The sequence below is a fragment of the Schistocerca nitens genome, chromosome 1 (assembly GCF_023898315.1).
Source record: "Schistocerca nitens isolate TAMUIC-IGC-003100 chromosome 1, iqSchNite1.1, whole genome shotgun sequence".
NCBI classification, from domain to species: domain Eukaryota; kingdom Metazoa; phylum Arthropoda; class Insecta; order Orthoptera; family Acrididae; genus Schistocerca; species Schistocerca nitens.
In genome coordinates, this window is record NC_064614.1 from 1,294,707,419 (window position 1) to 1,294,995,776 (window position 288,358).

The following is a 288,358-nucleotide window of genomic DNA, read 5'->3' on the forward strand; positions in this document are numbered from 1 at the left end:
TTATCGATGAGTTCCTATAATTCCTCATAATTTTCTCAACTTCATCTAATGCTGGCTGGTTGTACGTGTATTAACACCAAATATTTTGAACTACCCTTCAGTCTTATCATAATCAGTCCTCCATCAATGTATTGTATCTTCATTACGCTATTTTTCACCTTTTGTCCTATCAATATTCCTATTCCATTTTCATCAATCTTGATTTCCCCTGAGTAAAAGATCATTCTCTCCCCCATCTCATATCACACAATCCAAGGGCATCTAATCTGTTCCTTTCATCTCCTGATTTGCAATCTCTAGCTTTCCTACTTCTCACATTGGCCACTACCTTTTTTGCCATCATCTGACAAGTGCTTCTCCCCCACTGCTATGTACGTATTGTCCCATGTTTTAGTTGTCTCCCACATCCTGATGGAATTTGAATTTTTTAATGATTTATGTTCCTGTTTGGGTTTGCCATCAAAGTCATTTTAGCAAATGAGGTGCTGGCTATCGACAGAGCTTTACTTTTTATCTGTCAAAGCAATATGGTGAAGGTCCTCCGTTCCTGTATGGTGTCTTCTGTAGCCCTTTCTCCATGCCCATGCTTTTAGCTGTCTTGTTCTATGTCATTTGGGATTGATGTTCAGTAGCTCAACTCCTCTGTTTTTGTGTTTCATAATTTTGACATGGGTGCTTATGACCTTGAGTGTTTAAGCGTCCTAAAACAAAACAAAGCAATCATGTCTGTGGCATTCATTAGTAGGAATTGAATGTTCCACAACTGTTGATTAAAATATGTGTGGAATAGCAATTCTTGTTTTCTGATCACAATCTACAAATTCCAAAAATCAGTCAAGTGTTTGACATTTATCACTCTCCTTACCACAGTAAATGTAATGCAGGGTGAATGTTGTTTTTCAGTGTGATTTGAATCAGCAGTGGCAGTAACAGTAATTGAGAAATATATTTTATTTTCTCTCTGTTCCATTATGGCACCACTGACATGACAACTAGAAATAAGTTCATTGTGAGCATCAGATATCAGATAATGCACATGTAAACACTTTCCATACACTTGTTGGTATCTGGCCTTGCTTATATATTGGATTATTGTAGAAATAAGGGTACTAATATTCACAGGAGATTTTCTTTATTTGTAACTGCAATTTCCTAAGGTGAACCTTTGCATGTTAAGCCTCTTTGACCAAGAAATAATATCGCATCAAGTAACATGAGAGCTCCAATGCAACTTGGCTATTCTACAGATGAACAGAAAGCATTAACTCTCCACTACCAAGCACTCTTTCATGTCATTTCATACCTTCACTTTCATGATTCTTCCATAAAAAATATTTACAAATGCAAGTGTTCCATTAGATGTTTGCTCTTGAATGAAAAATATATTCTATGTACTCGTGTTTCATTCACTGAGGATGATTTGAATTTCAAAACTAAATATTTTTGTACAGCCTATTAGGGTAGAAACTGAAATGAAATATGTGTATGTAGTTTATCAGAAGCTGTAGATGATAAATTCAGCACTACACTATGAAGTATTTGCTACTAAGATTTTCAGAGGCTCCCTTAACCCTTCTGTGAACCTTTGGAGTTAAGGAACCTGCCAGAATGTTTGTTTCAGAGTCCCCACATCTGAAGGAATGTCCAATTTTTGTGTGGTACTGTGATGTGTTGTGGTGTTGAGTTTTAATACTATTCGCCCACAGAGGCTGACAGTTGGTGTTAGAAATGTGTATTTCTGCTTTATTTCTACAGAACTGAGCACAGTATGTTTTGTGGAAGGAGCTTCTAATCTTTCACTTCTTTGTGGGTGGCAAAGTCAGTGAAGATATTAGACTACATTATTTGCTACACTCAGTGTGTTGGATGTATATGTTCACTACCGACTTATTCTGGAAGGGAACTTATGTCTGTGTCTTGTAACTAGACTGTTCAGAAAAATTAACATTCTCACTAAAATTTCTTTACATCCAAAATTGTTTCTACATGTCTTGATAGTTTAATGGAATTGCATCAGTCTTGACAGTCCTTTATGGAGCAGTCTTTTGAATAATGGGTAGAGGGTTATGAAGAATCCAATCAGCAGAAATAAGATATCTATGATCTACCTTATGATACAGGAAACTCCCTTGCACAACCTGTCACCGACACTCATGGTCCTGTGTACCACCAGTTGTGGATGATCCATGCACAAGAAGAGAAATATGCTCAAGTAGCAATGAACATTAGAACTTCATTGTAAAACAGAACGTACATGATAATACTCAGCAAGTGAAACAGCTTCATAATGAAATCAACATATAAATAGTCCCAACAGGCTGTATGGTTGTCACTAATGAGAATCATTCCTGAAGGTGCAAGTTGAGCAATGCAAGGTGCACTGGTGATATCCTAGTGTCAAATGTTGTGTGCTGTACTCAGAGGAAAGGTTGTCACTATAACAGCAGCAAAAACTTTGAAAGCTGTTATCCCATGGAGGAGATGGCAGTGCCATCCAGGCTATGCAGACCTGGAAGAAAAATACAGGGATCAGGCCAGGACATCTTGAAGGAGGGATTATGTGGTGGAATGACACAGGCAGGAAGATAGCAGAATGAAGGGATGAAGTGGCACAAGACAGGCACAAGATAAAACAGGTAAGAATGAGGCAGAGAATCGTAGAACATGAGAGAGCAAAAGTGTATAGTCATCTGCAACAAAAAGGAAACAAAGCAATGTTTTTTAAACTTGGAGCAAAACCATGCAAGCTTGGTGTGGAAGCACGTGAACACAGGTAAGTAGCCTACCTGGTGGAATACAACACACTGGTAATAAATTTTCAGATACAGAAAAGTAAAGAAAAATGCACAAGAAGAGAGATGTTCCTGAGTAGCCGAGAAGAATAGAGCTTCATTGCAACACACATTGTACATGGTAACATGCAGCAAATGAAACAGCTTTCTAGTGAAGGCAAGGTAGACATTGTCCTGATCCACTAAAAGATTGGCACTAATATGAGAACTATTGTTGAAGCTTACATTCCTGCACTCCTAGGAATAGAGTCACGACACTCCAAAGTAGATAATAGATGTCATGTCTGGAACTTAGATTGGGTGGTGCTCCACTGTGCAGTGACCTATAAAGGCCGAGTATTGGAGGAATACTGGAAAGTTGTCCAATGTCACATGGCTCATGGATGGACACTATTCAGTGGCTGTCACAGGCAAGATGATATGCACTGAGTTTGGGTTTCAGGCTCCTTAACATGGCAGCAACAGACAGCCCTCTGTTGTGTGGTATAAGGATGGATTTTAAGGCAGCAGCCAGATGCTACATCACCCACTTGCACCTTAATCCTATAGTGTCTCCTACTCCGTCATGTTGCCATAACCATCAGCTGTTCTTGCTGCCCCACCTCTACAAAGACTCCAGCTGATAAATACCCCACCCATTTGCACACTCATTCTCCTAGCTGCATGTACTAATCTATAATTAAAGAAAGGAGAGTTACATTGTAGGTGTTTGGTGTGGCAGTTTTACTGCATGAACAGCAAAAATGCTGTAAGCGATAAACATGTTTCCTATAACTTTGTCTTGGGTATTCCTGAGAAAAATTCATGATTGTTTGAAATTGTGCATGAAGCTTTTTGCTAGTCATGAAGTTCTCTGTTTGCAAAAGACTGGATTAATATATTGTGAGTATATGTCTGCAGTGAGTGTGGCTGCATATACAGTCTTACTCACAGTTTGTAACTGTAGAACTTGCCACTCTGTAACATAAGGTTGTATGTTTTATTAGGCAGATTACTACAGGATTTCAAATTTTAAAATTTGTTCAGTAATTATTTGTAATGCTGACGGTAAATATTTGTTTGCCCTTGATGGTCTTCAGATAGCCATCCTCCAACTGGAGTAAAGTTCCTGCGTTCTGGAACTTTGTTAGTAATGTTGATTCTTGTGCATAATTGAGTAGATTAGATGCTCATTGTTCACTTATCAGTAGGAATTTGAAAAGTCTTAAATAAATGATTGCGTTCTTTCATTTCATGTTGAAACAATATTATTTTATTTCGTTGTTTTACTTTTGCAGAAGAAATGTTCGTTATATTAACTCAAAATTTCTTTTTCTGTCCATCAGGACCTCGTCAGGAACCAGTTCTGCAAAGAGCAGAAGGGAGAGGAACGTCATCAAGCACCTCTGAAACTGGCAGAGCAAATGTGAGTTTCACCAGTAGCAAGAAAGTTAGATTTTGTAGCATATAATTAACACCACACTCCTTCCTGGCCTCTTTCCAGGGTGCTCACAATTTTCATCAGCCCAGGGGTTTCAGTCACTACAATACTTCCTCATTTTGTGTACTGCCCTGCACACTTCCAACTTACTTAATGAAGTAAACTCCTTTCTACACACCCTATTTACTATGACTTTGGTATCATTATGTCCTGCACTCCAGTTGGTATCCTCACCCAACAACCTTTGCAACTTCTTCTGCACTGGTAACTGAAATGTTACCTCAAGTCTAAATTCTCTGTTGAACCATCAAAAATGTTTAACAAAGAATACAGACTCTTCATTTAGAAGAGAAACTCCCCTTAATAACTAAAGATTGTACATTGTATACAGTATCTGAATGACACTCAACTTCATCTTCATTCTATTGATGTAATGGCAGTTCTCACAGTGCTCACAGATCTAAGGGCACGGCATACCACTGAACCAGAATGAGACAGCATGGAATAAACAACTCAAATCAGCAGGTACAGTGAAGCATGATAAAGCAGCTATTGTTGTCAAACCCTACAGAAATGCAGCTTTCACCTGCACCAGATCTCACGCACAAGAGAGAGAGAAATCCTAAACCATATAAAAGTGTAAATCCTTTATTTGAACTAAAAAGTAACTTCATGGTAGCCACCATCATTCATACATACTATAGACATTGTGAAATACATAACATTACCAAAGTAATAGGTTATATCACAGTTTGTGTTATATACACAGATTAACACCCATGTGTGAACAAAAAAATTTATTAGAAGGAGCTAGGCCACCGCTTAATTTTACAGAAAGATGAACTTTCTTCAAAAACAAAACGCTTTTCTGCTACCAAAATTAATGACAAGCCAAAGAATACGCCACCTTATTGAATCGAAATATTAGCAACTGAACTGAATTTACATTTTTTTGTTGGGGTTTTCTCACAATGTTTCCTGGCAGATGGCGAGGAAGTACAGGGGCGCAGAGTCTGGGGTCAATGGCTGGCATAGTGAAGATGTGGCACCTGGATGTTCCAGCTGCGTTGAAGTATCTTCCAGGCTGCAGTCTGCGGCGGGTCGAAAGACGCCGGTTTCCCTTTCTTTCGGCTATTTAAACCAGCAACTCCAGTCTTCCTCCGCTGATTCCAGAGTGATGAACGGCAGCCGTTGGCGATACCTGACTGGTGGATGGTCATATCATAGTGTGACCATCCGTGCTGGAAAAAGACTCGTGTGCATGCATAGTTGGCGGCTGATTGAATGTTTGGCGGGAGCGTCTCTAGCGCCAGTTGGCGGAAGGTGCCGGTACTAAGTTGCAGCTGCACTTAATTCTGCTGCGGCAGCTGATTGTTGCGTTTTTGTGGCTGTGCGCACCACGACAGTTAGTATTCATTAAAATGCCAATTATCACTTACAGTTTACAAAATTATTTTCATTTATAGCAATTACACATCCAAGTACCTTTCTAAAATGATAGAAGAGCCACGCCTCTTGCTACAATTGTGGACGGACGAACTTCCTAAAATCTTCTTAAAATAACTTCACTGGATTTTAAATCAATATCACACGCACTTCGTAGATAGGTCTTATTGTCTCTAGGTTTCAAGAGTTTCACACACACATTGCTCATTAATTCAATAAAACTGACTTCATGTTTTTAAGCTCATGTATCACAGCTTGTGCAGTGTAATGTAAAAGTAACTTTGTAGCTATGTAATATTCAGATAGGTCTCTGGTACATGAAACAGAATCAAATGATGATTCTTTTGACAATCCACCAATTCTTGTACTGACTTCTTTATGCTGACAGGTGTCCCTCTAGCAATGATTCTATGATCAACACAATTGCCGTCTGTCATACAAATTACACTGTGTAGTGTCTGCCACAAGGAGTGCAACTCTTAAGGTGAGGGCTTGTGCCACTTTAACTCACATTGCCATGGTCATTGAAAAATATCTTGCATGTGGTCACAATGGGCCTAATTAATCCAAATGAATAAAAATTGGATGATGTGACAGACAATACAGTGCATTTTGTGAAGCTGCAGACATCGGGGGCTGGTTTGACACTGTTCACAACGTGCTGGAAGCTAGAGTAAGCCTAGTGTGTTAACATCCTCATTGTTGTCAAGCCGTAGATGTAGTTGTGTTTCTTGCACCACTGAAGGGATATTTTTGAGTAGTTTCACACTGTTGGTGCACAATTTCCGTAGTGAGGATCCACCTTTCATAAATATCCTTGTGAGATCTTGCTGGAGCTTGATTGCTGCCCCTACTGTATCACAACCTAGGATTGTCCACAGAGAAACAACTAATGATTATGTTTGCTGCTTCACTGTGGTCACACTGTTTGTGAACTGGTTGTAACAGACACCATGCTGCAAGAAAGGTTGCACAAGCCGTTTGTCATGTGACTGTCTTCAATTGGTATTCCTGAAGTGTTGCACATATCACTCTTCCATAATATTTGTTGGTAAGCATGATCTTCACCTGCTACCAAAACTTTTCAATATGTCTTCTCTATATCTGGTGTAAAGGCAATGCAGTGCATGCAGAAACATAATGTTATGGATTAGAAAGCCTGTTGAATGATTGGTCCTGTCATTAGCAAACTGTTTAGTTACTAATCCATGTTCAGTATGGCAGAAAAATCAAACACTACTCTCATTCAGTAGTTGAGCTGGCTTCCTCAGAGACAGTACTATGTGCCATGTAACACGAAACTGCATCTGTAATGACTACTGGTTCCTAAGTCTTTGTACCCCCTCATAAACTCTGCATAGATTTCTTTAAACTTTTGTTGTCACACTAGATTCTATTCAGTCTCTGAGAAGCATTTTGCTGCAGTGTAAAAAGAATTGACTACTGACTCATCTCTTTGCAAAACAGAAGACAAACAATGAACCTGCCTGTGGAATACATATTTGTGTGTTTAACAAAGTGTGCTTTTGCATTGCTGCTCTTCTCATCATTACAACATGATCTAATTCTTCTGTCTCCAAGAATCTGTTCAAGGAGGTTTGAGCATCAGTGTAAGATTTTGCAAAACATAATATGACTGAACACATTGATGAAATGTGCTCTAGCATTTATTACTGCCCTAACATTTACTGCAGCACAGGATGATCACTTCCTATGGAGACAATCCTTGCCTTCTAATAGCAACTTAGATTTGTCTCCCATGACCTAGGTGCTTGGCATTGGAGGGAGATGGCTGTTTGTTCCCAGGTGTGCTGTGCCATGGTGGTACTGTAGTCTTGAGATTTGCAATGATTCTCATTTATTTTTGAGAAAATCAGACTCTCTTCAGATGACAGGGAGCTATTGGGACTGAAACTGGCTTCAGATTTTGTTCTTACAGACTGGTCAACTTTTTCTTACAGGGGCTGTAACGTAATCATGTCTTGCAGGGATGCATCTACTTGTAATGCCACCAGTGCATGCACAATTGCTTGGAGCCTTGTTAAGCAGTGAATGAATTTCACTTGCACATGCCCTTGTCATTGATGGGAGTGCTAAGTTTCTTCCCATGTGTTGATGCAAGAAATTGAGTCTTATAGTATCTGTTGCAAACCATATTAAAGGCCACATTAAAATAAGTGCTAGTCCCTAGAAGATGAGCAGTTGCATTGTGAGCTGCACGTTACTTAACTAAGCAAATGATAATACTTAGCAGTGCCCTGTAATTCCTCATTATTTACCACAAGACTCAAAAATGTCATAAAAATGCCATTACTGAATTACATCATCATTAAATGGTGGCAGTTAAGTGATGGGCAACTTGATGGTACTTTTGATATACTCAAGTCAGATCCACCATTTAACGAATCCTTGTCACAGGCATTGGTACAACACCCTACAAGCAGTCTCAGGCAACTGAGACCACTCTCATACCATTATAGCCCACACTGAATTTTCATTGTTTGAATGTAGATCTCTAATAAAACCCCAATGCTTCATTGTAATAAGAAGAATTATGTTTCTTTTACTGAGGATTTCTTCGTATTGTGCTCTGCCATAATTAAACATTGTTATTGACACTAGCTGACACCTGTGAACAGCTCATTAGGAGGTTAATATGGGTAGACCCACAATATAAACCTCGGAACGAGGTCATATCTTTTAGCAGATTGTTTAGTTTCTGCTAAATGAATAATTTTTAAATAACATTCAAAACGATAAATTAACTAGCCTGCAGGACATGTTTGCTAATGTTTCTTTCACTGATATTGCCAAAAAGTTGGCACAAGTTGTGAATTAAATAAAGGATTTCTTGGTAAACACTAAAATATATTTAGTGTGCATAAGGTGGATTGCCACGTGACCCTTTTTCAGAGTCAAAGAGAGTTCAGACTATTGCTGGTGATCATGGGGAGAATGTAACAATAGTCAAATGTTGAGATGCTGTAATTGCAAGCATCCCACCCATAATTCTGTTCAGAGGAAAGCTGTGTAAAGATGAAAAGCATTAAAAGTTCCGTGATGAGAGCTCAATGACAGCCAGTATCCTTGCAAAACCTTCCTCATTCTTGATGGAGCTAACTCACATCTGGATGCTTGGTATTGTTGCTACTGCTTAAGAAAACAAAATATTCTATTGCCTATAAGGGAATTAAATGTGAATGTATGCCAATTGATAAATGTGTTCCCAAAACATCTGAATATTCTGGGATGTTGCTGACCTAATTACTGGACATCTGGAAAAGCTGAGATTTACAGATGTGATATTTGTAAGTGCCTGGCTGAGAGAAATGACACAAATGAGGCTGACTGCTGTTTCAAAGAAACAGGAATCTTTCCTTCCAATCTTTAAGTGATTCGCTAGTCTATATTTACACCTTCAGTTTTTACTGAGTGTCATGTTGAAACAGATTTCAGCCATGAGGCATCAAACTTATCAAGGGATGATTCAGCAATTGACAGTTCTCCCTAAGCTATTGATCAAATGAAGGCGGTACTGAGTAGAATCACGCTTGGAACACTACCAAAGTAGTAGTAGTAGTAGTAGTAGTAGTAGTAGTAGTAGTATTCTGCCTTACGGCAGCTCTTGTCATGGATTAAGCCTCTTCCACTTTTGTCTGTCCATAGCCAGTCTTTTCATTTCTGAATATTTGCCTCCTTTGATATTGTCCAGCACTTGATAACTTCTTTTTCCTCTTCCCCTTGTTCCCTCCACCAATCCGTCTATTCCTTCCTTCAACAAACAGTCCCTCCTCAAACAATGTCCTATCCAGTTCTGTTTTCTCTTTCAGCTGACTTTGAGCATGTTGATTTCTTCTCCAACTCTCCTTAATACTTTTCATTCCTTACTCAGTCTTCCCAGTTCACTTTTTCATTTCTTCTCCATATCCACATGTCTATTGCCTCCAGTCTTCTTTCATCTTCCTTCCTCTATGTCGAGGTCTCTGCACCATATAGTGCAACGCTCCAGATGTGACATTTGGCAAGTCTTTTCCTGAGATCTTTGTTTAGTGGTCCACAAAGCAATTTGTTTCCTCTTGAATCCTTCTTTTGCCATTGCAATTCTTTTCCTAATTTCTGTTGAGCAATACATATAATCCATTATTACAGTTTCCAAGTAATTGAAGTTATTCACTTGCTCTGTTTCCTCTCCCCCTATTTTCGTAAAGCGTTTTGTCCCCTTTTCTCCATTTACCATGCTTCTTGTTTTCTTCTTGTTAATCTTCATATGATATTCCTCTAATTTTGTGTTTATATCATATAACATTTGTTCCATCTCTCTCGCACTCTTTGCGATCACAACCATGTCATCTGCAAATCTTATACACTCCACTCTCTGACCCCTTATATAAACTCCTCCCCTTCCATCAAAACTTTCACTAATAATTTCCTTCAGATATATACTGAACAGTGTTTGTGATAAACAACCGCCTAGTCTTACACCTCTTCCCAGTTGAATTTCTTCATTCATCACACCTCCTACTTTTACTCTTGCTCTCTGGTTCAAATATAGATTTTAATTAGCCATCTATCCACCTAGTCAGCTCCATGTTTCCTTAAGATTTCCATCAGTTTGTCCCATCTGACAGTGTCAAAAGGCTTCTCAAGATCAATGAACACAACATACACCTTCCTTTTCTTCTCCATGTACCTTTCCCCTATCACCCTCAGTAGCCCAATGGAATCGGTAGTCCCCACTCCTCACCTGAAACCAAATTGTTCATCTCCTAGTACACAATTCAGCTGTCCACATAGCCTTGTATTGAGCGTCCTCAGCAAGCCTTCAGCTGCATGTGATATCAGGCACATTGTTCTATGTTTCTCACACTTTTTGCTGTACTTTTTCTTTTCTACAGGTATTAAGATTTCTTTCTGTAAAGTCCATTGGCTATTTTCCTGTTATGAATATTTGATTACACAATTCAATCAACTCCCTTTTCCGCTCTTTCTCCAATTACTCTATAGATTCTTCAATCTTGCTGGTTAGTATTGCATTTCCTTTGCCATCATCTGCAACTTTAGCTTCTTCTTCTATCCCAAGATCTTCACTTGGTCAGCTGTTTACAGCGTATAGCCATTATATATATTCTTCCCATCTTATCATTATTTCTTGGGGTTCACTCACCATTTTACCATCTGCTGCCTCTACTTCCTTTAGTCCATTGTTGTTTCTCTTTTTCCCTGAACGTCACATCCATTGCTTCTTTGTACATGAAATGATATGTTCCTTCTTTCTCTAATATCACTATCTTGTCACACTCTCCTGTCAGCCATTTGTCCCTTGCTTTTTCCGTCCCCCTTCTTAATTTATTATTTAATCTCCTGTAGTTGCACTTCCCTTTTTTCTGTGTTTACGATATTCCATTTCCTGCGATCATTGATCTTGGTTACATAACTGGTGGTACCCATTCTTTCTTTCTTTCTTTCTTTCTTTCTTCTTTATTATTATTTTTCTCTCCTTGACTCACAGCATTTCCTTAGCTGCATTTTTGATTCCATTTTTAAAATGATCCTGCCTTCCTTCTGTGCATTCAGTTTCCTGAACCTACATTATGATTTCACAATATGCATTCTCTAACTTTTCACAATTGCCTTTGTCTTTGTTTGTCAAAGTTAATGTACTCTCTCTTCTGCCCTTCCCAGGTGCTTTTCAATTAAACTAGAACCTCGGCTATAACTAATATATGATCTGAATAAATATCTGCCCCTGGATAGCTTATGACACTCCTTAGGCAATTTGAGTATCTTTGTTGTATCATTATGTAATCAATTTGATATCTTTTGTTGTCATCTTTTGTGGTTACCAAATAGAGTATTTCCAACTACCATAAAATTTTCATTGCAGTATTCCAAAAATCTTTGCCCTCTCTCATTTCTTTCACCCAGTCCAAATTTTCCCAAAGCTTCTTCTTCTGAATAATACAATCAGAAGTCATCACTTTCTAGTTTTCCACAACCACCCCATCTCCCCTCACACATTCAGAGTACATCCAATTTGTTTCTTGTCATTTCGTGTTTGGCGTTTTCTAATTTCCCTTCCTGGAGAAGGGTTAAAACATTCCAACTACAAATCCCAAATAAGTCTTCCTTCTTTTCCTTCCTTCCTTTTTCCATTTGCCCTAATCTCTGGACTCCTTGTTGTATTCGCCTCCTGGAGAAGCACTTGAGGGGGAGCTTTACCTCTGGAATATTGTACAAAGAGGTCCATCCCAAGAATATCTAGGGAAATAATACCGGTAGTGGTTTCCCTTTGCCTCCCACCGTGCTCCACATCTTGTCAGCTTGCTGACCCAGTTCACTGCTGGGGTTTGTACCAAACCTTCCACTGGGTTGCTCAGCTTAACAGGGGTGTAGGTAGGATTGTGGAGAATTGAGATGAGAGAGTCGAAGAGAACTCTCTTGTGGAGATCTTGTATTTGCATCTCACCCCCATCTTTAGCCAGAGTCACAAGGTTGTAGCAGTGATACTCCAAGGCAATCTCCCAGACCTACCAAAGAATGACAGATAAATGTCCACAGTGTCTAGTACACATACTAGAGCATTGCATGGTAATTTATCTACTCCACAACCATAGAAAAAAATGAAAAAGTAAACCACTGCAATGCACGGCTCAAAATAGATGACAAAAGTTATTTTGAAGTCTTTTTTAGTATAAAAAGGAACATCAGCAAACTCATATGGTTTGCAGCAAAATCCAAAATATGTGTCAAGCACAGAAACAAATCACCTAGACTTTGTGAGAGAACGTGCTTGGAAAACCAACCAGGACCTAATGGTACCCAAGTGAGAGGAGTAGGAAATTTAAAGATTCATTGCTTTATGTTCTGAAGATACAGCAACTTCATCTGTCCTGATAATGAGGATGACCTGTAAAATGAAGCTGAACATTGTATTATCAATATGACATGGAACCTTTATTTTTATTGATTTATTTATTTATTTATTTTTTGCTTGCATCATTTTCCTCTGTAAATTCTAACTGAATTTAGTATTCATTAAGTAAGGGCCACATGATGAATAATTCTGTTACTTACACTGGAAAAGTTATGAAGTTCATAAATTCACCTTTTCTGCCCATCAAAGAGAGAGAGAAATTGACTGGCTAGTACCATAGGAGGATTGCTATGAATTTTTAAATTAAAGAGTCAGAATGTACTGGCCTCTAAGTTCTTTACTTTATAATGTCGACAGTTACAGAAGGGATAGATTGCTGCTCATTGCAAATGTGACACATGGCCTACTACAGGAAAGTGGAACACCCTGCACAACATGGAGATACACATAACGTGCCCAATTTCAATGGTTGCTTCACAAACCTGGCAAACTGTGTTGCCCCATACACTAGCAGCTTTTCTGAACTCTGAAGACTGGAGTTATCCTTAAAACACATTCTCTGCTCCTAAAACCATCCCTGCCTCAACCTACAGTAACCTATTGTCCTCCTTCTTCCAAACAGCTCCATCCCACCCTGTCCCCAGTGTCCTATCATCTCCTCCCAAGCCCCATCCCCACTGTGCATGGCTCTCTGCAAGTGAACCAACCAGTCCCTTCCCCTTCTATGTGCTCCTTTCCTTTCTGCTCAGTTTTCTTTCCTTCCCTACCTCCCTCCATCCCTCCCAATTCTACACCAGATTAACTCATCTGCCACATCTAGTCCCTGCACACTCCGCTAAGTTGCACTGTTTCCTCCTCTTCAACCTGTTCTGGGCTGTCACTTTACCTGCTCTGCTCCACTATCGATTGTTAGTTCTGTTTAATATGTTGGTCTGGCCTGAGCAGCCAGAGATATTGCGTGGTGGTGGTGGTGGTGGTGGTGGTGGTGGTGGTGTAGTAGTTGTAGTGGCAACTGCCTGTAACACTAGTTTGTTCTTGTAACATTTGTGTATATGGTCTTGATGTGCTGGTTCCATGAACAGCTGAAATCGTGGGAAAACTACAGCCATTCCTTTTTCTTGTTGCTGTGTTGTTCTACTATGTTGTTCTACTGCACCCATGAGATTCGCACACACATGAGGTGGCCACAGTAAGTGTTTAAACTCAAAAGAGGGTTTCCGAAATCACTTGGCAGCAATTCCGGATGTGTGGAGTGTCGCACTTACCTGCTGGAATCACTGTATGCTGTTGGAATGCACAATGGACATAATTGGATGCAAGTGATCAGCCAGGAGTCTTAAGTACATGCCACCTGTCGATCATATCTAGACATATTAGGGGTGTCCGTCCCTGGTAGCTGAGTGGTCAGTTCAACAGAGTATCATACCTATCGGCCCGGGTTCGATTCCTGGCTGCGTCGAGGATTTTCTCTGCTCAGGGACTGGATGTTGTGTTGTGTTGTCCTTATGTTCATAATTTCGTCCCCATCAAAACACAAGTGCAGATGAATTTACTTTCCATGAATGCATGTTGTGCATCTGGCACATTCATGAATTTCTTGGTATACTCCATTCACACAACTACTATTAATTGGTAGGAACAGGTATTGTTAAAGCTATACAAATTCATCTCAAGGTCCCCTGTGGTTAGAATAGGCCTGCAGTATTCCTGCCTGTAATAAGAGGCAACTAAGAGGAGTCTCAACTGCTTCGGCCTATATGTGATGGTCCCCTCTCGTGTTTGACCTCCATTTTTCCAAAGAGCGAACCAATTGGGGAAGGGCACCTTACATGGTGCATTGTGCCCATTGTGCATAGAGACCTTTGTCCAGCTTTCTCATCGTCGCATTGCCGTTCCGCTAGTTCCCCATCTTTTGGGTGAGGATACATTCCTAGGTGCAATTTCCACCATGCACTGTGCAGGGTTGCTTTTTGTGGAGCTGATGACTATGGACTTCCTTGCACCTAATTCCAGCATAGTAGCCAGTCAACTGTGGTGGAGCTGCCATGTACCCTGTTGGTTGTCGCCTCCTTACAACACAGGGACCACTCTGCTGATGACTGCGCCAACTCGGCATATATGCCAAGGAGTAGAGGCCTATCTCCCTGGGGTATCGGGTCTCCCAGCAATGGCCATCCTGCCAGGTGGCCCTTGCTGCGGCTGAGTGGCGCCCGTGGGGAGGGCCCGTGGTCGGAGTGGGTGGCATAAGGGCAGAAGACCCGCAATGAAGAGTGGTACATCATCTCTTGCTGGTGGCCATCTACCAGCAGTCTCTAAGCATTCTTGGGCACAATTCAATGCTCAGAAATATGATCCCAAATCATTCCCCTCCCTGGTCACACTGTGGGAGGAGTGTCTCAGGATGGCAGTGACACTTATTCACTCCGGTTGCTAGTTTGTATGAGAGCTGAAGGGGAGTCTAAAGTCTAAATTCTTCATAGAGCATTTAGAGGACAAGTTTGGGGAGGTAGAGGGCTTGTCCAAAATGCGCTCTGGGTCAGTATTGATAAAAACGGCATTCTCTACCCAGTCCCAAAGATTACTTACTTGTGACAAGTTGGGGATGTTTCAGTTACCATAACACACCGTAAGAGTTTAAATATGGTCCAGGGTATTATTTTCTGTAGGGACCTACATCCCTCCCCTGATGCAGTGCTTCAAGTGCTGCAAGTTAGGCCATATGTCTTCCTGCTGTACTTTCAGCCTCACATGTCGAGATTACGGACGCCCATCACATCCCAATACTCCATTTGCCCTGCCTCCCATCTGTGTCAACTGCAGAGACCCTCATTCACCTTGCTCGCCAGACTGCAGGATCTTACAGAATATGCAGAAAATCATCGATATAAGACACTGGACTGACTGACTTATACTGAGGCTAAGAGGAAATAAGAACGACTCCATCCTGTTCGAATGACATCCTCATATGCCCCCGCAACATCAACAATGATAGCCCCATCAGCTCAGTGAATTTCAGTCGGCTCACCAAGCCGAACAATTCCAAATACCCCCTTACCCATGGGGGGCACTACCCACCCTGTTATTCCTGCTCCACCTACCTTGGGAGCAATCCTATACCCCCCGCGCCCCGAACCTCCACCCCCCCCCCCCCCCCCACTACTAATTGAAGATGTCTGTCCCTGCTTCTAAGCCAGAGGAATGTCCAACATGTTCAGATGCTCTCTCTTGCAAGGTGTCCCTTGTGGAAACCTGGGAAGGGAGGGACACAAGTGGGAAGGATGACGCCCAGCGATGGCATAAGTGCCCACAAGCAGCTGGTTGTAGGGCTACTTGATCGCCCTCCATCCCGGAGACAGAATTGGTGAAGCCCTCCCAGTTGGTGAAACCCAAGGGACAAACAAAAAGATCCAAAATGAAGACCTCGAAGATGAAGGAACTTGTGGTTGCATCTAGCCCATCGCAACCATCCGCTAAGGACCTAGATCTCGCCTGACGCTGATACAATGGATGTCACTCACACAGGTGCTCAGTCGGTGGCAGCAGCTGACCCAGTGGCGTAATATCCCTCTTCGGTCCCTTCATGCCTTTCTCAGCCAGGGACAATGTCAGCCCCCAGTGGAACTGCAGCAGTTTTTTCCACCATATTGCTGAGCTCAGACAACTTCTCAGCCTTGACCCCTTCCTCTGCATTGCTCATCAGTAATCTTTGTTTCTGGTGATGAGAACCCCTGCCCTCCATAGCTATGTGGTTTATTACAGGAACTGGGCAGCTTATGAGATAGGATACCATTGGCCTCCATACCTGTCCATTGCAGGTCTGGGCCAAGATTAGGTGACTCTATGGCTGTCAGACCCCCGTCAGCGTACCTGCACAATTGCAAACCACTTAGCGGAGCATTTTGCTAAGAGTTCCGCTTCTGTGAATTACCCACTGGCCTTCCACTCCCTGAAGGATTGGTTGGAACGTCCGAGCCTTTCGTTTCACATGCGCCACCCTGAATCGTTCTATGCTCCATTCAGTGAATGGGAATTCCAAAGTGCCTTTGCCACTTGCCCTGATACGGCTCCCGGGCCAAATGGCATCCACTGTCAGATGCTGAAACACCTCTCGGTGGACTGCCAGTGATGCCTCCTAGACCTCTTCAATCATATCTGGGATGAGGGTGAGTTCCTATCACAATGGTGAGAAAGCGTTGTAATCCCTGTGATGAAACCTGGCAAGTACCTATTCAAGGTGGACATCTACCGCCCCATTAACCGTTCCAATGTTGTGTGCAAGTTGCTCGAACCCATGATAAGCCAGAGGTTGAGTTGGCTACTTTAATCTCAGGGCCTTCTGGTTCTGTCTCAGGGTGGGTTCATAAGGGCAGCTCTGCCACCGATAATCTCGTATGCCTGTTGTCTGCCATCCGTATGGCCTTTGCCCATCATCAGCATAGGGTCAACTTCTTTTTTGACATGTGGAAGGCATACGATATGACATGGTAACATCACATCCTCTCTACGCTTCATGGTTACGATTTTTGTTGTCCCCTCCTGATTTTGACACAAAATTTTCTGTCATTTCGTTCCTTCTGTTTGCAAGCTGTGGCCTTCTATAGTTCCTCCTGAGTTCCCGAGTATGGGGTACCACAAGGATCTGTATTAAGAGTCTGCCTCTTTTTGATAGGAGTTAATGGGCTTGCTATGGCAGTGGGAACGCCTGTCTCATTTTCCTTGTATGCTGACGACTTCTGCCTATACTATAGCTCCACTGGCATTGCAGTTGCTGAACAGCAGTTGCAGGGTGCTTTCCAAAATGCAGCAGTCTTGGGCTGTAGTGCATGTCTTCCAGTTTTTGGCTTCCAAGACCTGCGTTAAGCATTTCTGCCAGCGACACACTGTTCAACCTGAGCCATGGCTTTATCTTGATAGCAATCCTCTTGCTGTTGTGGAGACACATCAGTTTCTGGGATAGGTTTTAGATACCTGGTTGACTTGGCTGCCTCATATTTGGCAGCTTAAAGAAATGTGCTGGCGGCATCTTAATGCTCTTCATTGCTTGAGTCACAACAACTGGGGTGCCGATTGGTCTACCCTTCTACGGCTGTACCAAGTGTTAATTCAGTTCTGCCTAGATTATGGAAGACTGTCTTATGGTTCGGTAACCCCTTCCGCATAGCTGTTGTTGGACCCTATCTTTCACAGTGGGAGTTTAATTCATGCAGGGGGATGTTATCGCTTGATCTAAGTGTTTGTCATCTTTTTTGTGTATTCTGGCATTTGGCCTATGATTTTAGACTGGCGTTTTCAGTGGATTTCTTGGTGGTTGGCTTTTCTTTTTATTTTTGTTTCTATGATTGGCCAACCACTGTCACACTCGGTGTGATTCTAATTCCTGTTGTCAGGTCGCTGTCTGTCTCTTTCTTGTCGTGTGTTGTCTGTTGTCATCTCCACTGTTAGTTTTCATTCCTTGTGGTGATTTCAAGTTGATGGAAAAAGGATCCTATGGCCCTAGTAGCCTGGTCCCTTCAATCCCACAAACCAATCAGTAATCTCAAGGATGACAATAGGAATGGAAGTTGCTGGAATGTTGGGGAATGGAAGTTGTTGGAGTATTGGGAACTGTGGATTAATATCACCTTGTGTGATGGATGTATCTTTGGAATGTCAGACTCGTGATCCCAATAAATGGATGGTATTAATGACAAGCCAACAGCAACTAACATACATTACATGTGTATCTGCTGTAGCTGCTTCTGTTCTTCCTTTTGCTTAAGAATTAAACATTGGACACATATGTATTAAATTGTTTCATCCTTGGATCAAATTCAAACTAGCAGCCCCTGTCTTTTCAACTTAGTTCCATCTGCAACAAGTCAACCGGATGAACTTTTTCCCTTTATCTATATATCTTTTGATGCATTCGACTCTGACACATCTGCTATAGTCACTGGCATTCAGAAACTCATCAGTACAGTTATCAAGTAATTGTTCAAGGTAAGATAAGTTTCTTCAGAACTGGTTCATAAATTTTTATTTAGGGACACAAACAGATATGAATTAATGAGCATAAACTCAAGGAAGCATTACCTCTGTCAGAGGTGGGATTCAGACCTACAACCCCTGGAAAGCATCTGTCTTGCCTACACAGCCTCCACAGGCAGGAACCACATGGGTTATGGCCAGACAGTGTTCAGCCTATCACCACAGTCACACCTTTTGATGGCAGCATATTTACTTCTTCCCCAGGCATCAGCATGAAAGTGACAAGAAGAAATAACATTGCGAGCAGTTATTTGCAACGGCTCACTTGTAGCATTAAATTTGAGACAGTTGGCACTCTCGTTCAAGAATACAAATTTTTGGTTTGAGATGCATGTGGGAGATACGGCATGCCGCTGATTCCTGTAAGGATATTGGAAGAATTATGTTTGAAACAGGCACCATCAGCCGAATTCCTTGCTCAAGCAGGAAGAGAGTGCAAAGCAGGGCCGTATGGAGCTTGTGTGTAAGAGCCAACCTCTCATTTCCTAAATATGAAGCAGTTGAAGTGACTGACCAACTATTCAGTTCTAATGACGCAGTTCACTGAAGGCTGAGGAAAGCTGTACTGCTTGCCCTAAGATCAACTGTAAAACAGGAACTCAGTGAGGAAAATGTGATACATTGGCTGGCAGTTGCAGAGCTCTGTCTGAATGCAGCATGGAACAATGTATTTTTCACAGATAAGATATCTCATGATTTTTTTCATGTTCTGCTGCTCAGTTTTCTGTCTGAGAGCCAGTGGAAAATCCCTTGAAGACGGAAAAATATCAAACATGAGATGAGAAAATTTGAGCTAGTTCTAGTTTACTTCATTCTTTTAACTGAAATAAACTACTTCCAGTTAAATGTTTTGAATATTACACTCTCTTTACTTCCTCTGTGCCTACATACCTGAAAAGTAATAAATTGAGACTGCCATTTTATAAAGTTATTTGTTGTTATTTCAAATTCATCTGTCTTCCCCTATATTGCCATCCACTGCAGTTGCACACAATTGATCAAAACATTTCTTCTAACACTCTCACTCTCACACTCTCTCTCTCTCTCTCTCTCTCTCTCTCTCTCTCTCTCTCTCTCTCTCTGTGACACACACAAACACACACACACACACACACACACACACACACACACACACACACGAGATTTCTTTTACAAATTGCAGAGTCCGTGATAGCAGTATCAGGAACCAGGCTATGAGAATGGCTTGTAGTTTCGAAATAGTGTTTAAATATTGAAACTGGTCCGTGTGTTGTAGTAAATTGATGGAGTGTGCTCTTCTTCTTATGGTGGGCATAGGATAGTAAAGAATGACATATTTGTTTGCATTGGACAAATTTTTTTCCATAGGCTGGACTACAGCATTCAAATTCCTCTTCCTGTAATGGAGAAAAAATGAAACTGTGGACACTGCATCATGTAATTTCAATCTTGCTCACTCGATAGCCTGATGAAGCACAGCATTGTTAAGAAGCCATTTAATCTCAACAATTGATTATTATGCCTAGTTAGTGCAACATAGCAATAGCAAGAGCATGTACTAAATTTCCTTACTAAGTGGCAATGTGCCTTACATTTCTGCACCTTTCAATAGGAGCAAAAGATTTGAGGAGAGGGAAGTAACCATAATGCCACTTGTCTCTGACACTTCATATCCTCATTATTGTTAAATTCATTATCATATATGTAAATCTGGTAGGAGGCATAGTATTATCATATCACAGCGCACACATGGAATGATATCAGTGCAGTCACCTCCAGCATCTTCTATGCAGATGACTAGTCTGACAATTCTATATTGCCTTCACAGAGTGAACAAAGTACTTGTTTCTCTTGAGGTAGTGCAGTGGTGTAAGTTAAGCCGCCATCCTATTAGCTATTGACACAAGCTGATAGGACCAAAATCGATATACTTCCCATCCATAGGATTAATTACTTACCACTACTGTAACCCCTCGGCAAACTACGGACATTTGTGGACCTGATTAAGATATGTTGCTTCCATCTATTACTCCACTTTTTGTTCCCATTTTAATTTTTCTTATTTTATTTGTTGTGAATGTCATTGCCCCAGTTGAATTATGCCCCTGCTCATGTCACTACTCCACAAGCTTTTCTTATCTGCCGTTTTGTGTTTATTGAACGTGTTCACATTGGTCACATTGTGCTGCTGCTGTCACATCACCTTCCATCTCTATTAGTCATGATCACAGAGGATACACCAGGCCAAAAAGCAAAGAAGCTTTAAAATTGCCCACATCAACTGCTGTAGCTATCTCCTGATGAAATGCTACAGGGTGACAAAAATGGAGTATGGATGCATTGTCTGTAGCTCTATCGAACTGTGCTCTTAGAGATTATTTTAAAGCCTTCAGTTTTGACACTTTGTTTCCCCTCCAAGTGATGTAAGATCTCCCTTTTGCACATCACAGAATCCAAAATGACATTGCAGTTGGATTTTGTGTAAATGTTTAATTAGCTACTTGTAATAGTTGTAACTACATATGTTGTTGTTGTTGTTGTTGTTGTTGTGGTCTTCAGTCCTGAGACTGGTTTGATTCAGCTCTCCATGCTACTCAATCCTGTGCAAGCTTCTTCATCTCCCAGTGCGTACTGCAACCTACATCCTTCTGAATCTGCTTAGTGTATTCATCTCTTGGTCTCCCCCTACGATTTTTACCCTCCACGCTGCCCTCCAATACTAAATTGGTGATCCCTTTGTGCCTCAAAACATGTCCTACCAACCGATCCCTTCTTCTGGTCAAGTTGTGCCACAAACTCCTCTTCTCCCCAATCCTATTCAGTATCTCCTCATTAGTTATGTGATATACCCATCTAATCTTCAGCATTCTTCTGTAGCACCACATTTCGAAAGCTTCTATTCTCTTCTTGTCCAAACTATTTACCGTCCATGTTTCACTTCCATACATGGCTACACTCCATACAAATACTTTCAGAAATGACTTCCTGACACTTAAACCTATACTCGATGTTAACAAATCTCTCTTCTTCAGAAACGCTTTTCTTGCCATTGCCAGTCTACATTTTAAATCCTCTCTACTTCGACCAACATCAGTTATCTTGCTCCCCAAATAGCAAAACTCCTTTACTACTTTAAGGGTCTCATTTCCTAATCTAATACCCTCAACATCACCTGACTACATATAAGGACTGCCTAATGTTAAGTCATGACTACTGAGTACCACACTTGTTCATGATAATTTGCTGGATAAGCTGTGTATCCACATTGACATGTGGTTCATTTCATTGCACAATATAAAATTTTGGAGATGTTGGAACTCCAATACCGGTATGCTGCTTCCTCACTCCCACTGTTCCTCTCTGCAGTATCAATATGAATACATGTTAAGCTGTCACAGTACTTTTGCATTGTGATGCCTGTATCATTGATCCCACTTTCACATAGTCCACTTCAAGACATGTGCACTATCTTCTTTGTAAATTAGACATACACTCCTGGAAATTGAAATAAGAACACCGTGAATTCATTGTCCCAGGAAGGGGAAACTTTATTGATACATTCCTGGGGTCAGATACATCACATGATCACACTGACAGAACCACAGGCACATAGACACAGGCAACAGAGCATGCACAATGTCGGCACTAGTACAGTGTATATCCACCTTTCGCAGCAATGCAGGCTGCTATTCTCCCATGGAGACGATCGTAGAGATGCTGGATGTAGTCCTGTGGAACGGCTTGCCATGCCATTTCCACCTGGCACCTCAGTTGGACCAGCGTTCGTGCTGGACGTGCAGACTGCGTGAGACGACGCTTCATCCAGTCCCAAACATGCTAAATGAGGGACAGATCCGGAGATCTTGCTGGCCAGGGTAGTTGACTTACACCTTCTAGAGCACGTTGGGTGGCACGGGATACATGCGGACGTGCATTGTCCTGTTGGAACAGCAAGTTCCCTTGCTGGTCTAGGAATGGTAGAACGATGGGTTTGATGACGGTTTGGATGTACCGTGCACTATTCAGTGTCCCCTCGACGATCACCAGTGGTGTACGGCCAGTGTAGGAGATCGCTCCCCACACCATGATGCCGGGTGTTGGCCCTGTGTGCCTCGGTCGTATGCAGTCCTGATTGTGGCGCTCACCTGCACGGCGCCAAACACGCATACAACCATCATTGGCACCAAGGCAGAAGCGACTCTCATCGCTGAAGACGACACGCCTCCATTCGTCCCTCCATTCACGCCTGTCGCGACACCACTGGAGGCGGGCTGCACGATGTTGGGGCGTGAGCGGAAGACGGCCTAACGGTGTGCGGGACCGTAGCCCAGCTTCATGGAGACGGTTGCGAATGGTCCTCGCCGATACCCCAGGAGCAACAGTGTCCCTAATTTGCTGGGAAATGGTGGTGCGGTCCCCTACGGCACTGCGTGGGATCCTACGGTCTTGGCGTGCATCCGTGCGTCGCTGCGGTCCGGTCCCAGGTCGACGGGCACGTGCACCTTCCGCCGACCACTGGTGACAACATCAATGTACTGTGGAGACCTCACGCCCCACGTGTTGAGCAATTCGGCAGTACGTCCACCCGGCCTCCCGCATGGCCACTATACGCCCTCACTCAAAGTCCGTCAACTGCACATACGGTTCACGTCCACGCTGTTGTGGCATGCTACCAGTGTTAAAGACTGCGATGGAGCTCCATATGCCAAGGCAAACTGGCTGACACTGACGGCGGCGGTGCACAAATGCTGCGCAGCTAGCGCCATTCGACGGCCAACACCGCGGTTCCTGGTGTGTCCGCTGTGCCGTGCGTGTCTCGCAGTGTCCAGAGCAAGTATGGTGGGTCTGACACACCGGTGTCAATGTGTTCTTTTTTCCATTTCCAGGAGTGTACATTTCTACATAGCACAGCGCTAGATTTGTCACATTTGCAGTCTGCTACAGCCACTTGGACTGCAGTAGTTCATGACTCTAGTATGGTGGCTAACAGACTGTGTGCTAACAGACACAAAATACATATTTTTACATAGAGGGAAGATAACTTTCTTGATTCGTACCAACACTGTACCTTGAACAGTCTACATGCATCAGTAAGAAGCAACCTAACAGGGTTGCATGGCCCCCTATCTTAAGTATCCGGGAGAACATCTTCAACATGCTCCAGGACAGGTAATAGCATGCTGGAATCAAACATATGGACTCTGATGATGAATTATTGTAAGATGCAATACTCTGGGACAGGTCAGTCCGGCCATAAATAGACAAATCTTACGAAATAATAATGTACTGTTGAGGCCAGTGTCCTCCAGTTGCATAGGTATGCAGTCATTACATTAGTTGCAAACAGTTAACAGTGCTTTCATCAGGATTCACAGTGGCCATGCGACCTTTAGTGCTTCCTCTCAGCATCACACTGCCAATACAAAAGAAAGTGATTCACATATGAATTCAACGTCCTAAGCTACCACAACTACGCTACACTGTGTGGCGTATGACTTGTGATCTCTGCTAATTGGGACTAGAACCACCTAGCCTCAAAAGTTAGGGATCTGCTGGTGATCAGTAACCGGAAATACAGTGGAGACACTGTCAGAATTATATGTGACATATCATCTCCTACCTCCTGACTGACAACCTATAATTTTATAACAGTCTATTACTCCTTTCCCCTTCCATGATCCCTTTGACTATTTCACCAGTTCATAGCTGAGGGGTGTTCATTTCTGCAAACTATACTGTATTTGTCACTGCCAGTATTCTTACACCGTCCGCAGCTCGTGGTCGTGTGGTAGCGTTCTCGCTTCCCACGCCCGGGTTCCCGGGTTCGATTCCCGGCGGGGTCAGGGATTTTCTCTGCCTCGTGATGACTGGGTGTTGTGTGATGTCCTTAGTTTAGTTAGGTTTAAGTAGTTCTAAGTTCTAGGGGACTGATGACCATAGATGTTAAGTCCCATAGTGCTCAGAGCCCGAGTATTCTTACACCAACCTTTAAACATCTGGCAGCTATGATCTGCATTCCCACCCTGCTGACTTGCATTTCCTGGGCACCTTTATCTGCTCTGTGACAATGGCTGTACGTGGCGGCTGGCAGCCCTAGTGAATTCATATTACTGAGCTAAATTAAAAGTCAAATATTTTGTGATTATTCACTTGAATCATTATGCAGTTTCCATAAATGTCACTTCAATAAACTTTCACATATATCGTGACTGGTAGCAGAAGATTTATTTATTTCTAAACAAACCTATTGATGTAAAGTTATCACACTGTTTAATTTTATTTATTTATTTATTTACTCTTTGCAGCTCCCACAAAAGTTGCGCCTTGAAGATCTATTGGCAGGTGAGATTTTCACTTTCTTCAGTAGCTTAATTATACAATTAAAATAGCATGTAAATGTTTTCTTATGTGGTACTTTCTTTTTAGTCTTCTTCTTTGACTTTAATTATTTCGGTGAATCAGTTGTTCAAAATTTTATACTTTAAGTTGACACTGGATGTTAATTGTGTATTGCATAATATTTAGTGTATAATTGGTAGTGTCATCATAACTGCAACAGATTGGTTACAGATGTTGCAGTTGTGTTAAAAATGTATATTGTGGTAGACTGTGAGGGAAATGTGATCAAAGATAAAAGAAGACAAATTTTTAACTACCAAACCGACATTTAAAAATAGCTCTCGATGAAAGTAAGCAATCATTGCCAATAAGCACACCACTATAAGCAGCAATGTTTAGACCCCACACACTTTATTCTGTAGTCATAGCACATATTTAGCTCATCATCTTGAGATAAATATATTTAAGTGTACAACTGTCACTCAACATAGCTGAGATTCTTGAAGACGAAATATCCAATATGATCGGGAACTATAACAAGTCAACCACATTCACAGCCAGTGATTTGAAACCTCATTGTTGTCTTGAAATGAAGAATAGTGTCCCTGTAATCCTTCCCCTCTCCCTCAAACCAGTATTTTTTCCACCTGGCTGACGTATGAAATAGCCTGGTCTATTTGGGTGCCACAATTTTTGGTGGGTGTTATTGTGGACTAGCACATAGTCATCCTGGTTGTTGTTCTTCATTGCATCTGCAGGAGGTCTATTGTTGACAATAAATGTCAGCAGAGCAGATTACACCCCAGCAAAGCAATTTGTAGAGCACCACACGATCTTTGTTCCACCAGATGCATAAGATTATCTTTTGCGGATGCACACACATCTTTGTATGGGGAGTTTCTCCTTTATTCAGACTCTTCTGTAGCATTTGAACTGTGATTTAGTTATTCATTACTTCCTAATATATATACCTCTATATTTCTTAGCACAGTGACTGCTTCAAATGATTCTTCTTTCTAGGACTTAAAATTTGTTTAATTTGTAATTCAACACTAAACATTCACATGGCTTTGCTACTGGGTTGTAGTGCTATATTTTCTCTAGGATGAAGTTCGAGGAGTGTAGAGAGGCTGTCACCTTGCATTACACCTGTTTTTATTTTGAGTGCCTTCAATACTGCACACCAAAACTGTACCCCCCCAGGGGGTCCACAACTCTTTTGTGGACACATGCGTAGCAAGTACAGGACCCCGAGCTGATGTGGCCCTCCTTCCTTTCCGGGCTACATACCTTCCCTTTCTGCATCCTACCCCGTCCCCCATCTTCGCCCCCCCCCCCTCACCTATGTCTCTTTCCTTCCCTTTCTCCCCCTCTGGGAGTATGGTTTGTGCCTACGTCTGGAGACGGACGCTCGAAACTGTTACAAATTCCTTGCTTTCTACACTTGCAAGTCTTCGTCCTTCCTCTGTCCTTCTCTTTTCCTTCCCTCTTCTCTTTGCCCTTTTCTCCGCTGCGGCGTTTGAGACCCCTCTTCTTTCCTTTCCCTTTCTCTTTTTTCCTCCCTGTGCGTGTCTGAAGGCCGACCCACGCACTTCCATGCGTAGCCGGTGACGGGGTAACGCGTAATTCCCCGCCCCGGGTAGACGGGTAGGACACGTACGTACCCCCTGGTAACGGCCAGGCCCAGGGTGGGGTGATTACCCGAGCTGATACTTTCCGAAAGTGCCGATTGGTCCCTCCGTCCGTTTGTCGGGATGTGTGACCTGAGGTGTGAACAATCACCTAAGGCGGGAGTGCCCTCAGTGAGGGCCCCCACAAGGGAGGAGCGCGCCATCGGAGACGCCGGTAATCACGGGGGATTCTTCCGCAATGGTTTCCTCACCTTCCACTATGTCTGCTCACAAACGTAAGTTCACTGAGTCTCAGCCACAGACAGTTCTTCTATCGTTGCCACAGTTCGTTGTTGTTTCTCGGTCTGACGAAGGTTACGACTTCTCCACTGTCAACCCTTTCATTATTCAGAAAGGTGTCGACGCAATTGCAGGTCCTGTAAAGTCTTTTTCCAGATTATGGAATGGCACCCTGTTGTTAGAAACAATCAGTGCCGTCCAGGCACAAAAATCGCTGCGTAATTCTCTGCTCCACACCTTCCCTGTCTGGGTGGAACCGCACTGTACCGTAAATTCCTTGCGTGGAGTCGTTTATACACGCTCCCTCGATGGATTGTCTGACGAAGAAATTCAGCACTACCTGTATGACCAGGGCGTAACGGCTGTTCATAGGGTTCTGAAAAGGGTTGACACGAACATCATTCCAACCCGCACTGTCTTCTTGGCATTTGACAAAGTTCAACTCCCATCGAAAATCAAAGCAGACTATGAGATAATTTCCGTTCGCCCTTACGTCCCAAAACCTACGCATTGCTATCGATGTCAGCGGATCAATCACACCAGCCAGTCGTGTTCCAATCCGGCCAAATGTGATACGTGGGGCAAGGATGCCCATGACGGTGCTTGTCCACCTCCATCCCCTCGCTGCATCAACTGTATGGGTGACCACGCTGCTTCCTCTTGGGATTGCCCCGTTTTTAAGGACAAAAAGCTCATCCAGGAAATTAGAGTGAAGGAAAAGGTGTCGACTTTTGCTGCTCGAAAATTATTCGCGAGTCGACAGTCCACCGTGCCTCAGACAGGAAAATACAGCACTGTCCTTCCTTCTCCTCGGCCAATAAAGGAGGCGGCGACACAGACTTGCGACCTCAACTTTAGTGCCACGGTCGTCAGATCGGCCAGCGCAAAGATCGCCCGTTCAACCTCACCACTTTCGCCTGCCCACTCTATGGCTCACCCTTCGTCGGGTTCTGCTAAATCTCGAGCCCAAAAGTCAGACACCAAGACTTCGAAAAAAGAGCATACTCGTGAAGAGTTTTTACGTACCGCAACTTCCCAACCATCGGTTCCTCCTTCATCTAAACATCATACTTCCAAGAAGGCTACAAAGAAACCCAGTTCCTCTCCTTCTCCGCCAAGGCGTGTCCCATCTACAGCACCACCTGGCGGAAATCACCCTCGGCCGTCTTCTGTGTCGCCGAGGCGCACTGCTGGTGGCCGGTCAACCGGCCGATCGCTGGTGGCAGGAGCTGCTCCTGACCAACCTATGGATCAGGATCTTCTGCCTTCGGCTGAATGCCATTCCATGCTGTCGGTCGCAAGCTCTGAGCAGTCATTGAGTTGACAGCGACCTTGGTCACATTCTTCCATTTTCTGTTCACCATATGTCCATTATCCACTGGAATATCCACGGCATTCGAGCCAATCGGGATGAATTGTCGATCCTCTTGCGATCCTACTCGCCGGTCATCTTCTGTCTTCAGGAAACAAAGCTGCGTCCCCATGACCGCTTTGTTCTCCCTCATTTTCAGTCCGTCCGATATGATCTCCCCTCTGTTGGAGGCACTCCAGCACATTGAGGACTCATGATTCTTCTCCATGAAACTCTCCATTATCTCCCAATCCATTTAAACACTTCCTTCCAAGCTGTCGCCGTCCGTCTTTCCCTTTCTGGATACACGTTCTCTCTTTGTACGGTATACATTCCATCGTCCACACCAATGGCACGAGCTGATCTCCTTCATCTTCTTGGTCAGCTTCCACCCCCCTATTTGCTGGTTGGGGACTTCAATGCCCACCACCCGCTTTGGGGATCTCCACATCCTTGTCCACGTGGCTCACTATTGCTAGACGTCTTCCACCAAGCGGATCTTGTTTGCCTCAACATTGGGGTCCCCACATTTTTGTCTGCCTCCACGACCACTTTATCTCATTTGGACCTTGCGGTCGGTACTGTTCCGCTAGCTCGGCGCTTCGAATGGTTCGCCCTTGACGATACACACTCGAGTGACCACTTTCCATGTGTCCTTAGACTGCAGCCTCAACTGCCATATATGCGTTTGCGACGATGGAAGTTTGCCCAAGCCGATTGGACGCTTTTTTTGTCTCTCGCGACATTTGATGACTGTCGCTTTCCTAGCGTCAACGATGAAGTCACACATATTACCGACGTTATTCTTACGGCTGCGGAACGTTCAATACCACGCACCTCCGAATTGCCCCGGCGCCCCCCAGTTCCTTGGTGGAACGAGGCATACCGTGATGCAATACGTGAGCGGCGACGTGCTCTCCGCATTTTCCGCCACCATCCTACTTTGGCCAACTGTATCCGCTATAAGCAGTTCCATGCGCGATGCCGTCGTGTCATCCACGATAGCAAGAAGGCAAGCTGGAAATTCTTTATTAGCTCGTTTAACACCTTCACTCCCTCCTTGGAAGTTAGGAGTCGGCTTCGACGGTTCTAAGGCGCGCCTAGTTTCTCCCCGGTATCTGGGCTCACTGTCGCGCATGATACATTCGTGGACCCCTTCGCAATTTCTAACTCATTGGGTCAGCACTTTGCTGAGATTTCGAGCTCTTCCAATTACCCGCCAGCGTTTCTCCTGAAGAAACGTGCAGCGGAAGTGCAACCTCTTGCTTTCTCCTCTCAAATTCGCGAAAGCTATAATACTGTTTTCTCCATGCGGGAACTCCAACATGCACTCTCTTCTTCTCGCTCCTCCGCCCCCGGACCGGATGGTATCCACGTCCAAATGTTGCGGCATTTATCAAACCATAGTCTGCGTTACCTCCTTCGCCTTTATAATCGAATTTGGACCGACAGTACTTTTCCCAGACGATGGTGGGAAGCTATCATCGTTCCTGTTCCGAAACCTGGAAAGGACAAACATCTCCTCTCTAGCTATCGCCCCATTTTTCTCACGAGTAGTGTCCGTAAGGTTTTGGAGCATATGGTGAATTACCGTTTAGCGTGGTGGCTGGAATCCCGCAGTCTTTTAACACCTGCCGAATGCGGATTCCGAAAGTATCGTTCTGCAGTTGACCATCTTGTTGCTCTCTCCACTTATATCATGAACAATTTTCTCCGGAAACGCCAAACAGTAACAATATTTTTTGATCTGGAGAGAGCATACGATACCTGTTGGAGGACAGGCATCCTCCGCACACTGTTCTCTTGGGGCTTTCGAGGTCGGCTGCCCCTTTTCCTTCACGAATTTATGGCAGAGCGCACATTTACGGTGCGGGTGAACACTACTCTCTCCCGTACTTTCTCCCAAGAAAACGGGGTACCCCAGGGCTCTGTGCTGAGTGTTGTATATGTTAGCCATTGCCATCAATCCAATTATGGATTGACTCCTTCCTGATGTCTCGATTTTGGACGATTTTGTGATCTTCTACAGCTCTCAACGGACCAGCCTTCTTGAACGACGTCTTCAAGGATGTCTCGATCGCCTCCACTCTTGGAGCATCGAAACCAGCTTCCGTTTTTCTCCCAGTAAGAGCGTTTGTGTTAATTTTGGGCGACGTAAGGAGTTTCTTCCGCCCTCCTTACATCTAGGTCCTGTCAACCTTCCATTTTCGGACGTTGCTAAATTCTTGGGCGTTATGTTAGACAGAAAACTGTGCTGGTCCTCCAACATTTCCTATCTTTCGGCACGCTGTCTGCGATCCCTTAACACCCTCCGGGTCCTGAATGGTACCTCCTGGGGAGCGGACTGAGTGGTCCTTCTCCGCCTCTATCGCACCTTAGTGCGCTCGAAATTGGACTATGGAAGCATAGTCTACTCCTCTGCTCGGCCGTCTATTCTTCGGTGTCTCGACTCTATCCACCACCGTGGATTACGTTCAGTGTCTGGAGCTTTTTACACCAGCCCTGTGGAAAGCCTTTATGCTGAGACTGCTGAACCTCCGCTGTCCGATCGGCGAGCAGTCCTTCTGAGTTGTTATGCTAGCCATCTGCCTTCGATGCCTGCTAATCCAGCCTGTGACCTTTTTTTCGACGTCTCATTTGATGTAGGGTATGCAGGCCGCTCCTCCTTCCTACTACCCCTGGGAGTCCGCTTCCGTCAACTGCTCCATTCTCTTTCCTTCCGCTTTCCTAAGACCTTCTTGACAACTTGGTGTACAGCACTGCCTTGGCTCCATCCCCGGTTCTGCCTGCTCCGTGACCTTTGTCAATTTCCCAAGGATGGTACCCCTACACTTGTTTATCGTCGGACATTTGCTGCTCTATGTGCACAAATGACGGACGCCACATTTATTTACACCGACGGCTCGAAAACATCGTTAGGTGTAGGGAGTGCCTATATTGTTGGCGACACCCCAAATCAATTTTGGCTTCTCGACCAGTGTTCTGTTTATACTGCAGAGATTTACGCTGTTCTCCAGGCTGTCCACTACATCCGTCGCCATCAGCGGATACAGTACGTAATTTGCTCAGATTCTCTCAGCTCTCTCCTCAGTCTCGAAGCTCTTTATCCTGTGCACCGTCTGGTCCACCGGATTCAGGACTGTCTGCGCTTGCTCCACCTGGGGGGCGTCTCGGTGGCGTTCCTCTGGCTCCCGGGACACGTTGGTATCTGTGGAAATGAGGCGGCCGATATTGCAGCCAAAGCTGCAGTCTCTCTTCTTCGGCCAGCTATTCAATCGATTCCTTTCGCCGATCTACAGAGTGTTTTATGTCGTCCTGTTGTTCATTTATGGCACGCGCATTGGTCAACACTTCCCCATAATAAATTGCGGGACGTGAAAGCTCTTCCTTGTGCTTGGACCTCTTCCTCCCGAACGCTTCGTTGGGAGGAGGTAATTTTAACTAGACTCCGGATAGGGCACTGTCTTTTCAGCCATCGACATCTTTTAAGCTGCGATCCTCCCCCACTCTGTCCCCACTGCTCTCAGCTGTGGACGGTAAGACACCTTTTAATTGAGTGCCCCTATTTTAATCCGTTACGCTCCCGTCTACAGCTATCGCCTGATCTATCATCGATTTTAGCAGATGACACGCGCTCAGCCGACTGCGTTCTCCAGTTTATTAGTGCCAGTGTAATGACGTCAGTCATTTGAAGCTTTTTTTGGGGACAACCAACCCCTTTCTGTAGTGGATTTTTAAGCTTTCCTTCTGCTTTTAGTTTCTCCAATTTTATGACTGTTCCCATTGCTGCTGGTTTTCAATTTCAGTTTTTTACTGTTTCGTAAGTCACGGGCTGGGCGCTAATGACCATAGCAGTTTTGCGCCCTAAAACCAAAACAAACAAACAAACCAAAACTGTACTTTTGCTTCATTGTCTGTGAGTGTTGCATGAATAAGGTAGTTTAGCTTTGATGCCAAATTCTTGAGTCACTTTGTCTAGTGTTTCCCTGTCAATCAAATCAATTGCCTTTTTAAAATCTGTAAATGTTAAAACCATGTTTTCAGAGTTTGTAAGGGTGTGGCAGATTATGGACTTGATGTTGAAATTCTGTTCTGAGCAAGATCTGCCCTTCCTAAATCCAATCTGATATTCTCACAAGTAGCTATTAAGTGTTACTGCTACCTGCTCGCTGACAGTAGAGATATATCTCTGCAACTATTGACATCATGCTCATCACAATTTTTGTGCACAGGATGGGTAAGAGTCACTTTCCAGTCTTTTGGCATTTTTCCAGTTTCCCCATATTTATTAATATATGGTCTGAAGTTGTTTGTCATGTTTAGTTGAGACCATTTTTGGTTGGGACATTTTATAAGTTTCTCCACTGGCTTTTTTGTTTGTCACGGTATTTACTAATTTTTCTTTTTTTATTTCCTTAGCTGTGGGTGGTGGATTTGATTCTGTGTTTCCACAAAGATCGGGAAATTCTAGGTAATAGTTCATTTGTCCACAGTTCAAGAGTTGTTGAAAGTACCATACTTTCTTATTAATTTACAGGTCTGGTTATTTGCTTATTTTACCATTTTCATATCTGAAGTACACTACAGGCCATTGAAAATGCTTCATCAAAAATAAATTCAGATGATGAATGGGTATTCATTGAACGAATATATTATATTTAGAACTGACATGTGATAACATTTTCATTCAATTTGGGTGCATAGATCCTTACAAGCAGTACCCAGAACAACCACCACGGGCTGTAAAAATGACCTCAATACGCTTGGGCATTGAGTCAAACAGAGCTTGGATGGCATGTACAGGTACAGCTGCCCATGCAGCTTCAACACGATGCCACAGTTCATCAAGAGTAGTGACTGGTGTATTGTGACGAGCCAGTTGCTCGGCCACTATTGACCAGACATTTACAATTGGTGAGAGATCTGGAGAATGTGCTGGCAAAGGCAGCAGTTGAACATTTCCTGTATCTGGAAAGGTCCATAAAAGACCAGAAACATGTGGTCGTGTATTATCCTGCTGAAATGTAGGGTTTTGCAGGGATCGAATGAAGGGTAGAGCCACGGGTCGTAACACATCTGAAGTGTAACGTCCACTGGTCAAAATGCTGTCAATGCGAATAAGAGGTGATCGACATGTGTAACCAATGGCACCCCATACCATCACGCCAGGTGATAAGCCAGTATGGCGATGACGAATACACGCTTCCAATTTCCACTCACAGTGATGTCACCAAACATGGATGTGACACTCATGATGCTGTAAACAGAACCTGCATTCATCTGAAGAAATGCTGTTTTACCATTCATGCACCCAGGTTCATCATTGAGTACACCATCGCTGGTGCTCTTGTCTGTGATGCAGCGTCAAGGGTAAGTGCAGTCATGGTCTCCAAGCAGTTAGTACATGCTGCTGCAAACATCGTTGAATTGTTCATGCAGATCGTTGTTGTCTTGTGACTCAGGGATTGAGACGTGGCTGCACCATCTGTTACATCCTTGCGGATAAGAAGTCTGTCATCTCGACAGCTAGTGATTCGAGGCGGTTTGGATCCAGCACGGCATTCCGTACTACCCTCCTGAACAAACCGATTCCATATTCTGCTAACAGTCATTGGATCTCGACCAACACAAGCAGCAATGTTGCGATATGGTAAACTGCAATCGTGATAGGCTACAAACCAAACTTTATCAAAGTCAGAAATGTGATGGTATGCATTTCTCCTCCTTACACGAAGCATCGGAACAGCGTTTCACCAGGCAACGCCGGTTGACTGCTGTTTGTGTATGAGAAATCGGTTGTAAACTTTCCTCATGTCAGCATGTTGTAGGTATCACCACTGGTGCCAACCTTGTGTGAATGCTCTGAAAAGCTAATCATTTGCATATCACAGCATCTCCTTCCTGCCAGTTAAATTTCAAGTCCGTAGCATGTCATCTTTGTGGTGTAGCAATTTTAATGGCCAGTAGTGTAAATACTTGAAGCTTGGTAGCCCTTTAGGTGATTGTCAAAAATCCTATGGAAATTCTGCTTGTTTTCTTTAACAAAGCTGTTTCATATGTCAAGAAGTTTACACTTCCCAAAAGACCATTTAGCACCCTTTATTATTCTTTCAGTTTCTTTCCTTCACAGTTCAACTTCATCAAAGTGCTTAGTCTTCCAAGAACATTTCCGTTTTTCCTTTCTACTGTTCTTTCTGCAACAGCTTTTTCACCGGTTTCATTCCACAAGGCTATCTTCATTTTTGAAGTTCTAATACATTCTTCACTGCCCTATTGATTGCTTTGGATAATTCTTCCCATTCTCTTGATTTTTCTATTTAATTTCTTCTTGAAATTGTTGTATTTTCTCTCTTGTGATGTTGAGCCTCTCCCTGTTATATTTTATCAATTTTTGCTGTCTCTTGTGGTTTTTAATAGGGAGAAATTACAGTTTAATTTGTCATGTAATGATCAGAGACAAATTCTCTGTTTCTTGTTACTTTCACATGCGTAATATATTTAGTATTGTTTTGAGAAATAGCCACTTGATCTCATTGCAGTGCCTCTAGTATTATATTTGGAGATATCCACGTTTTTACTTTTCTTAGCAATTTTATGAAAGAAGTTGACATAAACATGAACTGAAATGTTATATGAAGATTAGTAAGTCCTGATCCATTTTTGTTCCATCTTTTATGGGATGGATATTCTCTTAAAATACCCTAGTAGCATCACAAAAGTTGCTTCTGTGGCTTTTGACATTTTGTCTTCCAAATGTTATCAAATGCTGCTACTTCACTTGTATTTTTCTTATCGTCATCATTAATTGGAATGTGGCAATTAAAAGGTATACTGTTTATTTTTGCATTTCACTGTGAGATGTGTGTCTTTCTAAATGACATTGTCACATTATATTCAAACTTTTTATGAATATAGAGGCCAGTATCAAGTATTGGCATACCTTTTATAATTTTTATTGCTGGTTTCTCCTCAAAAAAGTTTGTGGTTTTTTAGATTCTGTATCATTTTTGTTGGAAATTGTTTCTAGTTCTGCTAAAAATTGTATGTCATGCTTGTCTAAGAAAATTTAAAGTTCTTCCTGTATACCAAATTTTAGTAATGAGTTCACATTCAAGGTGCCTGTGACAAATTTCCTTTTGAGCTTGAGTTTGGAAGACTACGATGGATGCTCTGGCTCGTCCTTCCTGCTGTCTTTGTTATTGATGTTGATAATGTTGTTGATGATGATATTGATGATTATAAAGATAAACAGATGAGTTTTATTACTAACTCTTTCATGTACCAAGTGATTGTATCTTTGATTTACACCACAAGGTGCCTCTTTGTAGATATTCAACAAAATATCCCAGATTTCCAACAGTCGCTGTTTTCAAGTAACTAAAAAATTTTAATTTTTAATAGTTCCTTTGGGCTAAATTATTTTGGGAACTTAAGAAAGCCACCACATACAGAAAATTTCAGACTACCAGTTATCAGAATTTTAGAAGGGAGTGTCAGTGTACAGTAATAAGTGGTGTCATGAAACAGTATCTTAGGTAATTAATGGCTTTTGAACTATGTAAATAATGTATAAATAATTACTTATTCAGTGTCAGGAACAACTGGTCTACAAAGCTGACTAGGTTGTTGTTCCTTACAGTTAAATCGTGACACATGTATTTATGCTTATTACTGAATGTACAGTATACTGAAATTGTAACTTACATGAACAAACTAACAAAACTGGGAAACAATGTCACAAAATATTCAGGGTTGAAGAAAGTATAAATAGTGAACCAGAACTCAAAATACACATGACTAGATGTTGTTTAGCATTGCCTAAATATTTTGGTATAAGGGACACACAGTCTACAGCAGCTTGTCACACAGTAACAATGTAATTATAATTGATTTAGTTTGTTACCCATATCACAATTGTTTCCATGAAAAACTTTTAAAAACTGGAAGAGTTTAAATATGCAAACATCAAAAAACAAAATGCAGGTTAATGCCACTGCACATAGCTGAAATTGTGATGTGGTGGCCTTTGCATTGGGAATAGGTCAGCACAGTGTAATCATTCCACTGCATTCAGTGAACCCGTACGAAAGTTGCATATCGGTCAACTCTAAGTGAGCTACATTATCCATGGTTCTGTGGGTCACTGTTCATGTAGAACTAATAGGGGTGGAAGAACAATCCTGAGACAGAACTGGGCAGTACTGAATACAAACTCAAAGATGATGAGTAAGATAGGCATTATGTTGCTATCAGTAACTACTGTAATGGATGGAACAGATTTGTGTCCAAACACAAGACATGGCAGACAACATTGATATTTGTGGTGCTGTACTGATGTATTCAGTACATATGAAGTGCTGAATCTGCACCTAGATCCATTAATCATTGGCCTAGTTCATTGAAACCTTCACCAGAAACCGCATTAGAAGAACTTGTACCTTCAGCGCACATGGCTACACACGTTGTTGTTATACTGTTGTTTAATATGTTCAGTATCAGTGAAATAGCTGTGTCAATGTGGGTTTTCTTACAAATGCATAGCTTTAAATGAGAAGTTCCTACTGGAAACACAATGATGCAAAGCAGTATATGTACATAGTTGACTTGCTGTTTTCATCCACAACCAATCAAAATGTATTCCAAACTTCACTGTTCAGCTCCTCACAATTTAATTCATCAGTGTGTTTGTATTGTACCAGTTTTTTCACAGCATTTTTTTCCCTCATGCTGCAGGATTATTGCGCACAAATGAGAAGATGTGGATGACTGTAGTTAAGCACTGTAGATACATCCAACATGTTTGGAATGAACCTTTATCCATGGCTAATGAAAGAAATTTGACTTTTACTTAAATATGGCATTGCAACAACAGAATAGTGGCAGATGATAATTTCTTCTGTACTGGGATTTGGACATAGATTTTTCACTTTACATTAGTGGTCACCTTAATCACTCTTGCTGTCAGAGTATGTTTCCTGTCTAACCCAAATATCCACATGATGGACACTACAGCATGTTGTACCCCCCTATGTTATTCTTCTTTGCTTGCAGGTGTACTGTATTTCTGTAGAATAGCAGAGAACATAGTGCATCTGGACTGAAAGGCAAATATGCCGTTAGGCACCTGTGTTTATAAAGGTATGGTGTCTGTTGTTATGGAAGTGTGACCAAAAGAACAGGCACTATATCTATAAATTACGTAGGTTTGATACATTTTTGGTGCTTGGCTATGACAAGTGGTGTGGGCAGACTATAAATTTAGCCTGTGGTCACTTAATCTCACATTTTGTGCTTCATTGTTTAGTTGTGCAAGACGTCAACACCTGTCTTACTCCTCTGTCAACCACAGCTTCTGTTTCATGTCTTTTTTCTCCTACCACTACAGCCAGATGTGTTGCAGTGTAGCGATTTAGTCAAATGACAAATTATCTTCTATACCTTACCTTCTATACTTTCCTGAAACTCTTTTATAATTACTTTAAAATTCATAATTAATGTCTTTGCTACATCACATTTTTATAAAAAGACATCCGTCACCACTTACAAAATAGAAATAAATCTAATGACCAATATCTGTACATTTTTGTATGACAAATTGTTTAATATCACTATTTTCATACTGTAATCATAATATTAAAAGTACGGAATGCCGCGCTGGATCCAAACAGCCTCGAATCACTAGCTGTCGAGATGACAGACTTCTTATCCGCAAGGATGTAACAGATGGTGCAGCCACGTCTCAATCCCTGAGTCACAAGACAACAACGATCTGCATGAACAATTCAACGATGTTTGCAGCAGCATGTACTAACTGCTTGGAGACCATGACTGCAGTTACCCTTGACGCTGCATCACAGATAAGAGCACCAGCGATGGTGTACTCAATGATGAACCTGGGTGCACGAATGGTAAAACAGCATTTCTTCAGATGAATGCAGGTTCTGTTTACAGCATCATGAGTGTCACATCCATGTTTGGTGACATCACTGTGAGTGGAAATTGGAAGTGTGTACTCATCATCGCCATACTGGCTTATCACCTAGCGTGATGGTATGGGGTGCCATTGGTTACACATGTCGATCACCTCTTATTCGCATTGACAGCATTTTGACCAGTGGACGTTACACTTCAGATGTGTTACGACCCGTGGCTCTACCCTTCATTCGATCCCTGCAAAACCCTACATTTCAGCAGGATAATACACGACCACATGTTTCTGGTCTTTTATGGACCTTTCCAGATACAGGAAATGTTCAACTGCTGCCTTTGCCAGCACATTCTCCAGATCTCTCACCAATTGTAAATGTCTGGTCAATAGTGGCCGAGCAACTGGCTCGTCACAATACACCAGTCACTACTCTTGATGAACTGTGGCATCGTGTTGAAGCTGCATGGGCAGCTGTACCTGTACATGCCATCCAAGCTCTGTTTGACTCAATGCCCAAGCGTATTGAGGTCATTTTTACAGCCCGAGGTGGTTGTTCTGGGTACTGCTTGTAAGGATCTATGCACCCAAATTGAATGAAAATGTTATCACATGTCAGTTCTAGTATAATATATTAAAAGAAGGTAATTTATTGTTAATAGGGCATAGGTCTGTGCATCACTCTTCTGGAGTGTCATGTATAAGCACAGTTCATAAAATTTCTATCCCTGAGGACAATGCTGATAGCTTTCTTTCCTTCTTTCTTTCATTCTTTCGTGCTTTCTGTTCTACAGACATGCAATGAACATGGGTTTCTGTTTCTTAATAATGGCTGCTGAAATCAGTTGTAGGCTCAGTACAGCTCTGTAAGTTAAAATACCCTTATATGCCAGTCATTGCAGGTATAATAGGAACACATCATTAAAACAGTAGATAAAGATTTTTAAAAGAACTTTTCCTCTCTGTGTATTTACAGCTGGAAGTACTAAGCGCAAGGCCAGTCAGCATGACTGGGAACCAGAGGCCGGCCCCAGTACTAGGTCTCCAAATGCAGCCTCACTAGGTGAGTAACAGTAAGTGCCCACCGTCAGAGGTTGGTGTTCCTACTCTACACACTACGGACTCCAATGCATATTAGTGGACTTTAAGATGGGGTGTGCCCACCCTTCTCATTTTTGATGGCTTGAACTCCTCTGGGGACACTTTCGTCCATCCTTCCTTGATAGTCGATACTGGAGAAGATGGAGATAGTGGACATCGGGTTTGGAGTAAAGCCACCTTTATATCTAATCCTTAAGATAAACCATTGGCTTCAGGCTGGAACATGGGCATACAGGCACACTTCAGGAATGTCACTGTCCATATGTCATTTCCTCACAATTCCACTTCATGACAGCTGGCATTGTTGAACTGATTCAAGCAGTCATTGTCTCTGCAATCATCCTCTGCTGTAGACAGTACAGAGTATTGTCAAATATACGCTTATGCTTCTGCATTTATCATTTTCTAAAGTGCAATATGGAGAGAACTAGCATATTGTATGACATGCCTCCAGTGCATGTCATTGTTGGCACGAAGATAATGGAGGTAAAGCAAACATAGGGTTTTGCAATCTGAATCCAACCATCAGATTGCCATGGAGGAGAGAATAATTTGTCACTTCTCTCCAAAACCCTAGCTTCTAGTTGTCCTCTGTCCAGCAGATATTGTTCATTAAATGAACTTCAGCATTGCTTAATATCAAGAACAGGAATGTGCAGTATTCAGAAGCTGCTCAGCCATTGTAATCAGGGCTGCTGAGAGTGAGGACCGGTCATGGAGTGTGATACTTCGTTGGATTCTAACTAGAAATATAGCAACCCAATTTTATTGAAAATATAACGTACTTGGTCTGGCTCTGGAAGCTTTCATAAAGTAAAAATTGATTTTCATTGTATTGTTATACTAACCCAATTTTATTGTTATTTTAAAGAATGTTTGACATGAAACATGTCAGTCTGAGGAATATTGGAGATAAACAAAATGTGCTCATTGGGATTAAATACAGTGTAAATATAATTTCTTACTGAACACTAACCACATCTCTACAATTGCAATTGGTTTATGCATGACGGTGTGAAGCACCCCTATGTTCGAAAAAGCTGTGTGTAAAAATTCAATTTTTGGGGGTCATGTCTCAGGTTATGTAGATCAATGAACTAATGGTCCTGTGTTTGGATAGACATCACTCTAGTGACATTTTGTATACCTGTAGGAAGAATTGTGGTACTGCAACTATCCTACAGTCCTGGGTAAAATGTAAAAGTTTGCCGGCCGGGTAGGCCGAGCAGTTCTATGCGCTTCAGTCTCAAACCGCGTGACCGCTACGGTCACAGGTTCAAATCCTGCCTCGGGCATGTATGTGTGTGATGTCCTTAGGTTCATTAGGTTTAAGTAGTTTTAAGTTCTAGTGGACTGAAGACCTCAGAAGTTAAGTCCCCTAGTGCCCAGAGCCATTTTTTTTCACTTTCAGTTCGTTTTGATGGAAAATAATGGAAAACTTCACTGTATGTTCTAAAGATGACATTCTCAGGGAACATCAAATCATTTATTTATAACATTACATGTTACTAAAAACCAGAGGTTCCAAGTTGTCATACTTTTGCTGCAAAATATGCATGTAATTACTGGTCTGATGCACACATGTAGTTTTGTCTGATGCCATGGACATGTGGCAAGGGTTCTAGGGCCAATTATAGATTTCTCATGTCACAAAATTATGTTTGTAGTCAGACTTCCTTCACCATGAAGCTTTACGATCACTTGCTCTAAACTATGGACACTTGATACCTATACAGGTATGGCCAAAGTGGTATTGCAGTAACAAAAATTGGGTAACAAGGATCTTAATATATCTGGAAAGAAAATGATAGCAAAAATCTGGTAATACTGGAAAGACTGGAAATTCCGTAAAATATTTCTAGCAGTTTTACTCTTTTATGGTACAAATCACAAGCCAGATATTTTCAGTGAATGGCAATTGATGAGCAAAATATCAGAAAAAGTAAAACAAATGATAAAATGTTTTGTAACAAATGTCCTTCATTTGACTTCTTAGTGTGCTTTCATTTAGCACAATAATGACATTGGGTTGATAGCAATTCTTGTGTGTATGTTGAAATGTTAAAAAATGTCTGTCCTGCTGTACCATGTCATCACTGAAAAAACATATTTCTAGTTCCATAGGCCAGTTCTGGTTTTCAACTGTGCACAATGTGATCCAGATTTCGTATCTTAGACAAGTACTCATATCCTGCAATAAAACTCATCTTTTAAGATGAAAAATATTTTTTCGATAAGTACAGACAGGGTAAAGGTATTTTAACATTTCAACATGATCTTGAGAAAGGCTATGAAGCTGAGATCATGACTGTGTAAAACAAATGAACAATTAACTGTCAAGTGATGGGAATTTCTTTAGAGAAGTGGAAAAAGAGATATTAGTGATCAGTGGGACAGTGGTAGTAAAGCAGGAGGAGAGATAAACGAAGACAGTCAGTGGGAGAAAGAGAGAGAGGAGGCAGTGTAGTCCAAACAAAAGATGTGTGTGGACAATACACAGGCTCTGTTGATGATGGGTGGGTGGAGTCTGGACCCTCTAAGATCAGTGGGCTTGAACACACAGTTGTCAGAGAGCAAATTTTAGACCAAAATTCTACACACCAGTGCTTAAGAGGAAAAATAACTTGGATGCCCCAGAATTTTTGAACTGTTAATGTGTTGTGGAGAGAGTGGGAGTATCAAAGAAAGACAAAAGCAGTGTAAATGAGAGAGGTGACAGAGACAGTGAGAGGGAGATACTGAGTACGAAGGCTTCACTACAGAGAGAGGTCAGGTAAAAATCTATAATATTCTTTGTTAAAATAGTGGAAATATGTTCATAGACAAAAATGTTTGGAGAGGAAGGCAGAATGTAGACTGGGGCCACTAGTTCTCCAGTCTCCTGTCAGTATTTCAAAGAGGAACATATTCATATTTTATTTGCTCCAACAGGAGCATTTTTCTGCTGGTTTATCCTATGGTACTATTTGTTGCATGAGACAGTGCTGGCAAAATTAGAGCAAATTAACAGCTGGTGGTGCAGTAGGTTGATTCAGAGAATGTGGTAGTATACAGACGTGTATCATCAACCCACTATTAACAGTACTGATTTGTGTTGTGTGTTAGGTGCAATGTTATCCTGTATTGCAGAACATGTGAACATTGAAGTTTGTCACCTTCCCATTGAACAGAGGACAGGAATAAAAACATTACTTACCAATAATACAGTTTCTGCTAATGCTGTTTTTCCTGTGCAAAATCCAGTGCTCACCACCCTGATTCTAGATGCTTTTGCTTCAACTGCATTTCGTCCCACAGAAAAAAGGATTACTGATATTTCTCTCTTCCATGATATTTGTTTACTTCATTTCAGGCATTAAAATACAGAACTGTGTTCTTCTATGAAAGTAAGGAAATACAGGATTCCCAATTACAGAACTGACACAGCAAGTTAAATTTGCTGCCTCATAATATTATATTCTTTAAGCAGATTTTCTGAAATCATATTTGTGGTACTCCACACACATTTTCAGTCAGAATTTGAGTACATTGTGCTATCTACAAATTTAAATAACACTTATAAATATATTTGCAATTTTCATTGCATTTAATTATAATAATTTTACTGACAGAAAACTAGCATATCTGTGATGAGCTCTTGCTAAGGTCACACTCTCAATTTCACACTTGATTTGCAGTGAAGTGCTCCAAGCCCTTTCATCACATCCCAGTGTAAGTGTGAGGATTGGTTCTTACAGTGGCAAAACTGCTGTGGAGACACTAATGCATTACATCCCTCCACCGCAGACCATAAATGCACTGTATTACTGCTTGGTCTTGGAGCCAAACCTGCAACTATCTTTGCTAAAGAAGCAGCGACACTTTCTGTACAACCCAGCCATCATTTTGCACAACAATGCACATGCACATAGAGTGCAAGTTGTGGCTGCTCTGTTCAGTCGATGGAACTCGGACGTACTGTACCACCCACCATACACCCCAGTCTCAAGTCCTTGTAACTGTGATTTGATTCTGAAGATGTAGGAACCACTTTGTGGCATTCACTTCAGAGCTGTTACAGAGATTATGCAGGCAGTAGACTGGTGCATTTGCACCATCAACAGAACAGGCTCTGCCAACAGGGTACTATGCCTTCCACATAGCTGGCAACAGGTGCTACATGACGCTGTTGACTACTTGGAAGGTCAGGTGCAAACCCGCAGCTCTTTTGTATCACTTGTAAATAAATAGTTGCCACTATTTAACATTGTGTTGTTAAACAAAATGTTTAATTTCATGACGTTTATCATTTGAGAAAACTAGTAAGAGCTAATATGATATGTCTTGTGTAATCTAGGTCCTGTCAACCTTCCGTTTTCAGACGTCGCTAAATTCTTGGGTCTTATGTTTGACAGAAAACTGTGCTGGTCCTCCCACGTTTCCTATCTTTCGGCTCGCTGTCCGCGATCCCTTAACACCCTCTGTGTCCTGAATGGTACCTCGTGGGGAGCGGACCAAGTGGTCCTTCTCCGCCTCTATCGCGCCGTAGTGCGCTAAAATTTGGATTATGGAAGCATAGTCTACTCCTCTGCTCAGCCGTCTATTCTTCGGCGTCTCGACTCTATCCACCACCGTGGATTACGTTTAGTGTCTGGAGCTTTTTACATTAGCCCTGTGGAAAGCCTTTATGCAGAGACTGCTGAACCTCCGCTGTCCAAGCGGCGAGCAGTCCTTTGTTATGCTAGCCATCTGTCTTCGATGCCTGCTAATCCAGCCCATGACCTTTTTTTCGACGCCTCCTTTGATGTAGGGTATGCAGGCCGCTCCTCCTCCCTACTACCCCTGGGAGTCCGCTTCCATCAACTGCTCCATTCTCTTTCCTTCCGCTTTCCTAAAACCTTCTTGACAACTTGGGGTACAGCACTGCCTTGGCTCCATCCCCGGATCTGCCTGCTCCGTGATCTTTGTCGATTTCCCAAGGATGGTACCCCTACACTTGTTTATCATCGGGCATTTGCTGCTCTATGTGCACAAATGACGGACGCCACATTTATTTACACCGACGGCTCGAAAACATCGTTAGGTGTAGGGAGTGCCTATATTGTTGGCGACACCGCAAATCAATTTTGGCTTCCCGACCAGTGTTCGGTTTATACTGCGGAGCTTTACACTGTTCTCCAGGCTGTCCACTACATCCGTCGCCATCAGCGGATACAGTATGTAATCTGCTCAGATTCTATCAGCTCTCTCCTCAGTCTCGAAGCTCTTTATCCTGTGCACCCTCTGGTCCACCGGATTCAGGACTTTCTGCGCTTGCTCCACCTGGGGGGCATCTCGGTGGCGTTCCTCTGGCTCCCGGGACACGTTGGTATCTGTGGAAATGAGGCGGCCGATATTGCAGCCAAGGCTGCAGTCTCTCTTCTTCGGCCAGCTATTCAATCGATTCCTTTCGCCGATCTACGGAGCATTTTATGTCGTCCTGTTGTTCATTTATGGCACGCGCATTGGTCAACACTTCCCCATAATAAATTGCGGGACGTGAAAGCTCTTCCTTGTGGTTGGACCTCTTCATCCCGAACGCGTCGTCGGGAGGAGGTAATTTTAGCTAGACTCCGGATAGGGCACTGTCTTTTTAGCCATTGACATCTTTTAAGCGGCGATCCTCCCCCACTCTGTACCCACTGCTCTCAGCTGTGGACGGTAAGACACCTTTTAATTGAGTGCCCCTATTTTAATCTGTTACTCTCCCGTCTACAGCTATTGCCTGATCTATTGTAGATTTTAGCAGATGACACGCGCTCAGCCGACCGCGTTCTCAAGTTTATTAGTGCCAGTGAAATGACGTCAGTCATTTGAAACTTTTTTTGGGGACAACCAACCCCTTTCTGTAGTGGATTTTTAAGCCTTCCTTCTGCTTTTAGTTTCTTCAATTTTATGACTTTGTTCCCATTGCTGCTGGTTTTCAATTTCGGTTTTTTACTGCTTCCTAAGTCACGGGCTGGGCGCTAATGACCATAACAGTTGTGCGCCCTAAAAAAAAAAAAGAAAAAAAAAATAGTCGACTTGCTGTTTTCATCCACAACCAATCAAAATATATTCCAAACTTCACTGTTCAGATCCTCACAATTTAATTCATCAGTGTGTATGTATTGTACCAGTCTTCTCACAGCATTTTTTTTTTCTCATGCTGGAGGATTATTTGCGCACAAATGCCCAAATGAGAAGATGGGGATGACTGTAGTTAAGCACTGTAGATACATCCAATATGTTTGGAATGAACCTTTATCCGTGGCTAACGAAAGAAATTTGATTTTTACTTGAATATGTTCCCTATCTAACGTAAATATCCATATGACGGGCACTAGAGCATGTTGTACCCAGTATGTTATTCTTCTTTGCTTGCAGGTGTACTGCATTTCTGTAGAAGAGCAGATAAAATAGCAGATGAACATAGTGCATCTGGACTGAAAGACAAATATGCCATTAGGCACCTGTGTTTATAAAGGTATGGTGTCTGTTGTTATGGAAGTGTGACCAAAAGAACAGGCACTATATCTATAAATTACCTAGGTTCGATACATTTTTGGTGCTTGGCCATGACAAGTGGTGTGGGCAGACTATAAATTAGCCTGTGGTCACTTAATCTCACATTTTGTGCTTGATTGTTTAGTTGTGCATGACTTCAACACCTGTCTTACTCCTCTGTCAACCACAGCTTCTGTTTCATGTCTTTTTTCTCCTACCACTACAGCCAGATGTGTTGCAGTGTAGCGATTTAGTCAAATGACAAATTATCTTCTATACCTTACCTTCTATACTTTCCTGAAACTCTTTTATAATTACTTTAAAATTCATAATTAATGTCTTTGCTACATCACATTTTTATTAAAAGACATGCGTCACCACTTACAAAATAGAAATAAATCTAATGACCAATGTCTGTACATTTATGTATGACAAATTGTTTAATATCACTATTTTCATACTGTAATCATGATATTAAAAGAAAGTAATTTATTGTTAATAGGGCATAGGTCTGTGCATCACTCTTCTGGAGTGTCATGTATAAGCACAGTTCATAAAATTTCTGTCCCTGAGGACAATGCTGAAAGCTTTATTTATTTATTTATTTATTTATTTCTTTTGTGCTTTCTGTTCTACAGACATGCAATGAACATGGGTTTCTGTTTCTTAATAACGGCTGCTGAAATTGGTTGTAGGCTCAGTACAGCTCAGTAAGTTAAAATACTTTTATATGCCAGTCATCGCAGGTATAATAGGAACACATCGTTAAAGCAGTAGATAAAGATTTTTAAAAGAAGTTTTCCTCTCTGTGTATTTATAGCTGGAGGTACTAAGCGCAAGGCCAGTCAGTGTGACCGGGAACCAGAGGCCGGCCCCAGTACTAGGTCTCCAGATGCAGCCTCACTAGGTAAGTGCCCACCGTCAGAGGTTGGTGTTCCTACTCTACACACTACGGACTCCAATGCATAAGGGCACATATTAGTGTACTTTAAGATGGGGTGTGCCCACCCTTCTCATTTTTGATGGCTTGAACTCCTCTGGGGACACTTTCATCCATCCATCCTTGATAGTCGATACTGGAGAAGATGGAGATAGTGGACATCGGGTTTGGAGTGAAGCCACCTTGATATCTCATCCTTAAGATAAACCATTGCCTTCAGGCTGGAACATGGGCATACAGGCACACTTCAGGAATGTCACTGTCCATATATCATTTCCTCACAATTCCACTCCATGACAGCTGGCATTGTTGAACTGACTCACAGTCATTGTCTCTGCAATCATCCTCTGCTGTAGACAGTACAGAGTACTGTCAAATATATGCCTATCCTTCTGCATTTAGCATTTTCTAAAGTGCAATATGGAGAGAACAAGTTAACGAGGAGGACTAGCATATTGTATGGCATGCCTCCTGTGCATGTCATTGTTGGCACGAAGATGATGGCAGGTAAAGCAAGCATAGGGTTTCGCAAATTGAATCCAGCCATCAGATTGCCATGGAGGAGAGAATAATTTGTCACTTCACTCCAAACCCTAGCTTCCAGTTGTCCTCTATCCAGCGGATATTGTTCATTAAATGAACTTCAGCATTGCTTAATATCAGGAACAGGAATCTGCAGTATTCAGAAGCTGCTCAGCCATTGTAATCAGGGCTGCTGAGAGTGAGGACTGGTCATGGAGTGTGATACTTGGCTGGAGTCTAACTAGAAATATAGCAACCCAATTTTATTGAAAATATAACGTACTTGGTCTGGCTCTGGAAGCTTGCATAAGCTATGTTGTGTCTAGACACAAGGGAGGTAGCTGAAAGGGCACGCGTTAACTCACGCCGTCTTGCGTTAAGTCTGAAACAGGATACTTAGTGAATGCTACAAAGAAAAGAACGGAGCTTCTCGTATACTTAACTTTAATTCATTGCGGTACATTTCTCTTGATAATACAAGTGAGACTCTCTCCAGATATGGTTAATGGCGCCTTGCTAGGTCGTAGCCATGGACTTAGCTGAAGGCTATTCTGTCTGTCTCTCGGCAATTGAGAGAAAGGCTTCGTACGTGTAGTCACTAGCAATGTCGTCCGTACAACTGGGGCGAGTGCTAGTACGTCACTCGAGACCTGCCTAGTGGTGGTGATCGGTCTGCGATTCTGACAGTGGCGACATGCGGGTCCGACATGTACTAATGGACCGCGGCTGATTTAAGCTACCACCTATCAAGTGTGGTGTCTGACGGTGACACCACAAGCTAAAAATTGATTTTCATTGTATTGTTATACTAACCCAATTTTATTGTTATTTTAAAGAAGGTTTGACATGAAACATGACAGTCTGAGGGATATTATTGGAGATAAACAAAATGTGCTCATTGGGTTAAAATACAGAGTAAATGTAATGTCTTACTAAACACTAACCACATGTCTACAATGGCAATTGGTTTTTGCATGACGGTGTGAAGCACCCCTATGTTCGAAAAAGCTGTGTGTAAAAATTCAATTTTTGTGGGTCATGTCTCAGGTTACGTTGATCAATGAACTAATGGTCCTGTGTTTTGGATAGACATCACTCCAGTGACATTTTGTATACCTGTAGGAAGAATTGTGGTACTGCAACTATCCTACAGTACTGGGTAAAATGTAAAAGTTTGCCGGCCGGGTAGGCCGAGCAGTTCTATGCGCTTCAGTCTCAAACCGTGTGACCGCTACGGTCACAGGTTCAAATCCTTCTTCGGGCATGTATGTGTGTGATATCCTTAGGTTTGTTAGGTTTAAATAGTTTTAAGTTCTAGTGGACTGACGACCTCAGAAGTTAAGTCCCCGAGTGCCCAGAGCCATTTTTTGTCACTTTCAGTTCATTTTGATGGGAAATAATGGAAAACTTTACTGTATGTTTACAGATGACATTCTCACGCAAATCGAAACATTTATTTATAAAATTACATTTTACTAAAAACCAGTGGTTCCAAGTTGTCATACTTTTGCTGCAAAATATGCATGTAATTACTGGTCTGATGCACAAATGTAGTTTTGTCTGATGCCATGGACATGTGGCAAGGGTTCTAGGGCCAATTATAGATTTCTCATGTCACAAAATTATGTTTGTAGTCAGACTTCCTTCACCATGAAGCTTTACGATCACTTGCTCTAAACTATGGACACTTGATACCTATACAGATATGGCCAAAGTGGTATTGCAGTGACAAAAATTGGGTAACAAGGATCTTAATATATCTGGAAATAAAATGATAGCAAAAATCTGGTAATACTGGAAAGACTGGAAATTCCATAAAATATTTCTAACAGTTTTACTCTTTTATGGTACAAATCACAAGCCAGATATTTTCAATGAATGGCAATTGATGAGCAAAATATCAAAAAAAGTAAAACAAATGATAAAATGTTTTGTAACAAATGTCCTTCATTTGACTTCTTAGTGTGCTTTCATTTAGCACAATAATGACATTGGGTTGATAGCAATTCTTGTGTGTATGTTGAAATGTTAAAAAATGTCTGTCCTGCTGTACCATGTCATCACTGAAAAAACATATTTCTAGTTCCATAGGCCAGTTCTGGTTTTCAACTGTGCACAATGTGAACCAGATTTCGTATCTTAGACAAGTACTCATATCCTGCAATAAAACTCATCTTTTAAGATGAAAAATATTTTTTCGATAAGTACAGATAGGGTAAAGGTATTTTAACATTTCAACATGATCTTGAGAAAGGCCATGAAGGTGAGATCATGACTGTGTAAAACAAACGAACAATTAACAGTCAAGTGATGGGAATTTCTTTAGAGAAGTGGAAAAAGAGATATTAGTGGTCAGTGGGACAGTGGCAGTAAAGGAGGAGGAGAGATAAACGAAGACAGTCAGTGGGAGAAAGAGAGAGAGGAGGCAGTGTAGTCCAAACAAAAGATGTGTGTGGACAACACACAGGCTCTGTGGATGATGGGTGGGTGGAGTCTGGACCTTCTAAGATCAGTGGACTTGAACACACGGTTGTCAGAGAGCAAATTTTAGACCAAAATTCTACACACCAGTGCTTAAGAGGAAAAATAACTTGGATGCCCCAGAATTTTTGAACTGATAATGTGATGTGGAGAGAGTGGGAGTATCAAAGAAAGACAAAAGGAGACAGTGTAATTGAGAGAGGTGACAGAGACAGTGGCAGTGGGATATACTGTAAATCTGTGGGAGAAAATGAGAAAGTGGTAGATAGACAGACACATAGACAGTAACAGTGAGAGGGAGATACTGAGTATGAAGGCTTCACTACAGAGAGAGAACAGGTAAAAATCTAGAATATTCTGTGTTAAAATAGTGGAAATATGTTCATAGACAAAAATGTTTGTAGAGGAAGGCAGAATGTAGACTGAGGCTGCTGGTTCTCCAGTCTCCTGTAAGTATTTCAAAAAGGAACATATTCATATTTTATTTGCTCCAACAGGAGCATTTTTCTGCTGGTTTATCCTATGGTACTATTTGTTGCATGATATAGTGCTGGCAAAATTAGAGCAAATTAACAGGTTGATTCAGAGAACGTAGTAGTATACAGACATGTATCATCAACCCACTATTAACAGTACTGACTTGTGTTGTGTGTTAGGTCCAATGTTATCCTGTATTGCAGAACATGTGAACCTTGAAGTTTGTTGCCTTCCCATTAGACAGAGGACAGGAATATAAACATTACTTACCAATAGTACAGTTTCTGCTAATGCTTTGTTTCCTGTGCAAAATCCAGTGCTCACCACCCTGATTCTAGATGCTTTTGCTTCAACTGCATGTCGTCCCACAGAAAAAAGGATTACTGATATTTCTCTCTTCCATGAAATTTGTTTACTTCATTTCAGGCATTAAAATACAGAACTATGTTCTTCTATGAAAGTAAGGAAATACAGGATTCCCAATTACAGAACTGACACAGCAAGTTAAATTTGCTGCCTCATAATATTATATTCTTTAAGCAGATTTTCTGAAATCATATTTGCGGTACTCCACACACATTTTCAGTCAGAATTTGAGTACATTGTGCTATCTACAAATTTAAATAACACTTATAAATATATTTGCAATTTTCATTGGATTTAATTATGATAATTTTACTGACAGAAAACTAGCATATCTGTGATGAGCTCTTGCTAAGGTCACACTCACAATTTCACACTTGATTTGCAGTGAAGTGCTCCAAGCCCTTTCATCACATCCCAGTGTAAGTGTGAGGATTGGTTCTTACAGTGGCAAAACTGCTGTGGAGACACTAATGCATTACATCCCTCCACCGCAGACCATAAATGCACTGTATTACTGCTCGTTCTTGGAGCCAAACCTGCAACTATCTTTGCTAAAGAAGCAGCGACACTTTCTGTACAACCCAGCCATCATTTTGCACAACAATGCACATGCACATAGAGTGCAAGTTGTGGCTGTTCTGTTCAGTCGATGGAACTCGGACGTACTGTACCATCCACCATACTCCCCAGTCTCAAGTCCTTGTAACTGTGATTTGATTCTGAAGATGAAGGAACCACTTTGTGGCATTCACTTCAGAGCTGTTACAGAGATTACGCAGGCAGTAGACTGGTGCATTTGCACCATCAACAGAACAGGCTCTGCCAACAGGGTACTATGCCTTCCACATAGCTGGCAACAGGTGCTACATGACGCTGTTGACTACTTGGAAGGTCAGGTGCTAACCCGCAGCTCTTTTGTATCACTTGTAAATAAATAGTTGCCACTATTTAACATTGTGTTGTTAAACAAAATGTTTAATTTCATGACCTCCATCATTTGAGAAAACCAGTAAGAGCTATTATGATATGTCTTGTGTAATTTGTTTCTAGAATCAGATTTATTTGGAATGTAGTAAAACAAAAAAGTCTTAAACCATTCATGTAGCAGGAGTTGGAAAGAATAATAATAATAATAATAATAATAATAATAATAATAATAATAATAATAATACACAATCATACACAACAAAATAAATGAAAATACAACAATGGAAGAGTTACAACTACTGGTTTATGTAGGAGCACTCACAACACTAAATATACACACTAGGCAGAGATCAGAACCAACCAACACACAGAAGAAACCCACAAATCCAGCATGGCAACACAGGTTACAGATCAGAATAGAAAAACTGAGAAAAGACATCGGACAGCTAACACAATTTATAAGAAATGAAATATCAGACAAAAAACGAAAAAGGTTAGGTAAAATCTCACAACAAGAAGCAATAGAGCAATTAGATGAAAAGAAGCAGAAATTACAAGCATTGGCCAAACGACTTAGAAGATACAAAAAAAGTGAAAATAGAAGGAAACAAAGCCAAACATTCAACACAAACCAAAAGAAATTTTACCAGACAATAGATAACACACACATTAAAGTAGGCAACCCACCAAACATAACAGACATGGAACACTTCTGGAGCAACATATGGTCAAACCCGGTACAACATAACAGGCATGCACGGTGGATACAAGCAGAAACAGACTCATACAAGATGATACCACAAATGCCTGAAGTGATAATTTTACAACATGAAGTCACCCGAGCAATTAATTCTACGCACAATTGGAAAGCTCCTGGAAATGATAAAGTAGCAAATTTCTGGCTAAAGAAGTTCACCTCAACACATTCACATCTAACTAAATTATTTAACAGTTACATTGCAGACCCATACACATTCCCTGATACACTTACACATGGAATAACCTATCTGAAACCTAAAGATCAAGCAGACACAGCAAACCCAGCTAAATATCGCCCCATAACATGCCTACCAACAATATACAAAATATTAACCTCAGTCATTACACAGAAATTAATGACACATACAACACAGAACAAAATTATAAATGAAGAACAAAAAGGCTGTTGCAAAGGAGCACGAGGATGTAAAGAGCAACTGATAATAGATACAGAGGTGACATATCAAGCTAAAACTAAACAAAGGTCACTACACTACGCATACATTGATTATCAAAAAGCTTTTGATAGTGTACCCCACTCATGGTTACTACAGATACTGGAAATATACAAAGTAGATCCTAAATTGATACAGTTCCTAAACATAGTTATGAAAAACTGGAAAACCACACTTAATATCCAAACAAACTCTAATAATATCACATCACAGCCAATACAGATTAATCGTGGAATATACCAAAAGACTCATTAAGTCCTTTCTGGTTCTCTCTTGCTCTGAACCCACTATCCAACATGCTAAATAATACAAATTATGGATATAATATTACTGGAACATACCCACACAAAATCACACATTTGCTATACATGGATGATCTAAAACTACTGGCAGCAACCAATCAACAACTCAACCAATTACTAAAGATAACAGAAGTATTCAGCAATGATATAAATATGGCTTTTGGAACAGACAAATGTAAGAAAAACAGCATAGTCAAGGGAAAACACACTAAACAAGAAGATTACATATTGAATAACCACAGTGACTCCATTGGAGCAATGGAAAAAACAGATGCCTATAAATATCTAGGATACAGACAAAAAATAGGGATAGATAATACAAATATTAAAGAAGAACTAAAAGAAAAATATAGACAAAGACTAACAAAAATACTGAAAACAGAATTGACAGCAACAAACAAGACAAAAGCTATAAATACTTACGCTATACCAATATTGACCTACTCATTTGGAGTAGTGAAATGGAGTAACACAGACCTAGAAGCACTCAATACACTTACACGATCACAATGCCACAAATATAGAATACATCACATACATTCAGCAACAGAAAGATTCACATTAAGCAGAAAGGAAGGAGGAAGGGGATTCATCGACATAAAAAACCTACATTGTGGACAGGTAGACAATCTAAGAAAGTTCTTTCTAGAACGAGCAGAAACTAGCAAAATACACAAAGCAATCACTCATATAAATACATCGGCTACACCACTGCAATTTCATAACCACTTCTACAACCCTTTAGATCACATAACATCAACAGATACGAAGAAAGTAAATTGGAAAAAGAAAACACTACATGGCAAGCACCCGTATCATCTAACACAACCACACATCGATCAAGACGCATCCAACACATGGCTAAGAAAAGGCAATATATACAGTGAGACAGAAGGATTCATGATTGCAATACAGGATCAAACAATAAATACCAGATATTATAGCAAGCATATTATTAAAGATCCCAATACCACAACAGATAAATGCATACTTTGCAAACAACAAATAGAAACAGTAGATCACATTACAAGTGGATGTACAATACTAGGAAATACAGAATACCCCAGAAGACATGACAATGTAGCAAAAATAATACATCAACAACTTGCCTTACAACATAAACTTATAAAACAACACGTTCCCACATACAAGTATGCACCACAAAATGTACTGGAGAATGATGAATACAAATTATACTGGAACAGAACCATTATAACAGATAAAACAACACCACATAACAAACCTGACATCATACTCACCAATAAAAAGAAGAAATTAACGCAACTAATCGAAATATCCATACCCAATACAACAAATATACAAAAGGAAACCGGAGAAAAAATTGACAAATACATCCAACTGGCTGAGGAAGTCAAGGACATGTGGCATCAGGATAAAGTTGACATTATACCAATTATACTATCAACTACAGGAGTCATACCACACAATATCCACCAGTACATCAATGCAATACAGCTACATCCAAACTTATATATACAATTACAGAAATCCGTAATTATTGATACATGTTCAATTACCCGAAAGTTCCTAAATGCAATATAACATATACCGTACAGTTAAAAGGAAGTGACGCTTGATCAAGGTCCACGTCACTTTCCATTTTTAACCAGACTTAACGTCTGAGAAAGTAAAGAAATAATAATAATAATAATAAATGGGTGTGAAAAGTAGTGTTTCCAGGAAATGTTTCGTCTGAAGTTTTCACTGTCTCAAAATGGGGATCAGGTAAGATTGTCAATAATGACATCAAATATATTGAACTTGAATAAATCAGTTTCTAGTTTCACCAAGAAATAATTTCCTTTCCTTAATGCACACTTAATGTAATTCAGGACTGATAGGAATTGCACTCGCAACAACTTTAGATCAGGGGGAATGGTGCCCATCTTTCCACAAAGATACTGAAATTCACTTAATAAGGTCTGAGTTTGTTACCTCAACATCAATGGTAATGTTTCGAGCTTCTAGTAATTAGCTTCTGCACTCAGTTGACGCTGACAACTTTACCTAAACAGATGGCATGATCTCACATGGAACACCCCATACCACAACATGTTTCAGCTGACAAATTTAACTTACTGAGAGTTTAAACAGCAATGACAAGTGTACCCAAGGGAGCATCAATTGGTATTGCAGTGTCAAACTTAGTATTCCAGTGGGTATCAGATGTGGCATATAGTGTTTCAGAATTCCCTAATATTGTGAACAGCTACTGAACTGGTTTTAAATGTCAAATCTCTCCAAATGAAGTATATGGTAATGGCAACACTCAGCAACATAAGGTTAAGAAAACCACATGGAGAAAATTTCACAAGAGGATTTCACTGAAGAAAATGTCAGAGCAACTTCATACGATCGTCTAATAGTACTTCCCTTACCATAACCATGTCTTCCGCACCAGGGGGCTCGCCACCCTTTGGTGGGTTTGTACTTGACTACCACAGGACCCCAGCCTTAGCAGTGTCTTTTTCCCTTCTGTTCTGCATGTCAATCATCTTGCTGTTCTTTGCACCCTCCCTTGGGAAACATTATTTGGTGTTACTCGGAATATTTCACACTGCATGTCACTGACATGAGAACCATCTCACCACTGTTTTTCATTTCATTTCCCTTTCTTCGTTTCCCTCCTCCTCTCGTTACTCTGCTTTGGCTTTTGAGGTTAATCTTTTTCTTCTTCCTCCTTGTGTGCTCCTGATGGCCATGACATGAATCTGACAAGTAACAGGTGACTGGGTACTGCATAATTCCCAGGTCGACAGGCAGGGTTCGCACATAAACCCTGGTACAGGCCAGACCCAAGGAGGGGTGATTGCCTGAGCTACAACCTTCCCAAATTGCTGATTGGTCCATCTGTAAGGTGTTCGGGAGGTGTGATCTGAGTTGCCACCAATCACCTAAGCCGGGTGTGCTCCCTTGTGAAGGTGGCCCCCAGTTCGAAGGAGCATGCCATTGGAGACGCTAACAGTCATTCAGGATTTTGTCACAATGAGCCAGTCATCTTCACAATCAGTGTATACAAAATCCTAGACAGAATGAGGCTAATGATTCAAAGACCTTTCCAGCTGCACCACGGTACCTAGTGGTCTCACATAGTGAAGATGGTAGATCTGTTCATTATTCACAAGGGTGTTTATGCAGTTGTTGACCCTGTGAATGTTGCTCTCATCTATGGAATGGCACTATGCTTTTAGAGACTAATTCTGATTTTAAGCACAACAATTGGTTCCGCCTCACTTCTCCACATCTATCCTGCTAATGTACAGGCCCATAGAACTCTGAATTATTCCCTTAGTGCTATTTACACTAGGCTGCTCAGTCGTCTGACAGAGGCTGAAATCCAGTCGTACCTCTCTGATCAAGATATCGTAGCTGTAAATCACCCAGCCAAATGTGTAACCTTTGGTAGGGATGTGCACGAGGGCGATTGGCCGCCCCTTCTCCCCACTGTATAAACTGCAATGGTGGCCATGCCACCTCCTTTCTAGATTGTCCCATGTATCTTGATGAGTGGGCTGTCTGGGAGATCCAGGTAAAGGAAAAAGTGTCTTACGCAGTTGCTTACAAGTTCTCTGCTAATCGCAAACTGTGCAGTCTCCCATCTGGCACCTATAGTTTGTTCTTTTTACCCCTCGATCCTTGAAGGACATGTGCATGCGGACATGAGACATTAAATTCAGCTATCAGGTTATGAAATCGCCCTGTTTCAAGGTAGTATCTCCATCCCCTGTCCAGTTGTGCATCAAGCCATCAAGCTCTCACCTTCTACATAACCAGTATTTCATTTTGTATTTCATCCCACTTATACAGACAATCAGTATATTCTTGCCATATGTTCAAAGCCTCCTGTGTTTCTTCTGCTAGAGTGCCATCTGCTCTTTCCATCTTATTCCTCTTTCTCTTATGTTAAAAACCTCTCTCACTAGCCAGTCTATACATCATTTCATACTTCTCTTTCTCCTTTTCTCTATTTTGTTGCATTTCTGTGTCATGCATTTTTCTCTTGCTTCTTCAGTTTCTCTTTTTAATTCATTATTCAGTTTCTTGTACCTACTTCAGTTCCTACATTTTTGCACTTTCTCCGTTCTTCCATCTTTTTCAACATGTCTTCTGTTATCCATTCTTTCCTGCTGATTTGGGATGCTCTAATTCCTATTACTTCTTTGGCAGAGTCCATGAGTCTTTCCCTCATTCTTGTTCATTTGTCATGAACACTTCCATCAACACTACCTCTTTCATATTTTTCCGTCAATCTGTTTTCTAAATCTGATGCCTTTCCTACCTCTTTGAATCTTTCTATGTTCATTTTTCATTTTGCTTTACCTCTCTAGACTTTTATCAACTACACTTTAATTTCTTCCACTACTAGGTTGTGGTCTGAATTTATATCTGCTCCTGGATAAGCTTTGGCATTCTTCAAAATGTTCCTAAACCTTTTTGTGTGAGGATGTAGTCCAACTGATATCTTTCCCTATTCAAATTTCATAGCCATGTGTAACATCTCCTTTTGTGGTGTTCAAATAATGTGTTAGACCACTTATTTCTTATTGCTAATTCAAATTTTCCTACTGTATCTTCGTCTCTTCCTTTACCAACCACCGTTCCAGTCCTCCATTATGATGAAGCAGGCATTGCTATTTTCTTTATCGATGAGTTCTTGTATTTCCTCATAATATTCTTCAACTTCATCTAATGCTGGCTGGTTGTACGTGTATTAACACCAAATCTTTTGAACTACCCTTCAGTCTTATCATCATCAGTCCTCCATCAATGTATTGTATCTTCATTACGCTATTTTTCACCTTTAGTCCTATCAATATTCCTATTCCCTTTTCATCAATCTTGATTTCCCCTGAGTAAAAGATCATTCTCTCCCCCATCTCATATCACACAATCCAAGGGCATTTAATCTCTTCCTTTCATCTCCTGATTTGCAATCTCTAGCTTTCCTACTTCTCACATTGGCCACTGCCTTTTTTGCCATCATCTGACAAGTGCTTCTCCCCCACTGCTATGTACATATTGTCCCATGTTTTAGTTGTCTCCCACATCCTGATGGAATTTGAATTTTTGAATGATTTATGTTCCTGTTTGGGTTTGCCATCAAAGTCATTTTAGCAAATGAGGTGCTGGCTATCGACAGAGCTTTACTTTTTACCCGTCAAAGCAATATGGTGAAGGTCCTCCGTTCCTGTATGGTGTCTTCTGTAGCCCTTTCTCCATGCCCATGCTTTTAGCTGTCTTGTTCTATGTCATTTGGGATTGATGTTCAGTAGCTCAACTCCTCTGTTTTTGTGTTTCATAATTTTGACATGGGTGCTTATGACCTTGAGTGTTTAAGCGTCCTAAAACAAAACAAAACAATCATGTCTGTGGCATTCATTAGTAGGAATTGAATGTTCCACAACTGTTGATTGAAATATGTGTGGAATAGCAATTCTTGTTTTCTGATCACAATCTACAAATTCCAAAAATCAGTCAAGTTTTTGACATTTATCATTCTCCTTACCACAGTAAATGTAATGCAGGGTGAATGTTGTTTTTCAGTGTGATTTGAATCAGCAGTGGCAGTAACAGTAATTGAGAAATATATTTTATTTTCTCTCTGTTCCATTATGGCACCACTGACATGACAACTAGAAATAAGTTCATTGTGAGCATCAGATATCAGATAATGCACATGTAAACACTTTCCATACACTTGTTGGTATCTGGCCTTGCTTATATATTGGATTATTGTAGAAATAAGGGTACTAATATTCACAGGAGATTTTCTTTGTTTGTATCTGCAATTTCCTAAGGTGAACCTTTGCATGTTAAGCCTCTTTGACCAAGAAATAATATCGCATCAAGTAACATGAGAGCTCCAATGCAAGTTGGCTATTCTACAGATGAACAGAAAGCATTAACTCTCCACTACCAAGCACTCTTTCATGTCATTTCATACCTTCACTTTCATGATTCTTCCATAAAAAATATTTACAAATGCAAGTGTTCCATTAGATGTTTGCTCTTGAATGAAAAATATATTCTATGTACTCGTGTTTCATTCACTGAGGATGATTTGAATTTCAAAACTAAATATTTTTGTACAGCCTATTAGGGTAGAAACTGAAATGAAATATGTGAATGTAGTTTATCAGAAGCTGTAGATGATAAATTCAGCACTACACTATGAAGTATTTGCTACTAAGATTTTCAGAGGCTCCCTTAGCCCTTCTGTGAACCTTTGGAGTTAAGGAACCTGCCAGAATGTTTGTTTCAGAGTCCCCACATCTGAAGGAATGTCCAATTTGTGTGTGGTACTGTGATGTGTTGTGGTGTTGAGTTTTAATACTATTCGCCCACAGAGGCTGACAGTTGGTGTTAGAAATGTGTATTTCTGCTTTATTTCTACAGAACTGAGCACAGTATGTTTTGTGGAAGGAGCTTCTAATCTTTCACTTCTTTGTGGGTGGCAATGTCAGTGAAGATATTAGACTACATTATTTGCTACACTCAGTGTGATGGATGTATATGTTCACTACCGACTTATTCTGGAAGGGAACTTATGTCTGTGTCTTGTAACTAGACTGTTCAGAAAAATTAACATTCTCACTAAAATTTCTTTACATCCAAAATTGTTTCTACATGTCTTGATAGTTTAATGGAATTGCATCAGTCTTGACAGTCCTTTATGGAGCAGTCTTTTGAATAATGGGTAGAGGGTTATGAAGAATCCAATCAGCAGAAATAAGATATCTATGATCTACCTTATGATACAGGAAACTCCCTTGCACAACCTGTCACCGACACTCATGGTCCTGTGTACCACCAGTTGTGGATGATCCATGCACAAGAAGAGAAATATGCTCAGGTAGCAATGAACATTAGAACTTCATTGTAACACAGAATGTACATGATAATACTCAGCAAGTGAAACCGCTTCATAATGAAATCAACATATAAATAGTCCCAACAGGCTGTATGGTTGTCACTAATGAGAATCATTCCTGAAGGTGCAAGTTGAGCAATGCATGGTGCACTGGTGATATCCTAGTGTCAAATGTTGTGTGCTGTACACAGAGGAAAGGTTGTCACTATAACAGCAGCAAAAACTTTGAAAGCTGTTATCCCATGGAGGAGATGGCAGTGCCATCCAGGCTATGCAGACCTGGAAGAAAAATACAGGGATCAGGCCAGGACATCTTGAAGGAGGGATTATGTGGTGGAATGACACAGGCAGGAAGATAGCAGAATGAAGGGATGAAGTGGCACAAGACAGGCACAAGATAAAACAGGTAAGAATGAGGCAGAGAATTGTAGAACATGAGAGAGCAAAAGTGTATAGTCATCTGCAACAAAAAGGAAACAAAGCAATGTTTTTTAAACTTGGAGCAAAACCATGCAAGCTTGGTGTGGAAGCACATGAACACAGGTAAGTAGCCTACCTGGTGGAATACAACACACTGGTAATAAATTTTCAGATACAGAAAAGTAAAGAAAAATGCACAAGAAGACAGATGTTCCTGAGTAGCCGAGAAGAATAGAGCTTCATTGCAACACACATTGTACATGGTAACATGCAGTAAATGAAACAGCTTTCTAGTGAAGGCAAGGTAGACATTGTCCTGATCCACTAAAAGATTGGCACTAATATGAAAACTATTGTTGAAGCTTACATTCCTGCACTCCTAGGAATAGAGTCACGACACTCCAAAGTAGATAATAGATGTCATGTCTGGAACTTAGATTGGGTGGTGCTCCACTGTGCAGTGACCTATAAAGGCTGAGTATTGGAGGAATACTGGAAAGTTGTCCAATGTCACATGGCTCATGGATGGACACTATTCAGTGGCTGTCACAGGCAAGATGATATGCACTGAGTTTGAGTTTCAGGCTCCTTAACATGGCAGCAACAGACAGCCCTCTGTTGTGTGGTATAAGGATGGATTTTAAGGCAGCAGCCAGATGCTACATCACCCACTTGCACCTTAATCCTATAGTGTCTCCTACTCCGTCATGTTGCCATAACCATCAGCTGTTCTTGCTGCCCCACCTCTACAAAGACTCCAGCTGATAAATACCCCACCCATTTGCACACTCATTCTCCTAGCTGCATGTACTAATCTATAATTAAAGAAAGGAGAGTTACATTGTAGGTGTTTGGTGTGGCAGTTTTACTGCATGAACAGCAAAAATGCTGTAAGCGATAAACATGTTTCCTATAACTTTGTCTTGGGTATTCCTGAGAAAAAATCATGATTGTTTGAAATTGTGCATGAAGCTTCTTGCTAGTCATGAAGTTCTCTGTTTGCAAAAGACTGGATTAATATATTGTGAGTATATGTCTGCAGTGAGTGTGGCTGCATATACAGTCTTACTCACAGTTTGTAACTGTAGAACTTGCCACTCTGTAACATAAGGTTGTATGTTTTATTAGGCAGATTACTACAGGATTTCAAATTTTAAAATTTGTTCAGTAATTATTTGTAATGCTGACGGTAAATGTTTGTTTGCCCTTGATGGTCTTCAGATAGCCATCCTCCAACTGGAGTAAAGTTCCTGTGTTCTGGAACTTTGTTAGTAATGTTGATTCTTGTGCATAATTGAGTAGATTAGATGCTCATCGTTCACTTATCAGTAGGAATTTGAAAAGTCTTAAATAAATGATTGCGTTCTCTTTCATTTCATGTTGAAACAATATTATTTTATTTCGTTGTTTTACTTTTGCAGAAAAAATGTTCGTTATATTAACTCAAAATTTCTTTTTCTGTCCATCAGGACCTCGTCAGGAACCACTTCCGCAAAGAGCGGAAGGGAGAGGAACGTCATCAAGCACCTCTGAAACTGGCAGAGCAAATGTGAGTTTCACCAGTAGCAAGAAAGTTAGATTTTGTAGCATATAATTAACACCACACTCCTTCCTGGCCTCTTTCCAGGGTGCTCACAATTTTCATCAGCCCAGGGGTTTCAGTCACTACAATACTTCCTCATTTTGTGTACTGCCCTGCACACTTCCAACTTACTTAATGAAGTAAACTCCTTTCTACACACCCTATTTACTATGACTTTGGTATCATTATGTCCTGCACTCCAGTTGGTATCCTCACCCAACAACCTTTGCAACTTCTTCTGCACTGGTAACTGAAATGTTACCTCAAGTCTAAATTCTCTGTTGAACCATCAAAAATGTTTAACAAAGAATACAGACTCTTCATTTAGAAGAGAAACTCCCCTTAATAACTAAAGATTGTACATTGTATACAGTATCTGAATGACACTCAACTTCATCTTCATTCTATTGATGTAATGGCAGTTCTCACAGTGCTCACAGATCTAAGGGCACGGCATACCACTGAACCAGAATGAGACAGCATGGAATAAACAACTCAAATCAGCAGGTACAGTGAAGCATGATAAAGCAGCTATTGTTGTCAAACCCTACAGAAATGCAGCTTTCACCTGCACCAGATCTCACGCACAAGAGAGAGAGAAATCCTAAACCATATAAAAGTGTAAATCCTTTATTTGAACTAAAAAGTAACTTCATGGTAGCCACCATCATTCATACATACTATAGACATTGTGAAATACATAACATTACCAAAGTAATAGGTTATATCACAGTTTGTGTTATATACACAGATTAACACCCATGTGTGAACAAAAAAATTTATTAGAAGGAGCTAGGCCACCGCTTAATTTTACAGAAAGATAAACTTTCTTCAAAAACAAAACGCTTTTCTGCTACCAAAATTAATGACAAGCCAAAGAATACGCCACCTTATTGAATCGAAATATTAGCAACTGAACTGAATTAACATTTTTTTGTTGCGGTTTTCTCACAATGTTTCCTGGCAGATGGCGAGGAAGTACAGGGGCGCAGAGTCTGGTGTCAATGGCTGGCATAGTGAAGATGTGGCACCTGGATGTTCCAGCTGCGTTGAAGTATCTTCCAGGCTGCAGTCTGCGGCGGGTCGAAAGACGCCGGTTTCCCTTTCTTTCGGCTATTTAAACCAGCAACTCCAGTCTACCTCCGCTGATTCCAGAGTGATGAACGGCAGCCGTTGGCGATACCTGACTGGTGGATGGTCATATCATAGTGTGACCATCCGTGCTGGAAAAAGACTCGTGTGCATGCATAGTTGGCGGCTGATTGAATGTTTGGCGGGAGCGTCTCTAGCGCCAGTTGGCGGAAGGTGCCGGTACTAAGTTGCAGCTGCACTTAATTCTGCTGCGGCAGCTGATTGTTGCGTTTTTGTGGCTGTGCGCACCACGACAGTTAGTATTCATTAAAATGCCAATTATCACTTACAGTTTACAAAATTATTTTCATGTATAGCAATTACACATCCAAGTACCTTTCTAAAATGATAGAAGAGCCACGCCTCTTGCTACAATTGTGGCCGGACGAACTTCCTAAAATCTTCGTAAAATAACTTCACTGGATTTTAAATCAATATCACACGCACTTCGTAGATAGGTCTTATTGTCTCTAGGTTTCAAGAGTTTCACACACACATTGCTTAGTAATTCATTAAAACTGACTTCATGTTTTTAAGCTCATGTATCACAGCTTGTGCAGTGTAATGTAAAAGTAACTTTGTAGCTATGTAATATTCAGATAGGTCTCTGGTACATGAAACAGAATCAAATGATGATTCTTTTGACAATCCACCAGTTCTTGTACTGACTTCTTTATGCTGACAGGTGTCCCTCTAGCAATGATTCTATGATCAACACAATTGCCGTCTGTCATACAAATTACACTGTGTAGTGTCTGCCACAAGGAGTGCAACTCTTAAGGTGAGGGCTTGTGCCACTTTAACTCACATTGCCATGGTCATTGCAAAATATCTTGCATGTGGTCACAATGGGCCTAATTAATCCAAATGAATAAAAATTGGATGATGTGACAGACAATACAGTGCATTTTGTGAAGCTGCAGACATCAGGGGCTGGTTTGACACTGTTCACAACGTGCTGGAAGCTAGAGTAAGCCTAGTGTGTTAACATCCTCATTGTTGTCAAGCCGTAGAGGTAGTTGTGTTTCTTGCACCACTGAAGGGATATTTTTGAGTAGTTTCACACTGTTGGTGCACAATTTCCGTAGTGAGGATCCACCTTTCATAAATATCCTTGTGAGATCTTGCTGGAGCTTGATTGCTGCCCCTACTGTATCACAACCTAGGATTGTCCACAGAGAAACAACTAATGATTATGTTTGCTGCTTCACTGTGGTCACACTGTTTGTGAACTGGTTGTAACAGACACCATGCTGCAAGAAAGGTTGCACAAGCCGTTTGTCATGTGACTGTCTTCAATTGGTATTCCTGAAGTGTTGCACATATCACTCTTCCATAATATTTGTTGGTAAGCATGATCTTCACCTGCTACCAAAACTTTTCAATATGTCTTCTCTATATCTGGTGTAAAGGCAATGCAGTGCATGCAGAAACACAATGTTATGGATTAGAAAGCCTGTTGAATGATTGGTCCTGTCATTAGCAAACTGTTTAGTTACTAATCCATGTTCAGTATGGCAGAAAAATCAAACACTACTCTCATTCAGTAGTTGAGCTGGCTTCCTCAGAGACAGTACTATGTGCCATGTAACACGAAACTGCATCTGTAATGGTGGTTAGCACACTGGACTCGCATTCGGGGGGACGACGGTTCAATCCCGTCTCCGGCCATCCTGATTTAGGTTTTCCGTGATTTCCCTAAATCGCTTCAGGCAAATGCCGGGATGGTTCCTTTGAAAGGGCGCGGCCAATTTCCTTCCCCATCCTTCCCTCGCCCGAACTTGCGCTCCGTCTCTAATGTTCTCGTTGTCGACGGGACGTTAAACACTAATCTCCTCCTGCATCTGTAATGACTACTGGTTCCTAAGTCTTTGTACCCCCTCATAAACTCTGCATAGATTTCTTTAAACTTTTGTTGTCACACTAGATTCTATTCAGTCTCTGAGAAGCATTTTGCTGCAGTGTAAAAAGAATTGACTACTGACTCATCTCTTTGCAAAACAGAAGACAAACAATGAACCTGCCTGTGGAATACATATTTGTGTGTTTAACAAAGTGTGCTTTTGCATTGCTGCTCTTCTCATCATTACAACATGATCTAATTCTTCTGTCTCCAAGAATCTGTTCAAGGAGGTTTGAGCATCAGTGTAAGATTTTGCAAAACATAATATGACTGAACACATTGATGAAATGTGCTCTAGCATTTATTACTGCCCTAACATTTACTGCAGCACAGGATGATCACTTCCTATGGAGACAATCCTTGCCTTCTAATAGCAACTTAGATTTGTCTCCCATGACCTAGGTGCTTGGCATTGGAGGGAGATGGCTGTTTGTTCCCAGGTGTGCTGTGCCATGGTGGTACTGTAGTCTTGAGATTTGCAATGATTCTCATTTATTTTTGAGAAAATCACACTCTCTTCAGATGACAGGGAGCTATTGGGACTGAAACTGGCTTCAGATTTTGTTCTTACAGACTGGTCAACTTTTTCTTACAGGGGCTGTAACGTAATCATGTCTTGCAGGGATGCATCTACTTGTAATGCCACCAGTGCATGCACAATTGCTTGGAGCCTTGTTAAGCAGTGAATGAATTTCACTTGCACATGCCCTTGTCATTGATGGGAGTGCTAAGTTTCTTCCCATGTGTTGATGCAAGAAATTGAGTCTTATAGTATCTGTTGCAAACCATATTAAAGGCCACATTAAAATAAGTGCTAGTCCCTAGAAGATGAGCAGTTGCATTGTGAGCTGCACGTTACTTAACTAAGCAAATGATAATACTTAGCAGTGCCCTGTAATTCCTCATTATTTACTACAAGACTCAAAAATGTCATAAAAATGCCATTACTGAATTACATCATCATTAAATGGTGGCAGTTAAGTGATGGGCAACTTGATGGTACTTTTGATATACTCAAGTCAGATCCACCATTTAACGAATCCTTGTCACAGGCATTGGTACAACACCCTCACAGCAGTCTCAGGCAACTGAGACCACTCTCATACCATTATAGCCCACACTGAATTTTCATTGTTTGAATGTAGATCTCTAATAAAACCCCAATGCTTCATTGTAATAAGAAGAATTATGTTTCTTTTACTGAGGATTTCTTCGTATTGTGCTCTGCCATAATTAAACATTGTTATTGACACTAGCTGACACCTGTGAACAGCTCATTAGGAGGTTAATATGGGTAGACCCACAATATAAACCTCGGAACGAGGTCATATCTTTTAGCAGATTGTTTAGCTTCTGCTAAATGAATAATTTTTAAATAACATTCAAAACGATAAATTAACTAGCCTGCAGGACATGTTTGCTAATGTTTCTTTCACTGATATTGCCAAAAAGTTGGCACAAGTTGTGAATTAAATAAAGGATTTCTTGGTAAACACTAAAATATATTTAGTGTGCATAAGGTGGATTGCCACGTGACCCTTTTTCAGAGTCAAAGAGAGTTCAGACTATTGCTGGTGATCATGGGGAGAATGTAACAATAGTCAAATGTTGAGATGCTGTAATTGCAAGCATCCCACCCATAATTCTGTTCAGAGGAAAGCTGTGTAAAGATGAAAAGCATTAAAAGTTCCGTGATGAGAGCTCAATGACAGCCAGTATCCTTGCAAAACCTTCCTCATTCTTGATGGAGCTAACTCACATCTGGATGCTTGGTATTGTTGCTACTGCTTAAGAAAACAAAATATTCTATTGCCTATAAGGGAATTAAATGTGAATGTATGCCAATTGATAAATGTGTTCCCAAAACATCTGAATATTCTGGGATGTTGCTGACCTAATTACTGGACATCTGGAAAAGCTGAGATTTACAGATGTGATATTTGTAAGTGCCTGGCTGAGAGAAATGACACAAATGAGGCTGACTGCTGTTTCAAAGAAACAGGAATCTTTCCTTCCAATCTTTAAGTGATTCGCTAGTCTATATTTGCACCTTCAGTTTTTACTGAGTGTCGTGTTGAAACAGATTTCAGCCATGAGGCATCAAACTTATCAAGGGATGATTCAGCAATTGACAGTTCTCCCTAAGCTATTGATCAAATGAAGGCGGTACTGAGTAGAATCACGCTTGGAACACTACCAAAGTAGTAGTAGTAGTAGTAGTAGTAGTAGTAGTAGTAGTAGTATTCTGCCTTACGGCAGCTCTTGTCATGGATTAAGCCTCTTCCACTTTTGTCTGTCCATAGCCAGTCTTTTCATTTCTGAATATTTGCCTCCTTTGATATTGTCCAGCACTTGATAACTTCTTTTTCCTCTTCCCCTTGTTCCCTCCACCAATCCGTCTATTGCTTCCTTCAACAAACAGTCCCTCCTCAAACAATGTCCTATCCAGTTCCGTTTTCTATTTCAGCTGACTTTGAGCATGTTGATTTCTTCTCCAACTCTCCTTAATACTTCTTCATTCCTTACTCAGTCTTCCCAGTTCACTTTTTCATTTCTTCTCCATATCCACATGTCTATTGCCTCCAGTCTTCTTTCATCTTCCTTCCTCTATGTCGAGGTCTCTGCACCATATAGTGCAACGCTCCAGATGTGACATTTGGCAAGTCTTTTCCTCAGATCTTTGTTTAGTGGTCCACAAAGCAATTTGTTTCCTCTTCAATCCTTCTTTTGCCATTGCAATTCTTTTCCTAATTTCTGTTGAGCAATACATATAATCCATTATTACAGTTTCCAAGTAATTGAAGTTATTCACTTGCTCTGTTTCCTCTCCCCCTATTTTCGTAAAGCGTTTTGTCCCCTTTTCTCCATTTACCATGCTTCTTGTTTTCTTCTTGTTAATCTTCATTTGATATTCCTCTAATTTTGTGTTTATATCATATAACATTTGTTCCATCTCTCTCGCACTCTTTGCGATCACAACCATGTCATCTGCAAATCTTATACACTCCACTCTCTGACCCCTTATATAAACTCCTCCCCTTCCATCAAAACTTTCACTAATAATTTCCTTCAGATATATACTGAACAGTGTTTGTGATAAACAACCACCTAGTCTTACACCTCTTCCCAGTTGAATTTCTTCATTCATCACACCTCCTACTTTTACTCTTGCTCTCTGGTTCAAATATAGATTTTAATTAGCCATCTATCCACCTAGTCAGCTCCATGTTTCCTTAAGATTTCCATCAGTTTGTCCCATCTGACAGTGTCAAAAGGCTTCTCAAGATCAATGAACACAACATACACCTTCCTTTTCTTCTCCATGTACCTTTCCCCTATCACCCTCAGTAGCCCAATGGAATCGGTAGTCCCCACTCCTCACCTGAAACCAAATTGTTCATCTCCTAGTTCACAATTCAGCTGTCCACATAGCCTTGTATTGAGCGTCCTCAGCAAGCCTTCAGCTGCATGTGATATCAGGCACATTGTTCTATGTTTCTCACACTTTTTGCTGTACTTTTTCTTTTCTACAGGTATTAAGATTTCTTTCTGTAAAGTCCATTGGCTATTTTCCTGTTATGAATATTTGATTACACAATTCAATCAACTCCCTTTTCCGCTCTTTCTCCAATTACTCTATAGATTCTTCAATCTTGCTGGTTAGTATTGCATTTCCTTTGCCATCATCTGCAACTTTAGCTTCTTCTTCTATCCCAAGATCTTCACTTGGTCAGCTGTTTACAGCGTATAGCCATTTTATATATTCTTCCCATCTTATCATTATTTCTTGGGGTTCACTCACCATTTTACCATCTGCTGCCTCTACTTCCTTTAGTCCATTGTTGTTTCTCTTTTTCCCTGAACGTCACATCCATTGCTTCTTTGTACATGAAATGATATGTTCCTTCTTTCTCTAATATCACTATCTTGTCACACTCTCCTGTCAGCCATTTGTCCCTTGCTTTTTCCGTCCCCCTTCTTAATTTATTATTTAATCTCCTGTAGTTGCACTTCCCTTTTTTCTGTGTTTACGGTATTCCATTTCCTGCGATCATTGATCTTGGTTACATAACTGGTGGTACCCATTCTTTCTTTCTTTCTTTCTTTCTTCTTTATTATTATTTTTCTCTCCTTGACTCACAGCATTTCCTTAGCTGCATTTTTGATTCCATTTTTAAAATGATCCTGCCTTCCTTCTGTGCATTCAGTTTCCTGAACCTACATTATGATTTCACAATATGCATTCTCTAACTTTTCACAATTGCCTTTGTCTTTGTTTGTCAAAGTTAATGTACTCTCTCTTCTGCCCTTCCCAGGTGCTTTTCAATTAAACTAGAACCTCGGCTATAACTAATATATGATCTGAATAAATATCTGCCCCTGGATAGCTTATGACACTCCTTAGGCAATTTGAGTATCTTTGTTGTATCATTATGTAATCAATTTGATATCTTTTGTTGTCATCTTTTGTGGTTACCAAATAGAGTATTTCCAACTACCATAAAATTTTCATTGCAGTATTCCAAAAATCTTTGCCCTCTCTCATTTCTTTCACCCAGTCCAAATTTTCCCAAAGCTTCTTCTTCTGGTCCTTCACCAACTACCGCATTCCAATCACCCATTTAACAAGATATGCATTTCTTTTCCCTCTCTGCTAAGTTCTCTATCATTTCACAACATTCTTCTACCTCCTCATCTGAATGATTACTTGTTGGCATGTAGACCTAGATGATTACTAAGTCTTTCTTTTTCTCTTTCAGTCTCACCATCAATATTCTTCCACTAACATACTCAACCACGATAACCTTGTCCTCCAGTCCTCCACCTGTCAAAATTTCAACCTCATTCATTTCATTTTTGTCTTCACCTGAATAGTACAATCAGAAGTCATCACTTTCTAGTTTTCCACAACCACCCCATCTCCCCTCACACATTCAGAGTACATCCAATTTGTTTCTTGTCATTTCGTGTTTGGCGTTTTCTAATTTCCCTTCCTGGAGAAGGGTTAAAACATTCCAACTACAAATCCCAAATAAGTCTTCCTTCTTTTCCTTCCTTCCTTTTTCCATTTGCCCTAATCTCTGGACTCCTTGTTGTATTCGCCTCCTGGAGAAGCATTTGAGGGGGAGCTTTACCTCTGGAATATTGTACAAAGAGGTCCATCCCAAGAATATCTAGGGAAATAATACCGGTAGTGGTTTCCCTTTGCCTCCCACCGTGCTCCACATCTTGTCAGCTTGCTGACCCAGTTCACTGCTGGGGTTTGTACCAAACCTTCCACTGGGTTGCTCAGCTTAACAGGACCATGACGTGTAGGTAGGATTGTGGAGAATTGAGATGAGAGAGTCAAAGATAACTCTCTTGTGGAGATCTTGTATTTGCATCTCACCCCCATCTTTAGCCAGAGTCACAAGGTTGTAGCAGTGATACTCCCAGGCAATCTCCCAGACCTACCAAAGAATGACAGATAAATGTCCACAGTGTCTAGTACACATACTAGAGCATTGCATGGTAATTTATCTACTCCACAACCATAGAAAAAAATGAAAAGGTAAACCACTGCAATGCACGGCTCAAAATAGATGACAAAAGTTATTTTGAAGTCTTTTTTAGTATAAAAAGGAACATCAGCAAACTCATATGGTTTGCAGCAAAATCCAAAATATGTGTCAAGCACAGAAACAAATCACCTACACTTTGTGAGAGAACGTGCTTGGAAAACCAACCAGGACCTAATGGTACCCAAGTGAGAGGAGTAGGAAATTTAAAGATTCATTGCTTTATGTTCTGAAGATACAGCAACTTCATCTGTCCTGATAATGAGGATGACCTGTAAAATGAAGCTGAACATTGTATTATCAATATGACATGGAACCTTTATTTTTATTGATTTATTTATTTATCTTTTGCTTGCATCATTTTCCTCTGTAAATTCTAACTGAATTTAGTATTCATTAAGTAAGGGCCACATGATGAATAATTCTGTTACTTACACTGGAAAAGTTATGAAGTTCATAAATTCACCTTTTCTGCCCATCAAAGAGAGAGAGAAATTGACTGGCTAGTACCATAGGAGGATTGCTATGAATTTTTAAATTAAAGAGTCAGAATGTACTGGCCTCTAAGTTCTTTACTTTATAATGTCGACAGTTACAGAAGGGATAGATTGCTGCTCATTGCAAATGTGACACATGGCCTACTACAGGAAAGTGGAATACCCTGCACAACATGGAGATACACATAACGTGCCCAATTTCAATGGTTGCTTCACAAACCTGGCAAACTGTGTTGCCCCATACACTAGCAGCTTTTCTGAACTCTGAAGACTGGAGTTATCCTTAAAACACATTCTCTGCTCCTAAAACCATCCCTGCCTCAACCTACAGTAACCTATTGTCCTCCTTCTTCCAAACAGCTCCATCCCACCCTGTCCCCAGTGTCCTATCATCTCCTCCCAAGCCCCATCCCCACTGTGCATGGCTCTCTGCAAGTGAACCAACCAGTCCCTTCCCCTTCTATGTGCTCCTTTCCTTTCTGCTCAGTTTTCTTTCCTTCCCTACCTCCCTCCATCCCTCCCAATTCTACACCAGATTAACTCATCTGCCACATCTAGTCCCTGCACACTCCGCTAAGTTGCACTGTTTCCTCCTCTTCAACCTGTTCTGGGCTGTCACTTTACCTGCTCTGCTCCACTATCGATTGTTAGTTCTGTTTAATATGTTGGTCTGGCCTGAGCAGCCAGAGATATTGCGTGGTGGTGGTGGTGGTGGTGGTGGTGGTGGTGGTGGTGGTGGTGTAGTAGTTGTAGTGGCAACTGCCTGTAACACTAGTTTGTTCTTGTAACATTTGTGTATATGGTCTTGATGTGCTGGTTCCATGAACAGCTGAAATCGTGGGAAAACTACAGCCATTCCTTTTTCTTGTTGCTGTGTTGTTCTACTATGTTGTTCTACTGCACCCATGAGATTCGCACACACATGAGGTGGCCACAGTAAGTGTTTAAACTCAAAAGAGGGTTTCCGAAATCACTTGGCAGCAATTCCGGATGTGTGGAGTGTCGCACTTACCTGCTGGAATCACTGTATGCTGTTGGAATGCACAATGGACATAATTGGATGCAAGTGATCAGCCAGGAGTCTTAAGTACATGCCACCTGTCGATCATATCTAGACATATTAGGGGTGTCCGTCCCTGGTAGCTGAGTGGTCAGTTCAACAGAGTATCATACCTATCGGCCCGGGTTCGATTCCTGGCTGCGTCGAGGATTTTCTCTGCTCAGGGACTGGATGTTGTGTTGTGTTGTCCTTATGTTCATAATTTCGTCCCCATCAAAACACAAGTGCAGATGAATTTACTTTCCATGAATGCATGTTGTGCATCTGGCACATTCATGAATTTCTTGGTATACTCCATTCACACAACTACTATTAATTGGTAGGAACAGGTATTGTTAAAGCTATACAAATTCATCTCAAGGTCCCCTGTGGTTAGAATAGGCCTGCAGTATTCCTGCCTGTAATAAGAGGCGACTAAGAGGAGTCTCAACTGCTTCGGCCTATATGTGATGGTCCCCTCTCGTGTTTGACCTCCATTTTTCCAAAGAGCGAACCAATTGGGGAAGGGCACCTTACATGGTGCATTGTGCCCATTGTGCATAGAGACCTTTATCCAGCTTTCTCATCGTCGCATTGCCGTTCCGCTAGTTCCCCACCTTTTGGGTGAGGATACATTCCTAGGTGCAATTTCCACCATGCACTGTGCAGGGTTGCTTTTTGTGGAGCTGATGACTATGGACTTCCTTGCACCTAATTCCAGCATAGTAGCCAGTCAACTGTGGTGGAGCTGCCATGTACCCTGTTGGTTGTCGCCTCCTTACAACACAGGGATCACTCTGCTGATGACTGCACCAACTCGGCATATATGCCAAGGAGTAGAGGCCTATCTCCCTGGGGAATCGGGTCTCCCAGCAATGGCCATCCTGCCAGGTGGCCCTTGCTGCGGCTGAGTGGTGCCCGTGGGGAGGGCCCGTGGTCGGAGTGGGTGGCATAAGGGCAGATGACCCGCAATGAAGCGTGGTACATCATCTCTTGCTGGTGGCCATCTACCAGCAGTCTCTAAGCATTCTTGGGCACAATTCAATGCTCAGAAATACGATCCCAAATCATTCCCCTCCCTGGTCACACTGTGGGAGGAGTGTCTCAGGATGGCAGTGACACTTATTCACTCCGGTTGCTAGTTTGTATGAGAGCTGAAGGGGAGTCTAAAGTCTAAATTCTTCATAGAGCATTTAGAGGACAAGTTTGGGGAGGTAGAGGGCTTGTCCAAAATGCGCTCTGGGTCAGTATTGATAAAAACGGCATTCTCTACCCAGTCCCAAAGATTACTTACTTGTGACAAGTTGGGGATGTTTCAGTTACCATAACACACCGTAAGAGTTTAAATATGGTCCAGGGTATTATTTTCTGTAGGGACAAACTTCTCAGTCTGATGACTTGCTGCGCGCCAATTTAAGACGTCAAGGTGTTCATTTCATGTGGCGCATTCATCATGGTTTGAAGGGTAATCAGATTGCTACCGGTGCCTTCATCTTGGCCTTCAAGGGTGATACATTACTGGAGAAGGTCAAGGTGATGGTCTACCACTGAGACATCAAGCCCTACATACCTCCCCTGATGCAGTGCTTCAAGTGCTGCAAGTTAGGCCATATGTCTTCCTGCTGTACTTTCAGCCTCACATGTCGAGATTACGGACGCCCATCACATCCCAATACTCCATTTGCCCTGCCTCCCATCTGTGTCAACTGTAGAGACCCTCATTCACCTTGCTCGCCAGACTGCAGGATCTTACAGAATATGCAGAAAATCATCGATATAAGACACTGGACTGACTGACTTATACTGAGGCTAAGAGGAAATAAGAACGACTCCATCCTGTTTGAATGACATCCTCATATGCCCCCGCAACATCAACAATGATAGCCCCATCAGCTCAGTGAATTTGTCGGCTCACCAAGCCGAACAATTCCAAATACCCCCTTACCCATGGGGGGCACTACCCACCCTGTTATTCCTGCTCCACCTACCTTGGGAGCAATCCTATACCCCCCGCACCCCGAACCTCCACCCCCCCCCCCCCACAACTAATTGAAGATGTCTGTCCCTGCTTCTAAGCCAGAGGAATGTCCAACTTGTTCAGATGCTCTCTCTTGCAAGGTGTCCCTTGGGTCCCTCCCTTCCCAGGTTTCCACAAGTGGGAAGGATGACGCCCAGCGATGGCATAAGTGCCCACAAGCAGCTGGTTGTAGGGTTACTTGATCGCCCTCCATCCCGGAGACAGAATTGGTGAAGCCCTCCCAGTTGGTGAAACCCAAGGGACAAACAAAAAGATCCAAAATGAAGACCTCGAAGATGAAGGAACTTGTGGTTGTATCTAGCCCATCGCAACCATCCGCTAAGGACCTAGATCTCGCCTGACGCTGATACAATGGATGTCACTCACACAGGTGCTCAGTCGGTGGCAGCAGCTGACCCAGTGGCGTAATATCCCTCTTCGGTCCCTTCATGCCTTTCTCAGCCAGGGACAATGTCAGCCCCCAGTGGAACTGCAGCGGTTTTTTCCACCATATTGCTGAGCTCAGACAACTTCTCAGCCTTGACCCCTTCCTCTGCATTGCTCATCAGTAATCTTTGTTTCTGGTGATGAGAACCCCTGCCCTCCATAGCTATGTGGTTTATTACAGGAACTGGGCAGCTTATGAGATAGGATACCATTGGCCTCCATACCTGTCCATTGCAGGTCTGGGCCAAGATTAGGTGACTCTATGGCTGTCAGACCCCCGTCAGCGTACCTGCACAATTGCAAACCACTTAGCGGAGCATTTTGCTAAGAGTTCCGCTTCTGTGAATTACCCACTGGCCTTCCACTCCCTGAAGGATTGGTTGGAACGTCCGAGCCTTTCGTTTCACATGCGCCACCCTGAATCGTTCTATGCTCCATTCAGTGAATGGGAATTCCAAAGTGCCTTTGCCACTTGCCCTGATATGGCTCCCGGGCCAAATGGCATCCACTGTCAGATGCTGAAACACCTCTCGGTGGACTGCCAGTGATGCCTCCTAGACCTCTTCAATCATATCTGGGATGAGGGTGAGTTCCTATCACAATGGTGAGAAAGCGTTGTAATCCCCGTGATGAAACCTGGCAAGTACCTATTCAAGGTGGACATCTACCGCCCCATTAACCGTTCCAATGTTGTGTGCAAGTTGCTCGAACCCATGATAAGCCAGAGGTTGAGTTGGCTACTTTAATCTCAGGGCCTTCTGGTTCTGTCTCAGGGTGGGTTCATAAGGGCAGCTCTGCCACCGATAATCTCGTATGCCTGTTGTCTGCCATCCGTATGGCCTTTGCCCATCATCAGCATAGGGTCAACTTCTTTTTTGACATGTGGAAGGCATACGATATGACATGGTAACATCACATCCTCTCTACGCTTCATTGTTACGATTTTTGGGGTCCCCTCCTGATTTTTACTCAAAATTTTCTGTCATTTCGTTCCTTCTGTGTGCAAGCTGTGGCCTCCTATAGTTCCTCCTGAGTTCCCGAGTATGGGGTACCGCAAGGATCTGTATTAAGAGTCTGCCTCTTTTTGATAGGAGTTAATGGGCTTGCTATGGCAGTGGGAACGCCTGTCTCATCTTCCTTGTATGCTGACGACTTCTGCCTATACTATAGCTCCACTGTCATTGCAGCTGCTGAACAGCAGTTGCAGGGTGCTTTCCAAAATGCAGCAGTCTTGGGCTGTAGTGCATGTCTTCCAGTTTTTGGCTGCCAAGACCTGCATTAAGCATTTCTGCCAGCGACACACTGTTCAACCTGAGCCATGGCTTTATCTTGATAGCAATCCTCTTGCTGTTGTGGAGACACATCAGTTTCTGGGATTGGTTTTAGATACCTGGTTGACTTGGCTGCCTCATATTTGGCAGCTTAAAGAAATGTGCTGGCGGCATCTTAATGCTCTTCATTGCTTGAGTCACAACAACTGGGGTGCCGATTGGTCGACCCTTCTATGGCCGTACCAAGTGTTAATTCAGTCCTGCCTAGATTATGGAAGCCTGTCTTATGGTTCGGTAACCCCTTCCGCATAGCTGTTGTTGGACCCTATCTTTCACAGTGGGAGTTTAATTCATGCAGGGGGATGTTATCGCTTGATCTAAGTGTTTGTCATCTTTTTTGTGTATTCTGGCATTTGGCCTATGATTTTAGACTGGCGTTTTCAGTGGATTTCTTGGTGGTTGGCTTTTCTTTTTATTTTTGTTTCTATGATTGGCCAACCACTGTCACACTCGGTGTGATTCTAATTCCTGTTGTCAGGTCGCTGTCTGTCTCTTTCTTGTCGTGTGTTGTCTGTTGTCATCTCCACTGTTAGTTTTCATTCCTTGTGGTGATTTCAAGTTGATGGAAAAAGGATCCTATGGCCCTAGTAGCCTGGTCCCTTCAATCCCACAAATCAACCAATAATCTCAAGGATGACAATAGGAATGGAAGTTGCTGGAATGTTGGGGAATGGAAGTTGTTGGAGTATTGGGAACTGTGGATTAATATCACCTTGTGTGATGGATGTATCTTTGGAATGTCAGACTCGTGATCCCAATAAATGGATGGTATTAATGACAAGCCAACAGCAACTAACATACATTACATGTGTATCTGCTGTAGCTGCTTCTGTTCTTCCTTTTGCTTAAGAATTAAACATTGGACACATATGTATTAAATTGTTTCATCCTTGGATCAAATTCAAACTAGCAGCCCCTGTCTTTTCAACTTAGTTCCATCTGCAACAAGTCAACCAGATGAACTTTTTCCCTTTATCTATATATCTTTTGATGCATTCGACTCTGACACATCTGCTATAGTCACTGGCATACAGAAACTCATCAGTACAGTTATCAAGTAATTGTTCAAGGTAAGATAAGTTTCTTCAGAACTGGTTCATAAATTTTTATTTAGGGACACAAACAGATATGAATTAATGAGCATAAACTCAAGGAAGCATTACCTCTGTCAGAGGTGGGATTCAGACCTACAACCCCTGGAAAGCATCTGTCTTGCCTACACAGCCTCCACAGGCAGGAACCACATGGGTTATGGCCAGACAGTGTTCAGCCTATCACCACAGTCACACCTTTTGATGGCAGCATATTTACTTCTTCCCCAGGCATCAGCATGAAAGTGACAAGAAGAAATAACATTGCGAGCAGTTATTTGCAACGGCTCACTTGTAGCATTAAATTTGAGACAGTTGGCACTCTGGTTGAAGAATACAAATTTTTGGTTTGAGATGCATGTGGGAGATACGGCATGCTGCTGATTCCTGTAAAGATATTGGAAGAATTATGTTTGAAACAGGCACTATCAGCCGAATTCCTTGCTCAAGCAGGAAGAGGGTGCAAAGCAGGGCCACATGGAGCTTGTGTGTAAGAGCCAACCTCTCATTTCCTAAATATGAAGCAGTTGGAGTGACTGACAAACTATTCAGTTCTAACAACGCAGTTCACTGAAGGCTGAGGAAAGCTGTACTGCTTGCCCTAAGATCAACTGTAAAACAGGAACTCAGTGAGGAAAATGTGATACATTGGCTGGCAGTTGCAGAGCTCTGTCTGAATGCAGCATGGAACAATGTATTTTTCACAGATAAGGTATCTCATGATTTTTTTCATGTTCTGCTGCTCAGTTTTCTGTCTGAGAGCCAGTGGAAAATCCCTTGGTGACGGAAAAATATCAAACATGAGATGAGAAAATTTGAGCTAGTTCTAGTTTACTTCATTCTTTTAACTGAAATAAACTACTTCCAGTTAAATGTTTTGAATATTACACTCTCTTTACTTCCTCTGTGCCTATCTACCTGAAAAGTAATAAATTGAGACTGCCTTTTATAAAGTTATTTGTTGTTATTTCAAATTCATCTGTCTTCCCCTCTATTGCAATCCACTGCACTTGCCCACAAATGATCAAAACATTTCTTCTAACTCTCTCTCTCTCTGTCTCTCTCTCTCTCTCTCTCTCTCTCTCTCTCTCTCTCTCTCTCTCTCTCTCTCTCTGACACACACACACACACACACGAGATTTCTTTTACAAATTGCAGAGTCCGTGATAACAGTATCAGGAACCAGGCTATGAGAATGGCTTGTAGTTTCGAAATAGTGTTTAAATATTGAAACTGGTCCGTGTGTTGTAGTGAATTGATGGAGTGCGCTCTTCTTCTTTTGGTGGGCATAGGATAGTAAAGAATGACATATTTGTTTGCATTGGACAAATTTTTTTCCGTAGGCTGGACTACAGCATTCAAATTCCTCTTCCTGTAACGGAGAAAAAATGAAACTGTGGACACTGCATCATGTAATTTCCATCTTGCTTGTTCCATAGCCTGATGAAGCACAGCATTGTTAACAGGCCATCTGATCCCAACAATTGGTCATTATGCCTAGTCAATAACAGTAGCAAGAGCATGCACTAAATTTCCTTACTAAGTGGCAATCTGCCTTACAATTCTGCACCTTTCAGTAGGAGCAAAAGATTTGAGGAGTGGGAAGTAACCATAGTGCCACTTGTCTGACACTTCATACCCTCGTCATTGTTGAATTCTTTATCATATACATAAATCTGGTAGGAGGCATAGTATTATCATACCACAGCGCACACATGGAATGATATCAGTGCTGTCACCTCCAGCATCTTCTGCTCAGATAGCTAGTCTGACAATTCTGTACTGCCTTCACAGAGTGAAAAATGTACTTGTTTCTCTTGAGGTAGTGCAGTGGTGTAAGTTAAGCCGCCATCCTATTAGCTATTGACACAAGCTGATAGGACCAAAATCGATATACTTCCCATCCATAGGATTAATTACTTACCACTACTGTAACCCCTCGGCAAACTACGGACATTTGTGGACCTGATTAAGATATGTTGCTTCCATCTATTACTCCACTTTTTGTTCCCATTTTAATTTTTCTTATTTTATTTGTTGTGAATGTCATTGCCCCAGTTGAATTATGCCCCTGCTCATGTCACTACTCCACAAGCTTTTCTTATCTGCCGTTTTGTGTTTATTGAACGTGTTCACATTGGTCACATTGTGCTGCTGCTGTCACATCACCTTCCATCTCTATTAGTCATGATCACAGAGGATACACCAGGCCAAAAAGCAAAGAAGCTTTAAAATTGCCCACATCAACTGCTGTAGCTATCTCCTGATGAAATGCTACAGGGTGACAAAAATGGAGTATGGATGCATTGTCTGTAGCTCTATCGAACTGTGCTCTTAGAGATTATTTTAAAGCCTTCAGTTTTGACACTTTGTTTCCCCTCCAAGTGATGTAAGATGTCCCTTTTTCACATCACAGAATCCAAAATGACATTGCAGTTGGATTTTGTGTAAACGTTTAATTAGCTACTTGTAATAGTTGTAACTACATATGTTGTTGTTGTTGTTGTTGTTGTTGTTGTTGTGGTCTTCAGTCCTGAGACTGGTTTGATTCAGCTCTCCATGCTACTCAATCCTGTGCAAGCTTCTTCATCTCCCAGTGCGTACTGCAACCTACATCCTTCTGAATCTGCTTAGTGTATTCATCTCTTGGTCTCCCCCTACGATTTTTACCCTCCACGCTGCCCTCCAATACTAAATTGGTGATCCCTTTGTGCCTCAGAACATGTCCTACCAACCGATCCCTTCTTCTGGTCAAGTTGTGCCACAAACTCCTCTTCTCCCCAATCCTATTCAGTACCTCCTCATTAGTTATGTGATATACCCATCTAATCTTCAGCATTCTTCTGTAGCACCACATTTCGAAAGCTTCTATTCTCTTCTTGTCCAAACTATTTACCGTCCATGTTTCACTTCCATACATGGCTACACTCCATACAAATACTTTCAGAAATGACTTCCTGACACTTAAACCTATACTCGATGTTAACAAATCTCTCTTCTTCAGAAACGCTTTTCTTGCCATTGCCAGTCTACATTTTAAATCCTCTCTACTTCGACCAACATCAGTTATTTTGCTCCCCAAATAGCAAAACTCCTTTACTACTTTAAGGGTCTCATTTCCTAATCTAATACCCTCAACATCACCTGACTACATATAAGGACTGCCTAATGTTAAGTCATGACTACTGAGTACCACACTTGTCATGATAATTTTCTGGATAAGCTGTGTATCCACATTGACATGTGGTTCATTTCATTGCACAATATAAAATTTTGGAGATGTTGGAACTCCAATACCGGTATGCTGCTTCCTCACCCCCACTGTTCCTCTCTGCAGTATCAATATGAATACATGTTAAGCTGTCACAGTACTTTTGCATTGTGATGCCTGTATCATTGATCCCACTTTCACATAGTCCACTTCAAGACATGTGCACTATCTTCTTTGTAAATTAGACATACACTCCTGGAAATTGAAATAAGAACACCGGGAATTCATTGTCCCAGGAAGGGGAAACTTTATTGACACATTCCTGGGGTCATATACATCACATGATCACACTGACAGAACCACAGGCACATAGACAAAGGCAACAGAGCATGAACAATGTCGGCACTAGTACAGTGTATATCCACCTTTCGCAGCAATGCAGGCTGCTATTCTCCCATGGAGACGATCGTAGAGATGCTGGATGTAGTCCTGTGGAACGGCTTGCCATGCCATTTCCACCTGGCGCCTCAGTTGGACCAGCGTTCGTGCTGGACGTGCAGACCGTGTGAGACGACGCTTCATCCAGTCCCAAACATGCTCAATGGGGGACAGATCCGGAGATCTTGCTGGCCAGGGTAGTTGACTTACACCTTCTAGAGCACGTTGGGTGGCACGGGATACATGCGGACGTGCATTGTCCTGTTGGAACAGCAAGTTCCCTTGCCGGTCTAGGAATGGTAGAACGATGGGTTCAATGACGGTTTGGATGTACCGTGCACTATTCAGTGTCCCCTCGACGATCACCAGTGGTGTACGGACAGTGTAGGAGATCGCTCCCCACACCATGATGCCGGGTGTTGGCCCTGTGTGCCTCGGTCGTATGCAGTCCTGATTGTGGCGCTCACCTGCACGGCGCCAAACATGCATACAACCACCATTGGCACCAAGGCAGAAGCGACTCTCATCGCTGAAGATGACACGTCTCCATTCGTCACTCCATTCACGCCTGTCGCGACACCACTGGAGGCGGGCTGCACGATGTTGGGGCGTGAGCGGAAGACGGCCTAACGGTGTGCGAGACCGTAGCCCAGCTTCATGGAGACGGTTGCGAATGGTCCTCGCCGATATCCCAGGAGCAACAGTGTCCCTAATTTTCTGGGAAATGGCGGTGCGGTCCCCTACGGCACTGCGTGGGATCCTACGGTCTTGGCGTGCATCCGTGCGTCGCTGCGGTCCGGTCCCAGGTCGACGGGCATGTGCACCTTCCGCCGACCACTGGTGACAACATCGATGTACTGTGGAGACCTCATGCCCCACGTGTTGAGCAATTCGGCAGTACGTCCACCCGGCCTCCCGCATGGCCACTATACGCCCTCACTCAAAGTCCGTCAACTGCACATACAGTTCACGTCCACACTGTTGTGGCATGCTACCAGTGTTAAAGACTGCGATGGAGCTCCGTATGCCAAGGCAAACTGGCTGACACTGACGGCGGCGGTGCACAAATGCTGCGCAGCTAGCGCCATTCGACGGCCAACACCGCGGTTCCTGGTGTGTCCGCTGTGCCGTGCGTGTGATCATTGCTTGTACAGCACTCTCGCAGTGTCCAGAGCAAGTATGGTGGGTCTGACACACCGGTGTCAATGTGTTCTTTTTTCCATTTCCAGGAGTGTACATTTCTACATATCACAGCGCTAGATTTGTCACATTTGCAGTCTGCTACAGCCACTTGGACTGCAGTAGTTCACGACTTTAGTATGGTGGCTAACAGACTGTGTGCTAACAGACACAAAATACATATTTTCACATAGAGGGAAGATAACTTTCTTGATTCGAACCAACACTGTACCTTGAACAGTCTACATGCATCAGTAAGAAGCAACCTAACAGGGTTGCATGGCCCCCTATCTTAAGTATCCGGGAGAACATCTTCAACATGCTCCAGGACAGGTAATAGCATGCTGGAATCAAACATATGGACTCTGATGATGAATTATTGTAAGATGCAATACTCCGGGACAGGTCAGTCCGGCCATAAATAGACAAATCTTATGAAATAATAGTGTACTGTTGAGGCCAGTGTCCTCCAGTTGCATAGGTATGCAGTCATTACATTAGTTGCAAACAGTTAACAGTACTTTCATCAGGATTCACAGTGATCATGTGACCTTTAGTGCTTCCTCTCAGCATCACACTGCCAATACAAAAGAAAGTGATTCACATATGAATTTACCGTCCTAAGCTACCACAACTACGCTACACTGTGTGGCGTATGACTTGTGATCTCTGCTAATTGGGACTAGAACCACCTAGCCTCAAAAGTTAGGGATCTGCTGGTGATCAGTAACCGGAAATACAGTGGAGACACTGTCAGAATTATATGTGACATATCATCTCCTACCTCCTGACTGACAACCTATAATTTTATAACAGTCTATTACTCCTTTCCCCTTCCATGATCCCTTTGACTATTTCACCAGTTCATAGCTGAGGGGTGTTCATTTCTGCAAACTATACTGTATTTGTCACTGCCAGTATTCTTACACCAACCTTTAAACATCTGGCAGCTATGATCTGCATTCCAACCCTGCTGACTTGCATTTCCTGGGCACCTTTATCTGCTCTGTGACAATGGCTGTACGTGGCGGCTGGCAGCCCTAGTGAATTCGTATTACTGAGCTAAATTAAAAGTCAAATATTTTGTGATTATTCATTTGAATCATTATGCAGTTTCCATAAATGTCACTTCAATAAACTTTCACATATATCATGACTGGTAGCAGAAGATTTATTTATTTCTAAACAAACCTATTGATGTAAAGTTATCACACTGTTTAATTTTATTTATTTATTTATTTACTTTTTGCAGCTCCCACAAAAGTTGCGCCTTGAAGATCTATTGGCAGGTGAGATTTTCACTTTCTTCAGTAGCTTAATTATACAATTAAAATAACATGTAAATGTTTTCTTATGTGGTACTTTCTTTTTAGTCTTCTTCTTTGACTTTAATTATTTCGGTGAATCAGTTGTTCAAAATTTTATACTTTAAGTTGACACTGGATGTTAATTATGTAGTGCATAATATTTAGTGTATAATTGGTAGTGTCATCATAACTGCAACAGATTGGTTACAGATGTTGCAGTTGTGTTAAAAATGTATATTGTGGTAGACTGTGAGGGAAATGTGATCAAAGATAAAAGAAGACAAATTTTTAACTACCAAACTGACATTTAAAAATAGCTCTCGATGAAAGTAAGCAATCATTGCCAATAAGCACACCACTAGAAGCAGCAATGTTTAGACCCCACACACTTTATTCTGTAGTCATAGCACATATTTAGCTCATCATCTTGAGATAAATATATTTAAGTGTACAACTGTCACTCAACATAGCTGAGATTCTTGAAGACGAAATATCCAATATGATCGGGAACTATAACAAGTCAACCACATTCACAGCCAGTGATTTGAAACCTCATTGTTGTCTTGAAATGAAGAATAGTGTCCCTCTAATCCTTCCCCTCTCCCTCAAACCAGTATTTTTTCCACCTGGCTGACATATGAAATAGCCTGGTCTATTTGGGTGCCACAATTGCTGGTGGGTGTTATTGTGGACTAGCACATAGTCATCCTGGTTGTTGTTCTTCATTGCATCTGCAGGAGGTCTATTGTTGACAATAAATGTCAGCAGAGCAGATTACACCCCAGGAAAGCAATTTGTAGAGCACCACACGATCTCTGTTCCACCAGATGCATAAGATTATCTTTTGCGGATGCACACACATCTTTGTATGGGGAGTTTCTCCTTTATACAGACTCTTCTGTAGCGTTTGAACTATGTTTTCTATGTTGTGATTTAGTTATTCATTACTTCCTAATATATATACCTCTATATTTCTTAGCACAGTGACTGTTTCAAATGATTCTTCTTTCTAGGACTTAAAATTTGTTTAATTTGTAATTCAACACTAAACATTCACATCGCTTTGCTACTGGGTTGTAGTGCTATATTTTCTCTAGGATGAAGTTCGAGGAGTGTAGAGAGGCTGTCACCTTGCATTACACCTGTTTTTATTTTAAGTGCCTTCAATACTGCACACCAAAACTGTACCCCCCAGGGGGTCCACAACTCTTTTGTGGACACATGCGTAGCAAGTACGGGACCCCGAGCTAATGTGGCCCTCCTTCCTTTCCGGGCTACATACCTTCCCTTTCTGCATCCTTCCCCGTCCCCCATCTTCGCCCCCCCCCCCACCTATTTCTCTTTCCTTCCCTTTCTCCCCCTCTGGGAGTATGGTTTGTGCCTACGTCCGGAGACGGACGCTCGAAACTGTTACAAATTCCTTGCTTTCTACACTTGCAAGTCTTCGTCCTTCCTCTGTCCTTCTCTTTTCCTTCCCTCTTCTCTTTGCCCTTTTCTCCGCTGCGGCGTTTGAGACCCCTCTTCTTTCCTTTCCCTTTCTCTTTTTTCCTCCCTGTGCGTGTCTGAAGGCCGACCCACGCACTTCCATGCGTAGCCGGTGACGGGGTAACGCGTAATTCCCCGCCCCGGGTAGACAGGTAGGACACGTACGTACCCCTTGGTAACGGCCAGGCCCAGGGTGGGGTGATTACCCGAGCTGATACTTTCCGAAAGTGCCGATTGGTCCCTCTGTCCGTTTGTCGGGAGGTGTGACCTGAGGTGTGAACAATCACCTAAGGCGGGAGTGCCCTCAGTGAGGGCCCCCACAAGGGAGGAGCGCGCCATCGGAGACGCCGGTAATCATGGGGGATTCTTCCGCAATGGTTTCCTCACCTTCCACTATGTCTGCTCACAAACGTAAGTTCACTGAGTCTCAGCCACAGACAGTTCTTCCATCATTGCCACAGTTCCTTGTTGTTTCTCGGTCTGACGAAGGTCACGACTTCTCCACGGTCAACCCTTTCATTATTCAGAAAGGTGTCGACGCAATTGCAGGTCCTGTAAAGTCTTGTTCCAGATTACGGAAAGGCACCCTGTTGTTAGAAACAATCAGTGCTGTCCAGGCACAAAAATTGCTGCGTACTTCTCTGCTCCACACCTTCCCTGTCTGGGTGGAACCGCACCATACCTTAAATTCCTTGCGTGGAGTCGTTTATACACGCTCCCTCGATGGATTGTCTGACGAAGAAATTCAGCACTACCAGTATGACCAGGGCGTAACGGCTGTTCATAGGGTTCTGAAAAGGGTTGACACGAACATCATTCCAACCCACACTGGCTTCTTGGCATTTGACAAAGTTCAACTCCCATCGAAAATCAAAGCAGGCTATGAGAAAATTTCCGTTCGCCCTTACGTCCCAAAACCTACGCGTTGCTATAGATGTCAGCGGATCAATCACACCAGCCAGTCGTGTTCCAATCCGGCAAATGTGATACGTGGGGCAAGGATGCCCATGACGGTGCTTGTCCACCTCCATCCCCTCGCTGCATCAACTGTATGGGTGACCACGCTGCTTCCTCTTGGGATTGACCCGTTTTTAAGGACAAAAAGCTCATCCAGGAAATTAGAGTGAAGGAAAAGGTGTCGACTTTTGCTGCTCGAAAATTATTCGCGAGTCAACAGTCCACCGTGCCTCAGACAGGAAAATACAGCACTGTCCTTCCTTCTCCTCGGCCAATAAAGGAGGCGGCGACACAGACTTGCGACCTCAACTTTAGTGCCACGGTCGTCAGATCGGCCAGCGCAAAGATCGCCCGTTCAACCTCACCACTTTCGCCTGCCCACTCTATGGCTCACCCTTCGTCGGGTTCTGCTAAATCTCGAGCCCAAAAGTCAGACACCAAGACTTTGAAAAAAGAGCATACTCGTGAAGAGTTTTTACGTACCGCAACTTCCCAACCATCGGTTCCTCCTTCATCTAAACATCATACTTCCAAGAAGGCTACAAAGAAACCCAGTTCCTCTCCTTCTCCGCCAAGGCGTGTCCCATCTACAGCACCACCTGGCGGAAATCGCCCTCGGCCGTCTTCTGTGTCGCCGAGGCGCACTGCTGGTGGCCGGTCAACCGGCTGATCGCTGGTGGCAGGAGCTGCTCCTGACCAACCTATGGATCAGAATCTTCTGCCTTCGGCTGAATGCCATTCCATGCTGTCGGTCGCAAGCTCTGAGCAGTCGTTGAGTTGACAGCAACTTTGGACACATTCCTCCATTTCTGTTCACCCTATGTCCATTATCCACTGGCATATCCGCGGTGTTCGAGCCAATCGGGATGAATTGTCGATCCTCTTGCGATCCTACTCGCCGGTCATCTTCTGTCTTCAGGAAACAAAGCTGCGTCCCCATGACCGCTTTGTTCTCCATCATTTTCAGTCCGTCCGATATGACCTCCCCTCTGTTGGAGACACTCCAGCACATGGAGGACTCATGATTCTTCTCCATGAAACTCTCCATTATCTCCCAATCCATTTAAACACTTCCTTCCAAGCTGTCGCCGTCCGTCTTTCCCTTTCCGGATACACGTTCTCTCTGTACTGTATACATTCCATCGTCCACACCAATGGCTAAGGCCCACTCCTCGGTACCTGGCCTGACCTCAGGTAATGAGGTCCTTGTTGATCCTGTGGCTGTCTCCAACGCCTTTGGCCGCTTTTTCGCGGAGGTTTCAAGCTCCGCCCATTACCATCCTGCCTTCCTTCCCAGGGAAGAGGCAGAAGAGGCTCGGCGACCTTCCTTCCACTCGCGGAATCTGGAAACTTATAATGCCCTCTTTACTATGCGGGAACTCGAACGTGCGCTTGCACTGTCCCGGTCCTCTGCTCCGGGGCCAGATGCCATTCACGTTCAGATGCTGGCACACCTTTCTCCGGCGGGCAAAAGCTTCCTTCTTCGTACCTACAATCGTGTCTGGACCGAAGGTCACGTCCCCATGCGTTGGCGTGACGCCGTTGTTGTTCCTATACCCAAACCTGGGAAGGATAGACACCTTCCTTCTAGTTACCACCCCATTTCTCTTACAAGCTGTGTCTGTAAGGTGATGGAGCGCATGGTTAATGCTCGGTTAGTCTGGATTCTTGAATATCGACGACTACTTACTAATGTCCAATGCGGCTTTCGTCGCCGGCGCTCCGCTGTTGACCACCTTGTGACCTTGTCGACATTCATCATGAACAACTTTTTGCGAAGGCGCCAGACGGTAGCCGTGTTCTTCGACTTGGAAAAGGCTTATGATACCTGTTGGAGGGGAGGTATCCTCCGCACTATGCACAGGTGGGGCCTACGCGGTCGCCTGCCCCTTTTTATTGATTCCTTTAACGGATCGAACGTTTAGGGTACGTGTGGGTTCCGTATTGTCCGACGTCTTCCTCCAGGAGAACGGAGTGCCTCAGGGCTCCGTCTTGAGCGTAGCCCTTTTTGCCATAGCGATCAATCCAATTATGGATTGCATTCCATCTAATGTCTCAGGCTCTCTCTTTGTCGATGACTTCGCGATCTACTGCAGTGCCCAGAGAACATGCCTCCTGGAGCGCTGCCTTCAGCGTTGTCTCGACAGCCTCTACTCATGGAGTTTGGCAAATGGCTTCCGGTTCTCTGAAGAGAAGACAGTTTGTATCAACTTTTGGCGATATAAAGCGTTCCTTCCGCCATCCTTACATCTCGGTCCCGTTGTTCTCCCATTCGTGGACACAACTAAGTTTCTGGGGCTCCCGTTGGACAGGAAACTGTGTTGGTCTCCACATGTCACTTATTTGGTGGCCCATTGTACACGTTCCCTTAATGTCCTCAGAGTTATTAGTGGTTCATCTTGGGGAGCGGATCGCACTGTCCTGCTTCGCTTGTATCGGTCCATAGTCCGATCGAAGCTGGATTATGGGAGCTTCGTCTACTCGTCCGCTCGGCCATCCCTCTTACGCCGGCTCAACTCCATCCACCATCGGGGGATACGTCCTGTGTCCGGAGCCTTCTACACTAGTCCCGTCGAGAATCTTTATGCTGAAGCTGCCGAATTACCATTGACCTACCGGCGTGACGTACTGCTGTGTCGGTATGCCTGCCGGCTGTTGTCTATGCCCGACCACCCCTCTTACAAGTCCTTCTTCGCCGATTCTCTCGACCGTCAGTACGGGTTGTATGTGTCTGCCCTGCTGCCCCCCGGAGTTTGCTTCCGTCGCCTTCTTCGACAATTGGATTTTGCCCTCCCTACCACCTTCAGAGAGGGTGAGAGCCCGACACCACCTTGGCTCCTGGCTCCGGTTCAGGTTTATCTCGACCTCAGCTCACTCCCGAAGGAGGGTACTCCGGCTGCAGTGTATTGCTCACGGTTTGTCGAACTTCGTGCTCGACTTGCCGGGCACACCTTTATCTACACCGATGGCTCCAAAACTGACGATGGTGTCGGCTGTGCCTTTGTCGTCGGGGCCGCCACCTTTAAATACCGGCTCCTCGACCAATGTTCCAGCTTTACGGCCGAGCTTTTCGCTCTCCATCAGGCCGTTCTGTATGCCCGCCGCCACCGCCATTCATCGTATGTACTCTGCTCTGACTCACTCAGTGCTCTTCAGAGCCTTGGAGCTCCCTATCCGGTCCATCCCTTGATTCGACGGATATAGCAGTCCCTCCATTCTTTCGCTGATAATGGTGGTTCCGTCAGCTTTCTGTGGGTTCCCGGACATGTAGGAGTGCCTGGGAATGAGGCTGCGGATGCTGCAGCCAAGGCTGCAGTCCTCCTGCCTCGGCCAGCCTCCCATTGTGTCCCGTCATCTGACGTTCGTGGGGATGTATGTAAGAGGCTTGTGTCGTTGTGGTGGGATGCTTGGTCATCCCTCCAAGGAAACAGGCTCCGGGCAGTAAAACCAGTCCGAACTGCTTGGACAACATCCTCCCGACCATCTCGGCGCGAGGAGGTCCTTCTGACGAGGATGCGGATTGGGCATTGCCGGTTTAGCCACCTCTACCTGCTCTCCGGTGACCCAGCCCCACAGTGCCCTTGTGGACAGGCATTAACAGTGCGCCATGTTTTACTGTCGTGTCCCCGTTTTAGTCAATTTCGTGTTGTCCTGTCCCTGCCATCTACTTGACCGGATATTTTAGCTGATGACGCTCGAGCAGCTGCTCGTGTTCTGCGTTTTATAACTTTGATTGTCTTGTCCAAAGACATCTAACCTTTTTACATATTTTATCTACATCTTTGTTAGGTCTTTCTGGTGTCCCACCTTCCCCTTGACTTTTACTAGATTCTATGTGCTGTAACACCAGTGACTGGGCGCTAATGACCTCTGTAGTTGAGCGCCCTTAAACCCAATCAAAAAAAAAAAAAAAACACCAATGGCACGAGCTGATCTCCTTCATCTTCTTGGTCTGCTTCCACCCCCCTATTTGCTTATTGGGGACTTCAATGCCCACCACCCGCTTTGGGGATCTCCACATCCTTGTCCACGTAGCTCACTATTGCTAGACGTCTTCCACCAAGCGGATCTTGTTTGCCTCAACACTGGGGTCCCCACATTTTTGTCTGCCTCCACGACCACTTTATCTCATTTGGACCTTGCGGTCGGTACTGTTCCGCTAGCTCGGCGCTTCGAATGGTTCGCCCTTGACGATACACACTCGAGTGACCACTTTCCATGTGTCCTTAGACTGCAGCCTCAACTGCCATATATGCGTTCACGATGATGGAAGTTTGCCCAAGCCGATTGGACGCTTTTTTCGTCTCTCGCGACATTTGATGACCGTCGCTTTATTAGCGTCGACGATGAAGTCACACAGATTACCGACGTTATTCTTACGGCTGCGGAACGTTCAATACCACGCACCTCCGAATTGCCCTGGCGCCCCCCAGTTCCTTGGTGGAACGAGGCATACCGTGATGCAATATGTGAGCGGCGACGTGCTCTCCGCGTTTTCCGCCACCATCCTACTTTGGCCAACTGTATCCGCTATAAGCAGTTCCATGCGCGATGCCGTCATGTCATCCGCGATAGCAAGAAGGCAAGCTGGAAATTCTTTATTAGCTCGTTTAACACCTTCACTCCCTCCTTGGAAGTTAGGAGTCGGCTTCGACGGTTCTCAGGCGCGCCTAGTTTCTCCCCAGTCTCTGGGCTCACTGTCGCGCATGATACATTTGTGGACCCCTTCGCAATTTCTAACTCATTGGGTCAGCACTTTGCTGAGATTTCGAGCTCTTCCCATTACCCGCCAGCGTTTCTCCTGAAGAAACGTGCAGCAGAAGTGCGACCTCTTGCTTTCTCCTCTCAGAATCGCGAAAGCTATAATACAGTTTTCTCCATGCGGGAACTCCAACATGCACTCTCTTCTTCTCGCTCCTCCGCCCCCGGACCGGATGGTATCCACGTCCAAATGTTGCGGCATTTTGGCTTCCCGACCAGTGTTCGGTTTATACTGCGGAGCTTTACGCTGTTCTCCAGGCTGTCCACTACATCCGTCGCCATCAGCGGATACAGTATGTAATCTGCTCAGATTCTCTCAGCTCTCTCCTCAGTCTCGAAGTTCTTTATCCTGTGCAACCTCTGGTCCACCAGATTCAGGACTGTCTGCGCTTGCTCCACCTGGGGGGCGTCTCAGTGGCGTTCCTCTGGCTCCCGGGACACGTTGGTATCTGTGGAAATGAGGCCAATGCTGCAGTCTCTCTTCTTCGGCCAGCTATTTAATCGATTCCTTTCGCCGATCTACAGAGTGTTTTATGTCGTCGTGTTGTTCATTTATGGCACGCGCATTGGTCAACACTTCCCCATAATAAATTGCGGGACGTGAAAGCTCTTCCTTGTGCTTGGACCTCTTCCTCCCGAACGCTTCGTCGGGAGGAGGTAATTTTAACTAGACTCCGGATAGGGCACTGTCTCTTCAGCCATCGACATCTTTTAAGCTGCGATCCTCCCCCACTCTGTCCCCACTGCTCTCAGCTGTGGACGGTAAGACACCTTTTAATTGAGTGCCCCTATTTTAATCCGTTACGCTCCCGTCTACAGCTATCGCCTGATCTATCATCGATTTTAGCAGATGACACGCGCTCAGCCGAGTGCGTTCTCCAGTTTATTAGTGCCAGTGAAATGACGTCAGTCATTTGAAGCTTTTTTTGGGGACAACCAACCCCTTTCTGTAGTGGATTTTTAAGCTTTCCTTCTGCTTTTAGTTCCTCCAATTTTATGACTTTTCCCATTGCTGCTGGTTTTCAATTTCAGTTTTTTACTGTTTCGTAAGTCACGGGCTGGGCGCTAATGACCATAGCAGTTTTGTGCCCTAAAACCAAAACAAACAAACAAACCAAAACTGTACTTTTGCTTCATTGTCTGTGAGTGTTGCATGAATAAGGTAGTTTAGCTTTGATGCCAAATTCTTGAGTCACTTTGTCTAGTGTTTCCCTGTCAATCAAATCAATTGCCTTTTTAAAATCTGTAAATGTTAAAACCATGTTTTCAGAGTTTGTAAGGGTGTGGCAGATTATGGACTTGATGTTGAAATTCTGTTCTGAGCAAGATCTGCCCTTCCTAAATCCAATCTGATATTCTCACAAGTAGCTATTAAGTGTTACTGCTACCTGCTCACTGACAGTAGAGATATATCTCTGCAACTATTGACATCATGCTCATCACAATTTTTGTGCACAGGATGGGTAAGAGTCACTTTCCAGTCTTTTGGCATTTTTCCAGTTTCCCCATATTTATTAATATATGGTCTGAAGTTGTTTGTCATGTTTAGTTGAGACCATTTTTGGTTGGGACATTTTATAAGTTTCTCCACTGGCCTTTTTGTTTGTCACGGTATTTACTAATTTTTCTTTTTTTTCTTCCTTAGCTGTGGGTGGTGGATTTGCTTCTGTGTTTCCACAAAGATCGGGAAATTCTAGGTAATAGTTCATTTGTCCACAGTTCAAGAGTTGTTGAAAGTGCCATACTTTCTTATTAATTTACAGGTCTGGTTATTTGCTTATTTTACCATTTTCATATCTGAAGTACACTACAGGCCATTGAAAATGCTTCATCAAAAAGAAATGCAGATGATGAATGGGTATTCATTGAACGAATATATTATACTAGAACTGACATGTGATAACATTTTCATTCAGTTTGGGTGCATAGATCCTTACAAGCAGTACCCAGAACAACCACCTCGGGCTGTAAAAATGACCTCAATATGCTTGGGCATTGAGTCAAACAGAGCTTGGATGGCATGTACAGGTACAGCTGCCCATGCAGCTTCAACACGATGCCACAGTTCATCAAGAGTAGTGACTGGTGTATTGTGACGAGCCAGTTGCTCGGCCACTATTGACCAGACATTTACAATTGGTGAGAGATCTGGAGAATGTGCTGGCAAAGGCAGCAGTTGAACATTTCCTGTATCTGGAAAGGTCCATAAAAGACCAGAAATATGTGGTCGTGTATTATCCTGCTGAAATGTAGGGTTTTGCAGGGATCGAATGAAGGGTAGAGCCACGGGTCGTAACACATCTGAAGTGTAACGTCCACTGGTCAAAATGCTGTCAATGCGAATAAGAGGTGATCGACATGTGTAACCAATGGCACCCCATACCATCACGCTAGGTGATAAGCCAGTATGGCGATGACGAGTACACACTTCCAATTTCCACTCACAGTGATGTCACCAAACATGGATGTGACACTCATGATGCTGTAAACAGAACCTGCATTCATCTGAAGAAATGCTGTTTTACCATTCGTGCACCCAGGTTCATCATTGAGTACACCATCGCTGGTGCTCTTATCTGTGATGCAGCGTCAAGGGTAACTGCAGTCATGGTCTCCAAGCAGTTAGTACATGCTGCTGCAAACATCGTTGAATTGTTCATGCAGATCGTTGTTTTCTTGTGACTCAGGGATTGAGACGTGGCTGCACCATCTGTTACATCCTTGCGGATAAGAAGTCTGTCATCTCGACAGCTAGTGATTCGAGGCTGTTTGGATCCAGCACGGCATTCCGTACTACCCTCCTGAACAAACCGATTCCATATTCTGCTAACAGTCATTGGATCTCGACCAACACAAGCAGCAATGTTGCGATATGATAAACTGCAATCGTGATAGGCTACAAACCAAACTTTATCAAAGTCAGAAATGTGATGGTATGCATTTCTCCTCCTTACACGAAGCATCGGAACAGCGTTTCACCAGGCAACACCAGTTGACTGCTGTTTGTGTATGAGAAATCGGTTGTAAACTTTCCTCATGTCAGCATGTTGTAGGTATCACCACTGGTGCCAACCTTGTGTGAATGCTCTGAAAAGCTAATCATTTGCATATCACAGCATCTTCTTCCTGCCAGTTAAATTTCAGGTCTGTAGCATGTCATCTTTGTGGTGTAGCAATTTTAATGGCCAGTAGTGTAAATACTTGAAGCTTGGTAGCCCTTTAGGTGATTGTTAAAAATCCTATGGAAATTCTGGGTGTGTTCTTTAACAAAGCTGTTTCATATGTCAAGAAGTTTACACTTCCCAAAAGACCATTTAGCACCCTTTATTATTCTTTCAGTTTCTTTCCCTTGCACTTCAACTTCATCAAAGTGCTTAGTCTTCCAAGAACATTTCCGCTTTTCCTTTCTACTGTTCTTTCTGCAACAGCTTTTTCACCGGTTTCATTCCACCAGGCTATCTTCATTTTTGATGTTCTAGTACATTCTTCACTGCCCTATTGATTGCTTTGGATAATTCTTCCCATTCTCTTGATTTTTCTATTTAATTTCTTCTTGAAATTGTTGTATTTTCTCTCTTGTGATGTTGAGCCTCTCCCTGTTATATTTTATCAATTTTTGCTGTCTCTTGTGGTTTTTAATAGGGAGAAATTACAGTTTAATTTGTCATGTAATGATCAGAGACAAATTCTCTGTTTCTTGTTACTTTCACATGCGTAATATATTTAGTATTGTTTTGAGAAATAGCCACTTGATCTCATTGCAGTGCCTCTAGTATTATATTTGGAGATATCCACGTTTTTACTTTTCTTAGCAATTTTATGAAAGAAGTTGACATAAACATGAACTGAAATGTTATATGAAGATTAGTAAGTCCTGATCCATTTTTGTTCCATCTTTTATGGGATGGATATTCTCTTAAAATACCCTAGTAGCATCACAAAAGTTGCTTCTGTAGCTTTTGACATTTTGTCTTCCAAATGTTATCAAATGCTGATACTTCACTTGTATTTTTCTTATCGTCATCATTAATTGGAATGTGGCAATTAAAAGGTATACTGTTTATTTTTGCCTTTCCCTGTGAGATGTGTGTCTTTCTGAATGACATTGTCACATTATATTCAAACTTTTTATGAATATAGAGGGCAGTACCAAGTATTGGCATACCTTTTATAATTTTTATTGCTGGTTTCTCCTCAAAAAAGTTTGTGGTTTTTTAGATTCTGTATCATTTTTGTTGGAAATTGTTTCTAGTTCTGCTAAAAATTGTATGTCATGCTTGTCTAAGAAAATTTAAAGTTCTTCCTGTATACCAAATTTTAGTAATGAGTTCACATTCAAGGTGCCTGTGACAAATTTCCTTTTGAGCTTGAGTTTGGAAGACTACGATGGATGCTCTGGCTCGTCCTTCCTGCTGTCTTTGTTATTGATGTTGATAATGTTGTTGATGATGATATTGATGATTATAAAGATAAACAGATGAGTTTTATTACTAACTCTTTCATGTACCAAGTGATTGTATCTTTGATTTACACCACAAGGTGCCTCTTTGTAGATATTCAACAAAATATCCCAGATTTCCAACAGTCGCTGTTTTCAAGTAACTAAAAAATTTTAATTTTTAATAGTTCCTTTGGGCTAAATTATTTTGGGAACTTAAGAAAGCCACCACATACAGAAAATTTCAGACTACCAGTTATCAGAATTTTAGAAGGGAGTGTCAGTGTACAGTAATAAGTGGTGTCATGAAACAGTATCTTAGGTAATTAATGGCTTTTGAACTATGTAAATAATGTATAAATAATTACTTATTCAGTGTCAGGAACAACTGGTCTACAAAGCTGACTAGGTTGTTGTTCCTTAAAGTTAAATCGTGACACATGTATTTATGCTTATTACTGAATGTACAGTATACTGAAATTGTAACTTACATGAACAAACTAACAAAACTGGGAAACAATGTCACAAAATATTCAGGGTTGAAGAAAGTATAAATAGTGAACCAGAACTCCAAATACACATGACTAGATGTTGTTTAGCATTGCCTAAATATTTTGGTATAAGGGACACACAATCTACAGCAGCTTGTCACACAGTAACAATGTAATTATAATTGATTTAGTTTGTTACCCATATCACAATTGTTTCCATGAAAAACTTTTAAAAACTGGAAGAGTTTAAATATGCAAACATCAAAAAACAAAATGCAGGTTAATGCCACTGCACATAGCTGAAATTGTGATGTGGTGGCCTTTGCATTGGGAATAGGTCAGCACAGTGTAATCATTCCACTGCATTCAGTGAACCCGTACGAAAGTTGCATATCGGTCAACTCTAAGTGAGCTACATTATCCATGGTTCTGTGGGTCACTGTTCATGTAGAACTAATAGGGGTGGAAGAACAATCCTGAGACAGAACTGGGCAGTACTGAATACAAACTCAAAGATGATGAGTAAGATAGGCATTATGTTGCTATCAGTAACTACTGTAATGGATGGAACAGATTTGTGTCCAAACACAAGACATGGCAGACAACATTGATATTTGTGGTGCTGTACGGATGTATTCAGTACATATGAAGTGCTGAATCTGCACCTAGATCCATTAATCATTGGCCTAGTTCATTGAAACCTTCACCAGAAACCGCATTAGAAGGACTTGTACCTTCAGCGCACATGGCTACACACGTTGTTGTTATACTGTTGTTTAATATGTTCAGTATCAGTGAAATAGCTGTGTCAATGTGGGTTTTCTTACAAACGCATAGCTTTAAATGAGAAGTTCCTACTGGAAACACAATGATGCAAAGCAGTATATGTACATAGTTGACTTGCTGTTTTCATCCACAACCAATCAAAATGTATTCCAAACTTCACTGTTCAGATCCTCACAATTTAATTCATCAGTGTGTTTGTACTGTACCAGTTTTTTCACAGCATTTTTTTTCCTCATGCTGCAGGATTATTTGCGCACAAATGAGAAGATGGGGATGACTATAGTTAAGCACTGTAGATACATCCAACATGTTTGGAATGAACATTTATCCATGGCTAATGAAAGAAATTTGACTTTTACTTAAATATGGCATTGCAACAACAGATTAGTGGCAGATGATAATCTCTTCTGTACTGGGATTTGGACATAGATTTTTCACTTTACATTAGTGGTCACCTTAATCACTCTTGCTGTCAGAGCATGTTTCCTGTCTAACCCTAATATCCACATGATGGACACTACAGCATGTTGTACCCACTATGTTATTCTTCTTTGCTTGCAGGTGTACTGTATTTCTGTAGAATAGCAGACAACATAGCACATCTGGACTGAAAGGCAAATATGCCGTTAGGCACCTGTGTTTATAAAGGTATGGTGTCTGTTGTTATGGAAGTGTGACCAAAAGAACAGGCACTATATCTATAAATTACGTAGGTTTGATACATTTTTGGTGCTTGGCTATGACAAGTGGTGTGGGCAGACTGTAAATTTAGCCTGTGGTCACTTAATCTCACATTTTGTGCTTGATTGTTTAGTTGTGCAAGACGTCAACACCTGTCTTACTCCTCTGTCAACCACAGCTTCTGTTTCATGTCTTTTTTCTCCTACCACTACAGCCAGATGTGTTGCAGTGTAGCGATTTAGTCAAATGACAAATTATCTTCTATACCTTACCTTCTATACTTTCCTGAAACTCTTTTATAATTACTTTAAAATTCATAATTAATGTCTTTGCTACATCACATTTTTATAAAAAGACATACGTCACCACTTACAAAATAGAAATAAATCTAATGACCAATATCTGTACATTTTTGTATGACAAATTGTTTAATATCACTATTTTCATACTGTAATCATAATATTAAAAGAAAATAATTTATTGTTAATAGGGCATAGGTCAGTGCATCACTCTTCTGGAGTGTCATGTATAAGCACAGTTCATAAAATTTCTGTCCCTGAGGACAATGCTGAAAGCTTTCTTTCTTTCTTTCTTTCTTTATTTCTTTTGTGCTTTCTGTTCTACAGACATGCAATGAACATGGGTTTCTGTTTCTTAATAACGGCTGCTGAAATCGGTTGTAGGCTCAGTACAGCTCTGTAAGTTAAAATACCCTTATATGCCAGTCATTGCAGGTATAATAGGAACACATCATTAAAACAGTAGATAAAGATTTTTAAAAGAACTTTTGTCTCTGTGTATTTACAGCTGGAGGTACTAAGCGCAAGGCCAGTCAGCGTGAATGGGAACTGGAGGCCGGCCCCAGTACTAGGTCTCCAGATGCAGCCTCACTAGGTGAGTAACAGTAAGTGCCCACCGTCAGAGGTTGGTGTTCCTACTCTACACACTACGGACTCCAATGCATAAGGGCACATATTAGTGTACTTTAAGATGGGGTGTGCCCACCCTTCTCATTTTTGATGGCTTGAACACCTCTGGGGACACTTTCGTCCATCCTTCCTTGATAGTCGATACTGGAGAAGATGGAGATAGTGGACATCGGGTTTGGAGTAAAGCCACCTTTATATCTAATCCTTAAGATAAACCATTGGCTTCAGGCTGGAACATGGGCATACAGGCACACTTCAGGAATGTCATTGTCCATATGTCATTTCCTCACAATTCCACTTCATGACAGCTGGAATTGTTGAACTGACTCACAGTCATTGTCTCTGCAATCATCCTCTGCTGTAGACAGTACAGAGTACTGTCAAATATATCCTTATGCTTCTGCATTTAGCATTTTCTAAAGTGCAATATGGAGAGAACTAGCATATTGTATGACATGCCTCCAGTGCATGTCATTGTTGGCACGAAGATGATGGAGGTAAAGCAAACATAGGGTTTTGCAATCTGAATCCAACCATCAGATTGCCACGGAGGAGAGAATAATTTGTCACTTCACTCCAAAACCCTAGCTTCTAGTTGTCCTCTGTCCAGCGGATATTGTTCATTAAATGAACTTCAGCATTGCTTAATATCAAGAACAGGAATGTGCAGTATTCAGAAGCTGCTCAGCCATTGTAATCAGGGCTGCTGAGAGTGAGGACTGGTCATGGAGTGTGATACTTGGCTGGAGTCTAACTAGAAATATAGCAACCCAATTTTATTGAAAATATAACATACTTGGTCTGGCTCTGGAAACTTTCATAAGCTAAAAATTGATATTCATTGTATTGTTATACTAACCCAATTTTATTGTTATTTTAAAGAAGGTTTGACATGAAACATGACAGTCTGAGAAATATTGGAGATAAACAAAATGTGCTCATTGGGATTAAATACAGTGTAAATATAATTTCTTACTGAACACTAACCACATCTCTACAATTGCAATTGGTTTATGCATGACGGTGTGAAGCACCCCTATGTTCGAAAAAGCTGTGTGTAAAAATTCAATTTTTGTGGGTCATGTCTCAGGTTATGTAGATCAATGAACTACTGGTCCTGTGTTTGGATAGACATCACTCTAGTGACATTTTGTATACCTGTAGGAAGAATTGTGGTACTGCAACTATCCTACAGTACTGGGTAAAATGTAAAAGTTTGCCGGCCGGGTAGGCCGAGCAGTTCTATGCGCTTCAGTCTCAAACCGCGTGACCGCTACAGTCACAGGTTCAAATCCTGCCTCGGGCATGTATGTGTGTGATGTCCTTAGGTTCATTAGGTTTAAGTACTTTTAAGTTCTAGTGGACTGACGACCTCAGAAGTTAAGTCCCCTAGTGCCCAGAGCCATTTTTTGTCACTTTCAGTTCGTTTTGATGGAAAATAATGGAAAACTTCACTGTATGTTCTAAAGATGACATTCTCAGGGAACATCAAAACATTTATTTATAAAATTACATGTTACTAAAAACCAGTGGTTCCAAGTTGTCATACTTTTGCTGCAAAATATGCATGTAATTACTGGTCTGATGCACACATGTAGTTTTGTCTGATGCCATGGACATGTGGCAAGGGTTCTAGGGCCAATTATAGATTTCTCATGTCACAAAATTATGTTTGTAGTCAGACTTCCTTCACCATGAAGCTTTACGATCACTTGCTCTAAACTATGGACACTTGATACCTATACAGATATGGCCAAACTGGTATTGCAGTAACAAAAATTGGGTAACAAGGATCTTAATATATCTGGAAAGAAAATGATAGCAAAAATCTGGTAATACTGGAAAGACTGGAACTTCCGTAAAATATTTCTAGCTGTTTTACTCTTTTATGGTACAAATCACAAGCCAGATATTTTCAATGAATGGCAATTGATGAGCAAAATATCAGAAAAAGTAAAACAAATGATAAAATGTTTTGTAACAAATGTCCTTCATTTGACTTCTTAGTGTGCTTTCATTTAGCACAATAATGACATTGGGTTGATAGCGATTCTTGTGTGTATGTTGAAATGTTAAAAAATGTCTGTCCTGCTGTACCATGTCATCACTGAAAAAACATATTTCTAGTTCCATAGGCCAGTTCTGGTTTTCAACTGTGCACAATGTGATCCAGATTTCGTATCTTAGACAAGTACTCATATCCTGCAATAAAACTCATCTTTTAAGATGAAAAATATTTTTTCGATAAGTACAGACAGGGTAAAGGTATTTTAACATTTCAACATGATCTTGAGAAAGGCTATGAAGCTGAGATCATGACTGTGTAAAACAAATGAACAATTAACTGTCAAGTGATGGAAATTTCTTTAGAGAAGTGGAAAAATAGATATTAGAGGTCAGTGGGACAGTGGCAGTGAAGGAGGAGGAGAGATAAATGAAGAGAGTCAGTAGGAGAAAGAGAGAGTGGAGGCAGTGTAGTCAAAACAAAAGATGTGTGTGGACATTACACAGGCTCTGTGGATGATGGATGGGTGGAGTCTGGAACCTCTAAGATCAGTGGGCTTGAACACACAGTTATCAGAGAGCAAATTTTAGACCAAATTTTACACACCAGTTCTTAAGAGGAAAAATAACTTGGATGCCCCAGAATTTTTGAACTGTTAATGTGTTGTGGAGAGAGTGGGAGTATCAAAGAAAGACAAAAGGACATAGTGTAATTGAGAGAGGTGGCAGAGACAGTGGCAGTGGGATATACTGAAAATCAGTGGGAGAAAATGAGAAAGTGGTAGATAGACAGACACATAGACAGTGACAAAAACAGTGACAGTGAGAGGGAGATACTGAGTATGAAGGCTTCACTACAGAGAGAGATCAGGTAAAAATCTATAATATTCTGTGTTAAAATAGTGGAAATATGTTCATAGACAAAAATGTTTGGAGATGAAGGCAGAATGTAGACTGAGGCCACTGGTTCTCCAGTCTCCTGTCAGTATTTCAAAGAGGAACATATTCATATTTTATTTGCTCCAACAGGAGCATTTTTCTGCTGGTTTATCCTATGGTACTATTTGTTGCATGAGACAGTGCTGGCAAAATTAGAGCAAATTAACAGCTGGTGGTGCAGTAGGTTGATTCAGAGAATGTGGTAGTATACATACGTGTATCATCAACCCACTATTAACAGTACTGACTTGTGTTGTGTGTTAGGTGCAATGTTATCCTGTACTGCAGAACATGTGAACATTGAAGTTTGTCACCTTCCCATTGAACAGAGGACAGGAATATAAACATTACTTACCAATAATACAGTTTCTGCTAATGCTGTTTTTCCTGTGCAAAATCCAGTGCTCACCACCCTGATTCTAGATGCTTTTGCTTCAACTGCATTTCGTCCCACAGAAAAAAGGATTACTGATATTTCTCTCTTCCATGAAATTTGTTTACTTCATTTCAGGCATTAAAATACAGAACTGTGTTCTTCTATGAAAGTAAGGAAATACAGGATTCCCAATTACAGAACTGACACAGCAAGTTAAATTTGCTGCCTCATAATATTATATTCTTTAAGCAGATTTTCTGAAATCATATTTGCGGTACTCCACACACATTTTCAGTCAGAATTTGAGTACATTGTGCTATCTACAAATTTATATAACACTTATAAATATATTTGCAATTTTCATTGCATTTAATTATAATAATTTTACTGACAGAAAACTAGCATATCTGTGATGAGCTCTTGCTAAGGACACACTCTCAATTTCACATTTGATTTGCAGTGAAGTGCTCCAAGCCCTTTCATCACATCCCAGTGTAAGTGTGAGGATCGGTTCTTGCAGTGGCAAAACTGCTGTGGAGATACTAATGCATTACATCCCTCCACTGCAGACCATAAATGCACTGTATTACTGCTCGTTCTTGGAGCCAAACCTGCGACCATCTTTGCTAAAGAAGCAGCGACACTTTCTGTACAACCAAGCCATCATTTTGCACAACAATGGACATGCACATAGAGTGCAAGTTGTGGCTGCTCTGTTCAGTCGATGGAACTCGGACGTACTGTACCACCCACCATACACCCCAGTCTCAAGTCCTTGTAACTGTGATTTGATTCTGAAGATGTAGGAACCACTTTGTGGCATTCACTTCAGAGCTGTTACAGAGATTATGCAGGCAGTAGACTGGTGCATTTGCACCATCAACAGAACAGGCTCTGCCAACAGGGTACTATGCCTTCCACATAGCTGGCAACAGGTGCTACATGACGCTGTTAACTACTTGGAAGGTCAGGTGCTAACCCGCAGCTCTTTTGTATCACTTGTAAATAAATAGTTGCCACTATTTAACATTGTGTTGTTAAACAAAATGTTTAATTTCATGACCTCCATCATTTGAGAAAACTAGTAAGAGCTAATATGATATGTCTTGTGTAATCTAGGTCCTGTCAACCTTCCGTTTTCAGACGTCGCTAAATTCTTGGGTCTTATGTTTGACAGAAAACTGTGCTGGTCCTCCCACGTTTCCTATCTTTCGGCTCGCTGTCCGCGATCCCTTAACACCCTCCGTGTCCTGAATGGTACCTCGTGGGGAGCGGACCGAGTGGTCCTTCTCCGCCTCTATCGTGCCTTAGTGCGCTAAAAATTGGATTATGGAAGCATAGTCCACTCCTCTGCTCGGCCGTCTATTCTTCGGCGTCTCGACTCTATCCACCACCGTGGATTACGTTTAGTGTCTGGAGCTTTTTACATTAGCCCTGTGGAAAGCCTTTATGCAGAGACTGCTGAACCTCCGCTGTCCAATTGGCGAGCAGTCCTTTGTTATGCTAGCCATCTGTCTTCGATGCCTGCTAATCCAGCCCATGACCTTTTCTTCGACGCCTCCTTTGATGTAGGGTAAGCAGGCCACTCCTCCTCCCTACTACCCTTGGGAGTCCGCTTCCATCAACTGCTCCATTCTCTTTCCTTCCGCTTTCCTAAAACCTTCTTGACAAATTGGGGTACAGCACTGCCTTGGCTCCGTCCCCGGATCTGCCTGCTCCGTGACCTTTGTCGATTTCCCAAGGATGGTACCCCTACAATTGTTTATCGTCGGGCATTTGCTGCTCTATGTGCACAAATGACGGACGCCACATTTATTTACACCGACGGCTCGAAAACATCGTTAGGTGTAGGGAGTGCCTATATTGTTGGCGACACCGCAAATCAATTTTGGCTTCCCGACCAGTGTTCGGTTTATACTGCGGAGCTTTACGCTGTTCTCCAGGCTGTCCACTACATCTGTCGCCATCAGCGGATACAGTATGTAATCTGCTCAGATTCTCTCAGCTCTCTCCTCAGTCTTGAAGCTCTTTATCCTGTGCACCCTCTGGTCCACCGGATTCAGGACTGTCTGCGCTTGCTACACCTGGGGGGCGTCTCGGTGGCGTTCCTCTGGCTCCCGGGACACGTTGGTATCTGTGGAAATGAGGCGGCCAATATTGCAGCCAAGGCTGCAGTCTCTCTTCTTCGGCCAGCTATTCAATCGATTCCTTTCGCCGATCTACGGAGCATTTTATGTCGTCGTGTTGTTCATTTATGGCACGCGCATTGGTCAACACTTCCCCATAATAAGTTGCGGGACGTGAAAGCTCTTCCTTGTGGTTGGACCTCTTCATCCCGAACGCGTCGTCGGGAGGAGGTAATTTTAGCTAGACTCCGTATAGGGCAATGTCTTTTTAGCCACTGACATCTTTTAAGCGGCGATCCTCCCCCACTCTGTACCCACTGCTCTCAGCTGTAGACGGTAAGACACCTTTTAATTGAGTGCCCCTATTTTAATCCGTTACGCTCCCGTCTACAGCTATTGCCTGATCTATTGTAGATTTTAGCAGATGACACGCGCTCAGCCGACCGCGTTCTCAAGTTTATTAGTGCCAGTGAAATGACGTCAGTCATTTGAAGCTTTTTTTGGGGACAACCAACCCCTTTCTGTAGTGGATTTTTAAGCCTTCCTTTTGCTTTTAGTTCCTTCAATTTTATGACTTTGTTCCCATTGCTGCTGGTTTTCAATTTCGGTTTTTTACTGCTTCCTAAGTCACGGGCTGGGCGCTAATGACCATAACAGTTGTGCGCCCTAAAAAAAAAAAAGAAAAAAAAAATAGTCGACTTGCTGTTTTCATCCACAACCAATCAAAATATATTCCAAACTTCACTGTTCAGATCCTCACAATTTAATTCATCAGTGTGTATGTATTGTACCAGTCTTCTCACAGCATTTTTTTTTTCTCATGCTGGAGGATTATTTGCGCACAAATGCCCAAATGAGAAGATGGGGATGACTGTAGTTAAGCACTGTAGATACATCCAATATGTTTGGAATGAACCTTTATCCGTGGCTAACGAAAGAAATTTGATTTTTACTTGAATATGTTCCCTATCTAACGTAAATATCCATATGACGGACACTAGAGCATGTTGTACCCAGTATGTTATTCTTCTTTGCTTGCAGGTGTACTGCATTTCTGTAGAATAGCAGGTAACATAGCAGATGAACATAGTGCATCTGGACTGAAAGACAAATGTGCCATTAGGCACCTGTGTTTATAAAGGTATGGTGTCTGTTGTTATGGAAGTGTGACCAAAAGAACAGGCACTATATCCATAAATTACCTAGGTTCGATACATTTTTGGTGCTTGGCTATGACAAGTGGTGTGGGCAGACTATAAATTTAGCCTGTGGTCACTTAATCTCACATTTTGTGCTTGATTGTTTAGTTGTGCATGACTTCAACACCTGTCTTACTCCTCTGTCAACCACAGCTTCTGTTTCATGTCTTTTTTTCTCCTACCACTACAGCCAGATGTGTTGCAGTGTAGCGATTTAGTCAAATGACAAATTATCTTCTATACCTTACCTTCTATACTGTCCTGAAACTCTTTTATAATTATTTTAAAATTCATAACTAATGTCTTTGCTACATCACATTTTTATAAAAAGACATACGTCACCACTTACAAAATAGAAATAAATCTAATGACCAATATCTGTACATTTTTGTATGACAAATTGTTTAATATCACTATTTTCATACTGTAATCATAATATTAAAAGAAAGTAATTTATTGTTAATAGGGCATAGGTCAGTGCATCACTCTTCTGGAGTGTCATGTATAAGCACAGTTCATAAAATTTCTGTCCCTGAGGACAATGCTGAAAGCTTTCTTTCTTTCTTTCTTTCTTTATTTATTTCTTTTGTGCTTTCTGTTCTACAGACATGCAATGAACATGGGTTTCTGTTTCTTAATAACGGCTGCTGAAATCGGTTGTAGGCTCAGTACAGCTCTGTAAGTTAAAATACCCTTATATGCCAGTCATTGCAGGTATAATAGGAACACATCATTAAAACAGTAGATAAAGATTTTTAAAAGAACTTTTGTCTCTGTGTATTTACAGCTGGAGGTACTAAGCGCAAGGCCAGTCAGCGTGAATGGGAACTGGAGGCCGGCCCCAGTACTAGGTCTCCAGATGCAGCCTCACTAGGTGAGTAACAGTAAGTGCCCACCGTCAGAGGTTGGTGTTCCTACTCTACACACTACGGACTCCAATGCATAAGGGCACATATTAGTGTACTTTAAGATGGGGTGTGCCCACCCTTCTCATTTTTGATGGCTTGAACTCCACTGGGGACACTTTCATCCATCCATCCTTGATAGTCGATACTGGAGAAGATGGAGGTAGTGGACATCGGGTTTGGAGTGAAGCCACCTTGATATCTCATCCTTAAGATAAACCATTGCCTTCAGGCTGGAACATGGGCATACAGGCACACTTCAGGAATGTCACTGTCCATATATCATTTCCTCACAATTCCACTCCATGACAGCTGGCATTGTTGAACTGACTCACAGTCATTGTCTCTGCAATCATCCTCTGCTGTAGACAGTACAGAGTACTGTCAAATATATGCCTATCCTTCTGCATTTAGCATTTTCTAAAGTGCAATATGGAGAGAACAAGTTAACGAGGAGGACTAGCATATTGTATGGCATGCCTCCTGTGCATGTCATTGTTGGCACGAAGATGATGGCAGGTAAAGCAAGCATAGGGTTTCGCAAATTGAATCCAGCCATCAGATTGCCATGGAGGAGAGAATAATTTGTCACTTCACTCCAAAACCCTAGCTTCCAGTTGTCCTCTATCCAGCGGATATTGTTCATTAAATGAACTTCAGCATTGCTTAATATCAGGAACAGGAATCTGCAGTATTCAGAAGCTGCTCAGCCATTGTAATCAGGGCTGCTGAGAGTGAGGACTGGTCATGGAGTGTGATACTTGGCTGGAGTCTAACTAGAAATATAGCAACCCAATTTTATTGAAAATATAACGTACTTGGTCTGGCTCTGGAAGCTTGCATAAGCTATGTTGTGTCTAGACAAGACAGTCTAGACACAAGGGAGGTAGCTGAAAGGGCACGCGTTAACTCATGCCGTCTTACGTTAAGTCTGAAACAGGATACTTAGTGAATGCTACAAAGAAAAGAACGGAGCTTCTCGTATACTTAACTTTAATTCATTGCGGTACATTTCTCTTGATAATACAAGTGAGACTCTCTCCAGATATGGTTAATGGCGCCTTGCTAGGTCGTAGCCATGGACTGAGCTGAAGGCTATTCTGTCTGTCTCTCGGCAATTGAGAGAAAGGCTTCGTACGTGTAGTCACTAGCAATGTCGTCCGTACAACTGGGGCGAGTGCTAGTACGTCTCTCGAGACCTGCCTAGTGGTGGTGATCGGTCTGCGATTCTGACAGTGGCGACATGCGGGTCCGACATGTACTAATGGACCGCGGCTGATTTAAGCTACCACCTATCAAGTGTGGTGTCTGACGGTGACACCACAAGCTAAAAATTGATTTTCATTGTATTGTTATACTAACCCAATTTTATTGTTATTTTAAAGAAGGTTTGACATGAAACATGACAGTCTGAGGGATATTATTGGAGATAAACAAAATGTGCTCATTGGGTTAAAATACAGAGTAAATGTAATGTCTTACTAAACACTAACCACATGTCTACAATGGCAATTGGTTTTTGCATGACGGTGTGAAGCACCCCTATGTTCGAAAAAGCTGTGTGTAAAAATTCAATTTTTGTGGGTCATGTCTCAGGTTACGTTGATCAATGAACTAATGGTCCTGTGTTTTGGATAGACATCACTCCAGTGACATTTTGTATACCTGTAGGAAGAATTGCGGTACTGCAACTATCCTACAGTACTGGGTAAAATGTAAAAGTTTGCCGGCCGGGTAGGCCGAGCAGTTCTATGCGCTTCAGTCTCAAACCGTGTGACCGCTACGGTCACAGGTTCAAATCCTTCTTCGGGCATGTATGTGTGTGATATCCTTAGGTTTGTTAGGTTTAAATAGTTTTAAGTTCTAGTGGACTGACGACCTCAGAAGTTAAGTCCCCGAGTGCCCAGAGCCATTTTTTGTCACTTTCAGTTCATTTTGATGGGAAATAATGGAAAACTTTACTGTATGTTCTACAGATGACATTCTCACGCAAATCGAAACATTTATTTATAAAATTACATTTTACTAAAAACCAGTGGTTCCAAGTTGTCATACTTTTGCTGCAAAATATGCATGTAATTACTGGTCTGATGCACAAATGTAGTTTTGTCTGATGCCATGGACATGTGGCAAGGGTTCTAGGGCCAATTATAGATTTCTCATGTCACAAAATTATGTTTGTAGTCAGACTTCCTTCACCATGAAGCTTTACGATCACTTGCTCTAAACTATGGACACTTGATACCTATACAGATATGGCCAAAGTGGTATTGCAGTGACAAAAATTGGGTAACAAGGATCTTAATATATCTGGAAAGAAAATGATAGCAAAAATCTGGTAATACTGGAAAGACTGGAAATTCCATAAAATATTTCTAACAGTTTTACTCTTTTATGGTACAAATCACAAGCCAGATATTTTCAATGAATGGCAATTGATGAGCAAAATATCAAAAAAAGTAAAACAAATGATAAAATGTTTTGTAACAAATGTCCTTCATTTGACTTCTTAGTGTGCTTTCATTTAGCACAATAATGACATTGGGTTGATAGCAATTCTTGTGTGTATGTTGAAATGTTAAAAAATGTCTGTCCTGCTGTACCATGTCATCACTGAAAAAACATATTTCTAGTTCCATAGGCCAGTTCTGGTTTTCAACTGTGCACAATGTGAACCAGATTTCGTATCTTAGACAAGTACTCATATCCTGCAATAAAACTCATCTTTTAAGATGAAAAATATTTTTTCGATAAGTACAGATAGGGTAAAGGTATTTTAACATTTCAACATGATCTTGAGAAAGGCCATGAAGGTGAGATCATGACTGTGTAAAACAAACGAACAATTAACAGTCAAGTGATGGGAATTTCTTTAGAGAAGTGGAAAAAGAGATATTAGTGGTCAGTGGGACAGTGGCAGTAAAGGAGGAGGAGAGATAAACGAAGACAGTCAGTGGGAGAAAGAGAGAGAGGAGGCAGTGTAGTCCAAACAAAAGATGTGTGTGGACAACACACAGGCTCTGTGGATGATGGGTGGGTGGAGTCTGGACCTTCTAAGATCAGTGGACTTGAACACACGGTTGTCAGAGAGCAAATTTTAGACCAAAATTCTACACACCAGTGCTTAAGAGGAAAAATAACTTGGATGCCCCAGAATTTTTGAACTGATAATGTGATGTGGAGAGAGTGGGAGTATCAAAGAAAGACAAAAGGAGACAGTGTAATTGAGAGAGGTGACAGAGACAGTGGCAGTGGGATATACTGTAAATCTGTGGGAGAAAATGAGAAAGTGGTAGATAGACAGACACATAGACAGTAACAGTGAGAGGGAGATACTGAGTATGAAGGCTTCACTACAGAGAGAGAACAGGTAAAAATCTAGAATATTCTGTGTTAAAATAGTGGAAATATGTTCATAGACAAAAATGTTTGTAGAGGAAGGCAGAATGTAGACTGAGGCTGCTGGTTCTCCAGTCTCCTGTAAGTATTTCAAAGAGGAACATATTCATATTTTATTTGCTCCAACAGGAGCATTTTTCTGCTGGTTTATCCTATGGTACTATTTGTTGCATGATATAGTGCTGGCAAAATTAGAGCAAATTAACAGGTTGATTCAGAGAACGTAGTAGTATACAGACATGTATCATCAACCCACTATTAACAGTACTGACTTGTGTTGTGTGTTAGGTCCAATGTTATCCTGTATTGCAGAACATGTGAACCTTGAAGTTTGTTGCCTTCCCATTAGACAGAGGACAGGAATATAAACATTACTTACCAATAGTACAGTTTCTGCTAATGCTTTGTTTCCTGTGCAAAATCCAGTGCTCACCACCCTGATTCTAGATGCTTTTGCTTCAACTGCATTTCGTCCCACAGAAAAAAGGATTACTGATATTTCTCTCTTCCATGAAATTTGTTTACTTCATTTCAGGCATTAAAATACAGAACTATGTTCTTCTATGAAAGTAAGGAAATACAGGATTCCCTATTACAGAACTGACACAGCAAGTTAAATTTGCTGCCTCATAATATTATATTCTTTAAGCAGATTTTCTGAAATCATATTTGCGGTACTCCACACACATTTTCAGTCAGAATTTGAGTACATTGTGCTATCTACAAATTTAAATAACACTTATAAATATATTTGCAATTTTCATTGCATTTAATTATGATAATTTTACTGACAGAAAACTAGCATATCTGTGATGAGCTCTTGCTAAGGTCACACTCACAATTTCACACTTGATTTGCAGTGAAGTGCTCCAAGCCCTTTCATCACATCCCAGTGTAAGTGTGAGGATTGGTTCTTACAGTGGCAAAACTGCTGTGGAGACACTAATGCATTACATCCCTCCACCGCAGACCATAAATGCACTGTATTACTGCTCGTTCTTGGAGCCAAACCTGCAACTATCTTTGCTAAAGAAGCAGCGACACTTTCTGTACAACCCAGCCATCATTTTGCACAACAATGCACATGCACATAGAGTGCAAGTTGTGGCTGTTCTGTTCAGTCGATGGAACTCGGACGTACTGTACCATCCACCATACTCCCCAGTCTCAAGTCCTTGTAACTGTGATTTGATTCTGAAGATGAAGGAACCACTTTGTGGCATTCACTTCAGAGCTGTTACAGAGATTACGCAGGCAGTAGACTGGTGCATTTGCACCATCAACAGAACAGGCTCTGCCAACAGGGTACTATGCCTTCCACATAGCTGGCAACAGGTGCTACATGACGCTGTTGACTACTTGGAAGGTCAGGTGCTAACCCGCAGCTCTTTTGTATCACTTGTAAATAAATAGTTGCCACTATTTAACATTGTGTTGTTAAACAAAATGTTTAATTTCATGACCTCCATCATTTGAGAAAACCAGTAAGAGCTATTATGATATGTCTTGTGTAATTTGTTTCTAGAATCAGATTTATTTGGAATGTAGTAAAACAAAAAAGTCTTAAACCATTCATGTAGCAGGAGTTGGAAAGAATAATAATAATAATAATAATAATAATACACAATCATACACAACAAAATAAATGAAAATACAACAATGGAAGAGTTACAACTACTGGTTTATGTAGGAGCACTCACTACACTAAATATACACACTAGGCAGAGATCAGAACCAACCAACACACAGAAGAAACCCACAAATCCAGCATGGCAACACAGGTTACAGATCAGAATAGAAAAACTGAGAAAAGACATCGGACAGCTAACACAATTTATAAGAAATGAAATATCAGACAAAAAACGAAAAAGGTTAGGTAAAATCTCACAACAGGAAGCAATAGAGCAATTAGATGAAAAGAAGCATAAATTACAAGCATTGGCCAAAGACTTAGAAGATACAAAAAAAGTGAAAATAGAAGGAAACAAAACCAAACATTCAACACAAACCAAAAGAAATTTTACCAGACAATAGATAACACACACATTAAAGTAGGCAACCCACCAAACATAACAGACATGGAACACTTCTGGAGCAACATATGGTCAAACCCGGTACAACATAACAGGCATGCACGGTGGATACAAGCAGAAACAGACTCATACAAGATGATACCACAAATGCCTGAAGTGATAATTTTACAACATGAAGTCACCCGAGCAATTAATTCTACGCACAATTGGAAAGCCCCTGGAAATGATAAATAGCAAATTTCTGGCTAAAGAAGTTCACCTCAACACATTCACATCTAACTAAATTATTTAACAGTTACATTGCAGACCCATACGCATTCCCTGATACACTTACACATGGAATAACCTATCTGAAACCTAAAGATCAAGCAGACACAGCAAACCCAGCTAAATATCGCCCCATAACATGCCTACCAACAATATACAAAATATTAACCTCAGTCATTACACAGAAATTAATGACACATACAACACAGAACAAAATTATAAATGAAGAACAAAAAGGCTGTTGCAAAGGAGCACGAGGATGTAAAGAGCAACTGATAATAGATACAGAGGTGACATATCAAGCTAAAACTAAACAAAGGTCACTACACTACGCATACATTGATTATCAAAAAGCTTTTGATAGTGTACCCCACTCATGGTTACTACAGATACTGGAAATATACAAAGTAGATCCTAAATTGATACAGTTCCTAAACATAGTTATGAAAAACTGGAAAACCACACTTAATATCCAAACAAACTCTAATAATATCACATCACAGCCAATACAGATTAATCGTGGAATATACCAAAAGACTCATTAAGTCCTTTCTGGTTCTGTCTTGCTCTGAACCCACTATCCAACATGCTAAATAATACAAATTATGGATATAATATTACTGGAACATACCCACACAAAATCACACATTTGCTATACATGGATGATCTAAAACTACTGGCAGCAACCAATCAACAACTCAACCAATTACTAAAGATAATAGAAGTATTCAGCAATGATATAAATATGGCTTTTGGAACAGACAAATGTAAGAAAAACAGCATAGTCAAGGGAAAACACACTAAACAAGAAGATTACATATTGAATAACCACAGTGACTCCATTGGAGCAATGGAAAAAACAGATGCCTATAAATATCTAGGATACAGACAAAAAATAGGGATAGATAATACAAATATTAAAGAAGAACTAAAAGAAAAATATAGACAAAGACTAACAAAAATACTGAAAACAGAATTGACAGCAACAAACAAGACAAAAGCTATAAATACTTACGCTATACCAATATTGACCTACTCATTTGGAGTAGTGAAATGGAGTAACACAGACCTAGAAGCACTCAATACACTTACACGATCACAATGCCACAAATATAGAATACATCACATACATTCAGCAACAGAAAGATTCACATTAAGCAGAAAGGAAGGAGGAAGGGGATTCATCGACATAAAAAACCTACATTGTGGACAGGTAGACAATCTAAGAAAGTTCTTTCTAGAACGAGCAGAAACTAGCAAAATACACAAAGCAATCACTCATATAAATACATCGGCTACACCACTGCAATTTCATAACCACTTCTACAACCCTTTAGATCACATAACATCAACAGATACGAAGAAAGTAAATTGGAAAAAGAAAACACTACATGGCAAGCACCCGTATCATCTAACACAACCACACATCGATCAAGACGCATCCAACACATGGCTAAGAAAAGGCAATATATACAGTGAGACAGAAGGATTCATGATTGCAATACAGGATCAAACAATAAATACCAGATATTATAGCAAGCATATTATTAAAGATCCCAATACCACAACAGATAAATGCAGACTTTGCAAACAACAAATAGAAACAGTAGATCACATTACAAGTGGATGTACAATACTAGGAAATACAGAATACCCCAGAAGACATGACAATGTAGCAAAAATAATACATCAACAACTTGCCTCACAACATAAACTTATAAAACAACACGTTCCCACATACGAGTATGCACCACAAAATGTACTGGAGAATGATGAATACAAATTATACTGGAACAGAACCATTATAACTGATAAAACAACACCACATAACAAACCTGACATCATACTCACCAATAAAAAGAAGAAATTAACGCAACTAATCGAAATATCCATACCCAATACAACAAATATACAAAAGAAAACCGGAGAAAAAATTGACAAATACATCCAACTGGCTGAGGAAGTCAAGGACATGTGGCATCAGGATAAAGTTGACATTATACCAATTATACTATCAACTACAGGAGTCATACCACACAATATCCACCAGTACATCAATGCAATACAGCTACATCCAAACTTATATATACAATTACAGAAATCCGTAATTATTGATACATGTTCAATTACCCGAAAGTTCCTAAATGCAATATAACATATACCGTACAGTTAAAAGGAAGTGACGCTTGATCAAGGTCCACGTCACTTTCCATTTTTAACCAGACTTAACGTCTGAGAAAGTAAAGAAATAATAATAATAATAATAAATGGGTGTGAAAAGTAGTGTTTCCAGGAAATGTTTCGTCTGAAGTTTTCACTGTCTCAAATTGGGTTCAGGTAAGATTGTCAATAATGACATCAAATATATTGAACTTGAATAAATCAGTTTCTAGTTTCACCAAGAAATAATTTCCTTTCCTTAATGCACACTTAATGTAATTCAGGACTGATAGGAATTGCACTCGCAACAACTTTAGATCAGGGGAATGGTGCCCATCTTTCCACAAAGATACTGAAATTCACTTAATAAGGTCTGAGTTTGTTACTTCAACATCAATGGTAATGTTTCGAGCTTCTAGTAATTAGCTTCTGCACTCAGTTGACGCTGACAACTTTACCTAAACAGATGGCATGATCTCACATGGAACACCCCATACCACAACATGTTTCAGCTGACAAATTTAACTTACTGAGAGTTTAAACAGCAATGGCAAGTGTACCCAAGGGAGCATCAATTGGTATTGCAGTGTCAAACTTAGTATTCCAGTGGGTATCAGATGTGGCATATAGTGTTTCAGAATTCCCTAATAATGTGAACAGCTACTGAACTGGTTTTAAATGTCAAATCTCTCCAAATGAAGTATATGGTAATGGCAACACTCAGCAACGTAAGGTTAAGAAAACCACATGGAGAAAATTTCACAAGAGGATTTCACTGAAGAAAATGTCAGAGCAACTTCATACGATCGTCTAATAGTACTTCCCTTACCATAACCATGTCTTCCACACCAGGGGGCTCGCCACCCTTTGGTGGGTTTGTACTTGACTACCACAGGACCCCAGCCTTAGCAGTGTCTTTTTCCCTTCTGTTCTGCATGTCAATCATCTTGCTGTTTTTTGCACCCTCCCTTGGGAAACATTATTTGGTGTTACTCGGAATATTTCACACTGCATGTCACTGACATGAGAACCATCTCACCACTGTTTTTCATTTCATTTCCCTTTCTTCGTTTCCCTCCTCCTCTCGTTACTCTGCTTTGACTTTTGAGGTTAATCTTTTTCTTCTTCCTCCTTGTGTGCTCCTGATGGCCATGACATGCATCTGACATGTAACAGGTGACTGGGTACTGCATAATTCCCAGGTCGACAGGCAGGGTTCGCACATAAACCCTGGTACAGGCCAGACCCAAGGAGGGGTGATTGCCTGAGCTACAACCTTCCCAAATTGCTGATTGGTCCATCTGTAAGGTGTTCGGGAGGTGTGATCTGAGTTGCCACCAATCACCTAAGCCGGGTGTGCTCCCTTGTGAAGGTGGCCCCCAGTTCGAAGGAGCATGCCATTGGAGACGCTAACAGTCATTCAGGATTTTGTCACAATGAGCCAGTCATCTTCACAATCAGTGTATACAAAATCCTAGACAGAATGAGGCTAATGATTCAAAGACCTTTCCAGCTGCACCACGGTACCTAGTGGTCTCACATAGTGAAGATGGTAGATCTGTTCATTATTCACAAGGGTGTTTATGCAGTTGTTGACCCTGTGAATCTTGCTCTCATCTATGGAATGGCACTTTGCTTTTAGAGACTAATTCTGATTTTAAGCACAACAATTGGTTCCGCCTCACTTCTCCACATCTATCCTGCTAATGTACAGGCCCATAGAACTCTGAATTATTCCCTTAGTGCTATTTACACTAGGCTGCTCAGTCGTCTGACAGAGGCTGAAATCCAGTCGTACCTCTCTGATCAAGATATCATAGCTGTAAATCACCCAGCCAAATGTGTAACCTTTGGTAGGGATGTGCACGAGGGCGATTGGCCGCCCCTTCTCCCCACTGTATAAACTGCAATGGTGGCCATGCCACCTCCTTTCTAGATTGTCCCATGTATCTTGATGAGTGGGCTGTCTGGGAGATCCAGGTAAAGGAAAAAGTGTCTTACGCAGTTGCTTACAAGTTCTCGGCTAATCGCAAACTGTGCAGTCTCCCATCTGGCACCTATAGTTTGTTCTTTTTACCCCTCGATCCTTGAAGGACATGTGCATGCGGACATGAGACATTAAATTCAGCTATCAGGTTATGAAATCGCCCTGTTTCAAGGTAGTATCTCCATCCCCTGTCCAGCTGTGCATCAAGCCATCAAACTCTCACCTTCTACATAACCAGTATTTCATTTTGTATTTCATCCCACTTATACAGACAATCAGTATATTCTTGCCATATGTTCAAAGCCTCCTGTGTTTCTTCTGCTAGAGTGCCATCTGCTCTTTCCATCTTATTCCTCTTTCTCTTATGTTAAAAACCTCTCTCACTAGCCAGTCTATACATCATTTCATACTTCTCTTTCTCCTTTTCTCGATTTTGTTGCATTTCTGTGTCATGCATTTTTCTCTTGCTTCTTCAGTTTCTCTTTTTAATTCATTATTCAGTTTCTTGTACCTACTTCAGTTCCTACATTTTTGCACTTTCTCCGTTCTTCCATCTTTTTCAACATGTCTTCTGTTATCCATTCTTTCCTGCTGATTTGGGATGCTCTAATTCCTATTACTTCTTTGGCAGAGTCCATGAGTCTTTCCCTCATTCTTGTTCATTTGTCATGAACACTTCCATCAACACTACCTCTTTCATATTTTTCCGTCAATCTGTTTTCTAAATCTGATGCCTTTCCTACCTCTTTGAATCTTTCTATGTTCATTTTTCATTTTGCTTTACCTCTCTAGACTTTTATCAACTACACTTTAATTTCTCCCACTACTAGGTTGTGGTCTGAATTTATATCTGCTCCTGGATAAGCTTTGGCATTCTTCAAACTGTTCCTAAACCTTTTTGTGTGAGGATGTAGTCCAACTGATATCTTTCCCTATTCAAATTTCATAGCCATGTGTAACATCTCCTTTTGTGGTGTTCAAATAATGTGTTAGACCACTTATTTCTTATTGCTAATTCAAATTTTCCTACTGTATCTTCGTCTCTTCCTTTACCAACCACCGTTCCAGTCCTCCATTATGATGAAGCAGGCATTGCTATTTACTTTATCGATGAGTTCTTGTATTTCCTCATAATATTCTTCAATTTCATCTAATGCTGGCTGGTTGTACGTGTATTAACACCAAATCTTTTGAACTACCCTTCAGTCTTATCATCATCAGTCCTCCATCAATGTATTGTATCTTCATTACGCTATTTTTCACCTTTTGTCCTATCAATATTCCTATTCCCTTTTCATCAATCTTGATTTCCCCTGAGTAAAAGATCATTCTCTCCCCCATCTCATATCACACAATCCAAGGGCATCTAATCTCTTCCTTTCATCTCCTGATTTGCAATCTCTAGCTTTCCTACTTCTCACATTGGCCACTGCCTTTTTTGCCATCATCTGACAAGTGCTTCTCTCCCACTGCTATGTACATATTGTCCCATGTTTTAGTTGTCTCCCACATCCTGATGGAATTTGAGTTTTTTAATGATTTATGTTCCTGTTTGGGTTTGCCATCAAAGTCATTTTAGCAAATGAGGTGCTGGCTATCGACAGAGCTTTACTTTTTATCTGTCAAAGCAATATGGTGAAGGTCCTCCGTTCCTGTATGGTGTCTTCTGTAGCCCTTTCTCCATGCCCATGCTTTTAGCTGTCTTGTTCTATGTCATTTGGGATTGATGTTCAGTAGCTCAACTCCTCTGTTTTTGTGTTTCATAATTTTGACATGGGTGCTTATGACCTTGAGTGTTTAAGCGTCCTAAAACAAAACAAAACAATCATGTCTGTGGCACTCATTAGTAGGAATTGAATGTTCCACAACTGTTGATTGAAATATGTGTGGAATAGCAATTCTTGTTTTCTGATCACAATCTACAAATTCCAAAAATCAGTCAAGTGTTTGACATTTATCATTCTCCTTACCACAGTAAATGTAATGCAGGGTGAATGTTGTTTTTCAGTGTGATTTGAATCAGCAGTGGCAGTAACAGTAATTGAGAAATATATTTTATTTTCTCTCTGTTCCATTATGGCACCACTGACATGACAACTAGAAATAAGTTCATTGTGAGCATCAGATATCAGATAATGCACATGTAAACACTTTCCATACACTTGTTGGTATCTGGCCTTGCTTATATATTGGATTATTGTAGAAATAAGGGTACTAATATTCACAGGAGATTTACTTTGTTTGTATCTGCAATTTCCTAAGGTGAACCTTTGCATGTTAAGCCTCTTTGACCAAGAAATAATATCGCATCAAGTAACATGAGAGCTCCAATGCAAGTTGGCTATTCTACAGATGAACAGAAAGCATTAACTCTCCACTACCAAGCACTCTTTCATGTCATTTCATACCTTCACTTTCATGATTCTTCCATAAAAAATATTTACAAATGCAAGTGTTCCATTAGATGTTTGCTCTTGAATGAAAAATATATTCTATGTACTCGTGTTTCATTCACTGAGGATGATTTGAATTTCAAAACTAAATATTTTTGTACAGCCTATTAGGGTAGAAACTGAAATGAAATATGTGAATGTAGTTTATCAGAAGCTGTAGATGATAAATTCAGCACTACACTATGAAGTATTTGCTACTAAGATTTTCAGAGGCTCCCTTAGCCCTTCTGTGAACCTTTGGAGTTAAGGAACCTGCCAGAATGTTTGTTTCAGAGTCCCCACATCTGAAGGAATGTCCAATTTCTGTATGGTACTGTGATGTGTTGTGGTGTTGAGTTTTAATACTATTCGCCCACAGAGGCTGACAGTTGGTGTTAGAAATGTGTATTTCTGCTTTATTTCTACAGAACTGAGCACAGTATGTTTTGTGGAAGGAGCTTCTAATCTTTCACTTCTTTGTGGGTGGCAAAGTCAGTGAGGATATTAGACTACATTATTTGCTACACTTAGTGTGTTGGATGTATATGTTCACTACCGACTTATTCTGGAAGGGAACTTATGTCTGTGTCTTGTAACTAGACTGTTCAGAAAAATTAACATTCTCACTAAAATATCTTAACATCCAAAATTGTTTCTACATGTCTTGATAGTTTCTTGGAATTACATCAGTCTTGACAGTCCTTTATGGAGCAGTCTTTTGAACAATGGGTAGAGGGTTATGAAGAATCCAATCAGCAGGAATAAGATATCTATGATCTACATTATGATACAGGAAACTCCCTTGCACAACTTGTCACCGACACTCATGGTCCTGTGTACCACCAGTTGTGGATGATCCATGCACAAGAAGAGAAATATGCTCAGGTAGCAATGAACATTAGAACTTCATTGTAACACAGAATGTACATGATAATACTCAGCAAGTGAAACAGCTTCATAATGAAATCAACATATAAATAGTCCCAACAGGCTGTATGGTTGTCACTAATGAGAATCATTCCTGAAGGTGCAAGTTTAGCAATGCAAGGTGCACTGGTGATATCCTAGTGTCAAATGTTGTGTGCTGTACTCAGAGGAAAGGTTGTCACTATAACAGCAGCAAAAACTTTGAAAGCTGTTATCCCATGGAGGAGATGGCAGTGCCATCCAGGCTATGCAGACCTGGAAGAAAAATACAGGGATCAGGCCAGGACATCTTGAAGGAGGGATTATGTGGTGGAATGACACAGGCAGGAAGATAGCAGAATGAAGGGATGAAGTGGCACAAGACAGGCACAAGATAAAACAGGTAAGAATGAGGCAGAGAATCGTAGAACATGAGAGAGCAAAAGTGTATAGTCATCTGCAACAAAAAGGAAACAAAGCAATGTTTTTTAAACTTGGAGCAAAACCATGCAAGCTTGGTGTGGAAGCACATGAACACAGGTAAGTAGCCTACCTGGTGGAATACAACACACTGGTAATAAATTTTCAGATACAGAAAAGTAAAGAAAAATGCACAAGAAGAGAGATGTTCCTGAGTAGCCGAGAAGAATAGAGCTTCATTGCAACACACATTGTACATGGTAACATGCAGCAAATGAAACAGCTTTCTAGTGAAGGCAAGGTAGACATTGTCCTGATCCACTAAAAGATTGGCACTAATATGAGAACTATTGTTGAAGCTTACATTCCTGCACTCCTAGGAATAGAGTCACGACACTCCAAAGTAGATAATAGATGTCATGTCTGGAACTTAGATTGGGTGGTGCTCCACTGTGCAGTGACCTATAAAGGCCGAGTTTGGAGGAATACTGGAAAGTTGTCCAATGTCACATGGCTCATGGATGGACACTATTCAGTGGCTGTCACAGGCAAGATGATATGCACTGAGTTTGGGTTTCAGGCTCCTTAACATGGCAGCAACAGACAGCCCTCTGTTGTGTGGTATAAGGATGGATTTTAAGGCAGCAGCCAGATGCTACATCACCCACTTGCACCTTAATCCTATAGTGTCTCCTACTCCGTCATGTTGCCATAACCATCAGCTGTTCTTGCTGCCCCACCTCTACAAAGACTCCAGCTGATAAATACCCCACCCATTTGCACACTCATTCTCCTAGCTGCATGTACTAATCTATAATTAAAGAAAGGAGAGTTACATTGTAGGTGTTTGGTGTGGCAGTTTTACTGCATGAACAGCAAAAATGCTGTAAGCGATAAACATGTTTCCTATAACTTTGTCTTGGGTATTCCTGAGAAAAAATCATGATTGTTTGAAATTGTGCATGAAGCTTCTTGCTAGTCATGAAGTTCTCTGTTTGCAAAAGACTGGATTAATATATTGTGAGTATATGTCTGCAGTGAGTGTGGCTGCATATACAGTCTTACTCACAGTTTGTAACTGTAGAACTTGCCACTCTGTAACATAAGGTTGTATGTTTTATTAGGCAGATTACTACAGGATTTCAAATTTTAAAATTTGTTCAGTAATTATTTGTAATGCTGACGGTAAATATTTGTTTGCCCTTGATGGTCTTCAGATAGCCATCCTCCAACTGGAGTAAAGTTCCTGCGTTCTGGAACTTTGTTAGTAATGTTGATTCTTGTGCATAATTGAGTAGATTAGATGCTCATCGTTCACTTATCAGTAGGAATTTGAAAAGTCTTAAATAAATGATTGCGTTCTCTTTCATTTCATGTTGAAACAATATTATTTTATTTCGTTGTTTTACTTTTGCAGAAAAAATGTTCGTTATATTAACTCAAAATTTCTTTTTCTGTCCATCAGGACCTCGTCAGGAACCACTTCCGCAAAGAGCGGAAGGGAGAGGAACGTCATCAAGCACCTCTGAAACTGGCAGAGCAAATGTGAGTTTCACCAGTAGCAAGAAAGTTAGATTTTGTAGCATATAATTAACACCACACTCCTTCCTGGCCTCTTTCCAGGGTGCTCACAATTTTCATCAGCCCAGGGGTTTCAGTCACTACAATACTTCCTCATTTTGTGTACTGCCCTGCACACTTCCAACTTACTTAATGAAGTAAACTCCTTTCTACACACCCTATTTACTATGACTTTGGTATCATTATGTCCTGCACTCCAGTTGGTATCCTCACCCAACAACCTTTGCAACTTCTTCTGCACTGGTAACTGAAATGTTACCTCAAGTCTAAATTCTCTGTTGAACCATCAAAAATGTTTAACAAAGAATACAGACTCTTCATTTAGAAGAGAAACTCCCCTTAATAACTAAAGATTGTACATTGTATACAGTATCTGAATGACACTCAACTTCATCTTCATTCTATTGATGTAATGGCAGTTCTCACAGTGCTCACAGATCTAAGGGCACGGCATACCACTGAACCAGAATGAGACAGCATGGAATAAACAACTCAAATCAGCAGGTACAGTGAAGCATGATAAAGCAGCTATTGTTGTCAAACCCTACAGAAATGCAGCTTTCACCTGCACCAGATCTCACGCACAAGAGAGAGAGAAATCCTAAACCATATAAAAGTGTAAATCCTTTATTTGAACTAAAAAGTAACTTCATGGTAGCCACCATCATTCATACATACTATAGACATTGTGAAATACATAACATTACCAAAGTAATAGGTTATATCACAGTTTGTGTTATATACACAGATTAACACCCATGTGTGAACAAAAAAATTTATTAGAAGGAGCTAGGCCACCGCTTAATTTTACAGAAAGATAAACTTTCTTCAAAAACAAAACGCTTTTCTGCTACCAAAATTAATGACAAGCCAAAGAATACGCCACCTTATTGAATCGAAATATTAGCAACTGAACTGAATTAACATTTTTTTGTTGCGGTTTTCTCACAATGTTTCCTGGCAGATGGCGAGGAAGTACAGGGGCGCAGAGTCTGGTGTCAATGGCTGGCATAGTGAAGATGTGGCACCTGGATGTTCCAGCTGCGTTGAAGTATCTTCCAGGCTGCAGTCTGCGGCGGGTCGAAAGACGCCGGTTTCCCTTTCTTTCGGCTATTTAAACCAGCAACTCCAGTCTACCTCCGCTGATTCCAGAGTGATGAACGGCAGCCGTTGGCGATACCTGACTGGTGGATGGTCATATCATAGTGTGACCATCCGTGCTGGAAAAAGACTCGTGTGCATGCATAGTTGGCGGCTGATTGAATGTTTGGCGGGAGCGTCTCTAGCGCCAGTTGGCGGAAGGTGCCGGTACTAAGTTGCAGCTGCACTTAATTCTGCTGCGGCAGCTGATTGTTGCGTTTTTGTGGCTGTGCGCACCACGACAGTTAGTATTCATTAAAATGCCAATTATCACTTACAGTTTACAAAATTATTTTCATGTATAGCAATTACACATCCAAGTACCTTTCTAAAATGATAGAAGAGCCACGCCTCTTGCTACAATTGTGGCCGGACGAACTTCCTAAAATCTTCGTAAAATAACTTCACTGGATTTTAAATCAATATCACACGCACTTCGTAGATAGGTCTTATTGTCTCTAGGTTTCAAGAGTTTCACACACACATTGCTTAGTAATTCATTAAAACTGACTTCATGTTTTTAAGCTCATGTATCACAGCTTGTGCAGTGTAATGTAAAAGTAACTTTGTAGCTATGTAATATTCAGATAGGTCTCTGGTACATGAAACAGAATCAAATGATGATTCTTTTGACAATCCACCAGTTCTTGTACTGACTTCTTTATGCTGACAGGTGTCCCTCCAGCAATGATTCTATGATCAACACAATTGCCGTCTGTCATACAAATTACACTGTGTAGTGTCTGCCACAAGGAGTGCAACTCTTAAGGTGAGGGCTTGTGCCACTTTAACTCACATTGCCATGGTCATTGCAAAATATCTTGCATGTGGTCACAATGGGCCTAATTAATCCAAATGAATAAAAATTGGATGATGTGACAGACAATACAGTGCATTTTGTGAAGCTGCAGACATCGGGGGCTGGTTTGACACTGTTCACAACGTGCTGGAAGCTAGAGTAAGCCTAGTGTGTTAACATCCTCATTGTTGTCAAGCCGTAGAGGTGGTTGTGTTTCTTGCACCACTGAAGGGATATTTTTGAGTAGTTTCACACTGTTGCTGCACAATTTCCGTAGTGAAGATCCACCTTTCATAAATATCATTGTGAGATCTTGCTGGAGCTTGATTGCTGCCCCTACTGTATCACAACCTAGGATTGTCCACAGAGAAACAACTAATGATTATGTTTGCTGCTTCACTGTGGTCACACTGTTTGTGAACTGGTTGTAACAGACACCATGCTGCAAGAAAGGTTGCACAAGCCGTTTGTCATGTGACTGTCTTCAATTGGTATTCCTGAAGTGTTGCACATATCACTCTTCCATAATATTTGTTGGTAAGCATGATCTTCACCTGCTACCAAAACTTTTCAATATGTCTTCTCTATATCTAGTGTAAAGGCAATGCAGTGCATGCAGAAACACAATGTTATGGATTAGAAAGCCTGTTGAATGATTGGTCCTGTCATTAGCAAACTGTTTAGTTACTAATCCATGTTCAGTATGGCAGAAAAATCAAACACTACTCTCATTCAGTAGTTGAGCTGGCTTCCTCAGAGACAGTACTATGTGCCATGTAACACGAAACTGCATCTGTAATGACTACTGGTTCCTAAGTCTTTGTACCCCCTCATAAACTCTGCATAGATTTCTTTAAACTTTTGTTGTCACACTAGATTCTATTCAGTCTCTGAGAAGCATTTTGCTGCAGTGTAAAAAGAATTGAGTACTGACTCATCTCTTTGCAAAACAGAAGACAAACAATGAACCTGCCTGTGGAATACATATTTGTGTGTTTAACAAAGTGTGCTTTTGCATTGCTGCTCTTCTCATCATTACAACATGATCTAATTCTTCTGTCTCCAAGAATCTGTTCAAGGAGGTTTGAGCATCAGTGTAAGATTTTGCAAAACATAATATGACTGAACACATTGATGAAATGTGCTCTAGCATTTATTACTGCCCTAACATTTACTGCAGCACAGGATGATCACTTCCTATGGAGACAATCCTTGCCTTCTAATAGCAACTTAGATTTGTCTCCCATGACCTAGGTGCTTGGCATTGGAGGGAGATGGCTGTTTGTTCCCAGGTGTGCTGTGCCATGGTGGTACTGTAGTCTTGAGATTTGCAATGATTCTCATTTATTTTTGAGAAAATCACACTCTCTTCAGATGACAGGGAGCTATTGGGACTGAAACTGGCTTCAGATTTTGTTCTTACAGACTGGTCAACTTTTTCTTACAGGGGCTGTAACGTAATCATGTCTTGCAGGGATGCATCTACTTGTAATGCCACCAGTGCATGCACAATTGCTTGGAGCCTTGTTAAGCAGTGAATGAATTTCACTTGCACATGCCCTTGTCATTGATGGGAGTGCTAAGTTTCTTCCCATGTGTTGATGCAAGAAATTGAGTCTTATAGTATCTGTTGCAAACCATATTAAAGGCCACATTAAAATAAGTGCTAGTCCCTAGAAGATGAGCAGTTGCATTGTGAGCTGCACGTTACTTAACTAAGCAAATGATAATACTTAGCAGTGCCCTGTAATTCCTCATTATTTACCACAAGACTCAAAAATGTCATAAAAATGCCATTACTGAATTACATCATCATTAAATGGTGGCAGTTAAGTGATGGGCAACTTGATGGTACTTTTGATATACTCAAGTCAGATCCACCATTTAACAAATCCTTGTCACAGGCATTGGTACAACACCCTCACAGCAGTCTCAGGCAACTGAGACCACTCTCATACCATTATAGCCCACACTGAATTTTCATTGTTTGAATGTAGATCTCTAATAAGACCCCAATGCTTCATTGTAATAAGAAGAATTATGTTTCTTTTACTGAGGATTTCTTCGTATTGTGCTCTGCCATAATTAAACATTGTTATTGACACTAGCTGACACCTGTGAACAGCTCATTAGGAGGTTAATATGGGTAGACCCACAATATAAACCTTGGAACGAGGTCATATCTTTTAGCAGATTGTTTAGCTTTTGCTAAATGAATAATTTTTAAATAACATTCAAAACGATAAATTAACTAGCCTGCAGGACATGTTTGCTAATGTTTCTTTCACTGATATTGCCAAAAAGTTGGCACAAGTTGTGAATTAAATAAAGGATTTCTTGGTAAACACTAAAATATATTTAGTGTGCATAAGGTGGATTGCCACTTGACCATTTTTCAGAGTCAAAGAGAGTTCAGACTATTGCTGGTGATCATGGGGAGAATGTAACAATAGTCAAATGTTGAGATGCTGTAATTGCAAGCATCCCACCCATAATTCTGTTCAGAGGAAAGCTGTGTAAAGATGAAAAGCATTAAAAGTTCCGTGATGAGAGCTCAATGACAGCCAGTATCCTTGCAAAACCTTCCTCATTCTTGATGGAGCTAACTCACATCTGGATGCTTGGTATTGTTGCTACTGCTTAAGAAAACAAAATATTCTATTGCCTATAAGGGAATTAAATGTGAATGTATGCCAATTGATAAATGTGTTCCCAAAACATCTGAATATTCTGGGATGTTGCTGACCTAATTACTGGACATCTGGAAAAGCTGAGATTTACAGATGTGATATTTGCAAGTGCCTGGCTGAGAGAAATGACACAAATGAGGCTGACTGCTGTTTCAAAGAAACAGGAATCTTTCCTTCCAATCTTTAAGTGATTCGCTAGTCTATATTTGCACCTTCAGTTTTTACTGAGTGTCGTGTTGAAACAGATTTCAGCCATGAGGCATCAAACTTATCAAGGGATGATTCAGCAATTGACAGTTCTCCCTAAGCTATTGATCAAATGAAGGCGGTACTGATTAGAATCACGCTTGGAACACTACCTAAGTAGTAGTAGTAGTAGTAGTAGTAGTAGTAGTAGTAGTAGTAGTATTCTGCCTTACGGCAGCTCTTGTCATGGATTAAGCCTCTTCCACTTTTGTCTGTCCATAGCCAGTCTTTTCATTTCTGAATATTTGCCTCCTTTGATATTGTCCAGCATTTGATAACTTCTTTTTCCTCTTCCCCTTGTTCCCTCCACCAATCCTTCTATTCCTTCCTTCAACAAACAGTCCCTCCTCAAACAATGTCCTATCCAGTTCCGTTTTCTCTTTCAGCTGACTTTGAGCATGTTGATTTCTTCTCCAACTCTCCTTAATACTTCTTCATTCCTTACTCAGTCTTCCCAGTTCACTTTTTCATTTCTTCTCCATATCCACATGTCTATTGCCTCCAGTCTTCTTTCATCTTCCTTCCTCTATGTCGAGGTCTCTGCACCATATAGTGCAACGCTCCAGATGTGACATTTGGCAAGTCTTTTCCTCAGATCTTTGTTTAGTGGTCCACAAAGCAATTTGTTTCCTCTTCAATCCTTCTTTTGCCATTGCAATTCTTTTCCTAATTTCTGTTGAGCAATACATATAATCCATTATTACAGTTTCCAAGTAATTGAAGTTATTCACTTGCTCTGTTTCCTCTCCCCCTATTTTCGTAAAGCGTTTTGTCCCCTTTTCTCCATTTACCATGCTTCTTGTTTTCTTCTTGTTAATCTTCATTTGATATTCCTCTAATTTTGTGTTTATATCATATAACATTTGTTCCATCTCTCTCGCACTCTTTGCGATCACAACCATGTCATCTGCAAATCTTATACACTCCACTCTCTGACCCCTTATATAAACTCCTCCCCTTCCATCAAAACTTTCACTAATAATTTCCTTCAGATATATACTGAACAGTGTTTGTGATAAACAACCACCTAGTCTTACACCTCTTCCCAGTTGAATTTCTTCATTCATCACACCTCCTACTTTTACTCTTGCTCTCTGGTTCAAATATAGATTTTAATTAGCCATCTATCCATCTAGTCAGCTCCATGTTTCCTTAAGATTTCCATCAGTTTGTCCCATCTGACAGTGTCAAAAGGCTTCTCAAGATCAATGAACACAACATACACCTTCCTTTTCTTCTCCATGTACCTTTCCCCTATCACCCTCAGTAGCCCAATGGAATCGGTAGTCCCCACTCCTCACCTGAAACCAAATTGTTCATCTACTAGTACACAATTCAGCTGTCCACATAGCCTTGTATTGAGCGTCCTCAGCAAGCCTTCAGCTGCATGTGATATCAGGCACATTGTTCTATGTTTCTCACACTTTTTGCTGTACTTTTTCTTTTCTACAGGTATTAAGATTTCTTTCTGTAAAGTCCATTGGCTATTTTCCTGTTATGAATATTTGATTACACAATTCAATCAACTCCCTTTTCCGCTCTTTCTCCAATTACTCTATAGATTCTTCAATCTTGCTGGTTAGTATTGCATTTCCTTTGCCATCATCTGCAACTTTAGCTTCTTCTTCTATCCCAAGATCTTCACTTGGTCAGCTGTTTACAGCGTATAGCCATTTTATATATTCTTCCCATCTTATCATTATTTCTTGGGGTTCACTCACCATTTTACCATCTGCTGCCTCTACTTCCTTTAGTCCATTGTTGTTTCTCTTTTTCCCTGAACGTCACATCCATTGCTTCTTTGTACATGAAATGATATGTTCCTTCTTTCTCTAATATCACTATCTTGTCACACTCTCCTGTCAGCCATTTGTCCCTTGCTTTTTCCGTCCCCCTTCTTAATTTATTATTTAATCTCCTGTAGTTGCACTTCCCTTTTTTCTGTGTTTACGGTATTCCATTTCCTGCGATCATCGATCTTGGTTACATAACTGGTGGTACCCATTCTTTCTTTCTTTCTTTCTTTCTTCTTTATTATTATTTTCCTCTCCTTGACTCACAGCATTTCCTTAGCTGCATTTTTGATTCCATTTTTAAAATGATCCTGCCTTCCTTCTGTGCATTCAATTTCCTGACCCTACATTATGATTTCACAATATGCATTCTCTAACTTTTCACAATTGCCTTTGTCTTTGTTTGTCAAAGTTAATGTACTCTCTCTTCTGCCCTTCCCAGGTGCTTTTCAATTAAACTAGAACCTCAGCTATTACTAATATATGATCTGAATAAATATCTGCCCCTGGATAGCTTATGACACTCCTTAGGCAATTTGAGTATCTTTGTTGTATCATTATGTAATCAATTTGATATCTTTTGTTGTCATCTTTTGTGGTTACCAAATAGAGTATTTCCAACTACCATGAAATTTTCATTGCAGTATTCCAAAAATCTTTGCCCTCTCTCATTTCTTTCACCCAGTCCAAATTTTCCCAAAGCTTCTTCTTCTGGTCCTTCACCAACTACCGCATCCCAATCACCCATTTAACAAGATATGCATTTCTTTTCCCTCTCTGCTAAGTTCTCTATCATTTCACAACATTCTTCTACCTCCTCATCTGAATGATTACTTGTTGGCATGTAGACCTAGATGATTACTAAGTCTATCTTTTTCTTTTTCAGTCTCACCATCAATATTCTTCCACTAACATACTCAACCACGATAACCTTGTCCTCCAGTCCTCCACCTGTCAAAATTTCAACCTCATTCATTCCATTTTTGTCTTCACCTGAATAGTACAATCAGAAGTCATCACTTTCTAGTTTTCCACAACCACCCTATCTGACCTCACACATTCAGAGTACATCCAATTTGTTTCTTGTCATTTCGTGTTTGGCGTTTTCTAATTTCCCTTCCTGGAGAAGGGTTAAAACATTCCAACTACAAATCCCAAATAAGTCTTCCTTCTTTTCTTTCCTTCCTTTTTCCATTTGCCCTAATCTCTGGACTCCTTGTTGTATTCGCCTCCTGGAGAAGCATTTGAGGGGGAGCTTTACCTCTGGAATATTGTACAAAGAGGTCCATCCCAAGAATATCTAGGGAAATATTACCGGTAGTGGTTTCCCATTGCGTCCCACCGTGCTCCACATCTTGTCAGCTTGCTGACCCAGTTCACTGCTGGGGTTTGTACCAAACCTTCCACTGGGTTGCTCAGCTTAACAGGGCCATGACGTGTAGGTAGGATTGTGGAGAATTGAGATGAGAGAGTCGAAGGGAACTCTCTTGTGGAGATCTTGTATTTGCATCTCACCCCCATCTTTAGCCAGAGTCACAAGGTTGTAGCAGTGATACTCCCAGGCAATCTCCCAGACCTACCAAAGAATGACAGATAAATGTCCACAGTGTCTAGTACACATACTAGGGCATTGCATGGTAATTTATCTACTCCACAACCATAGCAAAAAATGAAAAAGTAAACCACTGCAGTGCACGGCTCAAAATAGAGGACAAAAGTTATTTTGAAGTCTTTTTTAGTATAAAAAGGAACATCAGCAAACTCATATGGTTTGCAGCAAAATCCAAAATATGTGTCGAGCACAGAAACAAATCATCTAGACTTTGTGAGAGAACGTGCTTGGAAAACCAACCAGGACCTAATGGTACCCAAGTGAGAGGAGTAGGATATGTAAAGATTTATTGCTTTATGTTCTGAAGATACAGCACCTTCATTTGTCCTGATAGTGAGGATGACCTGTAAAATGAAGCTGAACATTGTATTATCAATATGACATGGAACCTTCATTTTTATTGATTTATTTATTTAATTTTTGCTTGCATCATTATTTTTCCTCTGTAAATTCTAACTGAATTTAGTATTCATTAAGTAAGGGCCACATGATGAATAATTCTGTTACTTACACTGGAAAAGTTATGAAGTTCATAAATTCACCTTTTCTGCCCATCAAAGAGAGAGAGAAATTGACTGGCTAGTACCATAGGAGGATTGCTATGAATTTTTAAATTAAAGAGTCAGAATGTACTGGCCTCTAAGTTCTTTACTTTATAATGTCGACAGTTACAGAAGGGATGGATTGCTGCTCATTGCAAATGTGACACATGGCCTACTACAGGAAAGTGGAACACCCTGCACAACATGGAGATACACATAACGTGCCCAATTTCAATGGTTGCTTCACAAACCTGGCAAACTGTGTTGCCCCATACACTAGCAGCTTTTCTGAACTCTGAAGACTGGAGTTATCCTTAAAACACATTCTCTGCTCCTAAAACCATCCCTGCCTCAACCTACAGTAACCTATTGTCCTCCTTCTTCCAAACAGCTCCATCCCACCCTGTCCCCAGTGTCCTATCATCTCCTCCCAAGCCCCATCCCCACTGTGCATGGCTCTCTGCAAGTGAACCAACCAGTCCCTTCCCCTTCTATGTGCTCCTTTCCTTTCTGCTCAGTTTTCTTTCCTTCCCTACCTCCCTCCCTCCCAATTATACACCAGATTAACTCATCTGCCAAATCTAGTCCCTGCACACTCCGCTAAGTTGCACTGTTTCCTCCTCTTCAACCTGTTCTGGGCTGTCACTTTACCTGCTCTGCTCCACTATCGATTGTTAGTTCTGTTTAATATGTTGGTCTGGCCTGAGCAGCCAGAGATATTGCGTGGTGGTGGTGGTGGTGGTGGTGGTGGTGGTGGTGGTGGTGGTGGTGGTGTAGTAGTTGTAGTGGCAACTGCCTGTAAGACTAGTTTGTTCTTGTAACATTTGTGTATATGGTCTTGATGTGCTGGTTCCATGAACAGCTGAAATCGTGGGAAAACTACAGCCATTCCTTTTTCTTGTTGCTGTGTTGTTCTACTATGTTGTTCTACTGCACCCATGAGATTCGCACACACATGAGGTGGCCACAGTAAGTGTTTAAACTCAAAAGAGGGTTTCCGAAATCACTTGGCAGCAATTCCGGATGTGTGGAGTGTCGCACTTACCTGCTGGAATCACTGTATGCTGTTGGAATGCACAATGGACATAATTGGATGCAAGTCATCAGCCATGGGTCTTAAGTACATGCCACCTGTCGATCATATCTAGACATATTAGGGGTGTCCGTCCCTGGTAGCTGAGTGGTCAGTTCAACAGAGTATCATACCTAACGGCCCGGGTTCGATTCCTGGCTGCGTCGAGGATTTTCTCTGCTCAGGGACTGGATGTTGTGTTGTGTTGTCCTTATGTTCATAATTTCGTCCCCATCAAAACACAAGAGCAGATGAATTTACTTTCCATCGATGCATGTTGTGCATCTTACACATTCATGAATTTCTAAGTATACTCCATTCACACAACTACTATTAATTGGTAGGAACAGGTATTGTTAAAGCTATACAAATTCATCTCAAGGTCCCCTGTGGTTAGAATAGGCCTGCAGTATTCCTGCCTGTAATAAGAGGTGACTAAGAGGTGTCTCAACTGCTTCGGCCTATATGTGATGGTCCCCTCTCGTGTTTGACCTCCATTTTTCCAAAGAGCGAACCAATTGGGGAAGGGCACCTTACATGGTGCATTGTGCCCATTGTGCATAGAGACCTTTATCCAGCTTTCTCATCGTCGCATTGCCGTTCCGCTAGTTACCCACCTTTTGGGTGAGGATACATTCCTAGGTGCAATTTCCACCATGCACTGTGCAGGGTTGCTTTTTGTGGAGCTGATGACTATGGACTTCCTTGCACCTAATTCCAGCATAGTAGCCAGTCAACTGTGGTGGAGCTGCCATGTACCCTGTTGGTTGTCGCCTCCTTACAACACAGGGATCACTCTGCTGATGACTGTGCCAACTCGGCATATATGCCAAGGAGTAGAGGCCTATCTCCCTGGGATATCGGGTCTCCCAGCAATGGCCATCCTGCCAGGTGGCCCTTGCTGCGGCTGAGTGGCGCCCGTGGGGAGGGCCCGTGGTCGGAGCGGGTGGCATAAGGGCAGATGACCCGCAATGAAGCGTGGTACATCATCTCTTGCTGGTGGCCATCTACCAGCAGTCTCTAAGCATTCTTGGGCACAATTCAATGCTCAGAAATACGATCCCAAATCATTCCCCTCCCTGGTCACACTGTGGGAGGAGTGTCTCAGGATGGCAGTGACACTTATTCACTCCGGTTGCTAGTTTGTATGAGAGCTGAAGGGGAGTCTAAAGTCTAAATTCTTCATAGAGCATTTAGAGGACAAGTTTGGGGAGGTAGAGGGCTTGTCCAAAATGCGCTCTGGGTCAGTATTGATAAAAACGGCATTCTCTACCCAGTCCCAAAGATTACTTACTTGTGACAAGTTGGGGATGTTTCAGTTACCATAACACACCGTAAGAGTTTAAATATGGTCCAGGGTATTATTTTCTGTAGGGACCACCTTTTCAGTCTGATGACTTGCTGCGCGCCAATTTAAGACGTCAAGGTGTTCATTTCATGTGGCGCATTCATCATGGTTTGAAGGGTAATCAGATTGCTACCGGTGCCTTCATCTTGGCCTTCAAGGGTGATACATTACTGGAGAAGGTCAAGGTGATGGTCTACCACTGAGACATCAAGCCCTACATCCCTCCCCTGATGCAGTGCTTCAAGTGCTGCAAGTTAGGCCATATGTCTTCCTGCTGTACTTTCAGCCTCACATGTCGAGATTACGGACGCCCATCACATCCCAATACTCCATTTGCCCTGCCTCCCATCTGTGTCAACTGCAGAGACCCTCATTCACCCTGCTCGCCAGACTGCAGGATCTTACAGAATATGCAGAAAATCATCGATATAAGACACTGGACTGACTGACTTATACTGAGGCTAAGAGGAAATATGAACAACTCCATCCTGTTCGAATGACATCCTCATATGCCCCCGCAACATCAACAATGATAGCCCCATCAGCTCAGTGAATTTCAGTCGGCTCACCAAGCCGAACAATTCCAAATGCCCCCTTACCCATGGGGGGCACTACCCACCCTGTTATTGCTGCTCCACCTACCTTGGGAGCAATCCTATACCCCCCGTGCCCCGAACCTCCACCCCCCCCCCCCCCCATTACTAATTGAAGATGTCTGTCCCTGCTTCTAAGCCAGAGGAATGTCCAACTTGTTCAGCTGCTCTCTCTTGCAAGGTGTCCCTTGGGTCCCTCCCTTCCCAGGTTTCCACTAGTGGGAAGGATGACGCCCAGCGATGGCATAAGTGCCAGCAAGCAGCTGGTTGTAGGGCTACATGATCGCCCTCCATCCCGGAGACTGAATTGGTGAAGCCCTCCCAGTTGGTGAAACCCAAGGGACAAAGAAAAAGACCCAAAATGAAGACCTCGAAGATGAAGGAATTTGTGGTTGCATCTAGCCCATCGCAACCTACAAGCTCTGTGTCTGAGGACGAGGTAGAGACTCTGGCGTCTGCTAAGGACCTAGATCTCACCTGACGCTGATACAGTGGATGTCACTCACACAGGTGCTCAGTCGGTGGCAGCAGGTGACCCAGTGGCGTAATATCCCTCTTCGGTCCCTTCATGCCTTTCTCAGCCAGGGACAATGTCAACCCCCAGTGGAACTGCAGCGGTTTTTTCCACCATATTGCTGAGCTCAGACAACTTCTCAGTCTTGACCCCTTCCTCTGCATTGCTCATCAGTAATCTTTGTTTCTAGTGATGAGAACCCCTGCCCTCCATAGCTATGTGGTTTATTACAGGAACCGGGCAGATTATGAGATAGGACACCATTGGCCTCCATACCTGTCCATTGCAGGTCTGAGCCAAGATTAGGTGACTCTATGGCTGTCAGACCACTGTCAGCGTACCTGCATTTCCACTTATTGGAGAAGTCTGCACTAACTCGGGCACAATTGCAAACCACTTAGCGTAGCATTTTGCTAAGAGTTCCGCTTCTGTGAATTACCCACTGGCCTTCCACTCCCTGAAGGATTGGTTGGAAAGTCCGAGCCTTTCATTTCACACACGGCGCCCTGAATCATTCTATGCTCCATTCAGTGAATGGGAATTCCAAAGTGCCTTTGCCACTTGCCCTGATACGGCTCCCGGGCCAAATGGCATCCACTGTCAGATGCTGAAACACCTCTCGGTGGACTGCCAGTGATGCCTCCTAGACCTCTTCAATCATATCTGGGATGAGGGTGAGTTCCTATCACAATGGTGAGTAAGCATTGTAATCCCCGTGTTGAAACCTGGCAAGTACCTATTCGAGGTGGACATCTACCGCCCCATTAACCGTTCCAATGATCTGTGCAAGTTGCTCGAACCCATGATAAGCCAGAGGTTGAGTTGGCTACTTTAATCTCAGGGCCTTCTGGTTCTGTCTCAGGGTGGGTTCATAAGGGCAGCACTTCCACCGATAATCTGGTATTCCTGTTGTCTGCCATCCGTATGGCCTTTGCCCATCATCAGCATAGGGTCAACTTCTCTTTTGACATGTGGAAGGCATACGATATGACATGGTAACATCACATCCTCTCTACGCTTCATGGTTATGATTTTTGGGGTCCCCTTCGGATTTTTATACAAAATTTTCTGTCATTTCGTTCGTTCTGTGTGCAAGCTGTGGCCTTCTATAGTTCCTCCTGAGTTCCCGAGTATGGGGTACCGCAAGGTTCTGTATTAAGAGTCTGCCTCTTTTTGATAGGAGTTAATGGGCTTGCTATGGCAGTGGGAACGCCTGTCTCATCTTCCTTGTATGCTGACGACTTCTGCCTATACTATAGCTCCACTGGCATTGCAGCTGCTGAACAGCAGTTGCAGGGTGCTTTCCAAAATGCAGCAGTCTTGGGCTGTAGTGCATGTCTTCCAGTTTTTGGCTGCCAAGACCTGCGTTAAGCATTTCTGCCAGCGACACACTGTTCAACCTGAGCCATGGCTTTATCTTGATAGCAATCCTCTTGCTGTTGTGGAGACACATCAGTTTCTGGGATTGGTTTTAGATACCTGGTTGACTTGGCTGCCTCATATTTGGCAGCTTAAAGAAATGTGCTGGCGGCATCTTAATGCTCTTCATTGCTTGAGTCACAACAACTGGGGTGCCGATTGATCTACCCTTCTACGGCTGTACCAAGTGTTAATTCAGTCCTGCCTAGATTATGGAAGCCTGTCTTATGGTTCGGTAACCCCTTCCGCATAGCTGTTGTTGGACCCTATCTTTCACAGTGGGAGTTTAATTCATGCAGGGGGATGTTATCGCTTGATCTAAGTGTTTGTCATCTTTTTTGTGTATTCTGGCATTTGGCCTATGATTTTAGACTGGCGTTTTCAGTGGATTTCTTGGTGGTTGGCTTTTCTTTTTATTTTTGTTTCTATGATTGGCCAACCACTGTCACACTCGGTGTGATTCTAATTCCTGTTGTCAGGTCGCTGTCTGTCTCTTTCTTGTCGTGTGTTGTCTGTTGTCATCTCCACTGTTAGTTTTCATTCCTTGTGGTGATTTCAAGTTGATGGAAAAAGGATCCTATGGCCCTAGTAGCCTGGTCCCTTCAATCCCACAAACCAATCAATAATCTCAAGGATGACAATAGGAATGGAAGTTGCTGGAATGTTGGGGAATGGAAGTTGTTGGAGTATTGGGAACTGTGGATTAATATCACCTTGTGTGATGGATGTATCTTTGGAATGTCAGACTCGTGATCCCAATAAATGGATGGTATTAATGACAAGCCAACAGCAACTAACATACATTACATGTGTATCTGCTGTAGCTGCTTCTGTTCTTCCTTTTGCTTAAGAATTAAACATTGGACACATATGTATTAAATTGTTTCATCCTTGGATCAAATTCAAACTAGCAGCCCCTGTCTTTTCAACTTAGTTCCATCTGCAACAAGTCAACCGGATGAACTTTTTCCCTTTATCTATATATCTTTTGATGCATTCGACTCTGACACATCTGCTATAGTCACTGGCATTCAGAAACTCATCAGTACAGTTATCAAGTAATTGTTCAAGGTAAGATAAGTTTCTTCAGAACTGGTTCATAAATTTTTATTTAGGGACACAAACAGATATGAATTAATGAGCATAAACTCAAGGAAGCATTACCTCTGTCAGAGGTGGGATTCAGACCTACAACCCCTGGAAAGCATCTGTCTTGCCTACACAGCCTCCACAGGCAGGAACCACATGGGTTATGGCCAGACAGTGTTCAGCCTATCACCACAGTCACACCTTTTGATGGCAGCATATTTACTTCTTCCCCAGGCATCAGCATGAAAGTGACAAGAAGAAATAACATTGCGAGCAGTTATTTGCAACGGCTCACTTGTAGCATTAAATTTGAGACAGTTGGCACTCTCGTTCAAGAATACAAATTTTTGGTTTGAGATGCATGTGGGAGATACGGCATGCCGCTGATTCCTGTAAGGATATTGGAAGAATTATGTTTGAAACAGGCACCATCAGCCGAATTCCTTGCTCAAGCAGGAAGAGAGTGCAAAGCAGGGCCGTATGGAGCTTGTGTGTAAGAGCCAACCTCTCATTTCCTAAATATGAAGCAGTTGAAGTGACTGACCAACTATTCAGTTCTAATGACGCAGTTCACTGAAGGCTGAGGAAAGCTGTACTGCTTGCCCTAAGATCAACTGTAAAACAGGAACTCAGTGAGGAAAATGTGATACATTGGCTGGCAGTTGCAGAGCTCTGTCTGAATGCAGCATGGAACAATGTATTTTTCACAGATAAGATATCTCATGATTTTTTTCATGTTCTGCTGCTCAGTTTTCTGTCTGAGAGCCAGTGGAAAATCCCTTGAAGACGGAAAAATATCAAACATGAGATGAGAAAATTTGAGCTAGTTCTAGTTTACTTCATTCTTTTAACTGAAATAAACTACTTCCAGTTAAATGTTTTGAATATTACACTCTCTTTACTTCCTCTGTGCCTACATACCTGAAAAGTAATAAATTGAGACTGCCATTTTATAAAGTTATTTGTTGTTATTTCAAATTCATCTGTCTTCCCCTATATTGCCATCCACTGCAATTGCACACAATTGATCAAAACATTTCTTCTAACACTCTCACTCTCTCTCTCTCTCTCTCTCTCTCTCTCTCTCTCTCTCTCTCTCTCTCTCTCTGTGACACACACACACACACACACACACACACACACACACACACACACACACACACACACGAGATTTCTTTTACAAATTGCAGAGTCCGTGATAGCAGTATCAGGAACCAGGCTATGAGAATGGCTTGTAGTTTCGAAATAGTGTTTAAATATTGAAACTGGTCCGTGTGTTGTAGTAAATTGATGGAGTGTGCTCTTCTTCTTATGGTGGGCATAGGATAGTAAAGAATGACATATTTGTTTGCATTGGACAAATTTTTTTCCATAGGCTGGACTACAGCATTCAAATTCCTCTTCCTGTAATGGAGAAAAATTGAAACTGTGGACACTGCATCATGTAATTTCAATCTTGCTCACTCGATAGCCTGATGAAGCACAGCATTGTTAAGAAGCCATTTAATCTCAACAATTGATTATTATGCCTAGTTAGTGCAACATAGCAATAGCAAGAGCATGTACTAAATTTCCTTACTAAGTGGCAATGTGCCTTACATTTCTGCACCTTTCAATAGGAGCAAAAGATTTGAGGAGAGGGAAGTAACCATAATGCCACTTGTCTCTGACACTTCATATCCTCATTATTGTTAAATTCATTATCATATATGTAAATCTGGTAGGAGGCATAGTATTATCATATCACAGCGCACACATGGAATGATATCAGTGCAGTCACCTCCAGCATCTTCTATGCAGATGACTAGTCTGACAATTCTATATTGCCTTCACAGAGTGAACAAAGTACTTGTTTCTCTTGAGGTAGTGCAGTGGTGTAAGTTAAGCCGCCATCCTATTAGCTATTGACACAAGCTGATAGGACCAAAATCGATATACTTCCCATCCATAGGATTAATTACTTACCACTACTGTAACCCCTCGGCAAACTACGGACATTTGTGGACCTGATTAAGATATGTTGCTTCCATCTATTACTCCACTTTTTGTTCCCATTTTAATTTTTCTTATTTTATTTGTTGTGAATGTCATTGCCCCAGTTGAATTATGCCCCTGCTCATGTCACTACTCCACAAGCTTTTCTTATCTGCCGTTTTGTGTTTATTGAACGTGTTCACATTGGTCACATTGTGCTGCTGCTGTCACATCACCTTCCATCTCTATTAGTCATGATCACAGAGGATACACCAGGCCAAAAAGCAAAGAAGCTTTAAAATTGCCCACATCAACTGCTGTAGCTATCTCCTGATGAAATGCTACAGGGTGACAAAAATGGAGTATGGATGCATTGTCTGTAGCTCTATCGAACTGTGCTCTTAGAGATTATTTTAAAGCCTTCAGTTTTGACACTTTGTTTCCCCTCCAAGTGATGTAAGATGTCCCTTTTTCACATCACAGAATCCAAAATGACATTGCAGTTGGATTTTGTGTAAACGTTTAATTAGCTACTTGTAATAGTTGTAACTACATATGTTGTTGTTGTTGTTGTTGTTGTTGTTGTTGTTGTGGTCTTCAGTCCTGAGACTGGTTTGATTCAGCTCTCCATGCTACTCAATCCTGTGCAAGCTTCTTCATCTCCCAGTGCGTACTGCAACCTACATCCTTCTGAATCTGCTTAGTGTATTCATCTCTTGGTCTCCCCCTACGATTTTTACCCTCCACGCTGCCCTCCAATACTAAATTGGTGATCCCTTTGTGCCTCAGAACATGTCCTACCAACCGATCCCTTCTTCTGGTCAAGTTGTGCCACAAACTCCTCTTCTCCCCAATCCTATTCAGTACCTCCTCATTAGTTATGTGATATACCCATCTAATCTTCAGCATTCTTCTGTAGCACCACATTTCGAAAGCTTCTATTCTCTTCTTGTCCAAACTATTTACCGTCCATGTTTCACTTCCATACATGGCTACACTCCATACAAATACTTTCAGAAATGACTTCCTGACACTTAAACCTATACTCGATGTTAACAAATCTCTCTTCTTCAGAAACGCTTTTCTTGCCATTGCCAGTCTACATTTTAAATCCTCTCTACTTCGACCAACATCAGTTATTTTGCTCCCCAAATAGCAAAACTCCTTTACTACTTTAAGGGTCTCATTTCCTAATCTAATACCCTCAACATCACCTGACTACATATAAGGACTGCCTAATGTTAAGTCATGACTACTGAGTACCACACTTGTCATGATAATTTTCTGGATAAGCTGTGTATCCACATTGACATGTGGTTCATTTCATTGCACAATATAAAATTTTGGGTATGTTGAAACTCCAATACCAGTATGCTGTTTCCTCACTCCCACTGTTCCTCTCTGCAGTGTCAATATAAATACATGTTAAGCTGTCACAGTACTTTTGCATTGTGATGCCTATATCATCGATCCCACTTTCACATAGTCCACTTCAAGACATGTGCACTATCTTCTTTGTAAATTAGACATACATTTCTACATAGCACAGCGCTAGATTTGTCACATTTGCAGTCTGCTACAGCCACTTGGACTGCAGTAGTTCATGACTGTAGTATGGTGGCTAACAGACTGTGTGCTAACAGACACAAAATACCAATTTTCACATAGAGGGAAGATGACATTCTTGATTCTAACCAACACTGTACCTTGAAAAGTCTACATGCATCAGTAAGAAGCAACCTAACAGGGTTGCATGGTCCTCTATCTTAAGTATCCGGGAGAACATCTTCAACATGCTCCAGGACAGGTAACAGCATGCTGGAATCAAACATATGGACTCTGATGATGAATTATTGTAAGATGCAATACTCTGGGACAGGTCAGTCCGGCCATAAATAGACAAATCTTACGAAATAATAATGTACTGTTGAGGCCAGTGTCCTCCAGTTGCATAGGTATGCAGTCATTACATTAGTTGCAAACAGTTAACAGTGCTTTCATCAGGATTCACAGTTGCCATGCGACCTTTAGTGCTTCCTCTCAGCATCACACTGCCAATACAAAAGAAAGTGATTCACATATGAATTTACCATCCTAAGCTACCACAACTACGCTACACTGTGTGGCGTATGACTTGTGATCTCTGCTAAATGGGACTAGAACCTCCTAGCCTCAAAAGTTAGGGATCTGCTGGTGATCAGTAACCGGAAATACAGTGGAGACACTGTCAGAATTATATGTGACATATCATCTCCTACCTCCTGACTGACAACCTATAATTTTATAACAGTCTATTACTCCTTTCCCCTTCCATGATCCCTTTGACTATTTCACCAGTTCATAGCTGAGGGGTGTTCATTTCTGCAGACTATACTGTATTTGTCACTGCCAGTATTCTTACACCAACCTTTAAACATCTGGCAGCTATGATCTGCATTCCCACCCTGCTGACTTGCATTTCCTGGGCACCTTTATCTGCTCTGTGACAATGGCTGTACGTGGCGGCTGGCAGCCCTAGTGAATTCATATTACTGAGGTAAATTAAAAGTCAAATATTTTGTGATTATTCACTTGAATCATTATGCGGTTTCCATAAATGTCACTTCAATAAACTTTCACATATATCGTGACTGGTAGCAGAAGATTTATTTATTTCTAAACAAACCTATTGATGTAAAGTTATCACACTGTTTAATTTTATTTATTTATTTACTTTTTGCAGCTCCCACAAAAGTTGCGCCTTGAAGATCTATTGGCAGGTGAGATTTTCACTTTCTTCAGTAGCTTAATTATACAATTAAAATAGCATGTAAATGTTTTCTTATGTGGTACATTCTTTTTAGTCTTTGTCTTTGACTTTAATCCTTTATTTGTGGTATGCTAAATTAGTTTAGTGAAACAGTTGTTCATAATTTTATGCTTAAACTTGACACTGGATATTAATTATCTAGTGCATAATTCATAGTGTATAATTGGCAGTGTCATCATAACTACAACAGATAGTTGTGTTCAAAATGATGTATACTGTGGTTGACTGCGAGGGAAATGTGATCAAAGATAAAGAAGACAAATTGTTAAGTATCAAACTGACATTTAAAAATAGCTCACCATGAAGGTAAGTAATGATTGCCAATTGGCACACTATGATAAGCAGCAATGTTTAGACCCCACACACTTTATTCTGTAGTCATGGCACATATTCAGCTCATCATCTTGAGATAAATATATTTAGGTATACAACTGTCACTCAACATAGCTGAGAGTCTTGAAGATGAAATATCCAATATGATCGGGGACTGGAACAAGTCAACCACATTCATAGCCAGTGATTTGAAACCTCATTGTCGTGTCTTGAAATGAAGAATAGTGTCCCTGTAATTCTTCCCCTCTCCCTCAAACCAGTATTTTCCCACCTGACTGGTGTATGAAATAGCCTGGTCCATTTGGGTGCCACAATTGCTCTCAATCCACATCTGGAAAGCATGCAATTGACTACACACTGACAACATGCTGTTGTGCACAAGATGCCTGACTTGTTGTGAGCTTCACAACCTGTGTCTTCACTCCCACACCAATTTTCGTTATTTAAACGTAAGGGAATTTCCCTTAACTCACCCTCAAGTGACACATTCATCCTTGCCTCAGTACTCACTACCCCCTATCCTTCCCTTTCCTGTGCATAGCACCATCCTGACCTTCTCACCCGATCTGCCCAATCAAGCTCCTCACCCAGTTGGCCCGAAGGTCTAAGGAAATGTATCTGATTGGCAGATGGACACAGAGTGGCAAATGTTATTCCAGGCTTAACCTTTTACTGCTTGTTTCCAGATTAACCCTTTCATGAACAATGGAACATACCAAGTTGATGCATAAGAATATAGTGCTGTCTTAAAGTTCAATAAACATGAAGGTTATGCATAATGGAGACTTCAGTCATAATCAGCAACATAATCTGCTTCACTGTTTACTACAGTCTGTAAATACTGGGGTAACATTCTGAATTAACAACTCTAGAAATAATGTGGTTTTGTAGTGAAGAATTTGTACAACCATGTTCAAAGTGTATTTTCACCCCGAAAGGAAGTTTGGTGAAGGTTATTTGACAGAGCAGCAAAGGAGAAAAAAAAAAAAAAACAGGTGGAAAACGTAGGTGCAGAAGGACTTCTGAACCCAACTCTGGTATAGTGTTTCTTGTTAGTCTAGTAGGATGCTGGTGGGTGTTACTGTGGACTAGCACATAGTCTTCCTGGTTGTTGTTCTTGATTGCATCTGCAGGAGGTCTGTTGTTGACAATAAGTGTCAGCAGTGCAGATTACACCCCAGGGAAGCAATTTGTAGAGCACCACATGATCTCTGTTCCACCAGATGCATAATATTATCTTTTGTGGATGCACACACATCTTTGTATGGGGAGTTTCTCCTTTGTTCAGGCTCAAGCAGTCCTTTCCATTCTTCCACTTACATTAGCATAAATACATAATTTTTAGGCACAATTAATGATAGAGGATAGGAATGGTCAGTGCTATTCACATGCTAATAAATAACAAGCAAGTTGATAGGGCACATACAGCCACCCATAGCAACCAGAACACCAACTTGCAATACAGAAACTCTATGAACTTATGTACCAATCTAATATTTTTAATTTTTTGTGGCCGGGATTCAAAGACAATTAACATTTTAAAGTCATTTTTATCTCTTACCATTAAAACCACTTGTTCATAAACACCACTGTTCTCATTTTACCCGTTCAGCCATTTTAAATTAAAATCAAGCAGTGCCTTGTGTCGTCATAACATCCATAGGGTGACTATTTGCTGAAGAGTATATGTCCACATTATGTGAGAACAATGTAATGTAATTTATGAAAATAGTGGAAAATCACACTGTAACCTTTGGACTGTAGGCATTGAACTTGTGTTAGATCACATGTAATGCCCCTAGCAATAAAAGCACAAAGAATGGAAAGGCTGACTTCAGGCATGAATAATTTGCCCACCATTATTGGTATCAGCTGCATAAATACCAATAACAAGGTTAATAGGTTGCACTCAAGAAGTATCTCTTCTATGTTCCCAACACTTGACATTCTAATGGTGTACCAGCATCATAAAATATTTCTTTTTTTCCTCGCAAAGGAAATGAAATTTGTGACCAGACTGAGAATATATTGGTAGGTAGGACACAGCATAGAGCTTCACAGAACATAGCAGAAGTAACGTTAGATGTGCTCTAGGGAAGTGTGTGGTCCTTGCTGTGGATGTATATTAATGATGTGACAGACATTATTCTCCCACTTTTATTTCTCCATTTGGGTCCGCCAGTGACCACATATAGTCTTAATGCTTCCACCTTTGTTCTTCTTTCTCCTTCCTCCTGGTTTCTTTCATCGTCTCACTATGTATCGTTTTATCTCCTCAGACAATCATGACACTGGACTGATGACCATAGCTGTTAAGTCCCATAAAAAAAAAAAAATAAAAAAAATTATGACACTGTTCTCTTTTCCCAACTGCCTTGAATCCTTGAATTTGCTACACTTTCTTCTTAAGACTCTGTCTTTGTTTAATCTTTTTACTTATGCTTCTTTGCAAATCTTTGCCAACTTCTTGAATCCATGCTATTGTCACCTTCTTGTTAAAAATATTTTTAAAAATCTATTTGGTTAACTTGTTGCTGTTTATTCAATATAAAAGTCAAAAAAATAGCAGTCATCTCTTCTGTAGCATTTGAACTATGTTTTCTATGTTGTGATTTAGTTATTCATTACTTCCTAATATCTATACCTCCATATTTCTTAGCACAGAGACTATGTTTCAAATGATTCTTCTTTCTAGGCCTTAAAATTTGTGTAGTTTGTAATTCAACACCAAATGTTCACGTGGTTTTGCTACTGGGTTGTAGTGCTATATTTTCAAACTGTTAGACAGAGACCTTGTGTTGTAAACATTCCTGGTTATACCACATGCTCTCTCCATTTATCATTTCTCCCAAATATTTAAATTCATTAATCCTCCTTATCTCTCTATCTGCTTCTAGGGTTTCAGGGGCATTCTAACGTTTGTCAGAAATTTTGGTTTTTCTATACGAACTCTTAATGCTGCTTTGTTGGCTGTTTCTCTTGAGAGACTGATTCGTATTTCTACATTTGTTGGATTTTCATCTAGAATGGCATAATCATTTCCAAATGCTCAACAGTGAATTTCAGTATCTATTTTCTTAGCATCTAGTCTTACTGGTGCTACCTTGTGTTCTGTCAGTTTTTGTTTGCATTATCTTACTATTTTCTCTAGGATGAAGTTCGAGGAGTGTAGACAGGCTGTCACCTTGCATTACACCTGTTTTTATTTTGAGTGCCTTCAATACTTCACACCAAAACTTAACTTTTGCTTCATTGTCTGTGAGTGTTTCACGAATAAGGTAGTTTAGCTTTAATGCCAAATTCTTGAGTCACTTTGTCTAGTGTTTCCCTGTCAATCAAATCAATTGCCTTTTTAAAATCTGTAAATGTTAAAACCATGTCTTCAGAGTTTGTAAGGGTGTGGCAGATTATGGACTTGATGTTGAAATTATGTTCTGAGCAAGATCTGCACTTTCTAAATCCAATTCTACCAAATAGTTCATTTGTCCACAGTTCAAGAGTTGCTGAAAGTACCATACTTCCTTATTAATTTACAGGTCTGGTTATTTTTTTTTATTTTACCATTTTCATCTCTGAAGTACACTACAGTCCACTGAAAATTCTTCACCAAAAAGAAATGCAGATGATGAATGGGTATTCATTGGACGAATATATTATACTAGAACTGACATCTGATAACATTTTCATGCAATTTGGGTGCATAGATCCTTATAAATCAGTACCCAGAACAACCACCTCTGGCTGTAATAACGACCTTGATACGCCTGGGCATTGAGTCAAACAGAGCTTGGATGGCGTGTACAGGTACAGCTCCCATGCAGCTTCAACACGATTGCCACAGTTCATCAAAAGTAGTGACTGGTGTATTGTGACGAGCCAGTTGTTCGGTCACCATTGACCAGACGTTTTCAATTGGTGAGAGAGCTAGAGAATGTGCTGGCCAGGGCAGCAGTTGAACATTTTCTCTATCCAGAAAGGCCCGTACAGGACCTGCAACATGCGGTCGTGCATTATACTGCTGAAATGTAGGGTTTTGCAGGGACTGAATGAAGGGTAGGGCCATGGGTCATATCACATCTGAAATATAATGTCCATACCATCACGCTGGGCAATATGCCAATATGGTGATGATGCTGAGTACAAGCTTTCAATGTGTGTTCACTGCGATGTCGCCAAACACGCATGCGGCCATCATGATGCTGTAAACAAAACCTGGATTCATCCAAAAAAATGACGTTTTGCCATTTGTGCTCCCAGGTTCATCGTTGAGTACACCATCGCTGGGGCTTCTGTCTGTGATGCAGCACCAAGGGTATACACAGCCATGGTCTCAGAGCTGATAGTACATGCTGCTGCAAATGTCGTCGAACTGTTTACGCAGATGGTTGTTGTCTTGCTGAGTCAGGGATCAACACATGGCTGCACGATCTGTTACAGCCATGCAGATAAGATGCCTTTCATCTCGACTGCTAGTGATAAGAGGCTTTTGGGATCCAGCATGGTTTCCGTATTGCCTTCCTGAACTCACCGATTCCATATTGTGCAAACAGTCATTGCATCTACAAATGCAAGCAGCAATGTCATGATACAATAAACTGCAATCGCGATAGGCTACAAACAAACCTTTATCAAAGTCGGAAACCTGATGTTACGCTTTTCTCCTCCTTACACAAGGCATCACAACAGCCGTTTCACCAGGCAACGCTGGTCAACTGCTGGTTGTGTATGAGAAATCAGTTGGAAACTTTCATCATGCCAGAATGTAGTAGGTGTCGCTGCTGGTGCAAACCTTGTGTGAATGCTCTGAAAAGCTAATAATTTGCATATCACAGCATCTTCTTCCTGTTGGTTAAATTGTGCATTTGTAACATGTCATCTTTGTGGTGTAACAATTTTAATAGTCAGTAGTGTGAATACTTGAAGCTTGGTAGCCCTTAATGTGATTTTTAAACATTCTATAGAGATTCTGGATGTGATTTTTAACAAAGCTGTTTTGTATGTCAAGAAGTTTACACTTCCCAAAAGACCATTTAGCACCCTTTATTATTCTTTCAGTTTCTTTCCTTTTGCACTTCAAATTCATCATAGTGCTTAGTCTTCCAAGAACATTTCCATTTTTCCTTTCTTTTGTTCTTTCTGCAACTGCTTTTACACAGGTTTCATTCCACCAGGCTATCTTCATTTTTGATGTTCTAATACATTCTACACTGCCCTATTGATTGCTTTGGATAATTCTTCCCATTCTCTTGATTTTTCTATTTAATATCTTCTTGAAAATGTTGTATTTTCTCTCTTGTGATGTTGAGCCTCTCCCTGTTATATTTTATCAATTTTTGCTGTCTCTTGTGGTTTTTAATAGGGAGAAATAACAGTTTAATTTGTCATGTAATGATCAGAGACTAATTCTCTGTTTCTTGTTACTTTCACATGCGTAATATATTTAGTATTGTTTTGAGAAATATCCACTTGATCTCATTGCAGTGCCTCTAGTATTATATTTGGGGATATTCACATTTTTGTTTTCCTTGGCAATTTTATGAAAGAAGTTGACATAAACATCAACTGAAATGTTTTATTCTTTGAATGTCTTGTTCCTGACTGGAAAAACAATAAAGCAAAGCAGTATATGTACATAGTTGACTTGCTGTTTTCATCTACAACCAATCAAAATGTGTTCCAAACTTCATTGTTCAGATCCTCCCAATTTAATTCATCAGTATGTATGTATTGATACCAGTCTTTTCACAGCATTTTTTTTTCTCATACTGCAGGATTATTTGCACACAAATGAGAATACAGGGATTTCTGCAGTTAAGCACTGTAGATACATTCAAAATGTTTGGAATGAACCATTAACCAGGGTTGACTTCTACTTCTACTTGAATATGGCATTGATACAACTCAGTATTGGCTATAAAAATTTCTTCTGTACTGGGATTTAAATAGAGGTTTCTCAATTTACATGAGTGGTCACCTTAATCGCTCTTGCTGTCAGAACATGTTTCCTATTTAACCCAAATCTCCATATTATGGACACTACAGCATGGCAAATTTGCAGTTAGGTATCTGTATTTATAAGGGTATGGTGTCTGTTGTTATGCATGTGTGACCAAAAGAACAGGCACTATATCTATAAATTATCTATGTTCGTCACATTTTCTGTGCTTGGCTATGACAAGTGGTGTGGGCAGACTATAAATTTAGCCTGTGGTCACTTAATCTCACATTTTGTGCTTGATTGTTTAGTTGTGCATGACTTCAACACCTGTCTTACTCCTCTGTCAACCACAGCTTCTGTTTCATGTCTTTTTTCTCCTACCACTACAGCCAGATGTGTTGCAGTGTAGCGATTTAGTCAAATGACAAATTATCTTCTATACCTTACCTTCTATACTTTCCTGAAACTCTTTTATAATTACTTTAAAATTCATAATTAATGTCTTTGCTACATCTCATTTTTATAAATAAGTATACGTCACCACTTACACAATAGAAATAAATCTAATGACCAATATCTGTACATTTATGTATGATATATTGTTTAATATCACTATTTTCATACAGCAATCATAATATTAAAAGAAAGTAATTTATTGTTAACAGGGCATAGGTCTGTGCATCACTCCTCTCGAGTGTCATGTATAAGCACAGTTCATAAAATTTCTATCCCTGAGGACAATGCTGAAAGCTTTCTTTCTTTCTTTCTTTCTTTCTTTCTTTCTTTCTTTCATTCCTTCTTTCTTTTGTGCTTGCTGTTCTACAGACATGCAATGAACATGTGTTTCTGTTTCTTAATAACGGCTGCTGAAATCGGTTGTCCCCCTGCGGGTCCGGGGTAAGAATAGGCCTGAGGTATTCCTGCCTGTCGTAAGAGGCGACTAAAAGGAGTTTCAACCATTTCGGCCTTGCATGTGATGGTCCCCCATGGGGTTTGACCTCCATTTTTCAAAATTCTACAGAAGTACGTGCCTTTTTGGGAAGGACGCCTTACGTGGTGTACCACTGGTCCTCAGTGCACAAAGACCTTGGCACTCAGCATTGTACCGGCGTTGTAACCATACCCACTATTCCTCAAATTGGGCCTAAACGCCTGATGGGTTGTACAAGTTACGCCCATAGTGCGTCCCCATCTGCATCTACGATCATGATGGACTTTCCATGGCACCAGAAATCCAGCACGGTAGCCAGCCCGTTGTGGTGTGGTCATCATGTACCCTCTAGGTTGTAGCCCCCTGACAACACAGGGATCGTTCTGACGATACCTGAGCTGCACCCTCCCCACGTCGGCCAAGGAGTAGATGTCCGTCTCCTTGGGGCATCAGGACTCCCGGCAACGGTCATCCTGCCAGGTGGCCCTCCCTTGCTGAGGCTGGGTGGCGCCCATGGGGAGAGCCCCTGGTCGGAGTGGGTGGTATCGGGGCGGACGTTTCGCAGATGAAACATCAAAATGTATCAGGTCACTCGCGGCCAAGTCTTTCAAAAGGAAAAGTACTGTTTCTAGTTCTGGTTCTCCTGCCCTTTCCCCCTTGGCCACTCCCTGGGAGGAGGGACAGGCCCGCCGGCTTGGGGCAAAGTACTTCCCCCCATATTTGGTCTGTTCTCGAACCGATGGGGGGACGTTCGCCACCTCCAAGCCCATGTTCTTTGTTCAGCACATTGAGGACATCTTCGGGGAAATCGAGGCTCTCGATTGCGTTCGGTGTCCGTTCTTATAAAGACCACCTCCGCCACACAGTCGGCGGCGCTCCAGGTGTGCGACCGCCTAGGGGACATCCCAGTGTCCATTGTCCCACATCTGGCACTAAATAGGACGCTGGGGGTTATTTTTCATCAGGACCTCCTGCTGCAATCTGATGAGGAGCTCAGGGCCAACCTGGAGCGCCGAGGCGTGTATTTCGTCCGGCGTGTCCAGCACGGCCCCAAAGACCATCGCATCAACACCGGGGCCTATATCCTCGCCTTCGAGGGGGACGTTCTCCTGGAGAAGGTACAGGTGATGTGCTACCGGTGCGACGTCCCGCCTCCTATGCGCTGTTTTTGGTGTTTGCGCTTTGGGCACATGTCGTCAGGGTTTGAGGCTGAGCCCCTTTGTGGCAATTGTGGACGTCCTCTTCGTGAGGAACATACATGCACCCCACCACCTCAGTGCGTTAATTGTCCTGGCATCCACTCGCCTAGATCCTCAGACTGCCCTGCATATCAGAAGGAGAAGAAGATACAAGAACTCAAAACTTTGGATCAGCTCTCTTATTCTGAGGCCAGGAAGAAGTATGACCGCCTCCATCCTGTGCCGTTGACCACTTCGTTTGCCTCAGTTGTGTCCACTCCTTCCGCGGTATCCTCACCCCTATCCTGTCCCCCCTCCACCTCCTCTCCCCATCCGGGGTCTCTGCCTCTGCCTCCCAAATCCCTCCCTTCAAAGTCCTCCTCTCCCATGGCCCCCGCCCCCTCTGTCCCAGGGGCCACCCTTCCCCCCCCCAACCCCCCTCCCCACCCACCGGCGCGTTACGTCTGATTCTCCATCCGTGAGTCGCTGCTCCCGGCCATCCTCAGTTTCGCTGGGACGCTCTGCTGCCAGGCGCTCAGCTGGCCTCTCATCGGCAAATGATGCTGCCCCTCCTACACAACCAGGGACAGTGGCCGCAGCTCGTGACGACTCGATGGAGCAGGATCTGCCTCCCGCCGGTTGTAGTGTCGTTCCCTCGAAACCTGGCCCTCCGCGGCCGTCGAGGTAACCAGCTCTTCCCCCGTCTCGTTCCCCCTTTTTTTTGACTAGCGATGGCCTTGTTACATTGGAACATAAGAGGTATTCGATCTAATCAGGAGGAATTAAAACTGCTCCTCCGCCTGCACTGTCCGCTCGTCCTTCGTCTCCAGGAAACCAAGTTGCGCCCGACTGACCGTATTGCCTTTACCCACTATACCTCAGAGCGATATGACCTCACCCCTGTGGACGGTCTCCCAGCTCATGGTGGGGTCATGTTGCTCATTCGGGACGATGTCTATTACCATCCCATCCCATTGACCACCCCACTCCAAGCAATAGCTGTCCGTATTACTCTTTTTGCTTTTACTTTTTCAGTTTGTACCATCTACACTCCATCGTCATCTGCTGTTAGTTGGGCTGACATGATGCACCTGATCGTTCAGCTTCCCCCGCCGTTTTTATTGTTTGGTGACTTCTATGCCCATCATCCCCTTTAGGGCTCTCCTGCATCCTGTCAAAGAGGCTCACTCTTGGCGGATGTCTTCAACCATCTCAATCTTGTCTGCCTCAATACTGGCGCCCCGACTTTCCTCTCAGACTTTCCTCTCAGACTCTACGCCCACTTGGACCTCTCGATCTGTTCTACCACTCTTGCCCGTCGGTTCGAGTGGTATGCCCTTTCTGACACCTATTCGTCCGACCACTTCCCCTGTGTCATTCGTCTCCTGCACCACACCCCATCCCCACGTCCTTCGAGCTGGAACATACCGAAAGCTGTCTGGGGACTTTACTCCTCCCTGGCGACCTTTCCGGACCACGATTTTCTCAGTTGTGACAGTCAGGTCGAACACCTCACGGCTGTTATCATCAATGCTGCCGAACGTTCCATTCCTCGTACTACCTCTTCTTCACATCGCATTTCCATCTCCTGGTGGAACGAGGCTTGTAGAGATGCTATCCGTGCTTGACGATGTACTTTACGCACCTTTCGCCGTCATCCTATGTTGGCGAATTGTATTGGATACAAAAGACTCCGAGCGCAATGCCGTAGAGTCATCAAAGACGGCAAAAAAGCTTGTTGGGCCTCTTTCACCAGCTCCTTTAACAGTTTTACTCCCTCTTCTGTCGTATTGGGTGGCCTGCGCCAGCTGTCGGGCATTAAGGCCCACTCCTCGGTATCTGGCATGACCTCAGGTAATGAGGTCCTCGTTGATCCTGTGGCTGTCTCCAACGCCTTTGGCCGGTTTTTCGCGGAGGTTTCAAGCTCCGCCAACTACCACCCTGCCTTCCTTCCCAGGAAAGAGGCAGAAGAGGCTCGGCGACCTTCCTTCCAGTCGCTGAATCTGGAAACTTATAATGCTCCCTTTACCTTGCGGGAACTCGAACGTGCGCTTGCACTGTCCCGGTCCTCTGCTCCGGGGCCAGATGCCATTCACGTTCAGATACTGGCACACCTTTCTCCGGCTGGCAAAAGCTTCCTTCTTCATACCTACAATCGTGTCTGGACTGAAGGTCAGGTCCCCATGCGTTGGCGTGACGCCGTCGTTGTTCCTATAACCAAACCCGGGAAGGATAGACACCTTCCTTCTAGTTACCGCCCCATTTCTCTTACAACCTGTGTCTGTAAGGTGATGGAGCGCATGGTTCATGCTCGGTTAGTTTGGATTCTTGAATCTCGACGGCTACTTACCAATGTCCAATGCGGCTTTCGTCACTGCCGCTCCGCTGTTGACCACCTTGTGACCTAGTCGACATTCATCATGAACAACTTTTTGCGAAGGCGCCAAACGGTAGCCGTGTTCTTCGATTTGGAGAAGGCTTATGATACCTGTTGGAGAGGAGGTATCCTCTGCACTATGCACAGGTGGGGCCTACGCGCTCGCCTGCCCCTTTTTATTCATTCCTTTTTAACGGATTGAAAGTAGGGTACGTGTGGGTTCCGTATTGTCCGACGTCTTCCTCCAGGAGAACGGAGTGCCTCAGGGCTCCGTCTTGAGTGTAGCCCTTTTTGCCATTGCGATCAATCCAATTATGGATTGCATTCCACCTAATGTCTCAAGCTCTCTCTTTGTCAATGCCTTTGCGATCTACTGCAGTGCCCAGAGAACATGCCTCCTGGAGTGCTGCCTTCAGCGTTGTCTAGACAGCCTATACTCATGGAGCGTGGCAAATGGCTTCCGATTCTCTGAAGAGAAGACGGTTTGTATCAACTTTTGGCGATATAAAGCGTTCCTTCCGCCATCCTTACATCTCGGTCCCGTTGTTCTCCCATTCGTGGAAACAACTAAGTTTCTAGGGCTCACACTGGACAGGAAACTTTGTTGGTCTCTGCACGTCTCTTATTTGGCGGCCTGTTGTACACATTCCCTTAATGTCCTCAGAGTTCTTAGTGGTTCATCTTGGGGAGCGGATCGCACTGTCTTGCTTCGCTTGTATCGGTTCATAGTCCGATCGAAGCTGGATTATGGGAGCTTCGTCTACTCGTCTGCTTGGCTATCCCTCTTACGCCGTCTCAACTCCATCCACCATCAGGGGTTACGTCTTGCGACCAGAGCCTTCTACACTAGCCCTGTCGAGAGTCTTTATGCTGAAGCTGCCGAATTACCATTGACCTACCGGCGCGACGTACTGCTGTGTCGGTATGCCTGCCAGCTGTTGTCTATGCCCGACCACCCCTCTTACCAGTCCTTCTTCGCCGATTCTCTCGACCGTCAGTATGGGTTGTATGTGTCTGCCCTGCTGCCCCCTGGAGTCCGCTTCCGTCGCCTGCTTCGACAATTGGATTTTGCCCTCCCTACCACCTACAGAGAGGGCGAGAGCCCGACACCACCTTGGCTCCAGGCTCCGGTTCATATTTATCTCGACCTCAGCTCACTCCCGAAGGAGGGTACTCTGGCTGCAGTGTATTGCTCATGGTTTGTCGAACTTTGTGCTCGACTTGCCGGTCAAACCTTTATTTACACCGATGGCTCCAAAACTGATGATGGTGTTGGCTGTGCCTTTGTCGTCGGGGCCGCCACCTTTAAATACCGGCTACTCGACCAATGTTCGAGCTTTACGGCCGAGCTTTTTGCTCTCCATCAGGCCGTTCAGTATGCCCGCCGCCACCGCCATTCATCATATGTACTCTGCTCTGATTCACTCAGTGCTCTTCAGAGCCTTGGAGATCCCTATCCGGTCCATCCCTTGATTCAACGGATACAGCAGTCCCTCCATTCTTTCGCTGATAATGGTACTCCTGTCAGCTTTCTGTGGGTTCCCAGACATGTAGGAGTGCCTAGGAATGAGGCTGCTGATGCTGTAGCCAAGGCTGCAGCCCTCCTGCCTCGGCCAGCCTCCCATTGTGTCCCGTCATCTGACGTTCGTGGGGATGTTTGTAAGAGGCTTGTGTTGTTGTGGTGGGATGCTTGGTCATCCCTCCAAGGAAACAAGCTCCGGGCAGTAAAACCGCTCCCAACTGCTTGGACAACCTCCTCCCGACCATCTCGGCGAGAGGAGGTCCTTCTGGCCAGGTTGCGGATTGGGCATATCCGGTTTAGCCACCTCTACCTGCTCTCCGGTGACCCAGCCCCGCAGTGCCCTTATGGTCAGGCATTAACAGTGAGCCATGATTTATTGTCGTGTCCCCGCTTTAGTCAATCTCGTGTTGTCCTGTCCCTGCCATCTACTTTACCGGATATTTTAGCTGATGATGCTCGAGCAGCTGCTGGTGTTCTGCGTTTTATAGCTTTGACTGGCTTGTCCAAAGACATCTAATCTTTTTACTTATTTTATCTGCATCTTTGTCAGGACTTTCTGGTGTCCCCCCCCCCCCCTTGAGTTTTACTGGATTCCATGTGCTCTAACAACAGTGACTGGGCACTAATGACCTCAGTAGTTGAGCGCCCTTAAACCCCACCAAAAAAAAAAAAAAAAGAAATCGGTCGTAGGCTCAGTACAGCTCAGTAAGTTAAAATACACTTATATGCCAGTCATTGCAGGTATAATAGGAACACATCGCTAAAGCAGTAGATAAAGATTTTTAAAAGAAGTTTTCCTCTCTGTGTATTTACAGCTGGAGGTACTGGGGGTAAGGCCAGACAGCGAGATCGGGAACCAGAGGCTGGCCCCAGTACCCGGTCTCCAGATGCAGACTCACCAGGTGAGTAACAGTAAGGGCCCACAGTCGGAGGTTGTTGTTTCTACTCTACACACTATGGACTCCAATGCATAAGGGCACATATTAGTGGACTGTAAGATGGGGTGTGTCCACCATTCTCCTTTATGATGTCTTGAACTCCTCTGGGGACACTTTCATCGATCCTTCCTGGATAGTCGATTCTGGGGAAGATGGAGATAGTGGACATCGGGTTTGGAGTAAAGCCACCTTTATATCTAATCCTTAAGATAAACCATTGCCTTCAGGCTGGAACATGGGCAGACAGGCACACTTCAGGAATGTCACTGTCCATATATCATTTCCTCACAATTCCGCTTCATGACACCTGGAATTGTTGAACTGATTCAAGCAGTCAATGTCTCTGCAATCTTCCTCTGCTGTCGACAGTACAGAGTACTGCCAAATATATGTTTATGCTTCTGCATTTAGCATTTTCTAAAGTGCGATAAGAAGAGAACAAGTTAACGAGGAGGACTGGCATATTGTATGACATGCCTCCTGTGCATGTCATTGTTGGCACTAAGATGATGGCAGGTAAAGCAAGCATAGGGTTTCGCAAATTGAATCCAGCCATCAGATTGCCATGGAGGAGAGAATAATTTGTAACTTCACTCCAAAACCCTAGCTTCCAGTTGTCCTCTATCCAGCGGATATTGTTCATTAAATGAACTTCAGCATTGCTTAATATCAGGAACAGGAATGTGCAGTATTCTGAAGCTGCTCAGCCATTGTAATCAGGGCTGCTGAGGGTGAGGACCGGTCATGCAGTGTGATACTTCATTAGATTCTAACTAGAAATATAGCAACCCAATTTTATTGAAAATATAACGTACTTGGTCTGGCTCTGGAAGCTTTCATAAGCTAAAAATTGATTTTAATTGTATTGTGATACTAACCCAATTTTATTGTTATTTTAAAGAATGTCTGACATGAAACATGACAGTCTGAGGGATATTGGAGATAAATAAAATGTGCTCATTGGGATAAAATACAGAGTAAATGTAATTTCTTACTGAACACTAACCACAACTCTACAATTGCAATTGGTTTATGCATGACGGTGTGAAGCACCCCTATGTTCAAAAAAGCTGTGTGTAAACATTCAATTTTTGTGGGTCATATCTCAGGTTATATTGATCAATGAACTAATGGTCTTGTGTTTTGGATAGACATCACTCTAGTGAAATTTTGTATACCTGTAGGAAGAATAGTGGTACTGCAACTATCCTACAGTACAGGGTAAAATGTTAACGTTAGCCGGCCGGGTTGGCTGAGCGGTTCTAGATGCTACAGTCTGGAACTGTGTGACTGCTGTGGTCGCAGGTTCAAATCCTGCCTCAGGCATCGATGTGTGTGATGTCCTTAGGTTCATTAAGTTTAAGTAGTTCTAAGTTCCAGTGGACTGACGACCTCAGAAGTTAAGTCCCATAGTGCTCAGAGCAATTTTTTGTCACTTGCAGTTCGTTTTGATGGGAAATAATGGAAAACTTTACTGTATGTTCTAAAGATGACATTCTCAGGGAACATCAAAACATTTATTTATAACATTACTTGTTACTAAAAACCAGTGGTTCCAAGTTGTAGTACTTTTGCTGCAAAATATGCATGTAATTACTGGTCTGATGCATAAATGTAGTTTTGTCTGATGCCATGGACATGTGGCAAGGGTTCTAGGGCCAGTTAATGATTTCTCAGGTCACAAAATTATGATTTTATTCAGACTTTTTTCACCATGAAACTTTACGATCACTCGCTCTAAAAAAATGGTCACTTGATACCTATACAGATATGGCCAAAGTGGTATTGCAGTAACAACAAATAGGGTAACAAGGATCTAAATATATCTGGAAAGAAAATGATGGCAAAAATCTTGTAATACTGGAAATTCCATAGAATATTTCTAACAGTTTTACTCTTTTATGGTACAAATCACAAGCCAGATTTTTTCAATGAATGGCAATTGATGAGCAAAGTATCAGAAAAAGTAAAACAAATGATAAAATGTTTTGTCACAAATGTCCTTCATTTGATTTCTTAGTGTGCTTTCATTTTGCACAATAAAGACATTGGGTTTATAGCAATTGTTGTGTATATGTTGAAACGTTAAGAAATGTCCGTCCTGCTGTGACATGTCATCACTGAAAAAATATATTTCTAGTTCCATAGGCCAGTTCTGGTTTTCAACTGTGCACAATGTGATCCAGATTTCATATCTTAGACAAGTACTCATATCCTGCAGTAAAACTCATCTTTTAAGACGAAAAATATGTTTTCGATAAGTCACAGACAGATCAAAGATAATTTAAAATTTCAACATGATCTTGAGAAAGGCAATGAAGCTGAGATCATGACTGTGTAAAACAAATGAACAATTAACAGTCAAGTGATGGAAATTTCTTTAGAGAAGTGGAAAAAGAGATATTAGTGGTCAGTGGGACAGTGGCAGTAAAGGAGGACTAGAGATAAACGAAAACAGTCAGTGGGTGAAAGTGAGAGAGGAGGCTGTGTAGTCAAAACAAAAGATGTGTGTGGACAATACACAGGCTCTGTGGATGATGGATGGGTGGAGTCCGGACCCTCTAAGATCAGTGGGCTTGAACACACAGTTATCAGAGAGAAAATTTTAGACCAAATTTTACACACCAGCGCTTAAGAGGAAAAATAACTTGGATGCCCCAGAATTTTTGAACTGTTAATGTGTTGTGGAGAGAGTGGGAGTATCAAAGAAAGACAAAAGGAGACAGTGTAATTGAGAGAGGTGACAGAGACAGTGGCAGTGGGATATACTGTAAATCAGTGGGAGAAAATGAGAAAGTGGTAGATAGACAGAGACATAGACAGTGACAAAGACAGTGACAGTGAGAGGGAGATACTGAGTATGATGGCTTCACTGCAGAGAGAGATCAGGTAAAAATCTAGAATATTCTGTGTTAAAATAGTGGAAATATGATCATAGACAAAAATGTTTGGAGAGGAAGGCAGAATGTAGACTGAGGCTGCTGGTTCTCCAGTCTCCTGTCATTATTTCAAAAAGGAACATATTCATATTTTATTTGCTCCAACAGGAGCATTTTTCTGCTGGTTTATCCTATGGTACTATTTGTTGCATGAGACAGTGCTGGCAAAATTAGACCAAATTAACAGCTTGTGGTGCAGTAGGTTGATTCAGAGAGTGTGGTAGTATACAGACGTGTATCATCAACCTACTATTAACAGTACTAACTTGTGTTGTGTGTTACGTGCAATGTTATCCTGTATTACAGAACATGTGAACATTGAAATTTGTCACTTCCCCATTGGACAGAGGACAGGAATGTAAACATTACTTCCCAATAATACAGTTTCTGCTAATGCTTCATTTCCAGTGCAAAATCCAGTGCTCACGACCCTGATTTTAGATGCTTTTGCTTCAACTGCATTTTGCCCCACAGAAAGTAGGATTACTGATATTTGTCTCTTCCATGAAATTTGTTTACTTCATTGCAGGCATTAAAATACAGAAATATGTTCTTCTATAAAAGTAAGGAAATACAGGATTCCCAATTACAGAACTGACAAAGCAAGTTATATTTGCTGCCTCATTATATTATATTCTCCAAGCAGATTTTCTAAAATCTTGCCTTGAAAATGGCGGGGTGTTCTCCTGCCGAAATATCGGCGGTCGCTGAAAGTGTTACCTGGCTGAATTCCCGGAAGTTACTTGAAAGTTGTATACGCCAGGAGATACTCAGGTCCACACACATTTTCAGTCAGAATTTGAGTACATTGTGCTATCTACAAATTTAAATAACATTTATAAATATATTTGCAATTTTCATTGTATTTAATTAGAATAATTTCACTGATGGAAAACTAGCATATCTGTGATGATCTCTTGCTAAGTTCACACTCTAAAATTCACACTTGTTTTGCAGTAAAGTACTCTAAGCCCTTTCATCACATCCCAGTGTAAGTGCGAGGGTTGGAACTTACAGTGGCAACACTGCTGTGGAGACACTAATGCATTACATACCTCCATGGCAGACCAAAAAAGTACTGTATTACTGCTCATTTTTGTAGCATAACCTGCGACCATCTTTCCTAAATAAGCAGCAACACTTTCTGTACAACCCAGCCATCATTTTTCACAACAATGCACATGCACATAGAGTGCAAGTTGTGGCTGCTCTGTTCAGTCGCTGGAACTGGGATGTACTGTACCATCAACCATACTCCCCAGTCTCAAGTCCTTGTGACTTTGATTTGATTCTGAACATGAAGCAACCACTTTGTGGCATTCACTTCAGAGCTGTTACAGAGATTAGGCAGGCAGTAGACTGGTGCATTTGCACCATCAACACAACGGGCTCTGCTAACAGTGTACTATGCAATCCACATAGCTGGCAACAGGTGCTACATGATGCTGTCGACTACTTGGAAGGTCGGGTGCAAACACGCAGCTCTTATGTATCAGTTGTAAATAAATAGTTGCCACTATTTAACATTGTGTTGTTAAACAAAATGTTTAATTTCATGACCTCCATCATTTGAGAAAACTAGTAAGAGCTATTATGATATGTCTTGTGTAATTTGTTACTACAATCAGAATTATTTGGAATGTAGTAAAACAAAAAAGTCTTAAACCATATCTCCAGTTTCCCACAGTGGTTTACACACACACACACACACACACACACACACACACACACACACACACACACACACACACACACACACACACACACACAGAGGATAAATTGTAGTGCGTGTGAAGGTTAAATATGTTGACAAAAAGTACTAGCACCATGATGCCTTCATGTAGCAGGAGTTGGAAAGAGTAATAATAATAAATTGGTGTGAAAAGTAGTATTTCCAGGAAATGTTTCGTCTAAAGTTTACACTGTCTCATATTGGGTTCAAGTAAGATTGTCAATAATGACATAAAATATATTTAACTTCAATAAATCAGTTTCTGGTTTCACCAAGAAATAATTTCCTTTCCTTAATGCACACCTAATGTAATTCAGGATCGATAGGAATTGCACTCGCAACAACTTTAGATGAGGGGGAATGGTGCCCAAGTTTCCACATAGATACTGAAATTCACTTAATAAGGTCTGAGTTTGTTACCTCAACATCAATGGTAATGTTTCGAGCTTCTAGTAATTAGCTTCTGCACTCAGTTGACGCTGACAACTTTAGCTAAACAGATGGCATGATTTCACATGGAACACCCCATACCACAAGATGTTTCAGCTGACAAATTTAACGTACTGAGAGTTTAAACAGCAATGGCAAGTGTACCCAAGCGAGCAACAATTGGTATTGTAGTGTCAAACTGAGCATTCCAGTGGGTTTCAGATGTGGCATATAGTGTTTCAGAATTCCCTAATAATGTGAACTGCTACTGAACTGGTTTTAAATGTCAAATCTCTCCAAATGAAGTATATATGGTAACAGCAACACTCAGCAACATAAGGTTAAGAAAAGCACATGGAGAAAATTTCACAAGAGGATTTCACTGATCTTTCCATTATTGTTCCTGTTATTAACCAACTAAAAAGGTTTGTAGGATAATGAAAAGCATTATTGATATTGGATGTCTTAATTTAATAAAATTAATATTCATTACGTTTGATACTGATATAAATATTATTTTAATCATAAGAAAATGTCAGAGTAACTTCATACCCTCCTCTAATATTACTTCCCTTGTCATAACCATGTCTTCCCCACCAGGGGCCTCGCTACTCTTTGGTGGGTTTGCACTTGGCTACCACGGGACCCCAGCCTTAGCAGTGTCTTTTTCCCTTCTGTTCTGCATGTCAATCATCTTGCTGTTCTTTGCACCCTCCCTTGGGAAACATTATTTGGTGTTACTTGGAATATTTCACACTGCATGTCGCTGACATGAGAACCATCTCACCACTGTTTTTCATTTCATTTCCCTTTCTTCGTTTCCCTCCTCCTCTCGTTACTCTGCTTTGTCTTTTGAGGTTAATCTTTTTCTTCTTCCTCCTTGTGTGCTCTTGATGGCCATCACATGCATCTGACATGTGACAGGTGACTGGGTACTGCCTAATTCCCAGGTCGACAGGCAGGGTTCACACATAAACCCTGGTACAGGCCAGACCCAAGGAGCTGCAACCTTCCCAAATTGCTGATTGGTCCATCTGTAAGCTGTTAGGGAGGTGTGACCTGAGGTGCGACCAATCACCTAAGGCGGGTGTGCTCCCTTGTGAAAGTGCCCCCAGTTTGAAGGAGTGTGTCATTACTTTGTCCACCCATGTCATGAATCGTTTTCTGCAGAAATCCCAGACTGTGACCATATATTTAGATTTAGAGAAGGCCTTAGACAGCTCCACATGCTTTACAGTTGGGGCTTCCATGGCCACCTGTCCTGTTCCCTTCAGGAATTTTTTAAAGACAGCATTTTCAAGGTGAGTATGGGTCCTGCCTTGTTGGACACCTTTATCCAGGACAGGGTTCCAATCTGTGTGTAGTCCACTTCCTTATTGCCATTAACCCTATAATTGCCTGCCTCCCACCGGGCATCTCCAGCTTACTTTTTGTTGACTATTTTGCCATCTGTTGCAGTTCTCCACAGACCTGTTTCACTGAGTGGTGTCTTCAGTGATGTTTGATCATCTTTACTCCTGGGGTATTGGTAGTGGCTTTGTTTTCACTGACAAAACTACATGAATTTCTGGCAGCACAAATGGTTTCTCCGTCCATTTTTATATCTTGGGCCTCTTGTCCTTCCATTCATTGAAACTATGAAATTCCTGGGGCTCATGCTTGATAGGAAACACTCTTGGTCCTCCCATGTGTCTTACTTGACAGCCTGCTGTGTGTGGTTCCTCAATGTCCTACAAGTCCTCTATGGTACTTCCTGGGGTTCTGATCGAACCACCCTCGTCCATTTGTTCCGGTCCTTTGTCCATTCGAAATTTGACTGTGTGTGTTTTGTTTATGCATCTGCACATCTTCTGTCTTATGCCTTCTCAGCACTATCCACCATCATGGCATCCGTTGGCCAGTTGTGCCTTTTACACTTTCCCAATTGTGTCTGTATGCTGAAGCTGCTGAACTACCACTGTTCTACCACCGTTACTTTCGCCTCAGCTGGTATGCATGCTATTTGTTTATCATCTTTGGCCACACATCCTATGCCTCCTTCTTTGATGATATCTTTGGTCGTCAGTATTGGTTGGGTCCCTATACTGGTGTCCACTTTCAGCAATTGCTTAGTCAGCTTAACTTGACACTACCTGTAACTTTCCCAGGTGGAGTGAACCCTTCACCATCACAGCTTCATGAAGTGGCCCACGTTAACCTTGGTTTTCATTTGCTTTCAAAGGTCACTACTCCAGCCCTGTCCTATCACCTTCAGTGTTATGACCTAAGCATGAAATTTCGCAATAGTTCCTTTGTGTACACTGATGGCTCTGTCTGACCACGTTGTTGGGTGTACTTTCATTATTGGCACCCACATCCTTAGATATCAGCTTCTGGCACACTTCTCAGTATTTACAGCCGAGATCTTTGCCCTGTATCAGGCTATGGAGTACATCTGGTGACACAGACTTTTCAATTGTTCTCTGCTCAGACAATCTCAGTGCCCTTTTTCTTTTCTTGCCTTGTTTCCTGGGTTCTTCTACAGTTCTGCTGGCGAATTATCAATTCCATATGCATTCCTATTCTTCAACTCCTTCAGCACATTTTCTACTTCTGCTTCCAAGACTGTGAATCCCTTTCGATCTTCCGGCACATATTGTTCCCCGTACACCACCCGTCCCTTAGGACAATGGGTCCAGGGTAACTGTCACTTCCTCACTCCTTGTTCCTGGTCATGTCGGTCTGCCAGGAACTGCAGCTGCTGGCACTGCTGCCAAGGCTGCAGTCCTCTTGCCTCAGCCCACTAGTTCCTTTATTCTTTCCAATGATATATGTGTTGCTGTCAGTCAGTCGGTGCTTTTCCATTGGTCCTCCCTTCATGGCAATAAGCTCACTATTATTAAGCCTCTCCCAGGAGCTAAGACAACCTCCTCCCAGCCCTCCTACAGGAGGAGGTCATTTTAACTAGGTTTCATATTCATCATCAGTGTTCTGCCAAAAGGAAGGGTTTCACATGGTAGTTCTCCAGGCTGTCCGGTCTTTTGTGTTCCTCTTAAAGTCTGCATTATTTCCTCTCCCATTCGTCATGTATCATCTTCCAACTCCTTCTGCTGTCTTCTCCCTCAAACCAGTCCTTCCAAAGCATCTGCTAGCAAGTGCTCCCTTCTGAGTGAATGTCCCAACCAGTTCGTTTTCCTTTCTCTTATAAACTTCAGAAGACATCCTCTCTCACTAACCCTCTCCAATACTCTTTCATTACTCACTCTTTCCATCCAGCTTTTTCTCTCCATTCTACTCCACACCAACATCTCAAATGCTTCTAACCTTTTTTCATCCTCCCATCTCAATGTACATGTTTTTTCCCCACACTCCAGACAAAACATTTGCCAAGCATTTTCCTTAGGCATGTATCTAATTTGCCACATAAGCCTCCGTTTTCATTTGAATGTATTCTTCACTATGGCAATTAGACTTTTCATCTCCTGGTGACATCTGAAGTCTTCAGTTACTGTGCTTCCAAGATATTTAAATGCACTTACTTGGCTAATGCTAGAGTGTCCTATTTTAATATTGGACAGTCTGTCTCTTGCACTGATGACCATACTCGTTGTTTTTGCTGTGTTCATTTGCATCCCATATTCCACACAAGCTTCATTCAGATCTTTCAGCATATTATTCACTGTCCGCTCACTTTCTACCACTAATACCATGTCATTCTATTCTCTTTCCACCAATACATACTCTTCTTTTGCATTTAAGAGTTACGCAAAAATGTCTTCAAGGTATGTGTTAAACAGCAGTGGAGAAAGGCAACGACCTTGTCTAACACCTCGTCCAATGCTGCTTCCTTCTGACATTCTGTTTCCAATCCTTATTCTTACTCTCTGGTCTAAATACAGATTCTTTATCAGTCATCTGTATGTCCAATCTACTCCTTTCCTCTTAAAAATATCCAGCAACTTGTTCCACTGAATTGTCAAAAGCATGGTCTAAATCTATAAAAACAGCAAAGATTTCTCTACCATTCTCCATATATCTTTCCACTATAGTTCTTAACAGACCAATAGCATCTCTTGTTACTTTTCCTATTCCAAATCTGAACTGCTCCTCTGCTGTCCCTTTATCCAGCTTACCATATACCCTTCTGTTAAACACTCTCAGCAACACTTTAGCTGCATGAGAAATTAGACTGATTGTCCCATGCTCTTTGAATTTTTTTACTGTTTCTCTTTTTCTTTATTAGTATCATAACTGTTGCAATAAAGTCCTCAGACCATTCCCCTCTGTCATATATCTCATTACAGAGGAAGACTTTTTCTTTTCTAGCCTAGTTCCCAGACTCTTCAACAGTTCTGCTGGAAAATCATCAATTCCACATGCTTTCCTATACTTCATCTCCTTCAGTGCCTTTGTTACTTTTGCTTCCAAGACTGTGAATTCCTTTCAATCTTCTGGCACATATTGCCCCTCTTTAAACTTACTTTCATTTTGTATTTCATCCCCCTTATACAGACATTCAGTATATTCTTGCCATATGTTCAAAGCCTCCTCTGTTTCTTCTGCTAGAGTACCATCTGCTCTTTCTATTTCCATCTTATTCCTCTTGTGTTAAAAACCTATCTCACTAGCCAGTCTATACATAATTACATAATTCTCTCTTTCTCCATTTTCTCTATTTAGTTGCATTTCTGTGTCATCCATTTTTCCCTTGTTTCTTCAGTTTCTCTTCTTCATTATTCAATTTCTGTACCTACTTCAGTGCCTACATTTTCCACTTTCTCTGTTCTTCCACCTTTTTCAACATGTCTTCTGTTATCTATTTTTTCCTGGTACTTTGGGATGCTCTAATTCCTAGTACTTATTTGGCACAGTCCACGAGGCCTTCCCTCACTTTTATTCATTTGTCATTAACACTTTCATCATAACTACCTCTTTCATATTTTTCTGTCAATCTGTTTTCTAAATCTGATGCCTTTCCTACCTCTTTGAATATTTCTACATTTATTTTTCCTTTTGCTTTATCTCTCTAGACTTTTATCAACTTCACTTGCATTTCTCCCACTACTAGGTTGTGGTCTGAATTTATATCTGCTCCTGGATAAGCTTTGGCATTCTTCAAACAGTTCCTAAACCTTTTTGTGTGAGGATGTAGTCCAACTGATATCTTTCCCTATTCAAATTTGATAGCCAGGTGTAACATCTCCTTTTGTGGTATTCAAATAATGTGTTAGACCACTACTAATGAATTTTCTTTACAGAAACTAATTAGTCACTCACATCTCATTTCTTATTGCTAATTCAAATTTTCCTACTGTATCTTCATCTCTTCCTTTACCTACCACTGCATTTCAGTCCTCCATGATGGTGAAGCAGGCATTTCCATTTTCTTTATCAATGAGTTCTTGTATTTCCTCATAATATTCTTCAACTTCATCTAATGCTGGCTGGAAGGATATACCTGTATTAACATCAAATCTTTTGAACTACCCTTAAGTCGTATCATGATTAGTCTTCCAACAATATATTGTACTTTCATTACATTATTTTTCACCTTTTGCCCTATCAATATCCCTATTCCGTTTTCATCACTCTTGATTTCCCCTGAGTAAAAGAGCTTATAATCTCTACTTCCAATCACGCCATTCCCTACCCATCTCATTTCACACAAACCAAGGGCATCTAATCTGTTCCTTTCATCTCCTGTTTTGCTTTCTCCAGCTTTCCTACTTCTCACATTGGGCACTGCCTTTTTTGCCATCATCATCTGACAAGTGCTTCTCCCCAACTGCTATGTACATATTGCTCCCATGTTTTAGCTGTCTCCCATGTCCTGATGGAATTTCAATTTTTGAATGATTTCATTTCCTGTTTGGGTTTGCCATCGAAGTCATTTTAGCAAATGAGGTGCAGGCTGTCGACAGAGTTTTACTTTTTATCAAAGCAATATGGTGAAGGTCCTCTATTTCTGTATGGTGTCTTCTTAGCCCTTTCTCCATGCCCATGCTTTTAGCTATCTTGTTCTATGTCATTTGGGATTGATGTTCAGTAGCTCAACTCTTCTGTTTTTGTGTTTCATAATTTTGACATGGGTGCTAATGACCTTGAGTGTTTAAGCGTCCTAAAACAAAACAAAACAATCATGTCTGTGGCATTCATTAGTAGGAATTGAATGTTTCACAAGTGTTGATTGAAATATGTGTGGAATAGCAATTCTTGTTTTCTGATCACAATCTACAAATTCCAAAAATCAGTCAAGTGTTTGGCATTTATCTCTCTCCTTATCAACGTAAATGTAATGCAGGGTAAATCTTGTTTTTCAGTGTGATCTGAATCAGGAGTGGCAGCAACAGTAATTGAGAAATATATTTTATCATCTCTCTGTTCCAATATGGCACCAGTGACATGACAACTAGAAATATGTTCATTGTGAGCATCAGATATCAGATAATGCACATGAAAAAACGTTCCACACACTTGTTGTTATCTGACCTTGCTTATGTATTGGATTATTGTAGAAATAAGAGTACTAATATTCACAGGAGATGTTCTTTATTTGTATCTGCAATTTCCTGAGCTGAACCTCTGAATGCCAAGCATCTTTGACCAAGAAATAATATCACATCAAGTAACTTGAGAGCTCCAATGCAAGTTGGCTGTTCTATGGATGAATAGAAAACATTACCTTTCCACTACCAAGCACTCTTTCATGTCATTTCATACCTTCACTCTCATGATTCTTCCGTGAAAAATATTTACAAATGTAAGTATACCATTTGATGTTTACTCTTGAATGAAAAATATATTCTATATACTCTTTTTTCATGTAAATCACCTTGTGATCTAATCTTAAGAATTTTGTTGGCAAACCTACCAAATTGTAAAGATGTTTCACAGCTGCCAATGTGTAAATTTGCTGGGGAAAGTTTTAATAGTATTTACAGCACTATTTGAAGAAAGCATCATTTTCACTCCATCACAATGTTGTTCTAGTGCAGAATATCTAAGGAAGAAATGAATGATGTAACAAACGTTAAACTTTGACAAAATAGTTTAATTGGGAAAAAATGTACTCACAAAGGGGCAACGACACACACACACACACACACACACACACACACACACACACACACACACACACACATAAAGGAGGTTATAATTAGCCTAAGTATAACCTCCTTTGTGTGTGTGTGTGTGTGTGTGTGTGTGTGTGTGTGTGTGTGTGTGTGTGTGTGTGTGTGTGTGTGCGTGTGTGTGTGCGTGTGTGTGTGTGTGTGTGATTTTCGGTCAATCAAATTAAATTATAAAGAAGAAATAGTGCATTAAAGGTTTAACATGAAACAGAATTTTTCTCCCCCCCCTCCCCCCCCCCCCAAACCATCCACCTAAACAACAATTTCACAATCTTACTACCTCAAGGAGCCTAATTATAACAAGGTTTACAATATATTTTATTACAATTGCTTTCTTGTATATGGATGGCTTTGATCTCAGACAGGTAGTTTCCAACTTACAAAATTGAAAGTTTGTGTAGATAGCAGTGGAGAGATGCATGCTGAGAATTACTGGGGGAGACAGGGATACAGAAAAGGGCCAGGGAACAGTCTGGAGTTGGAGACACAGGGGGAAGGAAGTGGAGATAGGTGGGCATGTAGTCAGGGGAATGAGTGGCAGATAGGGTGAGATTATTACATCCTATAGCCGTGAAGAGGAGGAACACTGAAGTGAGAGTGTGATAATATGGGGGAAGTGGACATGCCTGTAGCTTGACCCCAGAATACTGTGAGAAGTCTTGGGTGAGGGGGGGGGGAGGGGGGGGGGAGGGGGGGTCGAGGCAGGGGGGGGGGGGGGCTTTGTCCAACAGTGAGTATACAATGTTGTTGATGCTAGTAGAAAAAATTGCGGATGATTTGAATTACAAAACTGAATATTTTTGTACAGCCTATTAGGGTAGAAACTGAAATGAAATATTGGGGTGTGAATGTAGTTTATCACAAGCTGTAGCTGATAAATTCAGCACTACACTATGAAGTATTTGCTACTAAGATTTTCAGAGGCTCCCTTAACCCTTCTGTGAACCTTTGGAGTTAACAAAACCTACCAGAATGTTTGTTTCAGAGTCCCCACATCTGTACTGTGATGTGTTGTTGAGTTTTAATACTATTTGACCACAGAGGCTGACAGTTGGTGTTAGAAATGTGTATTTCTACTTTATTTCTACAGAACTGAGCACAGTATGTTTTGTGGAAGGAGCTTCTAATCTTTCACTTCTTTGTGGGTGGCAAAGCCAGTGAAGATGTTGTACTACATTATTTGCTACATGTAATGTGTTGGATGTATATGTTCACTACTGGCTAATTCTGGAAGGGAACTTATGTCTTTGTCTTGTAACTAGACTTTTCAGAGAAATTAACATTCTCACTAAAATTTCTTTACATCCAAAATTGTTTCTACTTGTCTTGATAGTTTCTTGGAATTGCATCAGTCTTGACAGTCCTTTATGGAGCAGTCACTTGAATAATGGGTAGAGGGTTATGAAGAATCCAATCAGCAGAAATAAGATATCTATGATCTACCTTATGATACAGGGAACTCCCTTGCCCGACCTGTCACCCACACTCATGGTCCTGTGTACCACCAGTTGTGGATGATCCATGCACAAGAAGAGAAATATGCTCAGGTAGCAATGAACATTAGAACTTCATTGTAACACAGAATGTACATGATAATACTCAGCAAGTGAAACAGCTTCATAATGAAAGCAACATATAAATAGTCCCAACAGGCTGTATGGTTGTCACTAATGAGAATCATTCCTGAAGGTGCAAATGAGCACTGCAAGGTGCACTGGTGATATCCTAGATTCAAATGTTGTGTGCTGTACTCAGAGGAAAAGTTGTGACTATAATAGCAGCAAAAACTTTGAAAACTGTTATCCCCATGGAGGAGATGGCAGTGCCATCTAGGAGGTACAGACCTGGAAGAAAAATACAGGAATCAGGCCAGGACATCTTGAAGGAGGGATTATGTGGTGGAAAGATAGCAGTAAAGTATCCTAATCTTTTAAAAGTGGTCACCCAATAAATTATATGTGCTTCATTTAGCCATTAATATTCAAGACAAGCAGTTACATCATTTATTCAAGAGGTTATCTATTTTCATTATACAAATATATAAAATTCTATGAAACAGTCTGAGTAATTTTTACTTGGTCATTTTTATGCTCTAGGTCTACATCACAATAAAACACCATTTCACAAACTGATTGACCAGGTCTAGTGTTACCCCAATGTGTATAGTCTTTTTAACATTTCCAAAATCTATGTTCTAAAGTGTTCTTTGACGACTGCATTTACATGTACTGTGACAATTAATACTTCCAATAAGAGTTCAGATCGACCACCAATTTATCTAATGGGTTTCTACATCTGCATTTATACTCCGCATGCCACCCAACGGTGTGTGGTGGAGTGGCACTTTTCGTGCCACTGTCATTACCTCCCTTTCCTGTTCCAGTCGCGTATGGTTCGTGAGAAGAACGACTGCCGGAAAGCCTCCGTGCGTGCTCGAATCTCTCTAATTTTATCTCCTTGGGAGGTATAAGTAGGGGGAAGCAATATATTCGATACCTCATCCAGAAACGCACCCTCTCGAAACCTGGCGAACAAGCTACACCGCGATGCAGAGCGCCTCTCTTGCAGAGCCTGCCACTTGAGTTTGCTAAACATCTCCGTAACGCTATCACACTTACCAAATAACCCTGTGATGAAATGCACCACTCTTCTTTGGATCTTCTCTACCTCCTTTATCAACCAGATCTGGTACGGATCCTAAACTGACAACCAATACTCAAGTATAGGTCGAACGAGTGTTTTGTAAGCCACCTCCTTTGTTGATGGACTACATTTTCTAAGGACTCTCCCAATGAGTCTCAACCTGGCACCCTCCTTTCAAAACAATTAATTTTATATGATTATTCCACTTCAAATCATTCCATACGCCTACTCCCAGATATTTTACAGAAGTAACTGCTACCAGTGTTTGTTCTGCTATCATATAATCGTACAATAAAGAATCCTTCTTTCTATGTATTTGCAATACATTACATTTGTCTATGTTAAGGGTCAGTTGCCACTCCCTGGAGCAGTTGCCTATTCACTGCAGATCTTCCTGCATTTTGCTGCAATTTTCTAATGCTGCAACTTCTCTGTATACTACAGCATCATCCGCGAAAAGTCGCATGGAACTTCCGACACTATCTACTAGGTCATTTATATATATTGTGAAAAGCAATGGTCGCATAACACTCCCCTGTGGCACGACGGAGGTTACTTCAACGTCTGTAGATGTCTCTCCATTGAGAACAACATGCTGTTCTGTTTGCTAAAATCTCTTCAATCCAGCCACACAGCTGGTCTGATATTCCATAGGCTCTTACTTTATCAGGCGACAGTGCGGAAGTGTATCGAACGCCTTATGGAAGTCAAGGAAAATGGCATCTACCTGGGGGCTTGTATCTAATATTTTCTGGGTCTCCTGAACAAATAAAGCGAGTTTGGTCTCACACGATTGCTGTATCTGGAATCCATGTTGATTCCTACAGAGCAGATTCTGGATTTCCAGAAATGACATGATAAGCAAGCAAAAAACGTGTTCTAAAATTCTGAAACAGATCGATGTCAGAGATTTAGGTCCATAGTTTTGAACATCTGCTCGATGACCCTTCTTGAAGACTGAGACTACTTGTGCTCTTTTCCAATCATTTGGAACCCACTGTTGCTCTAGAGACTTGCAGTACGTAGCTGTTAGAAGGGGGCAAGTTCTTTCACGTACTCTGTGTAGAATCAAATTGGTATCCCATCACGTCCAGTGGACTTTACTCTGTTGAGTGATTTCAGTTGCTTTTCTTTTTTAATGGGACACTTATTTTCGATGTCAGCCAATTTTTCGTTTGTGCAAGGATTTAGTGAAGGAACTGCAATGTGTCTTCCTCTGTGAAACAGCTTTGGAAAAAGGTGTTTAGTATTTCAGCTTTACACGTGTCATCATCTGTTTCAGTGCCATCACCATCCCAGTGTGTCTGGATATGCTGTTTCGAACCACTTACCGATTTAACATTAGACCAAAACTTTCCAGGATTTTCTGTAAAGTCGGTACATAGAATTTTACTTTCGAATTCACGGAATGCTTCATGCATAGCCCTCCTTAAGCTAACTCTGACATCGTTTAGTTTCTGTTTGTCTGACAGGTTTTGGCTGCGTTTAAACTTGCAGTGAAGCTCTCTTTGCTTTAGCAGTAGTTTCCTAACTTTGTTGTTGAACCACGGTGGGTTTTTCCCATCCCTCACAGTTTTACTCGGCACTTACCTGTCTAAAATGCATTTTACGATTGCCTTGAACTTATTCCATAAACACTCAACATTGTAAGTGTTGCAAAAGACATTTTCATTTTCATCTGTTTGGTAGTCCGAAAACTGAGTTCTATTACTCTTGCTAAGCAGATAAACCTTCCTCCCTTTTTTTATATTCCTATTTACTTCCGTATTCAGGGATGCTGCAACAGCTTTATGATCACTGATTCCCTGTTCTGCACTTACAGAGTGGAAAAGTTTGGGTCTATTTGTTATCAGTAGGTCCAAGATGTTATCTTCATGAGTTGGTTCTCTGTTTAATTGCTCGAGGTAATTTTCGGATAGTGCACTAAGTATAATGTCACTCAATGCTCTGTCCTAAACATCTGAGTGTCCCAATCTGTATATGGTAAATTGAAATCTCCACCTAAGACTATAACATGCTGAGAATATGTTTGTGAAATGTATTCCAGATTTTCTCTCAGTTGTTCTGCCACTAATGCTGCTGAGTCGGGAGGTCAGTAAAAGGAACAAATTATTAACCTAGCTCAGTTGTTGAGTGTAACCTCCACCCATAATAATTCACATGATCTATCGAATTCTAGTTCACTACAGGATAAACTACTACTAACAGCGACAAGCATGCCACCACTGGTTGCATGTAATCTATCCTTTCTAAACACCATCTGTGCCTTTGTAAAAATTTCGGCAAAATACATCTCTGGCTTCAGCGAGTACCTATAATGATTTCAGCTTCAGTGCTTTCTATCAGTGCTTGAAGTTCCAGTACTTTACCAATGCAGCTTCGACAGTTTACAATTACAATACCGATTGCTGCTTGGTCTCCACATGTCCTTTGAGGCTTTTGCCCTTTCTGTACTTGCCCAAAGCCAACTAACCTAAAAACCCGCCCAGTTCACACCACACAACCCGTGCTACCCGTGTAGCTGACTGCTGAGTGTAGTGGACTCCTGACCTATCCAGCGGAACCCGAAACCCCACCACCTTATGGCGCAAGTCGAGGAATCTGCAGCCCACATGGTCGCAAAACCGTCTCAGCCTCTGATTCAGACCCTCCAGTCGGCTCTGTACGAATGGTCCGCAGTCAGTCCTGTTGATGATGCTGGAGATGGTGAGCTCAGCTTTCATCCTGCTAGCGAGACTGGCAGTTTTCGCCAAATCAGATAGCCGCCGGAAGCCAAAGAGGATTTCCTCCCATCCATAGCGACATACATCATTGGTGCAGACATGTGTGTCCACCTGCAGATGGGTGCACCCTGCACCCTTCATGGCATCCGGAAGGTCCCTTTCCACATCTGGAATGACTCCCCCCGGTATGCACATAGAGTGCACATTGGTTTTCTTCCCCTCTCTTGCTGCCATATCCCTAAGGGGCCCCATTACGCGCCTGATGTTGGAGCTCCCAACTACCAGTAAGCCCACCCTCTGCGACTGCCTGGATCTTGCAGACTGAGGGGCAACCTCTGGAACAGGACAAGCAGCTATGTCTGGCTGAAGATCAGTATCTGCCAGAGACAGAGCCTGAAAGCGGTTCATCAGACAAACTGGAGAGGCCTTCCGTTCAGTCCTCTGGAATGTCTTTACCCCCCCCCCCCCCCCCCCCCCGCCACACCTTGAGGCGACCTCCCACTCTACCACGGGTGAGGGGTCAGCCTCAATGTGGGCAGTATCCCAGGCAGCCATAGCCGTAGTCAGATCGGGGGATGCGTGGGACGAGCTTACCCGACAAATCCCCATCTGGACCCCCACAGTGATGCCCGTTGGCTACAGCCTCAAGCTGTGAGACCAAAGCCAACACTGCCTGAAGCTGGGAGCGAAGGGATGCCAACTCAGCCTGCATCTGAACATAGCAGTCACAGTCCCTATCTATTCTAAATACTGTTGTGCAAAGAATGTCTGAACTAATTTACAGAGAGCACAAACAATTAGACACAAAATTTAAATGGTTATCAAGATACAAGATTGCCTAGTAAATGCAGTAATGCTGCAACTTGTGCATTGCTGACAAACTGCTCGGCGGCAGAAGGAGACTACGCGATTTTACCCTATTAAAGTATGAAAACACAATGCTACAACTCTCAAATACTATAATACTCCCAAAATTTATGAGTTAAACGATGCAAGTAACCAAAAACACGCAAAGAAATTAAGAATTAAACTATGACACAAGTAAGTGAGCTACGAGTATACGACTTGCTGCTGGCAGCTGCTTATCCAACGGTGGCAGCCTTTCACTACAGTCTGTTCCCAGACTAATGTGTTTGTCTTCCTGCCACACCTTTCTATATGGAGTCCAACAAGGACCTCCCTTGCCCAACCTGTCACCTACACTCATGGTCCTATGTATCACCAATTAGGGATGTCCATGCACAAGAGAAATGTGCTCAGGTAGCCATGATCATTAGAACGTTATTGTAACATGGAAAGTACATGATAATACTCAGCAAGTGAAACAGCTTCATAATGAAAGCAACATATAAATACTCCCGACAGGTTGTAAGGTTGTCACTAATGAGAATCATTCCTGAAGGTCCAAGTTGAGCACTGCAAGGTGCACTGGTGATATCCTAGATTCCAATGTTGTGTGCTGTACTCAGAGAAAAAGTTGTGACTATAATAGCAGCAAAAACTTTGAAAACTGTTATCCCCATGGAGGAGATGGCAGTGCCATCCAGGGGGTGCAGACCTGGAAGAGAAATACAGGAATCAGGCCAGGACATCTTGAAGAAGGGATTATGTGGTGGAATGACACAGGCAGAAAGATAGCAGAATGAAGGGATGGAGTGGCACAAGACAGGCACAAGATAAAACAGGTAAGAATGAGGCAAAGAATCACAGAACAAGAGAGAGCAAAAGTGTATAGTCATCTGCAACCCAAAGGAAACAAAGCAATGTTTCTTAAACATGGAGCAAAACCATGCAAGCTTGGTGTGGAAGCACATGAACACAGGTAAGTAGCCTACCTGGTGGAATACAATACACTGGTAATAAATTTTCAGAGACTGAAAAGTAAAGAAAAATGCACAAGAAGAGAGATGTTCCTGAGTAACTGAGAAGAATAGAACATCATTGCAACACACATTGTACGTGATAACATGCAGCAAATGAAACAGCTCTCTAGTGAAGGCAAGGTAGACATTGTCCTGATCCACTAAGAGATTGGCACTAATATGAGAACTATTGTTGAAGCTTACATTCCTGCTATCTGTCTTGTAACAACTGACAAACACCGGTGTCGGCACCATCAGTATAGGCTGCACTTGAAATACCAATATTGTGTTCTGCACTCCTAGGAATAAAGTCACGACACTCCAAAGCAGATAATTGATGTCATGTCTGGAACTTAGATTGGGTGGTGCTCCACTGTACAGTGACCTATAAAGGCTGAGTATTGGAGGAATACTGGAAAGTTGCCCAGTGTCACATGGCTCATTGTTGGGAACTATGCCGTGGCTGTCACAGGCAAGATGATCTGCACTAAGTTTGGGTTTCAGTCCTCTTAACATGGCAGCAACAGGCAGCCCTCTGTTGTGTGGCATAAGGTTGGATTTTAAGGCAGCAGCCAGATGCTACACTTGCACCTCAATCCTATTGTGCCTCCTACTCCATACTCTTGCCATAACCATTGGCTTTTCTTCCCGACCTTTACAAAGAATCCAGCTGATAAATACCCCACCCATTTGCCACTCATTCTCCTGGCTGCATGTACTCATCTGTATGTAAAGAAAGGAGAGTTACATTGTATGTGTTTTGTGTGGCAATTTTACTGCATGAACAGCAAAAACGCTGTAACCGATAAACATTTTTCCTATAACTTTGTGTTGGGTATTCCTGAGAAAAATTCATGATAGTTTGAAATTGTGGGTGAAGCTTTTTGCTAGTCACTAAGTTCTCTATTTGCAAAAGACTGGATTAATATAGTGTGAGTATATGCCTGCAGTGAGTGAGGCTGCATATACAGTCCTCCTCGTAGTTTGTAACTGTAGAACTTGCCACAGTGAGTTAACTCTGTAACATAAGGTTGTATGTTTTAATCGGCAGATTACTACAGGATTTCAAATTTTAAAATTTGTTCAGTAATTATTTCAAATGTTGACGGTAAATGTATGTTTGCCCCAGAAGGTCTTCAGATAGCTAGCCTCCAACTGGAGTAAAGTTCTGGCTTTGTGGAACTTTGTTAGTAATGTTGATTCTTGTGCATAATTAAGTAGATTAGATGCTCGCCATTCACTTATCAGTATGGATTTGAAAAGACTGAAATAATTGATTCCATTCTCTTTCATTTCATGTTGAAACAATCTTAATTTCTTATTTGGTTGTTTTACTTTTGCAGATAAAATGTTCGTTACATTAACTCAAAATTTCGTTTTCTGTCAATCAGGACCTCTTCAAGAGGAGCTTGCACCAATCTTGGAACAGAGGGAAAGTTCAGGCAGCACACCTGAGCCCAGCACTGCAAATGTGAGTTTCATCAGTAGCAATAAAGTTAGATTTTGTAGCATATAATTAACACCACACTCCTTCCTGGCCTCTTTCCAGGGTTCTCACAAATTTCATCAGCCCAGGGGTTTCAGCAATTACAATACTTCCTCCTTTTATGTGCTGCCTTCCACACTTCCAACTTTCTCAATCAAATAAACTCCTTTCTACATATCCTATTTACCACAACTTCATTCTCATTATGTCCCACACTCCAGTTGGTTTCCGGACCCCACAACCTTTGCAACTTCTTGTGCACTGGTAACTGAAATGTTACCTTAAGTCTAAATTCTCTACTGAACAATCTAAAACATTTCTCAATGAATACCCACATACTGACTCTTCATTTAGAAGATATGCTTCCTTTAACACATTGGAGACTAATTGGTTGGCAAGCCAGTTGATACCCATATCGTGAGGAAATTTGCTATAATTTTTTTTTAAATTTACTAATCCATTTACCTCTTTAGGCAGTATATCAGCTTAACCTACCATCCTTCCTCTTTATGGATATGTATAGGCCTATGTTTAGCACAAATTACACAGGGATTTGTAGATATTAGTCTAAGATACCTTTTTTTTTCCAGCATTTATATTTTTCTGAGAGGTGGACAAAATTTTCATGAGCCATAGGAAATAATCAGCTATTGATTTAAAATCATTTGTCAGCAGGAAATACTAAGTAATTCATTTATAGGTAAAGTGTTTTGTTGTGAAGTACTTTTCTCTCATTTTTATGAAGTAGAGAGAACTTCACTCAGATATGAAATATTTCAAAACACTCTATAATACAAATTCCTCTTTTACATGGGCTATAGTAGTGTCTGGTCTCTTTAGTCATTACCTTTCCTGCAGCTTTCCCTTGTTCCCAAAAGACTTTGCATCTTCTATCTGGGTTTGTTTTCTTTTCTGTTGGTGGCAGTATCTCATGAAAATGACGTGCTGTGAGTTTATTTGCCCTTGCAACTCCAGATGCTGAATGTGTGTCTTTTAGTTCCCCTCCTCCTTATTCAACCAATTGCTTTGCTAATTTACAGACAATATCTGCAAATTTTTAATATTTTAATAGTTTGATATTGTAAATAATGTTGGCATCCACTACTGCCCTCTGTAAAATGGTGGAAAAAGATTTTCTTCCACATTTTTATGTCTTTCGCTGGAAGGGATAGTAACTCATCAGCTTGTCTCCTCTGTCAACATGTCTTTCAGATAAGTTGTAGTCTAGTACAATGTCTGGCTTTAATACCGCAACATATCCTCTCTTGGATTTTACACTGACATGCAAAGCAGTCATCTTATGGTGTGATGACAACATCTATACATAATATTTTTCTTCCCATTTCAAGCACAAAAGGTGTTGCTCTTTGGTTCACTGAAACTATTAAATTCCTTGGACTCGTGCTTGCTAGGGAACTTTCTTGGTCTTCCCACATGTCTTACCTGGCCACATGGTGTACCTGGTCCCCCCATTGTCCTATGGGTCATAAGTGGTATTTTCAGGGGAGTGGATCTGACAGCCCTACCCCATTTATACTCATCCCTTATCTGTTTGCAACTAGGCTATGGGTGTTTCATTTATTCATCTGCATATCCCTCCATCTTAGATGGTCGTTCAACAGTCCACCGTGGCCAATGGCAACCTTTACCTGAGCCCAGTTGAGAGTCTCTTTGCAGAAGCTGGTGAACAACCACTGTCATACAGGCCTAATGTCTTCCTCAGGGGATACTCATGCTGTTTGTCTGCCAGGCCCTGCCACACATCCTGTGTTACGTTTTTTGATTGATCCCTCAACCACCAGTGCGGGGTGTGATCTTCATCACTGTTATATCTTGGAGTTCGCTTTTGTCTACTGTTCTGGCAGCTTAGCTTCTTGATACCTGCAGTTTTCCCAATGGGCATGATGCCCTCACCACCTTGTCTTCATGTGGCAGCCCGTGTATATCTCAGGCTTAATTTGCTTACCAAGGACACTAGTCCGGAATCAATGTACTGCTGCATGTTTCTCATTCTTTGCATGCAACTTATCAATAGTACCTTCTTGTACAGTGATGGCTCTAAGCATGATCATGGTGCTGGGTGTGCCTTATTCATTGGCACTGACCATTTTCGGTCAGCTTCCATAACACTGCTCAATTTTTACTGCAGGGCTCTTTACCCTCTGTTAGGCCACTTAGTACATCCGGTGACACGGGCTATTTAATTGTATCATAAGCTCCAATTCTCTCAGTACCATTCAGAGCCTCATTGTGCTGCACATGGTCCATGCCATAGTGCAATGAGTCCTTTAAAGTTTAAACTTGCTCACTGTTGAGGGAGGCACTGTGATTTGCATGAGAGACCCCAGTCATGACAGTTGAATGAGAAATGAGCTTGCTGATTCTGCTGCCAAGACTGCAGTCCTCCCAGATCTGCCATTCCTTTCGATGATCTCTGTGTTGCTGTCTGTCAGAAAGTGGTGTCACTTGGGCATCACCTCTGGTCTTTGCTTCATGGGAAACAAGCTCTGGGAAATTAAATAGCTCCCAATAGTTTCTGTGACCTCCTTTTGGCCCTCTCATCTCAAAGACATTATTTTAGCTAGCTTGTATATTGGGCACTGTCTCTTTAGCCATCACCATTTAACTAGTGATCCCCTACCACTTCATGCTTATTGTCATCAACCTTTGATGGTTTGACATTTCTTGACCCAATGCCATTTTTTGAAGAGCTTACATTTCAGTGCACATTTGTCATCTGTGTTATTGGTCATTTTAGTAAACAATTCAAAGGCTGTTGATCATGTTTTAGTGCTCCAGTCACAGCAATACTGCAAAGGACGTTAAATTTTGGGTTAGGGACCTCTGCTTTCTCTATGGTGTATTTTATGGACCTTCCTAAAATGGGAAGTTCTTCTTTTTAGGTCTTTCCTTCCATTGATTGGGCTTAGCATATAGTCACTTTTAACTTCTTTTGCATATTGTTGTATGAAAGTTGTGACATGGGTGTTTATGACCTCAGTCATTTTTGTGCCCCAATGCAAAAATGGCAGTAGATAAGGAAATAAGTGCTGGCCATTGTAGCCAAGCGGTTCTAGGTGCTTCAGTCTGGAACTGTGCTGCTGCTATGGTCACAGGTTTGAATCCTGCCTCAGGTAGGGATGTGTGTGATGTAAGTAGCTGCTATCCAAATCCAAAACTTTATTGCATCACAGGGGATTATTCTGTGCAATCAGTTTGGCTTTGAGCAAGGGAAAAATACAACAGATGCCATAAATAATTACATAGAAAAAATTAGCACAGCTCTAGACGAAAACCTTAAGGTAGTCAAAATTTTCTGTGACCTGAGAAAGGCATTTGATTCTGTAAATCACTCCTTGCTAATCCACAAACAAGAAAAGTATGCCGGCCGCGGTGGTCTCGCGGTTAAGGCGCTCAGTCCGGAACCGCGCGACTGCTACGGTCGCAGGTTCGAATCCTGCCTCGGGCATGGATGTGTGTGATGTCCTTAGGTTAGTTAGGTTTAAGTAGTTCTAAGTTCTAGGGGACTGATGACCACAGATGTTAAATCCTATAGTGCTCAGAGCCATTTGAACCATTTGAAGAAAAATATGGGATTAAGGGTGCAGTACTTCATTGGCTTACTTCTTACTTATCTAATAGAAAACAAAGAACAATCATCTCTTCATATGGTGTAAACTACCATTCAGACTGTAAAACAATAACACAGGGTGACCTGCAAGGTTCGATCCTCGGTCCAATTCTCTCTCTATTGTATGTCAACGACTTACCATTAAACGTAAATTGACCATTCATTCTGTTTGCTGATGACACATCTGTCTTGACAGAAAGTGAAGAAACAGAAATGATTCCTGATAGTCACTGGTACATTAGACAGGCTAGAGTCATGGTTCCATTTAAATTGTCTGAAGCTTAACATATCAAAAACAAACTTGATTCAATTCAGAACCAAACGTTTAAAATACCAGGAAATTAGTATAAATCATAAAAGTGAAGAATTAACAGAAGTGCATTCCACCAAATTTCTAGGTCTACACCTCAATAGTAATTTAAACTGGAACACACATATTGAGTACCTGTGCAGCACTTTGTAGCTTTGCATATGCTATGCATGTATTATCAAGTGCTACTAACATGTCCTCTCACAAAGTAGCATATCTAAGTTACTTTGAATCAATGATAAGATATGGCATTAATTTATGGGGGAGCTCCAATAATATATCTCATGTACTGAAGCTCCAGAAGAAAATTATCAGAAATATGTACACTGCACAGCAAAGGGAATCATGTCGTCCATTATTACAGACACTAAAAATTTTGACTGTCCCCTCCATATACATATACGAGCTAATGATATTTTTACACAACAAACCAGAATTGTTCATTAAAAACCAATTTGATCATACATACAGTACAAGGAATAAAGATATTTTATGCTTCCTGCCCATAGATTTAAATTATATGCTCAGACCCCACTATATAAGGGCATGAAAGTCTACAACAAACTTAAAAGCAAAAACATTCTAAACATGGAACTAGGAATACTAAAACAGAAGTTACATGATATTCTTTTACACAAATGATACTACTCATTAGAGGAATTCATGGAAGATGAACTGACAATTTGAGGAGAATCCAACCACAAATTAGCATTATGTTGTGAAAAAAAAGTCCATTATCAAGAAAGAATTTACCTATGCTGGAAAATAAGAAAACATAGATACTGCTACATAGACTAAATATAGTTTTAAAAATTAATATTAGATTCAAGTTTGTAATTTTTGACAAGTTTCCTGTACCATAATCACATGATTTGTAAGTGTGTGTTATAAGACTAATAAATCACAATTCACAATAGTTAGTTTTAAGTAGTTCTTTGTCAGTGGGACTGATGACCTCAGATGTTAAGTCCCATAGCGGTCAGAGCAATTTGAACCATTTTTAAGGAAATAAGTTCTGGCTTGCACGAAGGGTATGTGTTAGGATCATCAACTTTTGGTAATGAGTAGAGAAACAAAATTAATAGACATTGTCTTTACACTGATGAGTTATCTGTGGTGTACTGCATAAACATTGTCAGGTGTTGGTAAACTTTTGAAGTGATGCAATGATTGGCAAATTGTTTTGAATGTGACATTGTATAATACTAAGTAATTTTTGTAAGTTTTCTTATTTTTTTCATATAACTTATATAGAACCAATTTGTTTCAGAGATATGAAATCCTCCTCCAGGATTAGTACCCTGTACTGATAGGGGGACAACTCCATTTGGAAGGAATCAGGTATAGTTAAAGGATGCTACATCTGATAATGACCATTCTTTATTTATTTTTAATTTGCTTTTTCCCCTTAGATACAGATGTGTATTAAGAAATGCTTGTTGTTTTTCTTCTTATGTCCAGCCCATTTTGCTGATTAGCTTCAATGTTCAAAAAGATCACAAATACCTGTGATGCTGTGAGGACCAAAATAAAATAGAGTTGATCACAATCTTAATCTCTCTTCAAAAGGAGTCTCACAGGATGCTGGGGTTGCATGATGAATACAGATACCACCTATTAAAAATGTAATTTCCATACCAAAGTGAATATGTTTGAACAATTAGTTATGGATGCTCAGGTCAAAACATGGGAAAAGAAGGAAAATATTTCTAATTTTCCTGAACATTGTGACTTTTCTAACACTTACTTACAGCAAGGAGAAGATTTGTTGATATGGAATTCCACTGTACCCATTTGTCTGTTTACATCTAAACTAATAATAAAAATACAGGTATGATTTTACAGTGTTTGGCAATATCTGAGATCTTACAATAACTGCCAGTACTTGACTACAAAGGGAAACTATCATTTGTTCATCACTGAAACAGAACAAGTAGACCTGATGGTGGGTATGCAAGTGTTAAGGCACACATTGGATGTCTTGCATCTGGAACTTTACAAATCTACCTTCTTTGTGTGTAATATCATTGCCTATTACTATAGTGTATACATGTGAGGCACTCTACCTTTTGGAAGTTAACTCAGTAGTCCTTCGCTTACTGAAGAACATGCACTTGTAGCAGCAGTGTTCCTTTATCAACAGCCATGTAATACTATTTTTGGAATAGAGAAATGAGTAAACATACACGCACATGCACATGTGTGAACACATAGTATAGTACAAGCACATGAGCTACGTATTTGTAAAATGATAGGTATTACTTCTTGTTTCTCTTAAGACCTACATTAGAAAATGGAAAATCAGCTTAAAAAATTAGCAACAAGAAGACATCACTGCAGCAAAAATATTTCACCATTACATACTGGTTCTGGATGCTGTTCTTGCAAAATGTGTTGAATTCAATGTACAGATATAATGGTATATAATAGACCATTTGTCATCATAGCAAACAATGATGTAAAAATTTAGCTTCATTAGACACACTTGAATGGCATAGCTCCTAAATGAACCAGCAAGTAACTTTTATGTTATATTTTACTGAATCTTAATTTTTTTGTGAAAAGCTTATTACATTGGATAATCACTAAGACTGGTTGTGGGTGATAGATGTGGTAGTGAATGAGAATTTCCAGGTTGAATTTAAGAATGCCTTGTTCATGGCACAATTTCACAATGAAGTTTTGTTTGGATAGCCAGTGAAAGATCATTCATAATCATTTGAGAGTAGTATAAATTCTGAGGCAAGCCTCATCCTGAGTCACTATTAGGTGAGATGTCCACAGGGCAGGGCACGGCAGGGGGACGGGGTGCAGGAGCACACTGTGTGGTTTACTGTGAAGTAGTGTGGTGGTGATGCAGTGTAGAATGGAGCATCCGGGCTGGTCCCAGGTAGTTAAGATTGATGGGTATGAGGCATAGCCTGTTCCTGGCCTGGAACTGAGGAAACAATTGAATGCTGTAACAGGAGTTCACACTTTACCTTAAGTATCCAGCAGGTAGAAGTATGTACATTACAAAATCACATGCAGAAGGAATGTGCTTCCTTGATAGCAGTGCCACCAGTTTCCTGAAACCTGTGCTGCTTGGCACACCTGTGCTGCTTGGCACACCTGTAACTACTAGCATATAAATAAACTGTTTGTACTGTATTGTGCCCACAACGTATGATTCCCTTGAGGTATTTATAAGTACTCACTGGTGGAGAGATGCCCCTGGGCTGAGGGTAGGCATACTGTCTGAAAGGAGTCATAGTGCTGGAACCATAACGTAGTCAGCTTGCAGCTGATATACAATTGTTGTAAAGAAGGTGATGAGATATATGATTAAAAGTATTAAACATTGTCTAGTTTGGAACCACACAAAAATCTATACATATGATTGGTGAGGATAAAATTAAACATTCCCAAAAATGAGAATCTATTGTGGCTTTGAACACATCTTTTAGTGCACTCATAAATGAAACACATGTTAAAGTTACAGCTAACACTATGCACTACTTAAATGTCATTGAAAAGCACTGTAAACTATTGTTCAAGGTCATCAGTCTTCGAAAAGATCTCGGGTTGAGCACTTCTGTGTAATGTATTTTCCATACAAAGAAATGATTTGACTCGACTAGTGGCAAGTCGTACATAAAAAAAGTAGTATTACATACATTTAGTTGAAGATTGTCTGATACTTTTGTTTCATTGGATGTGAAGGATTGAGAAAAATGTGAAAACGGATTTGAGTAAGCCCAGAAATGAATACATGGTTATGAAATATATTTGATAGAAGATAAAGAGAAGTAATCTCCAAATAGTTTTCTGTGAATGAAAGTTGTTAAGAGGAGTCTGTCCCCTCTAATGTGTCTGCAGAATGCTGACAATTTACAGTCCTGTAGTACAGCATATGAATAATGACTCTAAAAATATCCTAACCAGCAGAAACTAGAGATGTGTATCATGCCTTGTCAGTGACATTTTATTTCAAACTTGACAGGAATAGCTGCTTTTAGTAAATGACGTACCACATACGGGCAGTTTTTTCTGGTATTTAAACCCACCACTGGGACACAATTTTTGTAGACTGCAACCGGCCTATAGTGACTTCTGTATTTTGCTGCTGTAGTTTCCATAGTAGTGTGGCAACTTCCATTATTAAAGTGTGTGTGTTGATTTTAATGAGATGCATTTTGGACTTTCTTGGCATTGTAAAATCATTCCGGGTGGATATAATTAAATATTTCCTATTTAACACATTATAACATGGAATCTAATTCATGTAAGAGTACCATACTAGGCAGCAGTAATGTCAAGGACATGGGGAAGAGGAAATCATGTAGAATCAACTCAACTGAAACAGTCTTCATGTGTTGCTATGGTACATCCTACCATTACAGATCAGTACCATTACTGCTATGAAAGGGGGCTCAGTATGGCACCCCTCAGTGTCCAGAAGAGTCTATAAGCACAGGATTGTATTCTGCACAGCAGAACAAAGCATGTTCTTAGATATTCTGGCTACCTCTCTCAGTATGCTGTGCTTCAGATCAGCACATATGTAAACCCTGTCCTTCAGGTAGTCCCACAAACATAAATCACAGGTAGTGAGAGCAGCTGATCATTCCGACAAAGCATTTGGAAACATTGCTCCATCATTTGGTGCCATCAGATCAGGCTTCCTCCAGATTCTTGATCAGTTTCCTTGCACGTTTCTGCTGCTCAGTAATTTTATTGCACACCATCTCCTTTGGGGCTCTTCAGAACCTGTAAGAGGTGTGTACCTTCTCAATCAACGCAACCTCATCTGCCTTAACACAGGTGTGCCCACATTCTTTTCAGCCTCCACTCTCACCTAGTCGATTTGGACCTCTCATTCTGCACAGTCCAGCTTGTCCATCATTTCAAGTGGTCCATTCTCTCTGACAAGTAGTGGAGCGACCATTTTCCATGCTCTATCCATTTGCTGTCTCCTATCCCACTTGTGTTTAAACCAAATTGAACACATTCTAAGGCTGACTGGAGTCCTTATTCCTTCCTGGAATCCTTAAACGAGCAACATTTCCCCAGTTGCAATTACTATATGAAGTACCTCATGAACGTTACAATTAACAGAATGTTCCATAGCTAACACTTCATCTTTACCCCACCATGTCTTGGTCCTTTGGGGGACTGAGGCATGCTGCAATGCAATTTGACCATGCCAACATGCTCTGTGTATTTAATGCTCATTCTATGATGGCAAACTGTATTTGTTATAAACAGTTACAGCCACAGTGTTGCCACACTCTTCAGGAGAGCAAAAAAGTTATCAGAGTTTCATTTACTAGTTCTTTTAACAGTTCCACTCCCTGTTCCATAGTGTGGAGCAACCTCCCTCTCTGAGACTGAGGTCCATTACCAGATTTCTGGCCTGATCGTAGCAGGTGGTCACTGTGGACCCTGTACCTATCTCCATACACTATTTGAGCTCCACCAACTAGCATAAAACCTTCCACCCTTAGAAACGAGTGGAGGAGGCTAGGGTGCTATCCTTCTCTTCTCAGAATCATGAATGCTGCAATGCTACCTTTATTATGAGGGAGCTAGACCATGCTCTCACTTCATCCAGATCTTCTGCCCCAGAGCTGGATGATGTTAACACCTTTCTCTCCCAGGCAAGCACTTTCTCCTTCAAACATACAATCGTATTTGAGCAGTTAGCATGATTCCCAGATGCTGGCATGAAGTCACTCTCAAGCCTGGTAAGGACAAACACTTTCCCTCCATCTACTGCTCTATTGCCCCTCACTATCTATGTTTGCCAGGTGATGGAATGTATGATATGTGGCTATGGTGGATCAAATCTCCCATACGAGCATTCCTTTCTGCAGTTGACCATTTGTTCACTTTGTCAACCAATATCATGTACGGTTTTCTTAAGAAATACTAGATGGTGGCCATGTTTTTTTGATTTGGAGAAAGCATATGATACCTGCCAGACAGACAGTTTTCAAGGTATGTGTGGTTTCAGGCTTTTTAGTCACATTCATCCAGGAGAACAGGGTGCCTCAATGCTCCATCATGAGTGTCATCTCCTTTGCTATAGCCAGTAACCCTAATATAGCCTGTCTCCTGCCAGACCTCTCCTGTTTTCTTTTCATTGACAACTTTGGTCTCTATTGCAATTCTTCACAAACTTTCCTCCATAAGTATCGTCTTCAGTGATGTCTCAATCATCTATACTCATGGGAGCATAAACAGTGGCTTTAGCTTTTCCATGGACAAAACCATTTGTATGAATTTCTAGCAGTGCAATTGGTTTCTTTCTTAGTATTTAGATTTTGGACCTGTTGCTCTTCAGTTCACTGAAACTATAAGATTTGTGGGGCTCTTGCCAGATCAAAAACTTTCATGCTCCTGCCACATTTCTTACCGGATTGCATGCCATATCCTCTTTCTACATCTACATATGTACCCTGTAAGCCACTGCAAGGTGCATGGCACATGGTACATGGTACACTGTACCACAACTAGTTGTTCCCTTTGTGTGTGTGTGTGTGTGTGTGTGTGTGTGTGTGTGTGTGTGTGTGTGTGTGTGTGTGTGTGTGTGTGTGTGTGTGTGTGTGTGTTTTAGGGGATGGCGGGTGGGGGGAGGGGGGGGGGGGATGACTGTCTATGTGTCTCCATATGAAACCTGATTTCTTTTACCTTATCTTTGTAGACCTGATATGAAATGTATTTTGGCAGCAGTAGGATCATTCTGGAGTCAGCTTCAGATGCTCATTCTTGAAACTTTCATAGTAGTGTTCTTCAAAATTAATGGCTTCTTCCACACAGGTATTCTCACTAGACCTCCAAAAGCAGATCTGTAACACTTGCACGCTGATTGCACCCATCAGTAACAAATCTAGCAATGCCCATCTGAATTGCTTCAATGTCTCCTTTCAGTCCAGCCTGGTGCATATCCCAAACACTCAAGCAGTACTCAATAATAGGACACACTACCATTCTATATCAGTCTCCTTTACAAATGAACTATGATTTTCTAAAATCCTCCCAATAAACTGAAGTCGACCATTCGTCTTCCCTCCCACAGTCCTTACATGCTCGTTCCATTTCGTACTGGTTCACAACAATATGCCCAGATATTCAGGTGATGTGACTATGTCAAACGCAGCACTACTAAAGTTGTATCTGAACATTATGGGCTTGTTTTTCCTTCTCAACTGCATTAACTTACATTTTTCAACATTGGGAGCCAGCTGCTATTCAGCACACCAACTATCTTTGACACCTTCCTGTACATCACAGCATCATCAGTGAACAACCACAGATTGCTTCCAACCCTGTCTGCTGGATCATTGGTGTATACAGAAAATAGCAACAGTCCTATCACTCTCCCCTGCAGCACCCCTACATTACCACAGTCTCCAATCAGGACTTGCCATCGAGAAAATTTTACTCAGTTCTAGTACTTAAGAAACCTTTGAGCTACTCATATATCTGAAAGCCTATTCCATATTCACATACCTTTGTTAAGTCTTCAGTGGGGTCCACATCAAATACTTTTCGGAAATGTAGAAATATGGAGTCTGCCTGTTAGTCTTCATCCATAGTTTGCAGTATGTCATGTGAGGAAAGGGCATGCTCAGTTTTGCATGAGGAATGCTTTTTGAACCCAAGCTGATTGGCGAATATGAACTTTCCAGTCTCTAGGAAATTTATTATATGCGAACACAGAATATGCTCTAGAGTTTTGCAGCAACTGATGTTAAGGATATTGTTCTATAATTTTGTGGATCTGTTATTTTACCCTTGTTATATACAGGAGTCACCTCTGCCTCTTTGCTGTCACTGGGCACTTTTCTCTAGTCAAAAGATTTGTGATAAATGTAGACTGAGTAAGGGGCCAATGACACTGAGTACTCTTGATAAAACCGAAGAGGGATTCCATCTGAACTTTGTGAGTTATTTGTTTCCAATTCTTTCAGATGTTTCTCTATGCCAGGGATGCTTATTACTGTCATCCATATAGGATTCCGTACAGTGGTCAAATGATAGTACATTTGCTAATATTGTCCTGTGTAAATGATTTCTTAAATGCAGCATTTAAAACTTTCAGCTTCCTTTTGCTGTCTTCTTCTGTCAAACAAAACTGGTGTACAAGTGACTGAATGGAAGCATCCACTTAGAGATTTTACGTATGAGCAGAATTTTTCCCCTCCAGATCTTCAGTTAAGGTATGATGGTGATAACTGTTCTATGTTTCATGCAAAGACCTTTTCACAATGTGCGTATTCTAAGTGTTACTCCCTCGGGGCTGGATCGGCCATCCTCCTACATTTGTACTAATCTATTGTCCATTCAAAACTGGACAATGGTTGTTTCATTTATGTATCCCTCCATCTTATGCTGTCTTAATGTAGTCCACCATCATGGAATCCTTTTGGCCACTGTCACATTTTAAAGTAGCCCAGTTGAGTCTCCATGCAGAAACTGCAACTCCTGCTGTCATACTGGTGTGATGTTGTCCTCCGCAGGTGTGTGTGCTCCATTTGTCTGCCATAATAACAATAAATATGGAGCTGAAATGAGTTTCTCCAAATTCTTAGATCTTGAGTCAAAGTGGGGTGCAACTGTTGGTGTTTCGGGCATGCATTCCATTTGTGCGTGCACTGTACATCAAAATGTTAAACTCGTGCTGCAAAGTGCTAATATGAAGGATGACTACAAAATGCTAAAGAAGTGTAGTGTTTGATCTGTGTGCCAGGAACTATATTCTGCATCATCATAAAAGATGCCCTGGTGAAGATGTAGTTAAACTTTACTTACTGGGTTGCACAGGAATTAATTGAATTCAAACAGTGGAGTCACACTTCTGTGAAGCACTAGAAACTAAAGTCTCAGCAGGGAGAACATTATTGAAAAACTCACAGGCATGATTTGTAAGCTGACAGGCTATCATTTTGTTGCAAAACTTCAGAATTCATAAACAAAGTCATTGAAGATGACTGAAAAGAAACAAATTTTATGGTTCTGAAGAACTTTGCCAAAAAAAGATTCATTTGTAGCCAAAGATGCTGCCCAGGGCTACCGTTTGGATAATTCACAGGCACAGTACATCCATTTGTTTCTTATGATGTCAATAACATGGGCACTTTGCAAGTTAACTGTTGCTTGGTTTCTGATAAAGTGCATCATGATAGTGTGCTACATGTGTTGAATAGTGAATTTTTGGTGTCTCAAACAAATGTTACCTAATTTCAGTGGTGGCTCAGCACCACAATATAAAAGCTACATTAACTCTGTGAATCTATGCTACTATAAAAGTAATTACAATATTGAGACTGAATGGAACTTCTTCAGAAATCTGGAATTTGGAAATGGAAAATCTCCCTGTGATGGAGTTGGTGGCACAACTAAATGGTTGGCTGCATGGGAAAACTTCCAAAGACCTTCATCTAACCAAATTTTAACCCCTTAGGATCTCTTTGACTTTTTTGATCAAAATATAAATAGAATTAAATATATTTTTGCCACAGAAACCGAAACTGAAGAGAGCAGAAAGTTTCAAGCAGAAAGATGGTGAGAAAGCAGCACAGTAGCTGGTACTAGAGAGCATAACTAACAAGTGCCAGTTAACTCAAATTCAATTTGTGTCTGCAAAATTTCTAATGATACATTATATCTACTTGCCAGAATTTCTGATACCACTATTGTGTATTTGAAACTACCCGAGCTTTCCCTTGGTCGATACATTGCCTGTATTTGTGGCAATGAATGGTGGATTGGCAGTGTTACTGAAGTTTCAGTTGAAGAAAATGATGCACTGATAAAATTTATCCATCCACCAGGTCCTTCTCATTTATTTTATTGGCCGGAAATGTAATACATACGTTGGATTCCGGAGCAACACCTGATTTGCAAACTTCCCGCTCTTTGTTACATTGTCTGGCCAGCAGTTTCAGTTTCCAAAAACTTTACTGAAGGAAGTAGCTTGTAAATGTAACAAAATGGGAAGAAATATTACTAATAATGGACATTAGTGAGGGAACCATAAGAGATACCAAGTTTAGGTTTGAGAACATAGCAGACGATGTTTAATCATTGACTTTGGAAACAGGCAGACACCAACTGAAGGCTTTGGAACATCCAGTAAGAAACCAAATTACAGGCTTGGGAACCTGGACTAAGAAATCCACCTGTGGCTGGTATCACACGGCTATCGGCTGAGACTCCTACGGACTAGGGGTTGACAGTTAAGGTTCTTGAACTGGTAGCAATGATGTCAATATGGACCAATAGAATGGAATACTTATAATTTCTCAATAAAAAGCATTAAAAAAAGCATGAAGCAAAAAAGACAGAATTTGAAGATTAAAATAAAAACTGTTATACAGAAATACTCCTTACTTTGATCCTTCCTTTGGGCACTGTATGTCAGTGATTGTCAATCAAATCAACTCTTGTAGAAGATTCAAAACATGCTTTATCTAATGAGAGTGGTTCTAGAATGTTTCTAGTAAGTACTTTTTGCAACATGGGATTGAAAATACCTATTTTTAGCCTTGTTAAAAAAATTGTAAATGTTACACTAAATTCGTAAAGTAACAGAAAGAGCTAGCAATATCAAACAATAAATTATATCAGAATAACTTGCTCAGATACTATGCATAAAATTTGACATCTATTACTTAATTATTTCATTAGTTACATGCAAATTCGAACTTTCGACATTTTAGAGTGGCAATTTTTTAGGATGACTTTGATACAGTTTATCTACTTCTGGTGTATATTGAAGTAATAATTATTATTATTACCATTAAATGAACCAACTAAGTTTCAAATTAAGAAAAAAGTAAATAAATAAATAAACAAAAGAAAGATATTAGGTCTCAATGTTTGTGAAATCTGTGTCATACTGTATGTGGTCAGGGTACAGGGTCAAACAAACAGCTGTATCTTGGCAAGTATTCCACTGGAGAATGAAAACCTTAACCAAAGTCTGTTTGAGACATGTGGTACTCTACATACAAAGTTTCAGCAAAATCTGAGATAGTCAAGCAGGGAGCCCTAGACCACTTGACACAGAACGATCCTTTAGCCATTGCCCTTTGACAAGTCATTGTGCTCATTGTTGACAACCTCAGACAGTTTGCCATTTCATGACCAAATGCCCTTTTTTTAAATGCTTAAGTTACATGTACATTTGCCTTCAGAGTTACCGGCCGTTTTAGTGAACAGTGCGCGGTCTGTCAACTGTTTTTTACTTTTTATCCATCATAGCATTATGGAGAAGGACATTTAATCTTTTGTTTGGGACCTCTGCTGTCTATGCTGCATATTTGATGGACTACTTACCATGAGGCAGTCCATGTTAGTAGCTCACTTTCCTTCTGTCAATTGGGCTTAACTTACTGAATTTAAGGTTCTTTCAGTTCTTGGTGATCTAAGGTTATAACATGGGTGCATATGACACTAGTTTGTTTCGTGTCCTAAAACAAATAAAACAAACATTGTCATGAATGAGCATAATGCCTCTCAACATCCTGTGTGTTCCACTGTGGATCACCTTGTTCAGATTTTTGTACATTTGACAATACAAGTCAGCATTTATAGTCTCCCCTCATCGTAGAAACCCTTACAGAAGGAAACCGTGTCAATCCCAGAAGGCATTGAACATCTGTTTTTGACACTCTCTGTCTGCTTAAAATTGCGTTTCACATGTGAACCACTAAGCTGCCAACGTGTGGATTGTTGTATTGTTTGTGGTGTGCCATCCAACACACACATTTCATCCCCCGTGACAATATGGTCAAGAAATTTGTCATCTCTTTCTGCATACCACAGTGTTGCTTTGGCATCAATCTCGCACTCACTTTAAGAAACCCAAGTCACCAGGAGACAATTTCACACAACAACAAGTGAGCCTTTTGGGAATTGATGAGTCTTGAAACTGTGAAGCACCAGTTCCGCAAAATTTCCTACCACACTTTTTCCACCAGTTTTGGTGTCACTGTGGATGGCTGACCACTACAGTCTGCACCATGAATATTAGTTCATCCTCCTGTGAACTGCCCACACCACCACCATCTGACGGTACTGCCACTCATAATGTCCATAAATGTGGCACAGACTGTGACAGATTTCTTACGGAGACTTTTTCTGAGCTGCACAAACATCACAGCTGATGGGAGGCAATATTGAGCAGTCATTTTATCCTAGGGCTGTACAGTAAACGCTGCTGCCACAAGGCTAACACAGCTGTCACAAGGCTGAAAATTCACTGCATTTTTCCCCATTCCTCCTCTCTACTCCTGTGTATGTGCATTCCTATCAGACTGTTTACACCTTGGCTGGACATAATCGGAACATAATTTCTGGATGCACCTTGTATGTTGTTCATCCTTATAATATTCAACTTGAGTATGTGTAGTTCTGAGATTATTAATCACTTTCACCTCTATCATAACATGCCAGGAAATACTCAAATAACCTTGGCTGCTCTCTGCAGATAACAGCCAAAAGTCATCATATCAATTTTACACGTAACATTCAAAAATATGTATCTACAAACTTCTACATATATATGTCCACTACTTAACTGTCAAATGAGCATGTTAATTTGATATCAGAAGTCAACTTAAAAATAATATTTCGGCCACAGTCATGCTTAAATGTGGGATAAAAACCGACGGCACATGCAGAACACAGAAAAATATCAGTATAAAAGCTAAATTATATTGTATTTTCACTTAACAAAAACTGAGTTAAACATTAACTTCAAAATTCCGTAACAACAAAGGTACTTAGAGTATTACATAGCAAACATCCACCTGGATGTCTATTTCCATTTGGAACAAGGTGCACAATGACAGTATTATAGTCAATATATTGTGGATAAATGGAAGTGTCTGTTGTAAATATTGGAATGCTTTATTTTAGGGATCAATGTCAGTCACTGCATGACTGCCTTCAGTGCAAGTTATTGAAACATGTAGGCCCGTATCACAATAGCGCAACATTTTCTGTGAGGTGTAAGATGTACTGTGATGATTACTTCCATCAGATCTTCACTTTCATTTTATACAGTAATTTTTAAAATCCACAGAAGAGCCTATTGCATATCCATAGCTTTTGCCAATCCTACATATGGTACTGTGTCTTTTGTAAACCACACTTACATCTCCTCTGAAAGTTACAACCGGAAAACAAGTTTCCTGGTTTGAGAGTAAATCAGAAGTACTCCATATCCCACTCAGTGAAGATATGTAAAGGTCAACTGGGGCAAAACAGTGTAGTTGCAAGTTTTTCTGCAGTGATAGTAGGGAATACCGCAAACACTTGAGGGGAGAGGAGGTTGAGTGTAAGGTTGGCAGGGCATTTAAAGGTAAGTTCTAACATTTTTGTAACAATTTGAAACTGCTACTGCTAGTGAAAATGTCTTCCTGAACAACTCTATCTAGCCCACCATGTCACAAGAAGCAACTACAGGGTGTTTCGCAAAGTTATACTGACCCTCCCAGTGCACGTTATGAATCTCTAGCATCAAAGTGCACAAACCTGTCTAGGGAATGTCTATTGCTCAAAAAATGACTCGAAAATATGTTCAAGAACTTGGTAATAAAGCAATTTTATGGATATTGGCCTCTAATTTTGCAGCTCTGTTCTTCTACCCTCCTTATATACAAGAGCCAACAGTGCATTTTTTTCAGTTGCTTGGGAGTTTGTGGTGGGCAAAAGATCTGCAATAAATGCAAGCTCAGTAAGGGACTAATGCCATAGAGTACTTCTTGTAAAACCAAATAGAGATTCCTTGCAATTCTGGTGACATACTCAGTTTCAACCCTTTCCTATGCCAGGCTGCCTATTACTGTGTGTTCATTGTGGGAGTCTGTGTGAAGGCCAAACAAAATTGCTGGTATGTTTATACAATACTTAAGCATGAACATTTTCTTACATATAAAATTTATAACAGTGTGGAGATGGGGGGCAGGCAACTGCCGTCATGACCACTCCTACTGCATGTAACATATTTGGCAGTGTTTTGATAGGACGTGAGGGTGTGGTTAGAACATTGACACTGGTAGAAATGCACCTAGTTCAGAATGTATGGTCAAACCATGATGAATAGATAGCCTACTTTGATCTTCAATGGAAGCACTGTGCAAGGAAGTGGGTGTAAGCACCAAGTTAACATCAAACTTTATTACCCAGTGGACTACAGTGAAGCCCCGACCAGATAAGTCAGTTTGCTTTCTCCATTCACAAGACCATCAAGCATCCAGCTGTAAACACCACCCCATCAAGAAGTTAGTGTTCTGTGGGCCTGGACATGAACAGGATAGCCATGGGGGTGTGAAGCTGTAAGCTGTCGAAAGGACCACACCATCGGAGATGCTGGCAGTTGTGTGTGATCGTATTGCAGTTAGACAATCATCATATTCACACGAATGTGTACCGAATATGAATGGAAGGAGCCTAATGATTCAGACCATCCCAGCTGCAGCACTATTCATGGTTTCATGTATAAAGATGGTCAGTCCTTCACTATGTTAAGCCTCAGAGTACATCCAGTGACACAGGCTTTTCAATTAGGTCATCTGCACCAACACTCTGTGCCCTTCGGAGGCTCAGTGTGCTGTACACCATCCATCCATTTAACATAGTCCAGGGATTTGTCATCATTGTGTTACCTCATGATGGGAAATGGTACCGTCAGTGCCATTGGATAGTCTTATGCACTTATCATTGCTAGCCAAAACAATTCCAGCTTTGCAAGGAGAGGGAGGAAATCCTTTGCAAAGAAGTTCCGTAAAAAAAAAATTAAAAAAGTATACAGATATCTGAGTATATGTACTATACTTCAAAGAACCTAATGTGAGTGTAGAATCACTAGTGATCTATATTCATTGCAGAGTTCATGTCTTCTTTTTTTTCTTGTAATTAGCATTGGATGCTGCAGCAGTGGCGAGTATGAACACAAGCTATTCAACTTTTAATAACTTGAATATAAAGTACCAATGTTCGACAATAATATTTATTAGTTTGTTTGGAATCAGTTTTCAGATTCTTAGGCCATTGTCAGATAATTTAATACTAAATGGATAGTCCACACAACTTCTTTAAGAATTCATAGCTGTACAAATATATGTGGTAATTTACGAGTATATCGATACAGAACACAAGTATGATGCAACACCTAAAGAGACTGAACAAATAAACCCCACATTACAGAATATTTAGATATTAAAACAATGTTAATGTACAACATGGAAATGTTCATCAAGTGAGGAGTGGCAGAAGCCACCATGTCATATGGACAAACTTGTGAATGTGATAGAGAGACCAAATAAAGGGAGGTGGAGTAAGAAGTCTTTTTAATATGGATGTGGACCAGTTATAACAAGCTTATTATCTAATGGTGAGAGGAGTAACAAGTGGCTGCTACTTTAATAAGAGTGAGTAATGGAACTGTGTTTGGTCATTAAGGACCAGGTCAGGATTCTTTGATTGGTGTTTATTAATGACTGGAATTTCAAGAAATATAGTAAATTAGATAATAAGCTTGTTACAACTGTTCCACTCCCACATTCCATAGATGTCTTTCTCCCCCTCCCTTTATTTTCTATGTTGATCACATTCACCAGTTTGTCCATATGACATGGTGGCCTTTGCCACTGCTCACTTGCACTTGTAAAACATTTCTGTGTTGTACATTCATGTAGTTTTTAATGTTTGGTATTGATATACTCATAAATTACCACATATCTTTGTACAGTCATGAATTTTTGCAGAACTTATGTGGACTATCTGTTTAGTGTTAAGTTAAAAATCTGGAGATGGCCTGAGAAACTGAAATTGGCTCATAATGAATTAATAAATATTACTGTGGGACATTAGTACCCTGTATTCAAGTTAGCAATGTGTCTACATTCCTCCAAGAAGAGACAGAATATTACAGAAGAGTTCAGTTTTTTTTCAAACATTTTCTTGCTGTTCTGGAAAAGCATTCTCAGTTGGTTCAGAAAATGTTTAAGCCTTGTTAACTGTGTTGGGAGTGAAAAGAGTGTCACATTTTTCCAGTCACTTGTTTGCGGGCTTGAACAGTGTGTATGAACATGTTGAGTAAAACAGTTAAAAAAAATTCCAACCATTTTAACAGTAGTTGTACCTTATCATATACATTCTTAAATTTCACTTAAAGATGTCAAACTTTGTAGTGACGAACATCCTTCATCTTTTATGTTGCGCACTTCAGCTCACTGAAACACAGTAGCCCATGACCAACAAGCTTTTGCCTCAATTACTATGTGAAAGTTCATAGGTTTTGAACATGGACTCCTTTGGTGTCCCATTCAAGTCTATGGAAATTATCTGCGTGTCAGTGAGCTGTGTGGCATCTGTTTGCACACTTGATTACACTAAATGCTATTCATCTGTTACAACTGTATTGTATGTTGGGATAATACATCTCTCCTCTCCAAGCACCATGAAAGAAACACTTCTAAGGCTAATACCTTGCATTTTCACTATAGGAACTTTGTACTAATGTATTTAGCTAGTACTAACTGAATAAACACTCATATCTTATTAAAGCTTATATTAATGTATTTGAAGAAAAGCGTTGTTCAAAAATGTACATATTGGGAGTTGATTTACACCCACCGGAAAAAATCGATCTATCCCCACCCTGTTTGGTTTCTTCAAAAAGAAATACAAAAGTGTTATATATTAGATTTGAAGTTTTTATATCAGATCCATCCACCTGTGTGATTTCCTTTTGATGTATAAATAGAATATAATATTCATACTAGATTGTTATTCTTATCTCATCATAATTACTAAACATTCTTGATGTATAAGGTTTGTGTGAAACATACTCATACCACATAGCTCAATCTTGTTCTGTGGGCAGTGCCATAGCCAATAATATAATAAATGTTTTCAGACTCAATGATTTAAGGTACCACTTGTAGTTCGCCTCTGCTAATACAATCTGTGTACATACAGAAGTGTTGCCCTGTTGAGTCCATATATTGCCTCATTGTCTCTCTCTCTTTTTTCCTTTTTTTTCATTCTCTCTCTCTCTCTTTACTTCTTTAAAAAAAAAAAAAAAAAAAAAAAATCAAACAGTTATTCCTCCTCCATGAAAGTTAACAAGTTGGGCATCAACAACATTCACCTCAAATTTATCCTATGTTTGAACAGTAACAGATAGATATACTATATTGGAGGGAACTTCTAATGATTAATATCCAGGAGCTACTGCATGAGGGAGAGAAACGTAAATTGTATGTAACAACATTTAAGTGTGTGTGTGTGTGTGTGTGTGTGTGTGTGTGTGTGTGTGTGTGTGTGTGTGTGTGTGTGTGTGATATGTATAGGCAGTAGAACTTCTACACCTTCTCAGCACTCACTGCTAGAAAACCTTCCTTTGTAAAGTCATTACCTTGTACAGCTGCTCACATCTCTGCTTTAAACGTATTGGTGTTAGCATTTAATTTGAACACTTCTATTTTCTGTTCTGAGTATGTGTTTAAATCATCAATACCATACATATCACATGGAATCTGAACACCATCACTTGTTAAATGTAGTTCACAGTTTGATGATGTGATATTTGGAATAGTTATATGCTTCAAAAATTCTTGATACAGTATCCAGTGTTTCTCTGCTCAGGTCTAATGGAGAAAAGTATTTCATGATTAGACTTGGTGAACTCCCTTTCAATATTCATTCATCTCAATCCAGTTGTCATGTGATGATTGGAGTCTGAGCCATTGAACAAGTTTCCCATTTCATACTCATCTAACAACTCTTTCAGTGAGGAAGACACCTATTTCATTTACAGGGTGATTCAAAAAGAATACCACAACTTTAAAAATGTGTATTTAGTGAAAGAAACATAATATAACCTTCTGTTATACATCATTACAAAGAGTATTTAAAAAGGTTTTTTTTCACTCAAAAACAAGTTCAGAGATGTTCAATATGGCCCCCTCCAGACACTCGAGCAATATCAACCCGATACTCCAACTCGTTCCACACTCTCTGTAGCATATCAGGCGTAACAGTTTGGATAGATGCTGTTATTTCTCGTTTCAAATCATCAATGGTGGCTGGGAGAGGTGGCCGAAACACCATATCCTTAACATACCCCCATAAGAAAAAATCGCAGGGGGTAAGATCAGGGCTTCTTGGAGGCCAGTGATGAAGTGCTCTGTCACGGGCTGCCTGGCGGCCGATCGATCAGACGATAAGGTTTCATAACTAACCTTTTTTGTAGGACTCTCCATACAGTTGATTGTGGAATTTGCAGCTCTCTGCTAGCTCTGCGAGTCGATTTTCCTGGGCTGCGAACAAATGCTTGCTGGATGCGTGCTACATTTTCATCACTCGTTCTCGGACGTCCAGAACTTTTCCCTTTGCACAAACACACATTCTCTTTAAACTGTTTATACCAACGTTTAATACACTACCTATCAGGAGGTTTAACACCATACTTCGTTCGAAATGCATGCTGAACAACTGTCGTCGATTCACTTCTGCCGTACTCAATAACACAAAAAGCTTTCTGTTGAGCGGTCGCCATCTTAGCATCAACTGATGCTGATGCCTAGTCAACAGCGCCTCAAGCGAACAAATGTACAACTAAATGAAACTTTATAGCTCCCTTAATTCACCAACAGATAGTGATTAGCTCTGCCTTTTGTCGTTGCAGAGTTTTAAATTCCTAAAGTTGTGGTATTCTTTTTGAATCACCCTGTATTTACTCCATGTAGTAACTCCTACACTATTTCATCACCTTTTCAATCTTTCAGACTAGAAGTCTGGGGGTTTATTCACTGTACTTTAAAAACTGTAAATATCTGTCAATGAATGTGGTAAACATGATTTATCAAATGGTGTCCTTAATTTGGACATTCAGATGAAATTGCTGACATTAAATCTCGGTTTGTGTAAATCAACCATTATAATATGACTGTATACTGTATTTAGAAGTGTATTATCGTGAGTATGAAATGGTTTCACACACCCATATGATGTAGGGTGAGGTTAATCTGTACAGATATGTGAGGAGCTATATCAGTCAATTTAAACAATCAACCTAAATTGAATTGTTTCCATATAATGGCATTTTATTGTTCTATTCAATTGCTCCATGGTGGATGCTTTCTGTGTGAAAACATTGAAGAGTACGATATTCCATAGTATCTCATCAGAGTTGCGAAGTAATGATTGTAAAATCCTCTACTGTGATCCTTCTAAAGATCTTCGGAACTAAATTGGTTCCAGTGTGCTATAGCTGGAAAGGTTGTGAAGGGTGAGTGAGTTGCCTTTCCGGAGGTGGGAAACCAGGCGATTGGATAGTTTTTTGAGGTGGAGGGTGGCATGCTGTTCTAATTTACGGTTGGCCTGTAGGAGGATGCTCTGAACAGCCGGTGTGGATGTGGGAGAGGAAAGATTAAAGACTTTTATTAAGGATAGGAGTTGTCGGGTGTGTTCATTGGCTGAGTTGATGTGTAGGTGAAGGATTAGGTGGGTGAGGGCAATGGATTGTTCAGTTTGGAACTGGTATAGGGACTGATGGAAAGAAGGGTTGCAGCCAGAGATGGGAACTTTAAGTGTGAGGCCTTTGGTGTAATGCCAAATGTCAGACAAGCCTGAGAAAATAGAATATGGGAGCGTAATCTGGCTAGGGCGAAGGCATGTTTGCGGAGGGAATGTAAATAAAACTTAATGGGGTCGTTGTGAGGGTGACATGGCATTAGAAGGTGGAAAGTGTAACATGAGGCTGAAATGAAAATGAAAATAAAAATATATGGGGAGAGATAAAGGTGGACTGGAAAGTAACTGGAGATCTGGTGTGAAAAAAGGCGAGAAGGTGTTGGTTACAGCTGGGCTATGTTGGACTTGGGTTGGTAGACAATGATGTGCACAAAGGTTAGGTGGTTGTGTTGCCGCCAAAACACGTTAAAGCGCGGAGAAATTCGGGAAAATTTCGAAAAAACTGCGTGTAATATATTCAAAGGAGTGGTTTTGTGGTGGCACATTATGAAAATGAGGTTAACAATTGTCTGATGAAGAAATAATGACGTTAAAACCTGTGGGAAGCGGCTAAAAATTATCAGTGATGTTTGAAAAACGGAAATGGAAATAAAGCGAAAGTTATTTGAACTAGCCAAAATGGTTGTTTAAAAGGTGAAAGGAACTGTTTGTGAACTAGAAATGGTGGATTTTATAGCGGCGGTAGTGTTGAAAGCGGTAAAAAAAATTTTTTGGTTATGGTTGGGAAGTGGGTTACGTATTATTGAGTATATATAGGCGGGATAAAATTGTATAGTAGATTACGGTAAAAAGGAGAAGGTGAATACAAAGTGAAACTACTGGCTAAAACAGAAAGAGAAAATAAGACGACAGAAAAGATTTCGAAATGCAACAGTGACAATAACAAACGTAATTGTTGAATTCAAATTACTGATATCAATATAATAGAGGGAAACATTCCACGTGGGAAAATATATCTAAAAACAAAGATGATGTGACTTACTGAACGAAAGCACTGGCAGGTCGATAGACACACATATGTGTGGATGGATATGTGTGTGTGTGTGTGTGTGTGTGTGCGCGCGAGTGTATACCTGTCCTTTTTTCCCCCTAAGGTAAGTCTTTCCACTCCCGGGATTGGAATGACTCCTTACCCTCTCCCTTAAAACCCACATCCTTTCGTCTTTCCCTCTCCTTCCCTCTTTCCTGATGAGGCAACAGTTTGTTGCGAAAGCTTGAATTTAGTGTGTGTGTTTGTGTTTGTTTGTGTGTCTGTCGACCTGCCAGCACTTTCATTTGGTAAGTCACATCATCTTATATATATATATATATATATATATATATATATATATATATATATATATATATATATATATATATATATATATATATATATATATATATAAAGTACTTTGAAAAACTGCTCAACACGGCCCCCCCCCCCCATGGAAGAAATGTTGACAGAAACGAGCACATACAATCCAGATAGTGAACCTCCAACTCTAGAGGAAGTTAAAGAAATAATAAAGTCACTCAAGAATCGTAGAGCACCAGGAGAAGATGGCATCATCACGGAAATCTGGAAGTTACAAGACCCAGAACTCACCAAAGACATCCACAGGATCTTGGAAGACATCTGGAAGACCATGAAAATTCCTGACGACTGGAAAACTGCCCTGATACACCCACTACACAAAAAAGGTGACAAGACTAACCCGAACAACTACAGAGGAATATCCCTATTACCGGTCACATACAAGATCCTCTCTAAAGCTTTACTGAACAGACTAGAATGCCAAACCGACCACTTGATTGGGGAATACCAAGCAGGCTTCCGTAAAGGGCGGTCTTGTGCGGAACAAATTTGGAACCTGAAAATGATTTTACAACACAAACCGAACCTGATCATTACCTTTGTTGACTTCAAAAAGGCGTACGACTCTATCGACCGGAAAACTCTCTTCAAAATTCTAGCAGAATACAAAGTAGACAACAAAACACGGGCTATCATAGAGAAAACTTTAACCAACACGCCCTCCAAAGTAAAGTTCTGTGGGGAACTATCAGAGCCCTTTGAAATTCGCACAGGTGTCCGACAAGGCGATGGCCTCTCACCTCTCCTTTTCAATCTGGTGTTAGATAAGGTCATAAAAGAATGGGAAACATCACAACAGGGGATAACCTTAGGAATCCTACAGATTAAATGCCTGGCTTTTGGAGACGATTTGGCGATTGTCACAAAAGGTATAAAGGAAACAAAAGACGCTATTGAAAAACTGCACGAAATTGCTGCCAAAACTGGACTACAGATCTCTTACGAAAAGACACAGTTTATGAGCACAAAGAAACTCTCATCTCTGAACACAAAGTATGGCACGATTTACAAAACGGCAAACTTCAAATACCTCGGTGAAACACTACAAATGAGTGGACGTAACAGAGACTCAAACGAAGAAAGAAAGACTAAACTGGACAAGGCATACGAAGTAGTGTGGAATCATTACAACAAGAAGTCTATCTCACAAAAAGCCAAATTACGCCATTACGACACGGTGGTGCTCCCCGAGGCACTATATGCAGCAGAGACCACACTAATCCTAGGGCATACACGTATCAGACAATTAGAAAAAGTAGAACGGAAAATACTTAGGAAAATATTTGGCACAACTAACAACAATGGAATATGGATCAAGAAACCTACAAAGGAACTGTACAAACATACGGAGACAATCACAGAAAAGATTAGAAAACGCAGACTACAATTCTATGGACACCTATACAGAATGCCATCACACAGGCTGACCAAACAGATCTTTGACTGGGTAACCACTAGAAACAACAAATGGGTGGCAGAGGTAGAAAACGACCTGAACCAGCTCAACATAACAGCAGACACAATAAACGACAGAATAAAGTTCAGAAACATCATTAAGAAAAGTAAACTACATGAGATACAATGCGACAAACGAACAGGCATAAAATGGACCGAAGAACGCAAGCAAGATCACAGCCAGAAGATGAAAGAAATACGGGCAACCAAAAAGGCAATCAAGATGAAGCCAAAGACACAAAGCCGACAAGAAGCATGGACAGAGGACCAGAAACAGAAACACAGCGAGCGAATGAGGGAAGTTTGGGCAGCAAGGAAGGCAGCAAAAGGAACTGGCCATGTAGTTTAGTCCAAATGCGCTCTTTAAGGGCAAAACACCACCAATAATATATATATATATATATATATATATATATATATATATATATATATATATATATATATATATATAATATAACATTCCACGTGGGAAAAATTATATATAAAAACAAAGATGAGGTGACTTACCGAACGAAAGTGCTGGCAGGTCGATAGACACACAAACATACACACAAAATTCAAGCTTTCACAACAAACTGTTGCCTCATCAGGAAAGAGGGAAGGAGAGGGAAAGATGAAAGGATGTGGGTTTTAAGGGAGAGGGTAAAGAGTCATTCCAATCCCGGGAGCGGAAAGACTTACCTTAGGGGGAAAAAGGGACAGGTATACACTCGCGCGCACACACACACATATCCATCCACACATACAGACACGAGCAGACATATTTAAAGACCAAATCTATCGACCTGCCAGTGCTTTCGTTCGGTAAGTCACCTCATCTTCATATATATATATTATTAGTCGAAAAGCTCCCAACATGGAAGACGCTAAGTAAAGATGGTTCACTTCTGGGGCTTCTTATTCTTCTTGTTTGCCCACCAGGTCTTCATTCTTTGCGAGAATTCAGCTTTTCTTTCTTCGCTCCATTTTGTTCCAGTTCTCGGCGCTTTTGTCTCTGGTTTGACCTCCCATTTGTCAACTTTAAGTTTGAAATTGTTTCTTTTGTTCATGTCTTCAGTAGTAATGTTGGCTAATTCCAGATCTGTCTTTACATTTTTGATCCATTCTCCTCCATTAACAAGGGATGCTACGTATCTTACTATTCTTTTTGTAAGTCTGTGATCGGGAAGTCTCATTATGTGGCCATAGAATTTTAGACGCCTCTTCCTCATGTCTATCTCTATGTTAGAATATTCTTCAATTTTAGAATTTTTCTGTAATCTATACCCCTCTTTGGTCCATCTAGGTCCCCGAATTTTTCTAATGATTTTCCTTTCCTCTTTCTTCAGGTTTTCCATATCTGTTTTTCTTTTAAGCGTCCAGGTTTCGCTGGCATATAGCATTATTGGTTTAATTACCGACTTATAATGTTTAATTTTTGTATTTATAGATAGACATTTTTTATTGTAAATGTTTTGGACCAGCCCTAGACCCCTACGATCTTTTAATATTCTTTCTTGTTGTGAGTATTTTTCAGAAATTATCTCTCCTAAATATTTAAAGTATGGTACCCTCTTAATTTCTCCATATTTGGTTTGTAACTTAGAAACTTCTAGATTTGTTGTTGTAAACACCATTTTCTCAAAAGATATTTGTAGGCCAACTTTTCCTGCACACTCTTTTAAGGTTTCTATCTGTTTGACTGCCATTTCACTAGAATCTGCCATTATTGCAAGATCGTCTGCATAGGCTAAGTAGGGGATTTGTAGGTCATCTTTTTTGGTTCCCAGTGATATTGGTTTCCAGTACTTTTCTTTTTTGAGTTCTTTTTCCCATTCTGCCATGACTCTATCCAGAACTAAGTTAGATAACAGAGGTGATAATCCATCACCTTGTCTAACCCCAGTTTTTATCTCAAATGATTTTGAAAGTTTTCCCATGAATTTCACTTTGCATTTTGTATTTGTTAATGTCTGCTCTATGATGATCCGTGTCTTCTTATCCAGTCCTTGTTCTTCAAGAATTTTAAATAGTGTGGGTCTGTGAATTGAATCATATGCCTTTTTAAAGTCGACAAAGACATATACTGTAGGCTTCCTTCGCATTTGTCTCATCCTTGTAATCAATTTCAATTTTAAAATTTGTTCTGGACATGATCTGTTTGGTCTGAAACCAGCTTGGAAATCTGAGATTTTGGGTTCTAGCAGTTTTTGTGTTCTTTCAAGAAGACAAGCTGATAATATGTTGTATGTGACGGCAATTAAGGAGATTCCTCTATAGTTGTTCACATCCGATTTATCCCCTTTTTTATGTAGCGGATGTATTATATATATTTATATATATATATATATATATATATATATATATATATATAATGTGTGTGTGTGTGTGTGTGTGTGTGTGTGTGTGTGTGTGTGTGTGTGTGTGTGTGTGTGTGTGTGTGTGTGTGTATAGTTATAATAGAGGGAAACATTCCACGTGGGAAAAATATATCTAAAAACAAAGATGATGTGACTTACCAAATGAAAGTGCTGGCAGGTCGACAGACACACAAACAAACACAAACATACACACAAAATTCAAGCTTTCGCAACAAACTGTTGCCTCATCAGGAAAGAGGGAAGGAGAGGGAAAGACGAAAGGATGTGGGTTTTAAGGGAGAGGATAAGGAGTCATTCCAATCCCGGGAGCGGAAAGACTTACCTTAGGGGGAAAAAAGGACAGGTATACACTCGCGCACACACACACATATCCATCCACACATATAAAATATATATATATATATATTGCAATGAAGTTTTTCAAAAACTTAAGAAAAGCACGATGAGATTCAGGTAGGCCTGTAGTTATTCATATCTTTATCATCATCCTTTTTGAAGACAGGAATTACTTTAGAAAGTTTCAGAGCTTCAGGGAAAATACCTGCCTGGGAATAACAGTCACTGAGGTGAGTTAATGGTTCACAAATTGCGTGTACACAATGTTTGAATACAGATGCTGGGATACTATCAATTCCAGCTGAATATGAATTTCTTAACTCTCTGAGGGCCTTTGCAACATAATTTTCTGTGACTTTGGTAATGAAAATTGGCTCTGAACATGTGTGATATTTTTGGTTTCCTGGTTGGTAGTTGGTGTTATAATTATTTTTGATCAATTTTTCAGCTATGCTCATAAGCAAATTGTTCAAAGATTTCACCATAACTTCGGAACTAGATACAGATTCATTGTTGAGTTTGATTTCTATGTTCATGTGTGTAGTATTCATTTCCCCTCTTTCCCTTTTTATGATATTCCACATTGCTTTTACCTTATTGCTGGATTTTTCAATGTACTCATCATTTTGCATCTGTTTTACTTGTCTTACCACTCTTCTTAGGATACATGTGTAGTTTTTATAGTATTCTGTTAGTTGGAGGAGTCACTACTTTGTTTACATGACATGTGGAGTATTCTTTTATGTTTGCAAGAGATTTTTATAGTTGATGTAATCAAAGACTTGTTTTTATTATTATTATTATTATTTCTTTCTTTTCTCAGACATTATGTCTGGTTAAAAATGGAAAGTGACACGGACCTTTATAAAGTGTGACTTCCTTTTAACTGTACGCTATATGTTACCTTGCGTTTAGGAACTTTTGGATAATTGAACATGTATCAATAATTATGGATTTCTGTAGTTGTATATACAAGCTTGGTTGTAGCTGTATTGCATTGATGTACTGGTGGATAATGTGTGGTATGACTCCTGTAGTTGATAGTATAATTGGTATAATGTCAACTTTATCCTGATGCCACATGTCTTTGACTTCCTCAGCCAGTTGGACGTATTTTTCAATTTTTTCTCCTGTTTTCTTTTGTATATTTGTTGTATTGGGTATGGATATTTCGATTAATTGTGTTAATTTCTTCTTTTTATTGGTGAGTATGATGTCAGGTTTGTTATGTGGCGTTGTTTTATCTGTTATAATGGTTCTGTTCCAGTATAATTTGTATTCAGCATTCTCCAGTACATTTTGTGGTGCATACTTGTATGTAGGAACGTGTTGTTTTATAAGTTTATGTTGTAAGGCAAGCTGTTGATGTATTATTTTTGCGACATTGTCATGTCTTCTGGGGTATTCTGTATTTGCTAGTATTGTACATCCGCTTGTGATGTGATCTACTGTTTCTATTTGTTGTTTACAAAGTCTGCATTTATCTGTTGTGGTATTGGGATCTTTAATAAAATGCTTGCTGTAATACCTGGTGTTTATTGTTTGATCCTGTATTGCAATCATGAATCCTTCTGTCTCACTGTATATATTGCCTTTTCTTAGCCATGTGTTGGATGCGTCTTGATCGATGTGTGGTTGTGTTAGATGATACGGGTGCTTGCCATGTAGTGTTTTCTTTTTCCAATTTACTTTCTTCGTATTTGTTGATGTTATGTGATCTAAAGGGTTGTAGGAGTGGTTATGAAGTTGCAGTGGTGTAGCCGATGTATTTATATGAGTGATTGCTTTGTGTATTTTGCAAGTTTCTGCTCGTTCTAGAAAGAATTTTCTTAAATTGTCTACCTGTCCATAGTGTAGGTTTTTTATGTCGATAAATCCCCTTCCTCCTTCCTTTCTGCTTAATGTGAATCTTTCTGTTGCTGAATGTATGTGATGTATTCTATATTTGTGGCATTGTGATCGTGTAAGTGTATTGAGTGCTTCTAGGTCTGTGTTACTCCATTTCACTACTCCAAATGAGTAGGTCAATATTGGTATGGCATAAGTATTTATAGCTTTTGTCTTGTTTCTTGCTGTCAATTCTGTTTTCAGTATTTTTGTTAGTCTTTGTCTATATTTTTCTTTTAGTTCTTCTTTAATATTTGTATTATCTATTCCTATTTTTTGTCTGTATCCTAGATATTTATAGGCATCCGTTTTTTCCATCGCTTCTATGCAGTCGCTGTGGTTATCCAATATGTAATCTTCTTGTTTAGTGTGTTTTCCCTTGACTATGCTATTTTTCTTACATTTGTCTGTTCCAAAAGCCATACTTATATCATTGCTGAATACTTCTGTTATCTTTAGTAATTGGTTGAGTTGTCGATTTGTTGCTGCCAGTAGTTTTAGATCATCCATGTATAGCAAATGTGTGATTTTGTGTGGGTATGTTCCAGTAATATTGTATCCATAATTTGTATTATTTAGCATGTTGGATAGTGGGTTCAGAGCAAGGCAGAACCAGAAAGGACTTAATGAGTCTCCTTGGTATATTCCACGCTTAATCTGTATTGGCTGTGATGTGATATTATCTGAATTTGTTTGGATATTAAGTGTGGTTTTCCAGTTTTTCATTACTATGATTAGGAACTGTATCAATTTAGGATCTACTTTGTATATTTCCAATATTTGTAGTAACCATGAGTGGGGTACACTATCAAAAGCTTTTTGGTAATCAATGTATGCGTAGTGTAGAGACCTTTGTTTAGTTTTAGCTTGATATGTCACCTCTGCATCTATTATCAGTTGCTCTTTACATCCTCGTGCTCCTTTGCAGCAGTCTTTTTGTTCTTCATTTATAATTTTGTTCTGTGTTGTATGTGTCATTAATTTCTGTGTAATGACTGAAGTTAATATTTTGTAGATTGGTGGTAGGCATGTTATGGGGCGGTATTTAGCTGGGTTTGCTGTGTCTGCTTGATCTTTAGGTTTTAGATAAGTTATTCCATGTGTAAGTGTATCAGGGAATATGTATGGGTCTGCAATGTAACTGTTAAATAATTTAGTTAGATGTGAATGTGTTGAGGTGAACTTCTTTAGCCAGAAATTTGCTATTTTATCATTTCCAGGGGCTTTCCAATTGTGCGTAGAATTAATTGCTCGGGTGACTTCATGTTGCAAAATTATCACTTCAGGCATTTGTGGTATCATCTTGTATGTATCTGTTTCTGCTTGTATCCACCGTGCATGCCTATTATGTTGTACCGGGTTTGACCATATGCAGCTCCAGAAGTGTTCCATGTCTGTTATGTTTGGTGGGTTGCCTACTTTAATGTGTGTGTTATCTATTGTCTGGTAAAATTTCTTTTGGTTTGTGTTGAATGTTTGGTTTTGTTTCCTTCTATTTTCACTTTTTTTGTATCTTCTAAGTCGTTTCGCCAAAGCTTGTAATTTTTGCTTCTTTTCATGTAATTGCTCTATTGCTTCTTGTTGTGAGATTTTACCTAACCTTTTTCGTTTTTTGTCTGATATTTCATTTCTTATAAATTGTGTTAACTGTCCGATGTCTTTTCTCAGTTTTTCTATTCTGATCTGTAGCCTGTGTTGCCATGCTGGTTTTGTGGGTTTCTTCTGTGTGTTGGTTGGTTCTGATATCTGCCTAGTGTGTATATTTAGTGTAGTGAGTGCTCCTACATAAACCAGTAGTTGTAACTCTTCCATAGTTGTGTATTCATTTATTTTGTTGTGTATGATTGTGTTGATAGTTTTTATTGTTGTTTCGACTTGTGGGCTATTTGGTGGTCTATGCAAGAATGGTCTAATGTCTGTATTTGTGTCTTTGTATTCTATATATGTCAACTGAAATTTTTCTTCTATATCTAACATGTGTGTCACTTCGTGTTCTATTTGTGCTTGTGCTGGTGGCTGTCTTAAAATTTCATTTTCCTCTGATTGTTTAATTGATGCGTGTTGTTCTTTGTTTGTTTGCTCTGGGATGTTTGAGTCCATTACTGTATTTTCTTCTTCTTCTTCTTCTAATTGCACATTATTTTGTTCCAGTATTTGTTGTACTTGTTGTTTGATGTTTTCTAATTCTGACTGGGGTATCCTGTTATTTTTTATTATTACACGAATCTGATCAGCTAGACGTTGTTCTGTTAAAAATTTTAATTCTGGGTATCTGGTAATAAATGTTGTGTATACTTGTGATCTGTATCCAGTTGTGTTGGTTCCTAGGTTTGTTGCTTGGTAATAACAGAACATGAGGTGTCGATTAACTTCATCTGACCATCTCATCCTCTGTCTTTGTTTTCCTTCTAGGGTGGTTGCAGGAAGCATATCCTGCAAAACACCTCTATTTGGATTTAAATCATTTTCCAGTTGGCTAGCAGTGTCATTACCATTGTGGGCGGGCATAGGGTTCAAGCGCCGTCCCCGACCATGACGGCGCTTGTCCGAGGCTTCTTTAGTTCTCTCCTGAACCAAGTAATCACACTAAAAGGGGGGTTAGCCCTATTAGTGGTTTGTTCTTTTCGTCGCCTTTTACGACTGGCAGAACATACCGGAGGCCTATTCTTCTCCCGGGCCTCCACGGGGTAGATATTATTATTATTATTATTATTACTATTATTATTATTATTATTATTATTATTTATTCTTACTGGTTTTTGTGGAAAAGCCTCTTCAAAGTTGTGGATAACTTTGTCAAGAAATATGTTGAATTTCATGTTGACATCATTGGCTGTGTACTTCTCTGTCCACTTTTCTTTACTGAGGAGGGCATTTAGCTTGTTCAAGTTATCTTGAGTGAAAAACCTTCACAAAGTTTTAGGTGGGACTGGGTTTGAGGTATCTTTGCTAACATCAACCTTTAGAATGACAGCTTGGTGGCCACTGAATCCTGCATTGTGTACTTCTAGAGTTGGGTTCAGTTTATTTTTATTTGCAAAAAAATTGATCTAGAGCTGTCTTGGATGTGGGTGTTATTCTAGTGGGCCCATTTACAAGGCCATGCAGATTATAAGGTTTTGCAATGTTAATCAATGTCTCCCTGTTTCTGTTGTGGGTGAGAAGGTCTATATTAAAGTCACCACAAATAATCAAATCCTGTTTCCACTGACTAACTTTGGATAGAAACAAGTCCATTTGTAACAGAACATCATTAATACTACTGGAGGGGGAATGGTAAATTGTAGGTACAATTAGATTTAGATCTGTAAGCTTCATAGCTGCACATTCAACAATCTTGACTGTTCCTGTTTCCTTTAGGGTAGGAAGTGGGCTATATTCAATGTGTTGTTTTGAGAAGATGGTAACTCCACCATGTCTATCGTATGATCTGGAGTGGTGTTCACACAATTTGAAATTTGGTAGTGAGATTAACTTAACTACATCACTCCAGAGCCAGTGCTCTTCTAGACATACTACTGAGATATCACCGAGTTAACTGGTCAGCAAAATGCTTAAGTCATCAGTCTTTTTGTTCAAGGATTGGACATTGTGATAATAGATTTTCAGGTCTGAGTGGGATTTACTCAGGGGGCTCGAAGTCATATTTACTGTGTCACTGACCTTTAGTTTAAATTGTGCTGTATTCCAGGTATGTTGAAATATTGTCATGATCTGATGGAATATTTATGCAGCTTATCTCAGATAGTAGTTCATTATAGATAACTGTCATCTGCAAAAAGCCTTATTTTACTATTAATACTGTCTGAAATGTCTTTAATATACAACATGAATCGCAGGAGTCCTAAAACACTTCCCTGGGGCACACCTGAAGTTGCTTCTTCATCTGAGATGACTTTCCATCCAGGGCAACATTCTGTGTCCTCACTACGAAAAAGTTCTCAGTCCACTCACAAATGTCACTTGATACCATATAGGATTGTACATGTGTGGTACTGAGTCAAATGCTTCTTTGAAATCAAAAAACACTGCATCTACCTGATTGCCTTGACCCAAAGCTTTCAGTACATCATGTGCGGAAAGTGCGAATTGGGTTTCACCTGATCAATATTTTCAAAAACCGTGCTGGTTGTTACTGAGGAGGCCATTGTGTTAAAGATACCTCATTATGTTTTAGCCCATAATATGTTCAAATATTCAACAATAAATCAATTGAAGAATATTGGACAGTAGCTTCTTTGTGGATGACTTTTACCACCCTTCTTGTAGATGGGTGTGACCTGTGCCTTTTTCCCAGAACTGGGCACTATTTTTTTGTTCAAAGGATTTATGATAGACTATAGTGAAAAGAGGTCCTAACACAATCACAAAGTCAGTATAGAATCTTGCAGGAATTCCATTGGGGCTTGGAGCTTTGTTCAGCTTTAATGATGTCAGCTGTTCCTTGACACCACTGACATTAATAATTTATTCAGTCTTGTTTTCAGTGGTATGAGTATGAAATTGGGCAGTTCTCGTTGGTTTTCTTTGTAAAGTAACAGTTGAGAATAGAGTTCAGCATTTCAGCTTTTGCTTTGCTATCCTCAATTTCAGTTCTTGTCTCATTTGCTAGATACTGGACACAAGCGTGGATACTAGTAACAGCTTTTACATATGACCAGAATTATTTTTGGGTTTTGTGACATATCATTTGACAATATTCTTGTATGGAAGTCACTGAAGACATCTTGCATTGCTCTCTTGACTGCCAAATATCCATTCAATCTCTCTACCTATAGTCCAATGCTTTGTTTTACTTCTATTATGCAGTCATTTCTGTTTCTTTCAAAGTTTCTTTGCAGTTTACTGTATACCATGGAAGTTCTCTCCCATTATGAACTGTTCTACTAGGTATATAACCATCTAATGTGTGGTCAACTATTTTTTTAAACTTGAGCAATAGTTTATCTACATCCTCCTGATCAGTGCTGAAAGTTTGAAGTTCCCCACTGAGTTGAAACATTACTGTTTTTCTTTTTTCTACCTAATTTACTTAACATATGAATTCTTCCTGCTAGTTTGAGTTGTTCTTTGGTAATAATTGTTGTGACAACTGCATGATGCTCACTGATATCAGTTCTGATGTGGACATTCTCAAAGGGGAAGCATCTCATAGATGAAGTACAGGGCTATTACAAATGATTGAAGCAATTTCATAAATTCACTGTAGCTCCATTCATTGACATATGGTCACGACACACTACAGATACGTAGAAAAACTCATAAAGTTTTGTTCCGCTGAAGCCGCACTTGAGGTTTCTGCCACCAGAGCGCTCGAGAGCACAGTGAGACAAAATGGCGACAGGAGCCGAGAAAGCATATGTCGTGCTTGAAATGCACTCACATCAGTCAGTCATAACAGTGCAACGACACTTCAGGTCGAAGTTCAACGAAGATCCACCAACTGCTAACTCCATTTGGCGATGGTATGCGCAGTTTAAAGCTTCTGGATGCCTCTGTAAGGGGAATTCAATGGGTCGGCCTGCAGTGAGCGAAGAAACGGTTGAACGCGTGTGGGCAAGTTTCACGCGTAGCCCGCGGAAGTCGACGAATAAAGCAACTTGGGAGCTAAACGTACCACAGACGACGGTTTGGAAAATCTCACGGAAAAGGCTAAAGCAGAAGCCTTACAGTTTACAATAGCTACAAGCCCTGACACCCGATGACAAAGTCAAATGCTTTGAATTTTCGGCGCGGTTGCAACAGCTCATGGAAGAGGATGCATTCAGTGCGAAACTTGTTTTCAGTGATGAAGCAACATTTTTTCTTAATGGTGAAGTGAACAGACACAATGTGCAAATCTGGGCTGTAGAGAATCCTCACGCATTCGTGCAGCAAATTCACAATTCACCAAAAGTTAACGTGTTTTGTGCAATCTCATGGTTTAAAGTTTACAGCTCCTTTTTCTTCTGCAAAAAAAAAACATTACAGGACACGTGTACCTGGACATGCTGGAAAATTGGCTCATGCCACAACTGGAGACCGACAGCGCCGACTTCATCTTTCAACAGGATGGTGCTCCACCGCACTTCCATCATGATGTTCGGCATTTCTTAAACAGGAGATTGGAAAACCGTTGGATCGGTCGTGGTGGAGATCATGATCAGCAATTCATGTCTTGGCCTCCACGCTCTGCCGACTTAACCCCATGCGATTTCTTTCTGTGGTATTATGTGAAAGATTCAGTGTTTAAACCTCCTCTACCAAGAAACGTGCCAGAACTGCGAGCTCGCATCAACGATGCTTTCGAACTCATTGATGGGGACATGCTGTGCCGAGTGTGGGAGGAACTTGAGTATCAGCTTGATGTCTGCCGAATCACTAAAGGGGCACATATCGAACATTTGTGAATGCCTAAAAAAACTTTTTGAGTTTTTGTATGTGTGTGGAAAGCATTGTGAAAATATCTCAAATAATAAAGTTATTGTAGAGCTGTGAAATCGCTTCAATCATTTGTAATAACCCTGTATATGTGTGAGATTACAGCTCTCGGCAACCTCCATAAAGTAAACTATTTACTGTCTGAGATCTGCTTTACACACAAACTCTTAGTCTCTATTTGCTTGCCAAAACTGAATGCTTTTGGAGAAAATTAAACTATTTATGCATGGTGACATAGCTGTATGGTCAAACGCTATGGGTCTATGGGTTCCAAGCAGGTAACACCATACTCCAAATGGGGATAAATATGTCACAGTATTTTACACATGACAGATACAATTAAGATGTTTTCACTTGATACCATGTTTTTTGTATTAATTAATTAATGAATTAAGTAACACAAAGGAAATGCAAATTTTTGATTAAATTACATGATAATTAAGATAAGACCACACGATGGAGCTCAATGCTGGAATATTTAGGCTCGAGAGCTTAGAAATAGTTCGTGGTATTATATGCCCTTGAACACTTACACTATCAGATTGCATAACGTTTCTTATGACAGTGGGGGCCAGTTGCATGGATATGAAAGTAAGTCAGTACAGAATTGGTGGAAAATTGCCCAGTTGTGAAAGCAGTTCAGGCCAGAATGTCCTGTCAAATTCCTAGTGATATCTGCATCTGATTCCATGCACACATAACATGAATCCCAGGAAACCAGATAGTGGACCACTGAGATTCATCTGACTCTGGTTATATCAATGGCTTATTTATTGTGAAGCAGATAAACATATACTGTCTAAGTTGTGTATGTTTTTTCAGCCATATATAATGAATAACAGTCATGGTAGCACAGTCATAAGCCATTAATTCATAAATTACAGAAGGTTTCATAAATGTGCAAAATTGCATTAGAATTTCAAATGAAATAAAGGTGCACTTGAAAAGTCAAGTAATTTGGTAAACATTGTACAAACCAAACGAAGAGTGTAGATAGCTCTTAAATTAGCATCTTGTGAAATTATTACACACTAATCAAATGTTTCTTGCATATTGTTTTGCATGTCAAATTTCTTGCCTTTAAGAGGAAAATGAAACTGAAATGCTATTTTTGATGATTGATTGCAGTTTAGAGTAAGGGCAAACATTTCCAGAATTTTGTAAGCCATTTTGCTGTTATCGAATTCACTGTGTGTATTGCAATCTGTTGCTGAAATTACAAAAAATTACTCCACGGAAGTAAGAGTGTTCCAAACGTGAAAAACTGTTCCAAAGTGTCTTGTGGTCATGTACATATGAAGGAGTGTCCTACTCAAATTTAAAATTGTTGTAATTCAGAAATCTTGTTAATAATGTATTTGATAGTGTGTTTTACATTAATAATCTACTACACACCAATAATAAGTAAGAGATGCCATTTTAGGAAGTAGCATTATCAAAAATCAGTTATAGGTTAAAAATACTGTGAAACAGAAGCTATTGGCAACTAACACAGATTTCCATTTTCAAGATAGGAAACATTTTTAGACATGAAAGGAACTGTTTGTTTGCAAATATTGCTACAGTACAAATCTGCCTTCTGTGTAAAGGAAAAAAATGGCATGCAACTGATGATGTGTGGACAGACAAGTCTGCCTGCTATGTAATATATTTTAAAAAATTATTAATTATACTCACTGCAGGTCTCTGTAGCTAAAGAATGAAAATTTTCTTCCAAATACCTATGAAACATTATACATCACTTAAATATGTAGAACTCATAATATTTACAAAATCTGAACTTGTGTTGGAAAGCAAAAAAACAATTCAAAAATGGCTGGAGAGGCTTGTGGCAGATTCTACTGCTCATTCATTTGTGCAATTTTAAAATCACTTGCAAGACTGATACACTGACCAGACCAGAAAACATTTGTTGCTAGGTATAATATGCTCCTTATACAACTCTGTCTTCAGCAGTTTGGTGATGAAATCTTGTGTAACCATTTTGAGAGCAGCTCTAAAAATGCCAAATGTATTTCTAAATGAACCCAAAGTGATTAACATTCTGAAACCAACGGTAGAGTTTTGTTATGCATTACCCTACTGGCTGAGTATGAGCAAGAAGAGAATTTGATTTCCATGTAAATCAACATGAAAATTGATGTTGAAACTTGTGGTAGTGGTTGTAAAGTTCCAAAATTGTAATGGTAGGAAAGAGAGAGAACAGGGGTTATTATGAGACCAATAGGAAATAATGTAGATGCTTGGAAAATCTGGGAATCTACAAACAATTAGCACTAATGTCATGCTTTCAGTTTGTTTATATTTATGATCTTAACCAGGCACTAAAAGAGCTTTGTAGGAACCCATGGAGAAAAGGATCCATCTCCTAAAATTTCTAAGTTATATCTCTCGAGAAAATATTTTGTGGCTACTGAGGTGAAATCGCACCTCCAATATTCAATGCCACAATTGTGGGAAAGCATTTGTACTCAAAAAACAATAAGAGCTCTGGAGCTAGTGGAAAGTATTCTCTTCTCTTATGTGTTTCTGGGTGTCATGCACTATAGATAAAGTGCTGCCTTTGTAGATAAATTTTTATAATGAACCCATGCCCAAGGTGTTACCATTTGGACATAAAATGGGTTGTTAGACTGAACCACTTTCAAAGCTCTGACTATATGGTACACACAAACTGAGAAGAGCAAGTCATTGTCAGTCCCTTTCGTAATTATGACACCACATACCATTTTCATATGCCAACAACAATGGCTGCGAGAATGTGGTATATTTACAGCTAGGAGGGAAATTAGTGTTCAGTGGACATTCTTCTCTCATGAGTTTGAAGAGTACCTCCTTCACCACTCAGAAGGGAACCCAGTGAAAAATACCCAAAACATTGTCCACACCTTGGGCTCCTGTTTGGCCCACAGGGCAGAGGTACTCATTTCTCATATTTATGTACTCTGAAGCAAGAGATTTGAAAGTGCTGCAGTTCTCAACCCACGATTTGTGGTTATTAAGTTTCAGTGAATTATTTGTACTTAAATTTTCCTATTATTTTCTTTTCTTGCATGTCATTTACAGTAAAGTAATGTACACATCTAATTCTCCTTGTGGTGTTCATTAGATACATTGGCCAGAATAAAACAAAATACCTGACTGCAGCTGTCACATCAAGAGTGGGTCAGAGCTGCAGTCAGGTGAGACTCAGTGGTGGCAACACCTGCCAGCTGATTGGTGAACTGCATGATGTTCGTAATCGTAAGTATTTCAATAATTACATATATCATCAAGCAGCTGTATTTTTTAGAAATGTTTGTATTTGGACATTGCTGTCTTTCTGCTGATTAACATTTTATTTGTTAATTTTTATTAATACTACTATTAATTTACTCATTCATGTAATGACATCTGGGAGATAAAAAAAAATTTTACAGTTGGGAATTTAGGAAATTCTGAATAAGTGGGACGATAAACAGGTATTTGTTTTCTGTAGCATCCTGCAAGCAGATCAGGTTCAGAGCTGACTAATGTTAACTTGTAGTTGTGCAGTAAGCTCTTCCAACTCATAGCATTGGTGTATAAAATAATAAGCTGGAAGGTTTCCAGCTAGGAAACTTGCTGAAAAATGACAAGGAAATTTCGAACAAAATATCTTATGCCAGACAGCTGTGTATGATAAGAAACTGGAATTAACCAATGAGGTAGTAAAACAATGACTTTATATAAGGTGTGATCAAAAAGTGGGAATTTCTTAATTTTGTAGGCTTTATACATTGTATTTTCATCTTTTATCTTGTTTGTACACATAGTTCCTGATGTATGTTTGAATTTTCGACTGTATTGAATATTTAGTTTCTTGTTGACAGTTGAAAAAGTGATACATATTTTCTATTACTTGGTGAAAGGTGGATAGATGAATTTGCATTAAAATTAGTTTTAAAACAGAATGAAGTGCAACAACACAGTAGTCAAAATGTTGGCTCTGGGTTTTGGCAAATCTACTAAGAAAGACAAAAGAATTTAAAAGTGAGGTAAATGCTTCAAAGAGGTATTGAAGACAATGACCACCTTGGATGCCCAACCACACCAATAACTGATGGCAGTGTGAAAGAAGCAAACAAAATGGTTCTGGAAAATCCGAGAGGTTGCTGATGATCTTGGCATATCCTTTGGCTCATTCCAAGCAAATTTTTGAATGTTTTAGGCATGAAACCTGTAGCAGCTAAGTTTTTCTGTGAAGCTGTTGAATTTTGACCAAAAAATACATTGTTTAACATTGCTCAGTAATTATTGAATCAGGCCAGCAATGATCCAGAACTTCCAGAGAAAGGTATAACGGATGATGGAACTGAGGAACTGAGGCCCAGCAAAGAAAACTGCCTGCAGAGCCAAAACTGAAAAAAATTCTATGAATTCAATCTCGTGTGAAGGTTTCCCCCCACTCTTTTCTTAGATTAAAATGGGATATTGCATCTTTATTTCCTGCTCCATGTTTGTACAGTCACTAAGTAATACCACCCACAAGTTAAGCCCCATTTGTGTGAAGCAATACACAGAAAATGACCAGAACTGTGGCAAAACTATTAATGGAAATTCATGATAATTTTACGACTCGCATCTCGATGCCTGTTCACAATTTTGTGGCAAGGAAAAACAAAACACTCAGGTAGGGTATTTTCCAGACATAGCCCCTGCAATGTTTTTTGCTTTCTGACAGTGAGGAGAAATGTGTAAGGATGTTGTTCTGCCACTATGAAGTAAAAACAGACTTGCTGAAGGAGCTGAAAAACACAACAGAAAGTGAATTCCGTAAGTAGTTTGAATATTGGATAAAGTGCTGGTACAAGTGTATTATAGCTGAAGGTAATTACTTCAAAAGGGACAAATTTGAAATTGATGAATAAATAAATATTCTGTAATAAAATCAAGAATTACCGTTACTTAAACATGTTCAATATTGTACAATCCTGTTTCTACCCTGTGCATCTAAGTGCTGTGAGAAATTAAGCCCCACTCCAGAAGCAGAGCATAGCAGTTCCTGTTTCTGAGGCAAGCAGTGATTGGAATACCTCACAATGTCTGTTGAAGTGTTTATATTAGCTCCCAAATGTGACACCCATGGATTGTGTGCTGCCTGTATCACCTGGGCTCTTTCCATCCCAGCGTCACTGTTTTTTGTCATGTAGTCATGCTGTCCCTAGCCAAAGAACAGTTTCTCAGCATCCTGGTTGACATAGTTTCACTTCTTCATGTACACATTATGCCGTATTATTCTTTGAAACTACTCAAGGTACCTAATGTAAATCATTTGCAATACTTGCCCCTCTAGAGTAGGTCTTGTAGTCTGTCCTTGGACTCCAAAAAAATTTTTCTGTCAGTATTATGCAATTATGTTCCTCTTGAGTTCATTTTCTTCATTTGCAATTTTCTTCAGATACACACACACACACACACACACACACACACACACACACACACATTTATCTTCTTTACATAACTAATTAGAAATTGATTGATTGATTGATTGATTGATTATTGGTCCTGTAGATCATACAATTTGTACAGCAAAGCACATCATGATATAGGACAAGTCAATTTGAAAATTATGTTAAGATGGTATATGATGAGAGATGACAGTAGTGGTACATAACTCACATAGCAGAATACATACATGATGTTGTTGTTGTGGTCTTCAGTCCTGAGACTGGTTTGATGCAGCTCTCCATGCTACTCTATCCTGTGCAAGCTTCTTCATCTCCCAGTACCTACTGCAACCTACATCCTTCTGAATCTGCTTAGTGTATTCATCTCTTGGTCTCCCTCTACGATTTTTACCCTCTACGCTGCCCTCCAATGCTAAATTTGTGATCCCTTGATGCCTCAAAACATGTCCTACCAACCGATCCCTTCTTGTAGTCAAGTTGTGCCACAACCTTCTCTTCTCCCCAATCCTATTCAATACCTCCTCATTAGTTACGTGATCTACCCACCTTATCTTCAACATTCTTCTGTAGCACCACATTTCGAAAGCTTCTATTCTCTTCTTGTCCAAACTAGTTATCATCCATGTCTCACTTCCATACATGGCTACACTCCATACAAATACTTTCAGAAACGACTTCCTTACACCTAAATCTATATTTGATGTTAACAAATTTCTCTTCTTGAGAAACGCTTTCCTTGCCATTGCCAGTCTACATTTTATATCCTCTCTACATCGACCATCATCGGTTATTTTACTCCCTAAATAGCAAAACTCCTTTACTACTTTAAGTGTCTCATTTCCTAATCTAATTCCCTCAGCATCACCCGACTTTATTTGACTACATTCCATTATCCTCGTTTTGCTTTTGTTGATGTTCATCTTATATCCTCCTTTCAAGACACTGTCCATTCCGTTCAACTGTTCTTCCAAGTCCTTTGCTGTCTCTGACAGAATTACATACATGATATACAGACAAAATATAAAAAAGGTGGTGTGTGATGAGAGATGACAGTGGTGCGTACTGCACTTAGCAGAATACATATAAGAGATACAGACAGAATAGGAGTAACAAACAATAATTAAATTATCTTACTAAGTAGAAATATCTACCAGTGAATATACAGCTTATTACAAGTAATTAAAATATTGTGGTACATAGTTCACGTAGCAGAATACATAGGCCTGTATGAGATACAGACAGAATATAGATAAGATACAATAATTAAATTATCTTACTAAGTAGAAACATCTACAACTGAATAAACAGCTTATTGCAAGTAATTAAAATTTTGCTTCAAGAAATTCATGTATGGAATAGAAACAGTGATTTACTAGCAATTCCTTTAATTTAGTTATTATTTTTGGGTTTTTGCTTGTTTTATGTCAGTTGGGAGGTGGTTGTATATTTTAATGCCCATACATTTAACCCCATTCGCATTTAATTTTGTGTTGTGGGCTATAATTTGTAACTGTGTTTTGTTTCTGGTGTCGTGTGTGGCGGTCTGCATTTCTGTCAAGGGTTTCCAAGTGCTGTACTGTAAAACAAGCTAGTTCCAATATATAGAGGCCTGGCAGTGGCAGGATTTTTAACTGTTGAAATAGTGGTTTACAGTGTTCAGTACTTTTTTTTTACATTTCATTATTCTTACTACTTGTTTTTGTAACTTGAAAATTGTGAGAGAATCAGAGCACTTTCCCCAGAAGATTAGGCCATAGCTCAAGACAGACTCAAACAGGGCATGGTACACCAGCTTCAAGGTATCTACACTGCCTATGTCTTTTAATGATCGTAATAGATAGCAGGTTTTACTAAGATTTTGTGACAATGCCTCAATATGTGGTTTCCAATTTAGTGTGTTACTGATGGTAAGTCCAATAAATTTGGTGTCCTGCTTGTATTTAATGTCATCTTTGCCGATAACTATAACTGCATTGAAGGTGGTTAGATTTTGTCTAGTATGGAAGTTCATGCTTACAGTTTTTTGAATATTTATGAGTAGTCTATTTGCTACAAACCATGATTGTAAATGACAAGTAGTTTCATTAATTGCATCTTGCAATGTGTCACCTCTACTGGTTATCATGATATTTGTGTCATCTGCATACAGAAAGGAGCTGTCATTTGGTATGTGTTCTGGTAGATCATTTATGAACACTATGAAAAGAACAGGGCCAAGGACAGATCCCTGAGGGACGCCATTTGTTGTATGTAGTATATCTGACCTGCAGTGCCTGAATGTCTCTGATTTTCTTATTTCTACATATTGCTTTCTTTGACTAAGGTAGCTACGGAACCATTTGTGGGCTACACCTCTAATCCCGTACTTATGGAGTTTCATAAGCAGCAGCTTGTGGTCGACCATGTCAAAGGCCTTGGACTGATCAAGAAATATACTGACTGCAGGTTGTTTGTGGTCAACAAAACTTGAGCATTTTTCTAGAAATGCATACAGAGCATGTGTGGTGGACCTATTTTTCCAAAATCCATATTGGGAAGATGTGATTATGTTGTTAGAATGTAGACACATTTCTAATCTAGTTAACATAAAGTATTCAAATATTTTTCAGCAGGCAGATAGTACAGCAATTGGCCTATAGTTTGTCATGTCCGTTTTCTCTCCCTTCTTGTAGAGAGGTATAATTTTAGCCAGTTTTAGCTGGTTAGGAAATGTTCCCTCTAGAAATGAGGTATTTATGATATTTGACAGGGGTCCACTGATGTAATTTGAACACTTATGAAGTAAGAAGCAGGGTATCAGATCATGCCCTGCAGAATAAATCTTTTTGACTCCTTTTTTTAATAATATCTTCAATTTCATATGGTGTTATAGAAGATAGGAGAAAAGAGTTCAGAGGCGTATTATTTTTGAGACGAGAGTGCAGTATTTGGAGAGTTAGTCAGGAGATTTGTGGGAGGAGAAAGAACTGTATTTGAAGAGTTGGTTAGGAGATTTGTGGAAATTTCTGAAAAATAGCTGTTGAATTTATTGGCAATTTTATGTCTATTTTCAGTATTTTGTCCTTCTATATTTAGTGTGATTTGATCCTCTATCCTTAACTTTCTAAGAGTCTGTTCATTTACTAAACCCCAGATGGTCTTACATTTGTTGGAAGAGCACCTAATTGTTTTATCATTATGAGCTTTTTTAGCCCATTTGATAACTCTCCTGTATGTGTTTTTGTAATTTTGATAGTATACCTTGAACACTCTGGATTTGCCACTGTCCAGTTTGCTAAGTCTGTGCAGCAGCCCCATCTTTTCTGATGAAGTTTTAATACCTTTTGTGACCCAAGCATTTTTTTTTTGTTACTGATAGTCTTTGTTTTCTCTGGAAAATGGCAATTAAAGTAATATTCAAATATCTGCAGAAAATTGTCATATTTTTCATTTTTTTGCCAGACTTCTTTCTCTAAGCTAAGTACAAAGTTGTTTATATTGCTATCACTATAACTTCTACATTTAATAACTGTTTCTCCTATTGGGAGTACATTGAGTGGTGGATTAAAATATATTGTTAGTGCACTGTGATCTGAAAAACCAACATCTATAATTTTTACAGTGCAATCAACCTGATCAAGACAGCTGTTTAATCTCGTAGGACATATAACTTTCATATTTAAGTTGAATGACATCATTAAATTTACTAATTGGGACTTTTGAGCAGATTCTTCAAGGAAATCAATGTTGAGATCACCACATATTATTATATTTTTTGTGTTGTTGTGACAAGCTTTTTGTAGCAACACTGCAAAGTTTCTGAGGAAGACTGAAAAGTTACCACTCGGTGATCTATATACACACATTATATACATATTTAGGTCGGCAAGTACTACCCCAGCTATTTCAATGTCTGTCGAAGGAATACGCTTCACAGGGATGGAAAGTTTCACAGCTAATGCTATTTCTTATGTATATACAAGTTCCACCACCTTTGTAATTTTTCCTAGAATAGTGGTGGACTAATCTGAAGTTTTGAATATACTGATAAGGTAATTCTGACTCTTTTAGCCAGTGTTCACTAATACACAGTAAGTGCATGTCTGACAAAACATTAGTATCACTTGTAAGAATTTCAAGTTCACTTACTTCATTTCTCTCAGTCCTTGTACATCGTGACAGTATATGTTAAAGTTGTCACGTTGTTCTATGTGAAGAAGATTTATGTCTGCTGTGTCCTCTTGCGAAAGATGTGACTTGACCATAAAAAATCTTCATTGCTCTATAAATCCTTTAATATAGGGATTAGCCACTCTATATATTTAATTCATCTCTTTCAAGTAACCCTAAATCTTTCACCATATAAATTTACCAGTATGCATAAAGAATTCATCTTTTTCAGTTAATCATAGTCATTCAATACATCAATATATTTTAAAAGGCAATCTTTTATCTTGAACATAAAAATAATTCTGTATGCTCATTCAAGAATAACACAAGTCCCCATATACAGTATAGGATTATTGTGATTACAATATGAATATACTCAAGTCTTTTAAAACCACTTTACCATTTCTTTTAATCTCTTGCCTGTTCTTGATATAAATATCAGTGGTTTACTCCTCTATACATCATCTAAATATTGCCTTGCCACATGGTTTTCTTTCAGATGTTACATCACTACTACTTACTTCATGCCTAATGGGTGTTCCTTCAAACACTTCTTCCTCCCTATTCTCTCTGAAATGTCGTCAGCAGGTTTAAATTTCATCATTTCTCTTTTAGGATAGTGATTCACTATTGTACCTCTCCACATTATTTATAGCCTGCAGCTCTGAACAGGAACAGGAACAAAACCCCCTGGGAGCTTGCCACTCTTTTGCATGTTCATGCTTGGCTACCATGGGTCCCCAGCCTTCGCAGCACTTTTTCCCTTCCATGCCGTATGTCTGTCCTCCCTGGTACAGGCCAGGCTCAGGGAGGGAATTGCCTGAGCTGTAACCTTCCTGACGTGCCAATTGGTCCCTCCATCAAGTGTTCAGTAGGTGTGACCTGAGGTGTGAACAGGGCCCCCAGTTGGAAGGAGCATGTCATTGTAGGCACAGGAAATCCTGGGGGATTTCCTCATGATGAGTCAATCACCCTCTCCATCGACAGTGATGAAACATAAACTTATCCACAGAACCTTTCCACTGCACTGCAGTTCCTTGTCGTATCACGTACAGAAGACAGTCAGTCCTTTCCCTCGGTCAATCTGTTTATTTTCAGAAAGGTGTTAATGCCATTTCTGGCCCTCTGAAATCCTGCTCTCATTTATGGAATAGCACTTTGCTTTTGGAGACTGCTTCTGATTCTCAAGCACAACAACTGCTTGCTGCCTATCTTCTCCATGGCTACCCTGTTCATATCGAGGCACATAGAACTTTGAAGTATTCCCATGGTGCCATTTGCACCAGGCTGCTTGATGGTCTAACCGAGGCTGAAATACACTCTTACCTCTCTGATTAGTGTGTCATTACCGCCCGTAGTGTAATGAAAGAGGTGGATTCCTCTGTGTCGTCTCCTCCTCCCCACTGTACCAACTGCAATAGTGGTCTTGCTGCCGTCTCCTGGGACTGTACCATTTATCTAGATGAGTGGGCTGTTCAGGAGATTTGGATAAGGGAAAAAATGCCTTACCCAGTAGCTAAAAAGTTACTGGCTAGTCGCAAACCCTGTGTTCTCCTGTCTGGCACCTATAGTTCCATTCTTGTTACCCCCTCGCTCCATGAAGGACGTGGTCACACAGACATGCAGCCTCAAATTTGGCTCTGATATTGTGAAGTTACTCACTGTCAAGGTAGCATCACTTTCCCCCCATCCCGTGGAGCAACCAACCATTAAACTCTCTTCGAAAGGGGCAAAGCTACCCACTACACAACCGGCAGGCAGTAAAGGACAGGTGGAGTACTCCCAAGAAACTATCTCCATCCCTCCAGCCAAATAAGACCCACTTCTTCCTCTGACCAGAAGGACTTAAAGAAGTCCACTAAGGGCAAACAGTCTTCTTTGCCCACTCGAAGATCCTGCTTGACGGTGTCACCACGTGGTCACTTAGCCTGGCCGGCCTCTGTCTCTCCGGTGTGCACCACCGACTATTTTTCGGCATTGGACACCACAGACCGACCCCACAAGCATGTTGATGCTTCTGTGGACCCCATGGAGCAGGGTCATCCTGCTTCTGTGCCCTGTAGTGGCAACTCTACACTGGCTGTCCCTCAGTGCGCTGCCAAGTTGACACCCCCTTCATCTCTTTTTCCTCATGACTGTCCTCCAATGGAAAGTGCACGGCCTTTGGTCCCATAGAGAGGATTTACAGCTGCTTCTGGCATCACATCATCCTCTTGTACTCTGCCTTTAGGAAACAAAATTGCAGCCTCAACACTGCTTCGAGCTTCCACATTACTTATCGATCCATTTTGACCTTCCCCCTGAGGTCGGCTTCCATCTCATTGGGGTGTCATACTGCTCACATGGGATTACCTTCAGTCAGCCTACTTCCCTGACTACCTGTATTCATGCTGTTACGATTCAGTTTTCCTTCCCCACCTGACTTTCTCCCTCTGTACCATTTATTTACTCCGTCCTTCAATGTCACCAGGGCAGACTTCCTTCAGCTTATTGAGCAGGTACCACACCCATTTCTGCTACTTGGCAGCTTTAATATGCATCACCCCTTGTGGGGTTCCCACAGAACCCATCAAAGAGGTGCCCTCTTGGCTGATCTACTAAATCAACTCCTCTGCCTGTCAATAAAATTCGTGCATGGAGATGTGCTCTCTGCATTTTTAACTGGCCCCCTACACTGGAAAACTGCTTTTATGATTAACAGTTATGTGCAAAGTGTCGTTGAGTTATTTGGGATAGCAAAACATCTAGTTGGATTTCATTCACTAGTTCCTTTAACAGCTCCACTCCTTCCTCTGTCATGTGGGCCAGTCTCTTCTGGCTCTCTGGAACCAAGATCCAGTCCCCCCATTTCTGGTCTGACAGTGGGTGCTGATGTCATCAGAGGCTTGGGCAGTACCCTTGTCTCTCCAAATTGTGAGTGCTATAATGACACATTCACTATTAGGAAGCTATATTGTGCTCTCAGTTCATCCTGGTCATCTGCCCCAGGGCCAGACTCTATCCACATGCAGATGTGGCAGCACCTCTCTCATGCGGGCCAGCACTTCCTGCTCAACACGTACAACTACATCTGGGCTGACGGCACATTCCCTGGATGCTGTCATGAAGCCTCCATCATACCCATACCTAAGTACGGTAAGGACAGAAACCTTCCTTCTAGCTACCACCTCATCTCTCTTATCAGCTGCATTTGCAAGGTGATAGAACATAGGATTCATGCCCGGCTGGTGTGGTGGCTAGAGTCTCACAACTCACCCACAAATGCACAGTGTGGATTTCGGGCACAGTGTTCTGCAGTTGACCATCTCATTACCTTGTCCATCCAAGTCATGAATGGTTTGCTGCAGAAATCGCAGACTGAGGCTGTGTTTTTTGGTTTATAGAAGGCCTATGACATCTGCTGGAGAACTGGTATCCTCCGTACTCTTTACATGTGGGGCTCCCGTGGGAGCCTGACGTGTTTTTTTTTGGGTATTTTTACAAGATTGAGTTTTCAAGTTGCGTGAGAGTTCTGCCTTGTTGGACACATTTATTCAGGAAAATGGTGTACCTCAGGGTTCTGTCCTGAGCATCATCCTATCTGCTATCGCCACTAACCCTATAATGTCTTGCCTCTCACTGGGCGTCACTTTTGCAGTTCTCCATGGACCTGTCTCACTGAGCAGCGTCTTCAGTCCTGTCTTGGTCGTCTTCACTCCTGGAGCATCACCAATGGCTTTCACTTTTCCACTGACAAAACCGTCTGTATGAATTTCAGGTGTCGCAAGTGGTTTCTCCCACCCTCTCTCCATCTCGCTGACACTAAGAAATTCCTGAGGCTCATGCACGATAGGAAACTCTCTTTGTCCTCCTATGTGTCTAATCTGGCAGCCCACTGTACGCTGTCCCTGAATGTCCTCCATGTTACTTCTTAGGTTGAACATTGAACCACTCTCACCTGTTTATACCAGTCCCTTTGTCCATTCGAAACTGGGCTATGGGTTCTTTGTTTATGCATCTGCATGTCCATTCCTTTTACGCTGTCTCCAAACTATCCACCATCATGACATCCATGTGGCCATGGACACGTTTTACACCAGCCTGGATGAGTGTCTGTGTACTGAAGCTGCTGAACTACTGCTGTCCTACCGCCGTTACTTGCTCCTCAACAGGTATGCATGCTGTTCATCTGCCATGCGTGGTCACCCCTCCTATTCCTCCTCCTTTGATGATTCCTTTGATCTTCAGTACAGGGCTCATCCCTCTTCTGTTAACTCCTGGTGTCCATTTTCGCCACTTAATATGGTGGCTTAACTTCATGCTACCTGCAACTTTCCCAGTGGGTGTGAACCCTTCACCACCTTGGCTTCGTGAAGCCGGCCCATTAACTTTCATTCACTTCCTAAGGACAATACTCCAGCCTTGGTCTATCACCTTCAGTTTCAGAACCTTTGCATGGAACTTACCTATGGTACCTTAGTATACACTAATGGCTCTCTATGGGGTCCGGTGTGCCTTCGTCATTGGCACCCGTGTCTTTTGATATTAGCTTCTGGCACACTCCTCACTATTAGCAGCCAGGCTTTCCACCATGTATCAGGCCGTGGAGTAGCTCTGGTGACACAACTTCTCAATTCTGTCCTCTACTCAGACTCACTCATCATCCTCCACAGTCTTTGCACTGTACAATGCTCATTCTTAGTGCATCAGGTACCGGAAAACTGTCAATTGAACACTCTTGGTAGAGGCAATGTCATGTTTCTGTGGTGCCCTGGTCATGTCAGTCTTCCAAGAAACGAGGCTGCTGAGGTTGCTTTGCAGCTATCATACCTCCCCGCTCCTCCCCCCACCCCCCCCCACCCCCCACCCACCCTCCCACCATCACTGTGGGTTTGGGGGTTAGAATAGGCCTGAGGTATTCCTGCCTTTTGTACGACGTGACTAAAAGGAGTTTCACACAGTTTTGGCCTTTATGTGATGGTTCCCTGTAGGGTTTGACCTCCATTCTTCAAAATTTTCCCAAAGAACAAGCCAATTCTGGAAGGGCACCTTACAAGTTGTATCATGTCCATCATGCCTTGATATCTTCAGCCCACTTTCTCATCATCGCTCTGCAGCCCTGCCCATTCTCCATCTCTTGGGTGAGGACACTTTAATGGGTGCATTTTCCACAATGAACTATGTAGTGTCGATTTCTGCCTTGATGATGACCATGGACTTCTTTGCACCCAATATCCAGCACAGTAGCCAGTCTGTTGTGGTGGTGCCGCCATGTACCCTGTTGGTTGTAGCCACCTGACAACACAGGGATCACTCTGCTGAAGCCTGCGCTGTTAACTCCCCACGTATGCCAAGAGATAGGCATCGGGACTCCTGGCAGTGATCATCCTGCCAGGTAGCCTTTGCTGTGGCTCGGTGGTGCCTGTGGGGAGGGCCCCTGGTCTGAGTGTGTGGCATCTGGTGGATGACACACGATGAAGCATAGTGAATCATCTGTTGCTGGTGGTGAAACACCAGCAGACTCAAAGTGATCACGAGCTCAATTCAACACACAGAAGCACGACCCCAAATCATTAACCTCCACACCATGGGAGAAACATCAGGCTAAGGATGGCAATGGATCTCATTTGCCCCAGTACCTTGTATGTTCGAGAGCTGATAGGGAATCTTTCATGATGACGAGACTTCAGTTTTATGTTGAGCAATTAGAGGACAACTTTGGGGAGGTTGAGGACTTGGCCAAAATCAGATGTGTGTTAGTCTTGATCAAAACAACATCCTCTGCCCAGTCACAGGAGTTACTCACTTGTGACAAGCTGGGGGATGTTTCTGTAACCATCACGCCACATAAGAGCTGAAATATGGTACAGGGTATCGTATTTCACGGAGACATTGTTTTGCAGTCTGAGGATTAGCTGCATGCCAATATAGAGCAGTGAGGTGTACGTTTCATCTGGCATGTCCACCGGGGTCCGAAGAATAATCAGGTTGCCACCGGTGCCTTCATCTTGGCCCCTGAGGGTGATACATCATCCGAGAAGGTCAAGGTGATAGTCTACCGTTGTGATGTAAAGCCCTATATCCCTCCCCCCCGATGCGGTGCTTTAAGTACTGGAAGTTCGGCCATATGTCTCCCTGCTGTATTTCCAGTGTCACGTGCCAAGATTGCAGATGGCCATCACATCCCAATACTCCATGTGCTCAGCGTCCCATCTAAGTCAACTGTGGAGGGCACCATTCGCCTTGCTCGCCTGAACTCAGGATTCTTCAGAAAGAAAGGATAATCATGGAGTACAAGACCCTGGGCAAACTGACCTACACTGAGGCCATAGAAAATTTGAATGCCTGCATCCTGTGTGTATGATATTGTCTTATGCCGCTGCTACAACAGTTCTGACACCATCAGCTCCGCCAACCCAGGTCACCTATCAGAGCCGGAAGACAACACCTGCCCTCTAGATGGTGGGGGGCATATTCCTCCCTGTTGCTCCTGCTCCACATATATCGGGACCAACACCAACCCCTCCCCCCCCCCCCCCTCCCCCAACCATCGGGGACGTCCATCCCCAATTCTAAGCCAGAGAAGCAGCGAAAGTCTTCTTCAGCTTCTCTCGCTAGGAAAGGGTCCCTTGTGTCACTCCATCTCCAGGTTTCTTCTAGTAGGAAAAAAGACACCAGCCAGTGGCTGAAGAGCCCAAAAACATCTGGTCATGGGGCTTCACGCTCATCCTCAGTCCCAGAGACTGAGCCAGTGAAGTCCTCCCGGCCAGAGAAACCCACGGAGCCACGAGACAAATCCAAAAAGGAAACCCCTAAGACCAAGGAAGTTGCGGTGGCACACACACCACTGCTACCTACAAGCTCTACGGCTGAGGATGGGGTGGAGATTTTGGCATCTGCTGAGGATGTAGATCTTGCCAGAACCTCAGACTCGATGGATATAGACTGCTCAGGCAGTAAACTGCCTCATTGAATGTTCCATGCCTTCTCAGTCTTGAGATGTCATCCTCCAGTGGAATTGGGGCAGTATTATCTGCCACCTAGCTGAGCTACAGCATCTGTTAAGCTTTACACCTGCTATCTGCATTACCCTCCAGGAAACCTGGTTCCCAGCAATGTGGACACCTGCCCTCCACGGCTATAAGCGATATTACTGTAACCGTATAATCGAGTGTCCGGTGGAGTTTGCGTTCATGTCCTAAACTTGATCTGTAGTGAACGTGGGCCTTTCAAATCCCTCTTGAAGCTGTGGCTGTCAGAATATGAGCGATGCAGGAAATAACTGTCTGCAATGAATATCTTCCTCCAGATATTTCGGGAAACCTGAATGTATTAACTCCAATGATTGATCAACTTCCTAAACCTTTCCTACTACTGGGAGATTTTAATGCCCATTAGCCCTTGTGGGATAGTACCATGCTTACTGACAAATGCAGAGACGTCAAAACTTTATTGTTGCAATTCGACCTCTGCCTCTTAAATATTGGTGCCGCCACACATTTCAGTGTGTCTCATGGTAGTTACCCGGCCATTGATTTATCAATTTGCAGCCCAGGACTTCTCCCATCTATCCACTGGAGAGCACATGACGACCTGTGTGGTAGTGACCACTTCCCTATCTTCCTGTCACTGTCCTAGCATCAGGCTCACGGACAACTGCCCACATGGGCTTTAAACAAGGTGGACAGGGAAACTTTCACCTTTGCTGTCACCAATGAATCTCCCCCACACGGTAACATCGATGTGATGGTTGAACAGGTGAATAGGACAATTGTTTCTGCGGCAGAAAATGCGATTTCTCGCTCTTTAGGGTGCCCGAGGCATAAGGTAGTCCCTTGGTGGTCGCCGGAAGTCACTGAAGCAATTAAAGAGCGTCAGCGAGCTCTACAGTGGCATAAACGACACCCTTCCCTGGAGCTCCTCATAGCCTTTAAACGCCTCTGCACCCGTGTTCACTACCTTATCAATTAACAGATGGAGTGTTGGGAGAGATAAGTCTCCACCACTGGGTGCCACACGACACCTTCCAAAGTCTGGGCAAAGATCAAACGTCTCTTCGGGTACCAGGCCCCAGTCCGCATCTCGTGGTCGTGCGGTAGTGTTCTCGCTTCCCACGCCTGGATTCCCGGGTTCGATTCCCGGCGGGGTCAGGGATTTTCTCTGCCTCGTGATGGCTGGGTGTTGTGTGACGTCCTTAGGTTAGTTAGGTTTAAGTAGTTCTAAGTTCTAGGGGACTGATGACCATAGATGTTAAGTCCCATAATGCTCAGAGCCATTTTCTTTGTACCAGGCCCAACAGCTGTCCATGGTGTTATCATTAATGGCGAGTTATGTACTGACGAAAACGCGACTTCCACTTTACTGAGCACTTTGCTTGAGCCTCTGCGTAGGAGAATTACTCCCCCCCCCCCCCCCCCCCCACACACACACACACACACACACACACACACACACACACACACACACACCTTTCGCACACTCAAACAGCGGCTGGAAGGGAATGTTCTCTCATTCACTACACACTGCAGTGAATCCTATATCGCCCCATTTACAGAGTGGGAACTTCTCAGTGCCCTTGCACATTGCCCCGACACAGCTTCTGGGCCTGATCGCATCCACAGCCAGATGATAAAACTTCTCTCATCTGACTACAAGCGACGTCTTCTTGTCATCTTCAACCAGATCTGGTGCGATGGAGTCTTTCCATCACAATGGCAGGAGAGTACCATCATTCCGGTGCTCAAACGCGGTAAAAACCCTCTTGTTTTGAATAGATATCAGCTCATCAGCCTCAAAAATGTTCTTTGTAAGCTGCTGAACGAATGGTATGTCGGCGGTTGGGTTTGGGTCCTGGAGTCACGTGGCTTGGTGGCTCCATGTCTGGGCGGCTTCTGCCTGGGTCGCTCTACCACTGATAATCTTGGTGTCCATCGAGTCTGCCATCCGAACAACCTTTTCCAGATGGCAACAGCTGATTGTCATCTTTTTTGACTTGCGTAAAGCATACAACACGACTTGGCAACATCATATCCTTGCCGCATTGTATGAGTGGGGTCTCCAGGGACCATTCCCGACTCTTACACAAAACTTCCTGTCACTCAAAGCTTTCCGTGTCCAAGTTTGTGACTCCCATAGTTCCATCCATATCTAGGAGAATGGAGTCTCACAGGGATCTGTATTGAATCTGTCTATATTTAGTGGCCTTTAACGGTCTAACAGCAGCTATCGGGCCCTCTGTATCACCTTCGCTGTATGCAGACGACTTGTGCGTTACGTACTGCTGTTCCAGTACTGTTGTTGCTGAGCGGCGCCTCCAGGGAGCCATCCACAAGGTGCATTCATGGGCTCTTGCCCATGGCTTCGTTTACAGCCACAAAGTCGTGTGTCATGCACTTCTGTCAGCATTGTACCATTCATCCGTAACCGACACTTTATCTTAATGACGATCCAATCACTGCAGTGGAGACATATCAGTTCCTAGGACTGGTTTTCGACGCCCAATTGACTTGGCTCCCTCACCTTCGTCAGCTTAAGCAGAAGTTCTGGCAGCACCTCAATGCCTTCCATTGCTTGAGCAACATCAGTTGCGGTGCAGATCACTGTATGATGCTGCGGCTCTACAGAGCCCTTGTCGAAACCCGACTTGACTATGGAAGTGTGGTTTATGGTTCGGCAGCACCTTCAGCATTGCATTTACTCGACCTTGTGCACCATTGTGGGGTTCGATTAGCGACAGGAACTTTTAGGACAAGCCTGGTGACCAGCATACTGGTGGAGGCTGGTGTCCCTCCACTGCAGATCAGACGTGCACAACTGCTCTCCAGTTATGCGGCACACATTCATAGTTCCCCTGAGCATACGAACTACCATCTCCTTTTCCCGCCTGTGACAGTCCGTCTCCCGCATTGGCGGCCCAGATTGGGGCTAACGATTGTGGTTTGTGTGTGGTCCCTTCTCTCCGAACTGTAGTCCTTCCCTTTACCACCTGTACTTGCAGTCCGTCCAGGTATGCCTCCATGGTATACACCTTTGCTGCAGCTTCATCTGGACCTTTTGCATGGCCCTAAGGACTTCATTAACCCTGCCACTCTCAGCTGTGACATACTCTCGATTCTTGACGTGTTCTGGGGCTCTGAAATCGTTTACGCCATTGGCTCAATGGATGATGGTCACATAGGCTTCGCATATGTTCATGGAGGACATATTGAGCAGCACTCCTTGCCAGTTGGCAGCACTCCTTGCCAGTTGGCAGCACTGTTTTCACTGCAGAGCTGGTGGCCGTATCTCGAGCTCTTGAGTACATCCGGTCATGCCCTGGTCAGTCATTTCTTCTGCATACAGACTCGTTGATCAGCCTAAAAGGTATTGACCAGTGCTACCCTCACCACCCTCTGGTAGCGTCCATTCAGGAGTTCGTCTATGCCATGGAACAGTCCCACCATTCTGTGGTGTTTGTGTGGATCCCAGGACACGTAAGAATCCCCAGCAACAAACTTGCCAAAAGACTCGCCGAACAGGCGATGTGGAAACTGCTTCTGGAGAACAATCAAGAATGGGGTACAGCAAGGTTCGGTCTTGGGTTCTCAGCTGTTCTTAATATATATTAATGACTTGCCATTCTGTATTCATGAAGATACAAAGCTGGTACTTTTTGCCGATGATAAAAATATAGCTGTCACACCCGACAGACAAGAACTAACTGGTGAAATTGTAAACGATGTTTTTCAGAAAATCATTAAGTGGTTCTCTGCAAATGGGCTCTCATTAAACTTTGACAAAACACAGTATATACAGTTTTTCACAGCAAATGGAATGACCCCCATTAATAAATATAGACTTCTATCAGAAATCGGTAGCTGAGGTAGAATATTCAAAATTTCTAGGTGTATGCATTGTTGAGGGGTTGAACTGGAAAAAACACACTGAGGATCTGCTGAAACGTTTGAGTTCAGCTGCTTATGCTATTAGGGTCATTGCAAATTTTGGTGATATACATTTGAGTGATTTAGCTTACCATGCCTGTTTTCATTCTCTGCTTTCGTATGGCATCATATTCTGGGGTAACTCATCATTGAGTAAAAGAGTGTTCATTGCACAAAAGCGTGTAATCAGAATAATTGCTGCAGCTCATCCAAGATCATCCTGCAGACACTTACTTAAAGAGCGAGAAATCTTCACTATAGCCTTACAATATATATATTCACTTTTAAAAATGGATATTAACAAACCGAACGAATTCAAAAGTAATAGCAGTGTACATGGCTACAACACTAGTAGAAAGGATGATCTTCACTACTCAAGGTTAAATCCAACTTTGGCTGAGAAGGGGGTAAATTATGCTGCCACAAAAGTCTTTGGTCACTTACCTAATAGCATCAAAAGTCTGATGGATAGCCATTTAGCATTTAAAAGGAAATTAAAAGAATTTCTTAATGGCAACTCCTTCTACTCATTAGATGAATTTTTGGATGCAGTAAGTGGGGAATTTCCAAACCTCCACAAAAAAAAAGAAAAAAAAATATTATTGAGTGTCGTAATATTTTGTCTAATGTAATATCTTGTATAAACACCTTTTATTAACCTGACACACTCTACATCATTACAAAGTGTCGTATTCATGATCTATGGAACAAGTACTAATCTAATCTAATCTAAAAGGTGATCTGCGTTCTGTTTTACACCACAGGGCAGGGTTTTCCAGCTTTTGGAGATAGAATGGCGTAACAGCATGCACAGCAAACTGCATGTTATTAAGGAGACTATGAATGTGTGGAAGTTTTTCATGCAGGCCTCTCGGGGGGAATCAGTTGTCCTCTGCCAGCTCCGCATTGGCCATATGTGGCTAACGCACGGTTACTTACTCCGTCACGAGGGCCCACCTCAGTGTCGCTATGGCTCCCAAATGACAGTCGTCCATGTCTTGCTGGACTGCCCATTTTTAGCCGCTCTGCAGCAGACTTCTAACTTTCCCAGCACCCTGCCTTTGGTGTTTGGAGACAATGCCTCCAGAGCAGCTTTAGTTTTACATTTTATCCATGAGTGTGGGTTTTATACTACTATCTAGGTTTTAGCGCATGTCCTTTGTCCCTCTGTGTCCTCCACTCTAGTGCTTTTAGGGTGGAGGTTTTAATGTATTGCAGACTGGATGGCTTTCCCTTCTTATTCTCCTGGTTGGCCAGTCACTATAATCTGCTTTCATGTTTTACTCTCTTCTGTTTCTAGCATCTCTCTGTTGTTTTCTTGTCCTCTTTTGTTCCTTTTAGTGTTTGTTGCCTTCCCTTCATTCTTGTGGCTTTTCCTTCCTTTCTGTTTTTTGTTATAAGTATCGCCTGCTTTATTCTCACACTTGTGGCATTGTTTTATTAGGACCAATGAACCCATGACCTCATAGTTTGGTCCCTTCTCCTGTCCCTAAACCAACCAACCAACCAACCTTGTACCTCAGCCCGTGAGTACCTCTATTCTCTCCGATGATCTCTTCATTGCCGTCTGTCAGGAGATGGTACCCATTTGGCATCAGCAATGTTCCTCCCTTCACAGGAATAACCCTAGGCTTATTAAGCCTCTCCCAGCACCTTGGACAACCTCCTCTTGGCCCTCTCAGTGGGAGGAAATTATTTTAACTCAGCTGCATATTGGGCACTGTCTTTTTAGCCATCCTTATTTGCTCTGCGGTGCTGCTCCACCATTTTGTACACATTGCACCCAAATTTTGACTGTCCACCACCACCTGCTGGAATGCCCTTTTTTTTACCAATTGACATTCCAGCTTGAGTTTGTTGTCTGATTTATCAGCCATTTTAGTGAATGGCATATGGGCGGTCGACTGCATTTTACTTTTTATCTACTGAAGCAACATGGCGATGGCCATTTAATTTTTAGTTTTAGACCTCCATTTTTGTATGCTGTTTTTTAGACCTTGTACCACATGCCTTTTTTAGCTGTCTCCTATTGTCCATTGGGACTGATGCAGTTGCTTCCCTCATCTCTGTGTCTGTGTTTTATAGTTTCGACTTGGGTGCGTATGAACCCAATTGTTTTTTTTGCCCTAAAACAAAACAAACAAGAAACAAAAATGAATGTTGACGAAGTTATCAGTGTCAACAGATAAACAAAAATACAATTACAATCACTTCACTTTAACATCCACATCTCCAATTGGAGGTACAGCTTCATGGAAGGACATTAAAAGCAGCCATTTACTGACAAAGGATTTCATTTCCTAGCTCTCAAGCTTATGTCTGTTATAGTTAAACCATTTAACTACTGATCTTGGTAAACAAACCTGCTTTCTAAATCCATATTCACCTTTGGCACTGTATCTTCATTTGTTATATTTCATTCAATAATCCACTCTGATACTGTCACTATTTGACCACCACAGCCTCTGCATTTACAGAGACTGTTTGCTCGCAATTTGATTAACATTGTCGTGGGGTTTATTACCATTACATAACAAGGTAAGTCCTTCAGTGTTTAGTGCTCCTGTGTCTCTGTGTCAAAGCACTTTCATTTATTACAGTACCATCAAATGAGGTGATTTCGGATGGTTTTGTCTTTATTTTGATTGTAACTTTTGTATATATTGTTAGATTAAATTGATAGTTATGGAAGTGGTAGGTTCTATGTGTAATGAATAAAATATCCCAGAACCAGAAAGTGTATGTGTAGGTATATTTATCTGAGGCAGTTAAAGTGTCTGAAGTCACACCATGGATTGGTGTGATATCGGACACGTGTTTTTTAAATTTCTGTCCGAAGTTACAATATATAGAGGTTGAATTCGGACAGTTACTGCCTTTTTATAAAATTCTGCATGCTTTTTGTTTGTTTGTTTTTTTTTTTTGACATTTTACACATTGTTAAGAATAAGTGTTATGGAATGATATAATGAATTTTATATATTACAGATAAGTTCTGCACAAGCTCGTTTAATATTTTTGCTTAAGTGAATGGAAAGATATTCTGACTGTCATTTGAGGAATAAATGCACCCACTCTTCTCCTGGCAAATTATTATGAAATTTCTTCTCTTTTCGGCCAGATTTATCAAGGTAGCCTTATCTAAATATCTAATATCCAATTTAGTGAAGGGAAATCCTCAATGTGCAGCCCTCAAGTTGACTTTCTTCAACATTTCTTCTGCTTCAACATTTCTTCTGCTTCAACATTTCTTCTGCTTCAACATTTCTTCTGCTTCAACATTTCTTCTGCTTCAACATTTCTTCTGCTTCAACATTTCTTCTGCTTCAACATTTCTTCTGCTTCAACATTTCTTCTGCTTCAACATTTCTTCTGCTTCAACATTTCTTCTGCTTCAACATTTCTTCTGCTTCAACATTTCTTCTGCTTCAACATTTCTTCTGCTTCAACATTTCTTCTGCTTCAACATTTCTTCTGCTTCAACATTTCTTCTGCTTCAACATTTCTTCTGCTTCAACATTTCTTCTGCTTCAACATTTCTTCTGCTTCAACATTTCTTCTGCTTCAACATTTCTTCTGCTTCAACATTTCTTCTGCTTCAACATTTCTTCTGCTTCAACATTCCTTCTGCTTCAACATTCCTTCTGCTTCAACATTCCTTCTGCTTCAACATTCCTTCTGCTTCAACATTCCTTCTGCTTTGGCATTTCTTATGCGTCGGCATTTCTTATGCGTCGGCATTTCTTATGCGTCGGCATTACTTATGCGTCGGCATTTCTTATGCGTCGGCATTTCTTATGCGTCGGCATTTCTTATGCGTCGGCATTTCTTATGCGTCGGCATTTCTTATGCGTCGGCATTTCTTATGCGTCGGCATTTCTTATGCGGCGGCATTTCTTATGCGGCGGCATTTCTTATGCGGCGGCATTTCTTATGCGGCGGCATTTCTTCTGCGGCGGCATTTCTTCTGCGGCGGCATTTCTTCTGCGGCGGCATTTCTTCTGCGGCGGCATTTCTTCTGCGGCGGCATTTCTTCTGCGGCGGCATTTCTTCTGCGGCGGCATTTCTTCTGCGGCGGCATTTCTTCTGCGGCGGCATTTCTTCTGCGGCGGCATTTCTTCTGCGGCGGCATTTCTTCTGCGGCGGCATTTCTTCTGCGGCGGCATTTCTTCTGCGGCGGCATTTCTTCTGCGGCGGCATTTCTTCTGCGGCGGCATTTCTTCTGCGGCGGCATTTCTTCTGCGGCGGCATTTCTTCTGCGGCGGCATTTCTTCTGCGGCGGCATTTCTTCTGCGGCGGCATTTCTTCTGCGGCGGCATTTCTTCTGCGGCGGCATTTCTTCTGCGGCGGCATTTCTTCTGCGGCGGCATTTCTTCTGCGGCGGCATTTCTTCTGCGGCGGCATTTCTTCTGCGGCGGCATTTCTTCTGCGGCGGCATTTCTTCTGCGGCGGCATTTCTTCTGCGGCGGCATTTCTTCTGCGTCGGCATTTCTTCTGCGTCGGCATTTCTTCTGCGTCGGCATTTCTTCTGCGTCGGCATTTCTTCTGCGTCGGCATTTCTTCTGCGTCGGCATTTCTTCTGCGTCGGCATTTCTTATGCGTCGGCATTTCTTATGCGTCGGCATTTCTTATGCGTCGGCATTTCTTATGAGTCGGCATTTCTTATGCGTCGGCATTTCTTATGCGTCGGCATTTCTTATGCGTCGGCATTTCTTATGCGTCGGCATTTCTTCTGCGGCGGCATTTCTTCTGCGGCGGCATTTCTCCCGCTGCGGCATTTCTCCCGCTGCGGCATTTCTCCCGCTGCGGCATTTCTCCCGCTGCGGCATTTCTCCCGCTGCGGCATTTCTCCCGCTGCGGCATTTCTCCCGCTGCGGCATTTCTCCCGCTGCGGCATTTCTCCCGCTGCGGCATTTCTCCCGCTGCGGCATTTCTCCCGCTGCGGCATTTCTCCCGCTGCGGCATTTCTCCCGCTGCGGCATTTCTCCCGCTGCGGCATTTCTCCCGCTGCGGCATTTCTCCCGCTGCGGCATTTCTCCCGCTGCGGCATTTCTCCCGCTTCTTGTTTATTTAGCACTGTCTGTCTTCCCATTTTTTTCAGATGTGCTTTCTGCACTTTAGTTTGTAGGGTTGGTTTAGGTATACCATAAATATCGCATGTTTTTCTGTATGATGATTTACCACTCTGAATATCAGAAACAGCTTTATATAAAAGTTCCTGGTCATAATTACACTATATTGTAGAACCTCTCCTGCTCTTGTACATTCTTGGCATTGTCCAAAATCACCCCACACAGTTTTACAAAAACCACAAACTTATACAGAAACTGTCTCAATGCTGTTAGCTACTAAGCGCATCAACAATTATGGTTACAATAACTTTCCACTCGGTGCAACAATAGAAAGTTTCTACTTCACGAAAATGCATGGATTTTTAACACTGAGACTGTTCATAAATCATTCACCTATGGAGACAATTGATGCAAATAAAAGTTGTGGAAAGCAATAAATGCAATCTTTCACTTAAAATAACTGGTGTACAGACATTAAAATAATTAACTCTTTGTTTCTATGCAGTGGCAAAGAGCAAATAACCCATACTGTATGAATTCACCCTGTTTGACTGTATATTTTGAATGCAGTCATTAAGTATCTCTACAACAGGCTGTAATATTCTTGCTTTATTTATTTATTGTCCCTGGCATTTTGTGGTGTACAAGATACAAAGATATAGGAAATAGTTTGCAGTAACTGTACAGCAATTGTTACATTTCTTAAAAGAAATAATACAAACAATATTTAAATTAAATATTCCCAAATGCATAAGCTTCATGTATGATGACATTAAAATAGTCAGAAAGCTTAACAGAAAGAGGAGCAGTTTGTGTGTATTATTGAATAAAAAAATTGACACAGGCTAATGGGCTTGGAGGCCGATGGGCTTGGAGGCCGATGGGCTTGGAGGCCGATGGGGTTGGAGGCCGATGGGCTTGGAGGACAGTTCACAGTTGTCGCAGAATTCATAGAACATTAAGTAACAGTAATATATATGACCTTAGAGTGCATGATGGGAATTAAGATACTACAATTAGTACAAACATACAGACTCATTTCTCTACCCAACTGACTTAAGAATTAATTTCATTATATGAAACAAGATTAAGAATATGTAAAAAGTTAATGTTTTATTTGACAATTAATTATCTCATATTATTTTTTGGGAAGGAATTTTGGAGGGCTAGTGTAAATTTGCCTTACAGTATTCATCAGTAGAGTAAATGGAGTGCATGGCAAGCAGTTCCTTTACTTTCTTCCTGGATGACAGCCATTAACTATTTCTTATGGGCATTGAAAGGTTATTGTACTGCTGAGTGCCTATATGCCTCACACCTGCTTGACATCTACTTTGTCTCTGGGGCAGCTGATGCTTGTGCTAATCTATTCTCATATTGTGATCATATATAATCCTATTTATTGTGAAGAGGTGCATGGTTCTTCCTGGTAAAATTTTCAGGTCTTTGAAAGTTGGTGTTGGGGTAATATGGGGTGCTGTTGCTTCCATGTGCTACTCTGATCACTTTTAAGTGATCATTACTTAATGATGCTTGCTTAATTTTGTGTATTGACATTTGGCATCATGAATTAACATCATTACCTTGCCTTGGGGTATATAAGTATAACAAGTTACTGTTTCTTAGCATCTACTTCAACAGGAAGTGAGAAAATTTTGTATAAAGGAAACACACCCTTGTCTACCACAGGAATATTTAATATATAGCTTATGGTATTGCAAGCAGTGAATACATAGAGGTAAATTATTTTAGGCACCCAGGGTAACTATTGTACACTGCAAGTTCTATTAGGAATGATTTGTCACAAATGTCATCCTTCACAAGTTTCCAACATTTAACTAGTGGATCATGAGTAATTAAATGGAAGTTATAAAGTACCCTTTTGTGCATTTACAGTTGCTGTAATTAGCAGGTTATATTTTCTAGTTTAACAATGAAAGTAATCAATTTAAATTCTCATCTGGTGCAGTCTTCAACAGTCAGTCTTTCCTTCTCATCCTGTTTGGTAAGTCTCCCCTGACCTGGGGTTCTGGGTGTCTTTCTTGAATTGTACTCCTTTTCCTAAATCTCTCAAGTCCTCTTCCTTCACTGCTCTTCTTTCAACTTCAACTCTTCCACTGGAAGGAGTTGCCACTGGCTTTGAAAGCTGTTATAAGTTTAACCTTTTTGTTTGTGTGTGTGTGTGTGTGTGTGTGTGTGTGTGTGTGTGTGTGTGTGTGTGTGTGTGTGTTTTCTGCCACTGTTTGGTGAGTAGATTTCATTTTTTTTTAGTTTGCTAAAGATGGATGTTGGCTGAATTAAATACAATTGACATTTGTTAACGTGGCTCTTGCTATCATTATCTGTTGCCTGGTCAACCTCACCTGGAATACACATGACTGTGTGTCATACCAGTACTTTCCAAAATGCCTAGAAAGGGGTTCTTCCAGGGCTCTGACTTTGGAGTCTATTCATGACAGAAAGTTAGGGTCAAGTGTTTTGCATAGCCCTTGGGCCAGGAAGCATTTGTGTGCCTGTAACTGTCATGCAGTACAGGGTCCATTTTTAATATTAAAAACGTTTTTCAGGTTAGGCAAATGGAACAAATAGGTTGGTTATTTTTGTGTTCAATGTGGTCTACAGTGTGCCCTAAGAAGCTCATGGAGGCACCAATTAGATCGTCGGTGGTTCCTGCAAAGACCCCCCTCCCCCCTCCCCCCCAAAAAAGTTTCTTAGTATTTGTTTGTGTCAGCAGTGGATAAATTAAATAACTAACCAGAGCTAATTGCTGAAGTTTTAAGGATATAATCTTTATGCATATATCTAGAAATAAGATCTTCTTGTTTTAAAATATCAGTATCCATTATCATGAAATATCCCAAAAATGTGGTTTTTGAGTATCAAATCCAAGCCATGGATTCCAAGATGGCTATGTACAGGAAATGGCTGTAATATTTGACACATTCTTAAGATTCCAGTCCTGAAAAAAGCTGAAAATTTTATATATATCTTTAACCATTTCCAAGATATAGAGTTTCAAAGTTAGCCTACATGTGTTTGTAAAATATGAACATAAAATGCAGTGTGGGGCAAAAAACATAGTTTATGAAGTGAATAAAGTGACTTAGTAATGGAGAGGTGAAGTGTCGGTTGTCATCAGAAGGGTTCTGGAACTCAATGTTGTAATAATTGAGCACATGTGAAAGTTTTGTGCATCTAATTTATAGACTGAGGTGTTAATTTACCTTTGCCTTACTTTGGTCTGCCCCATTGTCCAATTAGATTTTGTGACTTGCTCTCTTTCCACCAGTGCCATTTTAAAGTCTGTTTTGCACCAGCACACTCAAAGGCACTCATGATAATATGTTTCTCCTGACAAGAGTCTACAGCTCTCTTGACAAGTATCCCCATGGTTTCAAATTAGTTCCTTAATTTCATCAATTTAAAATTACTTAGGACAGTCTATGAGAGGGTGTTATATCAGTTTATTTTTCAGTATGATACCCATGTACACTAACACATTTGTGGGCACACTCAGATAACTTCTGAAAACCATTCAAATAATAAAGTCTTTAATTTCAAATCCAATCAAGCATTCACAGCATCAATACTGCATCATCATTGTCCTTAGAGGTCATTTTTAGGTTTGGGAAAAGAATAAAGACTGATGGAGCCAAATCTGGATAATAATGCAGATAATGTAAACATTCAAACCCACCATCACACAGTGTTGCAAGGGCTTTGTGTGCTGGTGCATTATCCTGATGGAAAAGAACTCCACGTGCCAATTTTCCACACCTTTTTTCCTTTATCTCTTCTCTAAAATGGTGCAGAAGGGTACAATAGTATGATGTACTGATAGTTGCACCCTTTCACAAGTAATCTGCCATGTTTATCCCCTTCTGCATCCCAGAAGACCAATGCCAATAACTTACCGGCAGATTTTTGCACCCAGAATTTTACTGGGGTAGGGGATGAAGGATGTTTCCATTGTTGTGACTGCTGTTTTGTCTTAGAATCAAAGTTATGAACCAATATTTTGTCCATTATCACATACCTTGCAAGAAAGCTGTCATCATCCACTTCAGATTGGTGGAGGATTTCTTCATAATGCTTCACATGCTCCCACCTCTGATCTGCATTCAAATCTTACAGGACCAACAGAGATGAAACTTTGCATTCTCAAAATATCAACATGAGCATACCCATGGAAGATTCCAAATGTGGTTTCAGTGTGCTGCAATGTTTTTCGATAATCCTGCAAAATCGTACCATGAATTGCAGTCACTGTTTCATCAGTGGCAATGGCGATAGGTCTTCCACTGCTTGGCATGTCTTCAATACTCATTCTTCCACATTTGAAGTTGGACACTCTGCTTTTCACTGTTTCATAAGATGGAGTACTGTCCTTATGTATATTCCACATGTTCTCCACAATAATCTTGGGTGTCACTCCCTTCAAATGAAGATACTCAGTCACAGCACAGTTCTTAATTCTCTCAATATTCACCATTTTTCTTACACTAAGATATAAAATACATCCAAGTGACAAAACTAACGAAGCTGGAGATGCAAAATATGACTTGCATACCCAGAAAGGGGCACCATAAAAGTAGGTGGTGGTGTTTGTGCAAGGCACTATGGTAACTAACTCAGGCTATAAACTTTACCACCCCTCATATATCTTGTTGTAAACACTGACTCCCCTCCTGCTGTCGTAGTGTGATCCTGGGGATGAACGGACTATAATAAGCTACAGATCTGGATTATACTCCACAATTGGACCAAAGTAATCCTGAATTCTGTTATGGTTATTCTCACTTTCAGAATGTGCCTCTGCCATCCTGTGACTATAAGAACTCTTTTAGGTCATTTATTTGCCCCATAAGATATTTATTCTATTGTATTTCAATTACTACATTGGATCATTTAATGTGTTTCTCAGTATAAGGGCTTTACAATGACTGATTTCCTTGACCTCCTATGTTCTACAGTTTCATCAAATAAAAGAACATTTCTCCATTTTGGATGCTGTGTATTGTAGCAAGTTGTTTTTCCACTGACAACACCCATTTGTGGCTGTTCTGATGTACCAACTGTAACCTAGGACTTGACTCTTTGGACGACATGACTACAGAACTCTTTCAGATGCAGGGGCAACTGCATTGGGACAGGCGAAGGAATTCCCAGTACGACTGGCCAAGGGCTTACGCTTTTTATGCGTAAAAGACATGAAGATCACATAACTAATAGCAAAGATAGAAGCTTTCTGTCACTGAAGCTCAGATTGAGGTAGAAAAAATTTAGTTCTGTTGGATTGGATAAACAGAATCAAGGAAGGGGGAAAGGCAGCAGTTTGCATAATTCCCTTATTGTTGAGCAAACGAATAAATACAGCTAGTTACCTGATTAAGGGCAGGAACCTCATTGAGCTCTAGAAGAAAATAGGCTGCAGCATACTATAAAATTCTTATTATGATGCACATCAGAAATGAGGTGAGCAGAAAAAGCTATATCTCACGGCTAGGTATCAATCATCGGAGGGTACAGGTGTGTGTGTGTGTGTGTGTGTGTGTGTGTGTGTGTGTGTGTGTGTGTGTGTGTGTGTGTGTGTGTGTGTTATTATGATGCACATCAGAAATGAGGTGAGCAGAAAAAGCTATATCTCACGGCTAGGTATCAATCATGGGAGGGTACAGGTGTGTGTGTGTGTGTGTGTGTGTGTGTGTGTGTGTGTGTGTGTGTGTGTGTGTGTGTGTTTTTTTGAAGTTGTTTTTTGTGCGAGAGAGAGAGAAAATAAAAAGTGTCTTGTGAACAGAGATATATTGCAATTGCACCTTTTGTTAAAATCGCTGTTTGCAAGGTAACATACCTTAAACAATGTTCATACATCTGATCTGACATTACATGAAATCAGTTTGACAGTTCTAAACTTGACTGGCCTGCCACACATCTACAAGACAGGATGCTGTAGCATGAAATAATCTAATGCTCTGCAGTCACTGTGCTGTGAGTTGTGCTGAGGCTGCAAGTACTATTCTGTCTTGAACAAGTGTGGTGTCCATCCTTATCAGTTTACATACATGAAAAATAACAAAACTTCTGAGCAGTCTACAATCCATTAATAGGTAAATGTTGGGTAACACATGACTTTACCAAAGTTATCTGAATATATCATTCAAATAAACTTCCTTAAGACAGGTCCAGATAAATGAATCACCATACACTAAGGAAACTTCTTTGAGTAAGCTGTGATGCATCAAATTGTTACAGTCCCCAATAGTCAGTCCAGCATAAGGAAAGTTTTTGTAGTGTGGAATGCTTTGGACAGTATAAAAAAAAATCACAATGATAACCTTCAATATAGCAATAGCAACACAGAGGCTTCTCTGTGAAGCTGTTCGCATGTTTGACTCATTTGATCTCATGAGGTAGGTGGGTGAGGCAGCAGCAACCTGTGCAAAGCATTTGTCCACATTCATCTTACGCTGGTGTGATTAATGAGATTGTGTCTAAGGTAATTGCACACCATGTAACTTCCCTCATTGGTTCCGACATAACATTAAAAACTTCACTCATTCCTTATAGTTGTGCACATCGTACATGCCACTGTATTGCCAAGTAAAAGCATCTCCATAAACAAACCACTGTTGGTTGAAAGTAGCTCTAGCAAAACTGAGTCATTGCCAAAGACTGAAGGACAAATATGTGTCATTTAATTGTATGGGAAAGGCATATGCAGAAATGGCCACACACTCTCTTCGACTCCTTATTCGGGTCACACAAACACAATGTCGATTATGTACCTACAGATGTGATTCTTCAATGCTGTAATTCACTTCATGTGCCATTGACAAGATGGTACACATTAATTAACTCTCAATTTGCTTATCGCTATCTAACTGAATGCACTGTAGTGAGGTACACATGAGGGAGGAGCTGGATATGATTGGAGATTTAAAGCTGTTGCCGAAGTTCCCCCACACTGTACTTTTCCTGGGTGAAATACTGACATCAGAGGAGCACTTGTATGACAAGCAGAATTACCGACATCCCTACCATCACACATCAGTCTGTAATGACCTGCAGTTTTAGAGAGGTATGTGAGCAGTGCTGAGCCTTGACAGAGCTGTGTTCAAAGGATTCTCAGTCCAGGAAGAAGTGTTTTTAAATCTTGACCCGAAGGGTCAACATTACCAGTCTACAGACTGACTATGAGCTGACAAAGATTTCAAGTTGGTATTGTCATTTGATGGTCTGTCTGTCTGCCTATCTTTGTGTTACCCATACCACATCATTGTGGAGGTAAGGAGATAATGACTCCTCACTGTGTTGTAAGCAGTGCAGTTGTCAAGCAGCTCATCTTAATTGTTTTCCATGAAGTACCCATATGATCCTAGACACAATTACCCTGTGGTCAGCTACATGGCTTTGAAACAGTTTACATTTTATCAGTTATAAATCCTGTGTAGCTCCTCCAACATCACAGATGAATCACTGCCAATCATAATTTCAAATATATTAAACACACAATAAAATATTCTAAAGTGATGACTGTATAGTGACATTAAGATATTCGTATTGACCCTAATGTATTCCCTTCATCCTTACAGAGGTATTACAAGCTCTCCTCTTATTAATCAGTAATCAGCTTTAGTAGCCCAGTGAGAGAGTATGATACCGGAACCTGCAATAGAATGTCTGAAACCTGTTTAAAAGACATGTCAATCTCAGTTTATGAGCAGTCTTTATGTGCAGTACACATGTTGTACTGGTCTGGCTCAGATATCCAAGGCTACCTTTGATTGGGTTAATGTTTGCTGTGCTGCAAGTAGGTAAGAGATCCTTTTTGTTTTATTATTAATAAGCTTAAACTACAAAAAGAAAAAGATAAAACCACTCTCAATGCACAGTATGAACTAGTGGTGAATATTAACATACAAGAAGTTGAGAGGTGAGCTGTTGGTGGATGTGGTAAATATCTTACATAGTATTGTTTCACATTGCTTTGATGAACTTCTTAGGGAGAACCAATCAGCAAAGGGAGAACTAAAATCTGATGTGTGTTTCTGATACACTTGTCTGCTTCCATTGTGCCTTCAATGGGTACAACTAAATTTTTAACAACCTTACAAACTAGAGCTTTCTACACAAAAACTAAGTGGACTGTGCCTACTCACACAATGTCTAAGCATTTTTATACATTCGGATAACTTTCAGTGTTGCTCACAGAGAGAAATTTGAAATAATATCACAAATAGGTTTTTATAGTAGTCATCAGTATTATACAGAATCTCATGGCTGTCAAAATCCTTTCAAAAAATGATACCTTTCAAACAATTTTCTTCAGAAAAATTGTGCCCATTTGGGGAGTAGTTTGAGTGTGATGCCATTTTCTTTTGAAATAAACAGGACATGTGCACCTAAATGTGTTCAAACCACTGCACAGATCCTGTTTTTGGTCTTTAGTATGTTCTCTAAACTTCTACAGAATGTCGCTTGGAGTTGTATGTCATGGGCTCTAAAGAATGTGTAAAAACAGTGGTTTCCTAATTTTTGAAATAAAAGGTGAGACATGTCATGGTTTTAAATGATACTTCAACTTAAACAATGGAAACTCCATGGAGGAATATTTACAGTGTTGGGAAAGACAGATCGCTACTTAATGTAAAGAAGACACAATAAGTTGCAGACAGGTACAATTGAAAGGCACTTAAATAAAGCTTTCACCCACAGCCTTCATCAGTAAGGGAGACACACATCATTAGTATGCACAATCAAGCACACCTCATGTACACGACTGCCAGCTCCAGCATCTCAGGCCAGAGTGCAGGCATGCTGGAGTTGGTAGTCATGTGCCTGTCTTTTCCTACATTGTTAATACATCAACTTAAGGCAGTTACATTTGAAAAGAAACACATGTGGCCTCAAATGAGGATTATGCAATAAGTTTCTCTGTGATAGGCCATGTGGATAGACAGATCCTAAATGTTACATTTTTGTAATGATTAACCAGCATCCCACTTAAACTGTGGCTGTTTGTATGATTTAGTGCGATTCATTAACCTGAAGATACTATACAGTATAACAGAATAAGGTGACAGTTGAGGCTTGTAGACTAGCATTCATTCTTGGTCTGTTCGCAGAAGTCTTCTCAAAATAATGGAAGCAGTCTATGTTGATGCACAGACAATACTCACTGTGTTTCCAGACCTTGTATCTTGTAATGTACTCTAAGACACTCTGGTCATAGGGCTTACTTCAAAGCAGGTCTCATCACCAAAGAAAATTCTAATCCTGGCATTGGGATCCCAGGCAGAAGACATGTCAAGAGATGCTGATCACCAATTTTTCAACCTTTATCCCAGATTAAATTCCATATCTTCTCTCAGTGTCTCACAATGTGACGACATACTACGTAATTGATGGTGAGACATTTGTCATACGGGGAGTTGACGCTTGGTATTACTGTTGGTGTCAGTGGAGAGTTGTAGGCTATGTTCTGGTACTGTGTTTCTTCTTCTTTCTTTCTCATTCTCCTCCTCCTCCTCCTCCTCCTCCTCCTCCTCCTCCTCCTCCTCTCATCACTGAATCTATCTCTCTCACTCACTCACTCACTCACTCACTGACTCACTCAAACACTCTCTTCTGGAGAACCAGCAACACCCAAGCAATGTTGCTGTAGACTTACTGGACCTGGAGTAATTAGTTTCATTGGATTGTACAATTTCATAGCCTTTTGTACGATGTAAATAATAGTTCGAATTTTTCTAGCCAAACATCCACTGAATTTTGTCTTCCACTAGTGAAAACAAAACATTCATGAGAGAATGTAGGCAGGAAGTTGACTTTCATAATTAAATACACAGGATAGAAAGCTTAAGAAAACAGGAATCCCTATTCACACCAAAGAATGAACAAAATGTGTGCAGAAGATCAAAAAGTAAATATTAAATGAATCTCAGTGTTACAAAGTAGATGATGGTGACAATAATATATAAGCTGGGTTTGTTAATGCCCGTCCACATCTCGTGGTCGTGCAGTAGCGTTCTCGCTTATCGCGCCCGGGTTCCCGGTTTCGATTCCCGGTGGGGTCAGGGATTTTCTCTGCCTCGTGATGACTGGGTGTTGTGTGATGTTCTTAGGTTAGTTAGGTTTAAATACTAGCAAAGAGATAGAAGGGCTGGCCAGTACTTACCTCAGCTCAGTAGAGCCGATAGATACACAAAAAACAGAACCAAAAATTTACGTTCCTAACTTTCGGAACAAATGTTCCTTCATCAGGGAAAAGAGAGGGGAAAGAAAGGGAAGCAGGGAAAGTAGATTCAGTTACTCACAACCCAGGTTATGAAGCAACAGGGAAAGGAAAACACAGACGGTAGCAAGGATGGAGGCATGGTTGTCAGAGGGAAGCCAAAGATATTCTACTTTAAGTACTGTGCCAGCTTCAAACCAAAGAGGATGCATACAGAAGTAAAGAGGTATATAGTATAAAGATAAACACAACTATGTAGGATGAAAAGATGTGTGAATGGCTAAAGAGGAAAGGGAAAGAGGAGAAGATTGAAGAGTAAATGGGAGTGAGGTTGTTTAACGTAGGTTCAGCCCAGGGGAATGGCGGGATGAAAGGATGTGTTGGAGTGCAAGTTCCCATCTCCGCAGTTCAGAGGGACTGGTGTTGGGTGGGAGAAGCCAAATGGCACATACGGTGTAGCAGGTTCCTAGGTCCCTAGAATTATGCTGGAGGGCATGCTCCGCTACTGGGTATTGGACATCTCCTAGGCGGACAGTTCGTCTGTGTCCGTTCATGTGCTCAGCCAGTTTAGTTGTTGTCATACCAATGTAAAAGGCTGTGCAGTGCATGCATGTCAACTGATAAATGACATGTGTAGTTTCACACGTGGCCCTGCCTTGAATTGCTTGAATTGTGTGTGTTTTACCAGTAGCGGGGCTGGAGTAGGTGGTTGTGGAGGGATGCATGGGGCAGATTTTGTAGCGGGGTTGGTTACAGGGGTAGGAACCGCTGGGTAGAGAAGGTAGTCTGGGAATATTGTAGGGTTTAACAAGGATGTTACGGCGGTTAGGGGGGGGGGGGGGGGCGATGAAAGGCAACTCTGGGTGGTGTGGGGAGAATTTTGTCAAGGGATGATCTCATTTCAGGGGTTGACTTGAGAAAGTCATATCCCTGGCGGAGTAATTAGTTGATGTTTTCCTGCTTAACCTTTGGAATTACCCCTAAAGGAGTTACCTTAAAAGTTCCCCTGATCTGGACATACTTGCCTGGTCTGGTCAACTTTTTCCGTATTTTTCTTATTTAGTGGTCTTCCTTTGGTATTGAACATTACCAACACAATTTCTTGCTTTCTCGTCCTTCCCTCCGTGTTTTATTCCTTCTTATGATTACTATTTCAACCTCAGTTATTTAATTTCCCTACCCACCAGTTACCCACTATGTACCCTAATCTTATACCACATTATTTACATTCATTCCGGAAACATGCATTCTCCTTAGCCAAACGGCAATCCCAATTACTTTTCCTCTGGTCCTGCTTAAACTTTGCAATTACTCCTAAAGGACTTACCTTAAAAGTTCCCATCTGTGGGTGCAATTCCTCCTTCCACCAGTCTCTCCTGGACTTTCAGAACCTTCAATCCTTAGCCCTTACCCATCTTGTCCTGAATCTCTACACTACTTCGTGTAACCACCACTCCCAACAGCTCCTATCTCTCTTCAAAGTCCTCCACCTCTCAAACCCTTGCTTAGAGAACACACTCAGGAACATCATCCTAGAAGCCAGCTGCAAACTTGAGTTCCATGCCACACACCACCTGAAAAAACTATCCACAGTGCTAGTGCAACACCTAAGAAGTGGGGTCCCTCTCCCTATCCCTCACAAACACCAACCACAACAGAACCTTCAACAAACCCCTCTCATAGCCAACAAACCTAGCCTAGCCACCCTACTCAATCTCCCTGTCCCTGCACATACCCCACACAGACCAAATCTCAACTGTAACCACAGTCAAATGCCACATATCACCAATCTCAATTCAGTTCTAAACCTCTCATCCAGATCCCTCTCTCCTCCAGAGACATCTGTTCTACCAAAAGGCTTAACCTTTAGCCCCACACCTAAATTCAACCACACTGCCCTGGTTAAAGATCTCCTCTCATTTACCTGGAACCTCAACTGGAAATATCACTTCACTACTCACACACCCCCCCCAAATACTAGACCCAGTGTTGAACCCTGTCTAGAACAGTTCCGACCGCCTTCTGAAAGGGATCCTCCTCCCCTCCCCCAAAACCATCCCTTGCAGACATTTCAGGAATTCCTCACATCCAGTGTTGCCTCCTAGTCCTTCTTGAAGAACATCCCGACAACCCCCAACATCACCCCAGCTGAATCCCGTGCCATTAAGGAGCTGAAAATAGACCCATCTATTGTCACTTTCCCGGCGGATAAAGGCTCCATAAATGTCATACTTGACCGTGTGGAGTATGTGGCAGAAGGACTGCGTCAACTCTCTGACACCTCAACCTACAAAGCTGTTACCCAGGTTCCCATCCCCTCCATCCAGACTGAGCTGCAGAAAATCCTAAAAATCCAAGATCCCTCACAAGGCCTCACAACGGCTTCCATAGACTTACTCACTCCACCTGAGCCACGTACCCCTACCTTCTACCTATTACCCAAAATCCACAAAGAGAACCATCCTGGCCATCCCATTGTGGCAGGCTTCAAAGCCCCAACAGAACGTATCTCAGCCCTGGTAGACCAACACCTCCAACCTATCACCCGCAGACTCCCATCCTACATCAAAGACACAAACCACTTCCTACTTCGTAGATTGCCTCAAATCCATTCCCACTCCTCTCCCACCTGAAACCTTTCTTGTCACCATAGATGCTACATCCCTTTACACAAACATCCCACATACCCATGGACTCTCTGCACTTGAGCACTACCTCTCCCAATGCCCACCCGAAGATCTTCCAAAAACCTCGTTCCTTATCACACTTACCAACTTCATCCTCACCCATAATTACTCCACTTTTGAAGGCCAGACCTACAAACAAATCAGGAGAACGGCCATGGGAACCAGGATGGCTCCGTACTATGCCAACCTCTTCATGGGCCGCATGGAGGAGGCTTTCCTGAAGACCAAACAGCTGCTTCCCGTGGCCTGGTATAGGTTTATAGAAGACATCTTTGTGGTCTGGACTCATGGTGAAGATACACTCTTTAATTTCCTCCATAACCTCAACTCCTTTTCGAATCTGAATTTCACCTGGTCCTTCTCCAAAACCTAAGCAACCTTCCTGGATGTTGACCTTCATCTTGTTGAAGCTCACATCCACACCTCTGTCCATATCAAACCCACAAACAAACAACAGTACCTTCACTTTGATAGCTGCCATCCATTCCACATCAAATGCTCCCTTCCCTACAGCCTAGGTATTCGTGGCAAACGTATCTGCTCCAGTGACGAATCCCTCAACAATTACACCAATAACCTAACCAGTGTTTTCGTCTCCCGCAACTATCCTGCAGACCTTGTCCACAAACACATATCCCGAGCAATACATTCCTCCCCATCCAACAACAATGTTCCTATCCCCAGACCACACAGAAGCATCCCAATATTATCCTGGCCTCGAAAACATCAACAAATTACTCCACCAGGGATATGACTTTCTCAAGTCAACCCCAGAAATGAGATCATCCCTTGACAAAATTCTCCCCACACCACCCAGAGTTGCCTTTCGTTGCCCCCTAACCTCCGTAACATCCTTGTTAAACCCTAAAATATTCCCAGACTACCTTCTCTACCCAGCGGTTCCTACCCCTGTAACTGACCCCGCTGCAAAACCTGCCCCATGCATCCCCCCACAACCACCTACTCCAGTACCGAAAGCTAGGAACGTAAGTTTTTGGTTCTGTTTCTTGTGTATCTATCAGCTGCACTGAGCTGAGGTAAGTACTGGCCAGCCCCTCTATCTCTGTGTTAGTATTTGTTACACATCTTTATATGAGATTTTCCATTAATCAATTAGTTAGGTTTAAGTAGTTCTAAGTTCTAGGGCACTGATGACCATAGATGTCAAGTCCCATAGTGCTCAGAGCCATTTGAACCATTTTTGTTAATGCCATGTTAGTGTCAGTGGTATCTAGGATTGGTCTGCATTCCCCATTTGGCATATGTGATGATTGTTTTGTTGTTTCAGGTGAGGAGTAATCACAGGGGGTAACTTTTTAAATGAAACGTTTGACACCCGTTCACTTATTACTCATTCATTTATTTAATACAGATCACTTGCACTTGTACTGCTGTGAACAAACTTTCATTACTGGTGAATGTGCTGACTAGCATGGAGTTCTGGTTGACTTAATTTGTGTATATCTTGTCTGCAACAACTATCTTTATTTTGCTAAATGGAGGAACTCTGTATTTGAAGCATTTGTCACCTTTGTCTGGCACAAGGCAGAACCTTTTTTTTCTTTTTTTTTTTTCAGCATAATTAAGATCTGAGTGTTGATGATAATTATTGATATGCCTTTATTTACATTTTCAGGGTTGCCTAATGAAATAAGACACAAGTTTCGACATGGCATTCCGAGATTCTGGAAGCTATGTATAGAAAATTGGAGAAAGAATGAAGGTAATTAATTTAATGGAAGTGGACATTTTGCTGAGTTCTCAGTTCATTCCCAAACTGATGGCAGCCCTATCCCTCTGATGAAGCCAATCTTTTTCATTGAAAATATTGAAGGTCAGTTTGGGTAGGTTGCGGCAATAGAGAAAATGAGAAATGGACCTTTGCTGATCAAAACATCACTTGCCAACCAGTCAAGGGCCTGTGTCAAGATAAGAGATACACCAGTCACAATTTCTCCTCATAATAACCTCAATATAATTCTAGATGTTGACTTCCATTGAGACCTAATGCTACTGACTGAATAGCTGCATAATGTGGCATGGCACAGAGCCCATTTTGTTCACCACAACCTGAAGGCACCTGAGGATAATAATAGACACTGGAGCTTTTATCCTTTCCTTCAGTGGGAACATTTTACCTGAGAAGGCTATGGTCACAGTTTGTATGTGTGATGTCAGGCCTTGAGGAGGCTCTGATACTATGTTTTACATGACAAAGGTTTGGTAGGGCATATGGATGAGTGTCCCATAAGGGACACCAGTGTGACCAACCCTCTGAGTTTGTCAAATGTCCAGAACTGCACCCCCCTCATTCACAGTAATGGTCAGTGTTAGTGAGGGAGAGGAAAACTTGAGATTATAAAACATTGATCACTTGTCTTACCAAGATGCAAGGAAAAATTTTCAAAGACTTCATCTGACTAATACGACCTCAAATTTTGTGATGTCCACACCTCACACGATGACAAGGTCTTGCATGACACCTCCTTGTTGTAGTCATATTCCTGTGACTGTCCCACATTTTGGGGGAGGAAATGTCCCTGTGAGTGCCACTCTGCCATGTCAGAGGCCACCTGGCACAGTAGCTGTTGCCCAGAGTGCCAGTACCCCAAAGTGAACAGCCACCTACTGCTTGACTGACACCTGTGAAGGTGGCACCCTCACAAGACAAGGAACAGCAGCCACAGGCCACGGGCCAAAGGAAAGTATGCTCTTCTTCTCCTGGGAGATACAATGGGGAAATATTCACAGAAATCAGTCTCAGAAGGATAAGCAGAAAGATAAGCTAGTTTCTGAGGCACCAAATTTTCCACTCCTTGGCCCTGAAACAGTCGAGCCTATGCACATTGTTGATTTATCATGCATTCAGGTGGACCACTAAGACACCCATCTCTTCCATTCACCACTTTCTCAGACCTGACACTAACACTCATTCGATGGAACTGTAATAGCTACTGTTGCCATTTGAGTGAACTCCAACATTTAATGGCTTCTTTGGAAACAAGCTTCAGGAAGTACATTTCAAGGCAACACACCTGCCTGCTCTGAAAATTTGCTAACCTCACTGTAAACATTGTGTTAATGTCAAGAGAGCATCCGACGGGGCCTGTACCCTCACACACTCTGATATTTTCAGTGGCCCCTTCCTCTTATTGGGGGTCTTTAATGTCCATAATCCTCTCTGGGGGTAATTACATTTTCTCACAGAAATCGAGCACTGGAACACCTCCTTTCAGAGTTGGATGTCTGCCTGCTCCACACTGGTGCTGCAGTGCATTTCAGTGTGGCCCACGGAATGCTTTCACCTATTAAACTCAGTTTCCAGCCTGATTATCTTAACCCTGATTCAGTGACACATCCACGGTGATCTTTGTGAGTGCAACCATTTTCCCATTTTATTCTCACTCTCCACTCACAGACATCTAGAATATTCTCGACATTTGTCACTTCAGAAAGTTGATTGGCAGGCCGTCTCCTCTGTGGCCACTTTTGCAGTCAGTTGTGTGATGGATATTGACAAATTGGTACAGGACACTATCACTTGTGCTGCAGCAACAACAGTACTCTACTTCTCAGACTCATCCTGATGGCCACCAATGCCATGGTGGCCTGAAGCTGTAACTGCAGCTATCAGGAAATGCTACAGAGTGCTTCAATGGCACAATCACCATCCCTCTATGGATAATTTAATAGAATTCAAGAGACTTCAGATGAATGCAAGGATTTTAATAAAGAAAAGGAAGCAGGAATGTTGGGAGCAACATATCTCAACTATGCAATCCCACATCCCATCGTCCCAAGTATGGACTAAACTCTGCTGTATATGCAGCCATTCACCACCCACGGCAGTTCCTGGTGTCTTTGTGAGTAGTTACACTTGCACTGATCCAGTGGTACTTGCTCTAAGTACCGCAGCACACTTCACTGAAGTGTCCACTTCCAGTAATTACAATTCTCATTTCCTGACCCGGAAACATCATGTTAAGTATTACCTGCTAGCTTTTCATGCACATCTCTCTCTATCATGCATTGTCCCTTTTACTGAATGGGAGCTTCACAGTGCTTCGGCAGTGTGTAGAGATACAGCCCACATTGCATCTAGTGACATTACGTCCTATCTACACTGCACGAGTGCAGATTCCAGGGCAGTTTACTCATTTCTATCCAGAATTTCTTATCTCTCCAATTTTTTCAGGTCTGCATAGGTTAGACCCTCAGCAACTGATATGTGCAGGAAACTGGAGTTCCTTAGGGATTAGTTCCTAGTGTAATGTTGTTTGCTATCGCATCAATGGTATTGTAAATGCGGTAGGCCCCACAGTCTCTGCGTCAATGTGCGTGGACAATCTTGGTCTGTACTGTGCCCGTGAATCACTGAGAACCAACTTCAGGGGGCTGTCTGGAGAGCCCATGACTGGGCCCTGAATCACAGCTATCAATTTTCCGCTGCAAAATCACAAGTTATTCATTTTTTCAGCTCTGGACTGTGCACCAGCACCCATAAATTTATCTTGGTGACCAGTTAATTAATTGAAGCTTTCCAATTGTTAGGTATTTTATTTCACCACAAACTGACTTAGCTGCCACATGTCCACTGACTTGAGGCAACTTGTTCGAAGAAACTGAATGCTCTGTTTTCTTAGTCTCTCTTTGTGGGGCACGGACTGCACATTTCTTAAGAGATTTTACAAAGTGTTGATTTTATCCCACTTGGACTGCAGATGTGCTGCCTGTGGGTCAGCAGCACCTTCTGTACTGAGCTTGCTGGACCCTGTTCCACACACAGGTGTGTGGTTGGCTTTGGGGATCTTCTTTACGAGTCCTGTTGACAGCGTTCTAGCAGAAGCTCATGTCCCAAAGCTGTGGGTTAGATGACAGCATCTTCTTACATATTATGCAGTAACAATATGTCAGATTGGTGGAATATGATGCAAGGTAGGTAAAAAATCTGAGGAAATCCTGGCTTGGAGCTCTTAAGTTGTACATGTATCTTTCTCACATATGCACTGTTACGCTAGATGGACACACTGTGACCTACTCTGCTATTGAGTGAAGAGTGTTTGCTGATGATGACCAACTATGTCAAATAGCTTATACAGAATATTATTTGTGCTTCTGAGTGTAGTAGAGGTTGCTGTCAAGTGCTCCTTGAAAGAAAGTGTCACATCCCAAGGTGTTTTGGATGTCCGTTACAATGGAGTCTGTGTCCCTCAAAATAGAGAAGACAACATAGGCTCTGTGTGCTAGTCCGTTAGACAGATGAAAGCATGCAACTTACATGGTATGTGTTAGGTTGTAACCTACCTTTATGGAGGTACTGGCTAAAGATGTCTAGATCATAAGTTGTTTTCAAACTTCTGTGTTGCACAACTGTTGCCCAGCATATGTATAGCCAAATTATATCAGCTGAAATACCAGATATATTTAAATTAAACAAGAGAGAAGCGAGGACTGATCCATGTAATAAGCCATTATACAATGCTTCTATTTAGACACTGTTATTCTTTGTAGTAACAGCAAATGTGTTTCCAACTAATATGTTGTCAAATAGTTTCATTGCCCATTTCCATGGAGTAAGTTGTAATGACTCAAGGCAAATATCTAGAGCCATGAAGCATAAGCAGTCAGATAATTCCAAAGATCCCCTAGCTAAAATGGAATTTGTCAGAAGAATTGAATGCCAGTGAGATTCTGTAATTTTGCAAGTCAAAGCGTGGAATCTCAGGAGTCTGAATGTGGCAAGGAAGCTAGAAAAACTGGAAAGGAAATTTGACTGCTCAATCTGGATGTAGTTGGGGCGAGTGAAGTGAAATAGGAAGAAAATAAGCTATTTTGGTTAGATGAATTTGTCATGAATAGAACTGTAGGGCAGAGAATGAGCCACTGTGAATGCTGTAGTCCCATGACAGAACACCATGTAATGGTGCACACAACAAACATGGTTAAGTGTAAAACACAACTTATTATAACAGGTACACAAGCCACATAGAGGTGCACAATAACAGTCTGGTAACATATATATCAAGGTAAAAGTGACTGAGTTAGAGCTGGCTGGGCCCACCTTTAAAAGCTGTCAGCTGGCCAGGAGAATGCATGGATGAGAAACTGTGTGTGCATCCACAAGTGGCAGCCTCTGATGGTCATCAAACTTCCAGCTGTGTCTGCCAACTTGTGTGGTGCACATTGTGCCTGCACACTCATCTCGGTTGTGGATCTACGAGGTGCATTCAAGTTCTAAGGCCTCCGATTTTTTTTCTCCAGACTGGAAAGAGATAGAAACATGTGCAGTGTTTTAAAATGAGGTCGCGTTCATTGTCAATATGTCCCAGAGATATCAGCACCGTGCGGCAGATGGAATTTTACTGCCAGCGACGAGAATGAGAACTGTTTTAAATACTTAAAATGGCGACGTTTTCCTTACTTGAACAGCGTGCAATCATTCGTTTTCTGAATTTGCGTGGTGTGAAACCAATTGAAATTCATCGACAGTTGAAGGAGACATGTGGTGATGGAGTTATGGATGTGTCAAAAGTGCGTTCATGGGTGCGACAGTTTAATGAAGGCAGAACATCGTGTGACAACAAACCAAAACAACCTCGGGGTCGCACAAGCCGGTCCGACGACATGATCGAGAAAGTGGAGAGAATTGTTTTGGGGGATCGCCGAATGACTGTTGAACAGATCGCATCCAGAGTTGGCATTTCTGTGGGTTCTGTGCACACAATCCTGCATGACGACCTGAAAATGCGAAAAGTGTCATCCAGGTGGGTGCCACGAATGCTGACGGAGGACCACATGGCTGCACGTGTGGCATGTTGCCAAGCAATGTTGACGCACAACGACAGCATGAATGGGACTTTCTTTTCATCAGTTGTGACAATGGATGAGACGTGGATGCCATTTTTCAATCCAGAAACAAGTCAGCTCAATGGAAGCACACAGATTCACCGCCACCAAAAAAATTTCGGGTAACCGCCAGTGCTGAAAAAATGGTGGTGTCCATGTTCTGGGACAGCGAGGGCATAATCCTTAGCCATTGCATTCGAAAGGGCACTACGATAACAGTTGCATCCTACGAAAATGTTTTGAAGAACAATTTCCTTCCTTTCTGCACTGCAACAAAAACGTCCGGGAAGGGCTGCGCATGTGCTGTTTCACCAAGACAACACACCCGCACATCGAGCTAACATTGCGCAACAGTTTCTTTGTGATAACAACTTTGAATTGATTCTTCATGCTCCCTACTCACCTGACCTGTCTCCTAGTGAGTTTTGGCTTTTTCCAACAATGAAAGACACTCTTCGTGGCCGCACATTCACCAGCCGTCCTGCTATTGCCTCAGCGATTTTCCAGTCGTCAAAACAGACTCCTAAAGAAGCCTTCGCTGCTGCCATGGAATCATGGTGTCAGCGTTGTGAAAAATGTGTACGTCTGCTGGGAAATTACGTCGAGAAGTAACGCCAGTTTCATCGATTTCGGGTGAGTAGTTAATTAGAAAAAAAATTGGAGGCCTTTGAACTTTGAATGCACCTCGTATGTGGGTCATTTCTGTAATGATGATGAACAGACTGAAGTTTAAGAGAATTTCCCAGAACTATAGGTGGTGAAGTAAGTTTGGTACTGAGAAGAATGTGGTGTGTTTGAAGTTCTCTGAGGCAGTAAATAGTGTGGTAATGAATACTGCAATTGGCAGGTCAGTTGAAGGGGAACAGACTTACAGAAGTTGGACAGACAAATTGAAGTATGCACGAGGTAACAGTGAAAAAATATGGTGTTAAGAAAGATGTGAAGTGTAAAAAATGTGCAGTAAAAGACAGGAAGACATCAATATAAGTCAATTCTGTGTGAAATATGTAAGAAAGCTTAGAGGCCGAAATGAAATGACTGCATAAAAAACGTGAAGAAGTCAGAAATGATGTCATTATTGCTACATCTGTTCAGCATGTAAAACAGTCAAAGCAACCTTTGGTGAAAAAAAACTAAAGGAACAAGCATTAAGAGTGCGAAAGTAATTCCACTGTTAAACTCAGAGGAGCGAGTTGATAGGTGGAAAGAGTAGATTAAAGCATCTATGTGTGCTAGGATTGTCAGGTGTGATGATTGGAGAAGTTAGAAAACGTAGGAGATCCAATGTTATAGTAAGAGTTAAACAAATTTTTGGGAGTCTTCCAATCAAATAATGCTGGAGGCACATGTAACATTCCTTTGTAAGGCTAAAATCACAAGAGGAGGGAGTGGCGGTGCTGAAAGGGGACAGGGAATTGTAAGTTTGGAATGCAGAATTGTACAGAAGTCTGTTAGATACTGTGGGAAATCCAGAAATGAAAAGTATCAGTGTTTGAGATGTGGTTCTACAGAGGACTGTTAAAAATTCAGTGGACTGATGTTATAAGGAATAAGGAGTTTCACCACAGAAACATAGACAAGAAGGAACAAACTGATAGACAGTATGTTCACAGAGGTGGAGATTGGAATATATCCAGAAAATAATTGGGTGTGTTATACTCTGTGATTAAGTTGTTGGGAAAGGAGAGGAATTCGTGGTGGGCTACATCAAATGACTCAGAAAACTGTTGAATGTCACTATTCCCTGTGAACTCTCATGAATCATGTACAACAAATTTTGTAAGAGAAGACTTGTTGTGTAAAGCTTTTGATAAAATACCTAACACCTTAATCAGTTGTCTAAAAGATAATCAAGGGAGAATACCACATGTTATTCTTATGTCTTCCTATTGTACAATTAAGTTTTGCTTATGGTATCTAATTCTCTCAGAATCACCAGCTTCAATAAAAGTACATGCTGCTACACTTATTTCACACTTTATAAACTGTCTAAAAGACACTATCCACTCTGTTCAACTAATGTTTCAAATCCTTTGCCCTCTATGACAATTAAAATTCATTTGCAAACCTAAATTGATCTTGTTCATCTTCTTCTTGCTTGTTATCCTCTTCGTGCAATCTATAGCTGTGTAAACTGTAGTAACCACAACCAACAGCGGAAATGCCTTGGGCTGTGGATCGCAGCCGCCAGGTGGGGAAGCCGCCGGCGGTGGAGCATGCACCACCGGGTAAACACAGGACGAGTCAGATGACAGACCAACGGCAACTGACAACGACCGACCACGACCGACTATGAGTGACACAACAAGGAAGAGATAAATAACAGAGGCTTGTGGAAACCACACCAAACACCAAACGTAAATCAACTCCGAACCAGGGCCAGGCAAATATCAACAACGAGCAACGACCGGAACGCAGTACTGCCGAGATAGAAATGAAATCCAGAGCGAGTACCAGACTGGCTGGACTAGGGCAGATTGGGTCCCTATATACGAAACCAGAGGGAGCGGCTATTGGCTGCTGTCTGCACATGGCTTAGTGGTGGCGCCCTTGCTGTGCGAGAGCCGCTGTGTGGGATACCCGCCGTGGAGGCGGATCCCTCTATGGGCTGACCATGTCCATTTGTTCTGCCATGTGTTCGACTTCCGTGGCGGAAGGTACTACATAAACCATTCTATGAGAGTCCAACATCTTTTCCTCATAACTTTCTTTAATTAGCCAAGCATCTAACTATGGAACATCCACATGAATGTCAGAGATCCTTGTTTTTCTTCTTGTTAGGAGTTAACCTATCTCATTACCTTTAGGCGCCTTTGCTTTGCAAATGGAGAAGTTTTGTTCTAATTTTTTGGTGTCTAAAAATTTGTCCTTTGTTTCTGACTTGTAGTTGGCTGATCAAAACTTTTAGAAATCATGATATTACTGGGACATAAGTTTGATTATAGGTTTAAGACCTGAATAATCATTTGACACTTGCACATATTTTAAAGTGCAAAGTGCACTAATGTAGCTTGTGGGGAACAGAGCATACTTGCCTGTCTTGATTCTCCATAATCAGGACTGCAATCCCGGCTTGATTATGTATGTACTCTTCTGTATCTACTTAACCTCTAAACTGAAATATATTTTGTACTATCCACCATGAGGAAATCAAATGAAGTATAAAATGGTGATTTGTATGGAAGACACCTGCGGAATGAACTACTCATCAAACCAAATTATTTGAGAAAGGAACTTCTTGACCAGGTTAGATATATTATGAAGATAGGCGCATCCTACTGCTAATGTCTGCACACAATAAAAAACAACTTCTTTTGCTGACCTCTCAAACTGACCAGGCAGACCCAATGTCAGTTCGCGTCTTTAAATGGGTTCGGTAGCCCATGTCTCACACCAGCTGATCTACCACCTGTGTTTAGCTTTCAGTGACGGCACGATGATCACTAAACCTTAGATTACTATGAGTGCCTGTTGCATCTAGTGGGTGATTTGACTGTGTACAGCATCTAAGAACCACAGTTGGAAACAAAATTCTCTACAGTGCAAGGTATAGTTGGATAAGTCTCTTCCCTCTTTCCTCTTCCCTCTGCCTTACCATATATGTTGATGTTTGGCAAATTCTGTGCTAGTTCTATATTATAATTATTGACTCCACCTTTAGTATCATGTCATATCTTGTTGTTCTGGGGTACAATTCCTACAGAGCACTTTTACACAGCCATACCACCAACAGTTTACCCACCAATAAGTTTGTTAGTTGTTATTAGACTCCTCAATGTTTTTTAAGCTTGTTAATTGACTGTGAGCTGCTAAAATAAAAACATTTGTATCTCATGCTCATCATCTCTTCCTTGAGCAACTGAGGAGAGATGACCGCTCCAAATTCTGCAAGGCTGTTGTGGCTGATAGATGCAGAGTGGCAGGTTCTTAGCCCCCCCCCCCCCCCCCCTCTGCCGCGGATCCTTTTTTCACAGCTGCCACTGCTCCTTCACCTCACACCAGAATAGATTTTCCTAGCAACAACTGAGACATGCAACTAAATAAAATTAAAACAGTCACTATTAACATATTGCATAACACAATATGTTCTTTATCTGCAATGGAATTACAAGATAAGAAATTTAAATTCCATTTGAATCACATTTCAGTTAAATGTTTTGTCTTTTTTTTTTTTTCTTTTAACCCATCAACTGTATTACAGATGAACTACTTAAAATTTTCAGAATTGTTTATTGTATATCTGAAATAATTGAGATGTTTTATTTTTATAACAAATAAATTTACAACTAAGTAATATAAAACTAGTAAAAAGTAGCATTACACAGAATGTGTCTTTGTCTTACAGAAATTGGGAGGAGCCCCACAGAGAGAAGTAAACGTGGTCGTCCACTGTCTAGGTAATGACAAAATTCTCATTTGTTGATTGTAAATAGTTTTATGATAGATATTCAGAGATATGTTATGGTTTTTAAAAAAAATTACTACTCAGACTGAAATTTTTTTGTGGGTTTCCCCTTAGTGTTAAATACCTGTGCCCACTGAAGCTCTGTTAAATGTCCCCACAATGAATATTCCACTCTTCAGTTGAGTGTTATCCAATATGAAACCTGCTGGCAGGTTAAAACTATGTGGTGGTGCATTGGGACATGAACCTTTACCTGTTTTGGGCATGTTCTGTACCAGCTGAGATACCCAAGAAAAGTCATGACTCATCTTCACAACTTTACTTTTGAACATACACTCTCTCTCTCTCTCTCTCTCTCTCTCTCTCTCTCTCTCTCTCTCTCTCTCTCATTCACCGTCTCTCTTCATAGTGTTAAAGTAAATGTCTTTCAGAAACACTTTCATCTGTTTCTGATCATATTTTAACTATTTTACATAGGTTTCTTCTTATACAGAATCTTATTTGTGCAGGTGAGGGTGCTGACACACACACTAAAAGAATGTGGCGAGGGCAGCACCAGGATAAGAGGAGGATTATCTGTAGAGGTATGACATAGATTATTAAAATATCATTAAAATAATGCAAAGTAATTTGGCCACATTGTCAGTTGTTTCAAGCAGAAAGATATCGTTAAACTGTCAAACTCTGAAAGCACACAGAATAGTACTGTGATATTAGTATCTGTTTGATAACATAAGCGTGCATGTAATGTTTCTATTTAACAATAGTAAAGTTCCATGCACTATCAGAAATAATGGCTTCTTGCTTGCCAACATTAGAAATGTAATTTTCAATAAGTTATTAGATTGGCAGTGCACTAGAGGCACTTTTCAAGATATGTAATTCAATATGTATTTGGAAAATAGGTTGCGTATTGTAACATGTTTTAACACCTGCATGACCCCAGGGAATGGAGCCACATAATGTTAATGGCAAGGGTTTGCAGGGGTTTCTTGGTAATGATTGGGTGTAGCTCACCATTGGAGCCATAGTTTGAAGCTTCCTTATTTTGACATAGATGTCATCTCTAGATAATATATTGTACTCTCCTTTGAAGGTAAGGAAAATAGCAATAGTCAATGATTTTCCAAACACATTTAGCCACTTTAGGATCCCCAATGCTCTGTGGGTGTGCAAGATTAAATTCTCCAGTCTGTCCGCTGGAATGCAATCACACCAGTTATCATACCATTCACACTATGTGAAATGGCAATAAAATAATAAATTATTGTGAAGCATATAATATCTAACTAGTGCCTCAAGTCAGTTTAGTGTAAATTGTGTTCTGATTTCTCTCCAACTGGATTCTCTGTCTTGGAATTACACACGTCACTGAAGATGTGTAATGCAGATGATAAATGTTGTCTTGACTCAGTAAGACCTCGTATGTCATATTTTGTTCCTTAGATCCCAAGTTACTGGAAATTCCTTCTTGCACACACAATAATACCTCAACTACTTCACTGTTCTCCCCCTTTATGTAAACTATTTCAAAATTGTATTCTTGAATTGAAATGATCATGCATGAAGTAATTTACAATCAAGAAAAAAGCTTAAAGGTTGATAGTATACTATGATGCGATTACCAACAAAACAGTGATGGAAGTTCCTAAAAGTGCACACAGTTGTGAGAACTTCCAATTCAGTGGCTGTGTAGGCTCATTAGCAGAGAGTATTGCACAGTGTGTTCATCTGCCATCAATACCTCTGATTTGAAAGAGACAAGCTCCCAATCTGGTACATGAAGCATGAGTTGTCAAACAAAAATCCTGAGACATATCTAGAAGGCACAACTATTGTGTATTCTCTAGTACATCTTTGATCTTCCTGAAAGTAAATTGGCATACTTCTGATGAAATGTATAGGTTTGTATATTAAGTTTAGTAATGGTTCTGCATTTAATAATTAATCTGGAATGAAATGATTACAGAAGTTTCCTAAATCTAAAGATACGTTTAATTGTCTCTTTCTCTGGGATACAGGGAAGCTATGAACAGGTTGTATTTTCGTTTCATCAGTTAGGACATCCTGGGACATAATAATGTGCCCAAGAAATTTATTCCCTCTTTACCATATTTGAATTTTTTTTTTCAAATTGCCCGTAACATCTTACTACTGAAATTAATTTCTCTACCATCTCCATGTGCTCTTCCAAAGTTTGTGTGGCAGCCAACAAATTGTCCACAAATTAAATAATTCTTTCCAGTAATTCAGGGCCTAATACATAGTCTAGTGCTGGTATAAACACACCACCACTCATGTTGAGAATAAATGGTGTCATTCTAAACAGTAGCTGTGACCTACAAAAATTAAGAACAGGTTGCTTTAGAGAGGGTCCATCTAGTAGTATCTGCCAGTATGGCTCACTCAAATTGATGTAAATTACGTACATGATCCCTTGGATCCACTGTGTTTGTTGATCTAAATTTTCTGGTTGGATTCTCACAGGATTATTATTTTATTAATTTCACTCACTACAATACCAACCTAAGACTTTTCCCAGCTTTAGCTACAGCTAACAGTGGGCTACAATATTGGCTTTTTGATGGCTGAATCATTTTCCAGTCTGTCATAATGATCATCTTTATCTCTTTTGCCACAGTTGCCTATTTCAAATAAGGAATGGACATAGAGATAGACAGAATGGTTCATAAGATAGAATGCTTTTTCTTCAAATACTTTAGTTCATTTCACTAAAATATTAACTAGAGCTGTTCTCTGAATTTTATTCAGATACTGAGATTCTCAGTACATAGGATCAATTTGCCGTTCAGTATCCAATTCAGTTAATATTGTGGTATGCTGGTGTGATAATTTGGTAGTATCTATGTTGATTAACTGTGATTTGATCCCTGGAAATATTTTTCATGGGCTAGACTGCTCTGTGACATCAGATTCTGCTTTACATTTGTTAACATAATTTATCATTCCCCATGTAGAGATCTACTATTGCCTTCTTTTCACGTACGAAATGAATACCTATTAGACAGTCCATGATTAATGCCTTCACTATGTGCAACATGTCCGTCATTACTACATTTACTACCACTAATAAAACACAGGTCTGTCAGTTAATTATCTGAGATTGTGCACTGCACCTATCATTACTATGATCCTACAACAATTGATCAGCAAATTGGGCATGACATGATTTTTGACAAGATTTTTCAAACAGGCCTTGGGAAATATATATACCTGCCTGCCACACAATTTGTGATAAACTGACAGTTTATGTTGTCATTGGATGGATAAAAAACTACTCAACAAGAGGTGGCAGGAGAAACACACACACACACACACACACACACACACACACACACACACACACACAAAGTTTTACTTATGCATGACTTTGGAGCTAGTGGCTTCTTCTTCTGGGAGAAGGGTTGAAGAAAGAAGAGGGGTGTAGGGAAAGGAACTGGAGAGGTTTAGGAAAAGGGGTTGAGTTCAGAAAATATGCCCAGAACCCAGGGTCAGAGAAGAATTAGTGGGCAGGACAAGAAGGAAAGACGGAAAGACGGATTGTTGGGAAAGGCACGGAAAGAGATTTGAAAACCTGAGAACTTCAAGGTGGAAGACAGGGTAACATGCAAGGCACATTTCACTGCTAAAACGCCATGCATGATTTAATAAGAGTGAAGATCTGAATGCATCGTATATAATAGAGATGGGAGGAGACGGCAAAAATACACAGGTCAGAAAACGAAAGATGTAGGAAACTAAAACAGAGTTTGGGAAGGATTAGTTCCTGTGCAGAAATGCTAAGATGGAAGATATTTATGTAAATTAAGGCCAGGTGGATGCCAAGGACAGAGAACATTTTGTAGCTCTAGTCCCCACCTGCAGAGTACTGAGAAACTGGTGTCTGGTGGAACAGTTGAAATAGAACAAGTGGTGAAATGTGCTCTGAGGTCATAACTGTCATGTTGCAGAGTATGCTCTGCAACAGGATACTGTGTGTTACTGGTACACACTTTCTGCCTATGTCCATTCACCCTGTAAACTTAGTGCTATTCATGCTGATGTAAAAGGCCAAACATTGTTTACGTTACAACTGATATGACATGTAGCTCTTCATGGGGGGATGTCCCTTTGATAGTGTGTTTTGCCAGTTACAGTCCTGGTATAAGTGGTGGCAGGAGGGTACATAGTGAAAGAGTTGCAACAGGGACTGTCACAGTGGTAGGAGGCACAGGGTACAGAGATGAGTGCAGAAAGAGCATAGAGTCTTACAAAAATATTGCGGAAATTGAGAGTACAGTGAAAAGCTATTCTAGGTATGGTGGCCAATATCTCAGACAGACTGGATTTCATTTCAGAGCGTCGTTTTAGGAAGTCATGGCTTTGTTGAAGTAGCTGATTTCTACTTTCCAGACCAGGATAATACTGGGTGACAAGTGATGTGCTCCAAAGTTGGTTTTGGAGCAATTACCAGTACCAGGATTGGATGTAATGGTCTGGGAAACCTGCTTTTGAACTAGGCTGGTGGGGTGAGAATGATGGTATAAAGTGTGTGCATCTGAACAAATACATTTGCTTCGAAAGTCAAGGCTGTATGGAAGGGAACATTTGACATGGAAAAGATGGCAACTGTCAACATGTAAGGACTGTTGTTTGTTAGTGGGTTTAATATGGACAGACATCTGTAGCTGGCGTTCAGTGAGGATGAGATAAACATCAAGGAAAGAGGCATGGGATTCAGAATAAGACCATGGGAAATGTAATTGGGAGAAGGTATTTAGAGATACCAAGAATTTTAACAGGTCAGCTTCAGTATGAGTCCATATGGCAAAGATGCCATCAATGTATCTAAACCGACGTAGGGCCTGGATACTTATGGATTCCAGGGAAGTCCCATTCAAGCAGGTCATGAAAACTTTGGCAGATGAGGAGGTATCATGGCTGCTGTGACCATACCCCTGATCTGATTGTACGTCTACCCCTCAGAGGTGAAGTAGTGGCTGGTAAGTATAAAATTAATTATGGTAAGCAAGAAGCATGTCATAGGTTTTGAATCAGGTGGACACTGACTGAGGAAATGTCCAGGAGCAGGAAGACCATGCTCATGGGAAGGTTGGTCTAGAGGGAAGTGGCATCAACAGTGACTAGCAAGATGTATGGTGGGAGTGGCATAGATTTCAGATGAACTACAAAATGATTGATATCTTTAATATAGAAGGGAAGTCTTTGTACTATGGGTTGCAGCTATTGGTCAATTAAGGCAAATATACATTCGGTGGGTGCTTTGAAGGCAGCAACTGCAGGATGGCCAGGACAAATGGTTTTGTGGATTTAAGGAAGAAGGTAAAATGTGGGAGTGTGTGGTTTGGGTGGTGCAAAAAGTTCTATGGATTGGAGTATTAGTCCTTGTTACGGGTGTGAGGTTTTAAGGAGGGACTACAGATCAATACGAATAACAGAAATAGAATCTCGATAGTAGATGCTGTATGTTGAAGTGTCAGACAGCTGGCATAGACCTTCACTAACATACTCCTGACAGTCAAGTACCACAGTGGTAGATACTTTGTCTGCTGGGAGGATAATGGTGGAGTCCTCAGCTTTTAGAGAACACAGCCTGGAGTTCTGTAGAAGATAGGTTAGGGTCATGTTCTAGAAAACTGAGGAAGGATTGTGAAACAATACTGGATGTGAAGAATTCTTGAAAGGCTGGTAAGGGATGATTTTGAGGTAGTGGTAGTGGATCAAGTTAAGTTCATGGTCAGAACTATTTAAGACAGGCTTCAATGTTGTTAGCTTTTGGAAAGGTTTTTGGACTGGGTTGGAAAGTGATATTTCTAGTTGACATTCTGTGTGAAGGAAATTAAGACCTTCACCAAAGCAGCATGATTAAATGCAGATTTAGGTCTGAAAGTGAGAGCCTTAGATAATACATATAACTCAGAATGGGAGAGTGCTTTAGGCGAAACGCTGAGAATACTGTTTTGGCTGGTTCTTGTGATTGAGTTATTATTGATTGAGGAGGCAGTGATAAAGGCTGTGGTATGTTAAGGGGAGACAGGTGTGAGCCATCTTCTTTATGCCAGCAATGCAAATTTCCAAGATATACAGGTATCATTTCTGAACAAACTATTAAACATAGAACTGTTGCGGCCACATGTAGTAAGCATTGCTTCACACAGTGGAGAATGGCAAAACAGAGGCACACCGGCGACTGAGGTATTGTTAAGTAAGCAGGCACAGATAGCCTTGCTGGCAGCAGCAGTATACCAACAGACTGATGCAAGGATGCACACAGACCGAAAACCGAGCGAAGCCTGGAGATTGCTGAGTAAGGGGAAGTGAGGCCAGCACGCTAAGTTACACTGCAATATACTGTGAGAATAATAACAAAAAGCTACCACCAAGGGTAAAAAAGGTCCTCCTGCCGGATATAAATAGTGGAGCGCAGGCAGCGACAGACAGAAGCCATTGGGAACCAGTTCGGATCTGAGGACGGATGTAGTCCATGTCTGAATGTTCACTCTTCACAGGTGACGATTCTGGAAGTCTGTTCCAGCTCACAGGAGTCATCTGCCCACTGTCAGATGTCAACATCAGCTAAGGAGGTCGGCCCGAGTTCGATCGGCACCATGGCTGACTAACTACAGCGAGAACTTCTAGCAGGACCGACCACAGCACTGTCTTGGTCACAGATGCCGCTGGGGACTGACACCCGGACTTCATGGCAACCTGGCCTTACGGCGCGTGTTCCGTCCATGACAGGACTTCGCGGACAATGCGATTGATGGCTTCTCAGCCGCTGGTGCAGCGGGGAACCGGGCGGTGAAGAATTCATCTCAATCACAGGGCATCTTGGCTTCAGCAGAGCACTGATGGCCTGAGGCCTCTGAGTGCAATCAGCGGCGCATGTTCCGTGCATTGTCAGACAATCTACACAGCAGCAGCCAGGCGGAGGGATCTGCAGGGCTGGGCAGTCACGACGAGGGAGAAATTGTACAGAAAGTTCAATAAATAATTGTAAAACTCCATGCCGTCTCAGTCTTTGGCACAGCCACTGTGTCTGCTGCTAACAAGTACTGCAGAAGTCATAACAAGTGGCGCCGTAGGCATAGCAAGTTGTGTCAGATGCACCCTCACCACGACTTTGACTAGCACCATGCAGAGGAACCAAGAAACACCGAATAGGGTGAGACCAGAAACTGCCTTCTCTGTATGTTTTCTGTGTAGCTAGACATGTCGAGGATAGTGTTAAGGGATTTGTGTGTGTAATTTGAAAGGCCTACGAGTCCTGTAGGCTTGCCGCAGTTTCGTGGGAATGATAGTCACATTAACTTAGTACCATCTAAATGTGTAGTGTGTGGATTAACAGGTCAAGTCTCTCCTTGCGATAAATTTGTCTTTTCCAGTGTGGCAGATTGTTCAGTGGCTAATTTGAGACCTTCCTTCTCGGGTAAAACATCAGAGGACATGAATGTTTTCGTTTAAGGTGTACGTAGTACGGCTAGACTGTGTGGCTGGTCGGATGAAATGTGTTTGCAAATGATGAGGTTATGGTTAGTAGGTGATGCAAAGACTTATGTGGCATACTACAAAGGGTTAAGGATGCTACTATGTTCACAGAGTTGGCTGAGGGATTATTGAAAAGGTTTAAGAAACCAAACAGTGGCAGATCTTTTAGAGAAAAATTGGGGAGGATAATGCAAAAAATGGGTGAAACAGTAGAAAAATTTTCAGACAGAATTAGGAGAATGAATGCGCACACGTATGAGTTAATGCAATATGTGAATGCATATGAAGTTGTATTGAAAGAAGCAGAGAATAGAGCTTTAGATGCATTTTTGCAAGGGGTCTTGCCAGATTTTTCATGCCGGATACGGATGGAAAATCCAAATGACTTAGTAGCAGCATTACGCATAGCTACACATTTGCAGGAAGTGGATAGCGCCACTAGAAGTCGCAATGACAAGAAAATGTTTTAGTCTTCCAAAGAGTGTTACTGTTGTGGGAAGCAAGGTCATTTTAAGGGACAATGTTGGGAACCGCAGTGTCTCAATTGTCAGAAAATAGGGCATAGGGCACAGCAGTGTAAAGCCAAGAAATGGGTTAATGATACAGCAGGTAAAAAACTGTTAAACCGAAAAGGGAGTGTTCCTGCTGTCGAGAGGCATTCCCAGTAAGATGAGGTACTCAGAGAGTGCACAAAGAGGTGGATTGTAGTTAGATTGTTTGGATAAATGGTAAGTGGTGAAGAGTTTTAGTGGATACTAGAGCGCATGTAGCAGTTGTCAGTGTGGACCTCATGGACAAGAAAGTATTGCGTGCAGTAGGTGATAAAAAATTTGATGCACTTGGGACAGCACCGCTCAAGTTTAAGATAGGGAATGTGTGATTCCAGGAGCAAATGGACATGCTGTAAACTGTGGAACAGGGATTTTCAGTGAAACTTGGGTTGGACTTTCTGTTTAAACATCATGCCAAAATTGACCTTTTGCAACATATGCTGGAACTGGATGGGAATTGGTTCTCAATGGGTACAGCCGTAGCAAATGTTTCAGAAATGCAAGGTGCACCAAAAGCTAAGGTGATACCAACTAAACTGCATACAAGTGCATTAAAGTTGATTTGGCGTGACAAAGTATGAACAGCTACAAGGAAGTTGATCTGGGTACCAACGGATGTCGATGAGCCACAGCAGGGGTTATTCTTGGTAGAGCCACTACTGAGTAATGAGGTTTTAGATGAAAAATATTGCTTTATTCGTAGTAGTGTATCACGGGTAAAGGGCATAAACAAGCAGTTTATGGTTCCGGTGAGTTTAGATAATTTCGGGCGGGATGATGTTGATCTGCCAAAGGGATTGGTAAGAGCCACAGTAGGGTTATTGGATGAAGAGGACATCAATAGTTCGAGGCTAGACTATAATGTAAAGCAAACCGTCAGTACATCTGCACTTCGTGACAAGGTAAATCATTTGAGAGGAAATGATCGTTCGGATATGGAAGCATCATTACTAAAGTATAAAGCATTGTTTGAAGCACAGGGTACATTACATGCTACACCGATAACACAGAATAATATTCCGATAGGGAATCACGCTCCGGTGTATCGTAAGCCATACAGACTACCAAAACAATTACAACCAGTAGTAGGGCAATTAATAGAGTAACAACTGGAAGATGGGATAATCCAGCACAGTAATAGTCCTTGGTCTAATATTGTGGTCCTAGTTCCAAAGAAGACACCAGACAGTTTGAAAAAATTTCGCTTTTGTTGTGATTAAAGACATTTGAATGAATGAACGGACGGTGGCGGACGTATATCTGATTCAGAATATCACAGAAACGTTAGACAACCTAGGGCAGTGAAATTTTTCTCCACTATGGATTTGCGAAGCAGTTATCACCAGATTGAAGTATGTTGGGGGACAGGTCAAAAACAGCATTTGCAACACTTTGTGGTCACTTTGAGTATAAAAGAATGCAGTTTGGACTAAAAAAATGCTCCAACAACATTTCAGAGGTTGAAACCAAAATAATGCATGGTGTATCTGCATGACATTACAGTTTTTTCGAGAGATATAGAGTAGCATGTGGAATGGTTAGAGGTAGTGTTTAAAAGATTAGAGGCAGTACGGCTAACACTAAGTTTGGACAAATTCCATTTTGCGCAAGCACAAGTAAGTTACCTTGGGCATGTTATCAGTCAGGAGGGGGTACAGATGGATCCTTGTCTCACTTCTGCAGTAAGAGATTTTCTTGCTCCGCAAACGGTTAAACAACTACAATCGTATATTAGTCTTGCGAGCTATTATCAAAAATTTGTACAGGGGTTTGCAGAAATAGGGAGGCCACTTAGTAAGTTGCTAAGAAAAGGTGTCCCCTTCCAGTGGACGTCAGAGTGGGAGAAAGCATTTCAAGAGTTGAAACGGATACCGACATCAGATCCAGTTTTGAAGTTTCCAGACTATTCGAAGGAGTTTATACTACAATGTGACACGTGTAATAATGCTCTTGCGGTTGTACTTGGGCAAGAAATTGATGGCGAAGAACATCCGATTGTGTTCCCATCTCGTCAACTTAACAAGGCGGAACTAAATTACTCCACAACGGAGGAGGAATTATTAGTGGTAATATACGGGATTTTGTACTTAAAATGTTATCTGTACGGTAGAAGGTTTAAGGTTGTGACAGATCATTGAGATCTGAAATGGTTATTAGGTCTGAAAGACCCAGCGAGTAGGCTAGTGAGATGGGCGCTGAAACTCAGTGAGTTAGATTATGGGGTAATACATAAGCCAGGTGTGAAACATGCCAATGCTGATGCATTGAGCAGGAATGTGGCAGTATTACAAGTAACAGGGGTGACTGAAGACGAGTGGAAAAGGGCACAATCCGTGGATAGTGATTGCCAATTGTTCAGAAAGCAACTGCAGTTCCTAGTACAGGACGGGTTACTTTGCAGGTCGACAAATTGCGGGCCGCGCGTCGTCGTACCAGCAGTGTTAAGATCTGAAGCTTTGCAACAGGCGCATGACCATTTTCTTTCAGGACATGGTGGGAGAAGAGCTACAGATAGGCGGATAGCAGAGAAGCTTTTGTGGAGCACACGACATCAAGATGTGGACGAGTATGTCAGGAATTGTGTGCCATGCACGCAGCGTGCAGACTCGAGCCATCAAAAGATTCAGCTTCAAAGATTACCAGAAGCAGAAAGACCTTTCCGACAAATCAGAATTGATGTATTAGGCTCATTTAATAGGAGTGCAGCAGGGAATAAGTATGTGTTAACAGTGATTGACCACTTTTCTAGGTATTTAGTCATGGTCGCATTACCAGATCAGAAAGCAAGTATGGTGGCACAAGCTTTAATTAATAATTGGTTACTCAGGTATGGGATACCTCAGCCCTTAATCTCTGATCAAGGTACTAATTTCACGTCTGATCTGAAGAAGCAACTGTGTAAGTTACTGAAGGTAAAGAAACTATGAACTAGTCCATTCCATCTATAAGCAAACGGATGAACGGAGAGAGTGCATCGCACAATCGCTAAGATGTTGAGTCACTATGTAAATAGTCAACACACCAACTGGGATGTGTACTTGCCATTTGTAACCAGTCCATATAATAGTATGTACATACGCCAACAGGATTGTCGCTGTACGAAGTGGTGTACAGGCGGAAGATGCCATCACCTTTTGACATGCTTCATCCAAGGCTGGGAGCGGAGGGCGAGCATGTAAGGCAATTTGCGAAAAACATTAAAGAAGTATGGCAGAGAGTTACACGAGATAACACAAAAGAATGGATGGAAGGTACAACAAGGAAGTTGCCACAGTACAGAGTAGGCCAATAGGTGCTACCAGCTAATCCGTGTGTTCCAAAAGGGAGAACCAAGAAGTTCAATAACAAGTTCCAGGGACTGTACCAGGTAGTGTAAATGAAATCACCTGTCAATGTAAAATTACAATTGCGTACCAAGACAATGGTGGTTCACGTTAGTAGAGTTAAGCCGTTCCTGGGAGTAGTCGATCCGTGTGTATGTACTTCTCATTCTGGCAGAAAGTGAAAAGAGGTGCCAGAAGCAGACAGTAAACTAGGTATTAAGTATAAGTTCCATTCAAGGGATGTGTAGTTAGCAGTAATTATCATGTGTGTATTATTTTTGTGCACAGACTAGGGTTATTTTATTGGTATTAAGGGGTAGTGATAGGAGTTTTTTTTCTTCCCTCTCCATTCTGTTGTTGATGCAGGAGGGGGTAAAAGTGGATAGCATGGGGCGTAGTCCTCTGGCAGCTGACAAAAGCTGGCCAGGTACAGGATATTCTGTTGCGAAGTGGGATGATGTTCGGGAAACAACCGGATGTGGTCCTCATGAGTTAAGAGTGGACGCTTCAGTTGGCACTCAATATCCTGCAGGTAAGGAACGAGATGTGGCAGCTACAGGAGGTGGTATCGAGTGTGGAAACAGTTGCATCTAAGAATGGAATATTACGGGACATGCAAGAAGAGTACAAGGCTTTGGATAGGTCGTGTAAGAAAATAAGGGAACAACTGTGCCAAGTCATGAGCATGATTCCAGGGAGGAGAAAGAGAGTAAAAAGGGGATGGTTGAATGCAGGTGGGAAGTTGCTGAAAATAATTTTTGGAACAGCAGATAGAGACTATATTGAGGGTTTGAACAATTCTTTAACAGTTACTCGCGACAGGGAGGAAAGCATAGGGAAGTTAGTGGATATACACACAACAGAGATACGGGCATTAGGTACAGAGTTGTTGAATGCGACATGCATGGTGGGTTGGATGGCTACAGGGTTATGAGCATATATACAACAAACACGGAAATTATTGAATACGGATCTGGAACAGTTACAAATGCAATTGGATATAGTGGAAAGGAAGCTGGAAATGGCTAAATTGCTGCAGGAACTGGTTAACAGCATTGGTGATTCACGAGTGAGGATGGATGAATTGCAAGAGGCAGTACATCACGCATTGCACTGGCAGGTGAGTGTGACGTTGATGTCACCAGAAAAATTCAGACGGAGCCTGCAGCCGGCAGAGGGAGAGTTTCCAGAGGGGGTAGTGCACATAGTGCTGATAATTGAAGCGAGTATGTCACTTTTTTATCGTATGTCTAGGATTAAGGTAACAACGGATCTAGTTAAGATGTATATAGAGATTAGATTTTCAGTATCTAGTGTGGGGAGACAGTATCACTGTTACATAGTGCATCCTTTTCCAGTCAGATGGGAGCGCATGGGGAAGGGCCTACAGTTCAGGACACAGGAGGTTTTATTAATTTCTAAGGAGGGGGATACTCGTGCTACTATGTCGAGTTTGGACTTGAGTAGATGCCTAACTGAGTCAGTTTCCATTTGTCCATCACGGGTTGTTTTCACGGGCAAAGGGTCATGTGAGATCCAGTTATTTAGGGCAGAAGCAGAAGCTTGGTTGTGTCAGAGAATAATAGTGCTATGCAATGGATATCAGCCAAGTGTTATGACAATGGAAATTGGACAGCAAGCACGGAGATGGAATTATGGGACAGTGGTTTGCTAATCAACGGGACAAATTGTGAAATAGTAGGGGATTGTTTCAGCTTACCAGCGACAGTCACGGGAGTCACCAAGATTACAGATATGCATCTGACATTGTACTGGCCAGATGAGTCATTCAGTATTACTCCGGGAGAAAATTTGATGTATATTAACACCACCTTGGATGCTACACTATTGCAAACAATAGATAAACTAGTAGATTCGGGGAAAGGTCAAATTTCAATGCAGCAATTATTAAGGAATGTGGAGGAGTACGATACCAGGTGGAAATGTAGCATAGTGACCATTGGTATATCAACCAGTACAATTACCATGTTGAATTTATTTATTGGTGTGGTATATGTCTTATGAGGATTCAGCATGCTAATGCAAGACCGCTCCATGAGATTCCTGTAGACTGGATTACCAGTAGGACAAGAGTCACGGCAACCTGGATGTATATAGGAAATAAGTAGAATATAGGATAGAACTAGAGTTAATGTATAGGGTAAATACGGGGACGAATTTAATTTTTAGGAGGAGGCAGTGTTGCAGCCACATGTAGTAAGTGTTGTTTCACACAGTGGAGAATGGCAAAACAGAGGCATGCCAGTGACTGAGGTGTTGCTAAGTAAGCAGGCACAGATAGCCTTGCTGGCAGCAGCAGTCTACCAACAGACTGATGCAAGGATCCACACAGACAGAGAGCTGAGTGAAGCCTGGAGAGTACTGAGTAAGGGGAAGTGAGGCCAGCACGCTAAGTTACGCTGCAATATACTGCAGGAGTAATAACAAAAAGCTACCACTGAGGATATAAAATGTCCTCCTGCCGGATATAAATAGTGGAGCGCAGGCAGCAACAGACAGAAGCCATTGGGAAGCAGTGCGGATCTGAGTACGTATGTGGTCCATGTCCGAATGTCCAGTCTTCATAGGTAATGATTCTGGAAGTCTGCTCCAGCTCGCAGGAGTCATCCGTTTGCTGCCAGATGTCAATTTCAGCTCAGGAGGTCGGCCCGAGTTCGATCGGCACCATGGCTGACTAACTACAGCGAAAACTTCCAGCAGGACCGGCCGCAGCGTGGTCTTGGTCACAGGCGCCACCGGGGACTGACACCCGGACTCCACGGCAACCCGGCCTCACGACGCGTGTTCTGTCCATGACGGGACCTCGCGGACATCGTGATTGACAGCTTCTCAGCAGCTGGTGCAGTGGGACGTCAGGCAGTGCCGAGTTCATCTCAACCACAGAGCATCGTGGCTTCAGCGGTGCGCTGGTGGTCTGAAGCCCCAGAGTGCGATCAGTGGTGCGTGTTGCATGCATTGTCGGACAATATACACAGCAGCAGCCAGGCGGAGGGATCCGCAGGGCTGGGCAGTGGTGACAAGGGAGAAATTGTAAAGAAAGTTCAATAAATAATTGTAAAAATCCACGCTGTCTCAGTGTTTGGCGCAGCCACTATCTGCTGCCAACAAGTACGGCAGAAGTTGCAACAAGTAGCAGATGGCCATAACAGAACCTTGAAACCTTGTATGCATATTTTCAGTAACAATTGCTTTAATCTATGCAAACTCAGGCACATTGAATTTGTAGAGAACATTTGACATTTTTTTTTCAAACTTTTGGTTATAAAATAGTGGTACCTACAGGATAAAAAAATGTAGCTTTGAGAAAACATTGTCTAAAGTTTTATTTATATATTATTTACAAATTTTCGTTACAGTACATAAATTAATATTTTCCTCCACCATATTCAGAATCATCTGAACTGTAGGTATCCTCCCATCTTTTATTATTGGCTCTCCTTTTTTTTCTCTCTTCTTTTCTGGAATTGAGAGCAGCTATGTCTGCTTTGCGAATTCTTAAAAAATAGATATTACGCAATGCCAGTGTAGTGTTTGCATCTGCATTTACTCCAAGTCTTTCCAGTACCTCAATTTTTCTTAATGTTCCACCATTAAAACAGCATCTAATACCCCAAATTTTAAATTTTCTTAGTGTACAAAGACCATTTTCAGTAGGTGATTCCAAATTACAGAGTTCAAATTTTGAGTTTTTCCATGTAAGCACTTCTTGAGTAGATAAGTACTAGTCAAGTCCATAAATATAGGTTTTATTGCACTCATAAGTGCTAGAGGTAAAGAGTGTTTGTGTTTATAATTTTTACCAGCTCATAATGCCTGATTATATTTGCACCAAGTTTCAGAACCGTTTGGGCAAAGGCTGTGTTGTGGTTTTCATCACTTGATACTTTATTGAAAAATATTGCCAATACAGCTCTTTTCATATTTTTCCAAATCATTACAGTTCCTTCTTATGGCTGACCCGTAGTAAACTTGCAGCTTGTCTGTTTCACAGTTTGTAAGATGTCCTTTTCCTCAAAGTCTTTTTCTCTCTTATAATTTATTTCCTGCAATTTCCTTCAGAAGCTTTCTCAGTTTTGAGCCAAGCCTTTTCTGAACATGTCCTATGCATTCTAGTTTTGTAATCTGAACATCAGGGCCATATGGGTTCTCTTCACAGATTTTTGCAAATGCTTTACTGTCGCCATCATAGAGATATTTTGTGTACATGACACCTCTTGCTGAAATATTTTCCGTACTCCAGCCACCATCATACCCCCACTTGGTTCACTATAATTTTTTTCACAGGTGTTTTTTGCTCCTGGATCATATTGACAAACAAATCAAAATTTACTCATCACTTCTACATCTAAAACTTTTCCAATGTCAAAAGGTGTAAATGGAAACAATGCCCCTGAGATACATGTGCCCTCGTTTCTGCCATGAACCATCAAAACAAGCTGTTGTGTGTGGAATTATCTTCAGTGTTTTCATTTGTCACTGGATGAGCTGCTTCTTTCATTGACAAGTTACACACCTCACTGACAGCTGAACCAATGACTTTATAATAAACTGAAAATCGAGTGGGAGGCTGAGGAACATCTGAAAGTGCACAGAAAATCTTTCCTGCCTGCATGCCTATGTCTATTGATCTTAATCCATATACAAGGCATATATTATTGTCATATAACTTTGTTGGGCTTAAGATAGACATCATTGTTGCCACAGTATATGTGCACTTAGCACATTCTAAAACTAGGTGACTAGCAATACCCTTGCAAATATTTCTGTTCTCACCCAAAGATACAACCACCAAACCCCTTGCAATGTGTTTGTGAACTGATAAATTCACTCAGTATCTTCAAGTCATTTATAATATTTCCACAATTTCCTCTGTTTTGAAGGTTTTTGTGTCAGTCAAACACAGAATTAAGTTTTACTTTCAACTTCATTTTTGATGCACTTACAGGGCTTGAAGTATGTGAAGGCAGACATTCTTCTTGTTTGCTGCTTTTATTACTTGTGTATTGATTTCCTCTGAATCTTGTCTTTGTTGAAAACTTCTTTATTCCTGGCATTTCCTTCGTAGAAATGAACCACAGCAGCAATTCACGTGTGTAAATAAACAGAACAAAGTGATCACTGTCTGTTGTCAAATCACATGTATTTGTCACCCTGATTACAGTCTGGAAAACTATTGAAATGTAAATCAAAGATACTAACATCACAAGGACATACCACAGGGTCATATGCACAAAATATTACAGTAACACGAAAATGTGTGTGACACTTGATGGACGACGACTTGGGAACCACATGGAGCCCACCGTTCATATTGTAATATTGATGATATCTCAGAAAATTGTCAGATTTGCATGATACAAAGATCATTTTACAAAGAAAACTACAAGGCATTTAAAATGACCATAAAAGAAATTTTGATTTTTTGAGCTGATTTTGCACATGTCTCCCCTTAAGGAGGTTGGCCAAGCTCAGTTTGTAGGGGAGTAGTGGTGGCTGATGGTGTCACTGCATAGGGAGCTGCGGAGAAACAGGAAAGGAAACATCACTGTTGTAGTTTAGGAGGAGGAGGGATTAGCTTTTTGCGATGAGGACTGGCATGCTGTTGCAGTCTGAAATTAGCTTGGTAGAAGGAAACAGGTAGGGCAGATAATTGCTGGAATTTGTAGAAGGAGAAAGTCTGGTGGAGTGGAAATTGGCAGATGAGACATATAGAACACAGATAAGCCAGGTAACTGCAAGAGATTGCTATATTTGAAACTGCAAAAGAGCCTAGTGTAGTCCAGGGTTACATCCAAAAACAGAGTTTCAATGTTAGGCCTGTTGGAGTAACACAAAGAGGTAAGCAGGTTTCAAGAAACAGTGTATGGGACCTTAGTTTTGATAGTGCATTATGAAAAGAATGGATGTAATGTGATTCATCATGGCAAGGGACGACAGTATGGAGTGTTGGAAATGGTGCAAGAGGAAAAAAAAAATAAAAATAAAAAAAATAAAAAAAATAGAGAAGCAGAAGGTGAAAAAGATTGAAAAATGGAAGAAAAGCAAGGATTTTTTTTTTAATCAGAAAAATTCATGCACAAATCATGAGAACAGGCAATAGTTAACAAGAGATAATGAGTTGAAGAGAATTTCTTGCCAGCAAAGTGGTCAATATGAAATACGAAAAAGGACAGCTCCTTTCTGTGGCAGCCCCTTCATGGGCTACTTGGAGGGGGCCTTCCTGGAATTCACAAGGTTTCAGCCCTTAGTTTGATTTAGATACATTGATGACATCTTTTCCTTATGGACTCATGGTGAGGCTGACACATTAAAATTCCTGCAATCTCTGAAGACCTCCTCCCAATTAAATGTCACATGATCCTATTCTGAATCCCATGCCACTTTCCTTGATGATCATCACATCCTCACCAAAGGCAAGCTACACACTTCTGTCCAAATTAAATCTACTAACAAACAACAGTACTAACATTTTTACGGTTGCTGATGGTTGCCATCCTTCCAATGTCAAATGTTCCCTCCCATACAATCTTGGTATTCAAGGCAAACATATTTGTTCTGATACAGATTCCTTGCAGCATTACCCCACTATTCTCACCTCAGCCTTGACTGGGTGTAATTACCCCACCAGCCTCGTTCAAAAGCCGGTTTCCCAGGCCATCACATCCAATCCTGGTACTGTGGATCACTGCAAAAGACAGCTTCGGAACACATCCCTTGTTACTCAGTGTTATCCTGGTCTTGGTGTAGTAATCATCTACTTCGACAAGGCAATGACTTCCTATAATCGTGCCCTGAAATGAGATACATTTTGTGAGATTTTGCCCACCACAGCAGTGAAATGAAATTATCGTGTGGCATTGATGCTTGGGAGGCCCCATCAGGGGAAGTTCAACCACTGAGTTGCACGTCTTATTTCATGTGATGCCACATTGGGTGACTTGTTATAAAATGACTTTTATCTTAATAATAAGAATATTTATATACAGGGTGTTACAAAAATGTATGGCCAAACTTTCAGGAAACATTCCTCACACACAAATAAAGAAAAGATGTTATGCGGACATGTGTCAGGAAACGCTTAATTTCCATGTTAGAGCTCATTTTAGTTTCGTCAGTATGTACTGTACTTCCTCGATTCACCGCCATGATTTCATACGGGATACTCTACCTGTGCTGCTAGAACATGTGCCTTTACAAGTACGACACAACATGTGGTTCATTCACGATGGAGCTCCTGCACATTTCAGTCAAAGTGTTCGTATACTTTTCAGCTTCTCAACAACAGATTCGGTGACCGATGGATTGGTAGAGGCGGACCAATTCCGTGGCCTCCATGCTCTCCTGTCCTCAACCCTCTTGACTTTCATTTATGGGGGAATTTGAAAGCTCTTGTCCATGCAACCCCGGTACCAAATGTAGAGACTCTTCGTGCTCTTATTGTGGACGGCTGTGATACAATACGCCATTCTCCAGGTCTGCATCAGTGCATCAGGGATTCCATGTGACAGAGGATGGATGCATGTATCCTCGCTAACGGAGGACATTTTGAACATTTCCTGTAACAAAGTGTTTGAAGTCACACTGGTACATTCTGTTGCTGTGTGTTTCCATTCCATGATAAATGTGATTTGAAGAGAAGTAATAAAATGAGCTCTAATATGGAAAGTAAGTGTTTCCGGACACATGTCCACATAACATATTTTCTTTCTTTGTGTGTGAGGATTGTTTCCTGAAAGTTTGGCCATACCTTTTTGGAACACCCTGTATGTGTTTAGATAGAGGGAGAGAGATTGATTTTTGATTGAGATTTTTACTTTAAGTTCTAACTGGTACCTGAATTTTGGTTGCTGCCTCCTTGAATGATCAGCTTCTGCACCAATTGGTGACATATTATAGTTTGGAGGAAGTTATTGTTCTTTAATGTTTAAAATATGGCTCTGTTAGTTACTCGGCCATATTGCAGATAGCTTTGAGCTCAAGTTTTTGTAGCTTTTCATATCTAAGGGACCACTGTTGTAAGTAAATAAGATAAAACAACAATCTGCTTTTCAAGATAAAAAGTGATTGCTTGGCACACAAACTTCCTTTGAACTACACGTCCTGCTACATCGAAATTGGTCAGTGGAGTTCAGCACCATACTGTTGTACAGGAACATAATCCAGTTACTGTAATTAAGAAATTATGAGAGGTTGTTACGTATTGAATGAAAACTATAGAGAATGCATATCTTTTCCTGTGCTTTAGTGAACTTTTTACACTTACAATTCTGTTAATTGATAGATGGTGATGACAATGAAGTTCACCGCCTTTTCCAAAAACAAGATATTTCTATTCTTCACCTCCAGAAAATTTGTATACATAAATGTTTGATAACTCTTACACATACTTTACTCACTAAAATATCAATTTTCATTAAATGTAACAATACGTTCTGATCGGTGATCTAGGAACACGCCCTCTTTAAACAAGATACAAATTAACAGTCCTTTTTTTAATTTTTTTATTTATTTCTTTTTTATATTATTTAATAATAATTCAATTGTCCTTTTTTTAGAGGTTGTACTCAAATATTCACAACTACTATCATTGCGGGGACTGTGTACTACTTTGTGAGTAACATTTACGGTATTTACATACATTACTGAGCTTCTCAGAGTAAAATCAGGCACAAATTAGTTAAAAAAAAAAGGGCAGTGAGGCACACACAACGTTACATTGTGTGTCAGTGATTATGAAATGATGATGACAACAACACAACACCAGTCCACAAGCAGAGAAAATCTCCAACTTTGCATGATAGGCAAACATGATACCACTCAGCCAAGCAGTCAGACAACTCCACAGTATTGTTGTCAGACCCGATGCTCCTTCTGTCCCCATCTCCCTATCCCATGGCTCCCACCCCTGTGCCTGTCCCTGCTGCAAGTTTCCCTATGCACCCCCTTACCACTGCCTATACCAGCCCTCGAGCTAATGTGGCCCTCCTTCCTTTCCAGGCTGCATACCTTCCCTTTCCGCATCCTTCCCCATCCCCCATCTTCGCCCCCCCCCCCCCTCGCCTCTGGCTCTTTCCTTCCCTTTCTCCCACTCTGGGAGTATAGTTTGTGCCTGCGTCCGGAGACGGACGCTCGAAACTGTTCCAAATTCCTTGCTTTCTACGCTTGCAAGTCCTCGTCCTTCCTCTGTCCTTCTCTTTTCCTTCCCTCTTCTCTTTGCCCTTTTCTCCGCTGCGGCGTTTGAGACCCCCTCTTCTTTCCTTTCCCTTTCTCTTTTTTCCTCCCTGTGCGTGTCTGAAGGCCGACCCACGCACTTCCATGCGTAGCCGGTGACGGGGTAACGCGTAATTCCCCGCCCCGGGTAGACAGGTAGGACACGTACGTACCCCCTGGTAACGGCCAGGCCCAGGGAGGGGTGATTACCCGAGCTGATACCTTCCGAAAGTGCCGATTGGTCCCTCCGTCCGTTTGTCGGGAGGTGTGACCTGAGGTGTGAACAATCACCTAAGGCGGGTGTGCCCTCAGTGAGGGCCCCCACAAGGGAGGAGCGCGCCATCGGAGACGCCGGTAATCATGGGGGATTCTTCCGCAATGGTTTCCTCACCTTCCACTATGTCTGCTCACAAACGTAAGTTCACTGAGTCTCAGCCACAGACGGTTCTTCCATCGTTGCCACAGTTCCTTGTTGTTTCTCGGTCTGACGAAGGTCACGACTTCTCCACGGTCAACCCTTTCATTATTCAGAAAGGTGTCGACGCAGTTGCAGGTCCTGTAAAGTCTTGTTCCAGATTACGGAATGGCACCCTGTTGTTAGAAACACACAGTGCCCTCCAGGCACAAAAATTGCTGCGTACTTCTCTGCTCCACACCTTCCCTGTCTGGGTGGAACCGCACTGTACCTTAAATTCCTTGCGTGGAGTCGTTTATACACGCTCCCTCGATGGATTGTCTGACGAAGAAATTCAGCACTACCTTCTGACCAGGGCGTAATGTCTGTTCATAGAGTTACGAAAAGGATTGACACGAACATCGTTCCAACCCGCACTGTCTTCTTGACATTTGACAGAGTTCAACTCCCATCGAAAATCAAAGCAGGCTATGAGATAATTTCCGTTCGCCCTTACGTCCCAAACCCTACGTGTTGCTATCGCTGTCAGCGGTTCAATCACACCAGCCAGTCCTGTTCCAATCCGGCCAAATGTGTTACGTGTGGCAAGGATGCCCATGAGGGTGCTTGTCCACCTCCATCCCCTCGCTGCATCAACTGTATGGGTGACCACGCTGCTTCCTCTCGAGATTGCCCCGTTTTTAAGGACGAAAAGCTCATCCAGGAAATAAGAGTGAAGGAAAAGGTGTCAACCTTTGCTGCTCGAAAATTATTCGCCAGTCGACAGCCCACCGTGCCTCAGACAGAAAAATACAGCACTGTCCTTGCTTCTCCTCGGCCAACAAAGGAGGCGGCCATGCAGACTTGCGACCTCACCTTTAGTACCACGGTCATCAGATCGGCCAGCGCAAAGATCGCCCGTTCAACCTCACCACTTTCGCCTGCCCACTCTATGGCTCACGCTTCGTTGGGTTCTGCTAAATCTCGATCCCAAAAGTCAGACGCCAAGTCTTCGAAAAAAGAGCATGCTCGTGAAGAGTTTTTACGTACTGCAACTTCACAACCATCAGTTCCTCCTTCATCTAAACATCATACTTCCAAGAAGGCTACAAAGAAACACAGTTCCTCTCCTTCTCTGCCAAGGCGTGTCCCATCTACAGCACCACCTGGCGGAAATCGCCCTCAGCCGTCTTCTGTGTCGCCGAGGCGCACTGCTGGTGGCCGGTCAACCGGCCGATCGCTGGTGGCAGGAGCTGCTCCCGAACAACCTATGGATCAGGATCTTATGCCTTCAGCTGAATGCCATTCCATGCTGTCGGTCGCAAGCTCTGAGCAGTCGTTGAGTTGACAGCACCCTTGGTCACATTCCTCCATTTTCTGTTCACCCTATGTCCATTATCCACTGGAATATCCACGGCATTCGAGCCAATCGGGATGAATTGTCGATCCTCTTACGATCCTACTCGCCAGTCATCTTCTGTCTTCAGGAAACAAAGCTGCGTCCCCCATGACCGCTTTGTTCTCCCTCATTTTCAGTCCGTCCGATATGACCTCCCCTCTGTTGAAGGCACTCCAGCCCATGGAGGACTCATGATTCTTCTCCATGATACTCTCCATTATCACCCAATCCCCTTAAACAGTTCGTTGCAAGCTGTCGCCATCCGTCTTTCCCTTTCTGGATACACGTTCTCTCTTTGTACGGTATACATTCCATCGTCCACACCAATGGCACGAGCTGATCTCCTTCATCTTCTTGGTCAGCTTCCACCCCCCTATTTGCTGGTTGGGGACTTCAATGCCCACCACCCGCTTTGGGGATCTCCACATCCTTGTCCACGTGGCTCACTATTGCTAGACGTCTTCCACCATGCGGATCTAGTTTGCCTCAACACTGGGGTCCCCACATTTTTGTCTGCATCCACGACAAATTTATCTCATTTGGACATTGCGGTCAGTACTGTTCCGCTAGCTCGGCGCTTCGAATGGTTCGCCCTTTACGATACACACTCGAGTGACCACTTTCCATGTGTCCTTAGACTGCAGCCTCAACTGCCATATATGCGCTCGCGACGCTGGAAGTTTGCCCAAGCCGATTGGACACTTTTTTCGTCTCTCGCGACATTCGCTGATGGTCGCTTTCCCAGCGTCGACGATGCGGTCACACATATTACCGACGTTATTCTTACAGCTGCGGAACGTTCAATACCACGCACCTCCGAATTGCCCCGGCGCCCCCCAGTTCCTTGGTGGAACGAGGCATACCGTGACGCAATACGTGAGCGGTGACATGCTCTTCGCATTTTCCGTCACCATCCTAGTTTGGCCAACTGTATCAGATATAAGCAGCTCCGTGCGCGATGCCATCGCGTCATCCGCGATAGCAAGAAGGCAAGCTGGAAATTCTTTATTAGCTCGTTTAACTCCTTCACTCCCTCCTCGGAAGTTTGGAGTCGGCTTAGACGGTTCTCAGGCGCGCCTAGTTTCTCCCCGGTCTCTGAGCTCACTGTCGCGCATGACACATTAGTGGACCCCATCGCGATTTCTAACTCGTTGGGTCAGCACTTTGCTGTGATTTCGAGCTCTTCAAATTACCCACCAGCGTTTCTCCCGAAGAAACGTGCAGCGGAAGTGCGACATCTTGCTTTCTCCTCTCAAAATCACGAAAACTATAATACTGTTTTCTCCATGCGGGAACTCCAACATGCGCTCTCTTCTTCTCGCTCCTCCGCCCCAGGACCGGATGGTATCCGTGTCCAAATGTTGCTGCATTTATCAACCCATAGTCTGCGTTACCTCCTTCGCCTCTATAATCGAATTTCGACAGACAGTACCTTTCCCAGATGATGGCGGGAAGCTATTGTCGTTCCCGTTCCGAAACCTGGAAAGGACAAACATCTCCCCTCTAGCTATCGCCCCATTTCTCTCACGAGTAGTGTCTGTAAGGTTTTGGAGCATATGGTGAATTACCGTTTAGCTTGGTGGCTGGAATCCCGCAGTCTTTTAACACCAGCCCAATGCAGATTCCGAAAGCATCGTTCTGCAGTTGACCATCTTGTTGCTCTCTCCACTTATATCATGAACAATTTTCTCCGGAAACGCCAATCGGTAGCAATATTTTTTGATCTGGAGAGAGCATACGATACCTGTTGGAGGACAGGCATCCTCCGCACGCTGTTCTCTTGGGGCTTTTGAGGCCGGCTGCCCCTTTTCCTTCGCGAATTTATGGCAGAGCGCACATTTAGGGTGCGGGTGAACACTACTCTCTCCCGTAGTTTCTCCCAAGAAAACGGGGTACCCCAGGGCTCCGTGCTGAGTGTTGTACTGTTTGCCATTGCCATAAATCCAGTTATGGATTGTCTCCTTCCTGATGTCTCGGGCTCCCTCTTTGTGGACGATTTTGTGATCTACTACAGCTCTCAATGGACCAGCCTTCTTGAACGACTTCTTCAAGGATGTCTCGATCGCCTCCACTCGTGGAGCATCGAAACTGGCTTCCGTTTCTCACCCAGTAAGACCGTTTGTGTTAATTTTTGGCGACGTAAGGAGTTTCTTCCGCCCTCCTTACATCTAGGTCCTGTCAACCTTCCGTTTTCAGACGTCACTAAATTCTTGGGTCTTATGTTTGACAGAAAACTGTGCTGGTCCTCCCACGTTTCTTATCTTTCGGCTCGCTGTCTGCGATCGCTTAACACCCTCCGTGTCCTGAATGGTACCTCCTGGGGAGCGGACCGAGTGGTCCTTCTCCACCTCTATCGCGCCTTAGTGCGCTCGAAATTGGATTATGGAAGCACAGTCTACTCCTCTGCTCGGCCGTCTATTCTTCGGCGTCTCGACTCTATCCACCACCGTGGATTACGTTTAGTGTCTGGAGCTTTTTACACTAGCCCTGTGGAAAGCCTTTATGCTGAGACTGCTGAACCTCCGTTGTCCAATCGGCGAGCAGTCCTCCTGAGTCGTTATACTAGCCATCTGTCTTCCATGCCTGCTAATCCAGCCCATGACCTTTTTTTCGACGCCTCCTTTGATGTAGGGTATGCAGGCCGCTCCTCCTCCCTACTACCCCCGGGAGTCCGCTTCCGTCAACTGCTCCATTCTCTTTCCTTCCGCTTTCCTAAAACCTTCTTGACAGCTTGGGGTACAGCACCGCCTCGGCTCCATCCCCGGATCTGCCTGCTCCGTGACCTTTGTCAATTTCCCAAGGATGGTACCCCTACACTTGTTTATCATCGGGCATTTGCTGATCTATGTGCACAAATGACGGACGCCACATTTATTTACACCGACGGCTCGAAAACATCGTTAGGTGTAGGGAGTGCCTATATTGTTGGCGACACCCCAAATCAGTTTCGGCTTCCCGACCAGTGTTCGGTTTATACTGTAGAGCTTTACGCTGTTCTCCTGGCTGTCCCCTACATCCGCTGCCATCAGTGGATACAGTACGTAATCTGCTCGGATTCTCTCAGCTCTCTCCTCAGTCGCCAAGCTCTTTACCCTGTGCACCCTCTGGTCCACCGGATTCAGGACTGTCTGCACTTGCTCCATCTGGGGGGCGTCTCGGTGGTGTTCCTCTGGCTCCTGGGACACGCTGGTATCTGTGGGAATGAGGCGGCTGATATAGCAGCCAAGGCTGCAGTTTCTCTTCCTCGGCCAGCTATTCAGTCGATTCCCTTCACCGATCCCGTAATAAATTGCGGGAAGTGAAAGCCCTTCCTTGCGCTTGGACCTCTTCCTCCCGAACGCGTCATCGGGAGGAGGTAATTTTAGCTAGACTCCGGATAGGGCACTGTCTTTTTAGCCATCAACATCTTTTAAGCGGCGATCCTCCCCCACTCTGTCCCCACTGCTCTCAGCTGTGGATGGTCAGACACCTTTTAATTGAATGCCCCTATTTTAATCCGTTACGCTCCCGTCTACAGCTGTCGCCTGATCTATCGTCGATTTTAGCAGATGACACGCACTCAGCCGACCGCGTTCTCCAGTTTATTAGTGACAGTGAAATGACGTCAGTCATTTGAAGCCTTTTTGGGGACAAGCACCCCTTTCTGTAGTGGATTTTTAAGTATTCCTTCTGCTTTTAGTTTCTCCAATTTTATGGGTTTGTTCCCATTGCTGCTGGTTTTCAATTTCGGATTTTTACTGTTTCTTAAGTCACGGGCTGGGCGCTTATGACCATAGAAGTTTTGCGCCCCAAAAAAAAAAAAAAAAAAAAAAATACCAGCCCTGTAATTAGCAAAATATTTAATATCAAAGAGAGAGCAACCTGTGAAACAACACGTATTGTATACCAGCTGTTATGCAAAGACTGTTGAGCCTTTTACATCTGCATGGACTACCACAAATTTGTCAGTTTGAATGGACAAAGGGAGAGGGTATATACTGGCAATACACAATATCCTGTTGCTGAATACGCTCTAAAACGTTACAGTTGTGATGTCGGTGCCTGTTTCCATAATTGTGTAATCTGGGATTCTTCCCAGATTCCAGCTTCTAAGAACTCCACAGCTCTAAGGTTTTCAAATTTCATTTGGTACAGTCCTCAACAATTAATCTTTCCTTGACATCCCATCCACTAAGTCTCACCTGACCCGGGGTGCTGGGTGACTTTTCTGAATTCTTTTGTTTTTTAAACCTCTCCAGTCTCTTTCCCTTCACCTTTCTTCCTCCTCCTTTAATCCATCTGCCAGAAGATGGAGCCATGGGCACCAAAAGCTTACACAAGTAAAACTTTTGTATATGTGTGTTTTCCTGCTGCCACTTTGTGAGTAGACTCTTTTTACCTATATATTTACATTATATTCTCAAAATTGATCATTTTCTGTGTTACATTTCATGTTGTCATCAATGAATTGTTCCCAAGATCACTACACTCGTCACATCATATTTAGTTAATCTTGTCATGCCTGCCCCCTTCCCATTCTTTGACTGACAGTTTGTGGCTAAGCAGAGTCAAATGCAGATTTCTGAATGTGGTACATACAGTTGTTTATTGTATACAGTACCATTTCCACTCAGATGATCATTATCGAAATTACTATTATTTGCCCTATTAAAGTCTGCGGATTAGTTAACTGGCTGATATTGCCACTTTGGAGCACAGTTCTTGTGTCTGTGTGTGTGTGTGTGTGTGTGTGTGTGTGTGTGTGTGTGTGTGTGTGTGTGTGTGTGAGATAGTCTTTTTGTTGTGCCTACCTACGACTTAGTATCTCTGCTATATGGCGAGCAACAACCATCACTTTCATAATATTGTTACATTCAAGTTTGCGTATCGGACATTGTGTGTCATTATTATTGCTTAATATTGTCATCAGTATTATGAATATTACTAGTAGCTTTATAAAAGAGAACCAATTTCAGTG

General features: G+C 41.4%; 2 protein-coding genes and 1 long non-coding RNA gene across 3 annotated transcripts; 2 read left to right on the forward strand and 1 right to left on the reverse strand.

The window, feature by feature from the left end:
- The first annotated feature begins 4,115 nt into the window (after positions 1-4,115).
- LOC126239963 (uncharacterized) lies at positions 4,116-39,061 on the forward strand. Its single transcript, XR_007545360.1, has 3 exons — positions 4,116-4,197; positions 24,844-24,880; positions 39,040-39,061. It is a non-coding gene; the product is annotated as an uncharacterized LOC126239963 (long non-coding RNA).
- A 32,481-nt stretch (positions 39,062-71,542) lies between these two features.
- Positions 71,543-187,492, forward strand: LOC126234228 (zinc finger protein AEBP2-like). Its single transcript, XM_049942920.1, has 6 exons — positions 71,543-71,645; positions 97,347-97,433; positions 104,900-104,986; positions 152,937-153,023; positions 173,888-173,967; positions 187,430-187,492. The coding sequence occupies exons 1-6, from the start codon at positions 71,543-71,545 to the stop codon at positions 187,490-187,492; spliced, it is 507 nt and encodes a 168-aa protein (XP_049798877.1).
- A 48,172-nt stretch (positions 187,493-235,664) lies between these two features.
- Positions 235,665-236,273, reverse strand: LOC126234237 (uncharacterized). The gene has a single exon (XM_049942932.1). It carries the CDS (start codon positions 236,271-236,273, stop codon positions 235,665-235,667), a length of 609 nt encoding a protein of 202 aa, XP_049798889.1.
- Positions 236,274-288,358: the final 52,085 nt, after the last annotated feature.

What these genes read in the sequence shown, in the direction of transcription:
- LOC126234228 (XM_049942920.1), top strand. Translation starts at nt 71,543, where the DNA reads ATGTTGGTCTGGCCTGAGCAGCCAGAGATATTGCGTGGTGGTGGTGGT. An exon ending in AGTTGTAGTGGCAACTGCCT is followed by an intron (nt 71,646 to 97,346) that starts GTAACACTAGTT and finishes GTGTATTTACAG; the next exon opens with CTGGAGGTACTAAGCGCAAG. An exon ending in TCCAGATGCAGACTCACCAG is followed by an intron (nt 153,024 to 173,887) that starts GTGAGTAACAGT and finishes TCTGTCAATCAG; the next exon opens with GACCTCTTCAAGAGGAGCTT.
- LOC126234237 (XM_049942932.1), bottom strand. Translation starts at nt 236,273, where the DNA reads ATGCCGACGCAGAAGAAATGCCGACGCAGAAGAAATGCCGACGCAGAA.